This window comes from Lagopus muta, chromosome 4 (genome assembly GCF_023343835.1).
Source record: "Lagopus muta isolate bLagMut1 chromosome 4, bLagMut1 primary, whole genome shotgun sequence".
NCBI classification, from domain to species: domain Eukaryota; kingdom Metazoa; phylum Chordata; class Aves; order Galliformes; family Phasianidae; genus Lagopus; species Lagopus muta.
The window spans coordinates 31,155,374-31,443,731 of NC_064436.1; the positions used below are offsets into that span (position 1 = coordinate 31,155,374).

The 288,358-nt window shown below is 39.5% G+C and overlaps 7 protein-coding genes and 3 long non-coding RNA genes across 26 annotated transcripts; 6 read left to right on the forward strand and 4 right to left on the reverse strand.

Annotated features, from left to right (window-relative positions):
- Positions 1-1,292: 1,292 nt before the first annotated feature.
- Positions 1,293-37,689, reverse strand: LOC125692345 (cytochrome c oxidase assembly protein COX18, mitochondrial). Of its 2 annotated transcripts, XM_048942736.1 has the most exons (7): positions 37,234-37,689; positions 36,575-36,675; positions 35,790-35,953; positions 34,607-34,719; positions 33,497-33,604; positions 10,701-10,836; positions 1,293-1,381 (listed from the first exon to the last, which is right to left on the reverse strand). In XM_048942736.1, the coding sequence occupies exons 1-7, from the start codon at positions 37,525-37,527 to the stop codon at positions 1,359-1,361; spliced, it is 939 nt and encodes a 312-aa protein (XP_048798693.1). In that variant the 5' UTR covers positions 37,528-37,689; the 3' UTR covers positions 1,293-1,358. The 2 variants fall into 2 exon arrangements, with proteins under 2 accessions (XP_048798693.1, XP_048798692.1); XM_048942735.1 differs by lacking the exons at positions 1,293-1,381; positions 10,701-10,836 and adding an exon at positions 14,560-32,696 and having other exon boundaries at positions 37,234-37,682.
- Positions 37,690-37,799: 110 nt separating this feature from the next.
- On the reverse strand, positions 37,800-121,323 carry ANKRD17 (ankyrin repeat domain 17). Of its 7 annotated transcripts, none has more exons than XM_048942683.1 (34): positions 120,842-121,323; positions 83,758-83,911; positions 82,997-83,153; positions 81,031-81,178; positions 80,592-80,739; positions 79,249-79,482; positions 76,897-76,991; positions 72,153-72,390; positions 71,422-71,613; positions 70,927-71,036; positions 70,102-70,189; positions 69,092-69,219; positions 68,647-68,790; positions 67,994-68,096; positions 65,703-66,458; positions 59,184-59,329; positions 57,924-58,035; positions 57,595-57,740; positions 56,074-56,216; positions 55,155-55,368; positions 54,117-54,292; positions 53,167-53,329; positions 52,509-52,604; positions 51,440-51,556; positions 50,467-50,638; positions 49,226-49,673; positions 48,089-48,244; positions 47,826-47,975; positions 45,764-47,412; positions 43,866-44,063; positions 42,764-43,012; positions 41,235-41,410; positions 40,762-40,926; positions 37,800-39,946 (listed from the first exon to the last, which is right to left on the reverse strand). In XM_048942683.1, exons 1-34 carry the CDS (start codon positions 121,178-121,180, stop codon positions 39,887-39,889), a joined length of 7,770 nt encoding a protein of 2,589 aa, XP_048798640.1. In that variant the 5' UTR covers positions 121,181-121,323; the 3' UTR covers positions 37,800-39,886. The 7 variants fall into 7 exon arrangements, with proteins under 7 accessions (XP_048798640.1, XP_048798639.1, XP_048798642.1 ...); XM_048942682.1 differs by having other exon boundaries at positions 59,184-59,332; XM_048942685.1 differs by lacking the exon at positions 120,842-121,323 and adding an exon at positions 120,373-120,537 and having other exon boundaries at positions 59,184-59,332.
- Positions 121,120-138,263, forward strand: LOC125692359 (uncharacterized). Its single transcript, XR_007376607.1, has 3 exons — positions 121,120-121,204; positions 126,238-126,393; positions 137,594-138,263. It is a non-coding gene; the product is annotated as an uncharacterized LOC125692359 (long non-coding RNA).
- LOC125692357 (uncharacterized) lies at positions 121,442-188,952 on the reverse strand. Of its 3 annotated transcripts, XR_007376604.1 has the most exons (6): positions 188,645-188,952; positions 188,455-188,519; positions 185,914-186,040; positions 181,586-181,672; positions 131,109-131,197; positions 121,442-125,918 (listed from the first exon to the last, which is right to left on the reverse strand). It is a non-coding gene; the product is annotated as an uncharacterized LOC125692357 (long non-coding RNA). The 3 variants fall into 3 exon arrangements; XR_007376603.1 differs by having other exon boundaries at positions 188,455-188,952; XR_007376605.1 differs by lacking the exons at positions 181,586-181,672; positions 185,914-186,040; positions 188,455-188,519; positions 188,645-188,952 and adding an exon at positions 142,253-144,190.
- Positions 148,966-161,602, forward strand: ALB (albumin). Its single transcript, XM_048942720.1, has 15 exons — positions 148,966-149,101; positions 150,556-150,616; positions 151,392-151,524; positions 152,429-152,643; positions 153,361-153,493; positions 154,195-154,292; positions 155,546-155,675; positions 156,576-156,790; positions 157,329-157,461; positions 158,287-158,384; positions 158,530-158,668; positions 159,142-159,365; positions 159,906-160,038; positions 161,060-161,116; positions 161,388-161,602. The coding sequence occupies exons 1-14, from the start codon at positions 149,017-149,019 to the stop codon at positions 161,108-161,110; spliced, it is 1,848 nt and encodes a 615-aa protein (XP_048798677.1). The 5' UTR covers positions 148,966-149,016; the 3' UTR covers positions 161,111-161,116; positions 161,388-161,602.
- LOC125692350 (alpha-fetoprotein-like) lies at positions 175,353-187,852 on the forward strand. The gene is made up of 14 exons (XM_048942742.1): positions 175,353-175,690; positions 177,110-177,170; positions 177,404-177,539; positions 178,493-178,695; positions 179,188-179,335; positions 179,578-179,675; positions 180,293-180,422; positions 181,051-181,265; positions 182,111-182,243; positions 183,031-183,128; positions 184,308-184,446; positions 184,873-185,096; positions 185,948-186,080; positions 186,989-187,852. The coding sequence occupies exons 1-14, from the start codon at positions 175,606-175,608 to the stop codon at positions 187,031-187,033; spliced, it is 1,848 nt and encodes a 615-aa protein (XP_048798699.1). The 5' UTR covers positions 175,353-175,605; the 3' UTR covers positions 187,034-187,852.
- A 231-nt stretch (positions 188,953-189,183) lies between the features above and the next one.
- Positions 189,184-217,018, reverse strand: RASSF6 (Ras association domain family member 6). Of its 8 annotated transcripts, none has more exons than XM_048942731.1 (11): positions 216,819-217,018; positions 205,668-205,757; positions 199,163-199,241; positions 197,835-197,986; positions 195,805-195,896; positions 195,186-195,370; positions 194,657-194,758; positions 193,649-193,700; positions 192,520-192,638; positions 192,335-192,432; positions 189,184-191,533 (listed from the first exon to the last, which is right to left on the reverse strand). In XM_048942731.1, the coding sequence occupies exons 2-11, from the start codon at positions 205,736-205,738 to the stop codon at positions 191,458-191,460; spliced, it is 1,026 nt and encodes a 341-aa protein (XP_048798688.1). In that variant the 5' UTR covers positions 205,739-205,757; positions 216,819-217,018; the 3' UTR covers positions 189,184-191,457. The 8 variants fall into 8 exon arrangements, with proteins under 8 accessions (XP_048798688.1, XP_048798686.1, XP_048798689.1 ...); XM_048942729.1 differs by lacking the exon at positions 216,819-217,018 and adding an exon at positions 212,129-212,264; XM_048942732.1 differs by lacking the exon at positions 216,819-217,018 and adding an exon at positions 210,110-210,331 and having other exon boundaries at positions 192,532-192,638.
- A 21,875-nt stretch (positions 217,019-238,893) lies between these two features.
- Positions 238,894-241,704, forward strand: LOC125692348 (interleukin-8-like). Its single transcript, XM_048942740.1, has 4 exons — positions 238,894-239,028; positions 239,474-239,609; positions 240,342-240,425; positions 241,018-241,704. Exons 1-4 carry the CDS (start codon positions 238,965-238,967, stop codon positions 241,046-241,048), a joined length of 315 nt encoding a protein of 104 aa, XP_048798697.1. The 5' UTR covers positions 238,894-238,964; the 3' UTR covers positions 241,049-241,704.
- Positions 241,705-249,651: 7,947 nt separating this feature from the next.
- LOC125692349 (interleukin-8) lies at positions 249,652-253,403 on the forward strand. Its single transcript, XM_048942741.1, has 4 exons — positions 249,652-250,496; positions 251,271-251,406; positions 252,025-252,108; positions 252,663-253,403. The coding sequence occupies exons 1-4, from the start codon at positions 250,436-250,438 to the stop codon at positions 252,691-252,693; spliced, it is 312 nt and encodes a 103-aa protein (XP_048798698.1). The 5' UTR covers positions 249,652-250,435; the 3' UTR covers positions 252,694-253,403.
- Positions 253,404-276,154: 22,751 nt separating this feature from the next.
- LOC125692355 (uncharacterized) lies at positions 276,155-277,149 on the forward strand. Its single transcript, XR_007376600.1, has 2 exons — positions 276,155-276,293; positions 276,374-277,149. It is a non-coding gene; the product is annotated as an uncharacterized LOC125692355 (long non-coding RNA).
- The last annotated feature ends 11,209 nt before the right edge of the window (positions 277,150-288,358 follow it).

Below are 288,358 nucleotides of genomic sequence, written 5' to 3' on the forward strand. Positions count from 1 at the left end.
GGTGATTTATGATAAATGTTTGATATCACAGCGTGTTTCTAGTGCATGGAATTCTCAGTCACTAACAAAGCAAAAGTCTGGCTAAGCTGAACAGTGAACTGAGAAGTGAACTCAGTAATGGAAGATGTGTTCAAAGTCTCATAGCTAAACCACAGAAATGATCTTCTGGGAGAGACAGCTGGCAGGTATTTTGGTTGTCAACGCTCACTGCTAAGCTTCTACAGGATAATGCTGTATTTGCAAACAAACGCCCCATCCAATATCAACATGAATTCCTACCAAGTACAATTAAAAATAATATATATTTTTTTGTTTTACAGACAGGAATTCACTACCAGATCAGCATCACAACCACAGATTTTCTTAAAGATACCACATATATAGGACAACCAACAAAAGCTAGAATCTTTCTCCATAAGAACTAACACATTTCATAACAATCCTTCAGATGACAGAAAGTAGAACAGCCCAGCAGTTTACTGACTTCTGTACATGCTGTGCATTAAATATTCTGTTTGTGGTTGGTCCCTATAGTTAAATGCCTTTCATTCTCTCTCCTCCCATGACAAAGGCGCTTAATACTCTAACAATATTTTTCAATCACTTCTATCAGCATTTAATTTTAATCACTGCTACACTCAAATAACAACAAATTGATAATTTGGTGGACTTATCTTAATAGGTCACTAAGATTCCATCTGCATAATCCACATGTGGATTTAGATATCCTTTTGGAGCACCATTTCTTTAAAAACAACATGAAGGAAGTATCAGAGAAGGAAGAAAAAGTGTTAGCAGGATGACGGCAACAAAAGAATGAAGGGATATAAGCCAGAGAATAAAATCCATGCTGAAAATCGGAATAAAGCTTCCATACATAAGAAAAATAAGACTCTGAGGGTCCAGTGGGCAAACGTTTACATTGCCTCAATCTAGAGCAGTCAATAGATTTGACGAGCTTTTCCATCCTAGAGAAAGACAACACAATATATGGAAGACTTGGAATAAACTACATGCCTTCCACTTGTAGGTCCACTTGAAAACCATCCTTATTTGGAAAGTCTTACAGTAGATGACTTTGATTCTTTTTGATTTTGCCTTGATATACTCAAATAGATCTGCCAAATTCCCTATTGGCAGCATAGAGATCAGTGTAAACAGGGGAGGAAATGGAGAACAGGTGGAGGGAGAACAACTAAAATATAAGCATAACATACGTACACACTATTCTAACTTTTACAACAGTTCTGTGCATTTCAAGCATACCAGCCACAGCGTCTCCTCTTCCATCTGGCACGTATGCACTGCACAGAGAAGGAGCAGGAAGGATGCATGGATTTAAAGAGGGTTCTCCCACTTCATACCAGCTTGAGGTCCACGCCTGTGGGTTTAGATTACAATAACACACAATCCACATATTCTAGTTATGTATGTGAAATTGTAAAGCTTTTCAAAAAAATTTACCAAATATTAGTTTCTCCAGAGCTTTCCTACAGCAATGCATTACTGCAGCAGAAGACAGCACCTTTCTTAAAAATGGAAATGCTTAGGTTTTATCATAACACAGTGGAAAAAGATACATTGTCACTTTTGTGTGTAAGGTACGTGAATCACAAACAGTCATCAACAGGTCTGGAAACACAAACTATGAATGAATGCTTTCGTAATTCCAAAAGAAGGTAGAGAGCAAAGGAAGCCAAAGGAGTGTCTATCAACATGAACATGTTTGGGCACTAGAATATGCTCTTAGTACTCTGGTATTTTTTACATTTCATTTAAAGCCAAAATATGCCCTTCTCAGCAAGGAAAAAAAATTAGCCACCTCTTAGGAAGTACTATTAAAAATGGTTGCATCTCTTTGCATAAAAAGAATATTAGAACATTCAATCAACTGAATGACACTCATTTGCCTGAGCAGTCAGATGCAACTGGTCATGAGATTATAATTTACACTAGGTCTAGCAGCAAGAACTGTTACAGCTACAGGGTACCATGTACACTGCTAGATGATATGCAGAAAGAGAAGATAGCTGGGATAAATGTCTGAAAAAAAAAAAAAAAAAAAACCAACCAAAAAACCACACCAGCACACTACAGACATAAGTACCAGGGGTAACAAAGGAAGCACTCCTAGCAAGTTGGTCGGAGATTTTTCAGAAAAATGACTGAAAGCTGGTGAATTGTTAGTGCTGACTCAGAGGACTGAAACACTAAGATGGATTCGATGAGAAGTAAATGTCAGATGCCTTTGAACTTTGTGCTCCTGCATACAGATGGCTGTGGCTACTCAAGTCTGACATTTTTTCCTTAGAGGCACAGATTGCATCTTCAAATAAGCATGAATTTTTCCCTATTTCACAAGTTAATTCTACGAGGATAAAGATGAAGCCAGCAGTTTTTTCAATTAGGCAAAATTAAGCAGTCATCACTGCTGCTTCAATTTTCAGAAGTGGAAATGGCTAAGCTACTAACACCTTAAATACTCAGGAGGTTGACTCTCACTACTCTAGATCACCAAAACTACACATGGCTAAAAACTCTCTTAGGAAGATGTAGGAAAACCAAGGGACTGAGGAAACTCACTTACAATAAAGTTCAAGAATTAATCTCTTAAATCTAGGTTTTTATAAAATCTAGATTTTTATTAAAAAATCAGATTCCCTCTTACTCCACCATTTTGGCTTTTGATTCATGAATACAACAGGATGCACAGACACAGTAAGCAAACTCTTTGATAGAGCTAGTCACAGTGGTGCCTATGCACTTGCAAACTTTGGCAAAGAGCACGTTTTTTATTTCCAGTCTTTTTTGAGTGGCCTCAGAGGTTGGTGGTGCACCGTTTGCATATCACCTTCCAAAACAAGGAACCAGCAGGCTTTGCTCTCACGCCTGAGCATTCTGTTTAGTTATGTTAGCTGAGGAAGGAGACAATATAAGCAGATAGAAGAAATGCAGTTCTTTATAATTTCCACTGCACCTACAAATAAAATAGAGTCAAGGCTCTGACAGAAATATGAACATGTGACCACTTTGTTTTCTTTATTCCCTAGCACAATTTTTGCCCACGTCAACTACCATTCTCCTGAAAAATGTCACAGCAAGGTCCAGGAAATCAAACCTATCAGAACAGTTTTGATGAAAAGACTTTAGCTACAAGCTAGACAGATGCAAACTAAGTTGTGGCATGCAGCCTCTGAGTGAGAGAGAAGTACCAGGCTTATTTTATTTAACCATCAGGCTTATTTTATTTAACCATCAAGAATCAGACAAAGGGTGTTACATTTCGAGTTGAAATTGAAACTTGCGTCAGAGCTGGCTTTCTGAGTTTCAGTCCAGGTAAGATATGGCAAAGCTGATAAATTTTCAAGTGATATTTACTCTATGGCCTAGAAGTGTAAACAGATTCTTGCATATTGGAACTGGATTACTACTATAAACCCTAGTGTCAAATAATATATATATATATATATATATATTTTTTTTTTTTTTTAAAGAAACTATGCAGGCATACCATTCTAAAATGAGAAATATTTTCCTTTTCTGTTGCTTTTTTTCTTTCTTTCTTTGTTTAACTCACAATTCATATTTGGAAAGCCTAAGATCCATCAAGATCTGTTGTTCCAGTCTATGGAACAACAAGAGCACTAACAGAATTCTGTCTCAAGGGAAAAAGCAAAAAGGTGAAAGAAAATTTCAAGTAGATTTCTTTCAACATGCTTCCAACATCTGAAATCCTTCTGGTAAGTAGCAGCAAATGAGGAGGCTAGGAATCTTCCTGCTTCTCAGCAGTGTGTGCTGAATTTTCCTTGTCTTTAAAATATTAAATAAAAAAAAAAAATTTTTTTTCAAAAAAATATATGAGTGCCTGCATACAGAAGAATGAGGAAGAACATCTGATACGTAAAAGATTCTGTGGAGTGACATTTGCTTTTCCTATTGTCGAGTCACATAAGGCAACTCAGGTAAATCTCCGCTCAACCCACTTTCCTATATGTGCTGGAATTGTCTGTCAGTCTAAGAAAGAATTCAGTTCCAATACTTCCTAACCTGATGCTTTTAACCTGGAATTTACCCAGGAGTGGCTTTTTTTTTTTTTTTTTTTGGTTGGTTGGGTTTGTTGTTTTGTTTGTTTGTTTGTTTTGTTTTTTGCTTTAAAAGGAAGGAAATTCTTTCAGCATTTGTACAGATGACAACTATGAGCTTCCCATAGAAAAAAAAAATATATTAGGCATTCTTCGGTGAAGAAAAGCAGCTGTACAAATAGAATACAGTGCCCTCTCTCTCATCTGATATCTCCAGAATATCTGGATGTGTGGAAAATCAGAAGATAGCTGGACTAACAGCTATGTTAGACAAGTCTTACCTTTGTATATCATTTCAGTTTATGTGGAGTGCTGGGTTTTGGGCTAACTCTCATTAATAGGCAGGCAGGGGGAAACCAGTGGAAGCTAATTCACAACGCATGACCCTGCCTTTACATGATGCTGTCTTCAGCTTTTACAAGAAACTTTCCCACTGGAAGTCACAAGGATCCATGCAGTTTTAATACTCAAAAGAGGCGCAAGGCTTTTTCAACTTGCCAAGTTAAAGGAATGTTATTGAAGACTCTTGCATAAATGTTCCTTGACCTCTAAATGAACCAACAGGTCTTAAAAACTGCATTAAGCAAAGAAAATTCCCATAGCAAATAAAACATTTAGCCCAGTGATCAGATTTTTTTTCTCTCTATGGCATAAAGGAAACTACAAGATCAAGAATGGCAAGTTAGCATTTCCTGTTTTATTTAAATGAGTCCAATAGACTTGAGAAGAGTAGACACCAGAATCCATGTATTAGAATTGGAATACACTATACTGAGTCCTGAGCTCTTTCACTGCTGGGAAACAATACTACTAACATAATACTACTTTGCCTAGCAATAAGGATGGAGAGGTCCTTCTTCATCTTGACAAAGATGCTGGCATATGTTGTAGCCTAATGGATTCTGAACAGAGATAGAAAAGACAAGAAAAAGGAACAGCAGAACTCTGTCCACAACAAGAGCAATCTGTATCGTCTTCAGCTGAGCCTCACTCAAATTAAAGCAGCAACAACAGATACCACTGAAGACATGCATGCTCAAGATCAAGGTCTAAATACTGTGACCTCATATATGATTTGTATGAATCCAATCACACGCTTAACTGCTATCAAGTCCACACATTTAACTGAAAGTACAACATATGGTCAAGGCTTAGCTACAGCTGCAGGAACATAGCCTATCACTCCTCTAGCAAGTCAGAGAGCATGAGGAAGGACATTTTACACAACACAAACTGAATACACAAATGGATCAGGGACAGGAAGGAGGACACTTTAGATAACCTTTTTAACACGAGCATATGTGATACCTCTTCCTTTGAAGCAAGCATGCCCTCCAACACGTATTACCTGTGTGCTACACAGGTATCAATCTTCCTAGAGTATTCCTGTCCTAAGTATCCTCTGAACGGCCCACAGAAAAATAATAGCCAAGTCAGACACCATACTTTCTGTTCTCTAAATTCCTGAACTACTACTCATGTTCATTCCAACTTCATTCACTATAATCTAAGACCCTCAGAACATAAATTTATCTGGTGCACTGAGGCAGATCTACCAAAAGTAAATCAGTTTGTGGTTGTTTAACATTGTTTGATAACAGAAGTACACACAAGGATAAAGAAAATAGAGACATCTTTAATTTTGTAATTTAAGCACTGAACTTTGCAAATCAGTTAGGTGTGGGGTTCTTTTTTGTGTATTTTTGTGTGTGTTGTTTTTTGTTTAACTGCTTTTGGCTAATACATGCCTATTGTTAAGTTGCATTCCCTCTTCAGGTCCTGAATAAGCACAAATTTATCATGTAGTCTATTAAACAAAAAGATCACCTCTTCCTTTTCCTTAAATAGTACAGTGCGAGCAAAACTGGTGTTGGTTATACTGAGAAGGGAATTTTTATGTAACCAGAGTCGCTTAGGTTTCTTTTACGACACGCCAGATTGACAGCCTCAGTCACTGCGTAGATGCAGAAGTTCACCATTTAACACATGCTGTAATTCTCAGCAAACCTCCAGTCAAACAGAATGAGGACAGAGTGGCAATAATATAATACTGAACTTTTGCCAAAATATCTTGAGAGAGTTTGGGAACAGGATAAATCTATAAGAAGCTAAGGAAGCTTTATACCAATTTCATATTGTCTCCAGTGAATACTATACTTCTGTTTAAAAAATAACAAAAACACCAACAACCTGTACCTGGAACACTCACACAAAATCTGAATAAGGGCAAAACCTCACATTGACATCTACATGGATTTTCAAGACAAAAACAGGTTCTAGCCACTACAGCAAAAATAACTGCCAAATCAGATTTTTATTACCAGTTCCTCCCCCTCTCCCCCTTACTTTTTTGAAATGAAAAACTGCACCAAAACATGTTTTATTCACTAGAAGATTTGAAGAGGTTGAGGAATTGTTGGAAAATATCTCATCAGAGACAGTAACAATGTTTCATGGCTTAACTAGGCAGCAACAGGAAGTTCATGCGAGTGCAAATTTGCCCACAGATCAAAATGCTTCAGTGAGCCATCAGCACTGACAAGCATGGAAGCCTGTTCACGGTTATGGCCAAAAAAAGGGCTTGGTGTCAAAAGACTGTGCAGCAGTATGCTTCAAATAGCTTCGCTTGTTCTCTCCCATTTGCTGTCTGGGGCATACTGAAGTCAAAGGTATTGCTTTACAAACCTGAGGAAGCTTAAAGATGAGTTTTGGTAAAGCATTTCTTTACACTTCTCAGGGGGAACACTATCAGTTGATTATCCACCATTAAGATGACCACAAGCTACAAGAATTCTGGTGCAATTATTCTTACATGATTTGAATCAGACCATTTGGTGCTTCTTTTAGAGTCTTGTAGGCACTAAAGTGTACAAGAGTATTGTAACAGTATACGCATCAAATCATATCCAAATCTGGAAGACAACATTCTTTTTTCTGGAGGAAAGGCAGTACAGACTAAACACATGATGACGAGACTCTAGGCCTGCTTGCATGAACTTACTGTTTTATTGTCACAACAATCAGAAAATCATTAAATATATGCAAATAATCTTTACAGGAAGGTGTGATCTCACTGACAATTCACCAGATACTTCCCATAGTTTTATAGGCCAGGGAAATAATTTATAGGAGCGAATGAGAGATGTTCTACTTCTGGCATAAATAGTTGGTATATAATTGTTTCAAGTCTCATTTCTGTCTCAATCTTTAGTAAGACTAAACTGAAATTACTGTGGCAGTATTCTTCTATTTCTACTGTGAGATCTGTTACTCTGGGTAAATTTATGGATGAAGCTTAATCTTCAGTCATGAGAAAAAGCCAACTTACCGTTTGGACCTTGAGTGCTTTCAAAAAAGCACCTCATACAAGTGTGGATGAGCAGAACCCAAGAATTAATTGTAAATGCTATCTTATTAGTACAGAAAATATTATAATCTTGACTAAACCTGGGGTGTAATCTGTCTCAACTATATCCATAAGAAATGTGACAGAAAAGGGAAGAATCATGTTAGCAGTGATTTGAACGATGCAAGTCCAACTGCCTGCTTCAGTCCAGTGAACAAAACTCATTGGCATTAAACCCAAACTTCATTCTTTTGTCTCCCATTACCTTTCATGGCAAAATTAAGGTAGGTACATCTACACATTATAAATAATTTTGCAATCATACAGATAAGCCAATCTAGAGCGACAGCTGTATGTTTCAGGAGGCAAATTCATGCTGCATACAACATTAATGAAGTCCCCTGATTAAATTCCTTAGAACAAAGCTGTCCTTTGTACTTAAAAAACAAACAAACAAAAAAGCCACCAATTCTTTAGAGCTATATTTGGTTGCCAGTGTTCAGTGGACTCCTATGACACTAAATGGAAAAACTTCCCTTATGGCTGGCCTCATAGTCTGAAGAATCACATGAATGAAATTTGCACAGCTGAATCCTTTAAGTGTCTTTACTTACACTTGCTACACAGAGCTTTCATGGCATCAGAATCAGGCCTTTGATACTGCTGTTTTAATAGCAAATGTAAAAAACAATTTACTGGTCTTTTCATTCATTTGAACAGTTACCCCAATGGGTTACGAGGAAAGCTTAAGCATCGGATAGAACCAAATAACTGGAAGGTTGAAATGACTGAACACATGCAGCCAATTTGAAGACTTATATTAGAAAGCAATAACAGAAATATTACACACATGTCTCATGTGAACTGGACTACGTAGTTTCCACTTAGAAGTCATCAGCTTATTTATCCCTTCTTTTGCAGGAATATGAACTGCATGTTAGATACTTCAAGAAATATTCCAAAGGAAATGCTGACTATATGCACACAACTACTGTGTCATGGTGCATATACTTTTCTGCAAGACAACATTTCATACTACACTGTGACCTGCAAGTTAGGAACCTTGAACTGCCTTTATTTCTGAGAACTGTATATGAGATCACAGCAAAGTGGGACAGGAACAATGCAGAACTGGTGATTTGTGAGCTCCTATCAAGCAAAATCTTTTATTCACTGTTTGACTAAACCTGTTAGGATTATACATCTGGAAGTACATAGCAGAAGTGTTAATATCCGGAAACATGGAATATTTCAAGCTATTAACCAAGCTGTATTGAAATCCCACATTGAACCATTACATTTTACATTTAATATGTGTTATGTGGTCAAAGCAAAGCATAGGTGCAGACAAGTCCCTAGTTAGGAAACTTTACAAGCTAAGTAGGACAGAGAAAGGAAAAGAAGGAAAGCAGAAATCCCAAAACAGAGTGACTGTTGAACTTAGTGAATTGACTGCTGAAGGTCACACAACAGGAAGCTACAGAGTGAAGGTCTCCGAGCTGTAAGTATATGCAGTTAGGTTACTTCTCACAAACCCACACCTTTGTTGTTTCTTGTTCAATAATACATTTGCAGAAATTTATATTCAAAATGCACACATCATTAACCTATCAATCTGACATGCTGAACATTTTTCACATTTCTTTCCTTTCCCTTTAGGGACAACTACACATCACTGCAGGAAACTTCTTTTTAAAAATACCACGTTCAGATATAAACGTGAAATTTTGCAGTCTTTCGGCCATGGATTTTATTCCAACAAACCTACAGTTATAGAGAAGAACTATACTCTTCAGTATGCATTAACACCTTCTACCCACACCAAAGGTTTAGCAGCAATTTCACACCATCCTTATTTTTCTAGAACCACTAGACTCAAATCTCAACCTCTTCATTTAAAATTCTCAAATTGCTCTCTGCTTTAATTCCAAACACATTTCTCTGTTAATAACCACGATGAATCTACGGATACAATCTGTCTCAAAGAGGCACCATGCCTAAGAGGTTGCCTAATTTTGCCTTTTTTAATGTAAATAGGACAAATGAACACCTTTTGTCAAACATGATAATCTTTATTTTTCTCTTAAACACAATAAATTATGACTAGACTCAGCTCTTCTTAACTCTCAGTGAAGTCCAACAAATGCTAAGCAGTAAAAATCTCAAAATATTGCACCTCTATGCACCTCTTACTTTAAACTGATTTATAAAAAGATATACTACGCTTCCTTGAGGACATTTCTATATATGTGGTTCATGATGCACAAGCACAACATTCAAATAATATCTGGAAATGTGGAAAGGGCTTCTTTTTCTTGTGATAGCATACAGTTATTTAATTTTACCTGCTTTTACATGACTCAGTTCCAAAATCATTTCTGCATCTAAACTGATATATAGTACATAATAGCTCACACGCATGCCATCACCTACAATAAATTTTGGAGTTTATCTCAGCACAGAAGAACAACTTGAATTGTTGTTCATATTCTAGCATCTGCCTTAGAAGTTTAGCAAAGGTCAGAGAAACTCCACAGTAAAAGAAGTACACAAACACCGTGGAAGGTGACGTCCACCATGAAAAGCTTAAAATGTGATGTAAACTCTAAGATGTGAGTTAAAATGATCAATAACAAAATAAATAGAGGAAGAAGTACAAGAATAAGCTTTGCTTTCTTAGCTTCTAGTCCACAGACTCTTAACCTCAGTGCCAGAGTTCTCTTGTTTACCTGAACTTTGACAGCATTAGGGGAAGAAAATGACCGTGACCAATTGCTACATTTGCTGCTTTCTTACAACCAAGTATCGGCAATCTTTCTAAGTTCTACATGAGCATGTTACCTGTGGGACAGGATTCAAAGCGTTTTGGTGTCTGGCACCATGTGCTGTACCAGCTGCTGCTTTTGGCAAAGAGAAGAGCCACACAGTGCTCTTCTCACACAGAAATCACAGAAATGTGGGTTAACAAAGCACAGAGAATGCTTGGTGTACTTGCCACAAGCACAAAGCTAAGCACATTGGCAAGGCAGCCACTGAGCACTGCTTTGACTAGTTAGTGCGTGGAAGTTTTCTCTCACATTCACAGGGAATTGCTTTTAGAGGAATACAGTTCTTGCAAGCAGACTAGCAATTACTCGCTGCCTCTTCTCAGAATCAAGACCAATGCCTTCATTTCATCAGAAACTCCATACACAGATATCCCACACTGAAAGGAAATGCATAGAAAGCAGCATTCTTACCTGTACCTGAATTAAGGGGTCACTGATACTCACCAGGGAGGCAAGCCAGGAGAAAAGTTGCTCCTATGTAGATACTCTCTTCCCAAAGCTCTTCTGTAGTGTTCAGGGATGGGGTTTGCAAACTGATGGCATGAACTTCTCTCTTGCTGAGACTCTCCCATTTGAAACTCTGAAACACAGGACATGAATGTAAAAGTGGAGGCCAGGATATGTCCTTCATTTTCTTGAACTTTACGCAACATTTATGCTCGGCCCTGTCAGCCCAGGAACAACCAAATTTACATTAGCAACTTCCTGGTGTTTTCATATAGTTTGGGTATCCTGCTGCTTTCTTACCTACAGCAGATGCTGTTATTGCCTTAGGGCTCCAGACCATGCCACATTCAACTCACTTGTGTGAAAACATTGACACTGTTATCACTGCAAGCAGGATAAAGGGAGGATACGAATGAAAAACAGGCTTGCATTGGTGCTTTGGCAGATAAAGGATTCAGCTGGGGTGACTGCCAGAATGAAATGAAGGGCAGGGAAAGAGAGTAAGGAGAGGTTTCACTTGAGAAGGGAGGTGAAAACTGCAAAGAGCCAAAGGGTAGAGGTACACAGCAACAACATGCATACACCATTTGGTCCTTCACATAAGCTAAGAAGCACTTCAGGGTGCAATGCTGACAACTAAAATGTTGAGTCCCTTCTGCTGGTCCATGTCCATTCAGCAGCTGTTGTAGGAACCTGGATTTGCAACCCAGCCACCGACTCAAACTCTCATAAGATACCAGAGTGCTTTTGGTGCACACAAAGTGTTGAGTTTCCTCAGAAGGACAGCTAGTACACACAAAAGCTAACCTGTGAAGCACAGCACAGAGGCAGAAATAATACAGAGACTCACTTTAAGTGCACAACACTGCTCTACATAAAAATGTTGATGTGGCCACATTTTACAGACTATCAAAATACTGTTACAGCAGTCTCTGCAGTCAGCTGGGTGCTGTTAGAACTGTAGGCATTTCCTAGGAAAGAGGACACAGTCACCTGCATTGCATAATGCTGGAGGATGTGCCCAAGACTCTCCAATTTTCAGAGGGTGTAAGTGTCAGGGATACCCCAGCAGGCTCAAAACAAAGTTTTTGACTAGTTTTATTCTATTCCCAACATCAACTTTTATTAAAAATACAGAATACAATTTTCCAAGATTTTTGTCATTTGCCAAGAAAATCAACGGACAGACAGCACTTAGAGCCTCACAGAATCTACTGATCTACTGTGGTAATTGAGCCCTCCTTACTTAATTAGAAGCTGAGACTCTTTAATTAAAATCTGCTGATTAACAGTATTTTGTTACAGCTCTGAATGAACCAGAAATGCATCTGCTTTCACACTAACTTGGACAAAGACCATACACACACAACTATGCGTGCATAGTAATAATAATATTTTTTACACACAAATAAATAAAACCATTCAGCTGAAGAGGAGATACAAGTTACCCTTAGCACAAAAGAGTAATAAAGTATTGGGAAATGCAAAGATATGCAAAAGCCTTCTAAGAACTGATCTTTTATGCAATTGAGCAGTTTGATATTTGGACCCTGAGTTTGTGTGTCATATTAACTCACTTTCCTCTACCTCCTCCAGAAAACAAAGCCTCTATAAACTTTATCACGTGAAGGTCAATAATTACTCACTTTTCCACAACTGGCCATGTGAGGATGTGAATGAACAAAGAGCAGAGTCCTGCTGTAACAACAGCTGCTGAATGGAGACAGGTCTGGAGTCTAAGTACAGCTATTAACTTGGAGAACCTGGCAGGAAGCCCTTCCCTTACATAAAAATCCAGCAAACATGAGTGCAACACTTGAAAGACAATCAGTAATTGCAGAATACACATTCCACAATGTCAATGGTCACCCGAGTGTGTGTAGTCCCATTGTATTTAAAGAGGCTGTTTAACAGATATGTGAACATACCTGTTTCTGAGTGAACCTCATTAACTGGACCATCACTTGCTTTATCAAGAAAACTTAAAAACAAGAACCTAACCTCTTGTGTCACTCTTTAAGCTTTAGATCTCTGCAGGTAGTAATAACACGGTGAGGAATAATACTACCACCACTGTCAGTATAATTCAGTTAAATGTAAAGGGAAAAGAAAATTATCTGGAGAGCATCATCTAGGGCTGAAGATTGATATTTGAAATGATAATACTGGCTAGGAGGCAGCATGCAATCACTAGTTAAGATAAGCTCATAATAAAGCATGTGAACTGTTTTCTCTGGAAATGAGTATTAACCTTACAATACGTATATATTTTTTAAATCCTTATGGGCACTATGAAGTTCACCACACAGAAGCAGAACTACCATTAGGCAAGCAGGAAGGATGCAGAATCTTAATCTCTAGAATAATACACAGATTGTTACTTTTTTGCTTTGATCAAAAGATGATGGCCAAAAAAGCATATGGAAAAGAAAGAAAAGAAACGTAACTCACTTTGTATCTGTATAGTGACTGCCAAAAGTGTTGAAACAATGTAGCAACACACACTTTTTTTTTTTTTTCTCCATTGTGAAAGCTTTCTGGCGAAGCACACCAGCATTTTTGCTAGAATCCTGTCTTGCAGATTCACTCTACATATTCCTGTTTTATCAAAGGAAGTTAAGCAAATAAGCTGCCCATCACGATAGTTCTCCCTCAGTTTAAGACACCCTTCAAGCTATGGAAAATAGACTCCATGAGGCCAAAATATTGGCTACATCACATGAAGTTTATCTAAGATTAAAAACCCATAACTAATTTTAGGCACATCTTTCACATCGTTTTGGGAATGTCTACTCTTGAGATGTTGTCTACAGAAATGGGGACTGCAGGAAATGTTCACATCAAGGTTAAATGGTTGCTCTATTCTTAACGTTTGCCCAAATCTGTCTGCAGACACTGTTCAACCGGACACAGAAGCTGCTCATCTGCAACAGTTATCCTGCTTACCCTTAACCTATATTTCAAACTTGAAGCCTGGTTGCCTTTTATCGTTGACATTTAAGATGATATCTTTGTAAACCACAGCTAAGCTAGTCTACAAAATACAAAAGCACCACAGAATCTTGCTTTTGCAAATGTAAGACAACTTCCAAGCGTGATACTGCATATGTGTCAGTACTTTTGCCTGTGTATGTGTCTATGTACATAAAAATACTTTGTATTTATTCAGATTTAACAGGAAATATCAAACTCGTGTGTTTGCATAGCTACTGAAAGCTGACCATCAATAAATTCAGTAAATGATTTACAGAAGAGATGGCTTTAGACTTGAGCACTGGATGGCCACAATTCAGTACTGTTAGCAAGACATTACAGTCACTCTGTCCTACATTAAATAGCTACGTGCTGAGATAGGAAAAATGAATCCAAAACGTACCATGCCTGCTCCTGAACTCACTCGATGGTACGGTGGCCAAAGGGCATAATTCATGGAACAATTATTTTCAAGGTCTTTTCCCCCCAGTTTTAATCTAGCAGGAGAGAAGCCTGCAGAGTTCCAAAGCAACACTACAGTTCAGCATGGTACACATAACTACCTCAAGAAAATTTTTAAGATAAGATATTCAGGAGCCATCTGTGAGAAAAATAAATATAGCTATAAGCTGGGCAAGACAGAATTAATTTGCACAACTAGGCCTTCACATTTTGAATCCGCACTTTACACCATGCATGCATCTTCAACACCCAAAAAGATTACACAACCAAAATCATTCAGCAACACAAAGGATCAGTTTCCAAACGACTGAAAATCTCAAGTGGCTTTATTAGTTTCTTGACCAGGACACTGCAAGTGCCAGCAAAGCTCCTCTTACATAATCACAGAGGGAGTCTCTGACTCTTAGCTAGAAAGCTAAGTCCACAATTAGGCCCCTTAACTATAGGTTGCACCAAACTCTACTTAACTTCACAGCAATAACAAGATTGGGAACTCTTACCCTTTAGGGAGAATCTTCTTTTCGCAGGGATTTCAGTCTGGTTGAATATATTCAGTTTCCAATAGAAGATAAAAATGTGGAAATGTGCTTTCACCTTACAGGTCAGAAAACAAATGAAGAGCAAGAAGAAAGCACAAGCAATTAATTTATTAAGAAGTGACCACAAAGGTTTAATCACAGAGACCAGAAGTCCTGTTTGACTATGACCCTGTAAAGTAGGTCACAGTGGTATGTATCCAAATGGCAATCAAGAAAAATAAGAAACTATTACAAGCCCAGAGATGCTGACAGCCATTATAAGGACAACACAGTAACACAAGATCTCCTTTGCTTAGGTCTGCATGATAAATCTGTACTTTGCATTAAGACTGTAGGAATAAAACCTCGTATTGTAGAATTTGGAATATTATAAAAGCAGCAAACAAATTTGAGCTTAGCTAGACCTTCAGAATTTGTTTTCCCTATCTTCTTAAAAAACTACCACAGGGATTTTTAAAAGACTATATTGTGGTCCAGTCCTCACTTTTGCATTTCAACACCCTCCACACTTTGGGCTGATTTTCCACATAGGCCTTCAAATCGAACTCTGAACTGTCACACGAGGAAATAGCTTGTGACACCAACAAAATGATATATAGTTAGTTTAGAGCCAGACTGTTCTCATTTCAGTTCCATTCCTTAAGGGGATTCATCGACTGCATTGGAAAAGTAAATATGCACAAGCTCCAAGCTCTTGCTAGTCTGTCAGCTGCATTCTGTTCTATTTTGACCCACTCATATCACCATCAGTACGCTGCAGCAAAGAGAAGCAGAAATACCTGAAGTACTACCTATTAAAAAGCAAACATACGTTGTATTAATGTGTTCTAAAGCATCACTGCTTCGATCATCTTCTGATTTCCACAATTACATCATTCTAGATAATCTGGATTTTAAGGGAGAAAGGTCACATATATTACACAAAAAAAATTGGAGACATGCATATTTGATCTTCGGGGGCTTATTGTTGAAAATATTACTCTAGATATCTCCAAACAAATAAAGCTTATCTCTCAGTCTTCTGGTAATAGCATCAAAAGGAGAAAAACACAAGCATAGCAAAGCTTTTATTATCCAATTAATCTGAGGTTGCTTATTTTCTAAAATAAAAGTATTAGCTGCATTCTGTGCAGCAAGAATTATACAGGCAGTGACTAAATAAAAAACATGAACTGCAGAAGATTTACAGATGAAGAACAGTGCTGCTTTGCAAATATTACAGCTTTGGAATCAATGGACCTGGTTGTAGTCACTCACTAATTTCCTTTTAACTTAGCCATCTGCTCCCGCAGATCTCCTCCATTTACAAAAGCTGATAAGGACGTGGTGTCTCAACTGTAACTCTAGAAAGTATCAAAAAAATTCCTGGAAATATGGAGTACAAACGTTTCTCATCAGTTGAGTGAAAGAAGTATGCAGTATTTTAATTAGCAAAAAAAATGTGAACCACAGGAATATGTGCAGAACAGATTAAAAACACAATTCCTGGGGCTTAAACACTCAGCAAAAGTGAGTGACAGATTTCGTTGTGTTTCAGATTAGAAAGGTGTGCCAAGGCTTGCTGGCTTTCTGTATTAAAAAAAAAAAAATGTACAAGAAGGCACTCGTGAGGAGGATAGTGTAGGTATATTTATTTTGACTCTGAATGGTTCTTAAGTTTGAAGAACATCATCGTGCTTAGGGATGAAAACATTTTTAGAAGCAGTCTAGTTTTAGATAAGAATAAATAAGAAGCAGTGTAGTTTTAAATTCCTCTGCACTACAGAGCCTTACAAAAAATCTTGTTTCTTTATGCAGACTGGTCAGCTAGGCTAAAAAAAAAAGAAGGAAATAAATGCACAAAACTTGAGCACTCAATACTGTAAATCCCTTCAGCTGCACCCACAAGTTTTAGACTACTTCAATACGAATTCTCTAAATTAAAGTTCTTCTTTGCCAAATTCCAAAATAGAAATAATGCGCCTAGAGAATACTGCCACTATTTGACTTTTATTAGATACACTTATAAGCAGCTGTCTTGGTCCTAGTAAAAGATTTTCTCCTTTAATTATTTCTAGACAAAAAGGGCTCAAGTTCTAAGCCATAAAGAGAGTTCAAGTTCCATGTTTCTCCTTTCCCTTCCTAGCCTAACTGTTCAGAAATTCACGCAGAAGAGAATTTTATCTGCCTGCAGCAACTCCCATTAAAGTACATTATTAACCAACCAAGGTTAGACCACATTGCATTTTTACAGTGCAGTCTCTCTGACTCTCACTTCCTTACAAAAGTATGTTTCCTGACTTACATTAATCTGTAGTTACACTCCATATGATTTCCATCAGCTTATGTCAAGCATGCAAACCAAAATGGTTTAATTTGAACCCTTAAGGGCAATTATGTCTATTATTCAAAACTGAATTCCTGCATCTCAGCTTCCTTCCAACTGGGCTCCCATTTGAATACAGCTGGTTTTTTTTTTTTTTTTTAATCCAGTTGTGATTTCCACAGGTGTTGAAGATAAGGGGACCTATAAAGCAGCAAGTGGTCCTTTCCTTTCTCTGAAAGAGCAGGCTGGAAATCACACCTTAGCATCTCTTTTTGTTACAAGCACAGAAATTCCAAACAGTTCATGAAGCCAGTCAGTCTCACTCTGTCAACACAGAACCCATTCAGAACCCAAATGTTAAAAGCCACAAGACGCAAGACTCAAATTACCAAACTGTTCCCTGTAACAAAACGTTTGTTCAGCCTAAAGCAAGATGCTCTGCTACTACGAACCGAGTCTGCATAACTGCCATGAATGTGACTGCTGGAAATATCACAGAATCCATCATAGTCCTACCCTCATGATTTCAAACACTTAACCAGCATTTATCATCTTAGATCGTGTGTTATCTTCCTGCTAGGTTTGCTCAGTTTAAGCCATTTGAGTCTTAACTTGAATGGCACACTCTACCAAGACATACACTCACACTCAAGAGAACAAATTTTTCCTGTATTATAGCATGGCACAGTGGGTTGCACTATCTGCAAATGTTTCCTAGTCACTCACTTTAAATGGTGCTGGCTGATACTGGGTGTCTGCAATACTTTCTGAGCCTTTAAAGTGACAAACCCACTCTTGCTTCTGCGATTCCTGCCTGGGCCTGAGCCCCTAATGCAAACGAATGCTATACTAATGCAAACTAACTTATACTTGCCCATATACTTATACTCACAATCCACTAGGCACTCTGTTTCATTCCAACACATCCAGCTACACAAACCGTCAGCTCTGTGTATCACACCTACCACTCATGGCCACTGCTACACTCTGCTGCTGTACTAAAAGAGTTCACAGCTTCTGGTGATACACAAATAATCATTTCACTTCACTTGAGATATTAGTATAGTACAGTGTCAGGTGGGAAAAAACAGCCTGCATCCATTTGCTAGGCAGTAGGTCCACAAGGATTTGGAGATGCACTTAAGGAACAATATTGTTTGCCACACTGAAAGGTCTATTTGCTAGACACACCACATAGTAGTGAGAGTGACAATATGAACAGCAAAATACTGAGAATTTTCCAAGCTGCATGTAAAACTAGAACAGCATTTTTCCTCCTACTTTCCCTGTTCCACCCACATTCTATTTCAAGAAAATATCCAAGAGGCAGCTGTCTACCTTTGCAAATAAACTTTGGAAATAATTAACTTGCATATATTCAACTTTACCCAGGTTTATCAAAGTTAAAATCACGTAATCATCTGCAAGACGTAAGATATTATTTAACAGAGGTACTACTGACAGTAAAAAGACTCTTGAGAATCAAACCAGGGGAACAGATCTTTTGCCTCACAATTCTAAAAGCATTTTATGATTACTGAAAAAAGGCTCAGCTATCTCAAAACTGGGCCTGCGTATCTATAAATCCCAATTCCGTTTGGAAAACATCTTTGTTCAGTTTACGCAGCATTTAAGTGAAAGCACACATAGTTGTATTTTCCAGGGTATCGTCTGAACACACAACTACTTCATAATGAAAAAGGGAAACTGAAGGCAGTACAAAAGATACGGATGTGCATCACACAAGAAGTGTATGGATTTTGTTACAATCCAAACGTGAAAAAATCTCATTTCCTCTCCTAGTTCTGCCAAATGCTTCCTTTGAGCCCTTCTAACCATTTACAATCAGCATACACATGCTCCCCTTTTGATGTCCAACCTACAACTGAGAACTCAACACTTCTTTTGTTTTCCTGAACACTTCAGGCTTCAATGCCCAAATCAAAGGAAGTTTTTTTTTTTAGTCTTGAAACAACAAACACAAACAGGAAAAAATTAAAGAGTATGACTACCTGTAAACATTGCTGTAGTTGACTGCTGACAGGTTCTGCATTTTACATTACAGCGTGAATGCCTGCAGCTCAAATTTTGAAAGGGGTACTGACACATACAGTGGTGCTGCACCTGTTAAAAACCTGATTCTAAACTCTCTGCCTCATTTAACAGTGAAAATAATACTACACAAAGTTGTTCAAAAAAAAAACAAACCAACCAAACAACACCCACCTTTCACTGGAAGTTGAACTGGGATCAAGGATAAAAGGTAAAACTAGTGCATTTGCACTCAGCAATTGTGAAGAGAATAATTTTAACTCAACACTGTGACAGAATGAAATGTGTCCTGCCATTCTCAGGATTCCTCAAATTTCATTCCACATTTCTTCAGTGAAATGAAAAAGACCAGAGTTTCTTAATCCACAATTCTCTCCTAGCTATTCAAAGCTACGCATCCTTACTAAAGATGCGAGAAAGTTTAAGTTTTCTCCCTTTCAGAAAGATCTCTTTTTATGTTTCCTTTCTTTTCACACAAATCAGCAGCATGACACTGGGCTTGGAGCTCACGTAGCGGTCATCAGATTTGTCCAGGAAGGAACAGGTTGGCAAGACTGGCTGTTGTCTTAGTAGCAAGCTTTACCACAACCTCTCCCCTGCAAGAAAAGCTTATGACAACCAATGCCAGGGAAATATGTCCACTTCTGCTTCTAGAAAGCTACCTAGCTTGTCAATTTTTATTTTTAACCTAATCTGAAGTTATTTTATTAAATGGGCAACATCTTTCTAAAAAAGATTTTTCAAGCATGAGACTCCTACACTTCCAGACTGATAGCACACATTCTTCTTTATTATCTGGTCTCCTGTCCTGGACCTAACCTTTTCCAGTGCAATGATTTAAGCCACAGGAAAAGTTCCTTGGCATTAAAGGAATTATTCTATCTTTCTTACATTTTATCAACCAGACACTTTTAGCGACATGCTTTGTTTTAAAACCAGCAAGACATTTACACCCATCCAGTATCATCAAATCCATGCTTATGCTGGAATGCATACAATCACCTCCTCTTTCCCCTACCTTACTTCCTTGAGTATAGAAAAGAAAGCAACTTACATGACCAAGAATCATGGCAAGAAACAGTGAGAGAGGTGGTCGCTGGCAAGCTTCAGAAAAAGAAACCAAAATGAAAAGCTATTAGCAGAGAAAGCCAGGTGTGCAGATAGCAAACTAGATCTCTTTAGACATGCATGTCCTTGACCACAATTCATAATCCAGTATCGTATGAGGGAATGATCCCTTCTCCTAAAAAGGGGGATATTAATTATTAGGGTGAGAAGCCAAGCCACCTCCACGCACTCACTTTTCAGAGACTGTATTCTCAGAGGCAGATTTAAGAAACTCAACCAATCAAAGCAAATTGTTGTAGTATAAACCAACAGCAAACTTATCCTGCAAAGTGGCAACACACCTTGGGATCTGGAGTTACAATTCCACCACCAAGGACAAGGCTGTATTTGCATCTGAGTTTTTCCTCACTGCCTTCACTATTAAAATAATGAGAACTAATGAAAATGATCTTAAGTATAATAAATTCAAATCTAATAATGATGCTACATCATACGCTGAAAACTTAGGAAAACATCATTAAAAACACATTTTCAGCTTGTAACCACAGATGTCCACATTACCATTTTCATGAACGCTCAACCATCTCTGGCTATAACCTTCTCCCCATCTACTACATAAGGTCTAGTCTTAATGCACTGAAGGCAACAGCTCTAAAAGATCTTGAGTTAAGAAATCATACTCAGAAGAGCCTACAGCGAGACAATGTTCCACTGCTATTCATCTCTCCCAAGCATTGAAAAATAATACTCTTTCTTACAATTGCCACATAGCAGGATACTTCAACCAGGAAGGAGATAATAGACCAAACAGACTCAAATAGACCCTTTAAGTTCAATTCAGCTTTTCAAAAACTACAAGACAAATTTTTATTTAAAATTTTCTGTCAGAAAAAGTTATATTCCAGCATTTCTTGAAATGTGTTCCCAAAGAAAAGCAAAACAAGTACCAAACCCAAAAATGTAGTTATGATGGCTATCTATTCTAGTACTCAACCAGGAAGATTGAAATAAGTCCAGTGACTCTACCACACAAGTTCTAGTGGTTCTAAAGTTACCATGTCTGAGTCTGAAGACTCCTAGCCCATCTCAGTGTAAATTAAAACAATTCATCTTTATAAATCAGATTGAAGGAACAACTTCTTGGCTTGTTCTAACTGCAAGAATGTATTTGGTCTACAATTCAAAGACTTCTACTCAGCCTCTTGAACTTTCAAGGATCAGTCATTTACCATAGTTTTGCATTCTGTCTTCTATGGAACAATTACACACCACTTTTGATCAACATCGAGAAAACGGTCCCCAGGCAAATACAAGATAAACAAAATGAGGTCCATCTGACAAGGCCTTTTACCCCAAACTGGCTGATGCTGAAGGCTGGCATTTGTTTCTAATTAACAACATATTCCTGTTGCAACATGCGTGGTACACATCAACATTCCAAGCAGCTTTTCAATCTTTTTGGCTCCTTCATTTAATGCATTTAAGACTTGGACTTACAAAGCAAAAATCAAGCTTATGATTGTATCACAATTTCCCAGCTGTACTCTAATAATAAGTTTCAAAAACATCTTTTTTACTGTTCATGTGTGGATGCAAAACTTTGAAACCAATTATAGTAAATCATCAGTATGGTGAAACAGTTTTGTCCTTGCTAGGGACTTTCAATTTTCCTATGTCAGCCTGGCATCTACTGACTGAAGGCTAGATACAAATTAGCAACAGTAATGGCAGTTCTATTAAAGATCAATTACTGGGCTGCAGAAATTCTCTGCTGAGTCTCTGATTGGGATTTGTCAGACCTTCGGAAGCAGCTGCAGTAGGCTCGGCAGGACACAAACTGAGGAAAGGTGAGAAAGCTTATCAGCTGAGTAACAATCCAGTTTCCCTCACTGCTTACCAAGGCAATAGCAATTCTTCACTTCAGATATACTAGGTAATAGCCAGGTAAGCTGATGTTCACTCCAGCTCAGGGTCCTTAGTTTCTAAGCAGAAGGAAGTAGAGGTTACTTTTCTCCCATTCCAGCGGAAATACAATGCCATTCAAGAGAGTACGTTTTATTTTTGTTTCCCTGGAAGCTGGGATGAGAGGAACATGTTTCACATTTCCAGAAATGCTGACACAAGAACGTGCCATTCCAGCACTGTATCTTATGAGTGCAGAAGGACAGATACAATCTTCAGCACAGAAAAGATGCTAGTGAGAACTGTATCCTAACATTTCAGATGAGCAAAAATGCTGGTCTGCAAGTGGATTCTACCCCTTCTTTTCAAGTTGCTACTGTACCGTGCTTGAACTTTTCCCAAAACACTAATCACACAATCCTGGAAGAAAAATAATGCATGCCTATCTTCATTATATTTACACAGAGATACAGTTAAACTGAATCAGAGTACTCAGATCCAACCTTAAATCAACTCCCTAGGAACATCCACATTTAAACTGACAAGTGAATCGACAGTTGGATAACTACAGAAACAGTTATTTCATTTTGCCAACTTAGGAATGTTTAGAACGTTTTGGCAGGCTAACTTTGTAGCTTCAGGCTCGTAGCACCTCCTCTCTTTCTGTGCCTAACCTTTCGCTAGATCCAGTATGCTCCATCCTGCTGCAGTTGGCATGGCACTGGCAAGAAAAACCCTGATGTCAGCAAAAACTCTGTAATTGTGTCCTCTAATGTGAAACAATGGCAATTGCATAGTCCAGCTTAATCCAGACCATGCTTGCACTGCTGAGAGATCCAGCAATATCTAGTTCTAATATTATGAAACCATGGCCTAAACTAGTCCTAAATACAAACTAGAAAAAAAAGAATAAAAAAAAATGGGATTAAGCACATTCCCTCAGACAGCTTTTATGTGGTGCAATTCCCCATTGGCCCGCTCCCTTCTCTTTTGTTTTATAAAAATACAAACTTGTGATCCCTCAGACTTTAAAAAAGAGGAACAAGCCTCAATAATAAGAACAGCAGTTGCTGTTACTCTTTGTGCTATGCTGAGCCTCAAAGGAACAAACAGTACTTTATTTACCATTAGAAATAAGTCAGGTCAGTTAAATATAAGTAGTCCAACATTATCATGAGAAAAAACAAAGAGGTTCTCCTCCCAGCTGGCCACATGGCTGCAAATACAGATGGCTTTGCAAAGACAACTAGGCAGTAAGAGAGTCCTAACACCTGCCAATTTCCATTTGGCATCCTTAGTCCAGAAAGAGAGATCAGCTAGCAAGTTTGTTCCATTATTTTAAAGATTAGCAGTGTTAAACACTGGGTTACTTCAAAGAGAGACAGCAAGCAGGTGGAAAAGCAGTGAATGCTGCAAAGGGATGGGCTGATTAAGTTCTGAAACAGCATCAAGATGAAAGACAGAAGAAAAATGTCTGAAAAATCTGAGGCCTGCCTGCTTGTCCCAGATTTTACAGCTCTGGCAGCCCAATGACCAACAGCATTAACTATACTTAGAGCACCCCCGTGTGTACAATAGCAAGTTAAAAAATGCTCAGGCATGTTTTGATTTTCTGAAATCTTGGAAACTGAAGTGCCAATAATCGACAGCCTGCCTTTCAAAACATTCTCTGCACTTCAAAGAATCCACCCTAGAAACTCAATTTTGAATTAAGAATTTGGACTTGCTATTAAAGCATCCACCAAGATGGCCTGGCAAACAGCTTCAAATTCTCTGGCAGACAACAGCACTCTTCTCCAGTGCTTTGTAAAAGGTGTTACATTTTACTTGTATTTGCATCTTGAATGTCACACTGACAAACTCACCTTCTTTGCAATATTTCAAGCTAGTAAGAGTTGCTACAAAGGAAAATCCATTCTTTCTCAAAGTATCATCCCTTCTATTACAAAGAAACCTAAAGCAGCATTCTCTCTGTCTATTCCAATTTATGAGGCTTGGCTATTAACACTGCACTGTTTTTAGTAAAGTCAAGATAGGAAGCATGCAGAATAAGTTAGGCCAATTAGAATGATATAGCACACTATTAAAATAATATGACGTCATCCAGGAAGAATAACACACATTTTTACAAGCCACTTCAATTCAATTATGTTTCTCAGAAGACATAGGAACGTTTTCTGCTTTCTTCTCCAGAAATCAACCTCTGCTCACTTACTGGCAGAAAGCACTGTTACATGACCACTTGCAAGGCCACTTTATGCTACCCATACTGCAGCATAAAAGCTAAAGTCTTACAGACACTAAACTTTTACAGCTGATAAACTCTTTCTGCCCAGGATAGAATATTGTCTTTCTGCGTCCTTATCTCATCCACGTGGACTGAAAACAAAAGAATATTCTTACAATGGATATGGCTTTGGAATAGAGACCCAATATGGACAATGAAGGCTCCACACACAAACTTGCACCAGAACCTTTCAGAAATTCTAAGCTCTATCAGAGAAGAACTCATCCAAGGAATTTAAATTTTGCTGAATTTGACTGGACTGGTTTCAGTTCCACAACTCCAGCCTCTTCTCTGCATAGCTGCATTATTTCAACAATCTTCTTCCAGATTCAAGTTTCATCTAAAATAATACTGCAAGAAATTCACCACCACATACATTCAGAGGGACTTGAGTCTCTTTTAACTTGCAGAGGTGGATCTTGGGAGTGACTCTCTAATAGAAGCAGAATTTAAATGGTGTGAATAATATACAAACAAACGGAGAACTGAGCATCTGGATTATCAAGCTGGTGCACCATGTTTTTTGCAAAACAGTACTGAAAATTTGCACGAGTGGTAGAATGGCAAAACTCACGCTCAAGTTTTATGCAAGTGAAAATGTCTGTCTTATGTGTGCTCTCACTTTTATCTTTGGTGCACAGTTTGCTCAGACCTGGAACTATCTATGATATAGAAAAGAGTCTTAAAGGCCACAAATAACTGACATGAATTCAGAACAGCAATCTTTATGTTGCAAATGGATTCCTGGGGATTTCAGAAAAAAGCATGGGACAGTTAAATTGTAGCTAATATTAATTATTACATAGCAATTAATAGAAATGTGTCTCTTATTGACAGGGAAGTGTCACGCTGTAATCAATTCCTGACAAAAATTAGCTGACATTATGTGCGCTTTACCCATGACAAGGATCTGCTGGCTCTTGAGAATATGATTATACTCAAATATTTAGAACTATATACTTATGAAAATGTATGGTGTATATGTACCTATAAATCTAAATCTAACTATATTAAATGCGCTTTTCCTCTTCATTTATATATACGTGCACATATCACTTACTCCAACACAGATATAATCCCAAGGAAAAAATATAAATATTTCTTCATCAAACCCTAGAGTGACACAAATCTCAGAAAGCGGCAGACTTTCAAAAACACGTTCAAGAACTTTGCACACTCTGTATTATTACTTAGTAAAACTTTTGGTGTCCCCACAGAGGTGTTAATCTGTGCGAGATATTTTTCAGCCATCTGTTTCAAGGCTCTCTCTATGCTTTTCAAGAGATCCTATTTTACTTATTTTTCAAAGAAAATGCCGTACCTGGTTTAAAGTCCCACCCAGAACCTTCAGCAGGCTCTATTCCCAAGCTGGAAACAAGGATCCCGTTTCAGATAAACCATGCTAAGGAAGCTGAAGGGATAGCAAAGGGGCAGGAAGGGAATCGCTCTTCTTCAGCTTCATAGCGCAGCAGCTCCCCCTACTGCCTGTTTATCTCTCAAAATTCACGTTCGGCAACGGGAACTTCAGCAGAGACAGAATCACAAGACAGTATTCGGGAAGCTCCATAGCCCTTTCTAAACACCTAGAAACGATTTCCCACATCTGATGCAATCCTGGAAAAGGTTCTATTATATCAATTCTAACCCTATACCATGGCCCCTTAAATGTGGCTTTTGAGCTGTCTGCAACATTATTATGTCTGCAACATAAACTTACTAAGAGCTGCTTTTCTACCTTGAAGAAACTGCCTCTCTTCTATTTTTGAGCCACAATCATCCTTCCCTTCTTTTAATGTGGGTCTTTTGGACAAGAAATGACATACACCGGCAGCACCGAGCTGCTTTCAGCTGATCTTGCTGTAAGAATGAGCACGTGAACTTGCCTGAGACATCCAAATCCTTACATCGCCAAGTCATCACCATATTGTATAATCTTAAGTGATTAAGCAACTCTGGAATATGGAAGAATGCATCAGTCTTGTCAGCAAATCCCAGTTTCCCAAACAGCATAAAACACCTGCTTTACAGATGCATTTAAGCTGTTTCTTCATCAGACACAATGCCTTCATTGCCTTGTTTGACTTTCAGTTTCCCCACAAGTTCTTGGAGAACACGCTGGCCACATATAGATGTAGCTGTATCAATTATGTGCTGTAATTCACAACCAGATAGTAAAAGCAACTCCAAGAGTCCAATCTGTACAAGCACAGTACAATCAATATAACAGCATCTAACTTGGCTCTTTCTCCAAAATTGCTTCTGTCAGTCAGAAACCGTATCTCTCTGTACTTGCAAAGCTGCAATCCAGTGAACGTTAATCTGTAAAGTAGGACATCCTCAGATATTGCAGTATAGTGTTAGAGACAGCAACTAGAAAACTTATGTCCCCTATATGGAAATTCTTTTTTTTTTTTATACACTTTAGAAAGCTTGAATCTATTTAACAAGGTACCAAAATGCAACTGTAGTAGGAACAGGGCTCTACAATTCATTACGTAGCCAATGGTTAAATGAGTGACCAAGGAAAATAGTGAAAAGACTAAACCACACAATGAATAGGATTTGTAAGTATATAGTGCCATTAGTTTTCCAAGGCTAAAATCATAGCAGCATGCTAAGCACATTCTATGCATCACTGCAATTCAAGTAACTGCTTCAGATTTTGTGCTAAAATGTTTGCTCCCATCTGTTCACACCAATGAAGTAAGGTGGAACTTTCCAACAAGTAGAATCTTTTTAGTGCAGGTCAACAATTACCTGAAGGTGCATACGTGCAACATGTACTGAAAACCAATGTTCTCACAAGAAATGTTAATACTCCCAAATCCAGACATAATGCACAGTGTGCTAAACTCAACAAAATAGCATTTTAATTGCCAAATACGGACATGTGCACATTTACAGTAAGTAACTGTCCCTTCCCTAAGACATCCAAATCCTTACATCGCCAAGTCATCACCATACTGTATAATCTTAAGTGATGGAGCAATAATCGTAACTCTTTAAGGAGAAAATCCTTTAAAACTTATGGAATTCTTAATTTTAAAAAAGTTTATATGAATAGTTTTTTACTGTTTATTGAAACAAAGAAAAATTCAAACCCAAATATTGATACAAAGCACGTATCTTCAATTGTTTTACAGTCCTGGTGCTTAGCATGCTAACACAACAGCTTTTATGGTGAAAAGGAAGGGTACACAAGGACTAATCCAAATCCCCTGTTAAAACAGGTTGTTAACCATACTTAATTTCAACACAGGCATACGATCATACCAAAACACCACATACAATTGTTTAGATTAATACAGGACATGCGTATTTGAGTAAGCTCTTCCATGCGGAAAGCAAATTAAGAAAAACAGGTAATGATAGATCAGAGGAAAAGGAAGATCAATGACACGACCACCAATGTATAATTAATATTGAGTTCACACCTTTCAGCCTGCTGTCTGGTGCCTGCAAAGCAAGGTTACCTACTTGCAACTTAATAATTTACAAGACAATCTCAACTTTCTGTTTTAGGCTGGTCAGTACAAAGTCCTTATAGCTACAGAGAAAGATGCAGAGCTCTTATAGAGCAGGTCCAAAGGAGGGCCACTAAGATGATCAGAGGGCTGGAATGCCTCTGCTACGAGGAAAGGTTGAGGGAACTGGGCTTGTTTAGCTTGGAGAAGAGAAGGCTCCAGAGAGACCTATTGTGGCCTTCCAATAGTTGAAGGTAGCACATAAACAGGAGAGGGAACGGCTGTTTACAAGGGTGAATCGTAATAGGACAAGGGGGAATGGTTTTAAACTGAGACATGGGAAGGTTTAGATTAGGTATCAGGAGGAAGTTTTTCACACAGAGGGTGGTGACACACCAGAACAGGTTCCCCAAGGAGGTTGTGGATGCCCCATCCCCAGAGGCATTCGAGGCCAGGCTGGATGTGGCTCTGGCCAGCCTGGTCTGGTGGCTAACAACCCTGCACACAGCAGGGCGGTTGAAACCAGATGATCATTGTGGTCCTTTTCAACCCAGGCCATTCTGTGATTCTATGAAATTCAAAACCACTTACATGAAACACAGCCTTAAGAATATTTAGTCTGTCTAATGGTATTGGAACAAAAATCATGGCTTCCTCTAAGGGTCTAAGCATGACTGCTCAGCACACATTGTGAGTATTAACTAAAACTGAAAAAAAAACCTGAAAAAAAAGAGCACTCCAACAGCTGAAGTAGTTTCTAGTTTGAATTTAGGTTGCTGAACTGCCCCTGCTTTTAATCTGAAAAGTCACAGCAAACAAAGCTGCCCCCTAAAAATCATAGAGTTTTGAAGAAAGGGTGCAAGAAAGGAAAGTTGTGTGTGTATACACAAATGCGCGTACAAAGGTATACATACTCTAAACAAAAAATATTCTTCCCCTTTCCACTTTGCCTCTTGCTTACCATGTGCTTGACAGTACCAGCACTCACACAAGACTGATGTCTGAAGCACGCAGACTTTCTTCAGCACAGAGTGGAACATCACTTCCTGCCTTACAGTTGATTTTATAATTAGTCCTGTCTTTTCCATTCAACAGCTTTCAGACAGTTTTGTGGCTGAAGTGCACAAATCTTTCACAGGTGGGATGCTATTTAATAATCTCTTTTTACAGATTTTCATCCGTTGTGTTGAAGTGGAAACAGCGACTGCATTTTATTTATTTGTGCTACTGTTTAAAAGTCAGCTTCATGTTAAGAGATTCCCGGGATTCATGGAACTTGTTTCTGCTTTTCAGAGGACTGGGCTTTTTTTGGCAACGCTAGGAAGAACAGTTTAGAAATTCCAGTGCTTTTGATTGTCTTGAAAGAATTTAAAGAATTTAAAGAACAGGATCTACTAATATCAAGACACTATATGTAAATTAGAAGCAGTGTTTGTATTGCACAGGAAGCTTATTGTTAGGGAGTACTTTGACAGACACCATTACTTGCTGAAATGTCGAAATTTGAGATCTCAGTCACTGTTTGCTCCAGTGATCAACTGAAAGGCTAGGACACTTCTTCAAAGAGCACAATGTAAATGGAGTACAGCAGCAACCATAATGCAAGGGTGTGGCCAGTCTGCAATTAGGGCTGAAGCACCACACCAACTTCCTTTATGCCTGAACTAATGCTACATAATTCAGAAATAAAAATACCAGTCAGAGTTGTCAGTGCTTTCTTTACTGGGAGAAATACAATTCCTATTCTGTACTTCTCACCACTTCTGTCTGCTTCACAAATAAAATCATTCTTATTTCCCCCAACCTGCTGCCCTGCTGAGCAATGAAAAGAGAAATACCGTGCAGGATATCCTCAAGCAGTTCTTCTTCAGTGTTCACACATTGTGGTGGATTGTTCATGTACCTGTGCATTCAAGGACTAAATGGAATGAAAATACTATACAACCAAGCAAACAAGAACAACCAAAAAAAAACCCCATCTGTTTCTTTTAGTCACTGTATTCCTTTCTATAGGAGAGACAGCAACAAAATACTCCTCACCCAAAACTGCTAGCATTTCTGACAGACAGAAAGGTGGTACTGCAGAAATATGAAATTTCTGGATGCCTGGAACAGGCAAAGAAGAACAGTTCCTCTGTGTGTGTTTGACTATGAAATAAACAAGATTTCCTTAACCTTACTGTTTTTTCCTGAAAGATGCTGCCTGCATTATCAACCTGTAACCATACTTTATATTTTGTCAATGTTCTGAAAAAAATCACTTTTTGCTTTTTCTTCATCCCAAATACAGAAGCTTACTCTCAATTTACATATACAGAAGGCACATGTAAACTGCAACTACAGTTAGGAACTTTACTAAATAGAGCTACATTGAGAGATTGAGTTTTGTCACCTCAGTCCCCAGACAGCCAAAAAAGGCACATGGGAAAGTTCATTTGCTCCCAGAAAACGTACATGTCTGCAGATGTACAACATTCAGGGCACTGTAAAATTTATCTTCAGGCTCCACTTGAATAAACTAGCACTTTCTCTGTTATGCATCCCAGAAGGAAGATAATTCCTCTCACAGCATCTTGTAAACTTGAGGTGCGATGCTGAAAAAACAAAACAAAAACCCCACCACATTCTTATCTTCTTCCTCAAAACCACTTCAGACCTTTCCTATCCTTACTTTAAATATATTTGTCTACAACCAGTCCCCTTTTAATCAAACACCCTGTAGACCATCTGCTTACTCTTTCAAATCTGTATTAGTGTTTATTATTTTTCTTGTTTATTTATCACCTGTTAAACCTACCACTTGACCTCACTCTGCCACTGAGAGGAATCGCACACTCTTCACTACCTTCACAGAAATCAAAGGTGAAACAACTATAAAGCTATTATGAAATAAGAAGGGCCTACTTACGCTACCCTTAATTAAATGGCACCCAGCACAAGAAAACTATCAGCTGTGCCCATCAGGTCTTACCCCGTTACCATTTCAGATGAGGAAAAGCTTCCCTCTGGCTTTAGCAGGAGCCATAGATACTCTCTCTAAATCCTGCTATGCTGTTCAAGGTCATGAAGAATACAGTCACCCTTTCTACAAATCTATAAGCAAAAACTAACAGCAACCATCTTTGTTTTTGCATATAGCCAGATCTGACAGCAACACTTGTTAAATGAATAATTCTCCAACATTTAAAATGACTCAAAATGCCAAAATCTTGCAAAGGCAATTCCTCACTGTCACAACAAAGCCATTTTCCAGTATACAAGAATTGCATGCATGTTTGCAAGCAACAGTACAACCTCTGACTGAAACCTCAAAAGGGAAAGAAATATCTTAGGAAAATTACAGAGGATTACATTACCATTATTCATAAAGAAACAGTAAAACTGATGAACAGTAAAGATAAATAAAATGTAATTAGAAAATAACACTTATATAAAATCTTTTTATGCTCCTGAAGCAAGTATGGGAGGGAACATCACAAATGTCCCTAGTGAAAATACACCCGTGTGTTGCAGTGCAACATCAGAACTGAAAGCTACTAATGCTTAAGTTCAAACAAACATTTTGAAGAGCCATGTCTGCATGTCTATAGGGCAAAGTCTTGGTGAATCCTTCAACCCATCTTTTGCTCCACGAGGGAAACAAAGACGCAAGAAGCAAACCAACAGGAGGAATAAAACAAAGGAGCACGGAGCCTTGATGAAGACATGTGACCACTGATTTCTTACTGTTGGCTGCTGCCAGCCCGGTACTCTCTTTGCCTTTTCTCTTTTCTCAATGCTGAACAGTTTTTTCTTAAAACAAACAATCAACTAACCAACCAACCAACACAACACAGAACAGTAAACAAAACCAACAAACAAAACCCCACAAACACACACAGACAACCACAGTTACTTTAAAACTAACTTCCACTTACCAAATATTATTGAGCACTGACTTTACCGGTTACATCACGCATCATGTTTTTGCGGTATGAGAATGATACGGCATTTCTACCCCAATTGCTGCTTCTCTAAGATGATAAATTACCTTTAAGGAGATCAGACTTGCACAAACTTTTGAGCAACGGGACATAAGTTCTGTCACAATGCACATCTGCTGACTTAAAATGTATGCAGAGCAAGGCTACACATAAACACAGTTTAACCCTACAGAAGTGCCTACATACAATTACACTGACACGTAAAAAAAACCAACATAATGCTGTCACTCGATAGAGATTCACCAGAAACAATAAACTTGTCCTCCTAATTCCAAATCTAATGCAGAAAGATGGACAATAATCCAGTTTACTATGCAGTTTGAGGAAATCATGTATGAGAACTCTTACAAAGACTGCAACACGAACCATGTGAATATCAACTGACGATATCTCAATTAAGAAATGAGCCAGTAACTGCAAAGTCCATCCACCCTCTCCCCAACCCCAAAATTTTGTTCACTAGTCTATAGGTTAAACCAGCTTTGCTACAAGAAAGTAGCCTAGATGTGTCACAGATTTATCTTCATAACTCTTTACAATTTAGGGGACAAACTTGCATTACTGGACTGTTCAAATTGCAAAACTAACATCCTTGGAACCAAACTTCCCAAAACATGTATTTGTGTTGATGAATCATTCCTTTTAGCCAGATGATCAATGTTTTATTTGGAAAAGAAATATAATTTCAGCTGTAGCACTTTACAGTGAGCATCTCAACAAAATACCACTTCTCAACGACACACACGAATTATGTGGGATAGCTCTTCCGACAGTTCAAAGCGTGTTATTTCTTAAAACTGTATTTGGTACTCAAGGCAGCCACAATATCCCTGTAAGGAGTATCTGAGTCAGATTTGGTCCTCGGTATGCAACACAGTCGGCGAACAGTCGGAGAACGGAGCAACAGGTTGTGAGAGAGTCCCATGAAGCTTGAGGACAACCAATACAACGCCATGGACTGCAACAAGACAAACACCGAGTTCAGCCTTCCTAGGTGTAATTTAGGCAGCTCTTCACAAACCACAACCACGTTCCCAGTTATAACAACGAACCTATATTTGAAATGGAGCGCAGTGTATTTAGCATATGATTTTCTGCTCCCAACCATTCTGGGAGAAAAATGTCATCTATACTGCAGCTCGACAACAGTTCATAAATTAATTCATACTAACCACGCTTAAACACCTACATTTCAGACAAAATAAACCCAATGAGACAACTATATGCACTGTTTTCTATACCACTGCAGAAGCATTCCAAGTAAAACAGTGGATAAAAATAAGAACTGTTTTAAGAAGGATGTGGAAAATTTCCCAATCTACAAAAATAAGGCGTTCTCTTCTTACAGGAAGCAAACATGTACATACCAAAGCTTTGGCTATACTTCCTTAGATAAACACTGCCTCTCATTTCTGAAATCACAAAAAGGACGCTAGCCCTCTGAATTTCTTCCCAAACCCTTGTTTGAGAAAATAATGTTTAGAAACAGTAACTGCAGATTCTTTATCAGTGAACAAAAATAGCCCAGTGCGTTAACAATTCAAGCACAAACTCAGACAGAAGGCACAATGTAATGGACACTACTAGATTCTTTTTTTTTTTTTTTTTTTTGCAGAGACTATTTTATACTCATATAAATTATAAGAAATCTATTAAACAGATCAGGCATTTGGGCCATCCTTTAAGTGCTATGAACATATGAAATTGGGGCACAACGGTCACGGGTGAAAGAACACAGCATTAAGACTCCATACATACCGAGGGGACTGTTGCAGCAATAGGGATCATTACTATTGACAACACTCTAAAGAAATTTGTAGCAAGCTTCTGGAACCTGGAAGCTTCCAGTTTTTGTGAAGCAAAGATCTGAAGGGAAGAAGGGAGAAGCCCGCAGTTACAAAAGAAAGTTCTTTTTGAAACAACTAAAATGAGAAAAAAAGGCAACAGCAGAATCTCCTGTAAGCCTGTATTCCTGATCACACGTTATGTTCATTTTCTCATTATCCAGTTCAGTTAGCACACTGGTAACATCTTTCCCTTGTTTCACATTCGATATTATTAATACTCTGTAGCAAAAAAATAAATAAATCATAAGCTAGCAAAGCACTCTTCCAAATAATCTCAAAGCAGTGCATTAAAAAAGCTGTGATGGCACATCCAAAATTGCCAACAGCTAGTTCCTGAGCACAGCCCTTCCAGAAGGGGCTACGAACAGGAGAAGAAACAGTGGCTGGAAAACTGAAAGATAACAGAATCAAGTGTGCAGTCACCAATGACTTTTTATCTCGTAAGGCATTTTTAGTCCACGTCACAGACGACAATGAAGAAGTAATGAAATCCATACGATTAATGATTAAATTAATGATTAAAGGCAAAGATAAATGAAAGCTTCTCCATTTAAAAAAATGTGGGAAAGTAAAATTATTATTTAAAACACGTTTGTTTACTCATCTCCCAACTATCTTCCGAAGTTCTGGATTCTACAATACATTAAGAATAATATCATTAAATTTGACCACAATGCACTAACAAAGTATTTCTGGGACACATCTTCATGCTTTAAAAGCAGGGAGCTCATTAGAGCAGCAACTTTTAGGAGCAACTTCAGAGTTGAGACTAAACATCACTGAGGTTCAAACAAAGCAAATAAAGTTTCTCAGACATGTCATGTTATTATTAATAATCTCCAAACAACGCAGACACATGCACACAGCATCGTTAGGCTATCTTCACTTCTGATCAATGCATGTAAAGCAGTCACAGTATCAATCATGTTACTGTGTTTTGTAAGTGGGTAACACTGCCTTAGAATTCTACAATATGTATATGGATCCTTTCGGAATCATCCTGTTTATTCCACCAACATACCTCCACTATCAGCAAATTCAAGAGTCCAAGTGAAACTGGCATAATCCATGTGGAATCTGGTGCTGTGAGGTCTGGAAACCACAGTGTTCCACCCGTCGAAAACTGTTCTTGAACTGAAACAACAATGTAAAGAAGAAAAGGAATTAAGGGTTATCCTCTACTTCAAATTCATCAGAATTGTGCCAAGTATTGCAGAGAAATTATCCAAGTTTCTAGAAGCATCTTCTCTACATAATAAATTTTATTAAAACAAAAATCTTCTATGTGAAAGACCACCCTGAGGATTCTGCTAGGAACACTAGGAAAAAATGGAGGAAGACAAGTGAAATACAGGTTGGCTTGTGACAGCCACTGATTCAGGTCAGCTAGTGATCAAAATCAGGCAGATCTGAACAACATTTTCAGAAGCCAAAAGGAGAACAAGCAGTATAGGAACATACGGTGACTATCTGTGGATCTGAAGCAAATACATTTTGCTTAACATCACTTTTTTTAGAATACCAAACTGTAACTTGTCCTAAAATATCAGAATATACCAGGACTGTTACTTAAAAGCCCCTAACTTTTATCTTGTATTTATTTTTTACATGAAACTAAGAAGAAATAAATACAATTATTAGTGAACATACTGTCACATCGGTAGCATTACTTCCTAATCTATGTTGTGCACAGAAAAATCCAGAGTCTTTTTTCTAATAACTATCTCCAGTAGACCACAATACAATTAAATGCCTGTATGATGTAACAAAATGTTTCACATTGTTCCCAGTGCTCACATCCTAATACTACTTTTAAAACAGGCATCCTACAGCTCACAACTCCATTATCAATACTGAGTGCATATAAGCTGAGATCAGCAAAGTGTTTATACAGATCTGGATCCAGTGATCACCAGCCGACCAGAAAAAAGCAAAGGTGTGGCCCAGAAGCAAGCTCCTTGTTTAAACAATCTGTGGCCTGCTCTAGATCAACAACACATACATAGCACCTAATCAAAACCTTTGAGATCCATTATTATTAAATATTTATCTATGATTAAATCGGGCTACATTTAAAAACTTAATAGTAGAGTAGCTCATACATCAGACTTGGGAGACCACATTCTTTAACTAAATAAGGACATGTATAAACAGAAACGAAAGGACAAACGACTGTTTTGAGAGTATATATTCTAACAGATCACCTTCTGAGTCCACAGCACCAACACTGCAGTTGCGCAGTGCAAGAGACACGCAGACCCACATTGGAACCTGCACCCACACCAGTAAAGTAGCTTTGAATGGATGACAGTTGTCTCGAATGTACAGTTCTGTAATAATCCTCTGCAGGTTCTTCTTAAAGTGGAATCTTTTAGAAAGGACAGAAAACAATACAAAACAGACACCATATTACAACACAAGGACTTCTCAAATTCTGAACTATCAATTGAACAGGCTGTGCATATCAACATGATTTACGTACCCCCTTTCTTCTCAACTCATAGCCCTACTCACTCATCTAAGCAACTTCTCACATCACTGTTAGCTGCTAGCAGTGACTTGTCCAATATTCTGTGGTGATTTTTGCCTGACCAAGGCTATCGCTTTCCCAACACACATCACTGGCCAGTTAAACAGCCTTCAGTAGCCCAGCTAATATCCATTGCTACTGCATGGGTTTACAGTATCACACATTAAGGGCCAAAACCATAGCCTTTCAAGCTTTAAGTCCCTAGCCATGATCTGATGCTTTTAGATAGCTAAGAAAACTGCTGACATTAAGACAAAAATGCTTAGATTTGGCCCTGAAATCATAAACCTATCAGAAATTCAGAGCTTTGAAACTGTGATTCTGCCTGTTAAGATATATCCAACACAAACAAGCCATAAAAGCACTAACACAATCTAAGTCTCTAGCAAAAGCAGAGTGTTAGGAGGACCTTCCACCTGGAATGAATTTGTAAGGCATACACAATCATCACCATCTTACCTGGCAACCTTTTCAGACCAACCCAGTTGCTTTCCACGAACAGAAACTTCATAGCGAAGCTGCTCAGCTAGCTTTTTAATCTCAGGCTGCAAATTTTCCAACTAGCTAAAGAAAAGGAAATAATGTTTATGACCTGACAAACAGTTAAATGTAACAAGCGCATAAAAAGTTAAACTGCAGCACTTTTGAGTTAGTCACTGAAGAACCATCTGAGAAACACACCTGTCTCCACCAGCCAGACCTTTCCCACCGTTATCTCACGAGAAGGGCTTTAAAATATGAGAGGGGAGATTAGGTTAAACGCCAGGAAGAAATGCTCTGCTCAGAGGACAGCGAGGTCCTGGCACAGGCTGCCCAGAAAGGAGGCGAGTGCCCCGTTCCCGGAGGTGCTGAGGGGCAGCCGGAGCCGCAGCAGGGGACTGGAACTGGGCGGGCTTTAAGGTCCTTCCAACCTAAATCACCCTGCGATTACGCGACTCTACGAATACACAACTCAATAACCCCAAATGACACTCTTGCTCTGGCAGCAGTGATCCACGCCCCATAAGCCCTAAGGAACTAGCGAAGAAAGAGCACAGAAAAGCACAAACGCGCAGCGTCCGTCACGCAGCGAGACGCTGCCGCCGGCGCAGCCCCGTTCCCTCAGCGCGCGGACCCACCTTGGCCAGGAGGCGGCCCTGGTGCGCGGCGAGCGGCAAGGTGACGGCGCTGCGGAGCAGGGCGCCGCCGCATACGATGGCGGCCCACCACGGGAGCCCCGCGGCCGCTTGCAGTGCCACCAGCCCATCTTCCGCCCAGTGCACGGGGACCGACTGCGCCAGCCACTCGTACCAACCGCCGGGGCTCCCGCTCGGCGCCGGAGACCCCGCGGCGACCGTCAACCGAGCGACGGCCGCACCGCCCAACTGCCAGCTCGAGCCGCTCTGCCTCAGCGACCGCGCGAGCCGCCACATGCCTCACGGTCGCGGCACGCGCAGCTCCCGCCGCGCAGCTCCTGCCTTCGCGCATGCGCCAGAGGACGCTTCGCCGGCGCCATGTTGGGTGCGGGCAAGGGAAGGGCAAATGGCTGTGCGAGGGCTGGCCCTACTTCCTTGCGAGCGGCTGGAAAGTGCGCTGGGCAGCCAACTCCATCAACTTACCTCATTCCTGAACCCTGTTTACACAGTTCCACTAGTTAACAGTGGTTTTGTTCTTTAAGAAAAAAAAAAAAAAAAGACCTGCCAGGTCTCAAAAGAGTATGTTCCTTTTTTTATTGGTCAAATAAAATGCAGTACAGTTGAAATATAAAAAAAATGTATCTGAAAGAAAATGCTCCTAGTACAGACTTCCACAGACCCCAGAATTTTGTTTAGCAAGCCCCTTGCCACAGGTGTAGCATCGAGCCTGAGCTCCCCGGCCAACAGTTGGAATTTTCAAGTCAACAAAATAACACGTTAAGAAACCACATCCTAAAACTCTGTTCTTTTGACCCATGGAATACATTGCTGTAATAAGTGGTGAGTGGTACTGGTTAGAAGGATTATTTCAGAATAAGAATGCAAAGAATCCTAGTTAGCACTGAAGCAGTAAACAAGGTTCTAAAAGAGGGCTTGAGGTCACACAGAAGACCTGAATGGCACTATTCTTCACTCATTATAAGGTGCTAAAATGGAATTGCAATCATCTTTCATAGCAATTCTACAGTTTGGTACCCATTTTGATACAACCTGTTCTTTAGACACTATGTCAGGTAATTAGACAGCTGGAAAAATGAACTTGCTTACTTAGCACATCACGTAAGGGCACATATAGGGACATCAGTACATGCAAAACTTGGGTTTTCTTTTCTCAGAAACAGCAGAATTTTTAAAAGGCAGCAGGTTTCTTTGGAAAAGTATTTTTCTTCTCTCTGGCTAACTAACAATTAACATAACAAATGCAAAAAAACACTTCAAAAATTACTGCCTGAGAAGCAGGCCATATAACTAAGTTGGTGTTTCTTCCAGGGAGTTGAATTCAAGTGACGCAGAGCAAGAGAAAGAACAAGTTTCCATTCAGCCATCACCCACACAGAATAACTAGTAACAGATCATGGTGGACGACACCATCTGGCACAAAACCACACTCAACTTGTAAATATACTTTAAGCCACACATACACAAACCGTACGGGAATTTGACTCAAGCTTTGCATATCACTGCCTTGCCGTACAGGACCCAAGGAATTTGTTTCCTGGTATTGGTGTTCGTTCTGTAAGTGAAGAAGGCGACAGTAAGGAATTATTCAATGGACTTCTCAAGACAAACCTTAACTGGTCAACAATCCAGTTCAGAACAAGACACTATACTACAACAAAGCCACTTATTCTGAAATAAGCCTTCACTTGGAGCCAGTTTTCATCAGTGAAGCTCTACTGCAACAGCAAGTTAATATTCTTGCTCTTGAAGTAACACATACAGAGTATGTATCTCTTGAAATGACTTTTGCAGGCAAAAGAAGGAACTGGAGGAACAGAAACTCTGAGAACACTCAAGGAACAGAAGAAGAGACCTAGCTGCATGAACCCAATGAGAAGTTTTCAACAGACGGTGCAGTGTGACACATTCACCTTCTTTACCGGGCAACTCTTAATGTGCCGAACTCCCGCTTTCTCAAGCACTTTAGTCTGAAAAGCTTTCCACGTAAGAAAATTAATATCTGGTTACAACTGATGTATACCTTCTCAAAAAAAATCCAACACACATTTGAAAAAACCCTCTGATAATGCCCAGTTTTTACACTGTACTTAAATTACACAAGTAGAAAAGTTATGCTTATTAATAGTTTAATGTATGAAGGAAACATCCAGATTTCTGAATATGAAGGTACATATCTCACATTAATTTAAGTCTACATAAAGTAGAGCCTCTATACTGACATATTGAAATTTACTTTCTGCTTAGCCATTTGTTATGTAAACAATTGTACATTTATTTGCCATTCTAAAACTTCAGGATCAAGTTTACATAATTTTGCTAAATTTCTGTGTTTGCTCAGAAGCAGTTTACAGTACTAAAACCAACCAGCCAAAGAACAGCTTCAACAGAAAGTTATGTCAAAAAAAAAAAAAAAAAAAAGGAAAGAATAAAGGCTAACTAAGTTGAAACGTATGATGGTGGGGAATGGGCAGTCACAATGTTCACAGAAAAAGGTCAGTTAGTAAGTTCTTCTGCAAAAAGCCTACACACTTCAGTCAAGCACATCAGTAGAATGATCTGGGAGCACATAAACTGTTTCTGCCATTTTTATTTTCCTCTGGAAAAAGGAATCTCAAGTCTAGCACGTTGATCCCACTCAGCCAAGTTGGTTCATATGCACACTGTTCATATGAGGTGTCCAAGTTCCAGTCCACACCTGAAAGAGATAGCTTAACTTAGTACCATGTAAGAAGAGTTTCAACTCAAAGTATTTCAGAAATCAAAACTACATTGCAGTGCTTATTTTCCACCACACTGAAGTGAACTACATCAGAAAACACAGCAGTCACCAATAAGCTACATGGATTTATTTTCATCATGTTTTTTGCTGCTGCAGTTCAGATGAGACATCAACTTTCAGAGTGAAAGGCTATCCTTCCTCTTTACCTCATAAAAGTTCAGAACACTGAGAAATTGAATCTGTCACCTTCAACTGTTCTTTCCCAAAACATACCAGTAAGACAAACTCCAGGAAAACTCAAGTATAACAAAGTAGAGCCACTTCTTGAGGACCAACAATTGGCTGTATTTTGCTCATGTATCTGTCAGTATGACAGAAATCAGTGTATAATTAAGAATAAACATGGCATTTAGTGTAAGAACTACCAATGATAAGGTCTTGCCTACAACACAAAGCAGCTCATCTGCAGTAATTAACCAGGTGCCTACTCCAGTTGAATAGACTCAGCTGGAACCAAACATCCTAATTCTCAAGTACACTTCTTTAAACTGCATTAACTTACTGATGCTGTTTTTTCTATTAATTTTGGATAGACAACTAATGTTTACGGATTGTCTTTATGTCTGTACTGTGGGGAGAGGTAGAAAGGAATAAGCAAAAAAAAAACCTTAAGAAACAAGCAAAAAGGAGAGACTTTTTTTTAAACTTTCTACCAGCTAGGATCTTGCATCTTCACCACATGGTTTCTTAAGCTAGAACAACACTGCAAACATAAGAATAAAAAACATTACCGTCTGAGGCCCGTTATTTTCTGTGGAATTTGAAACCATCTTTATTAGAGAGTTCCAAGATGGGTCAGCAGCATGAGGCCCATTAAATATTGGGCCTCCAGTACCATCTGTGATGGGGGCTACTGGAGGAATCATTGCATTCCCATACACAGAGAAAGGCATACCCTTATGAGGGAGGAAAAAAAATAAGCATCAGTATGTATTCACAAACACTACTCCTATTAAACATACAAAAGGGGAATCAACATTAAAAGACATTCTGTCTTGAAGTATTAAGAAGCAGCCTTAATTTAGGAATAATCTTTATTACATCGTGGGCATATGATATTTTGCTAGATTTAGGCTTCTGCAATACTGCTCACAGATGCTGAGCTGCCCAGCAAGCAGTATCTCATGTTCTCTATCTGCAAGACACACAGATGTAGAAAAAAATCAAGTGGTACAGCACATATCAAGAACAAGAAGGTCATTACCCCAACTTTTGGGAAGTCCATGTATCCTGCAGGAACGGGCTGATGGAATGTACCAGAAGGCGTTATGATTCCCGTGCTGTCTCTTTCCATGGCTTGGTGTGAAAACACACCTGGATCAGACATGGGCCTGTGGATCATGTGGCTCCCCATTCCACTATGACACCAGTCCACTTTATCTAACAGACCAACACAGAAACAACATTATACTTAACACCCACTCATGATGCTTACCAATACTAACATTTGTACACTGTAACATTTATACAAGTGACATTTGCTCAGTTTATAGTTCCCACATATCCACCTGCACAGAACTTCATTCCAACTTAGAACACAGAACTTTGTTATCATTCTTCCACAAATTTCTTTCCCCCGTGAACTCAGGCAGAAGTTCTTATGATAAGCAAAAGCATAGAATGACCACCTATACGTCTGCTTATGTTGTAACCACGTGGATTCATTAGAGGCAACTTAGCACTATTAGTACATGTCTCAGACATCCAGCAAGTCAGTATTTTTCAAAGCCTTAGAAATATTTCTGAAACTAATTCTCAGTAAGAGTCAATTCTATTCTAAGCTGAAAACCAAACACTGAAGTTACCCCACAAAGTAAAAATACAGTAATATTACAAAAGCAAAGCGACAAAGGGAAACTGCTGCGATTTGAGGATGCAAGTAAAAATGTTCGATTCCAGAAGTCTTAATGATGGCTAGCATATCACTACACAGATGAGGCAAACATTACAGAAATAAAGCTCTGGATAAGCCCTATTATGCACTTAGGGAAAAAACGAGAGGAACGTTCACTGTCACCCCACCAAAACCCTAAGAGATGTTTTGACTGCTCAGTTAAACAGTGGAACAGGTTGTTCAGAGTTTGTTTGTTTGTTTTTTACCCTAGGAGGCTTCCAAGATGAGACTGAATAAAGGCCTGAGTAACCCAGTATGATCTCACAGCAAATCCATTTTTGTGCACATAATGAAGGGAAAAAATAATCCAATAACATAAAAAAAAAAAAAAAACCAAAAAAAACACAAAGCAGTTTCACAAATTGCAGCTAAGAGTCCTATTTGCTGAGAAAACCTGTCCCAATATAATGTAAATTTTGAATAAATTCTGAAATACTGAATTCCATGAGCCTGCAGTACAATCTAGAGACTTATGTCAGTAAAAGGCAAAACAGTGTGACTGGACAAAATAAGGAACACATACTTTCGTCTTCCCCTCTTCCTAAATAAATTGAATCCTCCTATCAACTCATCCCTGTACAACACAGTCTTACCTCCTTTGTTATGTCTGTCTGAGTAAAAGGCCTTCACAGCCAGGGTGTTTCAAAACAAGAACGTTTACTGTGACCTTGACAGAGCAAATGGATTACATAGCAAATACAAATCCTTCCTCAACTCCCTTAGAAAAAGAGCATCTTTGAGACACACTTCTGCATCATTTTTCAGCTTCAAAGGAAGCACAGAAAAAGACAGTATTGGTGTAAACTGGAAACGCATGGATTTCTGTTTACATTACATACCTTGATTGCCACCTATACCTTCGAAGGACCAGATACCACTATGTCCCACTGGAGCAGCTAAGTTGCTCCCAATAACAGATGGAGTAGAAGTTCCAGTTTGTCTAATACGTGCAGACCGTTCAGTCCCAATCGGAACAGGAACTTTTCTGTCCTGAGAAACATTACTGGATTTTTCTGATCCCAAGGACACTGCTGAGGGGGTGGGAGACTGTGTTCTTACTCCAGAAGACACCGACTGAGCAGGAGATTCTACAGAAAAGCAATAAGTATATTTAATAACAGCCAGACCCTCACCCCCATCACTACACATCTATCCTTTAATGGCAAAGTATAAATCAAAAATGCAAATGGATAGCTTATTAGTGCTATGTTCATACAGCAGATAGTTCAATGTAATTTTAACAGTTTTACCAACGTATCACAGAGACATTCATCATCCATTTCAATTCTTACACAAAATGAGTACTATCCTATCCCATTAGCCCTATCAGATAGTAGACATGCACTGCAACAGACTGCTCAAAATTTAAACTAACCATTATTGTACATCAACGAAAGAGGATTTGAGGATTACATTCAAAAGCATAGCTGCAATTCGCTTTTTGTTTGTTTTTAATCTTGAGATGCTGATTGTTGGGGTTTTTTTGTTTTTATATTCTCTACTAAAACCAATTAACTTGTTCCCTGAATAAGTTAGCATTCAACAGAATTTTTTTTCTGCCCAAGAACTCTGCTGCATAGGCAGAAGAAGGTACCAGACCTTGCCGTAAGCAGCCTCCCTTGAAACACATTATACAGTTTTGTTTTAACAGCATCAAAAATATCAGCTTATCTGCAGAACTGGCTTTAGTAAAATATCATTACAGGATTTACACTACTTACACTTCAAATAATCACATACATTAGCATTCCAGGGCTATTGGCAACAAGAATAAGCAACTTCAATAGCATGAGAAAAATCACAGCTGCTAAAAAAGCCTTCCTAAAATAGGTAGGCTATTAATAGGTAGTAGTGACAGGTAACACAAGGCTGCCTTTTTTTTTTGTTTGTTTGTTTTAAATACAATAGCTTCTCAACTGCTTCCAGCTGAGCAGAACTCACCATTTGATGCTGATGAACATGGAGGCAATAAACTAAGTGGGGAAAAATGCTGTCTGTTAAAATTAGCAGCTGCAGGTGCTCCACCAAGAGGTGCCCCAGGTGCATATATCTGACCTCCAGAAAGGTTTGAGGCAAAGTTACCCAGGTGTGTAGATGAAGGTGTTACAGGAGCATAGGGTGAATCCATACTGACAATACCTAAAAGAGAAATTGGCAGAAGCAACTCCCATTATTGCCAGATAAAAAGATCTCCCATTTAAGGGAAAAAGGAAAACTTATATCCAACCAGTCATGATTGTCTCATATTATTTTCAAGATAATTGAAATTCTTAAGCTCCATGCTTTCTAAGTCGTAACAATATGCAGCCAGCAATTCTGCAGCACATACATCACAAATGATTCACGTTATCATACAGATACCTTAAAAGAGAATAAATTAAGGAACAGAATGCATATCCCGATACAGACAACATCAGAAGGATAACTAGTCATTTTACTGCAACTTAAATTTTGTAGGTTTAGAAACCAGGATTTTATACAGGGGAAAGCTGAAAAAATGCTGACAATTTGAAGGTTTATCACATACATTTTGTGTTGCTAGAAAACAAGAGTATGTATATATACACATCTTTTATATACATTAAGATTGAAGTGTTGTTTTTCAAACTCAGGGATACGTTTTCGCTTGCAAAAGAATGACAAAATGACCAAGTGGCAGCAATTCTGCAAGAGCCCCTTCTAGCTGAGGTATCCAGATTATAGACATTATTTACCCCTTAATATTCTCTTCAAAGAAGAAATGGAAAAATCAATCTAAAATTTTAAGATTCAAACAGCATTAAGAAAGCTTAATGTTCAACTGCTGCAATACCTGAATATTATTCTTATTTACAAAACTATTTCAAAATTATTTTTAGTCATGCTAGTGAATGACTTCCTCTAGCTAAGTGGCAGAAGAATAAAACAGTTCAGTATCAGTTCAGTATCAGCCTCCTTTGCACCATCCTTTATGAAGGCCCAATTTCTTTTTTCTGGCAGGTTCTTTAGGCTTTGAGGGGCTACTTTCTTATCATGACACTTCCTGACACTGTAGACACTTCCATCTTCGCCTACTACATCTGCAGGCTTCAGAAACTGCGCAGAGCAGATCATGGTATAACTGTGGTTAGAACACACCTCAGGAACTATTTAACATCATGATATTTACAGAGTCTGGAAAACTAGCTGTGTAATTTCTCGATGCATGAATTAAGCTGCATTGCCAACAGAGAGATTCTAGTAAAACAAGCACAGATGGTAAGAACTGCTTGATATGTACTTTCTGGGAGCTACAGAACAAGTTCTGTGACAACCTCTGCTTCTATTTGCGCTGAAGGCTAAAAATCTTTTTACGCTATTCAGCAAGTCCGCATAATTAGTTTTCTTTTCTTACCTGAATTTAGTATTTAAGATACACCTCTCATTAAGTCCACATTAGAACACAGATATTTTTATCCTAACACTTTGAAGAGGGTATACATTTTTCTGTAGTCTAAGAACAAGTAGCAAGTTATCAAAAACTGGAATAGGTATTAGCTTGTGGTACAGAAGTGAAAACAACTGTGAAGTGCTTTGTTATCTCAGTTACTGCAATGCAGTGGAATGGCAAAAAGAATACAGCTTCACTTCTATTAAGCTCACCGGCTGCTAATAGGTATGAATTTGACAGGGGTCACTTAAGGATGAACTTACTAAACTTACAGAAACAAGAATAATAGTGTTAGAGCACGCTTTCATTTCAGGGCAGACATTACTATGACTGATCACAAAAGCTGCGGTAGAAAATAGTTACGCCTTCAACACAAAAACATGCAGCAATTATTAGAAGAAAATTACCATGCATAGCAAGTCAGACTTACCTGAGGGACTTGGAGCTGGCCTCTGTAACGGGGGCCTAAAACCTGGGGCTTTGGAAGTATCAGACTGATGTAAAGGCTCTGAATTTGGCAAAAATGAAGACTTTCCTGATAGCATAGACTCTGGCGTTGTCTGAGATGAAACGACAGAACCACCCCAGAAGGCATGAGCAGACGTAGGATTGTTTTCAAACAATGTGCTAAAGGGCCCAAATGGTAAAGTAGCACTGAAATTGTTACCCATGGACTTGTTTGCTGGATGGGCTGAATTCTGAGAAGCACTTTGTGTACTTAAGGTAGAAGGAAGCTGCACTGAAGAAGGAACGCTGGGGGGTCTTTTGATATGATTAACATTGAGGACTGCAACAGAAGAATTTTGCACTGGAGCTGGATTCTTATGGACGCTGCCAGTTCCGTGGACAGGCGGTCTGATGGCAGGGGTTTCCATCTTAGCTGCAGGCTGAGAAGACCCCATTGATGTCTGAGACATGGGATAGGTCATTGGGGCATTTGTTGGACCTGCCACAGGAGCAGATGAGCTTGTCACTGCTAAATTTGGAGGCACAACCATTCGAGGATCTGGTGCAGGAACCTGAGGTTGCTGAAGTGGGGGTCTTGCTTCTTGCAGTGGAGCTCCCGGAGGCTGCTGATGAGCAGGGTGCACAGAAGAACTCCCAGAACCTGTACTGGGCTGCCTAGTGCTGGTCGAGCTGCTCGTTTCTACTGCTGGCGGACTACCCACTTCCTGATCAGATGAAGGTGCACCTTTATTTGGAGAGGTTGCTGCACAGTCTGAAGGACTGCTTCTAGAAACGCCTGCTGGCTGTGCCGGAGGAGAAGGCGATGATGGGGAAGATGCAGGGTAGTGTTCTTTGGCAGTAGAAATTGGATATGTGGCATTCGTAGCCGCTGTGCTGGTGTTACTTGCTGTGGTCGTCACCGTGGTCGTCGTGGCATTTGACGTCTTCACAACAGTAACAAAAAGCTGCCTTCTGACTGAAGGTGAACTTGGACTGCCGTTTGCAGAAGAACCAGGCACAGTAGAAGCCACTGAACTTGTTGTAGCTGTTGGACTAGTTGTCAAAGAACTTGCTGAATTCACCTGAGAACCACTGCTGTTCTGACTGTTATGGCGAGGCACCATGTGAGGTTTAGGCGAATTGGTAGCTCTTGCAGGGCTCAATGGCCTAACAGGAAACGGACCCCATGTGGACTGAGCTGGTGGGAAAGTACCTCCAAAGTGCGTCATGGGCAACCGAGGCGGACGGATTTGCTGGAAAGTCTGAGCAGCGAGTAAAGCATGTGCAAACTGAGGAGGAGGATATGCTAATGGAAGAGAGACTTGGAAACCAGGTCGCACGTTATTCACTGGATTCTTAATGGTTTTGTGATTAGATGCTGAAGAAATTGCAGGCACGGTGAGTGCAGAGGCAGTTTGAGATGTTGATGAAGCAGCTACTGTGGTCACTTTGATTCCCACAAGAGAACTGTTAGCAGCTGTAGTGGTGGCAGGTGTTGATGACCCTATTTTGGAGTTTGCAGATGAACTTTTCAAGCGGTTCTTTGGAATAAGTTCATCAATTTCTTTATCTGGATCCTTAATCAGAGCATTAATCAACTGTGTGGCCTGTCTTGTTGATTCCGTGCCACCCCTGAAAAACAGAAGGAGAGGAAAAGAAAAGTGAATTTTAAACACCTATACACAATGAAGTCCCTCAAGAACAGGATCCAGACAACCTTTCTGTCATGCTAACAGATAGCAAAAAAAAAAACAAAAAAAAAAAGAGGAAAGAGGCTGCCTTTCTTTTTTTGTTGCTGATCGCTATTTAAGAAACTAAAATCTAAAATTGAGTACTCTAACCCAAAGAACGCCATCTAGTTAAAAACTGAACTGTCTAAATAGTTCATCTCTGTTTCTGCTACCTTATTTGTCTTCCCTGTCCAGAAACAGCATCTGCATCTGTCAAGGAATCATCCATGTTGAACAGATTTGTCTAAACAGATAAGCATGTTTCGCAACAAAAAAGTTCCTCACAGGAATGACCAAATATAATGGTCAGCTTACCTTATTGTTATTATTCTATCTCCAGTTTTGTCCTTCTGTTTGTCAATGTCTATGTGTGCTCCTGTGCATTCACGTATGGCATTGATATTACATCCTCCTCTGCCAATGACTCTGGAAATGACAGTTGATGGAACAGAAACCTTCTTGGATCTATAGAAAAAAAAGGAACAACACTAGCTAAGAAATGCTTCAAATGGCAAGAAGTAAGGGGCAGATTAGCCAAAAAGAAGGCAAGGAAGAAATTAGGGAGAAGTTTAGCTTACCTTCTTACAACTTCCTTCCATCCTTCTTCCCTTTTTTGACCACGTTTAGGGCTAGCAATGGTAAGCTTTCCATTTGGAGAAGAAAGGGGGGAAGGACCAGATTTTGTGCAAGTAGACAAAGAATTACTTGTCACTTCACTGATCACTTCAGACAACCTTTAAAAGAAATTAATTTCTATTAAAATGCAGACTAACAATGAAAACCTCAAGAATGACTTTCACTAGACCCAGTCTGAAGCCTGTCAAACTATTTCCTCTTCTAGCACATCAAACAAACAAAAAAATCAAAATGCACAAGCCACATTAATAACAACATGGAGTTAAAATTAAGTGATTATTGCACCTCTGGTTCCCAGAAACCTTTCAGTAAAGTGTTAACCTGTGGTGTCAGCAGATCACCCACTACAAAACAGCAACTGCTTATGAAGGCTAAAATGGTATTTGTATTCCAAGAGCTGGAATTGACAAGGAAGAAATTCCTACTACTCAAGATACCTTCCATCAAAACAGCATGGTGCAGTGAACAGCAAGTTCTCCATGTTAAGACCTTGCGTTCTCACAATACCCATGCAGAGAATGAAATGGTACACCATATCTGGGAATAAGTACTTCTCACTAGCAGTTAAAAATCTTGAGCATATCTAATTTGTATATCCAAACCGGTTTGCATTCCAGAGCTAGCAAAGCTCTCTAATTAGTTCTGTAAATTATACTAATAAAGTTGTAGCTCTTAAAAAGGCAGGAGAGTACTTCCAGACTGTCTCCAGCTCAAAACTTTTTAAGTGAAACCCACAGCAGCCTTGGGCAAGATAGCACAAAGCAAAATAACTACCACAAAGCTCAGAAGCACTACACTAAGAGGTGGCATGAATTGAAATGTCTGTATTTTTGAATAACCTAACAATTCTCTATGTTTCAGATCCATGACAATGAGTCTTGCTTCAGAATCTACCACTTAGTTCATGTTAAATTTCAATAATTATTATACGCCTTTATTACACTCCTCACACACCACTATGGCTTCATCCACTTCCTAAAAACTGATTTAAATACATAGGTCTATACAGATAATGGTGTAGATCCCAAATGTAGTGCAACAACCACTTTAAATAGGCATATGGTGTCACAGCAACTTACTTTATGGATGATTTGCCAGTAACTGCTTTCCTCTCATCCTTTGGACAAGTAACAAGAACCGATGGCTGCTTTTTGTTGCTCTGTGTGTTAGTAGCGGCTGTGGAAGAATGATTGTCACTTTTGTGGCTGCTGTTGCTATTGCTGCTTTCGTCGCTACAGCTAGAAATCCTCATGTTGTCACTATCACCACTTTCACTAGTACTGCTGCTCTTAGATTCACCATTTACTTTTTCTGGTTGGTTATAAGAAATTGGGAGCTGGTCATCAAATATGATCTGAACATTATCAGGGGCTACTTTGTTTTTCCTGTTTTTCCTTTTGGAGCTTGTTGTGGTGATGGTATTATTCCTTTTCCCATGAGAACCTGCTAAAGTTGTCCAAGTTGCAGATATACCTATGGTGGTTGTAGTGGTAGCACTAGGAGGCTCCATTGGGACCTCTGGATCATCTGGTGGAAGAATAAAAAACAGTACTAATTTAGCTACTTCAAGAAACCTTGTAAGGTTTTGTGCTCCAAATAACATTTATCAAGTTAAATGTTGCACAAACAACTTCAAAATACTCCAAGAATCAAGAAGAATCTCTAACAAAGCTGGTATCTGTACAACTACTAAACATATCATATCATTGAGCTTCTTGCCTTGCTTACTCTAACTTATCTAGCATCTCATTCTGATCTTGGAATAAACACAGCAGAAATTCATTAAGAGTGAAACTAAATTCAGACATGGAAAGACAGAGACAAAAGCAATTACTGGAATAACAAGTATATGAAGCTTATCAGTACAACCTAACAGTCAGTGAAAACCATTAGCATACAAAGGAAGATGCAGTTCAACACCACAAGATACAGAACAGCCAATATTTGGATAGACAGGACAACACATTTAGAATTTTGTGGTTGCCAGGTGTTTTTTTTTACTGGATCAAGATTATCATTCTGTTTGTGAGCAAAAAAAAACCTGGTTTTCAGTTTTATAGGACCTGGAAGTAAAAACATGCGAAAACATTTCCTGTGGTGAAGTTAACCTGAAGTCTCACTGAACCGAACCTACTGTCAGCAATCCTTAGCTGTAACAAGACGCAGTGATAATAAGTGATAATAAGACAAGGTAAACCACTAAAAGCTCAGCAGGTCACAAAGATAACTATACTCAAGTTTTGACAAGAAAAGCCACAGGAAGACTGGAAATAAAAACTCATTGGCACGTTTCACAAATAAGGCAAGTGACTGAAATCACCTTCAGCTTTCAGCTTCTCTTTCTCCTGAGCAGCTTGAAGTTCAAAATTCTCTTTACTTTTTGCTTCAATTTCTTCTAATTTTCTTCTTTGTTCTTCTTTTTTCTTCCTCCGTTTTTCCTTTCTTTTCTCTCTTTTAGCAGCCAAAGCCAATCTCCTACTTTCTTCCCGCAGCTAAAATTAAAACACATTACAATGTGTGCTCCATGCATTTCAAAAAAAGCAAATCCTTTCCATTTCCTGAGAAGCACAACTTACATTTTAGACTAACACATTTACAAAGTCAGCTAAATTCTCTGAGCTATATTTTCACATTTACTTCTTCCAAACAGATTGTTTACCCATGTTAGCAGAAGGCTGATGTAGAAATAGAGGGCACCATCTTAAATGAGTTTTCCAGTACATGTTTTCAGGATTCTAAGACTACCATGTTTGACTTAGCAGTACTGCCCCAACACACTCATTTCCCTTTCAAAGGTTAGGATGTGCCACGTTTTTAGCTAGGTTGGATATAAAACGTGCACTCATTTGACACTACACTTCTACTTAGGCTTTTTTTTTTTTTTTAAATAACATCTCTTCTACAACACTATGGTTTCAAGGAATATTATCCACATATTTTGTTTTATTTAAGACACGAAATGGGATTTAAATTTAGACCTCCAATTCCATACCAACATGACTGCAAAATGCTCACCTACTGTATACTGAACAACAACAACAAAAAAATACTTCAAAATCCTTTTTTGGATTTTACAGAGAGGAAATATAGTCACATCAGAGTATCTTAACCCAGTTTCTCTTAGTAAAAGTCAGAAATGAAGGTACAAAGGTAACCTGGACAACTAGATGCTCCAACTATATTGATTTCACATACAGTATGGACATTCACAGATCTACTGGTCTTGAAGGAATGTGAAACTGTAATCTTATTTAAAAAAAAAAAATATTCCCAACTCCAAACTGTTAACTTGCCTTCTCCAAGTCCAATTCCTCTAAAAGAATGCTTGCATTTTTGTTGGCTTCAGCAGCCTGTCTATCTTTGGCTTGAACAATTGATTCCATACATAAGTGGCACTTCTTCAGCATCTCCTAAAATAACAAAGCACATCAACATTCCATTTTAAAAAGTAAGTGTACATTTGGAAACTACACTCTCAAGCTTATGCTACTAATTTACTGATTTCCTTATTTGGAAAGAAGGCTTAATGGAGGAAAACAAAGAACATTTTCCATTACTTCCAGTGCAATACTATTACAAAACATCCACAATTATACCAAGTTAATCTCTCATTGGCAAATAAGCTGCAAGAGTTTCATTTACTGATTTTGAGTCATGAGTAGTAAGTGACATGGCACCATCACAGATGAAATTCTCCTTCCATTCTTGATCCCAAGTGCTAACTGTTATCAATGCAACCCTTCACTGCAGCTTGAAATTTCCTTTTCATGCCCACCTTTGCAAACTGATGTCCAATTAACAGGTAGAACATGAAATCAATAATTAATATCTCAGCATGCTTAAAGTGGTACAAAGACAGTTCATAACCTATGCCTGGTAAAGACAAAGTGTTTATGAAACTAAAGGAGAAATGGGCTGAAAGGTGAAAGAACTGCACAAATTAAAAGGCCCTCACAAAACAACACAGCACCCCACTCTCTCCCTGAAACAGCTGGGAAATATTTTAACATTCTACTATTATTATAATTATAGACCTGTATTAATTGCATAGCAGCAATTACTTTCACTGGGTGTTCATCATGCAAGTGACCAGTGGTCACAGCCACTGGCAATTACATACATACCAATGACAGGGAGAACACCTGAAAACAGACATGCACAGTAAGAAATATTGTCGTACCACGAAGGTTTATGAAGTTAACAGGCTGTGTGCTCCCATTTTTTCCAATTTTTTTTTTTCTGAAAACTTCCAAATGGACTCATCATTTGGCTGAAATCCAGCATGTCAACAAAATAGTATTTAAAACATCTAAAGTTGAGTCACAGTATTGTTTCTTCTGAAGCGTTCTCTTACAATCTTACCTTATCAGTAATGGTTGCTATGTATCTCATACATTCCGAATCTGATGGAAACTGGTTTACTTCTTTTACTAGGTAGCGCACCACTTTTACATGACCCTGAAAGAAGGAATAGACAAGCAATTAAAGTACTGCTCTCATGCTGGCTTTATAGTCTTATTTTCATATACTTTTATCTTTTCCTTTTGTCAGTTTTCTAACATCTGGCTTTGGCTACTTACAGTTGTATATTCTTACAGTCATAAACAACTTTTAATTACTACTGAACTTGAACTACACGCAATTATCTCAAGTCAAGCTGGGCTAACTCAAAGTTGATTTTTAAAATGCTCATCCTCTCTTGCATAACAATTCATTTTTAAAATCGTTTTTCTACTTCTGTTGCATATTCCACATCTCCATAGAAATACATTAGTTTTTTGTTCTCAGATCCATGAAAATCAGACTCAGTAAAACAACCATAAAGAGAATTTCTATTAGAATTTAACACATCATGCAGGTGACATGCACATCTATTTTTGAAAATGAAAATTCAATGCCAAGTACTACAAGTCAGTCACATCTTTAAAAACGCAGCTTATCAGTTACATTGTTTATTCCTACTACATATGGATGCTTGAGACAACATTAATCAAAACCAAAGGTAAACTTCACATTCTACCTTTCGGAAGGCTGCCATAAGAGGAGTTATTTTCCTGTTATCAGCAGCATCAACATCTGCTCCGGCCTGAACTAGTAATTGGACAACATCTAGATGCCCTCCGTTTGCTGCCAGCCACAGTGGAGTATTCCCCTTCTTATTACGCACATCAATGTGAGCTCCTCTACAAAAACAAACGTTCAGTCAAAACAATGGAGAAGATTTTAGTTACTTATGTCAACAGGTCTTGCAAAAGTTCATGCAATGCTTAAAAAAAAAATAGGCTAATTCAGCACTCATTTTTACATAAAACATTCATTCACAGAGAGCTTCAGTTTCAGAAATATTTTTAGATTCTCTGATGCTGTGAAAAGCCTACACTCAGACTAAACGTATTTTTAATACTCTGACTCATACTGTTTGTCAGTTGGGTCTGAAGCATTGCTAATTACCTCATTAACTTCCACCCCTTCGTACATTGTATTCCTCAATAGCTTGCTGAGAACAACTTGTGAAGTTGCGAGTGCAAGCCAACAGCCAGTGCCGCTACTTGGAAAGAGACTCACCCAAAAACTGTTCAAGAAACAATTATGATCACCAAGTACACGCAGCAATCTCAAACGGATGAAATCATTAAGACTTGCGCTTTGTGCACATCTGCTTTTCAATGGACTTAACACTGACAGTTAAACTGAGGGCATCAGGGATGCAACCACAAGAAATATCACCTTCACGTGAAACGTTTCACATGAAACATTCACAAGTTCATAACACAGGAAAAAATCTAGCAGTCCACACAGGTAAAAGCAAGTACTAGAACACCAAACTCAACTTACACTCTCATCTAAACAGAAGACATAATTACTAATGGTCTAACAGAACTCTTCCCATTCCCTATCACATAGTGTATATTACAACACAGAGACTAGAGATTGTTTTCTTTAAGCGGCGCACTTACAAAAATACAGTACCTGCTAATAAGAAGTTCACAGAATTTGTAGTGCCCTTTGTCTGCTGCAATGGTTAAAGCTGTGTCTCTTGAGGAAGGTACTGGAGGAGCATTTACATCCGCACCTTTGTCCAGCAGAACTCTGCCTACTTCTGCATATCCACCAGAAGCAGCTTCCATTAATGGCGTGAGACCAGTCTACGAAAAACACGCAGGAAAATCAAGCAATTCGTGTGAAAGAACTGGGAGGTGGGTTCATTTAAGAACCAGGACTGATTTCTACTTCCAGCAGCGGATTTCAAGTTCTGCCATACAGCCTCTCCTACCTGACCAGTTTTGTAAAAAAAACTACCAATATTTCAAAGGACAGAAAATGTACACCTGCACAGAAAAGGAGGCACAATGCAGTGCATAGGTGTCCTGATGCTGCACAGAGATCAGGAAGGTTCTTTGCCTACTGATGTCACAGCATCTTAGAAATAGCACAGTCAACCTTATACAGTTGACGATCAGCATAAATATTGCTAAAAAGAACACCACACTTTTGTTTTTAATCTTCATGAAGAGATGCTACACAGCATCATCCAGAAAGTGCCTGGCTAGGTGAAGGGGGACACATGAACTTCTGACAGACATCCACAATCCTACACTTCCTTTTGGTTCTCTGTTACCACCATGGATAGAAGCAGTTAGACAAGGAGATCAGACCTTAAGTACAACCTATATCAAGAATGTGACTTTCTAAATTCGTTAAATACTTAATTTTCAGGTGTTTACAAGAACAGTGATCTATTAACTTGAAAAGCAAGTAAAGCTTCAAAATAATTGCTTTTCTTTCAAAGATTCGTATATCTGTATAAATGCTAGCTCCTGAAGTACAACCACTGTTTTTACATTTTCTAGACAGTATCAGAAACTTGAAATTGCTCTGCAGCAGACACCACCCTTGGTCATCCAATTAACTTCCAAGAGACACGTACAGAAGGGCAATAAAACCATCAGATGATAACAAGTCATAACTTGCAAGCATCTCTTTTTTGGAGAGCAATTTGCTTCTTACCTTAGCTCTATGTTCCACATTTGCTTTTCTATCAAGGAGCAGGCTAACCACTTCAGTTCTCCCTTGGAAACAAGCCAGAGTTAGTGCTGTATTCCTATTGGTCTCTATCTGGGCATTTATATCAGAGCCCATGTCCAGTAATAACTTCACAGCAGCAGTGTGGCCATTCATGGCTGCCAACATTAAGGGAGAAATGCCCAATTTGCTACCAGTTCTGAAAGAAGAAACAATAAAGGAGTTGAAGTCATCTCAGAAATGTGATTGCGACTTAAACAAAAACAGAGAAAATAGAGTTTTTAACAAGAATGGAAGTCAGCAACACAGCAACTACAACTGAAACCACAGAAAGTTCTTGCCAGCAATTTTGGACAAGTATTCCTATTTCAAAGCATCGTAGGCATGTTAGATTTTTAACTGCTGTAAATTTAAAGGCAACTCTTACGAGGAACTTCTGCTTTAACTTTTTATTTGACTTGTGCAATGCATATTTGAACTACTCAATGTATGCAAGAGGTGTTACATAGATGAAAACACATAGCAAAATCTTTCATTAAATTACTGGCAGGAAACAAACATGCACACTTTTTTTTTTATTATTTAACCCAGAAGTAATTTCAAACTAGCAGGGCAATTGGAGAAAAAAGAAATACTTTGCTTTTTAAACCTTTAATCAAAGAGGACTGATATAAAATGACGCATGGCAGAAGTTATCTAAACATACATAAGGAGCCGGAAGTTAAGCAAGCACTGAAAAAGCACAGTCAAAAATCTTTCCTTCCTACCTGAAGTCTATGACAAACAAGACAATTACACAGATATGTATTTATTATGTAAGCACAAGCCAACTTGTTCAATTTAGTTGCCCAGAAAGCCTTTTGGAAAAGGGTGAATACCACAAAGAAGTGAAAAGGGAACTTGCCTGGAATTGATTTCTGCCCCAGCATTTAGCAGAATCTTGATAATGTTCACATAGCCACCAGAAGCAGCAAGGCTTAAAGGTGTATAATCCGAAACATTCCTGTGCTCTTTGTTTGCCCCTCGAGCTAGAAGCAACTCCACCACCTGCAGTATTTTAGGAAATAAAATCTGGTTTTCTCTCAAACTTACAAGTCCATCTGATACAAATCTATTCAATGCTTTCAGAACCCTAAACGTACTGTTAACATCTTCCAGTGTAAAGACAGTGATTTTGTTCGTTTCCTTCACTCTACTCTTAGCCTCTGTGAAAGCTGAGACTAAAATTATGACCCTAAAACCTATGTGAAAGTCATTTAATATCAGTTACAACCACTCACTGACATGTCTAAAAGACTTACACCAAACTGCATTACAAATAAATTTATCCCAATTTTCTGGTTATTTCAGCCATTTTTAAGACAACAACAACAAAAAAAAACACACTTAGTTCAAAAGAAGCATACAAAATAGTCTTGCTTTTTGTCTTCCCACTGTCACATTCAGTTCATTATCAAGTTAAAAACTCATCTTCAAACCAAAGCTGAGGAGCAACCAAGAAGTTTCATGCTTTTATCTTTCATTTGCTGTTTACAACACAACATCAGATTGTTGTAGACTGTACACAAGTCTCTCACAGGAGCCAGAGAAATTAACATTTGCATCACATTAACAACAAAAAGTAATTTTTACATGATGCCTTCCTTACAGATTTATTTACAATTCAAGTAATTCCCAGCATTGTATATTGTACATGAAGTTTATTTTCTGCAAGCAAGTTAATGCAGAAGTCTTGTCAGGAAACTGAACTTTGTGCCAAAATGAGTCAAAATGAACACTGAGATGAAAACTCACTGAGTTATCTCCAGAACAGTAATGTCTCATTGGCTCAATTTCAGGCTTCCAAGCACAAAACATATTTAGATTGATCATACACAGCTGAAGCCAAGAGTTTTTCAATTACAACATTCTGCCTTGAAATCACAGGACAAACAAGCTGTCAGAACTAAACTGGAGCAGGAAAGTACACCCTAGTATCTTCACAACTGCCTAAGGCTCAGTTTTTTTCCAATCCTTTTGCAAAAGCCATTCAAAAAAAAACAAAAAAACAGGATGTATTTCCCCAAGAAACACTACTTGAGAGAGACAAATATCTCAAATTTGTAAAAAGATTACTCTAAATTCATCTTTCCTGTATGAGGTAGCTAGCTAGAAGGTCTTCTCTCCTTAATCAAGAACACATAATTGTCACTCGCAGCTATTCCTTTGTATCTGCTGACATTCCTCTGGCCCATTCAACATCTTTTTTAAATCAAACACTGCAATATGTAGCTTCAAGTATGTTAATCTCTAAGTGTGTTTTGTTTTTTTTTTTTAAAACATCATCTGAAACAGCACCGTGTATTAAGTTACTATAACTGTTCTGTAAAATAAAGACAATATACAACCTACAACCTGCTCTTGAAGACTTATAGTTTTACATCACCTCTTGTCTCCCTCCTGAACAAGCCAAGGACAAGGGAGTGTCCTTTGTTCTCTCCGACTGGGCTTCAATATCAGCTCCATTATCAAGTAAGATTTCAACAACACCCACATGGCCAGCTGTAGCAGCCAAAATAAGTGGAGTAAATCCTAGAATGAAAAAGGATGATTTTGAAGAATCCACATTCATAACTTCAAATTAAGCAACTTATGTTAAATCATCAAGAAAGCAAGCTAAAAGCTTCACACAAAAACTATACTCACTGCACATTTATTTACTATGTTAAAGTGGAAGACAAGAGTGGGTCTGTATTGCCATGGTGAGATACCTACCTTTCTTGTCCCTATGTTCAATATTGGCTCCTCTCTCTAGCAGTGTTTGTACTAGCTCTTCATGGCCACCAGCACAAGCAAGCGTCAATGCTGTGTCATGATTACTCTCAGTCTGAAAAAGAAATCATTAGAAATATAAATTCTTCCTTTTTCAAGTACAACTTCTGTCATGTTCACGCTAGCACAAACACAACTGCATCTATAATGAAATAAGAACTATGCAAAACTTAAGCCCTGTTTACTGATCACCTCATTTTTTTTTCAATGTTCAAATTAGAAACAGAATTCTACCTCTAGTTTGCTCTGCTGAGATATTGAAAAAAAGATTCCTCAAGAGCAGATTTCTGTGTGAGCATAGTTTTAGTTTTGCTTTACTCTATTATGATTGAGGGTAGCTGGCAACCAAACTCAGTACTGACACGTATTGCTGTCTACCAGTTAGCAATGAGACACATCAGGTTATGGGAAGAGTTTGATCTGCAGTCACAGCAGAAACCAAGTCAATCTCCATAAGCAGCTGAACTAACTAGAACTGGTTTCCCAGAGATTTCTCTCCCCAGTCCACAATAATCTCCTCTTGCAGTCTACAACAGTTCACACTTACTCATCTCCACACTGCTTGTAACTTAGCCCTATCATCTTGGTTACTTTCTCTATGGTCTAGAACTATGCAAATAGAAATACACAGAATAGAAAATAGAAAGAAGCAGTACACACTTTTTTTTCTTTCCTTTGATGGCTTAATAGCCCCAAATCAACAAACAGCAGTTGCTTTCAAAATGATTTTCAATACAGATATGCCTTTTCATTATTGAGAGGGAGAACTCTTGAAATACATCATTTTTGAAGATGTTTTTGCAATACTTTCATACTTCTGTCAGGCCTGGGAGGAGGCAAGGGGGACAGTGGCCAACAATTCAAAGCACAACTGTGCAAAATAATTGTGCAAGAGATTTTTAGCCTAGTTTTCATTTTCAGAAGTCAGCCTCCAAAATATTTATTTTTTTCTACTCTGTTGCTCATATTCACTCATTGAAGAAATGAGAAATACAAATGTTTAGTGATGCAAGGCTCTTCTCTTTTGTTCAGCTAGAACGCAGAAGAAACTGGGCTGCAACTTTCCCGAGAGTTGTACAGGCTTTCTACAATCAGCTAATCAAGTCTCATTATACAACAGAGCTGTTCCCTATAAATGAATTATTCAGAATACAGAAAGAAAATAGCTTCACATGTGTGCTGCAGTGACAGTGGAAGGCTTACCTGGGCATCAATATCTATAGCAGGGTAAATCGGTAGCATGGCTGAAGGAGAAATGATAGGACTTGGAGTTGGCGTCTGAGGCTGGGAGACAGAAGTTGCAATGCTGTGGGTAGGAGTGTTTGACATTGCAGATGCTCTTCCGCTCACTGCTGTTGAACAGAATAATTACAATCAGTAAAAGCAACAGTGGGTAAGAACTCCTCAAATATTTCAAATATTCAGAAATGTGCATTTTTCCACACATTTAATCCACCTTTTGAACCCTCATAACTATATCAGATTGCCAAATAAATATGTACATATCAGACTGTCATGTTCTCTAAATGCCCACCGAAAAAACAAACAAACAAACAAAAAAAAACCAATTTTTTTTTAAATATCAAAACTTTTCCTGCAAGTCAGTCATTATTTGTACCAGGAATTCCATACCTTCAGAAGCTGGACCGCAGAACAAGTTGAAGCAACAATTATCTGTGCATTTTTTCTTAAAACCATTTAAGGATTCTCATGTAGAAGTCCATCTACTTTCCCCTAGTCCCCCCACAAACATCACAAAGAAGCAGCAGAGCTAGCATCAGGTTGCTCACATAGAAGAATTTGTTGAAATCAGTGAAGAAGCAGCTTAACAGCCATTTTGCAGAGACTTTGGTCAAAGACATTAGGATAAGCAACAGAAGGTAATATCATCTTACAGTTGATGATAGAGTATTGACATGACACAAAGTCACACGTCCCTGAAATTCATTTCATCAGCATAATAGTTACAACTACCAAGTGAACTTGACACTACAACAGCATTTGGGGGAAAGAAACTCCAGTTTTCCTATTTGTTTTTCTTCAAAGTAATCTAATGTTTTTATGTTTTTCCTCCACAATTTTTCTTCCTTTTTTTTTTTTTTTTTTTAACAAGCCTTTATCAAATGTCAACAGCAAAGGAGGAAGTGAAGGGTTATATGTTTTGCCCGTCAAGTTCACAAAAGGACCTTTAGCTGCAAAATGAAAGAAATATGGTTTCCACATTGTCAGCATTCACTGAATACACTCCACTGAGTAATCTTAAGGAATATTGAAATAACATCTCTTTCTCCCCAACTTCTGATGTCACACTTATTGTTCAGATAGGTTTAGTAATCGGTCACATCCCACATTACCAGCCATGCTTATTTAGCCCCTACGTTTAGTTGGGAGGGGTAACTTTTTCAACAGATGCCGTGCAAGTTTTACTGCAACGTGCCAATCTGTGTACTACTTCTCTGCAACGCAGTGGTTTTAGTACATTTTTGCTTTTATTTCTGGACTTCCTATAACAAATATCATTAAAGAAGCCAATAAGTGCCACTGAAAGGAAACAAAAACATCGACTTAGAGCATACGATGTATACTTCACCTACTACTTAAGACTTGATTATGTCACAAGCTGTGCTGATCTTAATATCAGAGCTCTCATCTTACAAGAGTGCTCTCATCTTACAAGAAAAATCACACTAGGTATGAACTAAAAGGAACATGCTGATGCTGAGCCAAAATACTCATGATACAGAAGGTCAAAAACCGCGGCTTAAAGGAGCTCTGCACTGTACAGAACAAGGGACTGTAATCTAATAACTTCCTGTGAAGGTTTACTTTGACCTCATCTCACTCCTTATTCTTGCTGTAGAGATATAACCTAATAACGTAGCAACCAATTTGTTTCATAGACAATGACAAGAATGTGTTAGAACTCCTGCTCCCATCTTCACACACACAGTCATAATGAATAATTTAGGAAAAAATTAGGAAAAAAAAATAGCAAGTTCACCTTCTTTCTCCAACTTCAAGGAGAAAGCTCAATCATAGTAAAACAGTAATGGAATGATGAAAAAAAATAATCGTGATCCTCAGCACTCCCATCTGGTTCAAACTGACCAGAGAAAGATGGTAAAATCAACTGGAAACTAACTGAATTAGCTTAAATCATATAACATAAAAGCATGATAATCAAATAATCCACACATGAAAGAAGTTTACCCTGTTACAGAAGCACGTGGTATTTGCTAAGATTCCTGCAGGAGCCCTGATACTGGGGCTGGGGAACACACACTTTATTACAGCAGTTACTATTAAACGTTCATATTTAAAAACATAAATAAAATAAAAATCAAGCTAACTAGGAAAGTCTCGGAAAGAAGCCATAGGGGAAAGACGTATTTAAAAGCCAACATCTCTTTCCACAAATCATACAAATCATATATAAATGTTTTATGAATGATAACAGAAGAGTCCATCAATATGCCTGGTGACTTATAGTTCTCATGTTAAATCCATCTCGAATGTGCTTCAGCAATAACACGAATAACACTATCCATAACCCTAAAGTACCCACTGAGACAAGACACTACTTTTTATGGATAACAATTTGGATTGTGCTTCTTAGAACATCATCTTTGCAGAGTTCAAATTTTTCATCAATGTGCCAATGACAACGAACTAAATCTTTACTGACAACTTGCTGTATTTGTTTGGACAGTAAGCCAAAAGGTTTTCATACTAGTCTTGAGCAATGAAACACAGCAGCCAACGAGCTTAATCTGCAGTTAATAAACAGCTAAACCATTTCACCTGAAACACCACACTTCAACTTTACACCTTGAGTAACGTGAGTTACTATATGGCTGGGATAGCACATCTTTGCAACTAGGTCGCAGTTACAGTATTTCAAGAGTATCTGTGCTTTAGTTCAGTACAGTACCAGCTACTAGTCTTATTAACACCGTGACACAACTAACAGCTGATGTGATTCCTGTGTGTTAATTTCGGTAGTTATAACTGGCTCAACTCAGAAGGCAGCTTCCAGAAAGTAAAATATCAAGTGTTTCAAGGCTCCTGAATTTTTTTTGGTGAGGTTTTGCTACTGGATATCATAGAATACACGGTTGTTTGAGTTGGGAGGGACCTCTCTAAAGACCATCTAGTCCAATGCCCCTGGCAAAGACAAAGACACCTACAGCTACACCAGCTTGCTCAGAGCCCCATCCAGCCTGGCCCTGAACGTCTCCAGGGGCAGGGCTCATACCATCTCTCTGGGCAACCTGTTCCTGTGATTCAGCTACCTCTTCTTCCTTGCATCCAGTTTAAATCTCCCCTCTTTTAGTTTGAAACCACTTCCCCTTGTACTATCACAAAAGACCCTGTCAAAGAGTCTGTCCCTTTCTCAGCCCTCTGAAAGGCAGCTCTCAGGTCTCCCTGGAGCATTCTCCTGTCCACGCTGAACAGTCCCAGTTCTAAGCCTGTTCTTGTAGGCGGATCATTTTCTGTGGCCCTCTGCTAGATGCACTCCAACAGGTCTATGTCTCTCCAGTAGTGAGGACTCCACATCTGGATGCTCCAGGTGAGATCTCACCTCCCTTGACCTGCTGATCACACTTTTTTTGATGTGGCCCAGGATATGGATGGCACACTGCTGACTCATGTCCAGCTTCCTATTCATCTGTACCATCAAGTCTTTTTCAGCAGGACTGTGCTCTGTCCTTTTGTCCCCCAGCTTGTATTGATAGCAGGCATTGTCACAACCCAGATGCAACACCTTGCACTACACTTCTTGAAAAACAACCATGTACCTTAACAAAAGTTTATCGTTAAAACAAGGAATTATTTTCTTTAATTCTTTGCACATCATTTGCTGCATTTTCATTGAAGAGTTTCCTAACTAACCCTTTTCCATGGTCAATAAATACTTCTATTTGCCAAACTCATTGCAAGCAAATGACTTGTACTGACATCTGAAGTCAAAGAGCAAACCCTTTGCTTGTCATCAGTTCCAGCAGGAGTTGCAATTGAATATTCACTTTTTCAACTTGTCCTGTTTCTTTCTTTCCAAATAAAACAACATAGAACAAAATAAAACAAAAACAAAACAACCCACAAACAACAACAAAAACACTAAAAACATAAAACCACCTCTTAGAACTCTTAAGTCAGTATATTCTGTGTTCCCAGGCTGATCCTGTAGAGCCCTAACAACATCAATGACCTACTCTAGCAACAAGGAATCACACTTCAACATTCTAGAGGTGATCTAACAACTAAGCACTTGACTATTACAGCAACATTATTTTATCCCAGCCTCTAATACCAGCATTTGCATACCTGACTTGCTTTAAACAAGCACTTAAAATTGGATAATTAAGCTAATAATTTGCAAACAAGCACAGAGATGAACACTAGTTACAAGTGTACATCAATCAAGTTTACAATCAGAAGACAGCCTTGCTTTGTAACCAGTGTGAATTCATAGAATCACAGAATTGCTTAGGTTGGAAGAGACCTTAAAGAGTCCATCGAGTCCAACCACAACCTAACTCTAACAACCCTCAGCTAGATCATGTCCCTGAGCACCACATCCAGGCAGTTTTTAAACATATCCAGGGATGGTGACTCAACCACCTCCGTGGGGAGCCTATTCCAGTGCTATTCCTATTCCAGAATTCACCCAGTGCTGCAAACAAGGCTTTGTACCTCCACGAATACTCCACAGGGGTCCCACAGAAGCATTATAGAAGGCTACAGAAAAAATACGTAGCCGCTCCCTAAACATTTTGTGTTACATTGAGCCCATTTCACCTCCACACTAAAATCTGATGTGTGAAATCAAGCTGCTAGAGTTGTACAGCCAGGGCTGTATCTGCTCACTTTAAAATAAGCCATTTGATAGACTCAAGGTGAAACTGCATGTGTACAGCCTCTAACAGACTTACCACAAATACCTGTCAACACAATTTAGAACTGATCCTCAACTGCACGTGTACCTGCACATAGTAAGAACTGTGACTAAAGGGTACAAAAACATTCATTCAAATGTACATTGGAAATATCTGACTTTCAGAAAAAGGCATGAACAAGCATTTGGGTATATGCCACCTGACCTAAAATCAGAGATCCTCAGAATGTTATATGCAGTTAAACACATAGCAAGTGCATTCTAAATGAAAGTCTATGTTACACTTAAAAGAAAGCATATTGCTCACAATCTCCACACATAACCACAAATGGTATTTGTTCTCTCTATGGAATCAAGTAGCTGGTAGTGGTAGGTATCCCAGTACCATCAGTGCACATTATCACAATGCAAGTAGCTTTATCTACCTTCTCATGTCTCCTGTCAGATATTTATTCACTGACAGCTTTCAATCTTTGTACCTAGGCTTAAACTCCAACATTAGGTTTTCCGAAGAGAATCTCTGTAGCTCCCGTAAGTTTTAGTAATCTTTTAGGAGGCTTTGCCTGAACATTGGGTTACTCATTAGAAGTCTAATTTTAGTCACAACTTGAAAAGCATCATTCCAATTATATCAAACAATCACCATGTAGTCTTTTACATAATTACCAAATCCACTATTCACTGCGCACCACACTCCCTCCACTCAGTACACTGCAGTACATGCAGGAATATCTCCACTCCTCTGCACCTTTGAACTAACATGTTCTTAAGAGACCTGTCTATGCTCCAGTTCATATCCCAGCACAGAGCCTTAGCCCTACAGTCTCCTTACAGAGAAGAATTGTCAAGACAGACAGCACTTCTAAAAACAAACATTCATCTGTTTCACAAAAACATCAACAAGTTTTTAATCAGGGGAAATGCTGATGTATTTATTATTTTTTAAATATTCTTTAACAGTCGGTCTGTATTTAGGTAGGTACTCAAAATGAGCATTTCAGCTATTTAACATGAACAGGGGCATCCAACTAAAGCATGCATAAAGAGAATCAACACTAGAAGCTCACGTTCCCTATGGTACTGAAATCCTATTATTTTAAACAACTAATTTTTAAGGCCTTAAAGCACTGACTCAACACATCCAAGGAATCTCCAAAGTAATTCAGAAAAACTTGGCAGGGCTCAATTTGTTTTTAATTGGAGAAGCAGCAATTTTCAGGAATGTACTTAAAAAAAAAAACACACAACAACAAAAAACCACCAACAGCAAACATATATTACAATTACTTTTTTTTTTTCCCCCCCCAAGTAAATGTAAACGTTTCCTAATGGTTTCCTAATGGTTCATTATTCTGGGCCAACCAAGCACCTTTCATTCAGCAGACAGGCCTACATTCACTACAAGTTGTAGGCTTGATGGGATGCTGTAGCTCAAAGCCTGCTCTGAGCGCTCCAAGACAGTTCTCAGTTACTAGCTTAGAGTGCAAACAAACAGTATTGTCATGATGCTGTTCCTAAGCTACAGACTGAAATACAGCTGTTAATCTTTAGCACACCCCTCCCAAACTACAAAATGTTAAAAATGCAACTTCCAACATACCAACCTGACAAAAGGGCACCAGTACAGCACAACAAAAAGAAAGGCAAGGCTGCAAATTGAGAAGTTAAAACTAATTCTGAGATCCTAAACACAGGAAACAGGCTAGTGGTTTTGCTGTAGAGCTAGCAGGAATACATAAACACACACGCACACACAAAAAAAGCTGACATACCCTCAACTGGTTAAGCAAATATTATACCTGCTCATAACAATATAAACCCACCTGCCATGATGTCATCCAGCGTGTCATTGAGCGTCTGAGCAGGGCTGGCTACCATTAACCCTTGCTGTGTTTCTGTCAGTATTCCTTGCCCCAGCCCTGCTAGTTGTGCTTGGCCCAATACTGGCTGTCCAACTATAACACCTTGCAGTTCTGTAAGATTTGCGATGGACCCTGGAGGTAAGGAACCTGCTGCCAGAGGCAAAGCTTGTGGCATCGCCAGAGGCTGAATTGGTGCAAAACCCGTCTGTGCAGCAGCTTGCTGAGGATCATCTTTAAGCAAGACGGGATCCACTTGCTGTAATCGTGCATAGTCTCCCTCTGAGAGTTGTTCTCCTACCCCAACAGGAGTCAGAAGTCCCAGGTGCTGGCAAGACTGTTGCTGCTGCTGCTGCTGGAGCTGAATTCTTTGCGCTTTTACCTCTAGATATTGCTTTTTCAGCTGCTGCTGAGTTTTCAGCTGTAACTCTCGTTCCACTTTCTGCAGTTCCTCCAAAATCTTTTGTTTCTTCTGAATTTGTTCCTCTCTCGTTTTGTTCAGCTCCTCAATCTTCTCTTTGGTGAGCTGGTCAGCGTGTGCCAATTCCAAGGACTGCAGCTGAGCATTCTTCTCTATGGCTTCTTTTATCCTCTGCTCCAGCTCTGTCAACTTGCCCTGAGCCTCTTCTACAATGCTCTCTGGAGACTGATTGGTGATGTAACCCTGTACATCCTGGTTGTTTGCTGGCAAATGACTGCTGGACTTTTGTTTAGAAGCAGCTGTGTGAAAAAGAAACCCCCTCAGAACCAATGGAAGTGCATATGAATGGCATCCTCATTATAGAGCTACTGTTGGGATGCTAAATGCACTGAGACACAGCACCCACAGAAGGTCAGAAAGTACTCGTACAGTCCTCAATGGAAACTGTATCTTTCACTATCAACTTTAACACAGCAGTCAGATCGCAAATTAACAGTACAGATTACTGCACATACATTCCAAATAACCCCTATGCTATGCTGACATATTTAATCCAACTACCGTTACACTTTTGCCAAATGAAGTGATTGCCTCAAGAGCCGCTGTTATCAAGTGGTGCTACGAGATAAATGAAAACAAAAGGGTAGAACATGCTGTCTCTTCACTTGATCTTTTGGAATTGGTATCGTGTTAAGACAAATGTACCGTTACATCCCTGAAGCACAGCAAAAGTGATGCAAAAACATCTTTTTTTCTAGGCTACCAGTTTTTTGAGCAGTGTGGTACATTTTAGGAAGTATTATACTTTCTAGGAACACTGAATCCTTTCGCTACAGGTATCCAGCTTTGCCCAGTTGACAAACAGTGCTAGAACCTAGGATAGTCATTTATATTTAACATGACCTAACAGGGTATGTTTAGCAACTGCATGTTATCCATAGCAGACACGATTTTGCACGTGTCAAAACTCAGCTCTGCGCCCAGGCAAGGCAAATAATTCAGCCTTCCTGTAAGAACGAGCGATGGACTAATCCAATACATCTTTTATGAAGAAGTCCACGGTAATACAGCTGACATGGTCTGCCATACCAGTTGAAGAAAGAACAATCTGTTAATTTTGAAGGGTGAAAGGCAAATGAAAACTCAGGATTTGAGCCAGTGGTGGTGCCCAGTTTCTTCCAGAGATCCTTGCTGTATTTCCAGAACAATACAAGTGTACACACAGTATTAATTTTATAACATGCACGCCTGTATTTGCACTATTGCTGATCCTTGATTTAAAAAAAAAAAACAAAAAAAAAAAAACTGTTTTGGAAGAGACTTCTGAAGTACAGAAAGTGTATATTCTCAAAATGGTGATCCTCAAAATAGATGCAAATTTAGTCCTAGAAGGACTGAGCCATATCAGACTAAGTATTTTATAGCATAAGAAATTCCGCCTTCAGTCACATTAGTCCAACCCACTCCAAGACTACTATCTTAAGAAAACACAAGTTACCCAATCAACTACAATATGGAGCTTAACAATGTCTACGAATTAGATTAGAAAATTTACAGAGCTTTCTGGGTGACATTCTGTTTCAGTCCGGTATGCCAGATTAATATATGCTTTAATGTTTTTACTTAGGCAGATTTCTTGACACTTTGTGGTAAGGGTTAGATGACTGAGTTGATACTTAGCATATAAGCAATCCTAAAAAAAAATTTTTTAAAAAGTCAAGGAGAAAAAGTTTCTCCTTGACTGAATCCATTAACACTTTTCATAGGAACTACTTGGCTATAAGTGCAACCTAAATCTTCTATTCAGAAAATAAGCTCCAGAACTAAAACTGACCTTTATTTCTGATGGGAAGGGTTGTGGCGACATTAGCAGGGGGTTTGTCAGGCTCCTGGGGTGGGACGACCATGGGCAGCGCCTGCACTGGTACACGAGGAGCCTAAAATGTTGGATACTAATAGATTATTTTTCTCATACTCCAATCTAGTGACAGTTCAATAGAAGGTAAACAAAACCTGTTAGAAAAGCAGATGTTTGTGGTAACTAACAACATTTAAGACAGTTTAAATATGCTGAGTTCAACAGTTAACAAAATCATCTAGCTTCTACATGCTTCAAATTCATAACCCAGGAAATAACTTGGGTAAGAATACTCATCTCTATATGCTACACTCCAATAAAGCAAATACAAGCCACAGCAGACTACAAATAACAGCCTCACTAAAGCTGATTTCAGTTGCTGTTTTTTTGTTTTTTTTTGTTTTTTTTTTTTAATTTTATTTTATTTTTATTTAAATAAGAACAGAAGGACTACAGAGGAATGCTTAGAGAACCCTCATCTTCACAACAGCTCAGATTTTCAATGTGTTCCCTACAGTTCAGTAGTGTAGAAGTGACACACCTGACTCTTTCAAATGTTTCAACTTTGACTAAGTTGCAAGAAGAAATACGAAGTCCCACAAATCAAACCACTAGTCCTTAATTCTTACCCTATTTAAATCGTGGGATGGCGGGGTCAGCTGAGTAGCATCAGGTGGAGGAGCAGAAAGTAAGTTGTTTGGGTAGTCTAGAAGGTAACAAACCACACTGGTATGACCACCCTTCGCTGCCTCTATTAACATAGTTGATCCATCCTGAAGAGGCAAAGATCACAGTGTTAGAAAAGAGTATGAGAACATGACAATGTTGAAATGTTTTGACAGACCCAACAAAATACATAAAAACTTAAATATTCCAACTGCAGTAAGTCCACAACTAAACTTAAAAACTCTACAAAAAATACCCAATAATAATAATTTAAAGAAAAATATCAGTATTTTAGTTTTCATTCAACTACAACCTCACAACTGTGTTATGATTTAAAGCAGCAGGCAGTTAAGCATCACACAAGCTGTTCACTCACTCAGAATAAAATAAAGCAGTGGAGTGACAAACCTTCAATCTGTGTGTAGGATCAGCACCATGAGCTAGCAGTAACTCTACAACCGCCAGATGACCTCCAGCACAGGCCAGTGATAACACTGTATGATCATTGTTAGCAGTGGTCCTGTTCACATTTGCTCCTTGAAAAAGAGAGCACAAAGATTATTTAAGGAATGGGGGAAAATAAAAAAATAAAAAAAACCCACAAAATGAAAAATGCTTTCTCTTTGGCTGTGGTCTTGAAACTGATACACTAAAACTGAGCCAGACTTTGATCAGAAGTCCATTTAAATTGACAGTCACTGAATTAACATCTCATTAGGTAACAGCTTCAGAATTTGACCCTTACTACAGGTACTTCCAAGAACAACAGCAAAACTACCTGCAATTAGCACTCAAACTCATTGTTCTGATACATTCACATGTATTAAACTTTACACAGTAGGAGAACCTGCTGGCTTTTAAGCGTGTCAGCAGTTTTTTTCCAGTGATGCCTCTTTTTACAAATGACTTGATGCATTACTTTAACTAGTCATCAGAAAGCAGACTAGTTGCATCTCTGCTTCTTTCTGTACTGGAAGCCTTAGGTCTCCAACACCAGGTATGAGGAAAAACTGGTGCTGAGAAAGAAAACAGCAGTTCTGAGGTCTGTACCAATTTTACGCATTCAACAGTAACATAAGGCTGCAGCTGACAGCTGTGACAACATAGAGCAAGTGATAACTGAAATGTTGAAACAAGCAAGGACTTGAAATTTAACTTCTGAAAAAATATGGTGCTCAAAAGCTGCACCAGGAGCAGCTTTTTTTTTTAACCCACTGCTGTGTTATTAGGAATTAGACAATGGAATGCAACTATTTTTAAGAGTTTGCTGAATTTCCACTCATCTCACCAGAAACCAGAGGAGATTACTATGTGAGAATCACTGAAATATGTACAGTATTTGAATCAAATCCATGGTACTAGCACTGACATATGCCCTTAAGTTAGGGCAGCTCTGTTAACCTTCACACAATACTTACCTTTGCTAATCAAGAACTGAACAGTGCAAACATGACCTGCCCTTGCAGCTTTCATGAGAGGAGTTCTTCCACCTTCTGATTCATGCTCCTAGAGCAAATTAACAAACACTTGGTATTCAAAATTCAGAAGCATGACACACAGAAGTATATAATTAAATTTTGCTTTTTGAATTGGAAAACACTAGGTATGGAAGATTTCTGTTTAGTATTTGACAGCCTACAGGCGCTAAATTTTTTAACAATACTGCAACATGGTATATCTTCTAGACAGAGGAGAATACCTACCCACGATTGCACAGGTCTAAGACTCCTGGATAAGAAGCTTTCAAGCACAGAATGGTTACTATAAATTAAGAAAATGTGTTTTGTCATGCTTAATTTTACTTTTCGATAACCTACTGGTGTACAAGCTGGCCCAACTGCAAAAAAATGAACTGACAGTACACCAAATAGATCTCACTAGAAGAAGAAAACTGTCAACTGTCTACTGCTTAGGGAACAGAATAAATTTCAAATGTAAGTATTAAAGCATAACCAGCTCGGCAACTCTAAGTTACACTGCACATGACAAAAAGAAAAGGATCTCCTGGTTTCCTGCACATGCAACTGCCAGGGTTTGAAAATGCTTTAGACAACTGCCAAAGTTCTCCTTGTGACCTAAGCATTCCCAGATAACAGAACAGACTAACAGCTATCAGAATGCCATCCCTAGTTTTTACTTAGTTAAAAGAAGGTTTAAAAGTTGTTTTAAAAGCAGTGAACATGAAATTAAACACATTAATCACTGTATTTCCTTTATATAATTTTAAGAAGGAAATTACTTACCAGATCTGCACCTGCCTGAAGTAAGACATCTGCTACGTCAGTATGGCCGTTTTCACACGCATATGTCAGTGCTGTATCACCTGTTGCTGTTGTTGCATGCACATTAGCCCCTAAAGCAGTATTAACAAGCATGTAAGCTTTGTGGAGTTCGTTACAGAAGATATGCAATTCTCTTTATAATCTTTTATGAGATCAGGTAACAAACCTAACTTCTTCCCCTGAATTACAACAGCTTTGAAATTACTTAATGACTTAGCCATACGCTAGGGTAATTAAAAGGAAAAAACCTAGGACTTCAATTCCAAGGAAAGGTACACCAACCAAGTCTTTTAAAACTAAATTAAGTTCCAATCAGTACGTTATTTAAGGTTAAGCCTTTGCAACCAACTTAATAAAGCTGCTAATCAAAAGCGTAATGAATGTGAAAACAGATTTTTTTTTTTCCTATAAGGATACACTGAGTCTATAAAAATAGTTAACAGAATTATTCCATACCTGCAGCTAATAAATATTTAACCAACTCCAAGTGACCCTCTTGAGCAGCCTCCATCAAAGGTGTTGAACAACCAAGCTCTATATCTGCCCCTGCTTTAATAAGAAAATCAGCAACCTCCAAAAAACCTCCACAGCAAGCCAGAGTTAGAGCAGTTTCTTGTGTTTCTTCTGTTTGAGCATTGATGTTCGCTCCTTCAAAAACAAACCAAAAAATACCAACACTAGTTACTGCAAACAGTATCAGCAGACTAATACGTTTCTTGATGCACAAGGCATTTGCTTATTGCATCTTGTTTCTACAACAGCCAAAGAATTCCTCTAAAATCATGGTATACCAAATCTGGTTTTGCTTGTTTTGTTACTGAAAAGCTGTGAAGATGCATCAAGGACATCCTGCAGAGTGCAAGTTATTCATATCAACTGTTCAGTACAGCACATCTGGGGGGTTGGCCTTGATGATCTCTGGAGGTCCCTTCCAACCCCTACAATTCTGTGATTCTGTGATCTGTTTTAAAAATTCAAAGCTGTTGTAAAGACCAATTCAGAATGGCCACTTAACAAGATAACACAAAATATTTCGCTAAACTGACAATTTATTTAAATGGGGGTGATGGCTTGTTCAGAAATTGTTCAAGGAACAAAAATAACCAAAGTTTAGTAATAATTTGAAGAAAAAAAGATACACAGATGCTTGTTGAATTGCAGCCCATGGAAAACATCCCAATACCTACCTTGGCCAAGCAGTAGTGCCACCATCTCTTCATGGCCTTCTCTAGCTGCTTCCATTAGCGGTGTGTATCCTTCATCGTTTACCTCTTCCAAGTTAGCTCCACGTTCAATCAACAAAGCTGCCAGTTCAACGTGCCCTCCACAAGCTGCCAAAGTCAATGGAGACTCAAAGGAATCAGCAGGCATGTTCACCTGAGCCCCACTGTCAAGCAGCAATCTTGCCACTTCCACATGGCCATCCTAAGAATTAAAAAAAAATAATAATAAATAAAAATTAAAAAATAAAAAATAAAAAAAATCAGAGGTCAAGAAATCAAGACACAAAAAAACCCACCAAGCTGCTCTTTTCCAAACCTTAAAGAACTCACCAACTCAAATTCCATCAGAAGTAACAGAAGAGGAACAAGCAAGGAAGTCCAGAAATACAACAAAACTTTGAGTTTTCTCAAATATTTCAATAAAAACTAAAAGTCTATTAAACAGGCAGTAGAAGAACTTGGTTTTAATGAATATGCCCTTTCCAAAAAAAAAAAAAAAAAAAAAAAATCTAAAGACAAAACAGCAATATTGTGAACCACATAAACTTCTCTGCTTGTGGCACAGCAAACTTGTGAACTTCATAGAAGACTCAAATTCAATTCAGTTTAGCTGGAGGAAAAAACAGCAACAAAGAAACACAAGCTGAGACAAAGCCTGATGTTATTTTGAAAGCTTGCCTCCTCCACAAGTTGGAATCCAACTGTAACCCTGAAATTCTCAGTATTCATCTTTATTGAACAATTCAGACAGAACTGAGGACTGTCAAACTTATCTAAGGATGAAAAATCTTAGGAAAAAAAGCCAACAAAGCCTTTTATGTTCTTTCAATAAATTTATTATTAACAATACAGTGCCATATTAGATAAAGGAGGGGAGATTTAGGTTGGATGTCAGGGGGAAGTTCTTTACTATGAGAGTGGTGAGGTGCTGGAACAGGCTGCCCAAAGAGGTTGTGGATGCCCTGTCCTTGGAGGTGTTCAAGGCCAGATTGGATGGGGCCCTGGGCAGCCTGGTCTGGTATTAAATGGGGAGGTTGGTGGCCCTGCATGTGCTGGTGGTGGGGATTCTGTGATAAAGAAGTACTGAAAGAATTCCAATCAAAACACTTCTTACTTGGACATGAGAACAAGTTGCAACACTCTTCTGGAAGACTACAAAGCCTTAACACTGCTAAGAAGTCACTCCATGTCAAGACTCCACAATTAGCAAAGAAGCAAATTCTAAGATTCAACACGCATTTACATTATTTGTTACATAATAAGTATTTACATTACAAAAATGAGGAATAGTTTGCCTTTACCTCCATGAGGACTGCTAGCATCTCAGAGTATTTACTTCACGGGTTCCCAGCTAAAGCTCAGAAACTGTTTAAGTTAAACAATTTTGCTTCCTTACTGTCTTACATAGCTGTGCAGAACTATACTGCTTGTCTCTTGGCTCCCATAGAACTACTGCACTTACTGCTCTGTTTTACACCACAGTCAGGACTTGCTTTCTCCCTTCCAAGTGAAATCAAATCAATTTGTCAGAGGTTTCCCATAAATCACAATAGTGACCTCAACTATAACTATCCACAGGCAAAGATTTCTAGATGCTGCTATGCTGTCAAACTCCCAAAATGTACTCTCAACATTCGGGTTTTTTTTTGTTTTGTTTTGGTTTTTTTATTATTATTTTTTTATTTTTTTTTACTTTGCAAACCATTTGAGCGTATAGTCTTTGTCATATTCTCTGTATGCCATAGATTGAAGAACCTGCTGAAATAGCTTTTCAGCTGTAGGTTTGCTCTGGAGTCCTCACAGTGGCATATCAACAAAAATAGATTCGAATGGCAGTTTGATAACAGAGCAAGATCAGCTTGGTCACAACAGCAACACAAACTCTCCAAGCTGGCTTTCTTCAAGAGGCCCATAAATGGGGATCATTCAAACTTGGAGCAGCTACGGAGGGAAAAGTCTGACAAACAACAGGAGGTGACATCGGAAAAGCAGCAGCTTACCAAGAACACAAAGCTCTCTCAAGATTCTTGTTCAACAAGTTAAGTATATCTTGATCTCAGATTAATTAATAAGAGACAGCAACTTGAAGCCATCGCTGTCTGCACCAAGGGATAGCAAACCGCAGCCAGTGTCATCCTCATCAAACTGCAAACCACAACCTTAAGAGCTCTTTCTCAGACTAAATGCATCATTGCATCTGACATCTTCAAACTTCATAGTCTGAACCTCACCATTTCTGGGGAGCATGTAGGACTTTCTCTCAGAAGAAGATCTAGGACACAAACTAGGACTCACTTTTCTACATGAAATGACAACACCATTTTAGGGAAAACCTCCAAGACTCCGTAAAGAATCTTTCCTCAGGGAAATACTGAGATGTGCCTTAACCATCAGGCTCAGGCAAAACAGCTCACTAATCATTCCCAACTGATTTAGCTAAAGTACAGCTAACAGCAGCATAAGGATACGCTTCAAAGTTTCTTATGTAGGCCAGGCAGCCTTAAAAATAACTACTGGTGATTAATCACTCAAGGAAATTTTAGCTGTGTTCTACCAAACGTGGCAATGGGAAGGTGCTGTTCAGTTCTTCTGAAATATCTGAAAAATACCCTATAACTGCTATTTCATCACAAAAGGTTGTCTGATCAATCTGCACAAGTACACCAGGCATGTTCTAAAGACCAACTGGTGCAGGCAGTCAGTACTCAGTAATACAGCATTTTCCAGTGAGTGCTAAGTGCCAAGTAAACAAACCTGCTTTTTGCTCCCACGAGACAATTCATGTTGCTCAGCAACTCATTTGCATTAAAAAATTACCTGTGTCTGCAAAAAAACAAATTCTGTTGAACAAAAGTCTTCCTGAATGCCTTGTATGACAAGGTCCATGCAGTTTCATGGCTTGTAACATAAGCACTATGCCACAGGTAACTCTCTAACATATACTGAACTTCAGTGTCATCCTAGAGAGGGTAGCTTTCTTCTGTTATTGAAAAGCAGTGTTTTTGCCTCCTGTATGAGAAGCTTCTGCTATATTTCAAACTGCCACGTTTTTTAAGAACTGCCACAGAAAGTTGCTCCCTCTCTTAAAAATAAGCGAAGGTCCTGATAACATCAATCACCTCTCAGTCAATTATCAGAAGTGTTTGCTGCAGAAATAAGGGAGATCAAGGCTTTTTCCCCACTGCCATAATTAAATGGCAAGCCTATTAATATCTTGGGGTAAGAAGAAACAGAAGACTTGGTAATCTGTGTGCCTTTCTTTCTAATGACCTCTAGAGAACTATCACTGTTAGTTAATGATCACCCTATTTGAAGCCATTATCTTCCTGAAACAGGCATAGCTGTGGGTGAATTTAGACTCATAAGTGCTGTAATTTCAGGAAAAGGAAAACTAAGTAAAGTTTAAAGAAGTGTTTGTGGCACTCTTCCATAGGCACAGTCACGAAAGTACACAAAGTTCACAAGAAAAACATGTTAGAAATCCAGTTATTCAGCTTACTTGTAGCTCACACAAACACACATTAAGACACTGATATAGAATTTTTTTCTCTACCACAAAAGCTTGGAATCATTTTAAACTGGGCATCAATTATGACATTTCAGCACCAAAATGTACCAAAATGTAATCTCTAATGGTGATAATTTCACAAGCACGTGTGTTGTACTATAACAAATTAGCTAAAAATCTGATTTTCTGTCAAGAGTCTTCAAGATTAATAAAAAGACAATTGTAAAATAGAGCAGAAAATAGATTGCTTCAGATTAATAGACACAGAAGTACTCTTATTAATCAAGGTTTTTAATAGTTTCCTTTTCTGTTTTACTAGCTGCTCCCCAAAAAGCCTCTGATCCTGTTTTCAGGAAGCAAGGGGCTGGTGAACCATACAGAATTGGGTCAGACACCTAAACTTAACCATCAGTATGGGAAGACAAGAACTTTGCTTACAAACTCCTTAAACACGGCATAATTATGTTAAATGCTTCCAAACAGCCAGGTTTTTTTTATTATTATTATTAATTTCTTATGTTTAGTGCATATTGTAACAGCATTTCAACAGCCAATACAAATCTGCTTTACGTTACTTCATTTGGAGATCACTGTAGAAAGGATTACCCCATTATAAACTGCAAGTTGCTCTCTGAGAAGCTGATAGAATTAAAAAAAAAAAAGGGGGGGGGTTTAAAATAAATAACAAGTATTTACATACAGCCACACTTGAATTATGAGTTTTTCTAAATTGAGCTTCACAAAACTCTCTTCATCAAACCATGTTTCCATAATTACCAGTCAAAAGTAAATGATGTAACAACAGAAGATGTAGTTCATATGAAGCTGCTCTAGGACAATGAGCACAGCACAGCCTTACTTGTTGACTTCTGTTACTTCTGAAAAAATTAAACTGCAGTTGGACATAATGTAAACTTCATAATTGAAACCATGAATTCGTAACCATCTCCCACTGTCTCAGAAATGAAACTACTTCATTAGTTTTCAAAACAAGAAGTTTCATTTTACTATCTTAGTAAGTACCATATTTCAACCAGTTACCTCCCCCTTTATCATCTGCTAAAGGATCAATATGTCCAGAGAACCAGAACACAAAGTTAGGTTCTATACCTCAAAAAGGCCAGAAAGAATCGCTCCGTTCACCTCCTGGAAGTAAAAAACAACAGACCTGCCTCACCAATAAACGCATGCATCTCTTACCATGCAAGCCTCCATGAGAGCAGTGTGCATTTCATCTGTCTTGTGTTCCTGGTCTGCACCAGCTTCCAGCAAGAATCTCACCATTTCTAGATGACCTGTACAGAGAAGTTACTTAACAGATAGAAACGACTTTTGTCAAGTACATTTTGTAACCTACCACAAAAATGTACCAGAATAATATAAGTAAGGCAACAAAAGGCCACGCTACAGATACATATACATACATATATATATAGATAGATAGATACATATAGATATGTTCGTATCTATACATTCAAAGTCCACATAAACCTAGTAACAATTTTTATAAATATCATCTGATTCACTTCATGACTAAAATGATGCATCTACAACATGCATTCCTTGAAGTCATAGAGCTGAGCAGTGCAAACATCAGATTAACAAGAGTAGTTCATTATGTCTTAACAGTTTCCAACTTCTTCAACTAAAGAACATCAGGATGTTTTGTTTGGCTTGGAGGGAGTTTTCTTCTTCTCAGTCAACACTAAGAATTTAGGGTTACTGTGCTTATAAATTACATTGTGAATGGTCCCTGAGGTCACACCAAGCCTTAGGGAATAAAATATACAAGACGGATGGACCTTCACACATAGCATTTGAAGAATCTATCTGAATATTTCTACCATAAAAAAATTTTAACACAGTTTGCAAGTATTTACGATCTACGACTCCATTAATTCACAACTATCACTTTCCAAGTCCTGTAGGTATGTCAAGCCCACTTAACTCTGCCACACAGCCATGACTGACCCAAGAAGTAAGCACACAGAATCAAGTCAGGAAAAAAAAAAAAACACCTGCTTTATAACTGAACAAACGTAGGATAGTGCCCACTATGAGGCTACACTGACTTTTCACCCTTCCCCCTTTACTTGGAAGAAGACTGTGACATCCTTGGTTCTAAGCACGGCACGTCATACTACAAGAAGCAAGCAACGTCAGAAAACAAGAAAAAATAAGGATATCTTCACTTCCTAAAAATGACATTTAGAGCAACACAGAAATTCATGGGATACAGACAAGATGTACGGATGAGAAGAACATAAAACCTTGAACATCTTCACTTCTTTTCTGTTTGGTGTAACACAAAAGTGATTTTAACAATTAAAAAAAAAAAAAAAAAAACAACTGCTCTCCAAGATGGCTCATGAATGAGAGCTCAGATACACTATTTTCAGGCAGGAGATGGTTTGAAGTCCCCTCCTCTCTTTCAAACAAAGCCTCTGTTCTGAGAATTACCACAGAAATAAACTACCATGGCTTATGAAGGTGTTTGGTAATAATGCACAAGGATTTTATCAAAGCAGAAGAAAACAAATGTAAATGAACAATTACAATTATCTTCCATGGAGATGCTACAGCAAGTACCTCTAGGATTCCAAGAGCCATTCTAATAGTTATAATAAAATGTACCTTAAGTGACGATTGCAGCAACTACTCTGGCTACTTGAAAACATTTGGTCTTAAAACAACTTCAGCTCTCCCCAAGGAGATGCAAGATAGCTACTTAATACTCCAAAGGAGGCAAGGAAGTCCCACTGCCTAAGCACTGACAGATAAAAGGCAAAGTCCTAGTGTATGGGAACTGCTGAGTCACGGCCTGAACCTCTGATTAATCACCTGAGGTGAGCCATGAGTCAGCCAGAGGAGCACAGGTGAAGGCAATTCACCTGTGCTGCCAGAAGGGGTGGAGCCAGGCTCCACCCCTCCTAGACCTATTTAAGAGCTGGCTACCAGTGGGGAAGGATCTCTTCTGGAGATCCCCTCTTTTGGTATCTTCTGGTGAGCTCAACCCAAAGGTAAGCTCTTCCACTTATTCTCTTTTGTGATCCTTGTTTGCTTTGCCTTACTCTCTTGATTATATTGCGATTATAACATTTTGATATCTATTGATTATACACAATTATATTGTGATTATAACATCTTAGTTATACACCTAGATACCGTACACATTTTAAAGTGCAAAGTCCTTTGAACTATTTGACATTTCCATACCTAAGCAGAGTATCTTGCAAAATAAGTTACATTACAGAAAGTTTATTGTACTAATTCTGTGATAAAGTATATCCTCTTGCTTCACAATTCATTTAATTGAGAAAAAAAATTAACTATCGTAAGGACTCAGAAAAAGTTTTGTATCTTAAATACTTATTCTATATATGAACCATCATCTTATGGTACATACATGCTGTGCAGCACTACAACCAATATAAAAACATATCAAAGCGTATATTTATAGCCTTAAAATAAATTTCATAATATACAGCAAGGCAGAGTAAATACACATTTGAAGAGACTTTCCACACTTCAGTAAAGGCCTTGGTACCATACCTTTGTAACAAGCCAGGGTAAGTGCGCTCTCCTTAAACTCATTGGAATGTGTGTTTATGCCAGCGCCATTTTCTAACAGCACTCTGGCCACTTCCACATGACCAGCACTTCCTGCTTCCATTAGAGGAGTGTGACCATTTTCATTATGGTCCTCAATACTAGCGCCCGATTCCAGCAGTACTTTCACAACATCAACGTAGCCTCCAGCACAGGCATAGGTAAGAGCTGTATTGCCTAGAACCAGAGGAGAAAGATTTTAAAGATAGAACTCTAAATCTGACAGAACTTCTACATTGGAAACCTTGTATCTCAATCATCTGATCACATTTATAGGGCTAACTACCTTCCAGAACAAGTTTGTTGCTTTTTTTTTTTTTTTAAAAAAAGGTTTCAAACCAAGAGACTGTTTGAAAGGATGAAGGGAAAACAAGCAAGTAACTACTCAAAGTAACTCAGTGTTGACAAACTGAAGATTTAAATGTACCTGGTGACTGAAAATTCTCTCCCCATTTCTCTTTCTTGGTTAATCCCAACTTGCACGACAAAACCTCAGCACCTTTCTTGTTAAATCAGCAGGGATGTACTATGATGGCTAAAAGAAAAGCTCAAAGCAAGGAGCAACATAAACTACTGCTTTCTAAACCAGATCTAGAACACCTGTGAAGGGCTAGTTCACAAGGTCCACAGGCTTCACAAAGAGATGAAAAGAATCCCCATGAAAAAAAAAATTGAAAAAAAAAAAACTATCTGAACAAAACAGTCCATGAATCCACCCTTATGAAAGGTTTCTCAAAAAAAAAGCCAGAGCAGTATTACAAACTTGGGACTGCTTAATTAAAAAAACCTCCACACACCTGTCATCTCACACCCTAATTTTCCTCATTATTTAGGCTTAGTAATCAGTTATTCTGTCTGCTTCAAGGAGGCACAACAAGGATTTCCAAAAGACAGGCTACTAAAACACAACCTGCCAAGAAGGTGGCACTAAAAAAGGCCCTCTTCTCATGTTCACTGTATTCTCAGTTAACCAGACCTTCTGTCAGATAATTTTGAGTATATCAACTTCCAAACGGTGCTTAAAATACTGTGCCACAACAATTCACAAATCCCACATATCTAAAAGTCACTAATTTGATCCAATTACTTATGTCCAAAACCAACTTGTATTTTAAAACTACCCAAAAGAGGATAAGTAGAGTAAGTTGTAAAACATTAAGGAAGAATTCTGTTCATAAAAGTTGGCTCTCAACTGAGTGTGTCTTACAATTTTTTCAAATCAAGTTCTAGTATGCAGCAAATCTCAGCCTTCCAGTTGTTTTCAACAAGCTTCAACACCTATTTACCTGTTGATGACTGCGCATTCACATCAGCACCATGAGCTAGCAGCAACTTGACAATTTTGACATGTCCGCCATTAGCAGCAGCCATTAAAGGTGTTATGTCTCCTTTAATACCTCGGTCCTCTACATTAGCATGCATTGCCAGAAGAACCTGTGAACAGAAGGACGATCAACAGCCTTGGGAAGTGACAAGGCTGAGTGTCAAGATGGTTACAACGTTACACAACCCCCACACCTTCACAAAGAATTTCATGCTAGAAAATTTGAAAAATAAGCACAAAATGCACCAGCAACATGCAGCTGCGTGCAAGTCTTCACCTGTCAGTTTACTAATGTTTTCCACTATCTTAACACTACCTTCAAGTACATAAGAAAAAAGCATTAATTTTAACACCTACATGTTTTTGTATAAGATGCACAAAACAGTTAAAAAAGGACCAACCTGTGCAAGCTCATAATATCCTGCTGAGCAGGCTAAACAAAGGAGGCTTTCCCCTTCTTCTGTGTGCTCGTTCACACTTCGTCCTTCAATTAGCAACTTCCGCACAGCATTTACATCTCCTTCTGAACAAGCCTCTGCCAAGCTGCGGCTAGTAAGATAGAAAGCATTGGGAAGTGAAAACAGACCGCACTTGAAACGCTTTCTCTACGCGCAGAATAACAAGTCTAACATGCCAAAAGGATGCAGTTAACTAAAAAGAAAGCACAATCTAAAAAGCGTCAACTGTTAATTAAAGATGGCATTAATCATGTTATTATTTTCCAATCTTATAACTTAACATGCAGTGCAGAATGACACTTTGCTTACCAAGTTCTGCAACACAGGAAAAGCAGAGAACATGCTCAGAGAGGACACGACCGTGGGCCTGATCTGCCCTCAGCACATGCACTCAGTGTGACATTGTATCAGAGTATGAAGCCTTTTTTGCAATCACTTTTCCTTCTGAAAGGCTACTCCTACAATCCTAGAAACAAATCACTGCTCATTTGTACTACTAATCACTACATACCATAAGTCTCTGTATATTCCCGTTTCGTACCACCAGTTTGAAAAGGTTTTGTTCTACTTATTTTCTAATGTAAGGTTCAAAGACGTGATTTGAACAATAGTTCAATAAAATAATACCCAACTGAGTACTATTTTTTAGTATTCCATTCCAAATCTACAAGCACTCAAAGTCGCATCTTTTATTCCAGGTGCTTGAGGACAGAGAAATCACCAGCCTTATTCACACTTTTTCCCAGCACTGTAACTATTGAACTAAAACAAATCACCCTTAAGAAAATGGCTTCACTTCTGCCACATAGCATAGGACAGAAGTTATGGAATTTTATAACAATTCAATGGTTTGGTTATGGCTCTAATTCCACCCAGCAAGAATTGGCAATGTTCTCCTGGTTTGGTAAACCCTAAGAGAACTTCTGGTTCTCACATCACTTCTTTGCTGCTATCACTAATTCTGTTTCAGTCAAAAAAGGGTTTACTGAATGCATATTTTCAATTACTCTGAAACGATGTATATAATGCATTTATTCTTACAAAACAGAAACTTTCACAGTAGAAACTCAAGCCTGACATTTTCTTTCTCTTCTCCATCTAACTGTATCAGTAATAACAAATTCAAGTCTTTTTAATTTGGGTTACTTCATTTCAGCCACCATCCTTTCACCTCCTATCCATTTAACGAGTGCTATCAAAACAAAATTAACCATAAAGGGAATGAAAAAATAAGGTATTTCACTGAATATTTTTGCAAGCCTCACTATTCAACATTAACAATTCTTAGAACACACAAGATCTGAAATGGTTACTCGTTCAGCATGGACCAAATTATAACTGCTTCTCATAACCAGGACTCCTGTATCATCTGTGCCACCAGACCAAGTTTTTGCATATATAAAAATATTTCTTAAAAATATACTGCTCAACATATTTTCCATATTTTCTTCTACTTCCCATATCCCCTGTCTTAGCAACTTTGGTAACAGGGGCATGCAAAGAAGAGCATCAGACAAAACAGCAAATTATTCTGCTCTTCTTTAAATGTCCTGGTCAGCGTACTGTTTCCTTCAGAGTCACTTGGTATACAAAGAATAAACTGTCAACTAGAGAAAGGGAATTCAGTAATTCCTACTAACAGTCTGATCCTTTTGTACCGAAACACAAATAGAGCCTAGAAGAGAGTCATCTTTTACTTCTCCCTCCAATGTTCAGCAACCCAGAATCTACTGAGTACCAGAGAGCCTCCCAAAAAGCAGAGGCTTGGCCACACCTCTGTTCAAGGTCTTACCCAGCTGACAACTCGACACAAGTTCCACTTGGAGTTTCATCATTTTGCAGCCAGGAATACACAAGGAAAAGCCCCACCATTAAGCAGCACACAACTACAGTATAAAGCATGGCTTACTTGTCCGTCTGCCCTGCATTTGCTGTGCTTTCTGCTCTCATCCGGGTTAGTGCAGCAGCAGCTTCATCCAACGCGCAACTGACCGAAGAAGTCAGTCTGCGGAGCACCTCAGGATCTGCGAATGCTTTACCATCAGCAGTCGATAGTTTACCTATTCCTTCCATGATGCCAATTTGCAACAAGTTGGTATGCGTGCCAGGAAAGGAGGAAATGAAAAGAAGTTGAAACTGAGCCTACAAGATTCCTTGACAGAAGCATTCCAAACATAATGAACTACAGCTTCCAAAACAGAAGGGATTAGCTGTTTACAGCATTAAATTATAAGCTGCACTCAGACATGATGCACACGAATTAAACCCTCTAACCATCTAAAACACTGTGTTTCAACTAGCCATTATATGCAACTAATGTTTTTCATACATCCGTATTACAGAACAAAGGCTCACTGAACAGTGTAGTTTTTGAGACAAGGCTGCAAGTCTAAGGCTGGGTGTTAATTTTTTTCTGAGGTATCTATAAATCTGAATTCAGAAGAAACCTATTAGAAGCACAACATTCACATGAAGTTAATTTTCAAAAATTCACAACATTTTAATGAGTTGCTCAGTCACCCCTGACTTACACAACATTGCCACATTCACACTGCTTTGCATTCTGCATCTGTACCATCCACATATGGATTAGACTTATGAAAGCAGTTCCAGTATAGGCTCATGTGTTAGTGCATTGGGATTAAACCTGCATGGGACACGAGTACTTACCTGCAGCTTCAAGTAAAGCTTCTAATCTTGCCTGGGTTTCTGGATCTACGGTCCTCAGGTCAGCACCATCAGCAGTACTTGACAAAAGCAATTTGGAAGCTGTTTCCAACATAGGGTTTTCAAGATCATCCTGATCCAGGATAAATGATTCCACCTGAAAAATAACAGGTCTAATCTGAGAAGAATGTAACTGATAAACTTTTAATTAATACATCAAAAAATGTAACTGCAATGCAGCAGGGTTTTTTTTTTTAAATACTTTATTTACCAAACCACCCTCAGATGAGTCAAAAGGGTATTATTTCTCCATTGGAAGCAATGAGGTTTTTGAAAATCATATACAAGTTCCTCTAAGAGATCCATAAACACACTATGAAGTTTATGAACTAGCAACAGAGCCGTTCATTAGATTACCAAGCTCATACTGAAACACCATTCCTCCCCAAAGCTCTATACCGTCTCAAAAATCCACTTCTTCCACAATCAGATAATCTACCTAGATATAAGACTGTCCAGCAAATAAACCACACATCAACTACCCATGGTTCATTAAAGACTCCAAACTTACAGTAAAAGCAGCTACCATCTGTAACACAGCAGTAATATATTTCCATATGGAGTACAGTTTATCAAGATAAAGTACAAATTATTTTATTCTTGAGAAAGATTTACGTCTGTCCCTAAAGTTTACAAGCAGTCTCATGAGCATCACGAGTTCAGATTCCTGCAGATAAATGCCCTACGAACCTAAGTGCAGACAAACCAGAAGAACAACCAACTCATCTTAGGACTCCTGAAAGGTCTCCTCCTCTTCCCATCTCTTCTTGCATACAAGCACAGAGCTTACATCACAGCTTTTCCTTCTAAAACTTGTCTTCACTTCCCCAGCACATTCAAAACTTTGTAGGAATGCTATTAGAATTTAGCTTGAAGACAGACACCTTGTTTGTTTAGGAAGCTAGGCTGAGAACTACTTACAAAAATTCCCTTATCATCTAATGGATACCATTAATAAATACTCACACACGGTACAGCATTCTAACTTGCAAACTGAAGGCAACCTCTAGTTTTCTCCCCAGCCTCTGGCAGCCTTGGCAGGTCCCCTACCTGCTCACTGCCAGCTGCACTCCACACATCCACTTGACCATTTTTAGACCAGTTCATCTGCAGACTTACTATTTATCTTCTTCCTAAAGACTAAGCCTGCTGCAGCAAGAGAAAGGAACTACTCCACCATTCAGGAGGAAAGAGACAGATTGCACTGCTGGAAATGCAGGTTACCGAGCAGCTGAAAGGCTTCTTGGCTCTCTCAACATCAGAAATGGAAATCAAAACCACCCCTGCATCAACTAACTGATAAACCTCACCTGAGCAAAGTATTTAGCAGGTCATGGTTCTTCCTAACATGATACAAGTACTTGCTAAGCAGTAAGTCAAAATACAAAAACATTCTCATGAAACTCACATCTCTTCCCCTGACATTGGGTTTTTTGTGCAGTTCGTTTCAAATGGAAAAATCTTCCCATTTTCCTTCTCCCTAATAACGTGAGCACTGTGATAAAAACAAGTAGCCTCACCTAAAGCATACTAGGAAAAAGGTGAGAAAAAGCAATCTACCTACAAACAACACAGTACCATTAAAACCACAAGTCACCAGGAGAAAATGTATTCCGTAAAACATTTTGGATAAGAGTCATATAATGTGCTCTCACTTAAACACTGTTTCAGAGTAATGCCTCAAGGAATGAAATGTATTAACAGCTTATTTTAGACTATTTCACAACATTAAATATAGCTGGATATTCTTTTCTAACAGATTCATCTTCAACCTAAGAGCTGCAGAACTTTCCAGCAGGCTAGCAGTTACACTTCTCTAATTGCCCTTCCTCTTAAGAGAGTTTCATTGGCTCTACAATTTTGTTTCTCAGTCTGTTCTACATGACACCACATCCAATGCACGACGACAAAGTGGTAAAGATTATTTTAATAGTGGTGAATAAATCTGCATTTTGGTAGGTGAAAACTGTTTTTGGTGTTTTTTTTTTTCCCCAGAAAATACCACCTTCTCTGCAGATGGAAGAGACTAAAGAAAGCATTTCCATTTACCAGCCCGAGTAAACAGACACTTCCTTTAACAGTCTCCAGATGTATATTATTTCCCTTAAGTACAAATGTGTGGAAGAGTACACGCATGCTCCACCTCACATATCAGAACAATCAGTCTGGGCTCAGTCGGCACTTCTCTGATCACACAATACTCTGACATAATCCAATTGTTCGGACAGCCCCCAGCACAAAGCCTTTTACAAGATTTCTCCTCTCTCACCCAGCAGTAAAACCCCATGTTCTGTACTTGTTTATCTCCGCTTTGCCCAGAATGACTTCTAGGGAAGTTGATGCTAATACCAATCAAAAAAGATGCTGGGGGGGAGGCAGTGGAAATCACCAAGTTTTGACTGCTTCTTTACTAAACAGACTCATTTTGATGCATTAAATACAAAACGAAATTTTAAAAGCGCCCAAGTTAGCTGGTATATTAATCCAAACCTCAAAGAAGTTCCACACTACAAGTAGCCCAGCACATGTTCCAACTATTATTTTTGTAAGCAGAAAGCAATCCTTAGTATTCCAAGTATTGAGATACTAGACTCAACTGCAACTTTCAACACTGTGCTTTTATCATCTCTACCTCCAGGTGATGAAGCTTCACAATATCAAAGCTGAGGGCTGCCCACACACTCCCAAGCCTCCTTCACAAGCCCTCATCTCTGTGTACAGTTGGGCACTTCTGTTTTCCAAAACACAGACTCCAAATTCTATCTACTCATTCATCCTCTAGTTTTGGAATGACGGTTAGCAAGGAAAACAAAAAGGTACTAAGTAGGAAAGATAGCACAGGATTTCTTTGTTACCAGTCTATAATCAAGAGGTGTACATTTCTACAGAAAGTGTATTTTATGAGCAGGGAAACAGCTTAGCTTTCATAAAAAAAACAGCATTTTTAGTACTGTTCTACTATCTGACACATACAGATATCTCAACTACACAAAAGCCGATCCACAGGACTCTTGTGCACGTATGCTCAAGAAAGCTGTGAAGTATTTCAGCAATTCCATATTTTGACTGCAAACTGCCAGATGCTGAACATGGATTTCACTGTGCAATAGCAGATCCTCTGGAGGCATGATTCAGTTCCTCACCATCTCTCCTGTGCAAATAATACATATGTAGAGCAGCTATGGATACACAGCATTGATACCCCATCTTGTTTCCCCTATGTGAGTATCTTCAGAGTCAAGACATGCCTCCATATGGCCTCATACAGCTGCAACAAAGATGACAAATTTATCCTGCAGCTTCCCTCCAAACAGAGCTTTTTACAAAAAAATTGACCAGCAGCCAAGACTCATTTTAACACCTTCCTAATTTCATGACAAGCCAGGTAGAAAGGAGGATGGAATACCAATCTCACCTATGTCACTCATTGCCCATGCTGCCGAGAGAAATCCAGTACTCAACAACAAACCAAGTTCTCAAAAACTACATCAACTAAATAGAAAGCTGATGGTCTTACCTTACCACCAAAGTCAATACGTTATATCCAAACTAACACTATAAGCCTAAGGTGACAGCAACTTCAAACTTACTTTCAGCAGAAGTGCCTGCCACACGTGGCTAACTTGGTATGAGAATTCTTCATGTAAATAAACACATAGAAACCAGTATCACACATTCAAGTACAGCACCGTTGAAATCTGATCAGAATGAACAACTTCACTGCCAAGAAATTTTGATCTTGCTCGATGCATTGCAATGAAAGACCCACAAGATCAGAGCTAAGCCTTTTTGTTACACTAGTGGCCTTGGTACATTCAAAGGGTCTCTTACACATCTGTCTCCATGCACCTCTAACACCTGCAGTATTCTAACTTCCAACCCATAATGCCACTACCTCTAAGCTGGGATGCTCTATGGTGAACTTATAACAGTAGACATCAAAAGAGATTCTTGAAATTTTGTTTATGAACTGTGGTAGAAAACAGCTCAACAAGCACCACCTATTAAAATCCTTAGCACTGAATATCAAAAGACTATTATTTATCCATCTGATCACTACACGGCTGCCATGAATAGCTCTGCTCAGTAGTCTATAGAGCATCTCTTGCATTTATCACTGTTTTACAGACTTTCCCCTCGATCACAGCTGTCTCAAGGACAACCCAGAAGAATCAAAATAGTTCTAACCAGTCACTTTCTCAGCCCTACATCATGTTACGCAGCTATGAGCCTTTAAGGGCCCAAGAAGTGCATTTTGCAGATTCCATTCCACTGCCCTTCTCTCTAAGGACACCCTTAAGTACTGCTTTCCAGCATTTTGAAAGAAATTAACACAAGCATTTAAAACACTATTCTCCACATAAATTACAAAAACCAGCATCACGCTACTGTAACATTTGCAATCCAAAAGCTGATGCAGATAGAAGGCAGCAAGCAGTTGCTACAGCCTGCATGCATTTAGGCACACAGTTATCAACCCAGTCAAAACACTAAAAAGCATGAAGCCGTGCTTAGGCCAAACATTAGAACCATCACGTTGGAAAAAAATGCACACTCCTAGACGTTTTTTCAGACAGCACTAACAGTCCAAAACCACACAATACAATATTCCCCTATGTTACATGCAGACACGCTCAAAATAGTAGTAAACATTTTATACAAAAACATGTTTCAAGTAGCAGAGTGAAATCCAGTTTCACTGTCTAGCAGTCAGGGTGCTAGCAACAGACTTAGAAAGCTGTGAACGAGCAAGCTGCAGTCATTAACATAATAGGATGAAACGTTTTTAAGCTTCAGTATTCAAGCTTCATAAATAACATCAACTGAAACCTGTTTTGGATGAACCCAACTAGCCCAGACAAGTATTTCTAGAGGCCTCAAAACACCTTGTCTGACAAAATATTCACTTTGTGGGCATTTTACTTCTCCTTGGGGGAGGAAGGTAGCCCCTATTTTCTAGAGCCTTACAATTTAAAAGCCAACTTACTTTGCAACTGCTGACAGATCACTCCTACGCTTTTTGTCTTCTATTAGGCATGGATTCCTGATTTGGTATTTGCTAAATTTTTGCCTTGGCAGTGGAGCCTTTGGTGTTTGACATGCAGAGGCTCTATGGCTCCTCAGAGAACAAGGAGTACGAAGGCTCTCTGGAGAACGTGGCACACAAAGAACAGCCAGCTGCTACTGCCATGCAGCAAACCTCAGCACCTGAAACTGACCTGAACTGAGAGGTTGTTTTTATTATTTCTTAGTTACCTAAGGGCTAACTGCCAATTTCCAAGAGCTGCAAAAATTGATCTTTCACAGCTCTAAAATTTTTGGAGAGCAGTACGAAGGTTTTAGAGATAACATGACATTTAACACAGATTTACAGGCCCACAAGGTATTGCAATGCCACCTTCAGACTGAAACTACAATCATTGCCAGCTCTGTCAGTAGAATTTTGTCTCACTTTGAGAAGTTACCAGTAAGGAAATTTCAGAATCTTTATGCTCTTAGCTAAAGTGATGCTCCTTCAATGCATGGCCCTGATTCACATGAGGAACACCCAGCAAAACAGCAGAGCTTAACCCACCAGCTTCCCACTGCACTCCAGCAACTCAGATCCAAGTTAATCTCAGCTTTCGCTACAGAACAGTTTTGGCTCCCACACCTCCAACAGTGGCGAGCTAATTATTTCTATCCCTGTCCTTCACCTTTCTAAGACCACAGATTGTTTTTAACAGCCACTGACATTTACTCAGTCAGAGCTGGACCCACAGCCTTTCCCTTCTGCAAGTTCGACAAGCAGGGCTGGCCAAGCAGAAAGGGGCACACACGGCTAGTATGAAGACACTTTCCTCAAGATGACAAGCTTACACAATTCTGCAGTCCAGGATCAGGAGCCCTGCCAGGATCTTCTCTGCCTGTGCTTTTATCAAAAACGGCTCCTTAGTATTTTTAGCTGCTGAACAGCTCCACTGAGCACCTGTTGATCACTTCCCACAGCCTTGGGGATTACTGTCAAATCATTCAAAGTTATTGCATAGGAAAAAAAAATAAACACGTTCACACACATCCACATGTGTCCTTCATACCACTTTAGCAAGTATGCCTTTAAAATCAGAAATACTTTCTATCACTCACTTATGAATATGCCCTACAAATTTGTCTTATGCAGACCAGCACCTTCAACAGTATCACCTTACAGCTGATATGAGTGAGAGGAATTGAAACAATACTCTTAATGCAACAATGAAGACCAATTTTGATTAATAATTCGTGACGTTTTATTTGCACATTACTCCTAGGTGTTTTTGACATGTTTTGCATCTTAGGCATTCAGTGGTCAAAGGATTCATAAGGGAGAAAGGTGAATGAATATACATGTACTGCATAGCAATATACAACTAAGACCTGGCAAAATCCAGCCATCTACCTGTAGCATTAATTTCTTACTTAGACATCCAAAATCTACCACGCAAACAAACAATCCAAGAACTCTGCTAGATATGATTCAGAATTCCATTCTCTTTTTAACTTCAATGGGCTATCCAAACCTTTACACCCAGCTTTCAATTAAGCATGTGAAGAAATACCCTGGAGTTTTATCAGCAGAAACTCATTATTCCTAATGTATTCCATAATGCCCACACACTGTCCACACTGCACTTTTTGTGCATCTTAGTTGCAAACTCAGTGAAAGCTTAGAAGTTTTCTTCAGATCCTCACGTGGCCCATGGCAAAGCAGTAACTGCACACACCTCCTCCCCCTCACCCTGCTGCCCTTCAGCCCTCAGAACATGGCTTACACTCTCAACATGCATTAAACCATCCCAACTGAAAGGAAACTTACTGAAAAGACCTACGCTGGTTTGAAACCCTAAGGCAAAGCAATCTACTTAGCATACCCCCCAAAATGAAATTGTGGCCATGGATTTTGACTTGATAAAACTAAACATTAAGGCATTGTGTTATCTTTTCAGCTCAGGCCATGTTTTCAGGTGTAATTACTGCTTAGGCCTGAAGCCATTTGAAAATAAAACGCTCTTACGCTATCAATACTGCATCACACTACAAAAGCTCCAATTATAACTTAAGAACAAGCATTTGACAGAGGCTGTCATTTTGTCAAAACAAATCACCACCACTTAACACGGATGACACAGCTCTGAGGTAGAAGTGATGATCTACTGGGTATTTACAAGAGATACTATTTTTCTTAGATAAAAATCGAAGTGCTTGTTACTGAAAAGGCCAAGTGAAACAGACTACCCTGACCACTTGATTTCCATCTCAAGGTTTTTGTGCTTTTCTTCATACCTATCCTGAACCAGAAGCATGTCGTATGATCCTTCCTTAGCCTACCCTACTACTACAGCAGCACTGCCAGCCTTAGAGCAGCATTTCTTTCCTGGGAAATGAGGACTGCTTCCCTTTATCTGGGATGGATGATTAGATCTCCTGTCTAACATGCCACAACCCTCCTGAAATCAAAGCACCTTCTTCAGCAGAAATCTGAAGTCTAGCAGCTGGAATGTCTCTTCATTATCTTCTTTTACGTTTCTATCAACTGTACACTCCAGTCCTCTCGCCGCTGCTGTATAGGGGCAGGGGGAGGGAATGACAAGATTAACAGCCCATGGTGCTGAAATGGCATAACATTGTCCTCATGACTGGCACCAGAGTTTCTGCTGCAGGGACACCTGCATTATTACTGCAGTGTTTCTGATGACGAGACAGGTGCTGATGTATTCGCAGAACTCCCTCCCCTCCTCTGTAGCTGATCCTCAGACAAACAACAATAAAGAGAGACGCAGACTGGAACACACAGCTACAAGAAAGCTGTTACTGTGGAACTACCAAGAAAAAGAGACCTTTAGTTTAATATTTTATTTTCCATTTCAGTTCTTTCCAAACATTTGGCACGCTTCCACATTAAGCAAATTTATATGTTAACTGCTGCTCAGCTGCAATTCTGCATACAAGACAGAATTCATGCCAACAGAAAACACCACCACCTCAACTCATCATCTTAGTAAATCCACTGCTACAGTTAAATTATTTGGGGGTGGGGAGAGGGGAAAGGCCACAAGGACTGCAAGTTAAGCCTCTGGCATGATTTCATAGCATTAGAAAACATCTGCAAAAAACTTCCTCTAAAACTGCCTGCCATCATACTTCTGGAAACCTGGCTTCAAAGAAAACTCACCTAAATGCAGTACAAAGCTGACAAGCTCCTTCTCCATTTGAACACAGGTATACACATCCAATCCCTCCTCCTGTCCTGAACCCCACAAAGCTGAACATAAAAATTTAATATCAACCGCCTCCTTTGGCCTGTGCTGGTGAAGAACTCACCAAGCAAAGCTTCCCTAACAGCACACGAGCAAAATTCACTTAACAGACTGCTCGTATCTGCAGAACAAACCAGAAACATTGTAGCCTAAAACAGAAGGACTGACATAAATACGTCTGCAACAAAGGCTGCTCCCCTACTGTTGCAAAACCACCATAGAACCTGTTTTCTGCAAAACATCCCTATCAACAGAGAAATACTACAACAGAGAGCTTGACCAGAGTCAGTTTTTGTGGCCCATAGCAAGTAACCTATCACATCTCCCCAAGCTATAAACTATCAATCCGAAACAAAGAAGGGGGTGCACATAACCACAAAGTGAGGAGATAAACAACCAAACCTATCACACAGAATGGCCAGGATTGGAAGGGAGCTCAAGGATCATGAATCTCCAACCCCCCTACCCCAGGCAGGACCACCAGCCTCCCCATTTAATACTAGACCAGGCTGCCCAGGGCCCCATCCACTCTGGCCTTGAACACCTCCAGGGACGGGGCATCCACAACCTCTCTGGGCAGCCTGTTCCAGCACCTCACCACTCTCTCTGTAAAGAACTGCCCCCTGACATCCAACCTAAGTCTTCCCTCCCTCAACTTCAAACCATTTCCCCTTGTCCTGCAGTTATCAGCCCTTTCAAAGAGTTGACTCCCCTCCTGTTTGTAGGCTCCCTTTAGGCACCGAAAGGCTGCAATGAGGTCACCCTGCAGCCTTCTTTTCTCCAGGCTGAACAAGCCCAGCTCCCTCAGCCTGTCTTCGTAGGGGAGGTGCTCCAGTCCCACGATCATCTTCATGGCTCTCCTTTGGATCCTCTCCAACAGCTCCCTGTCTTTTTTGTACTGGGGGCTCCAGACATGGACACAGTACTCCAGATGGGGCCTCACAAGAGCAGAGTAGAGGGGGACAATCACCTCCCTGTCCCTGCTGGCCACCCCTCTTCTGATGGAGCCCAGGATACTGTTTCCAAGCAAATGATATCCTGTGCTTACAGTAGCAACCCTCTCCAATTGTTGCTCCAAAGCCTGATGCCATAGTTTGACAACTACAGCCCCTAAGACTCTCTCTCAAATGTAAGCATCACTTAAGCTACTTAACAAGTTACTTATAGGGCTGCACAACCCCAAGCCTAGCCATTATAGCTGTAGAAAGCTCAGAGGACGTGTTTACACTGCCTCTGACCACCCAGCCATTTCTGCAGGCAGGCAGGCTGTGTCACAGGCAGTGTAAAAGAAGCCTTCTGCAGCACATAATCAGCCTGCTGGAGCTCTCACTGTGCCAAAGGACAGCTCAAGGTCTCCACCTCCACAGATCAGCCTGTGCTTCCAGCACGCCCTCACCACCGTGGACTCAGACTGACCCACAATCCTGACACAGCAAGCTCTGATCTATCAGTCAGTCAAACACACACAGAGAACATAAGTAGCACAGAACAACTTAGCTGCGTGAAAGTGTTTTCAGTTTTGTCATTCATTATATAAAAATTGCCAATACATTAAGATGGCTCTGCTCTGAAGAGAATTTGGACGTCTACCTGAAGAGCACCTCAATTCATAGTGACACATCTCCAAACAGCTGCCTTACTGACAAAGGCCTAGGCAGCTCTGCAGTATGCTGCTACATCCCATTCCTTGCCACCTGATTTTCAAGGCACTTATTTTCAAGAAAATTATTATTTTCTTAAGCCTTGCTTAAGGAAGGGGAGCTTGCAAGAAACAGAAAATCCCGTGGGAAAGGCTGGTCATTTCTTTTCCACTGGACTCACCTTTTGCCTTAATTGCACACCACAAGGCTAGATTTAATGGATGCCTTCTCAACACAAGCATTTATTTCCAACCCCAAAACAAATCTCCCTGCTACACAGATCAGACCACCACTCATTTGTAACCTTCACACATCTTCTTTTAAAATGATACCTGAGGAAGAGGAGAAAACAAAAACTGTAAGCTACCAGAAGCATAAATGCATTGTTTCGGTTCCGTTACCTCTGTCAGAGCCAACCTTGAAATCTCAAACGCCATTTATTATTATCACCAGTTAACTTCAGGGGGCTCACCTGCATGTTTGTCACCTGCATGTCTGTCACCTGCATGTCTTCAAGGAGAAGCATCTTGAGCTTGCTTTTCACAGCTTGGTAAGCAGCCATTTCTCTATCACTCTCTCAGGCTTAGTTAAAACAGATCAGACCTTTAACTAATCCTCTGAGAAGGGAGTTTAGAGCAGCTTACCACAACAAAAGGTGGCCCAGCTTCTCACAAGTGCTTTTACTGGCCCAAAGCTCTCTGCTGTGGTTTCAGTCCAGAACTGTGCACACCCATTCATTTCCAACTGAAGAAGTTGTTTTTCTAAGGATTTTAGATCAGCACAGCTGAACAATGGAAGCACGACATTATAACTTTTATGTAGACAAAGCCAGCAGAAATGAAGCTGTATGTAGGAACAGCACTGCGGGGCCTCGCCTTCACCCAGATTTCCTAACAGCATAGTTTAAAGCCAAGAGCACTTCCCTCAGATTTGAGCACACACTTATTTCTTGCAACGAGGCCTCAGATGACCCAAAACAGCTCCTCTGCAGTCTATGCCAAGGAAGCTGCTGAACTTCGCAAATTATCCAGATTCAGAGGAGAAAGAGGACAGGCATTTATTCATATCAATCATAGACGAGACCACTCTCGATACACAATTTTAACAATATAATCTTACGTCCATTCAAAACAGCTTCCAGAAAGCAAGCCTCCACTAACACATCTACCTGCTGAGTTTTCACTGCCAGGAAACCACACTCACAAGGTTCAGAAGAGGGAGAACACCGGCTTCCCCAGCCTCCGCGATGAAATGCTGTAGATGTGCTGTGCTAAATCTGCCAGAAAGCGTTTCTCAGTCGGCACAACTTTCTACAATTAGCCTCGTCAGCTTGCCTTCTCTCCTTCCTGCATGTGAGAGCAACTACACGGGTGTTGTACAGTTCCCTCCAGGAGCTACTCCTTCTGTTCCTTAACTGTTGTCAAGTAATTTGCTTCTTGCTTATTTCTTGATTCTGATCATAAGGCAAAACAGAGGGCAGTTCACATGATCATTTATGCCACAGTACCTCCAAACATAACACCAACAATTCTGCAGTGTGGGCCGAAGTGTACAATGCAGAAACACCTCCATTCCCTGAAATTCCTGATGCGCAAATAAGCCATTAAGGCAACAGCATTTTGCCTCGACAAAATGAGAACGCAAGTGACCTGTGCTTGTCCACATACTTTCCTCTCCACACACACACACATACTGAGACATAGACTGATCAGATCACAGAACAAGAGAAACTACAAGAGCAGAAATTAAGCAGTTCTTACTATGTCACAGTAAGTCATAGTTACCCTTAGGACTAAATCTCAGAATTCCTGTTGCCTAATGTACTGCTCTACTAAATGCTACATCCCTACAAAACTCCCTCCCAACATTAAGCATCCCATGCAGCGACTCCATGTTGTGCAATGACAGCCTCTGACAGCTGCAGAAATGCGTGGCCGAGGCTGTACATATCCACACACCCAGGCTCCCTGCTACAACGACAATGGATAGATACAAAAGGTTCCTCACACGGGAAAAGGAACTTGTTTTGGGAAACCAGAGGTCTATCAGAGTGCACATTCCAACAACTGTACTTCAGGCACTGGGCCCACAGACACAAAAAGGTCACAGAAGTTGATTCTATCCCTCACTGTGGCTACTGAACATAACACACCGTGAACAAGTGAACTGCCTAACACCAGTTGTTTCTGTTTCAGAAACAGTTTTCTCAAACAAAATTGGCAAGAAATCATTGCCATCCAGAAGTACTTTCCACTGGTTATTCTTCAGATTAGCACTCTGCAAAGCTGAAGCAGCAGCAGGGAACAAGGGCATGTGGAAGAGGAACAGAAGTGCATAAACAGCTCTTCTGTCTCTGTCAAACTCAGAATTCCCTTTGGCATGAGTGAAACTCATGCATGCATGTGCTTACCCACAGCAACAGAATGTCCTGGGTTGAAAAGGATCACAATGATCATCTAGTTTCAACCCCCTGCTATGTGCAGGGTCGCGAACCACCAGACCAGGTTGCCCAGAGCCACATCCAGCCTGGTCTTGAATGCCCAGGGATGGGGCATCCACAACCTCCTTGGGCAACCTGTTCCAGTGCTTCACCACCCTCTGTATGAAAAACTTCCTCCTAATATCTAACCTAAACCTCCACTGTCTCAGTTAAAACCATCCCCCCTTCTCCTGTCACCATCCACCCACGTAAACAGCCCTCCTGTTTATATGCTGCTTTCAAGTACTGGAAGGCATGGATCTAAAAGTGTAAAAGAACACCAGAACAATTTTCTTCAAGCAATGTAACATGTAGCCTACCTTAACCACAGCTTTTCTTTAGCATGACTGAAGTGATTAAAGCAGTTATGGTGCACTGCATAAGTACAAGACACCTACAAAACTTCTCCTTGCAGTCTCTATCCCTTTAAGTAAAAACAATAACAAACTGCATATATGCTCCACAAACCATGCTTCCTCATGATAGATGGCAGCCTCTTAAATGAAAGCTGCCTTACATTGAATTAGTAATACAAGACAACACATACTCAGGAATAAGAAAAAGCGCATCTGAAGGAAGACACTGGAAGGACAAATCTCTCAAACATATCTCTATTCATAAAAAGATTACGGCATAACCAATAGTTGCATTTTGTTTCCAGCACCTCAGTGTTAAAGCACAAATGCTACTCCATGTGCACCTGCAGGCTCAGGTACCATTTCCTTCCATCAACTTCCAAGCTAGAGAACAGTCAAGAGATAAACCAGGCTGCTATTGCTTAAAAACTGCACCATCACAGCAACGCTGAAAATAGTTCTACAGAATGGCCCCTTAAAGAACAGGATTTCAGCTGAGATTAGTGAAAAGGGCTCATCCTAAGCAATTTAAATAATGTATAATCAAGCTACACCAATTATTTTCCTGCAAAAATGACAATAACAAACTTGCTGGCGTGCACTGCCTCAAGAAATTGGGTGGTCCACATCCTATTTAATACACCACCTTCAGGGATAAGAAACCATACAGCAGAGTTCCATTGAAGACATCTACTTTTCTGCCTGGACTTAACCTGAAGTCTCCATCCTACATCTCATATGAGGAAGGGCAGCCACAAACTATCACATAAAGAATTTTATGAAAATAACCAAACATATTTTGGGAAGATAGAACTCACGACATCAAGAGCTTTGACATTACTTCAGGTTGCTCCAGTTTTGTTAGTTGGTATGCATTTTTGTCTTATAAATAGAGGAAAAGCAGTGCAGCTGTCCTGAAACAACTGACTGCATTGCAAGACAAAAATGCAGACCAAAAAACCCCCCAGTGCATCAAATGCCAATGCTGATTTCTTTTACTTTACTTCCCATTGGTTAAAAAAAGAAAAAAAAAAAAAAAGCCACTTTTCTGCATTTACAATTGAGCCTTCTGTTCAAAAATGGAGTTGGTATGGCCTTATTTGCCACTCTTCTCTTCTGGTGAGATGCAAGAGGATAAAGTTACAATAGGAAACCATCGAGTCCAATGTCTGATCATAATTCTTATGGTTACCACCTGGGGAACTGAGCATAGCAGAAATTATTTTGAGTAATTTCAACTCATCTGATTAAAATTCTCTCTCACAGGCTTGATAGCCACTGATTTTTCCCCCCCACAGCACAAGGCATTATTAAGCATATCTAACAAACAGAGGACAGCTTGGTTTGCTGTATTTAGCACACCCAACTGAAAGCCTCACCACACTGAACAGATCTGAACAGGGTTGGTTTTTTTTGTTTGTTTTACATTTGGTAAATTAATCAACTTGCAAAGGAGCACAACAGAAGCATAACTACTTGACCAAATCCAAATATGTCAGGTTTTTTTTTTCTTCTTCTGAAAAAGAGATGGTCTAAAAATTGAGGCTTAAGAGTAGAACAAGGACTGTAACTTTCAGGGGAGCTCCTTCTTCCCACCGTTTCCTCCAGCACCCCAGACAGAAAAGTCACACGTGAAATTCCCTCAAGTCACTATTGCCATTTTGATTTCTACTCTTTTTGCTTCTGACCACATCTGTTCTAATTGCACATGAAGACATTTTAGCTTATTTTTCCTATGTTAATACGAATACAGTTCCAACAACAGCTTCTCAGTAGGACATGCTGCAACATGAATCAAGTTTCTTCTCCTTCTTTTCATCACTTTCAGCTATATTCATATCACAAATAAAACTGCCAGTACAAAGTTGCTTTTCAGATTACAAACCTGTCCACAGTGGGGGACAGGAACAACATCTTTATTCCTAAAACAGCATTTCAGAAGTTTAAGTCTGTCACCTAGTAACATGAATGTTGCTATTAAGAGAATTGACAGACAAAACTCTGCAAGAACCGTGCAGCATAGAAAGTAACAGCCACTAACTGATAGAAATCAATGTTTATACAAGTCACACTTCTCAAATGATTTTGATGCTGAGGCAGTGTAACAGGTTGTTTTGAGTGTGAGTTACAGCTTTGGTGCATGTGACTTCCTGTCAGCCAACGGAGCTAACAAATTCCAGCACAGCGAAGAACTGAAGAGACTTTATATGTGCGCAGGAAAAAAAGGGAAAAGTACCTTAGTCAGGAGAAAAACTGGTGTGTTTCTACAAAGGTCTAAAGATGGGACTCAAGAAAAAAAAAAAACACAACCAACACAAATAAATTCACCTAGAACACCTCAGTTTTCTTCTTGCTTTGGATCAAATATCCAGTTTCAAGTAAGCGATTAGCAAAAAACAGCTGGGTTTAAAAGAGACTTTTGCAGACCAATTCCACCTTCTAGTCAAGTCGAGGCCTCCAGTGAAGCTCTCAATTAGCAGCCTGCTCACTGGCAGACACAGGACTTAACAACGCTGACCTTTTCAACAGCAGCTGTCCAGGTACGAAGTCATCTACTGCCTTAAAGCCTCACACGTAATAACTGTGTTTTCATATTACTGTACAAAGAACAAGCCGTTACTGGAAGATGGTAAAACAATAAAACAGAGAAACAATCGCTTTCAATTGCACCATCAGGCTTGTAATCTCTTCCTACAAGCCGAGCAGAAACAGCTGAAAATTCAACAAAAAAACATCCACCAGCTTTTCTTTCTTGCTTCCAATAAAAACAACCCAGCTCAAGCCACTGAAAGCACCTTGCCCTGCTACCCAGTCTTACTAAACTAATGGTATGGGGGAAAAGTAACACAAGGCAAGACTTCCAAAACACAGCTGTTTTGAGTCTCAAACAATAGACAAATGCTCAGATGAGGCAGTATTTGGGAGAAAGTAGTTCCAAGGGAAAGGATTGCTGCTTTGCTTGAAAGCACAAGACAACACTACAGAAAGAGCTCCAAAGGAATCAGCTAGGCAGCTTCACTGCAGTTTGCACTCACCTCCATGAAGCTGCAAGCACAAGGGCTAGCAGGGCCTAGGTGGTTGCCATCACTTCTGTTCTGTCAGACTGACACCATTCTGTCAGCTCCATGGAAACATGAGAAGGCAGCAGCACAAGGGGTTTTTCACTACACAACTCACTGATCTTCTGTGTACCTATTTCTCTAAGCAATTTGGCCAGCAAGCCCACTATGACTCCAGGACCACTCTTTTCCAGCAGATTCAAGAGAAGGGCAGTAAGTTATTTCTCCATTAATATTTCCCTAATCTTCCACGATTCTCCTAGCTATACAATGGCATGGTGCAAGTTCTAGCACCCTGCTGCACAAACCTCACATTAAGATCGTTCCTACTCATCCTGCCCTATAGGGCATTTGGGGGAACTAACACCACCTGATTATAAGATGGCCGAACAACTCAGCCTTGCTGTTACCAGGTGCAGCTTGACTTCAGGCTAATCCTCCTCCATGAAAAATACCTCAAATGAGCCATTTTTAGCTTCCTTCTGAACTCGTTCACTTGGCACGACTTCTCCTGGAACAAGGCAGTCCCATACCCTGAAACACAACCAATCTGCTTTTCTTAAACTGTAGGTGAACTACAGCACGAACAACTAAATCCTGATTGACAAAAGGTGACTAACAAAACAAGGTCATACTGATTCTGCAGCAGATGCATCCCAACACAAAATTCAACCCTACCTCAAGGCGTGACACAACAGCACATCTTCACTGCACTATAGCAGGCAAAAGTCCATCTCTTCCAATACTTAATGCTGCATAGCTACATTCTTGGTGCCTTGCCATGATATTCCACTCAACTTATAAACCCATATGTGTGTACATGTGTGTGAGAGAGACTGGGACATCACAGCATTTAAGCAGGGGCTCTCTTGCTTTCACAAGTTCAAAGATTTTCAAAAGACTGACCCTTAGAGGAACCATCACCTTGGATCCAGGCAGGAACATAATCTTTCAACATTCATCGCCTGTGGCCAAACTTAGTTATGCTGCTTTAAAAAGCAAAACAAGACTACAGGAATGTTACAACTCTCTTGAAAGCGCAACAAAATAGTTGCTCTGACAGAAAATGCATGAAAAATGCAGTGAATAACGTGCAGTTATTAATAGCCAAGGTTGACTTCACATAGGAAAACTTTTTAAAAGAAAGGGAAGACATAAATGAAGTTAAACAGGCAAGATGACAGAAACTAAAAGAAACAGAACAAGAATACTAGCCTAAGAGCTGGAAAGATTCCAGTTAATGCCCCAAACAACAGCACTGGAGTATAATCCCAACCTAATTTTCAGACAGAAGACTGCAAGGCTTATAAATATCAAAACCTAGACCTGTTAAAAATTGCATTGCAGAGCCCCCTGATCTCTGGATGTGCATGAGACGTTATTCTTGTATTTAATGGTTAACGATTTGCTTTTCCTCCTGTCACTACTCCATCGAGCACCTATGTACTCAAGCAGAGTTGCCTCCGCTTATGTCAAGCTTCTGGTCACTACTGAAGCCATGGCTCCACTACCTGCACTACAGCTGTACTAGCTGTGATGGGGATGATCGTTTTACATTATCTCGCCCCTCACCAACATGACTACCATATCAGCCACGTGTAAAGCAACCAAAGTAAGATCTTCAGAGCTGGAAAACCAAAAACAAAATACCCTTCATCACTGCTCTAGTAGAAAGGGAAAAGTCTTCTGAAGGTAGAAAAGACTCTCCATGTCACACTAAGAAATTATGTTTTGATCATAATCAGTTTTAGTTTCAAACCAATGAAGGTGACAAATATTTACCTTACACAAATAAGCTAAAGGATTTTTTTTGTTGTTCTAAATGCACTTAATTAAGGACATTAATAATGAACTGTCAAGTGGGCTGGCACTGCACATCCATCCATTTCTGTTAAGTCAAGTGCCGAAACTTTTAAAGAATCTGAAGGTCAGAATATATGGCACCTTCCCTTGACAAATATTAAAATATCACAGGAAACAAAAATTCACCCCTCCACTTTCATAAGCTTCCAACATGCTTTTCTGCACACTACAATGCAGACTGTATCTTCGTCTGTCAGGAAGAAACTTATCTTCTTTTCACCCAACAAAGAAAATGCTTCTGTTGAATAACTCAAAGTGACAAAAGAGCAATTCTTGCTTTATGCTTCTATTTGAATTCCACATTTAGGTCTCCCGTAGCATAGTCATTCCTCCACTAGCACAAACAAGCTAAAACCTGAAATGTTATACTGACACACACACACACACAAAAAAAAAAAAGCTTTGTCATCAGCTAAGTCACACGTTAACAGGGAAGTATTGCCAAGATGCACGTATCAGAAGAACCAAAGAAACAAATCCAACTGCAGATGAACCCCATGGCATTTAAATTTTATTCAGCTGCATTCCTTTACAGTACTTTCAATACCAAACACAAGTAATGCAGCCAGGACACTGACCATCTTCAGCAGAGCAGGAAAGCCTGCCCAAGGTCTGCAGTGAATGCAACCTTCACTGAAGGTGGCACGAGTGCGGCAGCCAAAACACTAAGTGACATTCTCTGGGCTAAAGATCGTTTCTGTCCCCAGATGCATTAAACTCACTGAAGAACTGTTTTAGTTAAGCTGTAACCAATCTAGAGGTGAGAAAATTATTGAACATCTTGTAAAAAAGGAAAGCTCCCTTCAAATTTAACTAAGTAAAACTCTGTCCAATAAATGAGATGTGACTTAGATTTTGCTAAGCAACAGCAGTTCTTTCCACCTTCACGCTGTAGTCTTTGAATGAGTATCAGTAATTGCTCCACAGGAGAAAGTAAAGCACTAAAAAGAAAAATAAAGCAAACAGCCTAAACACGCTTTTAGAAGTTTCAGCAGTAGTAAGTTTGGGGACAACTGCATTTCATCCGCTGATGCACTAAGAAATTAAGAAACAGCCTCTATGGCATTACTGAGATTCACAAACAGCCATGCAGACAGTTAATGCTCATCTGGAGTCACACAAACTCAATAGTGACTTGATTCTTAACGATATTCTCCCAAAATACAGTTTGCCTCATGACATGGAAATGAGTCATAAAATCCTATCATAGAATGGCCTGAGTTGACCAACAAAAGAACATGTGAAATGAATGTGTGATGCAGTTACCAGAAGTCACCAAATCCATCTTATTCCAAGAAGCACACGTTCGATTCACATACACAAACCTAAACTACAACTATACACAATTAATTTGCTAATTGCTTTTCCAGAAAAAGAAAAGGAAGAAACCCAAGCGTTTTTATTAACTTGACATATGATGGAGCTGCACATGACAATTTAGAGTTCAAAAGAAAAAAGAAAAAGCTTTCCACATCCATTAAGGCAAATGAAATACTGACATGTTTGTCTGATGGCAGAGAGCCCAGTTCACTTTTGGTCTCACCACAGAAACCCAGCCACACAGACAGATACTGGTACAAGTGTCTCATCCAGGCATTGGTAACAATTTCTTAAGCACGTGCCGAGCATTTGCGTTAACATTCTGGATGTAATTGTGTTTAACTTCCACATGAGCATTAAGACTGTTAACACCACACTAGGCGTTTCTACTGCCATAAAATTGTAGGCCAAAGAGCATGTGGCCATTCGGGATAAACCTACCAGACAAGCATCGCTGAAAGCACTGCTTTGTTGAAATTTTGGCAGCAGCTAAAACAAGCAAAGAGCTTCCCATGACTGTAAAGACTACATGCATATATTTTGGAAAGTTAGCTGGCAATGAAATCGTGCCTTTGTTGGTAAAACCAGAAACACCAAGACAAAAAAGAAACTTCCTTGAACTGTGACAGCTCCTTGCTGATATGAGGCGGAACAAGGAGCCATGTCACTCGGAACAGCCACGTTGCTTTAGGTCATCTGGGCCAGGCTCTGTTCCTGTGACTGAAATCACATTTTGAAGTTTCAGTCTCAAGAAGCAGAGATGTCATTCATTTCACAACACAACACCTACAGGGGACATTAAAAGCAGCCCATCTCAAGAAGACTGGAAATGCGGGAACCACACAGGCCCAGTGTACAGATGATGCAGGAGGAGCGATGCGGGCTGCAGGTGAGGATGTGACACCTGCGGTCCCGGAGCCGCAGTACTGCAGGGAGCCGGCGAGCCCCGCGAACGACAGCAGGGCCGTGCAGGAGGCCCGGCTGCAGCGCCCGTGCCGCCTGCCCCGAGGACCGAGGTGGCGCCACGGAAGGCCGCGGGGCTCCACGCCTGGTCCCGGTCCCGGCCCCGGCCGCCGGCCCGCCCCATCACCCCGGGTGTTCCCCGGGGCTCGCGCGCCGCCACCCCTTTGTTCTGCGGCCCTCTCCCGGCCCTACCTCCAGGATGTCCTCCAGCACGTAGGCCTCCATCGCGCGGCCCGCCGCCTCTGTCCGCCCTCAGAGCCCGGCCATGCCCCGCCGCCCGCCGCCGCCACCCCCCGCGCTGACAGACACGGAGGGGCCGCCGGCCGCCCGGCAGCAGCACGCTCGCTTCCCCCCTCCCCCCCCGCTGTCAGCGCGGAAAAGGAAATGGAGCGTTCCACCCTGCGCGGGGCGGGCGCCTACCACACGAGCGCGGGGGGGAGAGGGCGGCCCGGGGCCCTCCGGCTCATCCCCGGCACCTCAATGGGCGCACGGATGCGCCGGGAGGGCTCGGAGAAGAAATCCGCGCCGAACCAACCGCTTTCCTCGGGTTTTCTAACGAATCTCAACGTCCTGCGACAGAGCGGGGCGGCTCGCGTTCCTCCCATCGGCTCTGCAACCCTCAGGACAAGTACAATGGGCCCACAAAAGTCATAAAAATACACTTAACTGACCTTCCCAGCACTCCCAAGGCCTCGACCGACAGGCCCAGCCCAAGCGACGGGCAGCAGCAGCTCCGCTCCCGCTGCACCGAGCACGGCTACACGTTAGGAGGAACTTCCTCACTCAGAGGGCGGTGAGGCGCTGGCACAGCTGCCCGGAGCTGTGGTGCCCCATCCTGCAGGGCCCAAGACCAGGCTGGATGGGGCCCTGGGCAGCTGTGCTGCTGGGGACAACCAGCTCATGGCACGGGGTTGAGTGAGTGGGCTTTGAGGTCCCCTCCGACCCAAGCCACTCTATGGCTCTATGATTCTATCCAGTATCTTACTGAATGCTTGCTCACACTTTTGCCTTTTCAGCTAAATTTCTATTCAGAAGTACTACACTAGAAGAGGTAAGCCACAAGTCCGGTTCATTAGCGTTCAGCCTGCTGTTCAGCCAGCCACCAACACAAAAGATGTAGTCACATTAAATGACAACTCCCTTAGAAATCTCACTCTGAGGAAAACAAGTTTACCAACATTTTTTGTGAGCTCCAGCACAATTAATTTTGCAGCCAAAACTGTCCTTCATACCAACCTCCTAAATGTGGTTGGGCACAAGCACGTGTAACAGCAAAAACTCAGCTTAGATAGCCAAGAAGATTAATGCAAGTGAGCTGCTTCAAAGGCACGAAACACACAGACATGCACCTATCCCATTCTCCTTTCCATAGGAAACTCTTGTCCACACCAAGAATCATGGGATGAAATTCCATGGCTCCTCTCTAGTGCTCTTCAGTCAGCATCTGAGTGCCTCAGCAGCCCCTGCAACCAGTCCTGAGGACGGGCATCCCATCAGTTGTGCATAACATTACATGGATCACAAAGCTAGCCCCTCCAACTTGAAGTATTCCTTTACAAAACTAAAACAAGAGCCCCACAAGCCTCCCACATAACAACAGTTATGTCTCAAAAGAACAGTTAGTCATTTTCCAAGCACTGGAAAGAACGAACAGACACCTTATATCACACACAGAAAAAAAAAAAAAAACACAGAACAGCATAGTGCTAAAATCAAGATATTATGCATATCACAATGCTGAAAACATTTTTGAATGGAAAGAGAGCAGCAGAGAACAAAAAAAGGTGTCCGTTCTCCACAAGAGATGGAAAAGCAGTACCTTCCCCACTTTTTATACAATGAGTGCAAGATTTTCCAAGAGAAACAACTTCACCTCAAGAGATGAGCCACTTCCAGCCCACTTGGAGACAACAGTTATCTGCAACAACAGAACTTCATTTACAAAAACATAAGCAGAATAGCTCAAAGCTTCCCAAGTTGTTACACTGTAAGAAACAAACAGCACCAGCTCTACTGGGAACAACAAAGACAGCAAACTCACCAGCAGACTTTCCACTGAAAGCAAGTTATGTTGATCATTTATTTGCTTTCACACCCTGAATGCCAATATGGGAAAGTACTCCTGCTCCCACACCCTCTCCTCTCTCCAGGCCAAGCACTGTACCCATCACCTGCAAGAAGCCTGCTTTTATTAAATGGCAGCCTCCACATCACATAGTACATCAAACTTGTTTACAGTGTGGAATACCAAATTCCAGAAAACTATATATTCCCAATATTATGTAATACTATGTACTGTATGGATATATGTATGCACACACACAAAACTGCATACTCTCAGTACTTGAAACTTTGCAGCACGAAGAGATCCTCAGTAAAACCAAGGCTTTGATACAGCCTTCCACTCTGTTCTTGCAGGAAAGATATGAGAGGCGGAGGTGGGGAAGTTATTTACATATGTGAATTATTTTTTCTTCTGTTGAAAATCCAAAATCACATAATTCACAGGTCAGGAAACATATCTTCAAGTTATGCAAAGGTGAACACAGATCCATTTCTTCTTCACTTTCAAATCCAGCTCTATCAATCACTCCAGCCTGGTGTTTTTAGGAAAGGAGAGTGTAAAACATCTCAGCTTCTGTTAAAAATGTAACATCTTTACTTTCTTCTGGTAGGAGAGAATGATCTAGTCAGTACCCTCGCCTATTCTCATCTATTGCTAAAAAAGAAATCTTTCTTCCCCAGAAGTGGTACCTTAACGGTGCTGTCCAAGTCACACACATCTATCATGCTGTCTTATTACAGTTCCTCCCACTCTGTAAGTCTAAACCAGAGAAAAGTCCTTATGTTCCCCTACGCAGACGGTGGAAGAGTAAACATTGGAAGCACAGCTTGAGCAGACAAGTTTATCATAGCATTGCTTAAAAAAAAAAATAAATTGGGAAAGAAATCCTATTTCAAGCTGTGCTCAAGTGCAGAAGATCAAAATGAGTCTTGAGATAGCAATGCACAGTGAAACCAAAGGCTGGGACAAATACAAAACAATGTTGGCTTACTCTACGCTATGTTCCCCCTACAGCACTGGTAACTAAAACTAAGGGTAAAGCACATAATTTGACCTAGAGGAGAGTACAAGCATTTGAAGGAACACTAAGTTCACATGCAGTGAAGTACAAAGTGAAACTACAAATACTAAAGAACTGGTGTACAACTTTCAAGAAGAAAAATTTGTCTCCCTCCTATCACGCATGCCACCACTAATTTTTAAGTGGCAACAGTCAGATTATGTCATGCTGAAATACAAGCATTTGAACAATTGATCCGAGACAGATTCTGGCACACAGAAATGTAAGCATTTAAACAATCGATCAGACAATTCCCACTCTTATATCACAAAAGCACATTGTTATCTCTTTACAGCTGATCAAGCGGTACTGGTCACCAACTGTCCCAAAGCATATAAACACCATTTTTGTGCATTTTCAGACTCGGAGCTCAAAGTTGGTTGTGTAAACTGCATCTCTCACAGATGCTTACATCTTATTCAGTAGAAACACAAGTTGCATTCATTACTGGAAAACAAATAAAGAAAAAAAAAAAATCACAATTTTGAACAGAGGGGGAGAGACAAATAGCCTACCTTAATTGGAAGACCTCCTAACGAATAAACTAGTTTGAGACACTACAGTTACCCACCACCTAATGTACAGTCTCCTCCTCTTGCAATCACCATCTTCCAATTTTATCCGTTTCTTACTTTTAGTTGAGTGATCCTATTCCTATCCATGTTCACTTTGCTGGATTGTGCCAAGCTGCTCTAATAGGAGAAATACTTTTTCAAAACCCTCTACAAATAAGTGAGAAACAGACCCTCATGAGTGTATACACCACACCACACAAGCTCACTACCTGATGAAGTTGCACTAATATTTATCCACCTTCAGCAACTCAATCCCCACCCATGCACATACCTTCCATTATTCCATCATATTATTGTTAGACAGCCACAAAGACACTAACAGTGTTCTTCACCGCTGCTACTTCCGAGTGTGCCAAAGAAGCATGACTTTCTTTACAGTAGTTTGCATTGATAATCCCTTGGTGCATTTTTCAGGCCTCTCATTCCCGCGCACACACACCAAAAAAAAAATTAAACCTACTTTAAACATTTGTCTCTCTAGATGGATTCACCAAACTCCTACTCTTGATCCTCAGGGCTTAGTGATTATATGAAGTTATGTCAGTTCAAACCCAAACTTCAGGAACCTTCTGAAGACACCTTCTGAATAATCTCACCTGCTTTTTCTCTTTTTTCATAGTATATTGTTGCCTTTCTCCCCTTCACCAACATCCTTCAGGTGAGCGCTTTAGCAATTTCAACCTAAGATCAACCCTCCTTTAAGTTTTGTTTGGGAGGAAGAATATTGATATAATCTACATTTTTGTTTCCTATTTATTCCCCATTGTTATAATTCAGTGTTTCTCTCTAAGAATTTCAGCCCCTTCTGCTCAAAACTGTGGCAAAACATTCATTTAGTTTTACTACCACAAGATGATCTTCACTGCTCATCCTCATCTGCCATAATTCAGCCCTGCTAACTCTCACAGCAGAACCACTTATTTTGGCTTCTGGAACAACCATACAATCACCTTTTTTGACTATCCAATATTCTTTAGGGCTTAAACACTAAGCTTTCTCCCCAGACAGACTTTATTTTCTATGCAGTATATTCTTTACTTCATCTAGGATGATATCCAAGGCCTTAATTTCAAACCTCACGTTTTCTGCACATTTAGCTTTACTCTTTTTGGTAAGCATAAAGAGCCAGAAAAGATCAAGTCCTATTCTTTAAAGGTCTTAATGACCTTAATGACCTCCTGAGACCTAACTTTCCCACATCTCCGAAGAAACTAGTATCTTTGAAAGATGCCTGTACTCAACTACCTTTCAGAGTACAGATAAACATCCCCCCCTTATGTCAAATTAAAAGACTGCATACAAGAAAAAATGTTTACAAGTTTGACGGATGACAATAAATTAAGATGTTTATGATGTGTCTGATGGAGTAAAGCTGCTCCACTTCCTTCAGACACTCCTGCTCCTCAGATCTCATCTCCTTTAGAAGCAGCAGCAAGTTAGCAAAATATACTTGGCAGCTGGCATAAACTATAAGATCTGATGTGATCAGGGACCATGGTGACCCCGTATGCAGAGAACCTTTCTGAAATAGGTATTACTGTCTCCTCTAAGGAACTATTGAGGAATTTCAGTATTCATATTGCAGTACAATTACATACAAGATATCTCATTCAAGAGTCAGTGGCAATCATTGCCACCAACTAAAAAAGTTTGTTTTCCTCGCACTCCTGGCATTGTCTGCACTATCAGGATTGACCAACAGCACATACAAGCTCCAAGCAAAAGCTCAGAGCACTTCTTCCAGGAACTTTAAGACAAGGGATGCCAGCAGCTAGTCTGCCTAAAGTAAAATTGCAGTGCTCAAGTCAAGGCACATAAGTTAATACTTTCAAATTCTATCAGCAGCTTCTGAAAGAAAGTAGCTGCACCCTGTGAAAAATATTTCTGAAAGCAGCCTTTGTCCCTGCCTAAATCAAATCCACGTCTGATGGAGTTTTACATTCTAGTAAGTAAGCAGCATACTGCACTGCAGACAGTGATGCAAATCCTTCTGACCAGCTGAGAACCTTCTTCCCCAGTAAGTGCTTACATCAGCCCTATTACTTTGGATTTCAATTCTGCAATGCAAATCTAAACATGGAAGAAGGATAAAAAACCCTCTATTAATACTTAGTATTGCCTTGACAAACCAAGTCAGAACTTAAAAAGCAATTGTGTCAAGACATATTCTTGCAGCTTTATCTTCCTTTATATTTGTCCAGTGAGCTTTTCCTCTCCTAAGAATGAAGCCTGCAATTTTGCTACAGAGGAAATGCCCAATACAAGTTAAAATTGCATTGACACAAAGCTATGAAACCAGGAGAAAATTACACATTTAAAAGTGCATTTTGTGTTTTCCATCAGTAGTGTAACATTACTGACAGAAATGTTTGTCTAATGGGAGTCTTCTGCAGAACTTCCTCTCAAGTTCTCCCCTCCAAGCAGTCCAACTTTTTACCAGGTAATAATACTGTTACAAGTCTTTAGTCCAAGAACCTTCAACTCACCTATGAAGCCTGCTTTTGGGCTAAACACAACTAAGACAGCAAATGTGTTCAAAAAAGACACCCATTTGCAACAGGACAGATTCTTCAAATTATATTTCCTTTCCCATTTGTCATGGCAGTAGGGAAGCTATGCTCAATTTCAATGGCATTTGTAGAGCCTCTAAGCAAAGAAAATTTCTCACATAATAGAACAATCTAACAACATTAGTACTAGTGCCTCTTCAATGCTAAGTACTAACTCCAGATATCTCAACATCAGTATATGAAAGATCAGAGCGCAATGATCCTCTTTTAACATACTCCATGTCTGTGCAATCCATTTCATATACACATAGGAGAATGTCTGCTTTAGAAGTTGGTTCATACTCAGACAAGGCCCCAAACACAGAGGCTCTCTTATAATTGCTGTGACATGATACATTTTGACCTTGACAAACTATAATGTAGAACTCAATAACCATGAACACGACCGAACACAACATGCAGCAGACTAGTTCCTTATTTCCAGTTCTTTAATCATTAAACTTCACGGAAACACATCAGTACTTGGTTGATGTTGTCAATTAGTCTTGTCTCATTCCCCCCAGCACCACCACCACCAAAAAAAAAAAGACATAAAAATATAAAGTAGTTTTTACAGATAACAGTGGTCAGCCACTGGAATTTTCTTAAGAGTTCAAGCACAAACACAGACAGTTAGCAAACCTTCACACAAAACAATCTACTTTCAATGCCAGTTTTCCCCTCATTTCTAAGCAGGCAAGGCCATGATTTTTCCTGGAGTATAATCATCTAAGTAACTCATCACTGACATGCTTCACCAAAAAATTCAAATTCAAGATCCACTGGATCAGAATCTTCCTGTCTCCATTTTCTCAGCTGTAAACCAAAGAAATTTTCTAACAGTTCCACATTTAGACAAGGTTCAACTTCCTTTATCGTATTCCCACACTCCACCTAACTTAGGAAAATGAGCAGAACCCATAATATTGTACTTAGTTTCTTTCTTTTGGAAAGCTCCTGAAGGGCAGTTGCTTGGCTGGCATCTTCAAGTTCAGATATTGAACTGAGTTTATCAAGTGGAACATCAAGCCTGAAATTTAACAGCAGACTGGTTTAAAAAAAAAAAAAAAAAAAAAAAAAAAGCTGAAGGAGTGCAAAAACTGAATAAAAACAATGAGAAACTCCTATGCTAACTATAATGCAGCTGCTCACTTATTTCACCTGAAGCGGCTCGAAAAGTCAAGAAATCCTGAGAACCTCACAGCAGAACCTCAGTGCATTTGCCATCAGCACAGTCAAACTGGCTGCCAGGTTAAAATCCTTCTAGCTGAATGTTACTTGCTCATTCGACTTCAGAGCCCCCTGACAACCATTTCTCAAGTCTTTAGAAGACAAAAAACCATTCAGTTTATCTCAGATCAGTGAAAGAAATGCAGGACAATGAAGTCACAAACACCTGCCTTTCTCAATACAAGGTGAACTGATAATTAAGAGCCTAATTTCAGCTGAAGACTAACTCTGAAGGTTTTTAAAAGTACAAAAAATGAAAAACCTTCAGGTTTTAACTCAGCTAGAAACATTCACTGCACAATGAAGTCCCCTTTCAACCCATCAGAAACAGGCTCTCTTGCACAGATCTCACTCTCCCCCCACATTCAAACTGAATCATTCACACAGAATCTAATGGAAACGTCTTACTGGGACCTCATTGAATCAAGTGCTGTAGAAGTTATTGGAGGTAAACAGAACATCCACTGCCTGCTATCACAAATGCTAAAGAAAACACTCTAAATACTTCCCAGACTGTGCTTACGCTGCACCACACATTTCTCAAGTTATTCCTACTAATAGCATATTCCTATGGCTTGGAAAGACTGTGCACCCATCTCTCTGGATTACAATGAAAACCACCACTAAGAACATTTGCAAAATGTTTTTGTTTCACATGTAGGAATAGTTTAAATACAGTTTTTTGAGAGTACTACTGCTCGTATTTCACGCCTAATTCACTCGAGCAAGTGTCTGCAAGATGGTACTGCTCCACGTGCATCTTCAAAGCCAGTAACACCGATCAAGTTAGTGAAGGCAAAGATACCTGCCAGTAAACTGAGGGTTAGGTCATAAACTCACTTAACTAAGCAGAGCTGGGACAGAGCAGCATGCAGTGTCCCAAAATACAAAAGGAATTAGCATCTCTATTAACTTGCAGAACAAACTTGTCATTCAGCAGAGCTGTTGCAACAACATGCAGCTGGAAAGGATAAATCTAACCCCACAAACAGGAGTGAGGCAGGTCCTGAGCTGACAGAACAGCTTGGTTCTAGACTCCAAAGGAAAAGCAACCAGAACTCCTCACAGCTATTTCCCCTTTTCCCTTCATACCCTCAGTAGCACGTTTTGGACAGACTGCAGGCCAGTGATTGGCTGCAATGAGAGCTGGCAAAACTGAAGCCATTTAAATGTACAGTTGGTTATAGGTCAGAGAAAGAGGTAAGATGTTAGATCAACTCATCCCATTATGCCGTATTATGTCATAAAGGTGTCTGAGAACCCAACTTTACATATATACACATACTCAAAAAGACCATCTCAAAGACACAAGTAGAGTTAGAGTGATTTTATACACAAGTTGAGAAGCAAAGCCGCTTCCCACACATGCAGGGTTCAGAAAAGCCCTGTGCGATGTTTATCCGCTTAAACTATGTGCTAAACTTTGCTACCGTATTTATCACTGCACTCTTTCATCGAGTTGATGCTTCACAAAAATACCAGCGTGCTGCTATGCTTTCACTTCTGTTAGTAACTGAGATGGACAGAAGGCGTATGTTCATCTATCTAGCAGACTGCTAAGTTAAAAGTAAGCGCTCTTTCTTAAAATTAGGCTGGTTATTTGTAGCACAGTTACCATACCCATCCCAGTCCTGCTTTGCGTCCACCTTACGCTGGTTGGCGTACAAAGCGCCTCCTTCCTGCATTCCGCTGAGCGATACAAAAGCAGCAGTGGTTACACTTAAAACACGCAGCAATGTTCTAACGCAACACTACTTCAATCCTCTCTTTTTGATCTACCCTTAACACACTGCTTTAAAGAACTGGAAGGAACACCAGAGAATAAAAATATGTCAGTGCTGATTTTATCTCAAGCTTTTAAGTTTCAAAGCTGGAAGAAAAAAAAAAAAGATTTTATGCCATTTATCTTTCCAGGACTCTGCCAGCCACTTTCAAACACCAAATCCAAAGGAACCGTGAAGAGGATTGCTTTGCCCTTTAATACCAGAATTCTCACAGATCTGTAGCATTCTCAACAGCTCCACTCCTCAAAGACAATGCAAGTGTTTCTTTGACAGGCATTTAAATAAATAGTTTTGCCAGAAGAGGCAGTCCTCAGCCCTCCTCCCCATCCAAGTTCCTGGCTCTTCCTTTCGGGCTCCTCGCTGTGTCAGCACAAGCTCCTGAGCCTCTGCCTGACAAACTGGATTGAGGACCCATCAGCTGTGAGCGTGCTTTTTCTGCCGCTCAGGTTTTTAAATAAGATCGTTTCCCAAGCTGCTGTGAGAAGCAATGGCTGCTTTTGTTTCTTCCTCCCCAGCAGCTGGCTCACTGCAATCTTCCCACAAACCTGACTCCCCTGACTTCAGTGGGATGAGTGCCCACGCTGACACACAGCGCTTCAGAAAGAAGCTAAGTCGTGCCATGAGTTCACATTTTCAACTTCATTAAAGCATTGTTCACCATTCCGTGGAGGAGAACAGTTCACACCTGCAGAACCAGCTGAGGAGGAATATTCTGCTGGCAAAACACTTCAGGACAAGATGAACGAAAGGGAAAAACTGCCTGAAGTTTATATATGGCAAAGCTCAGGTATGGGAAAACATGTGACTCACTGAATACATTACAGACACCAGAAGTACTGCGGACCTCCAGCTTCTCACTAAATGAGTTGTTTCGTTCTATTCTTTTGTATGGGAAAAACTGGGAGGACAGAAATGACCTTCCTCCTCTTATCTCTGAGTCACTCCCCGCCACAGAGAGGATTCAGATGTTCTCCGCCTGCTGAAGCGGACTCCACAAAGCTGTCCTTGCAAAGGCTCAGGAGCTTTGGGATTTGGGGGAGAGGGGAAATGCAAGCCCAAATCCAAGGCAACCTCTCTGGAACGTGAAGTTTTGTTACTGTGTAAAATGCCTTTAATTTGAACCAAAGCAAAATAATCAGGACGTGAACTTAACACATAGGCACTTAACTTTTTGACTCTTACAAGTTGAACTCAAGGAGAACGGACGCCAAAACTACAAACATTTCATCATACTAAACACTCCAAATGTCTTGCAAGCTCTGTGTTTTAGCATCTTAACAGCTGCATACTTGGACACGCTACCCACTCTGATGATTAACACTACAACCAACTCAAGCTAAGAGACTGGAATGAAGCAGGAAAAAAAAGCCAAGGTTAATTTCAGCTCATTTTCTAGAATATGCCAATCTACTTTTAGGACTTGAGGGTCTAGTTAAAATACTGTAGAGTAGAAGAACCTGCGCATAAAACAGTAATTTATATTTGTCAAAAGTACCTTCGAGTAATGCATACATAATCATTGTGCTTACAACACCTGACCTAGAAGAAAACAGTGCAAGCACCAACTAAGATATATTTAGGGCATGCTTGGTCTCATGCCTGATTTTCAGTCTGGTATACACTGGTTGCTTAATATGAAAATAAGGTGCCAGGACAGTTAAACACCTGTACATGGCTTCAGCCTTCACACAACTATGAGTATTTGATTACATACAGGGTAGAAAGACATGGCTGACGAACATTCAGAGTAGCAAGACAAACTCTCCAGCTGACTGCTTAGTGAAAACTGAATAGAAATGCTGCCTTATGATGGTAAATCATATACACGTTTTTTTTTCCCTTCACATATTTCTGTCAATATAACACAAAGACTATACTAGGCTCACAAGAAGTCACACCTCAACACCAACACCTATACATTCATCAGTGAGGCCGTGTTAAGCATCCTTACCCAAACCATCTGCTAGCATTAAATCTTTCCCTACCCAAACATTCATTTTTCTTTTAAAATATCAAAGCTTTTTTTGAGGATAAAAATATTGCCAAGAAAAAGCTGCAGAAACTCTACGGATGCAGCACACCTTCAAGAACATGTGTCAGCACAGTCACCTGAAGTGCCGTAGCATCCCAGAACCAGAAGCACATCATCACTTTGGAACAAACAAGCTGCCTACCAACGCAACCAGGGGTCCTGCCTCAAGTGCCTTAAAACAAAAAATATGCAAACTGTAGACTTTTTTCTACTTTATTCAAAGTTGTGAGGACTTATTTCCTTAACACTGGAAAAGAGAACCTCCTTACCTATCTAGGATCTGCAGCATTGATTTCCCAATACCAAAATAAAGCTTCCAAATAAACTTCATTTTAAATAGGTACTGACAGTTTTGTTTCCAAAACAGAGATGAAGAAAATAAAGGCATCTAATCTAGTTGGACTTCAGAGTTGACAGATAAGGAGGAGATCCGCTCTCATCCACACAAACCATTCTCTAAGAACTAAACTGTTAACACATTTGGATCCAGTCAGCAGACAGGAGTTCTGTTTCCCATAGAAGTATTGGAGGGAATAAACAAACTCACCTGGTGCCACCATCATCTAACTCCACCTCCTGCAGTGCTCATTTTTACACACAGAGCTTTTTTATTTTTTTCAACCCAGATTGTCACTAACAATTTAGACAGAAGTCCCTTAAAGATGTATTTAAATATGCACTAGCCCTAACCAGACATCATTCATTAACTCAGCACACCTAGAACCTTTCCCAGGCATACAGAAGCACCACTAGACCTTGCTTGTGACCTTAGCCTGGAACAGTGCTCTCATCCCCTTCACAAGCACATGAGATCTACCAGCTTTACTCCTTTGACAAGGGGCATATCCCACACACCTTCTGCACAGTGAGGTCAGTAACAGCTGAAAGTTGCTTGGCAAGGAACGGCAACACCAACCAACACACAATTCCCATTTTTCAGACTGATTTTAGTGGAACCTACACTGTCACACAGTATGGAAGGGACGGTTAACTACTCCTTCCTGGGATTACTTACAGCAGATTGCACTACTCTGAGACTCTACTGTGGGATTCAGCCACCGACAGCTCTACCAGCCCTGATACTTCAGGGATTTTTGAGTAAAATCTACTCTCAGGAATCCCTCATTCTACTCATCTTCAGAGTAACAGTGGTACAGAGAATACAACCAATAGCAGTCAAGTCAGACATAGTGGCTCTTCTGCATCCCTGCAGAAGCCAAAAGCCTCTCATTCCAGGAGTCGTATTAAAACAGTCAGGATAAAGATTAAGGAAATAAATGTTATGCTTGAAATAAACAGCTTACTCTGACACTTCGATGTACTGTAACTGTGTGTCTGTGACAATCTTGAAGGCACATTAATAAGCTCAAATTTTCAGATCAGCACTTCGTATCTGAAGCTAAAATAAGCAATTTGGAGAAGCTTCCTTTGCATGAAGGAACTGCAGCAAACTGGGGTGTTTCGTTGTTTTATTTACTTCTTACTAGTTCAATTACTAATTCAATTGCAGCTGAGAAAACAAGAGTGAGCTTATATTTACAGAAGCTACAAGGCCATGGTAAAAACAAGAAAGCTCCATAAACAGCTGAGAATTCTAAAAAACATCCTTTGTGTAGGGCAGCGCTTTCAGACATACCCAATATTACTGAAGGTGGTGTTTAAGAAAGTAGATTTGTAGAAGCCATCCAAGAATGCTGTATCAAACTAGACCTATTGCTGGGGGGTGGAAAAGGGAAGGAAATAACCACACACAACTCCAAAATCGATCTGCATCTGCTTATCATGAGATTCTTCGATCAAAGGGAAGGCTGAACTGACACCCTTGCAAAATGGGTATGATATTAAAGAAAGAAATGACCAAGGTCAGGCTGGATGTGGCTTTGGGCAGCCTACTCTAGTGGTTGGTGACCCTGCACGTAGCAGGGGGGTTGAAACCAGATGATCTTTGAGGTCCTTTTCAACCCAGGCCATTTTATGATTCTATGAACTTCAGTGTCAGCAGGAACAAAGATCCTGCATAACTTCAAAGGCAAAAATCAACGTATGTACTAACTTTATATCACACAATTAAACTTTGGTTTAGTAAGTGATGTCCTAATGCATTTTACTATTTACTAAAGACAAATGTTTAGCAAAACTGGTACATAAGTGAGAACTTTGACAATGCCTGCCTGCATATTTACCCGTTTTACCTGAAACCTGAGTTCAGACGAACTGCTAAACTGTGTTTTTATTTCAAAAGGTAACAAATACAGAAGTTCTCAACCAATCTTAATATTCAAACTCCTTACCACGTGTGTCAGCCTTCACTCACCTGGTTTGTCCCCTCCCCCATTATTTTTAGACTCATATCCTTAAAATCTAACAGCAGCTCAGAAGACAGACCTTGGACTTGGTCCAAAGCACATGAAACGAGATGAGCATTTTTCTATGTGTGTTTCATGTATTCACATATCAGCAACAGATTATGTTAAATAGGGAAGGGGAAACTATACTGAGCCAAGTCAGGATGTAATGTTTGGCTTAAGAGTACAGTCTTCTGTGATACTCCTCACATAATTCTGACTCCAGAGACGTTCCTTCATCTCACTATTAAACACTTAAAAACATCCAGCCATGACATTTTCCACATGTAACTGCATCTGTGCAAATTCTGCCCGACTGCACAGACCTGTTGGGAGTTTTCACCCAATCAAGGAGTCACTACAGTCCTATTTAACATTACAGCTCCTTAAACAAGCCTGTGAGGCTACTTCTCTGAAGACAGAATCATTTTGCTTGCTGTACACGTGATCACTCATCGAGTGAGGGCAGAATTCTGCCAGGAAGCATGCAAGTTGACCTCCTCTGCTGCGTCACTTCTCCTGTTACTTTCCTCTCATCTTAAGACTTCTCTTCCTGCACGCTGAAAAGAGCTGACGCTCTTTATAAACCAGAGGACAGGGAAAAGGCAACTTGCCACTTACAGACAATACTGGACCGTGCTACATAAAGTGTTTTTTTTGACAAACGCCACTTTGCTGTAATTTCAGAAAGCAAGCTTAGAGGTTGCCACCATCACTGTAATAGGACTTCATTAAGCTGGTGGTATGAAATCTCAACTTTTCCCAGAGCTACATCCAGCCCCTATGCTTCCACACTGAGATCTGAGTTTAGAAACAGACTGAGATGAAAACATCTGATTGTAACTTTTTATTCCATCCCATTAGCACAGCAACAACTGAGCCAAAACAATGTCTTTCCACTCATGGGGTTTTTGTGATTTAGAGTCTGCCAGGTTTCCAGTTATACCTCCTTTGACTTGTTGCTACTGTACTCCTCATTTTCCAAACCCATCTCATTAACAGTGAAACCAACAAGTAATTTAGCTCAGAGATTAGAGAAGCCTTAACGTATTAGCAACGGGAACAGCAGGAAAAAAAAAAAAAAAAGCCTAAGAAACTGCCCCAAGTTCACACAGTTAATGAACAGAATGGTTGAGAGGGAACACCAAGAAATGCAGTGCTTCCACAATAGTTTCCATTTACAGCAAACCCATAAACTGATTTGGTTTCACTTCATGTGCCTTCCAGACTGCCAGCAGTCAGAAGACAGCAGTCCTACTGCTGAAAGCCACACCAACTACGTGCACCAATTTAAGCCTGAACTGAAATAAACACATAAAATGAAAAGCCTCCTACCAAAAAATTCTAAGAACCAAAAGAAAAAAAAAAAAAAAGAAAGCTATTAAAAGTCAAAATTAAACATCAAGGTGGTTTCAGACAAGGAAAACTCCCGTTTGCTGAAAACACATTTCCTCCCCAGCAGCTGCTGGGAAGTACTTTGAAGCTAGATCCTCTGCTCCATTATCCAGGCCACCCTCGTGCTCACGTACCTAAAAACTGTTTTTGGCTGTGCATATTCTATGCTACCTCACTCCATCCTGAAGTCAGTGGAGGAAAAAAAAAAAAAAAAACCAACCAGAACAGGCTTTGGTTGTTGTTGTTTGTTTGTTTTTTTTTTAATCTGAATGATCAAGAATTAATATTAATTAAGCAGATGCCATACAGCTCCTCATGGGACCTGGACTTAAATGCTCTGCTTGTTTATTAGCCTTTGCTTAGTATTTAAAGCCAAGCCACCCAGCCTGGGAAAGTCTTCATTTACTTACATACCATGACTAGGATGAAACAATCAGGGAAGCTTCCAGACGCCAAACCTACTTCCCAGCTATTGGTACCTACAAAGTCTGCAAGTTACATTAAAAAAAAAAAAAAAGTACTGTTCTGCTGCCTCATGATACTTTAACGATCATTTCCTTTTATCATCTCTGCACACCACCCTGACCCATATTAAACAGGTACTCTGGCTACATAAGGCACAGCATGCAAGCAAACGCTCACGTCAGCTACGACTACACTACTACTACTACTTCTGTTCTCTTCACCTTTCTTGCCATGCCATCCACGATGACTCTGGAAAGCCATCTGTGTAAGAAGCCACTTCAGTGAATGGCTACAAATACAAATCAAACCCACAGTTTTGTCAGTAAGTTTCATTTTACACAAACTCTTGAACGCTGCTGTCCCATACAGCTGATCTCAATGCTGAGCAATCAGCCAACACATCTCCTGTGGCACCAGATACCCACACTTCATACAAAACCCAACAGACCCTGTCAAAGAGCAGCCAAACATCTTAAGGACTGCTGGATCTCAGTGCAATACTTCTGTACATGATTACAGCTGCCAATCTCCCATTTCAAAAGCTTTGACCAACTTGATGCTCACTTTCCTAAAAACAGATACTAAAAAAAACAAAAAAACAAAAAAAAAAAACAACCAAATAAACACTGAACCTCATCAGTTGTTAACTGAGCCTGAACTGCAGGCAGTGGGGGCCTTCTGCTACTAATGGGATGAAATGTTTTCTCATATCAACTTCTATGGGAAAAAAGTACTTTTTTTTCTCCTAGACAAAGCCATCACTAGCATAGCCAAGTCCTTCTTTAGTCCTATCAGACGCTTGCATCCCTTTCTTCTTGCTCATTTTAAATCTTAAGTCAAAGGAAGAAAACACCATTAAAAAAAAAAAAAAAACCAGAAAAACCTTAGAAATAAACGTTCAAAGAAAAACTTGAAAAACGTGGGGCTGCTTGGAAGATGCTAACAAAAGAAGGATGTTAAACAAAAGAACAGCACCACTAAAGCAACCGTTCAGTTGAAACGTTACAGAATCAAAGCTGCTCAGCCCAGCGGCTCTGCGTGACCACCGATGCAAATGGCAGAGAGGCTCAGGTCCTCGTTCGCCTCTTCCAGCGATACCTACCTGAAACGACCACATTAAGCGACAGCGAGTTGTCAGCGCTTCCTCGAGCTCCTTTCAGCGTTACATTTACACGGCGACGGCTTCGGAGAATCCTCCGGACGGGAGCGAGATGCCCAGGGCTCTCGAGCAGCCTTCGCCCCGGCCGCGAACCCACCCGCACGCCTTCAGGCCGATCCATCCCCGGGCCCCCTCGCCGCCCGCCCCCCCGATGCCCCGGTTCCCCCCGTCCACTCGGACGGCGCGAACACAAAGCGTAGCGCCGCGGGGCCCCCCTCTCCCCCCACCCCGCACACGCCGGGCCGCCCCCGCGCCTTTCCCCGGCGCGAGTGGAGCCGTGCCGCCGCTCCAGCCCGCCACGAGGCCGGCGCGGTGCTGCCCCCTTCCCGCCCTCGCGGCGGGGCCCCGCGGGAGCCGTTATGAAAGCGGAGCTACGGGGCCGGCCGCGCGCCCTTCTCCCCGCCCGCCGTACCTCGGAGACCTCTTCTTCTTCCTCTTCCTCCTCATCCTCCTCCTCCTCCTCCTCCTCGCTGCCGTTGTTGCTGCTCTCGCTACCGCCGCCGCCGCTCTCGCTGCTGCTGGCCGGCCGGCCCGCCCGCCCGCCGCGCTTCGCCTTGCCCGGCGCCTTCTTCTTCAGCAGCAGGTCGCATACCCGCACCAGCCCCCGCGGCGCTGCCGCCGCCGCCTCGGCCGAGCAGGACGGCGGCGAGGAGCCGGCCCCGCCGTTCGGCCCCTCCGGGGGACCAGGCCCCGCCGTGGCGCTCCCAGCGTCGCCGCCGCCGCCACCGCCTCCCTCCGCCGTCTTCTCCATGGCCGCCCACGCCGATCCGCGCCGGTGAGGAAGGAGGAGGCACCCGGGGCCGCCGCCGCCTCGGTCACCTCTAGCGCCGGCGCCGCGCCACCTCTCGCGATACTTGTCGCCGCCGGCCGCCCGCCCGCTCCCGGCGCCGCAACGTCCGCGCCCGCCCGCCCCCCGTCGGCCGCCGCTTCAGCCTCGGCCGCCGCCCGGCTCGCGCGGCCTCGCGCCGCGCCGCTCTCCCCCCCGCGCCCGCCCCGTCGCGGAACCCTCCTGGCCGCGACCCCTTCCGTGCGCGCCGCGCTCACCGCCCCGGCTCCGGAAGAGCTTCAAACGTCATCACCGGCGCCGGCCGGCCGTTTCCGCCCTTTCGCCTCGACTCGCGGCCGCGCTCGCCCCGCCCTCCCGCCGGCGCGGCGGTCTCGCTCCTCGATCCTTCCGTTGGCGGCTACCGTTGGTGCGCGAGGCGGCCCGGCGGTCCCGCTCGCGTTCCCGTCGCCTTTTGCCCTCGGTAGTTTCCCCACGCGTACTTCAAACGACGAGCGAGCTGCAGCGCGCGGTACGCGCGAGCTGGACGCTGTGCGTTCCGAGGCGGCCTCTCCGGTTCTGCCGTGCAGCGAAGCCCGCAGCGTCACTAACAAAACAGGCAACGCCGCGGTGCCGCTTTTACCGTGCGCTTAGGGCCGTGTGCTTTCGGCTGTACCACCGCGCCGTGCTGCCAGGCCCCTACCCGTCCCCGACGTGCACGTGGGACGTGAATTCGAGTACTCTGTTTTCTTGTTTCCTCTGGAAAACATGGTAGCTTCCGCTGCGTGGTGCAGGTTAATCCCAGCATTAACAAAAGTCTTGTGGCCCCCGAATGCAGGCCACCGGTCCTTAAAACAATGGGGATCTGCTACTCAATATTTTTTAAGACTTGATGGAAATCAGCAAGGAAAGTGTTTTTTAACCACAGGAGCACGTGAGTGTGTGCACTGACAATGGCTGGTAAACCAGCGAAGTTTTGGGCTTAGTTCTATTTTCCTAACGCCCAGCCTGAACTTCCTCTGGCACAACTTAAGGCCGTTCCCTTTTGTCCCCTCCCTGTTATCTGGGAGAAGAGGCCAACGCTTTACAGGAGCTTGTATTTCATTTCCTTCATCTTAAGTGCTGTCCTTTGTCTTATTTGGATAAAGTTAGAGCCAGCTGTGTCTGCAGCACTTCTGAAATGAGCATTTGTTCTACAGAATTCTCAAATAACTGATGTTTAGCATAAAAGCACACCTGCAGAGCTTCCCCCAGGCCACAGCCCACCAATATCTATGCTCTTAATAACAAGACTGCATGCATGCATTCCGCAGCACTATGAAGTTACGGCATTATCTGCAAGTCACCCTGCTCCAGATGTCACTCCTAATTTTCAGATGTGAGACCCAGAGTTAACGCAGGTTTATAAATAGCTCTGTAGATGGCAGTTTGGGGATGATCCAGGAGAAAGAAGCAGACTGATGTACCCACCTCACTCCTACCTCCTGCTGTGACTGTACAAAAATCACAAAAACAAAACACACTGGCAGATCTGTCAGAATAACAGTTCTGTCCTCTCGTGTGGAACCTGTGGATTTTTACTGTTGTGTCGTGGAACACAGGCACAAGTTAAGGATTCTGTTTTGTCGTAGTCACAACAGAAAGAATTGTAGGCTAATACAAGTAAACTCAGTCCTATCTCCTGACGTTACTGTTGTATGTGTGAAAAACGCAGTGCTTATTTTTAAGAGACCTGACTGGGTCTTTATAGTTCGATCTAAGAAGCAACTGATTTCTTTAACAGAAGATTTTACACAAGAAAAGCACATCTTAAATCTCTTTGGCTGTCTGAGCACCTGGCAGATGGTCCAAGTGCACCAAGATCTGAGCTGTTAGCAGGGAGCTGCCCTCCCTGCCTCTCAGCACTGCAGTGTGAGGTCAGGAAGTGGCACTGAGGGATGCGTCCTCTGCTGAGCTGGTCTCAGTCAAACAGGGCTGCAGCAGTGCTCAGTTTGGTTCTGTTACAAACCTGCATTTTAGTTCATATATTATTCCAAAGTAATCATTTAAAATGGTAAGCTTGATGGCTCAAGCCTAGTTTCTTGCTAATGGAGGCAACCGTGTAATTTTATCAGTCAGTATTGTATTATTGAGCCCTGGATAAGGTTGAATAATTACAAAGCGCTGCTCTTCCTGGCACAAACAGCATGGCCTATCGGAGGCTATTTGTTCAGTTTCTTTTATGATAGCAACCTCTGCTCTGATCAAAGAGTTGCTCCTAATCTTGCAGAGTAGAACAAATTGTTTTCCTCCATTTTTATAAAACTGAGTTTCTACCTCCTCTCCCTGCTAGTTTGAGCCTTGTATGACTGCAGCAGCAGTAAAAGCACTTGTAGCCTTTGGAGAAGCCTAGTGTTAGATTCATCATGCTGGTAACCTGTTGGTTTGTTGTTTGTTTTTTTTTTGTTATGGGGAGAAGCTGCTCACAAAAGTCAGGCATGAATCATAGTGGATTAAACAAGAGAACATTTTGGGAAGGCGTGAAATTTCAATCAGTTACATAATAGCATTTTATATTTCAGAACCCCCAAATAAAACATTCTTTTAGATACCATAATAATCATCAAGACTTGTTTATGAGGAAGGACAAAATAGTTAAGGTATTTTTTCTTGTCTCCCAGTTCCCACGTGAGTGCATAACCCAACGGTGTGTTTGCCATTCACTGGGCTTTGAGGCAATGGCTTACAATAGATCTAACAGGATCTAATCAGGAAAGTAATGCCCAACAAACACATTTCCTTTTCTGAGAGTGCGAGTTTGAGTAACTTCAGACATTTGTTTTTGTTGCTAGCATAGAGCTGCAGAAAATCTTTAGAAAAATAATCATCCTTTGTTATCCCTTTCATTTGTGACCTCTACTTCAGTATTCAAATCTCTTTCAGTTAGTGGCCTCTAATATCAAAAGTCAATAGCAGGAAAACCCAAGGTTTGCATTCAGTGAATGCTTTCAAGGACTGTCTTGTGTGGGAGAGATTCTTTAAAAAGTTCCGTGGGACAGCTCATGTGCCTAAACCTACTGTGTGGTGTAAGCATCAGCATGGAGGTGCTTTCAGTTTTGTTTATAACTACTGAAAGATGTATTATTGTTAAAATCAGGAAGCAGAGATACTGCTTTGCAGTTATAACTGATGCAAGAACTGGACAAAGTTAGTACTGGTTTTAGAGTCTTGGTAACCCTGACAACACGTGCAAGTACATAGTATGCATAGCTTCAGACTGTACATCTGGTTTTTGCCTCTACCTCCCCTTCTGCATTGATTTTAAGTATGCACCCTTTTCTTCCTGGTTCATACATGGGTCTCCTAATTCAGCCCACTGTGCTGTGCATTCCAGCACTCCTAAACACGGTCTGTACGCACTCATCTCCTACTTCTTATGTATTTTTCCCCTCCAGGGGGGTTTAAATGGTGATCAGAATGTCTGACATTAAATCATATAAGGGGAAAAAAGGTGAAAGAAAGCATCTCATTCTTAATGCACTCCAATTAAAAAATGAATATTGTCTTCAACTTTGATAACTTTTTTGATAGTGCACTGAATTGACATTTCTGAGTTACTGAAATGCTTTTCTTTCTGGCAGAGGTTAATTTTTTTTTCTCTAGTTTTGTTAAGACTTTCCAAATGTTTAACCCCCACTCAGAACTACTGCAGTTGCCACAAAGCTACATTTTCCTCATGTCTCTCTCCAGCCAGTTTCAGTAGCAGCTTTTCTATTCTTGTGAATACAACTGCTTTGGTCGATTTTCTGTAAGTGCTAAAGAACAACAACTTTTTAAAGAAGCTGAATGCGGTCAGCCTAACACCAACCCTCCTCATTTTTATCACTTCATCTCAAATACCTCTGGTTTTAATATTTGTGAGAGGAGGAGGAACATGGGAGGAGCACAGAAGTTATACATCTCCAGATGAGATGATTATTCAAATGAGATACTAAAAAACTCAAATCATGCCATTTTCATTAGTTATAGAATTGGTGAATTCGTGTCATTGGATGTCTCTAATGCTCACAGCTTTAATGGGATGAAACTGTTGTAACTTCTGTGTGTGTTGCAGCATTTTTATTCATGTCTTTCTGGGAACTGCAAACCCCAAATTGCTGTATTTCTTCAACATATGTACCAAAAAGACAAGGTTGCTGCACCTCCTTGGTGCATAGCATTGTAGAATAGAATCATAGAATCACCAAGGTTGGAAAAGACCTTCAAGATCATCCAGTCCAACCGTTCACCTATTCCCAGTAGCTCCCACTAAACCATGTCCCTCAACACGACATCCAGTCTTTCCTTGAACACCCCCAGGCTCGGTGACTCCACCACCTCCCTGGGCAGTCCATTCCAGTGCCTGACCACCCTTTCTGGAAAGTAATACTTCCTCATGTCCAGCCTGAATCTCCCCTGCCGTAGCTTGAAACCATTTCCCCTGGTCCTATCACTAATGACACGAGAGAAGAGGCCAACCCCCAGCTCACTGCAACCTCCCTTCAGGAAGTTATAGAGAGCAATAAGGTCTCCCCTGAGCCTCCTCTTCTCCAGGCTGAACATTCCCAGCTCCTTCAGCCTCTCCTCATAAGCCCTGTGTTCCAGACCCCTCACCAGCTTTGTTGTCCTCCTTTGAACACGTTCCAGGGCCTCAATATCTTTCTTGCAGTGAGGGGCCCAAAACTGGACTCAGTACTCGAGGTGCGGCCTCAAAAAAGAAAAAAAAAAGAAAAAAGGAAAAAAGATTAGACCATGCATGCTTAATTATTTTAAACCACAAAATTGAGTTTGTTCAGCAATGATGCAATTACTGCTATTCAAGTCAGAGGAAGAAAGGAAGAAGGAGAAGATGACAAATGTCTCCATATTGAGATAATTCCTTTTTCTGTGGTATATATTTTCAGATTGTTTAAAACTCAGTTTTAACAGTAGTATGTTATTCATGGAAAAGAAAGATTATGAACTATTTTTATGCAGCCATGGCAATTACTTTAACTTTTTTCAATATCTGTGTTTCTCCATTCCAGAATGCTTTCTGCGAGCTTCTCAGCTGGTGTGACTTTATGAGTAAAGAAAGTCTAGGCAGATTCTGACTTACACAAGTTCAGCGTTAGCCTGAAAGAACTGCTGAGAGACACAGCAGTAATGTTCATCAAGGGACTGCACCTCTCTACATGCACAAGGTAAAGCACCAACATCAATGCTAACACTCAAATGCACCCAATACAAAGGCCCGTTCAGTAGTGACTTCTGCCTTCACTTGTCATGGTAAGCCAGATGATTTTGCTGTTTGCCATGCTTATCTACATCAGTGTCCATTTTAAGTATACATACATACATACATACATACATATATATATATATATATATATATATATATATATATATATATATATCCTGCTTTGGTGTCTTGAAAGTTATTCATCTTCCATCTCACATCCTGATACTAACATTCTGCTTGTTGCCATTAACACTTAGTACAACACTGTGCTAGTTTTGTCTCTTTCCACTTGTTTTTAATTGAGAAATTTAAAACAAGCCCAGAGAGCAAAACCTCCAGTGAATCAATCTTTCACTTAATGCTTGAACTTCAGTGTTTTTCACACTGACTTTTACAGACTCATCACCAATTCATACCCTGCTATGGACTGTCCCAGTATTACTAGTCTGTAACAGTGTGTTAAACTTTAAATTCTAAAGGGTTGATTAGGTAGTAATTGCTCTGAAGCATGAAGCAAGGACATTCATTATGTAATATATTTAGTCATTTCTGAGTCTTTATCTTTAAGAAATTGCTTAACCTGTTGGGACCTCAAAATTTATTACTAGCTTGTGAAACTTAATTTTTGTTAAAAAGATAAATCATTTTTGAAAGTAGATTTCTGGTTTCTGATTTGCTTCACATGTTTTCAAATGTGAGTATAAAATGGAAAAATCCCACGGCAAATTTGGGCAAGTTTTATCTGATGAGCTTCTGGATCTCTTTCGGATTCTCTTCAACTGCTATAAAAAATAAAAACCAACAGGTTGGGTTACCAGTGCTTAACCTAGAAGCCTAATCTCTATATGGTCAGTGCAGAAAAAGGCTTTTTGGGGGGGAATGCTTAGGTAGATCAACCTCTAATATGCTTTTCTGTATTAAACACTCTATGATATAGAGTGGTATAAATTTCCCCAAGTATTTGAATTGAAAAGGGTTCTGAACTGAAGCGACAGAACATGAGATCTACCCACAGTATAAATATAACCCTACTATTCATGTTCCTCTTAGCCATCAAAACACCTTTTCTGTATCATAACTCACTTACAGCTTCTTTCCTTTGGTTCTTTTTCTGAACTAGTCCTTGCTTTTTTTTTCTAGTGATTGAAATCTATCAGGAAATTCACCTTATGCGAGTTTGTTTTAGTTGTTGGGGCAAGAGAGAGAGTTGTGTATAGATAAATGTTCAAATGAATTTGGGAACTTTTTGTACAGTCACCAGAAATTGCCAAATATTAGTATGCTGGTTTTTTTTCACAAGCAGTAACTGAACAGCTGGAATATTTACTAGGATTGCACGAGTGGATCATTGCCATTCAGTGGCACAGCTGTATTCACCCAGTGTACTCTGCAGTTTTGTATTATGGGTTTGTAACCTCAAGGTATGAGTGAGAGTTTTCAAGCCAATGCCAGCTGTATGTATGAACAAGTAATGTGGGTGGGTTTTTTTATTATTACAATCATTTTAGCTAGTGCAGTGTATGGACTACACAAGAATTAGTGAGGAGGTTAAATATTTCTTCTTACATTTTGTGTTTTACTTTGAGTCTTGCCAGTCCTTAATGATAATTTCTACAGTAACCACTTTTTAAGTAAACAATTGATTAGTTCTGAAATTAGTCCTTGAAATGGCTTCTCTTTGTGCAGCTCAGGAAATCTTAACGGAAACAGCCTTCAGCTGGAATGCAGAACAACAAGGTTCAAGCTGTTACTTTTCTATCTTCATATAAAATATTTGTACTACTAGGCTAGCTTATCTCTGGACAAGAAAGGAGGTAACAATCTCTGTGCCTGAGTTTCCGTGAAAACTTTAGTAGGTCTTTGTTTCAATGAAGGCAGCCCTAGAAACCCCTTCGCTACCTCAGAAAGTTACTTTAGATGGAATAAAAGCTATTTTTTTTCCCCCAGAGTTCTAGCGATAACCACAAAAATAGTCTAAAAGCCCCCGATTGTCCCAAAGCGTCCAGCTACCTAGGATACTGTGGAGCCTCCTTTTTCTTTTTCCAAAACAATTTTTTCCATACCTTATTTATTTTGCACTATTGCCTCCTGCTATCTGCCATTTTGTATTTGTATCAGTTCATTTCCTTTCAACAATTTATTGCTGATTTCTGTTCTCCTATTGTAGGGAGAGATTTGGATACACGTTTTAAAATGATAGTTTTTAGAAGAGGAAAGATCAAGCTTCCTGTCATTTTAGTTTGCTACAGTAGGTGGAGCTAGAATATGGTTAATTCATCTACACCTAAAACTAGTTGGACTCGAGGGCCACTATTGACAAATTCTTACTGTTCCCACCAGCTGAGAAAAGAAAATTTATTAAAGCATTTCATTCTGTAGCATATACATTTTAATTTTGTTTCTCTAACCATCAGAATATATAAAGCAGATGCTTTTTTGTTTCATTTATTTACAGCAGGTAAAAACACAGATATTTTGTGTGTGTGTGTGTATGAAACACATTTACAATGCCATTGCCTTTCATGCAAACTAGTTACAAGAGTAAGTATTGCCTTGAATAGCTTTGTGTTCCTGAATTAGCATTCATTTTAATGAAGATTTCACATTCATGGGAGGAAAAATACTAATGAGGTAAATTTTCATTTTGTCACCTGTAATTCTATTGTTTTCTTACTCAGCTACATTAGTTTAGTTATATTGCTAACTGAGGAAGTGTCACTAGAAATGAAGTACTTGAAAGTACTTGAAAAGAGGACTGCAGCAAATTATGATACACATTCACCTACTGATGCAATGAGCAGACTGCATGTGTGCTGAAAGGTAAATGTGGATTATTAATTCTCAGTCATGAATTTGGATACACAGACTCAGCCTCAAGTATCTGGTTTGTTTTCTCAGTTGTGTAATTTTCAACTATGCACAAGGTACTATTTCTTAGTAAATAACATTGCATTCCAGAAGTATGTTTGAACACAAATTCATAAACTTAACTTCAAACACTGCTACGGTCTATCCACGTTTAGCAAAGCTCCTAAATTCCATTTAAGTTCAGTAAGATTTAAAACATCTGCTTCAGCCTATTTGCATTCATCAAATCACTTGTATGTAAGTTCTACATATCCCAATTCCAACTCCTGCACACCACTCTGTTGGCAGCTGATTGTTACTAGCTGGAAAAATCTATTCATAATTTTTAAAGAGCTGCACCTTATCAGTGTTGCCTACTATCTTAAAGAGCTTTTCACATTCTTTATTTAAAGTGCCTTTCTTTAATTTAAAAAGATATATGTAAGATCAATGGAAAACTTTTCTGATAGAAGTATTTTCAAAAGTGTTACACAAATACTTTCCAACAAGAACACCAAATAAATGGCACACTCTTATTAATCAGCAAGTCTAGTTTACTGCTGTTAAAGCAGCAACCGTTAGTCTCTTTGTTAAACTGCTCATATAGCAATTCTCTACAATTGCCAATTGTTTTTTTAAGCTGTTTTGACATCTTCACATTCAGAGAACTCTAAGCACAAGGAAGAAGTCTGAGCCCCAAATTGCAACTCTTTAAAAAGAAAATTTCTCCTCATGGCTGGAAGAAAGACATACTGAGAAATCAAATTCAGAGATAGACCATAACTTGATAGCTGAATGCTTGGCCTTTTCCCTGTCCTGACACAGCAGCTTACACTGCAGATTTTGTACCCAAATTAATATCTGAACTTATGGCTATTATGATTCAATCTTCAGAAGCATTACTCTTAGTACAATAGTAAAGATAAGGTCATCCCAGATTTGTGTAAGAAGAAACGTGCTTATAACTATAAAAGTCAGCATACAGAGTAATTGTCCTAAAATACCAGCTTCTGTGGTTTTCTTTTTGTTTGTTTGTTTTCAGAAAGCTTGCCTTAACAATACAGTCTTGCATTGAAATCTCTTATTTCATCATTTGAGAGTGGTACCTCATATTTTTGTGCTTCACCTCAGGAAGGATCTTTCTCAGAGCTGCACATATGTGGGTCTGTAAAAACTTACTTTAAGTGTTTGGGTTTGAAAAAATGGAAAGCTTTGGACTGTCAAGAAAATTAAAAGTTTTCATTTACAGATGTGAGGAGAGGCAAGAAAATTTGGATAAGTACTTCATATGTGCTGAACTTAAATGTCTCAAAATAGCTATCTCCAAAGAGAGGGAAGATAAATAAGAAGTAGGAATGCTTTCAGGAACTTTACATGCTTTTCATGTCAATTCACAGAAGGAATTAATTTAAGTTTCTTTATATTGCAGCTACTTCTCAGGAGATGTATTGGAAAAGGCTTCCATAAACCTTCCCAAGTGTCCCTCTCAGATGGTTAATATGGTATGAAATCGCCTCAGTGAAATGTGTGCAATCTCAGAAATTATACTGCACATCACTGAGGAAGTCTAAATCATCAATTCAAAGAACTCACTATTTGCTGAACAAACCAAGGGTATTATTTGCTTAGCTTTATACCAACAAGCACTTGTCAGACTGTTTTTTGAGAGGTATTCATGCATCTCAGTTGCTCTGATGACTTGCCAGTCTCACAGTCTCCTCAACATCCAAGCTCTGCACTGCATCTCTATTTCAGAATTAGTTTTGGGGTGGAAAAAGACAACTCTGTAACAAACTCTTAGCTTTCAATCACAGCAGTAACAGCACTTACAGTTTGATCTCATACACCCTGGCTTTTTTGGAGAAGCTCCTGGCGTGTTATGTGATGAGCTGCTTTCCATAGAGCATTGCCCTAGCACCCTGGAAGCCAACAGGAGAGGAAATATGATGTTATAAAAACAATGCAGTTTAAGCAAAGTAATTGAATATTTGATGTCTTTCTTTCTCTGAACTGTGTTTATAACAGAACAGATTGACTGCCAGCCTTTTCCATGGGAGATGAGTGTAAGTGTAAGACAACCCCAGCTGCTTGAAACCTCCATTCCCAGCACAAGGAATTAGTTCAAAAATATCAGAATACTTAAAAAGAAAAAAAAAAAGAAAAAAAAAAAAGAAAAAAAAAAAGCAAACCTAGTGATAGGATTATGTGAAGGGCACTTACTTTTGTGAGAAGGCTCATGTTGTGGACTCATGCTAGCACACCCTGCAGTAATCTAAATGGAAAAGTATCCTTAGCTTGCATCAGGAAGACTTCAGACTGCCATTGGATACCTCTGCATTTCCCTCAGCACTACTCTTGGGGAGCAGGGAGCTGAATTTTCTCAAATTGACTTACTTGTGATAAAGAGCCAGATGGCCTCAAAGCAGGTGTGAAGGAATTCTGCTGGTGGCCATGCAGAGAGCCAAGGATCTCTCTGGTGCCCCATTTACCGCTTACACTGGAACCATCATCCTCAGCAACTGAGCCCTGCACCATCCACAACTCACAGCACTTTCCCCAGCATCGTTGTTGAAGGTTCATTCTCACAGGTGTTGCCTCATTAGATAATTAAGACGAGAATTAGGTGAAAACAGGCAGCCTGAGCAGGCTCATTAATTTGCAACAGAACTGTCATGGTCTATGAAGTGCAATCTGCCACTAAGTGTGGAAAAACATTCACTCCTGCAACTTTAAATATGTGATAAGGTGAGAGATGTAGGTGGTACATGCTTTCTGTAGTCACGGACTACCAGGAGTGCTTCACCTCTCTCTGCAGACCTTCTGTGTCTGCTAGGTTGCTCCTCCACATCACTGCCGAGGTGCAGGATGCTTTGGGTGTGTGAGTGTTACGTTTTTCTCATTATTGAGGGTTCACAGCTTTTGTGCAAGAGTTCTGTTGCCAATAGGTGGCATACTTCTCCTGACTCTGGGTCTGAAAAGGCTTGCTGCGTGTCTGAACTCGAGCTTATCAAATGCTGATAGCCGTTCAGCTCAGCACGCAGTGACTTTCTCTGTTAGAGCTCTCTTTTATGATACGATTAGGCTCAATCCAGTTTTAGAATAAGCTTAATATAATCTGAGACAGACTTGATTATTACTGTCCATATTTTTGCTTTCCCCATTTTTGCCAGAGCTTTTCATCCACTAGTGTTGATCATTTGTGCAAGTCTTCCACTGCAGTTTCAGATAGGTTGCTTGGCCTTATATGCAGGAGGTAATTAATTAGTTTTCTGATGTGTGACTTGGACATTTCCTGCTGTTCTGCTAACTTGACAAAGAGCGTGGAATAAGTCCTCAAAGTGCTGCAGAGACTAACCAAAGTCCATATAGAAATATCCAGGTTATTTATCTCACAGCACTTTTGTAAATTAAACGTTTTGGTATGAAGGACAGCATCCCACTTGCAATAAAATAAACAGTTTCTAAGAAACCCACGTTAACCAAGGTCTCTGCTGGAACTTATCCTTGAATATATTGTTGTCTTCAGTGGAGCTGTACGCAGAGCACACAGTTAAGCATATCTGCAATTCCAGACTTTGAAAATTCACTGATACAAAGTCGTAACTGCACAGACATGTTGGCAGGATAATAATTCCAGTTTTGACCTGAAAACTGTGATTTTAGCTGTTAGTTTTCTCAGGAAAAAAAGAAAAAAGAAAAAGAAAAAAAAAAGATTGCTTATTGTTTCATTATTCAGCAGATCTCCACCTTGTCTTTTCAGCAGTCTGTTTCTTTGGTCTGGAATAAATAAGCAGAGCACTTTTCAGAAACATACTATTTTATCTAACTTTGTTTCCAGTGATGGGAGGTGAATTTTAGCACTGACTTCACCATAACCAGAATTAAGCTAACGCTGAATATATTCCAAAATCCAGCTGAGGACCTGCTAACATTACTGAGTTCTCAGGTAGCTACTGAGGCAATAGCAGTGCCCAACAGACAATATTCGCTGATTTCTGTCATTTAAGTCCGTCCTTGCCCAAGTGATTTTCCTTTCAGAAGTCAAAGCAGACAGATTGCCTACAAATGAAATAAATTGAGTTTCCTATCCTTTGGAGAAAAAAAAAAAAAGAAAAAAAGATTAACAGAAATACATTACATAGAAATTCAGTTGGAAGCCTATTCTAAATTTCAGCTTCTCCACACAATTTTAGTTCCAGCGTTATATTGTTTTTTGTTGAATTCTATAACCAGCTTGATTATGAAGTTTTCTCTTTATGGGTGGTAAGTTAAAATAACTTGAGTCAATGTCAGTGGAATTTCAGTTTGTCACCCCATGGTACAAAAACGTTGTGTTTTTTCCAAAGAACAGAAAATTCAGTTCAAAGTTTCATGAATAAATGCCATGGAAGCTGATAAAAACACATCTTATCAGTAAAACAGTGAAGGTTACTAGCCAGCAGCTTCCAACTTTATAGTTCTAAAATCATGGCATCTACAAATCTTTTTTAGAGTCTGTGTCTGTAGATCTTAAAGAAGTAAAAAATTTTTTAATTTCCTTTAGAACAATGCCTTACTTTTTGAGGCAAATATATTGACAAGCTGGTATCTTTTTGTTCTCCTGATTTTATACTGGGTTCAAGTAATCACGTTTTTAATGGAGGCTCTTTTTCAGCAACTCTTCTAGTTCACATCTAACTACTGCATGAAAGTAGTTCGGTCTTGCAGGTCTGATTCATGTTACTTTAGTCTAGATTGACTCCATTTCATGCATTTGTCACTGTTAGACAAAATGGGACCTGCAGAATCAGAAACTGACTTAATTTTGCATTAATGGGAATAACACTGAACATCCTAAATATTCATGATGACTAGGAGCAAAAGCACCACTGATAATGACGCATCCTGTATTTTCCACATGCAGGACTTTCACCTAAGCTCTGCTTCCTCACGTGTATCCACCTTCTGTTCATACTGTTTTCCTTTTTTCACACATTTTCTCACAGACAATGCAAGGAACACAAGGGTTGGTCTTTTTAACACACACTGAACTCTGTACATTTGCCAATAATGTAAGGAATGATTAGTGACACTTTCAATCTTTTCAAGTTTCTAGATTTAAGTTTGTTTCATATATTTGAGAGGTTAAATTAAGTGTCTGCCCCTCCATTTCCTTTTGTGAGGTGCTGTAGGCATCCATGAGGTCTCACCCAGTGTCCTCTTCTCTGGGCTGAACAAACCCAAACAAAGGGGCATGCAGGAAGGCAGGGCCTGGGCTTGTAGGATTTCTAGCTATGGAGCATCCAGCCAAGTGAGCCATGAGCATCAATGTTCTGGAACGAACAGCCACAACAAAGTATGCAGGTTCCCTTGAAGAAGGCTGGGAACACTGAAGATCTTTCTGTGCTGACAACGAGCATACAATGCTTGATCCTGCAGCAGGACATTGGAGGTTATAAAACTCAAGTTTTTGTTAGGCTCTCAACATTCTCAGGCTTGCTGTTCTTACACCAGGAGCTGAGTCCTAGGCCTTGTCTCATCACTTGGCTCTCCACTCTGCCAATAGGATTTGTGAGAAATTTGTTTCAACACAGAATTTGCAAAGCTTCCAAGTTCCTTACCCAGGGAGCCAGGAATCTGGCAGCGAAGGCTGGCATGGAAAATACTTTTTTAGACATAGGAGGCGATATAACACATAAATTAGGCAATTTGACTAACTGTTTATAAGCAAGGGCCAGGGAATCACCTTATTGCCATCAGGGACACAAGATAGGATTCTTTCAGATAAAAAGTCATGAGTCTCTTTGTAGTCAGATTAGCTAAGGTGCCTTGAGACACCCAAAGCTTGGCAAGATGGATCTTATTTTGTTTGCAGTTCCCACACTCACGGAGATAAGTCAGAAACATAAGTTCACTTTATCTGGCTTGGAAGCCAGATAATTTAATTATAAATTAATTCTTATACTTCGATCTCATGAAATATTTTGAGACCCGTAGATAGATTATAAATATGCTTGATCAGCAATATTGAAGTACTGTTGATAGTAGCCATTTGAACAGAAAGCAAATGTCAAGGACTCAGCATGGGGCTGGAGGGCAGCGTAGAGGAATGGCCTAGCGAGTATAGCCGCTGGCTAATTGATCCAAAGACAACACTAAAAGCTTCATGTGCAAAGAGTTTGTTAATATTTCTTATCAGAACTTGAGAAGGATTCTCAGGTTAGCATTCGAATTTGACAAACAAAACCAGCCAGCTATTCAGCCTTTGCAAAGCAGATATATCTGTTACCTCTTTTTAATTCTTCCACATCAGTATCTGGACCAATCCATCTGCTACTTTTTTAAGAGAACCATGTGAACCATACAGATCTATGTTCAGCTTAATCACATTTTTTTTTAATCTCAGATGACATTCTTTGACTTTTGGAATGTAGTGATGCACCTCTCTTTTAAAATCATGCCTTCCTAAAGTCTCTCAAATTAAGTACTCCATATCACCATCTTTCTGTTTTGAAAACTTTTAGCCAGAGTTTGCAAGCATTACTGTAGAGAAAACAAACAAAAAAAGAACCATTCTCTTCTAAGAGATCATTATGTGCTGGTGATATCCGTGAGGGTTTAATTCACATTTAATACAGTACTGGACCTGGAACTGCAAGCTGGAGATCACCTAGTAAGTGTGGTCTGTTTGAATGCTGCTTCAGAAGTTTTCAGCTGTTGAAAGTGATTGATTTTTTGAAATACAGAAATACGAAATACACATGCTCAGGTTTGGCTGATTGAACTTTGCTTCTAGGGCTAAGACAAAAATGTTGAAATATTTTGCTGTTTTTGGACTAACCTGTGGGGACACAAAGCTTCATGTCAAGTTTGTGATGATGGATGAATTTATTATAACAGAATAATTCATATCCAGGAACAGATTATCTTCTTATATCAGTGAGTAGATGAAAACATCAGCTTTCAAAATGTTTTAACCACACTACTTGAAAAAATCGAACAACCCTAGTGCTAACTGTAGCAGGCTTGCTTGGCAGGCTGCAGAGCTCCAGACCCTGTTTCTTCCTGTTCATCTTCACCTTTTGTTCTCAGAACTTCAGAGTTCCCTGCTGATATGTCAGGGAGTGAGCCCTACCTCTATGCAGATACTGGCTTTGAGGAAATTGAAAACTTGCATTCTGATACGAGTGCTGAAAAAAGCAATGTCCTCAGTTACAACTGTTGTAGAGTTTGGTTTAGCACATATGGGACAGAAAGGATCCTTTTCTGCAAATCCATTTGTCTCCTGTGGGCAGTAATTCCTCCAATGGAGAGGACCTACAAAGGGTTCTGTAAATTTCTATTATCCTGTTGAAGTACTTGTTGTTCAGGCCCTGACTCTTAGCTGAAGACATTGCTAAGGCAATAGGGGGTACCTGAGGAGGAAATTGCCATTGCTCCTCCAATGCTTCTTTTAAAATATCTTTTTTTTCAGTTTTCAATGTTGTTACATTTAGGAATTGCTTACTAGGAAACAGAGGAGAGAATAAGAATGCTTACAATTCATCTCAAAGAGATAAAATTATAACTTCCCAAGGAACAGGTAAACACTTAAATTCCAGAGACCCTAACAGAAAAATAAACAGCACAAGTTCAGAGAACAATGGCAGCACTAAGACAAATTTCTATGGAAATGGACACGAAAGAGAAAACGTTTATCAGCTCTGCAGTTTTTAAGGCCAAAATGGGAAAACTGTAAGTTTACTGTGAAATTAAAAAAAAAAAGAAAAGGAAAAAGTCAGAATGTTTGCACTGCTGAAGGGCAAAGGCACTCAGTGGTGCAGGAACTCAGGAATTTGGGTATGTCAGCTGCAGACTTGGGCAGTCCTCATACAAGCACAGAAATTTGGCAGTTCAACAGCTCCTTAGACATGAAGTATTTTTTTTCAAGTCTTCAAGAGTTTGAAGTTGGGAGCAAAGACAGTGGCTTCCAGAATCATTCGTTCATTTTGAAAATGCTTTTCTTCTGATTTTATAAAATACGTCTGTTTAAACTTACCAAAAAAAAAAAAAAATCTGTGCAGCCACAAATTTTATAAATTGGAAGTCACAGATAAACACTTTAAATGAATTCTAAACAAAAACACCCCAAACATTTCCTGCCATTTCTCAGAGGTTTTCAGTATCACTTTCATTGCCAAACCTGAAATACACCAATAATAGAGAAGAAATACTAACAATCACTTGCCAAACAAAAGCTTTCAGCTTTGGCTCTCTACTGAACTGCATTCACTGAATGGTTCTATACCACGAAAGACCATCGCTCACTGTAGTTAACTGCATTTGGACTTTTCCAGGCACAGTGCCATCAACAACTTCCTTGAGATGGAATGGAATTTTTTCACTATTGGAAACAAGAACAGCCACAACAGAGACAGACTGCTGAAAAGGATGAACCACAGAGGCTCAAGTACGAACTTTCAGAGTAAGTAGAGCACATCTGTTGGGATCATTAGTGAAGTGAAGTGAAGTGAAGTGAAGTGAAGTGAAGTGAAGTGAAGTGAAGTGAAGTTGAAGTGAAGATCATACGTGAAGTAGCTCACAACTAAAGGTAAGCATAAGTGGAACAGATTCACAGTTTATAAAAAATGAAAACATACTAAAAATATATTAAAATCATTAGGAAATTAAGTACATAAATGAAAATATAGTTGGAAAAAAAAAATCAATGCTCTGTATGCTATTGGCACTTCCACATACATCAGCTCTGCCGACTGTTTTCAAATGGCATCTTAAAGAAAGCAAGCAGACAACGAGAAGATGAGGTTCTGCTGGTGTATCAGTGGGATACAAAAGAACAAAAATACATGGGTCATGAAATTTGGAATGACAGAGGCTGAAGAGCTCAGGCAGCAGCACAGAAATTGAACACTGAGTGCCACGTAGTTTCTAGGGCAGAAGTGAATGTGCTGGATTCCAAAGGCCTCCGGTGAATTATGTAAGAGGAAGAAAAAAAGATTGCCACTGAGGGTTATATCGTGAAACAAACAACAATCATGCCACTGCCACAATTACAGACAGTGCATCTAAGAAATTTATAAAAAATCCTGAAGCAAAAAGTTTTTCAGTTTTTCAGTACCATAAACCACTGTGCTGAGAATAATTTTTTTTCTGTATTTATTTTGTAAATAGATATGCACTTTTACTCATATAAATATATCACTGTAGTATTTTTGAGGGACCTTGTATATGGAAATGGATAAATTGATCAAGCCCATACCTCATCTGTTCTGTAGACTACCTACAAATATTCACAAAAAAAATAAAAAAATCAGGAGGGCAGGGAAGAAAGACTTAATTGTTAAAATTCACAGAACTTGCTAACTGATGGCTCTCACAAAACACTGAAGGCTACATATTTATAAATTAGAACAGTTAATTTGGAAAGAACCTTACAAAGATCAAGTCCAACATCATAACTGCTTAATTAAAGCAGAATATTAAGGGGGTTATTGAAATGCTTCTTGAACGTTGACAGACATGGAACATCAGTCACCTTTCTAGGAAGCCTGTTCCAGTGTTTGGCCACTCTCACAGTACAGAATTTTTTCTTAAAGTGCAGTGTGAACTTCTCCTGGCTGTTCTGTTCTAGTTCTGTGCTGTTCTTGTGTATCCTGTCAGTGGATACCAGGGCAAAGAGAGCAGGACCTCTGTCGCTACCTCCTCTTATTAGGGAGTTGTAGAAAATAATGTCACCTGTGAGCCTTCTCTTGTGCAGACTAGTGAACCAACATATCCTCAGCTCCTTGCTGTAGGATACACCATCCAGCCCTTCTATAGAGTCATAAAATCATTAAGGTTGGAAAAGATCTCTAAGATCACCCAGTCCAACCATCCACCTACCACCAACATTACCCACTAAGCCATGTCTCTAAATACTATATCTACCCTCTCTTTAAAGACTCACACGGATGGTGACTACGCAACCGAACTGGGCAACCTGTCCCAATGCCTCACCATTCTTTCTGAGAAGAAATTCTTTTCATATCTAATCCGAATCTCCCCTGGCACAACTTGAGGCCGTTCCCTCATATCCTATCCTTCTACCATTGTTGGTGCGCTCCTCTAGATGCACTGAAGTATCTTACCATCCTTTTCATATTGTGGAGCCCAGAACTTCACACAATACTCAAGGTGAGGCAATATATAATAGGAGAATCACTTTTTTTTTACTGTCAAAACATCCCAAAATCTGGTTTGCCCTCATGTCTGCTAGGGCATACTGCTGACTCATTTGGGTAAATTCAGGCAATTTAATGCATTATAAAGAAACCAATTAAAAATGCCAACCGTCAATAACGTCTTACCTCAAAAGGCAAAACATAACTATCCCCATATTTGATGCTAAGGCTGATACTGACATCTGTCACTTGATAAGGAAAACAGCTATATCACTTATCTCTGAATTTCGTGAGACAAATTGATAGGGATGGTAGAATGTCCTAGGGATCAAATATAGAGCGGTTTAAAAGCAGGGTAGTCAATGAGATTCACTAACAGGACGCAAACACTTTAGAGATTAATGTTAAAACTGAGACTATTTTGGACGTAAAAACAGCACAGCAAGAAATACAGCAATTTATGAAGTCAGTCTCTTCTTCTGTTCAATAGAACGATGCAAGATGGAAGAAAGTGGTGACTTCTGACTGACTGCTGCACCACATTTGATATACTTGCTAACTTGCATGCAGCTTTCTCCCAGCAAGTAAAACCAATAAAGAAGATATCCCATCTAAAAGACATTAAATAAAACCTCAGTTAAAAAAATAAATCACACAGCTTCTTGCAGAAGTTGAGAACAGAGCCATAGAAGAGACACAGGTCATCTAAAAAATAAGCAAAGAGGAAGGAACTAACTTCCCCATTCTGAAATTCCATGATATTCAGCAATATGAATGAGTAAACAACTGTGAGACACGTCACAGAGGTGGGGATTGGGCCACTGCTTGTAGATGTAAGGCAACAAGGAGCTTGCACATTCATCTTACTAACACCCATAGAGCAATGAACACACAACCAAAGTATCTTGCAATTATATGTAATAAGCTCCACCGGTATAATCAGGAAAGAAGCTTTTCAAAAACTACTATGAATATCAGAAAATGGTTTTTTGAAGCACCTCACACACATCATTTCGTGATGTGCATGAAAACAGTGCTAAAACTGAGATATTAAGAATTGCACAGAGCTGATTTCTCATGCAGTAGTTCTACATCATAAAGAGAAAGCTGAGAAAAATGTGTTTTTCTTTCTATGGGAAAGCATCATTTAAAGCAACTATATACCACAAACTTGAAAGAATAAGAACCTGCTCTGATCACTGAGTGATCACTATTACTATAAATTAATAGTGATTACTATTACTAAAGCAATATACTACTAAAAATGTATTATTGAGAAGATACATTCTTGAAAATATATGTTGGAACAATTAGAGCCTACTCAGACCTGATCAACAAGACAGAAAACAGGCTTGCACTGACTTCTCCCAAAACTGCTTACAAGGCTTCTCAAGACCTTTAGGGCTAGCATGGTGTGAAAGAACATTTTTCCAACTTTGCAGTAGTAAATGTGTTGTTAACAGGCAATTGGGAAACCATCTAAACAAAAAGTAAGGGCTAACTTACTTAGAGGAACAAGGAGACATTAATATGTATGTGTGTCTCCCTGTCTTGAGATGGACTTTGGATGATATAGTGTCACATTATGCCATCAGGTTATTCAATTCAAACATAAGATTGTAATATGAAAAACATACACCATCTCTAACAGTGCTCACACAAAATATTTTCAAACACACATGAAAAAAAATGTTGGTATGCTTTTCAGCATAACTGAGACGTCTCTGCTTTAGAGACATGCTTGATGTTAGAGAATATAGGTGGAAATAACGAGGTCTGTATCTTATCTTGTCTGCCACTTTGAAGAAAGCACTGAATACTGAATATTCTGGCTACTCTTTTCTGTGTCCTGAATTTTGGCATGAAGTTCAGTTTTGTAAGAACTGTTCTGGTGTTGATTTGCGCTGGCAGATTTGTGCTCTTGAATCTGTTTCAGCAGAGGACTACAAATATAAGCCATTAATAAGTCACAATAGCAAACTAAACTTATTGGAATTAGGTGTTTGACTTATGAAGGTGTAGTTAGTCTATGGATAGTAATTCCTGTTGATTCAAGCACGCTTATTTTAATGAGAGATAACTCTGGAAAGCTGAAAGTGAGTGACTGATCACCCAGAATGAATGGCCTAATGTGAAAACAAAGATGTACCCAAAATATAGGACATATATTCCCTATGTGGAATACTGTTAGCAGGTCTCTGTCTATTCTGCTACAGTAATCAAATCCATTCAGTGTTTATGTTTGCTCACTGGACAGGTATTCTTGCTCACTTTGTATCTATGAGTCCATCTCTGTTCAAATAAAAGGCATATATCTGTTTCAGATGTTTGACTTGTTTTACATGGGAGCCAAACATCAGTGATAAGAATAGCAAACATAATGCACCAGAGCAGGAAAAGACTGGTAGCTGATCCCATGTCCCAGACTACAGACACTCATTGAGAAATTTACTGATAATTAAAGTTATTTTAAAAATGAGTTACTGCCCAATGGAAAAAAAACCACAACTTGCTAAGCTATATGTCCATCAGCACAGCAATGGTAGAAGGAGACAGCAACACCTTTTTCAGTATTATCATAAATCATTAAAAGTGAAGAAGACTTCCATGATCATCCAGTCCAATTGTCGACCCATCCCCTCTATACCTGCTGATGCATGTCCCTCAGTGCCACATCTCCATGTTTCTTGACACTCCCAGGCACGGTAATACTACCACTCCTTGAGCAGCCCATTCCAATGCATCACTATTCTGAGAAGAAATTTTTCCTAACATCCAACATGAATTTCCCCTGGTGCAATTTGAGGCCATTCCTTCTCATCCCATCACTGTTACCTGGAAAAAGAGGCTGACCTCCACCTTGCAACAACCTCCTTTCTGAGAGCTGTAAAGAGTCACAGGGTCTCCCCGAGCCTCCTCTTCTCCAGACTGAACAACCCCAGCTCCCACAGCCACTCCTCGTAAGACTTATTCTCCAGATCCTTCACAGCTCCTTCTCTGGACACGCTCCAGGGCCTCAATATTTTTCTTGTAGTGAGGGGCACAAAACTGAATGCAGTACTCGAGGTGCAGCCTCACCAGGGCCCAGTGCTGAGGGATGATCACCTCCCTGCTCCTGCTGACTACACTATTTTTGACACAAGCACGATGCTTTTGGCCTTCTTGGCCACCTGGGCACATTGCTGGCTCATGTTCAGCCGGCTGTCAACCAACATCCACAGATCCTCTTCCTCTGAAATAACCACACCACAACATGCTGATAGGTTGAAGTGATACTATATACACTTTGGCAAAAAGCTATTCTTCTTTTTGAGAAAGAAGAAAAATAAACGCGAGTTGGCTGCTCGCCTTTGTATTATTATTATGGAGGTTAAAAGACAAAAGCAAGGAAGAAAACCTAGTCCAAAACAGCTGTGGTTATTGACAGTAGATGTAGTTTTGGCACACGGACATCTTGAGATTTGGCTTATAGCTCAATGTTCATTCACACAAAAAACTTCTGGTCTTGAACAACAAATTAAAACCAACAAATGAAAAAATAAATAAAGCTGAGGGAATTAGGAGGTTTGAAAAATCACTTTGCTAAGGACTTATGTCCTAGAAGTGCTCCAGCAGTTGTTCTTACAATGATGTATCCAATTTGTTACTCAAAAAACGTAATTTTAGCACATTATGGTCTAGATATATGTAGTTTTTACTAGTAATATTAGTCCCAATGAAGGTTTTATTCTAAGCTTCATGGTTCAGAACGTCCAAAGGAACTACTGATATTCATGGCATCTCTTCATCCCTACTGATCATGTTGTATTCAGCATAAAATAGCTGATAGCACAAAATGAAGCCTGTCCACATGCAGACATGAGTTGCTTAAGTAGGTATCCCTAATGAAGTTACCTGCTTTGTATCTAGCCGTTCACTTTAAATATTTCTATGATACCATGTAGTGTAAAGAGGCGTGTCCTCTGTTCCACATCAATTAAATTTCAAATAATTGTCCTTATGTCTCCTAAACTGAACACCACTAACACACAGTCCCCCACATAGTAATACCCGTTGCTAGCTGTAGTTTACATAAAAATGTGCATGTTCTCTTAATGTTTGTGCAAATGCATACATCTTAAAATGCAATTTATATGTTCCTTTCTGTAATACTAGGACAGCTTTGTTGGAAGTTTACTTGGAGCAATACTGGAAGAATTGAGCAACAAAAAGCTCAGTATAATACTTAATACTGCTAAACAAACATCAGCATGGGTGAAATGAAATCTCTTTTTCAGCAGTAATATGAAATGTTGGCATGAAGCACAGGACAGACAACAGAAGATATCTAGAAATAAACATGGACCCTGTATTACAAACTTACATATTAACTCCAGGGGGACAGTACTGTTCTTGCTAACGCTGCACAATGCTGCAGGGGAAAATTCCAGGTAGCTCTCAAGATGCAACAGACCTTTGTCTGGCAAAGTGCAAAGTTTTGCACTTGGGTCAGAGGAATCCTAGGCATCCATACAGACTGGAAGGAGCGGTCCTTGAGAGCAGCCCTGCAGAGAAGGACCTGGGGTTCTTGATAGATGAAAAACTTAACATGAGCCAGCAGTGTGCCCTTGCAGCTTGGAAAGTAAATGGTATCCTGGGCTCCATCAGAAGAGGGGTGGCCAGCAGGGACAGGGAGGTGATTGTCCCCCTCTACTATGTTCTTGTGAGGCCCCATCTGGAGTACTGTGTCCAGGTCTGGAGCCCCCAGTACAAAAAAGACAGGGAGCTGTTGGAGAGGATCCAGAGGAGAGCCATGAAGATGATCAGGGGACTGGAGCACCTCCCCTGTGAAGACAGGCTGAGGGAGCTGGGCTTGTTCAGCCTGGAGAAAAGAAGGCTGCAGGGTGACCTCATTGCAGCCTTTCAGTGCCTAAAGGGAGCCAACAAACAGGAGGGGAATCAACTCTTTGAAAGGGTTGATAACTGCAGGACAAGGGGAAATGGTTTGAAGTTGAGGGAGGGAAAACTTAGGTTGGATGTCAGGGGGAAGTTCTTTACAGAGAGTGGTGAGGTGCTGGAACAGGCTGCCCAGAGAGGTTATGGATGCTCTGTCCCTGGAGGTGTTCAAGGTCAGATTGGATGGGGCCTTGGGCAGCCTGGTCTAGTATTAAATGGGGAGGTTGGTGGCCCTGCACGTGGAAGGGGGGTTGGAGATTCATGACCCTTGAGCTCCCTTCCAATCCTGGCCATTCTGTGATTCTGTGATTCTTTGTGTGCTAAATTTCATTGTAACAGAAGAAACTTTAGTCTCCAGTCTTTAGCTGTCATTTTCTTCAAACTGCTTTGATACAGCCTTTGAACATTTCAAGAGGATGATTTGTCACTACCACATTTTTTCATTGCTATGACTTAAGCAGTGTTCCAGTCTGGATGCATTTTACATTTATACTTTAGGATTATTAACAATACACCTAATTATTTGTTTATATCTCACTGAACATTCTCTTAGGATTTGAAAGGAAAGACAGGTTCAAGTCTCAGGTTGATCAGGCTCATGTTTGTAATGTAGCAGTTATTTTCTATTTCTACACTGGCTTTTTTGGTTCAGAAAATACTTGGTGGATTGCTGAGGCAGCTCCTTCTGTTCATTTTACTTGAGCTCTTGGATAAGTATGGTTAACCTTATTTATTCATCATTCAACCTCTCACTATTAGTTTTCACTAGTAGTTTTCAGCCAGTCTGAAGGGTTACAGGTTAACAGAGAAGATGCACATTTTAGCAAGGTCTTGTTCTTTCACAAGAAAATATGGTCAGTAAAATCAATTACAGACTCTTTCCTTGGATTTTAATAGAGTAAAGCACCACAGTTCCCACAGTTCCAAAAGGTCCGGACTGACAGAATTCCCATTATCCTCCAGGAGGCTGGGATTTTTTCTATAACCACCTGAAAATAATCCCAATTTCTGACATGCTGACAAGCCTGGGCTGCTTTTCTGCTAACCTGGTTTTCCACTACTATCCTCTTCAAGATCAACTTTAATTCCTAGTTGCAGAGTTGGAAAAGAGAAAAGTAGAGTCATCCAATTTTTATGTGGTTATTCATGGAAAACAGACCAGTCTTTTTAACAGTAAAATGCATTGTATTGAAATTTTTCTTACTAAAATTACTTGAAAATATTTTATGCCTAGGCACATTATTCGATTTCAAAATTCAAGATCAGAAACAAAATAATTTTTTTGCTTTTGCAAAACTTCCAGAAAACTGAAAATTGAATTATTCACACAACTCCCAGCTGGAATAATACAGCATTGTGAAGAAAAAAAAATAGAGTGAAAGACTTGAGTAGGAAGTACAGGACCTTGCCCAGGGGTAGCAGGTTACTAGCTAGCAGAAGCAGCAAGTTGTGAGGCAGATGATGACCCCTCTGACTACACACTGAGAATAAGCATGTGCATTGAAACCTAGCCACCAATGAGAGAAACTTATTAAAAGCAACACCCTTCTTTTCACTGACACTTTGCAAGCTAGAGCAGAGGGCAGCAGCAGGAGAGCTCCTGGAATAGCCAGTCTGGAAATCCATGCACTTTGCAGTCTCTTAGAGAGAAGCCGCTCAAGTTCTGCAATTCCCTCTTCCCCTCAACTTCCAGTAGTCCCCATGTGGGGAATTCTGAAGATTAAGATTTATAATTGCTAAAACATCTTGTAGGGTTTTGTTTCCGCTTCTGCAACATTCTTGCATTAACACAGTTTTAAGGCTCTGCAGTCTCTTCTCTGTCTTAATCTACCTGCCCAAACACTGTCTGCACTGGAAGCATACATTCATATTCACGTATATTTTGAAAAGCATTTTACTGAACTAATGCAATTAGCATTGAAGTTGTATGGGACAGGAGCAGTAAAATCAGAAAAATGAGAGGAGATGATGGAAAGAAAATTTGGAAAGAAGGAAGGACAACAAGTAGTCATTGCCAGAAACTAAATAAGCCTATTCATTTCAACACTGTATTTGATGTGAAGTTACTAAGTGTTTAAATTTTAAGTTCATAGAAGGGAATACTACCCACCCAGAGCATTTTTAGCATATGTATAGACAGGACAACTACTGTTGTAGATCATATCTTTGCTGCATTTCATAGTGACAAAAATAAGGGACTTCAGCATATAGCATGATATTATCTCAGTGAAATTTCTGTCTAACTGTAATTAAAATGAATGAAATAGAAGAACACAGTTTACCCTGAACTTCAGGAGAGTGAACTTATATCTGCTAAAGGAGTTGTTGGATGAGGTCTCCTGGGAAGCTGTTCTTAGGGGCATAGGAATAGAACAGAGCTGGTAACTTTTCAAGAACACCCTTTTGAGAGCACAAGTGGTCTCCATCCCCCAGCAGAATAAATCAAGCAGAGGATGCAGGATACCACCATGGCTGAGCAAGTCAGACTGAGGGAAAAAAGGGAAAGTATGAGCAGTGGAAGTGTGGTTGGGTAGCCTGGGAAGAAAATACGGATGGACATGCAGAGAAGGGATCAGGAAAGCCAAGGCACAGATGAAACTAAACTTGATGAGGGATGTGAAAAATAACAAGGAATTCTATCAGTACACTGAACAGAAGAGACAGGCAAAGGAGAGTGTACCTCCTCTCATAAAAGAGAAGGGAGAACTGGCTTCAACAGACATGGAGAAGGCTGCAGTAATCAGTGAGTTTTTCGCCTCAGTCTTCACTAGCAGTTGGGCTTCCCACGCTTCTTGTGTCCCTGAACCTCTGGGCAGAGGTCAGGAAAGCAAAATCCCTCCCACTGCAAGAGGAGAGCAGGTTCAAAACAGCCTCATGAGGCCATATGTGTAAAAATCTATGGGCTGGACAACATGCATCCCAGGGTCCTGAAGGAATCAGGCCAGTTTCCATCATATTTGAAAAAATCATGGCTGTCAGGATAAGTCCCCACTGACTGGAAAAAGGGAAGCATCACTCTCACTTTTAAGATAGGGTGAAAGGAAGATTCCAGGAACCAGTGGCTGGTGAGCCTCACTGTGCCTGGGAAGATCATGGAGTTGACCCTCCAGAGGAAATTTATTCAGCTCTAAAGTAATTGCCAACAACAGCTAAAAATACTTCTCTACATTCTGTATTAAAGATGGTCTAACAAAGAAACTTAGAGACTGACTGAAATGTTAGCAGGCAGCTATTGGTTTCTGCCTGCTCAAACTATTCACTGTAAATTATATATAGTTCAGCTCTGTTCTATGCTCTTCCCCAGCTCCCTGTTAAAAAAAAACAAAAAAAGTATTGAAATGGGCTGTTTATATTATTTTCTCCTGCAGAAATGTATCACTTTGCACTCAGTAAGGATCCAGTCTTACACTTCATATTTCTTCAAAGCCTTTCATTAAATATTCTGCAAAAGTATTTTACATTTTATACCATTCCCAGGGACTTAGGGAAAACTTCACAGTTCTACCTGTGTCTGATCTTCTAAATTACTGATTAATCAATATAAACCTCATAACAAGGAGACCAGAGCATAACAAAGAGAATACTCTTGGAATTATGTCAGTGTAAATGAGACTTCATTACAAAAAATATTAAGTATCAGCAACGTGCAAATGTTTACATATCTATTTGGCAGTTTTTTCGTGTCCTGATGAATAGCACTACGCTCAGGAAACCAGAATGAAAGCTATCAAATCAAGTGCTCAAATCATCTTTTTTGGTGTCGAGCAGCCTTCCTTTTGGATGTTCCTTAAGCCTATGTTGAGAAACTTGGGATGAGATGAGGTCTTACATAATACAAAAGCGCCTTTTTCAGTTTACTTGATGCTGCTCTGTAGTCTGAATGAAATTGTTCCACCCTGGTCCTACATGTATTGTGAGATTCAGATATGTTGCTTTCACACTCTTACCTTCTCTAAGAATTCAGAGGTCAATTAAAATTGGAGATGCTGTTTATCTGTACCTTCGTGCTGATCATTATATGTTACCAATATATAATTTTTTATATAAAATTAAAGATTAGATTCACTTGTGTTCCTTATACCATTCCAAGGTGAGGAGCACAGTATACCCTTAAACATTTATCTCTGTCCCTGAAGGATTGACAGCATGCAGACTATCCTAAGTAAGCTGCTATCTCATCTTTGTAAGGGGATTTAAAACTAAAATTCTCTAATTTGAGCGAGTATGCAAACTCAGCCCTAACTGGGTGAATTATTACTGTACAACACAAACCTGCTGTGCTTTTGAACAAATAGTAGCAAAAAAAGAAGCGCAGCTATAGGGTTAGACGATGACATTTTAGTGCGATGCCTTGAACTCCTTGTTTGTAATTTGATAAGGAAATTTACGCAAAACTTTATCTGTTTGGATGCTGGAAGGTCCTTTTGAGGACCTTTTCAGGACAAAAAGGTCCAGAGGAAAACATAATAAACAAATAATATCAAATTCATTTTTGGCAAGGACACTCCAAGTTTTGTAATCTTCAGGCCAAATGGAAATCTACAGTTGCCAGCTCTACGGTTAATATTTTACAGAAGCAGTCAGTAAAAGGTATATAAGAAAATGATTTCCCTTCAATCATCCTAGCATTTTGAATAATTTAGCCTGCATCATAATCTGCAGCCATGAAGTGGGTAACATTAATTTCATTCATTTTCCTCTTCAGTTCAGCAACATCCAGGAATCTGCAAAGAGTTGCTCGTGACGCAGGTAAGAAAATACTAATTAATTGCCCTTATTTTCTTTGTTATACTGACTTAATGACTTTGATGCAATTTGATGAAAAGATTGGCTTGAAAATAAACTGTATGAGGGAATCTTGAGGGGTAGGTGGAACACTCCGGACAATTACATAATAGAGTAAGTTTTGTGATGTGTCTCTTTGTGCTGCAAAGTGAATTATATGATCAGATGTTGATCATTCACATCCTGTTATTTTCCAGCACCAAGTAAGTAGATGTGCAGACCTTTTTGAATGACCGTATGTAACTGAGCTCCTCACCAATGTCAGTTAATGGTTTTCATGCAAATAGGTCAAAAATTTAAAAATCTAGATCTCTGTCTCGGCTGAAAGGAAGCCTGGCTAAAAACCTACTGTGTTGTTTTTCCCCATGCTATTAAATTTTATGGCTTAGCCAAACAAGAATTTCTGTAGGCAGACCTAGAAAATTTTTCACTAGTATTTTTAATTTTAGTTTGAAACATGAAAATACACAAATTTAACAAAACTGAGTTTTCAGGAACTGGCTAAAAATACCAGTGAACAGCAACTGATGCACATTACAGTTTTTAGCACTGAAATCCTTATTATCAAATCAGGTCTACTGATAATTCTTCATTTTTGAAAACATTTTCCTTTAGTTCAGGTAAAGGAATTCTTCCTCATGTTTTTTTAAGTGCTCCTGAATGGCATTTCTAGAACAAATGACTGTCCTGTTTTAGTAGCTCAGTCATTACTGTGGCCATCTGCCTCAGTTTGTTTTTGGAAAGCCTTCTTACTGTGAGCAAGGTATAACCACAAGATATATTTATTACCATCAGGACCCAATGAAAGGTCTCACCTGTTTTCCTTTTTGGATGAGCACAGATGGTATGCCTTAAGTGAAACAAGAGTATGAATCTGCCCCATTTGAAGAAAGAAAAATCTATTAATGCTTACTCTAATCCAGCTGATGCCACATTCCTTTATTTGTAGAGTGGGCACGTTCATGTTGTTGGTTATGCAAAGCATATTTGCTGATCCTTAAGTTGCAGCAGCCATTTTGAATATTTGATTTATGAATATAATTACAGAGGTGAATATTGTATTGAAACCCTCAAAATTATACACTTGCACTACTCTCGAGAGTCTGCGGGTATCTGCAGATAAATGGTCATCTGAGACAGCAAAGAATTTGAGATGGCCTGAAGAAACCTTCAGATGGATATTCCTTGATACATGGCACACTGTACCCAAAGATGGGAAGTTCACTACTGCTCAGCATTAGTTTGGTCTGTTCCAAACAGACAAATAATGATCTTACTCCCTGAAACGCAAGAGTTGTGTTCATGCTGCACACTTGTGAAAACCTGGCCTGAAGTGGACAGAATTATTCTTTAAAAATGGGGTCTTGCTTGTGACAGTAAGCATCACTGCTTATTGGTTTTGTTTTGTTTTTCCCTAGAGCACAAGAGTGAAATTGCCCATCGCTACAATGATTTGAAGGAAGAGGCATTTAAGGCAGTGTAAGTGAATGATCAGCTTACATTTTCTGATTGTTTTCCATCTCTATTAATATTGGACATGGATAAAAAAGGGAAACTAAAGCACACTGAATGTCTTCTCATACAAAGCCTACAGATGTTTTATGAGCCGCAAAAGTCATGATGACTTTCTTGTTCTCTGGGAACACCATCGCATGCAAACCTTATTAGGAAACTTGCGTTCCTCATGTATAAAGAGAATAGATGTGAATAAGACAGTTTTGGTAACCTTTGGATGGAGAGAAAATGCTCTGGACTATTATATTACCAAAAAAACAAAAACAAACAAATAAACACCTGAAACCCAAAACTTCTGGCAGGTATTCTGAAACAATTCAATAGTTTTCTTCTGAAACAGATTTTGGGAACGGCAAAATAGGTAAGTTCTGGCAAAAAGTTATGAGTGGTAAACTAGTTCTTGCAGGAACAGAACCATTTTTAAAAGAAGACAGCCTGCAGATCGTCACTTGTAACAGTGGCAAAAAGAGCAGTATAAGTATACTGGCATGAAATTGGCAGAAAATTAAAATCACAGTCTTTTCCTTGATTATACCAATCCATTATTCAAAACATTCATTACTGGGGAGTAAAGGTCAAAAATATTTTACAGAAAGGAAATGAGAAGACCAAGAGTACAAGATCCATTGCTATGATCTTCTTGCTGCTCTGTTTAAGCGTTTGAAGAAATTGTTTGAAGAAATAATTTTGTTATTTATATTTCTTATCTCCATATTGCAAAATATGCTTTCTGTTTCAGTTCCCTGATCACATTTGCCCAGTATCTCCAGAGGTGTTCTTATGATGGACTGTCAAAGCTTGTGAAGGATGTTGTTGATCTGGCACAAAAATGTGCGGCCAATGAAGATGCTCCTGAATGCTCAAAGTCACTGGTAGGCAGTGAATCCTTTGTTACTGTGTTTCACCTCATTCTATGCAGCTATCAAAGTCATCCTCACCCTGGTACCTATACTTTATCCTTTTGGGTGTTCCTGTTGTCATCAGCCAATGCCAATCAGATTTTTGTGCTGAAGCAAAGAACTTGTTATGAAGTTCTGTCCTTCAGAAGTGCCACAATAATTAATGGAGCAATACTTTGGAGCCCAAAAAGCAGATTTCAGTACATGAAGTTTTGCATTGTCCACAAATACATGTTATTTGTTTGCTGACTGCAAAACGTGATGCTAAGAATTACAGCAACCAAAGCATAGGGGTTTTAACATGAGGTATCTTGAAAAGATATCTGTGATAATTCAACATACTCTGGTAACATTTTTTGAAAAAAATTGCTAAGATCAGGTATCAAAAGATGTCTACAGGTACATAAGATCCTTAGATACCTAGCAGGTTCAGCCAGGCCCTGAAGAAAGTTAGGTGCTAGTGCTCTTCTCAACTCCTATGTTCAAATCAAACATTATGACTATAGTAATTCTCCCTAAAGGCTTCCCAAGGTGACTGTCAAATAGAACATCAAACCCTGCTTCGATTAATCTGAATTCATTAGTCAGATTACAAGAAAAAATAGACCACTGTCTTGCATGCACTATTTAATTATAACTAATATAAATATATTTTCAGTAAACCATTCTAACTGTTTTTATACTGGACTACATAAAACAAAATTTTGTGAAATTGTATTGAAAGCAATGGATTATTCTGGTTTATGGTTTAAATATTGTCTGGTAAAAACTTACTTTTTTATCTGGGCTTTCTCTTACAGGTAGATAGACAGTTCCTTACACTTTTTACATAATGTCTTTCTAGCAATAATTCTGACTCTCACCATCTCCCTTATAGCCTTCCATTATCCTTGATGAAATCTGCCAAGTGGAAAAGCTCCGTGACTCATATGGTGAAATGGCCGACTGCTGTAGCAAAGCTGATCCTGAAAGAAATGAGTGCTTCCTGTCATTTAAAGTTACCCAACCAGACTTCATTCAGCCATACCAAAGACCAGCTTCTGATGTGATATGCAAGGAATACCAGGACCACAGAGGGCCATTTCTGGGATAGTAAGAAAAATGCTGCTGTTGCATTAAGTATTTAGCTAAAGGATCCCCAAGGTCTAGTGAGCGTGTGGGCATGAAAAAGTTGTAAACATGCAATTGAATATTTACATGCACAAAACAGCTGCTCAATTATTAAATATCTAAAGTTCTGATCACACTTTTTTCAGTCTATGCTGAGCAGATTTTTCCATTCAAAATGTGCTTTAAGGGATCACATTTTATAAATCCTTGAGGATATTTTGCAAAAAATAAATTTTAAAAAACCTTCAGTTTTTCCAATATTAATGTAACAATTTACTTGCTCCAGTTTCCCACTACCTCTATTCTAACTGGAAAGGGTATGAAGAAAAATAAGAGTAAAGAGAATAAAGATTAACAATGAAATCCTGGGAAAACGGCCACATATTAATTTTCCATGCTCAAAATTAAAATTCTCAAATATCTGACAATGCATTTAAAACAAGCATACATACATCAAACAAAGTGGCTGAAGATACAAGGACTTCATAATTCCATCACTGTTAAGGAGTCCTGCTTTGGAAATGCTGAGATTTAGCTCAGCATATACCATTAGTAGGCATTATACATACTAGAAGAGTACAATAGAAAAGTACATTAAATTTCTAAACTAGAAACAAAAGTTATAAAAGCCATAAAAGATTCAAATCCATTTACTGTTGCCACTGAAGTACATAACTTATGTTTTCCTTTTTCTTATAGTTTCATCTATTCTGTTGCAAGAAGAAACCCCTACATGTTTGCCCCTACAATCCTTAGTTTGGCTGCTGATTACGAACATGCACTTCAAAGCTGTTGCCAAGAGAGTGATGTTGGTGCTTGCCTGGACACCAAGGTAGGTCATATTTTTCACTGTGTGTGAAAGCAAAGTAGCTGCTACATAAAGGTGAAGTGTAGACAGAAGGTGTGCTAACCAAAGAGGATCTAGAGAAGAACAGATCTCTCTCAACATGCAATTTCTACTCTCAACAGAAAGTTGTATGAGAGATTCCTCCCTTATTCCTTGCACAAGCAATTGAAAGAGAAAGAGTGAGAAACAGGTTGAATGTTCCTGCTTATGCAAATTTTTGTATGACGTACTTGTAGAGAAGGATTAATCATACGTTAACCCTAGGATTATGATCAGATTACTTCCGTATAGCTTTGCTTTTTAGAGAACTGTAGACGAGATTTCATATTTAGCATGAGTCAAATTTTCCCTTTGTCTGTCTCAAAACTCCCCCCAATGACTTCCACATGATCTATAGCGGGGTGCGGGGTAGAACGAGGTGACCTTAAAGGTCCCTTCCCACTTAAACCATTCTATGATTCTATGATTATGTGAATTGTACTATGTCTTAAGACGCAGTAAATATGTCTATGAAGCTAGATGCTGGACTGCATAGTTGCCTGAAGAATCCCCAGTTTGCTTGGCTTTCTATAAGAGCTAACTGGACAAGAATCTTTTGTGTTTCTGAAATGGAATTTTTAGATTTGCCTTTCTCTCATTCCATTAAATGTCAGCCTAATGTGACACTGTGCCTCCTGTTACTACAGGAAAATGTCATGAGAGAAAAAGCCAAGAAACTAAGCATAAAGCACCAATATTCTTGTGGAATCTTCAAGAAGTTCGGAGATAGAGTTTTCCAAGCACAGTAAGTTCCAATCAGTGTTTTACAAAAAGAGGGCTTGTTGACTTAAGTCTGCAGTGACTCACAAGGAAAATACCAGCATATTTTGCTTCTATATACTTACTTTGAAAATTGTAGTCATGGTACTTTCTTGCTTACTTTGGCTGAGAACTGTTGAGGTTAGAAAGTCAGTCTTTCCAGTCTACACCTCCAGTGATTTCTTTTTCAACTTTTAGATGTAAAATCTAGTTCAAATAAGGTTTCTGCATAAAGAGTTGATGCAGAGTAGAACCTGTGTATTCCAAGTGGATGGTGAGCAGTAGTAAAAAAAAGGTCAGCCGCACAAATTACAAAGAAATGAAATTGTTCCTAGAATCAATACAAGAGATGTGGAGTTATGTGAGAAAGTATCACTCAGAACCAGAGATTCCAGTGTGTTTAACCTACATTTTTTGCCAAGTTTACAACTGTTCTGTCTGTAGCTTTTAGTAATAGGCACATAAGAAACTAAGCTGAGAGCAGTCAAATTTGGCAGAATCACAGTTCTTGGCTACAGCACATTTTTAAGATTAAGAAAGACTTTTGCAGTTAAAAAATGAATCACCTGCTTTACTACAGAGAACTTCTTTAACTCCGTGGATAACATACTAAAATCTGATATGTAAAATGTTTGTAATTATCTAAAGGGAGGTGGGAAGCAAACTGATGAGGCCAGGCTCTTCTCAGTGGTGTGTAATAATAGAACAAGGAGTAAGAGCCTAAAACTTGAACATAGGAAGTTCCACATGAATAACATGGAGAAGAACCTCTGAAGGCGACAGAGCACAGGAACAGGTTGCTGAGAGGTTGTGAAATCTCCTTATGAGGAGATATTCAAGAGCCAGCTGGACGCCTACCTGTTTGACCTATTACAGAGTACCTGCTTTAGCAGGGAGGTTGGACTCAATCACTTCTTGAGGTCCTTTCCAACTTCTGCAATTGTGTGATAAAATTTTCTAGGACAACCTGACTAGATGTAGCCAACTTTTATTTAAAAGTTTGTAAGTCTCTGCTTAGTAATATAGAGATGTTTTACAGCCATTCAAAACAGACAGGAAACAGTAGAGAGCGATTCTTACATAGACAGCTCAGATCAGAAGTACAAATTACAAAGCCTTGTTTTCTAGACAATTAAATCTAGGTGAGAGCACTGCTGATCTACAGTATTATATTTGTGACTTGCAACTTCCTGTTCAATGTGGAGCTTTGAGTCAAGTGTATTCATCTTTTCTATCTAGAAAACTTGCTCGCCTAAGCCAAAAATACCCCAAGGCTCCATTCTCAGAAGTTTCTAAACTTGTACATGACTCTAAGGAGATCGAAAAAGAGTGCTGTGCAGGGGACATGGTGGAGTGCGTGGATGACATGGTAAGCTCAGTATTCTTCAGAAAGTACTTAAATACATGAAAAACAGTAGGAAGAAAATTTCAGCAGCTATTCAGAGTCCAAGCAGCTTGTATTCAACACTGCCAAAAAGTTCCTCAGCCACTAGAAAACAGCTGGATGGCTATTAATGGAAACAGATTCTATACCACTTCTAGGTCTAGCTCTTTATGATCACGAGGACAAGGACTGGTTGCAGACACGGTAGCACAGGTATTTGGTTAAAATAAAAACATTTACTATGGGACTTGTTTGATGACATTTACTCCAATTCCATTGTAAACAGAGCAAAAGAAATCAGAGGCAAAAAGGCCAGAAATTCTTCGCAGCTCTGATGTGCATACATTAATCCAGCTTTCCTGTATTGCAACAAATTCTGCAGGACAGCTTAATCAGGAGAATTTGCAAAACTGCAGTAGTAGCATTACCTAAATACTGCCAGCCCAGCTGGAAATTAGACATATTTCTTAAACCTACAACCAGTTTGTGTCCTGGGCTGGCTCCATGAAATCCTACAGCTTTTAATGTTTTGTCTTCTGTCAGAGCTGCCCATGTGACAGGATTGAAGAGATCAGTCAGTCACCCTTGTGACAGTCTCAGTGGCTTTCACTGCCTTTCCAGAGATTGTCTTCTCAAAGGTTCTAAGATCAGAAAGGAAACCTTATTCTCCCTCGCGCCTGAGAACAACATGTTCTACATACACAGGAAAATGCCAGTCCCTCCAATTATTTCGTCTCCTATGGAGACAGCATTTGTTTAGGAAACTGCTCAGTAAATAAGTAACCTGAATGAAAAGAGAGGAGTCTGAAAGAGAGAAGAGTTGAAGTAATATGTCTTTAAATTATTACTTCATAGCTTGCCTGAGGCTATGTTTTAATTTTACAGGCAGAGGTCATGAACAATATGTGCTCTAAACCAGATGTTTTCTCAAGTAAAATCAAAGGCTGCTGTGAGAAGCCTATTATGGAACGAGGCCAGTGTATTATCGATGCAGAATTTGATGAGAAACCTGCAGATCTTCCCTCATTAGCTGAAAAATACACACAAGATAAGGAATTGTGTAAAAGTTTTGAAGCAGGCCATGACGCATTCTTGTCAGAGTAAGTAGTCCCAACTTTACACATGCTTGTACCTGAACATTCTTCTAAATTATTTGTTCTCATTTCTGGACCTTTTGCACCATGAGGGGAAAAAAAAGAAAACACAACAAAAATCTGTCCTCTTGGGTGTTTCAAGTGTGCATGGAGAAAAGAGGTTATGATTACCATATGGAAATCCAGTGGGACAGATGTAACTTCAATCCTAGTTTCTCATTCATGCTTTGTGACTGTTCCTCTTCAGCATTGCACTACTTATCAAGGCTGAACTGATCATTGCTTTTCCTTTATTCAGAGTTTCTGTTCAGGTCCACATGCATTATCTGCTTAAGAAGCATTCTGTCCTAGGAAAGCTATTCTATTCCTCTTACATTTGTCCTGTTGGCAGTCAACAGAGTGGTCCAAAACATTATATGAAAAGGAAGTGTTCACCTTACATGATCTCATCTGAGGGACTGTCATTGTTGATTACTATGTTGTACTTGTGGAAAGCAGCATGATATTCAGGAGCTCTAATGCTGTCAGCTCATGTGTCTTTCAGATTTGTTTATGAATACGCACGGAGACACCCTGAGTTCTCCACACAGCTGATTCTGAGAGTTGCCAAAGGATTTGAATCACTCCTGGAAAAGTGCTGCAAATCTGATAACCCTGCTGAGTGCTACGCAAATGCTGTAAGTGCAGTGTTTTGTCTGCATGTAATTAAAATGCTTGCATGATACCTATAATGAAGCAATTTAATAAAAGAGCAGACAGAAAGCATTTTGAGAGACTAATCCCCAGGAGAAGTTAGTATTCTGATGGGACACAAAGTAGTCCAGATCCCATGACAACATTATAAAGTGATCTCAGAACTCCACTGGTCACCCTCAAAACTTCAGACTAGTTTCACTCAATTTCCTGATGCCTCTGACTCTCAAAAGTGGTACTGCTTGTCCTAAATAAGTTAATTAATAGCTAGTTAGCCAAATTAATCTGTTCTCCTGTTTATACTGAGTAGCTAGTCACTGATTATGATAGAAACTTGCATGGTCAGCTCACATAGAAAATCCTAAGTTTTGGTCTCCTGACCTTGAATTTAATCATCTGCAAATCACAGCAGAATTTGATTCACTGGGAGCTTTGGCCCAGCTACAGAAAGAAGATGTTCCCTCTCACAGCTGATTGCCCTGTATTTTAGAAATAGTCACTTGATTTTAAGAATATAGATGACAAATCCCTAACAGAGGAGATGAGACAAATATTCTCTAAGAAGCAGATCCAATGGATAATTAAATTTCAAAAATCTTCCTGCCATTTTAATTACATTTCTGTTAGAACTGAATTCTCCTATGTGAATCAAGGCCCCTTACTCCAGAGGAACTCAAAACAAATGGACTTTGACTTTGCGTAACAGGTATTTTAGAGCTAGCAAGCTTTAGAAGAGACCGAAAACTGTATCTGTACAATTGTTACCAGGATGTTCTCTACTGTTACTGATAACGTATACTTGTTTACAGAAAGAACAACTGGACCACCATATCAAAGAAACGCAGGATGTTGTGAAGAAGAACTGTGATCTTCTCAGTGCCCATGGCGAGCGAGACTTCTTCAAGTCGTAAGTACTTTCTGATAAGTACTTCTTCCATGTAAACCATTATTATTCTGGCTGCATTGGGAGTATGTATTCAGACTTTTCAGGTCTAGTTCAGTAGAACATTCTTCAGATGTGAGTGAATAGTCATTCTGTTGTGCTTTTACAGCATCCTGATCCGCTACACTAAGAAAATGCCTCAAGTACCCACTGAAGCCTTGCTTAAAATTGGAAAGAAAATGACAGATATTGGTACTAAGTGCTGCCAGCTTTCTGAAGACAGACGCATGGCTTGTTCTGAGGGTTATGTGAGTACACTTGTTTATTTTCCTTATTTCTCTTTGAGATTTCTTCTGTTCTCAAAACCATTGAATTCTGGTGAGGTAGTAAGCTGACACTTAATTTTCATAGCCCCGAAGCTAATTATCTACGTAACAGAATTGAAAACTCACTCATTTTTAATGAATGTGAGAACCTAAATAGCTCCCTCAGATTGGAAGCTTTGAAAATTTTAGCTGAACTTGGAAAGCAAAATTCAAAAAATTCTTAAAAGAAAACTGTGCTTAACAGTTGTGACCAAACGGCCAGACTACAGATTAAGAAATCCCTGACTCAAGAAACACACATTTCGTTTCAGACTTTAAGACCATGCCATTTCTGAGCGGGAGTTTAGTTTGGAGATCTTCCACTTCTAGGCATCCTGTTTTGACACAAACAAACATCACACATTTCTTCTGTTATTATAGAATGCTTAACATGTTTGCACTTCTTTCGTTTTCAGCTGAGCATGGTGATTAATGATATGTGCAGGAAACAGGAGACCACACCGATAAATGACAACGTTTCACACTGCTGCAGCGAGTCCTATTCTAACAGGAGACCATGTTTCACTGCCATGGGAATAGATACCAAATATGTTCCTCCACCATTTAATCCCGATATGTTCAGCTTTGATGAAAAACTCTGCAGCGCTCCTGCTGAAGAACGAGAATTAGGCCAGATGAAGTAAGCTAAAGGAAATACCTTGTAGAAGATATTTGAAGGTGCAACATGTTAGCAGGGGCACAAGTATGCTGCAAAAACACTCACTTTTTGCCTAACTGGGAATTCACTGGTGGTAAAGAAAACCAGATGAAACTGTGTGTTTGTACTGACCGTGTCAGTGCACAACATCATGTAGATGAGAAGAGGCAAAATAAGGTATTTTCTTCAAATGAAATTAGGGTCTTAGATGACCAGTTTTGTGTAAGCCCATTACCAGTGCAAGTCTTAGGATGTACTTAGTTAAGGCAGAATACAGATCATTCCAGTAAGTTCTTTCCCATCTGTATTTGAAAAAAAAAAAAGGAAAAAGAAAAAGCAGCAGATGGTGGTGTTAGACTGAGAGTTTGGAGACAAAAAACAGGCACAAGCTACCCTAGACATGGCAAAAAGCCCCTTAAATGAGATATATCTGCATGGAATGACATTTTTTAAAACTCCAGTTAAAAAAAAAAAAAAAAGTCAACAGGTAGCATTAACTGTATATTGTGGTTTTGTTTTCAGATTGCTTGTCAACCTCATTAAACGCAAGCCCCAGATGACAGAAGAACAAATAAAGACAATTGCTGATGGTTTCACTGCCATGGTTGACAAGTGCTGCAAGCAGTCAGACATCAATACATGCTTTGGAGAAGAGGTACTTCCTATGTCCTTTCAAAAAATAAAATTTAAAAAAGTATACAGGGAACTGAAAACTCATTGGGAAACCATCCAGTATGGGATTCTGCAACCTACAGTGTTTGGTTGTCTGTATGCTCTCACAATAGATTTGCCTGCAGAACTTAGAATACATCTTAACAGAACAGATAATGGTCACAGGTTATAGTCCTTGAATAATTTCATTTGGAAATGTTGTTTGGAAGTAATTTAGTCCAGTCCTCCTCTTAAAGCAGAGAAAACTTCTGGATTAGATAAGGTTGTTGAGAGACTTCTTTGAAAGAGCATGTTACCTACAAGCCACAGCTGAAAATTATGTTTGTGTAGAGTTTAAACCATATCTCTAGCATGTGTAAACTGCCTTTTGTGCAACAGACACTGATAGAACGCTAATGATTGCCAGTGAAGAATGCATCTGGGTCAGTTATCAGAGATATCTAGAAAAAACAGACATAGTGGTAGGGGGAATCCAGCTGATTATGTTCTATGAACAATCACTCCGTTTTTTTCTGCTACATGAACCACAAACACAGCTGTTCATTCATTGTTTACTCTTCCCTGTAGTAACTACAGGAGAAGCCTATCTGTAGCCATATTGTTGAGTAAGCTCAAAGCATTTGCAGGAAGTATAAATGTCAGTTTCCAGAGAGCAATCTTTGTCACTGGAAGCATGAACAGATCTGTACTACTGGTATCTTTAACTACTTATTGAACCAACTATTTTTCACCTATAACCAAAGTATTGCATAGGCAAATATATTAGATCTTGAAAGAAACTACTTTGTAATTCACTCTAAAAGAGTATTTTCTACCTTCACAAGATTGAAAAATATCCATCATACAAGAGTGCACGGCTTCTGAGGCTAGAAAACATCATGAGAATTATCCTTTGAGCCAAAGCTCAGACTTGGGTTGAAGTTCATAGAAGTTTCCACTCAAAATGCTACCAATGATGCTGCCTTTGTTTCTCTTTCACAACTGTTGGTCCTCCTTTTTTTTAGGGTGCCAACCTAATAGTCCAGAGCAGAGCGACGTTAGGAATTGGTGTTTAAGACACGGTAGGTAACAGTATCTATCTTTTTCTCCCCATCCTTTCACCTATTTAACTGCTTCAAATTAAAAAAACAGAACAAAACAAAACAAAACAATCAAACAAAAAAAACGTATCTAGCTTCCATTTCACCATCATGCTTTTTCAGTGGGTGGCCTAAAATCTATTGTTATATAGCATATGAAGAGTTGAAATATTACTAGAATGCTATTGGTTTACAAAATAACCCTTTTTTTTCTTCCTTTTCTTCCCTTCTCTCCCCCCCAAATCCCATCTAGGTTGCCAGTGAGAAAAATACAGAGATAAAATGCTTCTCCTGCCCATTACCTTTTTTCCCTTGTTATTGAATCATGGTTTCGTAAATCTTCAGTGTTTTGTCAAACAATGTGCTTTTCCAGAAACTTTTCAATTCTATTACATGCAAAAAAAAAAAAAAAAAAAAAAAAAAAAAAAAAAAAAATAGAATAATAAATAAAAGCTTTTTAAATCTGCATTAGTCTCAGTCTGGTGGTAACTGCCCAAAGGCAAAGAATGACAGCACTCCTTACACAAGATGGTTGCTACAGCTGTATATATGGACAGGCGTTCTATTGTTTTCTCTTGTAAAGTACTCACATCACACAAATCTAATAGTATGAAAGCTGGTGTGATATTTAGTAGACCTTAATTCTCTGAGTCAATTACAGGAACATTTCACTTTTCACTTCAGTGGTTATTACACAGTAAGACAATGTTCAAAAGCACAGTTCACTCTAAGATGGTTAGCAGTGTTCACTTGAAAAAAATAAAATAATGCATATATATCAAGCATTTCTTTGCATGCAAAGAGCTGCAGAGTTAGCTACTTTTAGACACTTCTGTTTATGCCTTCAATTCTTTTCAAAACAGATTTTGACTTTAGAGATGCCTTTTGAGAAGCCAACAATCAAAATAATGTCCTTCACTGCAGGAAGTTCCTAACAGAGAACTTCCATGTCACTAAAGCACCATGATTTTCTATCACATAATTAGTTTCAGTCCACAAATACCCTCCAAAAAACTCCAAATCTTCTACACTTAAATGTGGGATGGTGGGATTGTTATTGCTTTGATCCCTCACATAATAAAGCATTGCGTACAGACAGTTACCTTGGCCTTGAAATTTTGTGACTCTAGTTCATGAACCAGCAGTCTTCTCCAGAACGACAGAAGTACACTCAGCATGAAACAGAGATATGGAGTTGAAAATGTACAAGGAAGAATCCGTGAATCTAGATATGACTAAAAGGCTTGGACTTTCAATGAATCAGTCATAGTTATGCATTGTTTTTGAATAATTTATATGACCTCAAGGTATTCATAAACATCTAAAGAGATGGATAGCAAATCTGAGCAAGAATCATTCACCAGCAGCAGTTAAGTGCTTTTTCCCTTCATCACTCTCTGGTGTAAGGGAGCACAGTCATTATAAAGGCCATTCTTGTTATCTAATTCACCATCCAAAAATCTGAGTCTTTCACTGCAATTGAGAGGAACCTGCTCTAGGACAGCATAGCTGTAGTTAATTAGACCAAGATAAGCTTGTACAAAAAAGAATCCAGCTAGGATTCTGAAGCAAAGAAATCAGCTCTAGCTCCATGAGACTATCAAGAGACTTCTCAATGGATTGCCAGTCTTTGCCAAAACTCTGACCATATCACAACCTGTTCTTATATGTGCTGGTTAGCTCACAGCTATATCTAATAGGTCTTTTCAGCTACTACAATCATTTCAAAAACAAAGCAACTTAATAAATCTGTAAGATTTAGTAATGAAGCATGTTTTTTTAGTTAATGCTCCAGCAATTTTGCTGGCTCCAGAGAGATACAGCATTTGTATATGTGATTTCCCAGGTGTGTTTATCAATGCTGAAAAGAGCTGTATCAAGATAACAAAGTTAAACATGTAAAAAAAATATATGAAAGGATGGGTTGACCTCTGCCTGTAGTAGGACAAGTTATGGGAATTCATCAATTTCTCTTTTGTATGTTAAAGTATCTGTCAGTTTATAGAGAAAGAGTAACACAGATGTGTTGATGTGGCTTAAAAATTATTTCTTAACAGCTTTTGCTCCCATGCTGAGTAATTTTCCTTTATTCGTGGAATATAATGAAACTGAGCTTACATAATAATTCTTTTGCACTTTTGTGGTTTCCCAGAAGTGATGTATTTTTGTCTTATCTTTTTCCCTGTCTGAGTGTAGAAGGCAGAGAAATCAAGCACAGATGCAGCTCTAAGACCAGACTGATGCAAAAATATTCTTCAATGGCCTAAGTGTCTCATAAAGAGGTTGAGAAACCTCCTTGATCACCTGGAACACATTTAGGTTTCTGGAACCAAACTATGACTTCAAGTTTCAGAAGGGCCAACTATTATCGTAACTCTCAACACAACACCTGTGACTCATTTTTATGCAGCAGATTTTCATAGAATCACAGAATCACCAAGGTTGGAAAAGACCTAAAAGCTCATCCAGTCCAACCGTTCACCTATTACCAATAGCTCCCACTAAACCACGTCCCTCAACACAACATCCAGCCTTTCCTTGAACACCCCCAGTGTCGGTGACTCCACCACCTCCCTGGGCAGTCTGGGTTATCTCAGAAGCCTTGTTACTCTGATATTCCTCCTCCTTGAAAACTACACAAGTATTCCTGAATACTCAATAGAAAACAAACTAAAAAAACGAAAGCAAATAAACACACCAACTTGTAGGCCATAACAGAGTTTTGGAAGGCCTATCTCCTTGTCTATGGACACTGAGTTTGCAATATTACGCCATATCAGCCTGAGCACCGTTGTGAACATCCACCTCTTGAAATTTAAAAAATGTAACAATTCTCATGCAGTTTTGCTGATGTACACTTGATGTGCCCTGGAGAGGCTAATGTCTGTTATGTCTGTCTAGATTTATTTATTTATTAGAAAAAAAAAAAAAAAAAAAGCCTTCCAAAGGAAATGGGGTACCAGAAAAGAACATAATACTGTGGTAATACACAAGAATCTAAAAGAACATGACCTCTGCAGAAACAAGTAATACAGGGAATTAGGGAGTTACACATCTTGCAGTCTGCTCCTGTTCCTATGCCTTATTTGCTTAATCTTCCTGTTATAGCACAGTATAGTAAAGTGATACATAGTTGTAGCTTGTGATGTACTGTAAAACCTCAGTAAAACACAAGCTAATTCTTAATTTCACCACTTTCACTTCTTTATAGCCCATCTCTTTTTCATACACCATCTATAAAGGTTAGTAAAGCCATGACCATTCAACCTCTAATACTCATAATGACTATTTCTTCAAATCAAGTTTTCTTTCAAGAAAACCTGATAGCAAAAATGTGCATTCTTTACACGGAAAACTTTAGAGATCATCATCCATTAACAATAATTAACAGAAACCTTCTCTGAATTATTTACAATGTTTAAATTTCACATGCTAAAACAACCTACCATTGCAGTGCAAAGATGATTTTCAAGAAGTTTTCTAAAGATTTCAGAGTAACAAGAAAATCCAGAAGTTGGAAATTATGCTCTTCTGGTGGTTAAGAAAGTCTTTCACCTTCTGTTCTAAGATAAAAGACTATATCCATTTCCTTCTGCCTTCTCCTTCAGTCTTTAATTCCTTCAGCTGACCACATGTCCCTTGCATTCATCAGGCTCCCAGCTCCCCAAAACCTCCTCATTTTCTTCATCTCTGAAATATTCAGCCATTTCCTCCTGTCCATATCTATACCACACTCTAAATCATAAATTGACAGCTGTCTTTTATTACACTGCATACTGGCACTCACCTTTTAAAGGCACTCTATAAGATGTTGTCATCTCTTGGCCAAGGCATTTCCCTGTTGGGGCTTGATTTCTCACAGTTCATCTGAGGTTGATGGAATGCCCTCCTCCTCTTAGCCCCAGCTGCTCTGCATTCAGTCTCAGTGTTTGAGAACTAGTATTAGTATTGTGATTCTGGAGTTTCTCTTGGAAGACCGTGGGCTCCAGCCTTAATATTTGGAAAGTCCTTTAATGCATGCCTCAACTTGCCCTTGAGCATTCTAAATCATATTGATTTTTGAGAAAACTTTTATCAAGGTCATGACAAGGAAAACAGATAAATGATGAAGAAGCAAGAATGTTCTTCTAACCCTCCACAGCAGCTTACGATGCTGATCTTGCATTACTCAGCCCTATTAAAAATGCAGTAGAGTGTATCCAAGGCTTTGCAATGGGCAGTAGCTTTGGACCAGTGCACACTTCTAATTTTCAAAAAATTTCTTTTGATCACCCTACTGTTTTCATGCTCTCATATACATATCAGAAAACATTTATGACAGCATTACACCAAAAATGTGCGAAGTGTAGGTGCTTTTGATGGTACACAAGAAATTCCACTGACATCTTCAGGTCCACTAATATCTTTGATACAAATCTTTATAATCTTTTTGCCCTAGTTACCTCTTATTAAGGATAGTGCTTGACTTTTCTACTTCGAATGTACTTTTTGGGTAAATATGAATAAGTATATAGGTAATCAATGCTAAGTGACCTTATTTATTTTCTTTGACAGTTACTAACTCATGCTTTATCTTTTTCCAAAGACCTGAGAATGTTTTTTCTGCAACCAGGACTAGTAAACTGGATTTCATCCTGCATAAAACTATGCGTCACTAGTACTAGTATGAAAATACACAGAGTTCAAAGGTCACACCAAGTTATATTTTAAAGGCAGACTTGTAAGCCAGATCTTAACGGACCCATGTACCAGGGCAAAGCAAAAATCTGAATTTGCAAGTTGCTTTCAAAGTACTCTGGTCAAAATCATAAACCCAGTATGTAACTTTGTCACATTTCCTTTCAGCAAAAGTGACTGCAGTTTAGAAGCGTCATTCATGGCTAATGGAAATGTACATTTGTGTGATTAACTGAATTATTGGCACAGGCTGCCCAGGGGAGCGGTGTGGTCACCATCCCTGGAGGTGCTCAAGACACATGGAGATGAGGCACTGAGGGACATAGAATCATAGAATCACAAGGTTGGAAACGACCTGCAAGATCATCTAGTCCAACTGTCTCCTCATCATCATCGCCACCACAAGCACTAAACCATATCACGCAGCACGTCATCCAGACGCCTCTTGAACACTGCCAGGGACGGCGACTCCACCACCTCCCTGGGCAGCCATTCCAGTGCCTGACTGCTCTCTGAGAGAAAAAGTTCTTCCTTATGTCTAATCTAAACCTCCTCTGATACAATTTGCGGCCATTACCCTGTGTCCTGCTTGTTGCCCGGGAGAAGAGGCCAAATCCCTCTCCACCACAACCTCCCTTCAGGAAGCTGTAGAGGGCAATGAGGTCTCCCCTGAGCCTCCTCTTCTCCAGACTGAACAATCCCATCTCTCTCAGCTGCTCCTCATAAGACTTGTGCTCCAGACCCCACCAGTTTCGCTGCCCTTCTCTGGACACACTCCAGGACCTCAACGTCTTTCCTGTAGTGAGGAGCCCAAAACTGAACACAGCACTCGAGGTGCGGTGTCAAAAGACATGGTCAGTGGGCGTGGTGGGGATGGCTTGGGATTGGACAGGATTATCTCAGAGGTCTTTTCCAATCTTAACGATCCTATGATTCTATTGATTATTGATAACAACATGTAAAATATTTTATTGCTTCCCACCTTCTCTGTTTCCAAGCTCCCTGTCATGGTCTACACAAAATCATGAAGTGGCATTGCTCCTTTTTGACCTTAGAAGATTTGCAACTGTGTCAATAACTGGTGATTCTTTTGGATAATTTTATAATGAATATGAAGTAAAATAGCCTTATTTTCAACCGAAATATATACAATATACTATACGAACTAAACGCTTTATCTATTTTAGCTTTTTATCTATTTATTTCTTAACAGGAGGAAACAGTACTACTTCAAAGAGTCTGATACCTCTTAAAAATGAAACAGAATGAAACAGATCACAGTGAAAAGTAAGAAAGCTTATTTTGAGTGTAACATTCACTGTTTCTAAGCCAAAACGCCCTCTGAAGTAAAAAATTAACAGGTTAAAGAAATCAACAATATCAACAAATATTATTCTACTAGTCATTTTTCTCTGAAACTCCTCAGCTAAGAATTTCTAATAATGCCATTTTATGTGTCATATATTTTTATATGACTGCTAGATAAAGTAGTTCAAATTTACATCTAGACACACATCCCTGCAAACAAAGGTCTGTCTTTTAGAACACACTGATTTCCAAGAGGGATAAATTGAAAGCTTCCAATGAATCCTTTCTCTTACTGAAATCTTACATTGGTAATTTCTATTAAATGGAACAAGAATCTAATCTAGTTGCTTCGTTTTCAAGAAATACAAAATGAAAAGCCCAGGTTCTCCTACTAGACAGTGGATGTCTCAGTTTACTTGACACTAGTGGCTGAAACAGGTATGTGGGTGATGTGTAAATAGAAAAGTCAATGTCTACAGATAGTAATTGCTGACCTTAACCAATTATTTTCTACAGCTGAATTAGAAATATATTGAGTGTGGGCTTGAATACTACCAGACAAATACACACATAGTGTGTGCGTGAGGGGGGTCACCAGAGAGCTCAGTGGACCCAGGGAAGGCCTTAAGGATATGGAGCTACACTGGCATGTTCATAAACTGCAACCCAGTAGGAGACAGTAAGAATGCTCTAAGCCACAAGTATGAAGTGAATACCACTGAAATTAAGTTTATATTTTCAGCCAGCCCAGACTGACAAATAGCAGTCACTGAAAAACTGTCTCTCCCTGACATTAAACAAGCTGTAGATTTGTATACATATACATACTTGACAAGAAACTGAATTCACAGGATTGTGCATAAGCCTTCCTATACGGCCCCATCATTCCAATGTTCTTTCTTGTCATTACATCTGTTCTTGTATATCCCACCATTTTCTTGCACAGGAGGTATCAGTAAGAAAAGTTCATGAATCGTACCATACAGTGCAGTGACTGACTGCAGTGTAAGGCTGACCCTGAAACAAATCAGTTTTTTGCGATTTTCAAAATCCCAGGGAAATTTTCAACTGACAGTACTAAAGTCCAAAGCTCAGTGTACCGATAACGGAAGACCAGAACAACAAAACCTTGTGCCCAGAAGAGCAAGAACATTGTTCGCATTGCACTGAACAAGTACTATTTTGTCAGTCCAAATAGAATATTTTTAAGAAATATTGGTATTTAGTTAGGAAAAGCTGCCTAGACATTTCAGACCTTGGAGTCTTTTACCCACCTTTGTCAAATAAGATTAATTTTTCATTCAGAAAAATTTAGAAGTACATTCTTCAGAAACAGCTTGCATACTTTCAGCTTTCAGTATTTTAGTAAAAACACGTGTATTTTGTTAGGTTTTTCCTTTCTCTACCTTCCTTTATTTTATTTTCTCAGGAAAATTAACTCTCTAGGGTCCTTGCATTTAAGAAGGCACAGAGAGGAGAAAAATGAGCAAGGATCTCCACTGTAAACTTGAAATCTTTGGCAATCTTCATTTGTATTATATGTTTCTTTATATGTTTAGAAATATCTTATTAAATCTGAAATGCTGATTCTCATTTGGGGCTGAAAACCATACAGACTCGAACAATGACTTCCACAATTAATTTGGGCCATTAGCAGATGCAAATATATGAAGTGCCTAGAAGTCTAGGGCATTCTATACTGATCTGTTTGTCTCGTCCTTCAGAGCTGCAGGACCTACAGCTATGATTTAGCTGCCTAGATGTGGCATCTAATGCTATGTAAGATACCTTAAACATCCTGCCTTGGCTTTATCTATTATGCCAGATACTAATGGGTCTTCTCTGGCAAAGCGCTATGCTAGCTAAATGCCATGCCATATTAAAAACAAAAGCAAAAAAAAAACCAACAACCAAAACAGTAATAAGATGACTCAACCAGAAGAAGAACCTCAGATAGGCAAAGTCACACACTGAGAAGGAGTTGATAGAGAATTTATACTCCAAAACTTAAAACTTTAGTAGGTCCAGAATGAGCTGCACAAGACTCAATATCTGGGGAGCAATGTCTTTTGCAAAAGGGCCTACAAGAATTAGTTGTTGCCTTCTCTGAACTGCCTTTTGCTTTGTTACCTGCAAGCAAGTTCCCCACTATAGACAAAAATGCTGTGTAAGCAGGTCACTGCAACCAAAGTTTATGTTGTATTAAGATAACAGAGACTGTGTGTTGTTAAGATAGTGTGTTTTGACATTCAGCATCGGTGTTTCACTTGGCTAGACCATCACGCCTACAGGTGCCAGATAAAGACAAGGACAAGTTGTAAATGTCACCCTTTGTACTCTGTTGTGGTCAGCTGTAGCCAGTCTCTGTGGAATGTGGAAAACATTTAAAAGTAGGAGCTTAGGAAATCAAGGAAAGAATAGGGGGGGAGGTGGTGAAAGAACAGGACATTAACTTGAAGAATATCTTACTCAGAATCATGGAATCATGAAGGTTGGAAAAAACCAGTAGGATCATCTAGCCCAGCCATCAAACCGTCACCTCTTCCCTTCCAGATGTTGGAGGTTTGTCTTATGCTCTCATACTTGGCTAGCATATAGGCTTTGCTTTCCAGTACAAAACATTTGTGCTGCTAACAAACAGATAGTCAGCAATCTCAACAGAAATAGCACACATCTAAATCTTTCACACTAAACACTGGGCTGTTGTTCCCTACCCTGACAACCACAATCCACCCATTAGCAATGATTGCTTCTCCTCTCCTCCTTAGTGTAATAACAAATTGAGCCCCAAACCTTTGCTGCAGTATGAAAAAGTGAAAGAGCCTCTCCTCAACCTGATCCTGTAACAAAACAAAGTTAGATCCATAAGATTAACTGGTTATAGTGTGGAAAGAAGTGTCCTGCAGTGAAAAGCAAGCATATAGTTATACTGATAAATCTAAACTGACACCAACACTACCCCGTGAAGTAGAACCATAACTTGAACTCACGAATAAACAGATCAATATAGTTCAACAGATGCATCAATTCTCTATCCTCTTTTTGCTATCAGAAAATACTGCTATTAAAGAGATGCTCTCTGAGGTGATTGTTAAATCATGTATTTACTTGATTATTTCTTTTGCATTCTCTAGAAAATGTGTATTTTATTGTTGACATGGTCCTAGTATGACATGGAAGGGAAGAATTAAGGGAATAGTAAAATTGGCAGAGCACTACTCAGTCACTGTATCACAGAGCTGATCAAAGGTCATTTTAGACAGAAACTTGAAATCCTATACCTTAAAAGATTCAAGTAAAAGGTTGATAATCTGCTGTGTGGAGAAAGTAGGAACAGTGCAGACAGCAAAGATAGTATGGTTGTTTTTTCCTCTTGCTGCTTGCGGCATCCTTGGGAGAACAGCACAACTTCACAGAACTGAAGCTGAGGGAACCACCCCCGATATGGATGAAACCCAGACCTCTCCTCAGAAGCTCATTAAATAATTCCCTCCAGTATAGGTTGCTGATAAATACTTGACCATGTAAAAATAATATCACAAGTGTTAGGACAATGAGGTGACCATAACAGCTACTGACTAAACCTCTTTGAGAAAACTAGGTGGTTCTATCACTCTGGGAGTCACGTGATATTGGATGGCTTAGAGTTATACTGGAAGGCAACAAGTCTTCCTTAAACATCCTGTCAGTGTTGCAGCAAAAAAAGGGAAAAGCTGAAGCTGATGAATATATAATACTTGTGAATGTATTAATTTGTCTTCTTGTTTAGGGGCTTTGTTCCTTCTTGTTTTGCTTTTAAGTACACCACAAAATTTACTGGGGTCAAAGAAACACAAGAAAAGGTAAGCCTTCTCATGCGTAGACATGCTAAGAGAACTCCAGTACAGACAGACACATAAACAAGTGCTCCTGAGACATGTCAATTGATTCCAAACATCGGGACCACTGAAGCACCCAGTGCACCTTCCACCAACACACCACTCTGACAACACACAGCAAAATGTGTGTTGTCCACACAAGTTCAGAGACAAAAGGCATAGAGAGAAGCACTGCCAAGAAAAGCAGTGAGGAAAGTTGTTTCATTCCCAGCCAAGTGACTCAAAAGAACCAAAGGACAGAAAAGATCTTTGCCAACTTATGGCAGGAAGTAGGTGTGCGTGGCTTGGGCATGCTTACACCCACACTGCAAGGTTATCCTGTCTCCTGTGCTGACTTGCTGATACACCCACAGGGTGAATGCTTCTCAAGGGGAAACTGTCAAATCATATCTAGAAAAGGGACCACACAAAACATCTAAGTGTGACTAAAAACGTGGAAGAGCTAGATATTATGTATGAATATTTTCATTCCCTAAAATTAAGGGAATTTGAACAGAATCCTCTTAGCTAGGCAAATGACGTACTTTTGCCAAAACATTTCAACTCAGGAAGTCATACAGGTGAAACAAGTTCAAAAATGATTGATACAATTAGCCACATTCATGGACTGAAAAAAGTAATTCTTTATCATAAGAATTTTTAGTACTGCCAAATAATCTATTAAATCATTTGCAGCAATGAAGTTAATAACTTGGGTTTCCTCCCTGTTCTGCTTCCAAGTTTGCTATGTGCAACAGAAAAGATGTACTGAATATACAAGTAAAAAAGTTCCGTGTTCCAAGTGACCCATGAATGCCTTAATGTTTGAGGCACAGATACAGCAGTGAGCGTTAGCTGTCACGCCATCACAAGTCATCTTGCTGGAAAACCTTTCACCCTCTTCAGTGAGCTTCAAAGTAAACCCTAAAAACCAATTATGAAACCTGTCTACTTTGGCAATCCTCAGGTGACAACATGCTTTCTCATGTGAATTAGTTTGGGTTTGGCCAATAGTGCCATGGTACTCAAAGTAAATTCAGTATGCTTTAGCAAGAAGAGCTGACACAATGCCAGTGCAGACCACTTTGAATGCTATTCATGCATGTGCATCGAGACAGTGAAAGGATAGAAAACTGCTGTGAAGTTTTGAGCTAAATGTTTGCAGGAAAAACTCAAACATGTTTTAGGGATCACGTTTCCTTAGTGAATCTGCAGCTAACTAACAGAATAGTATGGATTAAAAGCTGAATTGGTTTTGACTTTCAGCTGAAAATTCAATGTGTTCAACCACAAACTCATTACTACAAGATGGGGAGGGAAAAGGATTACGGTTTTCAATAAAAATACAAAAAAACTACAGAAGTGAACCCATTTTTCTTTGTTTACAGTTCTCTGTGTAGAAAACTATATTTTCACCCTTTTTAAATCCAACCATTACAAATACTTGCCCTTCAAAGCAAGGAATTATCCTCCGTTTCTAAAAAGTCATCGTGTACTGTTGGTAGGGCAAAACAGCTGCAACTAACTATCCTAACAGCAACTGTGCTACTGTTGTGTACAGACATGCCCAGCAGATAAATAAGCCAAAGCTGCATCTCATCGTGTGTATCTCTTGATCCACAAAGACCCACAACTTCAGTCATTACAGACAGAGCAATCAAAACATTTACAGTATCACATGCCCTGTAGACTACACAGGCCGTTTCCTCACGCATTACCCAATGTCTACACCATCTGGATTCTTTTTACTTACAACTAGAGAATTAAACTCCCTACCAATGAGGTTTACCAAGGGAAATTTGTGACCACCTCACTTTTTCAACTTTGATGAAGAGTTAGAAGAAATAGATACATTTTTTTTAAAGTGTATGCACTTTAAAAACTTGCACGTATTTATTTGTTCATGTTGTTTGATGTAGCCATTGACAGAAGGCAGCGAAGTATTACAGCAGCCAGGTGTTGACCACTTGAGTGGCCAAGTTCCATTCTCTAATTATTGTTTTTAATGTTTTCTTCCCTTTTCTTGAAATAAATAAAATAGCACACGAGATAAAGAATATATAAAGCCTCACTGAACACAGGACATGGCAATATTACCACTCAGTGGAGCAATAAGTTTGAGTAGGGGAGACTTCATGATTGAAACACAGACCTAGGATCCCTGGGCCAAGAAACTAATTACCTAAGGAATAGACAAGGCCTTTGCAGATTTGGATGTACAACAGACACAAGCACTGAAAATGAAGTGGTGAGGGGAATAAAAAATTCCATTTCATAACTGTTGCTTTAGCTTATTTTCTGCGGACTGTAAAGCTCAATATCCAAACAAGACCCATTCCAGAAAATTTAATCAGATAAAACCTAGTCAGCTTCCTTTTCTTGACATTACATTTTAAAAATATGAATTTTAAAAATATGAATTCAAAAGAATTTAGAAAGTTTCAGTATGAACACTAGACAGCACTTCACTACTGGAAATTATTCACAAGGAAAAGAATTCCAAATATCAAAGCAGTTTAGGATTTTGTAAAGACAAACTATGTCACTACTTGAGAAGCTCAGTTCTTCCAGGTATATGAGCTTCCTATAGATATCATTCATTTCAGAATGAATTTTCAGGATTTTGTAAGACTACTACTCTCCAAGTGCCTAATGCAAGAATATAACTTAATCCTTCACACGCATTACTTACATTACCAGAAAGCACCAAGGTTGACTTCCAAGACTGAGAATTGATATAATCACAAAGTAGCTAACCCAAGTGAAAGTTAAATTCACAAATTCTATTCTCACTAGTAAAAGCAAAAATTAAGTGTCTCAACACACTTGCTTTTCAGTAGCTTAATTAGGGATTGCTAATCAATGACTCAATTATATCGTGAACCAACCAAAACCACAGGAACCTTCCTCTAAAGCTAACAAAAACCAAAGAGGAACAATGAGGAAGAACCAGCTCCCCTCTTTGGTTGTGACAACATAAAGACCAAAAACTTTACAGCATAAGAAATACTTAGAAATTTCAGCAGTCTCTTGAGAATGCTTCTCCCCTCCACACAGCCACAACCAGCTGATGGAAATTCACAACTCCACACACCCTAGCAGCAGTCAGCTGCTTTTAGCTCTCCCTTGAAACTGCAAGACAGTTTGTAAGAAGGCCTGGAAACAGCTGTCGTCTCCACAGGTCTAAGACTGATTCAGTCAGCAAGGTTGAAAAACAAGAACTCATAATTCTTTCATTTGTTCTAGTTAAATACTATATGTACATTTCCCTTCTGCAGATAAGAGAATGTTCACTGTAGATTGCCATCCTCATACTAGCAAATATTTTCAAATACAAGTGAAAAGCATTTGACTGTTTCACTAAGCATGGTGAGGAGCAGAGGAGACACTGAGTTTAAGCGCTTCAGCAGCCAAGTGCGGCTTCCTGAAATAATTAGGATGGCACATTACACATCAATAAACTCTCACACTCTATAAACCTGCTATAAAAAGCCTCTAGCATCAGTGTCTCAGCTGCTTCTGAATCTTTCTTCAAGCAAATACACCTTCCCTGTTCTTATTTTTATAGCTTTCCATAACATGATTGCATTTGATCATAAAAATAAAGGGATTAATCTGTATCTCTCTCCGCTGCTTCTGAGGAAACTGATCTGGGACTGCACCAAGCAGTCTCCACACTGCCTCCATGCTACCATCTTTGCTCAAAATCCTTTTTCCTTTTGATACTGCCTCATGTGAGATCAAAAAAGCCTCATCATCCTTCTTCAGAATATTGCCAGTTTCTCACTAAAGAAATAAAAATTTCTCTCTTTTTTTTCCTCCCTCAAACTGAATATACCTGTACTTGTCCACTCATCTCTTAGTTAAAAATATCCATGGCTCTCTTAAGCCATTCTGTCTCAAAAAATTGACCATTTTGGTCACAATTACGCTATAGCATACTTTTTAAGAAAGACATTAAATAAGTCAAAAACCTTTTTCCCCCTTCCTTCTTCAGTTTTCAAGTTGATTTTGTTTGAAGATTTCAGATGCATTTTTATGCTAATTGTTAATGTTTATATATACCCTATATATATATACGTATATATATGTATATATATTTTTACCTGTATAGGGTACTTAATTCAACTTTTTCACCATGACACCTTGGACTAAGGGAGCAAAAGATGGCTTTTTCAGCAAGAAAGCAAAAGCAAAAATCTCAGGGTAACAGATGAACTTGGGATCCTTTGGTTAACAACATGTTAGGAAGGAGCCTTCTGCACAGCAATCACCTTTGAGCAAATCTGTAAGTAGAAGAGATCTACATTTATGATAAAAAGCGCAGAGAATGTTTAAACTTCTTGTTTGAAGTGTGATAAGTTAAAAATGTCTACCTAAATTTCAGGGAAAAAAGAATCTACAAAGTCATTTCTTTGCAACAAGTTGATCAGTTCATCACACTGAGCAAATAATGGCATGTTTAATTATTGCGGGAATATTCTAGAAGGGCTAATGTTATATGTGACACTAAAAGGGTTTTGATTAACCAGAAATTGTTTGGTAGAGTATATATGTCGTTTGCCTTAAGTCTTTCTGATTTTCAGAGATAAACTAAACCTATCTCCGTCCCTGCCAAAGGCTGACATTATGAACTGGAGAACAGTAATCTATATTATTTTATTAGTAAGTTTTACTATAGTCAGAGCCCTGCCAAGAAGTTATCGGGACACAGGTAAGAACATACCTCATGTTTTTATTCTGTTCTTTCATATAACACTGATGACTGCGTCTTAGCATACATGGTTATTTAGTATTGTTTTATCACTGCTAGTTCTATACTAGAGTTTTCTTGTAAGTGAAAGGTATGCAACAGAACTGTAGCTGTATAATTCCAGCTCTGTGATCAGCCTTAAAAATATCACTTCCTAATGTCTTGAGAGTCCATGAGCTGCATGATACAGGCTAGTCCATGCAAAGAGGATGCCCACTAAAAGGCAATTTAATCTATAGGAGTGTGGTTATTCCACTAAATTTCAGGTACTCCAAAACCTGTTGAAGCAAAGACTGCAAGTTGTTCTAGCATCCATACATAGTCCATGGGAGAAAGACATTTAAGTAAAGAAGAGGATGTGACATCCAGCTAGTTATTCAGTGTAGCTGTGTCAGGAAATTGCTCTTTATTATTCTTCGGAGAAGTCTTACTCTCCACTAACCGCTGAAGTAGCCTATGATGACTGTATTTGGCACTAAGTTTTAAGTCCCAAAAAAGAGAAAACTGAAATCCTCCCACAGTGTGCAGGTCAAAAGAGTCTTTCACATTATACATTTCTATCATTGGTCAAATGTTCTCATCTTTAGAACTTTCAAATGCACTAACAACTGCTGTTTTTCCTATTTATCTTTAATCATCATTCCAACTGACATTTCCTCATTACTTAGGGAAACTGGGTTAACTCTTAGTTTTTGCCTGATTCTTTTATACTGCTCTCCGAACTACTGACATGGGTGTGAGATAGAACCATCCTGATTAGGGAAGATGCTCCTAATTTCAAAATTACTCTCTGAAAGTATTCTCTAGGAAACAAGAAACTCAAGAAACAATAGGATTTAGGCTTGGCCATTAATAAAAGATCCACTGGCAAAGGAAAATATTTGCATATAATCTTCAGATAAACTGGACACATTCGTGTTCCACAGGGCCAGTTAATAGAGAAGGATGAAGTTCTATGATTTTTTGTTCACAAAGGTAGTCTTCAATTTACTGTGTATTTTCTATGCAGGGAAGCTTTCACCTGCAGCCAAATGATCATCAAGTACACTTCTAAATAGCTAAGACAAGTCAACAAATGGTTTCTAAGACGTTTATTTAATCATGTGATGTGTACCATCATAGCTGAACACCTAGGTTTGATTCTATCTCCCTTCTGCAAAGCATGAAATAGGCAGGGAAATTACATTGTAGCTCAAAAACAAATTGTTTCCCACCTTCAAGTCAAATAGATAGCATTGCCTCATGCCCTCCACCTTAGTAATAGTACTACTGGCACTGCATTCTGTTTGTCTGAAACTCCTGTATATTAAAAAAAAAAAAAGTATTTGATGAAGCATTTGAAACATATTCTATTCAAACGCTAATTATCTTGTTTTTCAGAGGAAAAAAACAGCATCAGCCAACGGTTTTCTCAGCTGCAAGAGAACAATTTTAAAGCCATGTAAGTTGTCTGGGTAAAGAATCTACTTGCAAATTTGCTGCCTGTGAACATCCCTATGACATTTTGTGTCATTTGGAGATGAGCACGTACTGCAAGTTGCACACTCCCTGTTCCATAAGCCTGAGCGAATTGGTGATAGAAGCTCTCTTACTGTCTCGTGCAAAAAGTAATACAGTTATTTTTATTTTTTAGATAGACAGAAGCATTCTTAATGATCTCCATTCTTCTCATAGAGCCATGATCATGTTTGCGCAGTACGTGCAAGGAAACACATTTGGCCAAGTGGTTAAAATGGCTGAAGCTGTAACAGACTTTGCCAAAAGGTGCACTGATGTAGACAGAGACAATCCAAACTGTCAGAAGCCTTTGGTAAGCAAGCTTGTACTTTTAATGCAGTACAGATTTTCAGAAGTGACATAATTTCAGGGTACTGGTATGCATTTTTCCAGCAGGAGTAAGATATTAGGAGACATGGTTTACTTGTGTGTGAATGTTTGCTCTTATTGACTCTTTCCTTCTCCATGCTCCCACCTAAAAGACATCTCAAGATGAGCAAAGGATGACAAAGTCCTTCATAGAAAATAACACAGTAGCTTTTGAAATCCTTGACCTCTTAAAACGTTTGTAAACTTGTGCTTTTATGTCTATCATAACAGAACTCAGTAGAAGTCAGATTAGATATTTCTAGCAACTATGATGCTCACAGGAGCTTTCTCCACTCCATTAACTCACATTGCTAGTATTCAGTGGAGTCCACTTCAATGCACTGTCAGAGATCAGCAGATTGAATCATGGAAAATGGATATCAGTCTGTTACAACTCTTATATTTGTTAAACAAGGGGCTGACGCAAATCCTGAATTAAAACAATTCCCAGCTGAAGCATGACTGACAGCAAACCTGAGCATTGCTATGTGATGAACAAGGAACCTGAGAACTGTTGTTACACAAACCTGAGACTTGTCACTACACACTGATTTTAATTAGAAAAGAATATGGATCCCATTGAGATATACAAATCAAACAATCATCTTGACTCTAATCAAGAAATGAGGGTCTGAATGTTTTCAGTTCAGTGGAAGCTGAACAATATGTTTGAAAACTGTCTCATAATAAAGTCTATCTTGGCATAATAGTAGGTACCAGAAATTGACATATGTTTTAGAAGTCACTCTGACGCTGCAGGCAAAGCAGCGGTAGTAAAGAGAGAAACTATACATTTACGCAAATCAGGGCTTTTTGGGTTAAAAAGTCTCCTCAGAAAACTCATGGGGGTGAAATAGAATCCTCACACACATTAGCTTTTTTTCTAACTTTTCACAGGACAGGATCTTCCTCAACACTATATGCCAGGAGGACAATCTTCCTGGATTTACTGACTGCTGTGCTAAAAAGGACCCTGAAAGAAATGATTGCTTCCTCTCCCTTAAAAATTCATCAAAAGGATTCATTTCTCCTTTTGAAAGGCCAAATGCTGAAGCTGCCTGCAAAAACTATTCAGAGCATCGCCATTCATTACCAGGATAGTAAGTAAATGACTCATAGATTTGTTGTCTGCATATAGTGGTTACGAGCCTTGAGACCACAAATGCAGTATCAACCAAAAAGTTCAATGAGACTTGCTGTAGAGCCATCCTCTTTTTTCTTCCTAATGATAAATATTTGAATAATTCATCCAGGTCTATTTCTCATCATGTGAAACCTGTTCTACCAAAGCCTACTTTGAATATAGGTCCAAACAAATAAAAAATAAAACAATCTGATATATCTCATTGTAGTTCAAATAAAGCACTCATCTGAAATACTAGGGATTTGTCTTTAGTCCTTAAAAGCCAAGCAGATGTTCCGCTGCCTCTAGACCAGAGCTGGAAGGATCTCAGCCTTTAATTTCCAGAAAAATGTCAGAATTCTTCCAAGACACACTGCATCATACAGCTTGTTGTTTTGCTATAATACCACTGCAGTTCCCTACGTTTCAAGGCTTAATCTGATATTAAAAACATTTATCTCTGTTTTAGTTTTATCTATGAGGTTTCCAGAAGGCATCCTTTCCTCTATGCCCCTACAATCCTTTCTGTTGCTATCCATTATGATGAGATGATGAAGGACTGCTGCAGAAGCACTGAAGACTCCACTCATAACCTGGAGGAATGCTTTCGGAGACAGGTATTACAAAGTGAGGTTTGGTTTTGTAGCATGGGACCAGTGGCTTTCCCATAACAAAACAAATGCTCAGAGCTATTGATTATTTCTTTTTCAGCCTTTGCATCTGATGTTAGAATTCACCCTGCTAAGGACAGGGTGAAATATGACTTGAATGCTACTTAACTACTTAAATCAGTAGTTTTACCACAAAGCATTTTCTTGGCTTTCTTCCATTTTCACAGTCTGTACTGTCTTTCTACTAGGCCCCAAAGGTGGTGAAGCCCATCAGAGAAGATGGCCTGAGGCAGGAACATACATGTGGAATCCTGAAGAAGTTTGGAGAACGGACCATAAAGGCTCTGTGAGTCTTCCTGATGCTCACAAAACAAGGCTTTGGCTTCTTTGCTTCAGCAGTAGACTGGCCACACTCATTGTTAAGATGCAATATGTTGCTTGCTCCAGGGCTTCCTGGCTGCTTCACTGGAGTCCCTTAGGCATACACATTTTGAAATACATTGTGGATGTCATATGTTAGCTGAAAGCAGATCTGCACCTGCATGCAATACAATGGATGTGAATATTGCAATATCGCCTTTCTGTGCAGGCCAGCAGTAGCACCTAATGAGGCAAATGGACTAGCTCGAATTGATGCATGACAGTAGTCACTGTTTTCTCTTGGTGATTTAATGTTTACGAGCCAAATACAGTTCAGCTCATATAAGACACAAGATTGTTATTGTAATTTCATATTCACCTACCACATTTCTGTTTTCTCACACTAAATTTCACTGGAGATCCTAAGACAACTCTGAATATCTCAGCCTTTGGCTTCAATTGGCATTTTTTTATCAATATCAGTGACAGCCAGTAACAGGCCATTTCTGACCAGTTTGCATACAGCCCTCTACAGACAAGTAATGGAAGCTATCACAGTTTCACACTGAGAATATTAGCAATAACTATTTTTCTTCATTTTAGGAAACTTGTGCAGATAAGCCAGAAATTCCCTAAAGCTGATTTTTTTACTGTTACCAAACTTGTGTCGGATATTGCTAACATGCACAAAGACTGCTGCCGTGGAGATATGCTGGAGTGTATGCGTGATAGGGTAAAACATTTAATATTTATGTACATTTGCAGAAATTATATGCCTTTTCTTCTTGTTTTCAGATTTTTTTTCCTTCTGTGTTGTACTGTTTTCTCCGGAGATTAATTTTTCAGACTAAAAACATGGTTGATTATCCCAGTTTACTTTTTTCTGTCATGAAGTCTTTAAAAAAAGTCAGCAAATCAACTTTGTGACTAAAATGGTCTAATTCTGTTTTAGGGAATCCTGTTGCAGCTTCTAGCTGTGCCATATATTTTCTGTTCAGTTTTCAGCAAAACATGTATCTGCCTTTCCTCTGTTCTCTCTGCTTTTCTAACGTATCAAACCCATCTATCTCACTACTTGTCTGTGATGCCTAGCTAGATAACTAACTTCTCTGTTTAGGTGGTTATCTGGAACCTATCAAATGGAAAGCAAAAGGCTTCAGCAGGTAGAGTAACATGACTTCTGTCCTGTTCTGCCAGATGACTACTGTACAGCAGTCTGTACAGCTGACTGCTTTCAGCTCCTTCTCCCCTTTGAGTGTCCCCTTCTCTGGCTGTAAAATGGGGATAACAATGCTAATAAAAAAAATTAAAAATTAAAAAAAGACCAAAATCTGATTAAACTTCCTTTGTTTGCTTTTCAGGAAGAAATTCTACACTATGTCTGCACTAACCAAGACATCATATCAAGTAAAATTAAAAAGTGCTGTGAAAAGCCACTGCTCCAAAGAACTGAATGCATTGTTAATGCAGAAAATGATGACAAACCTGCAAACTTGTCTCCCCAGGTTAGGGAGTTTATAGAAGACAAAGGAATATGTGAACGCTTTGCTCAGGAAAAAGATACCCACTTAGCCAGGTAACATGCATCTTCCTCCAGTCTTCAATTTTGCTGTTCTACTACTTGAGTTACAAGATGGCAGTTTGAAAGATAAAGATCAGCTCATTTAGCCTTGGATTTGTCTGCACTCTGAGCATGTGGGCATGTAGGAACTGCACAAGGTTATCTTCATAAAATACCAACCTGAGAGGGTATGGAATGAGAACAAATGCTGAACAAGACACAATTATTTCAGAGAAAACTGAAGAAATGCATGTGAAATTTAGGTACTATCAGTTCTGATCTTAGGCTCAAAATCTAGCTTTGATACACTCTTACATGGGAATAAAAACACATACCTAAATGATGCTCATGTCTTGATCCAACAGGTTTGATCCATTTCTTTTCTAGACGTGTTCCTTTGTCTGACAAAGCCCTGACCCCACCTGTAGCAAATTTAGGCAAAAAAAAAAAAAAAAAGAAAAAAAAGAAAAAGCCACAAGCTGCAAGAAGCAGTATCAAGACACAAATAAAGATAATTAATTTACTTCAAATGACATCCATCACTTCCATTTATGAACAGTGCAGCTAAGAGATTGAGCACAATGCTACGTAGAGTGACTGCTTTTAGGACAACTAATCTTTTCAAGATCTTTTGAGAAATGGCTCTGTTACTGGAAATTATTTCATTTAGATAGGAAGAGCTTAATGAGTCATGTTCTGTTCAAGTTGAATTCTGGGCTGTGATTTTGTGAAATTCTCCCCATTACATGGAAGGTCAGATGAAAGCAACCCAAAAGCATCCCTATTGTCCTTACCATCCCCAATCTCACAAAACCATGGCTTTCAGCTTATTGCTAATTCACAATGCATACATATTGCAGGTTTCTTTATGAGTATTCCAGAAGACATCCTGAATTTTCTGCTCAAATGCTTTTAAGAATAGGTAAAGGATACGAGGACCTACTGGATGAGTGCTGCAAAACTGGCTCTCCAGACAACTGCTGCAGCAGAGGGGTAAGTGCCTTCTATAATACATGGATGAATTCAGGCACACAACCACACAGCTTGTTCTGGCTAAATAGTGCTTCTGTGGGTATCAGAGCTACTGGGGATGGGACAGGAAGAAACCTTCTCTTGGTGTGCATGTCTGATTTCCGGTATCCAGCCTCCTCCTCTCTCTGTGGATAATTTGCAAGAAGCTGCCGCTGCTTCTATAATGATTTAACATGGATAGATAGAGATGCCAGTGGGAGGGATGGAGACAGCATTTCTGTGAGCCCCACTCTCTGTTAGGCTCCCCTGCAGCACCACTTGCCCACTTGAAAATTGAAAAGGCCTTACTCAGAGGGTGGTGAGGCACTGGCACAGGCTGCCCAGAGACCTGTGGGTGCCCCATTCCTGGAGGTGTTCAAAGCCAGGTTGGATGGGGGCCTGGGCAGCCTGGTCTCGTGGGTGGCAACCAGCCCATGGCAGGGAATTGGAACTGGGTGGGCTTTAATGTCCCTTCCAAGCCAGTCTCAGATATAGACAACTGCATTGCATACGTCTGAAGCTCGGAGGAACTCTGTCTCAAACCTAGCCCTCCATTACTTATAGAATTAATATTTAAAGATGATTGAAGTGGACTTCTGTCACATTCAGTCAGTTTAGAGGTTTTAGACGGGTTTCTAATGAAGTTAAAACTTAGTGGTGCATTTCAGGTGAGAGGCAGCTATGGAGATCAAGGCCTCATCATAAGGCAATAGGACATTCTGCATTCCCACTGATAAAGTGATTCCTCAAATTAATTCTGTTTCCTCAGGAAGAAGAACTGAAGAAACACATTTATGAAACTGAAAGTGTGATGAAAACAAGCTGTGACATTTACAAGGAGAAAGGAGATTACTATTTCCAAAACGAGTATTTATCTTTTGTTTTTAAAACATGTTTCTGCTTACCTGATGCCTGTACCAGATGGGAACAATGTAGGCTAGAATTAATTCATAGATGAGAAAAAGGCTGGGCTAAAAGACATCATCTGAATGTTTGGTCCAATAAGTTGTAAGATTTTCTTTCCTTCTAACTTCCAAGACAAAGTTTTCTCCTCACCTGGCTCCTGAGGCAGTGAAATGACAACCTGTTCAATCTCTCATTCACTTTTGCTATGGATTGGTGTTTTTTGTTTTTGCTTTGCTTTATAACTGCATTTTGAGCTGTGAGATGTAACTTAAGAGTCATTAATTTGGCTAAAAGGCCATTTCTGCACCTTCTGCAAAAGACCTTTCTCTAATTCCATCAGCAAATGCAAATACTAACAACTGTAACAAAAAATTAACTACAGTAGACTGGCTTAGCTGTGTGCTGTGCTTCAATGCAACATGCAGGCACAAGCCTCCTGCAGGAATTCTGGCCTTGATTTGCAATGTTAATGAGCACATGCCTAACAAAGTATGTAAGTAATTTCAAATCTATAAACTGCTTGCATGAAGTTAGGCTTCTGCTGTCTTTGTCTGGGGAGAAAGATAAAGAGAGCTTTTTGTACTCTTGGGCATGTTTGGTCTTTAAAAGACTTCTGGAACTAGAGGTTTCCAGCAAATCCAGTATGCTACTTCTGCCTAGTGTACCAGTTTTTATGGCTCCCCCAGCCACCAGGACTAATAAGCACAGTTTTTAAGTAGAAAAAAAAAAAAAAAAAATCAACTTTTTTGAGCTTATCTCCTGCTGAGATCAGCTCTGCCAAGAAGTCACTCGAGTTCAGTTTTGCTTCTAAACAAGCTCCCTGCACTCCCAGGAAAGTGAACAAAGCAGGGAAAATATACATACCATTTCATAAGAGAGCCTACCAAAATATAAACAGCAACATTAGCATTAATTTTATTTAGCCTGGTAGGAGACTGGTCAGAAAAAGGAGAGATCTCACAGGGAGCATGCTTATACTTGCCTACATGAGTCTGTAAACACCAGGCTGAGTTCTGCCTTAGTAGGAATGAGTGTTCTGCTGTGGGATTTGGCCGGAGCCTTACACAGTTGAAGGCAGTGGCTTGCTCACTGTTAGCTGCTTGAATGTAAGCACCAATATCAAAGAAATTATCATTTCAGGCTTCTCCTGAGCTTTACCAAGAAGATGCCTCAGCTAACATCTGCAGAGCTGATAAAATTCACCAAGCAAATGACTACAATTGGCTCCAAATGCTGCCAGTTGAGCCAGGACAAGCTATTGCCTTGTGCTGAGGAAAATGTAAGTTTGGTGTTTTTTTTGTTTCCTTACTAGTCTTAGTCCTATTTTTTTTTCTGAAGCTCTGTGTCAATTCCTACTACAAGCAAAGTCCAATAGTTTGGAGTACTAGCAAATGAGCAAAATGCTCAGTGAGGTATTAAGCTGCCCTGAAGAGGTACTTCCACATACACACCTGCAGTAAGCGTAACACTGTTACTGAAGTCAATGCTTGAATTACTCTCTGTGAGCATGCACTGCAAGCAATCCATTTAGCAGAATGAATTCAGGAAAAACATTCAGCAGAAAAAATCCCTTTTATCTTACAGACAAAGCTTAATTTAAATCTCAGTTATTATTTGTAACTTTACTAAAAGCAGCATCTATATCAGGGATTTTTTAAAATAAGGGAATAACATGAAATTGTGTTTTTTACCTCTTCCTGTAAAGCTGGATCTTGTGCTTGGAGAAATATGTAGAAGACACCTGACCAATCCGATAAACCCTGCTGTTTGCCACTGCTGTAGTAGCTCCTATGCTCTCAGGAGGCCATGCATGGGGAAACTAGAAATTGATGAGAATTATGTGCCTTTATCATTAACACCTGATCTGTTCACTTTCCACGAAGACTTGTGTACAACTGAAGAAGAAAAGTTACAGCACAAGAAACAGGAGTAAGGCTCACCTCTTTCACTCTCTTACCCGTGTTCCTTATTTTTACCCTGGCAATGCTTACCTTTCCCTTGTCCACTGTACTTGTTTGCCTTCTATAAAATGCCTTGGAAAGCAGCCATGTCCAGCCTCAGCAGCGCACCTACCTGCTTTTGTTTCTTATCTTTGTCCTACTTTCTTTTGCAGTCTGGTTGAACCTGTATTTATCTGCCTTTAATTAGAGGAAAGTCATTTTTCAGAGGTGGGTAGCTGTACTGGTATGTACAGCACCAGATAGGAAGCAATAAGTGCCCAAAGTTAGTTCCTCACACTGTCCTCTACAGAAACTGTGAAAGTCATATCATAAAAACATACCAGAAGAACAAGGAAGCTAATGCATGACCTTTATGGTTTAACTGAAGCTTGTCTCTCAGTGAGACAGCCTACGTATTTATCCAAAACCCAATCACTCCTTTGATCTCTGGATGCTTGTTTGCCTTTGTCAGAGAGAACTGTCACGTTGGACCTCCCACTACAAGGAAAAACAAGTTATCTTGGATAACTCATGCTATATTAAACTTATATTATCTAGGATACTCTTGAGTGGTAACAACACAAATCAACTGTATGATTTGTTCAGGGATACTAGTGGTGGAACAACTTCAAAAAAAAGCACTACTATTTTATTTCACAGGAGAATAGGGACATGCTCCCCACTGCAAATACCTGCCTGGTTGTTTCATAAAGATGAAAAAAGCTATAGAAAGCAAGTGGATAATAAGAAAACAAAGATCTTACTGGACTAGTGATTGAGAAGTGCTTCTTAAGCTGCGTGCTCACCTTCCAGCTTCACAGGACTTTGCTTCCCTTGCAGAATGCTCATCAACCTCATCAAATACAAGCCCCAGATCACACAGGAGCAGTTGACTTCCATCACCGTGGCTTTTACTGCCATGAGGGAACAGTGCTGCAAAGAAGAGAATCGTGAGGCATGTTTTGTGAAAGAGGTATTTGTTCCACTTTCAACTGTATGTTCTTAATCAAAATGAAAGCAGTTAAGGGTAAATTTCTCCATTAAGCAACAAAAAACAAAGTCTGTTTTTGCAATTTGCAACAATTCCTTTGGTTACTTTTCCAAAGATCTTTCTCTAGCTAACACTTGTTGAATTTGATTGATTGATTTGATGTTGAATACTTGACTGAATTTCCTTTTAAAACAAGTTCCTTTGCAATAGGGAGGGAAAGAACATTCAAAATTTTGTCAAGGTATTTCCTGTATTTATTTCTCCACATCTGCTTTTCTCTCACCCTTCCCGTGTTATTTTAGCTTTTTGAACTTCATACTACAGAGCTACTTAAATTTTTCTCTACCTTTGAGTACACTTGATTTTCCTTATTTCTCATCTCTCTCCAAAGTATTCCTTAACTGAAGTTTAAGAAGCTTTCCACGACCCTTGAGAAATGTTCAGCTCTGCTTTACCCAGCCTATCTACACAGAACCACACTACTAGCTCTTTATCATAAAACTACTTCAGTGTTTTTCCAACAGAAACAAAACCAGCTAAGACAATCTGAGCTGAGCAGCGGAAGTATCATACATACATGTGTTTGTACACAACCCGCAAAGATATAAAACGTTAAGGAATTGATTTACTGATGTACACACATTATTTTTCTTGCAAGTACGTTATCTTAAAGAGTGGTCAGGTGCTGACACAAGCTGCATGACAGTGGGGTCACCGTCCCTGGACGTGTTCATGAAACATTTGAATGTTGTACTGAGGGACATGGTTCAGTGGGAAATGTTGGTGGACGGTTGGACTGGATGATCTTAGAGGTCTTTTCTAACCTTGGTGATTCTGTGATTCCACGATCCTTCTGATTTTATTGCTTATAGTTGTTTTGCTTCTTTCAGGGTCCAGAACTTATAAAAAGAAGTGAAAAACTGCTGTCAGCCTGAGGAGCTCATTTAGCATATTGGAAGATATTGGTTGAATGCTATGTAGTTGCACAAATTAAATACTAAGCGTACCTTTTCTAAATATTCATGAAGTATAAACAGGAGAATATGAGTTATCATAGTGGAGAATACTGTGCTGTGGTTCTTTACCTACAAACCCAATGAAGTCAGTACAATTTTCACCAGCTATAGTTCTGCCAATGCCTGATTTTTTTCCACCATCAACAAGGTAAAGAGGTGCCTCCAGTAAAACATCACTTTCTGAGAAAAATCTGACAAGCTATGAAACTGTAAACACAGTCTACCTTCAGATCTGAGCCTAACAGAAATTTATAAGTGTATGAATTTCATTCAGATGTGGGAGAAATTTCTGTGATAACTTGATGTGTAGCTCATATGCCCTTGATTCAAAACAATTATGAACACGTAAAATTTAAACCAAAGCAAATAACTTAAACCCACTTGAATCCAAAAATAAGGTGCAACACAAAAGGTAACTGGATGGAAAATGAGGTTTTAAATGTGTCCATAATCTTATGCTACAGAACATTATTTTTCTTGTATGAAATGGTCATAGAAAAAGAAAAAAGTATTCTAATCTGGCTTCTTATGAATCATAAAGAAAAACAAGACTGAAAAAATCTGACCATAACAACTTTTAAAATATTTCTAAATCACCAAATATTTTTGGATATTTTAATAGAACTGTCTTTGAAATACAAAACATTCATTCACTAATAAGGGCTGCAGTAGGGAACAGTAAAATTGCCTTTAAGCACAGAAAGATTATCTTGGTCATCCCAAGCAGAACAAGGAAGAAGATAGATGAGCAAAATGTCATTAAGATGAAATGTGACACTTATGGTCAGCAGACAAACATTTAGAGAAAGCATCAGAATGCTGCAGAATTTAAAGTATATAATAAGAGATAATTTTTCAGAGTCAGATTGAAGAGGTTGACCAAATGAAGCCTTCTCATAATCCATCTTGTGTATATTGCCAGGCAACATTTTCATTAATGATATAGTGAAAGGAAAAACTATTCATTAAATGTGTGACAGACAGTGGACAGAGACTGTTGCAGATCTCCCTGCAGCATTTCTGATGTCAAAATCATCTTGGCATATTACAGAAATAGCCTAGGAAAACACCAGCTGTGTTCTGTGAAAACAAATTAAACATTTGACATAAGTATAACTAAGCAACTGCAGTAGTACAGTACAGGAAAAATATTCATTACAGTGTTGAATGAAAAACAGTGCAGTTACAACAAATCACAAACTGATCAAGAGTCACTGATATTTTGCTGCTAAGTGAAGCCTAGCATCATGCTTGAATGCTGGTGGTACAAACACAATACTAACTGATAAAACAGAAGAACGAGATATATCAAATATGCATCACAGTTTTGTTTTTCTCACCTTTCATCAGGACTTTGCTGAAGTACTTGAACAAATCTGGGGTCTCAGTTGCAAACAGAATTTCACTGAAAAGAAAGCAACAATTAACAGTCAAAGTTACATTAAAAAAAAAAAAAAAAAAGGGAAAATGAGACTAGATTGGGATTGTGCGGTTTAGTAAGAAAGGTTTTAAGAACATGTGAGTCTTCACCTGTTGAAAAAAGCAGGTTGCAGGACAAAGATAGCCAGTCAGCACCTAGCAGGAAAAACAAAGCACTGAAATCAATGGTCTGGGAACAGTAGGGAGCTTCAAAAGAGAGAGCACACACTACCCAAGATCCAGTGATGTTTTCATACAGAAAAATAAACAAAGAGATCATCAAAGAGATCATCAGCACAGTTTTCTCAGGATTTAATGTTCTAATGTACATCGCTCTTCCAGAATCTGGGGGTTGGGTTTTGGCGGTGTTTTTGAAAAAAAATTATCTTTCTTCCTCAAAGTCCAGTGATGACTTGGGGTTTTTCTCACTGGGTTGTTTAGTAGCAGCAAAATTATATAGTATTTTTTACTCTAGTATCTTCTTCATTATGTCTTAGGACTTGAATTTTTTTGTTCATCTTTGAATTTTTTCATTACTGCTACCTTGAGTTTGGAATAACACTTTGGAATAAAATCTCCCTCTGTTCTTGTCAGCATTTGTCAGAAACAGTTCATTTAAGCGACCGCAGTATTCACACAACTCACACCAGTGTAACAGAGCAGATTTATTTCACTAGTGCTTTAAATCCAGCAACCTATATTTGTATTTGTGCTAGGCTCCATTGTTAGTTTTCCAGTACCATTTAGTCCTAATTCAACAAGACAAGTGAATTCAATAGGATCCAAGTGTTTAACATCAGACGATAGCAAAAAATGACTCAATTTAGGAACACACAGGATTGGACAATCTGCTTTGCAAACACTTTTCCACATGCTCAGTGCACTGGCACTATCTTTCTTTTTAGTTTTTCAAATCTCAGACCAAAGAATTATGACTGTACCACGCTCCATTACTTTCATACTGCACATTCATACAACCACAAGCATTTACCAAGTGGAGCACAACAGAAATAGGCTACCTACACAAAAATACCTTAAATACATCTTTCTGGTTAAAACAATGAGAAGATGCAGCAAGGCAGCAGACAGCCCTACAGCACTTGCAGTTTTTTGAGTGCGTGCTAGATTTTCTCCCTGCTCATAAGTTTGAGCTATCTGCATATTGTTCTGTGTTTCAGTTCTGATTTGCTCCTTAGAGTAATTTAGGCAGAACAAAGCAAGAAATACAATCCAATATGGGTCTGTTCCCATACTTTAGCATAGTTTCTAGTGTCTCAGTATGGCCAGCTGGTGCCAAAACATACCTGTCTGCAGCTGAACAAAAAATGACAGTGCTTGATTTGGTTCAAGCTGACAACATCTTGGCTTTGGACGAAGAACAAGACATGACCATAGACTAACTACTTAAATTTCATGAAATTTGACCTTACAAGCCCAACCTGTGATGTTTCATGGTGAGTTTCCTATCTCCTAAACACTTGGCTAATCAATATATGAATGGTTCACCTGTGAAATTTCAGTGACATTTGCATGCATCAATGAACTGACATTGGCACACCCAAGGCAAATGTTACAAATGCCATGCATCTTGCTTGACTACCGAATTGTTTTTATTTCTCCCCTCTGTGCTCCCATGCCCACAATAATTTCCTCTGTAAGATTATAATAGATTGCACATTAAAATAAGCACCTGCCCCAAGCAAAATAGTTTAATTAGCACAATGACTTCTCATTTTTTAGTTACCATCCAAGTAGTGTCACCTCACAGGGAGTACAGCTTTTCACACTTGATGTATTCCACATGATTTCTAGATATTTTCTGTAACCAATTCCCTCCCTCTCAGCACATACATCCTGTTATGTGCAGAAACCAAACACACTGCTGGTACAAAACACAGACATCACATTAAAAAGAAGGTACTACTGGAGGGCACTTAATTGTGCACATTTTATTTACATCTCTACAATTTGAATTTTACTATTCAGCGTGATTGAACCACATAGGATCTGATAGAGGAATGCTATACACTGTGCAACTGTCAGACTGTCCAAAAACTGCATCTGCAGAAGGATGTCAACCCCATCCTGTAAGAGTTTTGATGTCAGCCTCTCACTAAACACTTCTCCTTTCCTTCTTCAAATAGGAAACAGAGAAAGTAACATGGAATAATATGTCTCAATGAAAACATGGGATGCCTTCTAGCACCCAATCAAGCAAATGCCACAATACTTTGTGAAGATTCTTTGCAGCTTAAAATAAGTGTCAGAGATAGTTTTGCTCATACAGTTAAGAGCTGAGTAGCCATGAAGATGGTGGACTTAGAATTTATATTCTTCAGACTTTGACTCAAAGGTTATATGAGTTACTTACCTACCAATTGGAAGCCACTGGGCTTTCAGGTCTCTCTTATGTAGGTATTTTTGTAAGCTATGTGAAATGCCTAACTGCAATCTTAGATACATAAATACCTTTTGCCACTTAACTCTACAGAAAAGCTTCCTCCTAATAAAATTTATCATTTTTTCTAACAGAAGGAAAGTCATATACTTTCTTTTCTTATTTTTGGCACGATTAGCACACTGGTTATTGCAACATTTTCCTGTATACCAGACTCTTGGTAATGGTTTGGAAATTAGAAGATTTTAAAGCCTTTGCTTTTCAGAACAGGACTTTTCCCAATCTGAAGTTTCAAGTTAGATTCAGACTTTGTCTTTTGGATGATTTAGTCCATCTTCTTAGGTGGTCCCCAACTTGCATTCCAGAGCCATAGTGGAGTGTGTACAGTTTCAGTTGCATAATTGTCAAAAGAAGCACTTTGCACACCTTTGTGCTCTAAGTGCTCTTCAGTGATGGCACATTCAAGAAAACACAGACTTTCCTTTGCCAAAGGCAGTGGGTGGTAGTTGCAATATGCCAAATCACATCAAACAGTAGTCTCTGTTTTTTTAAAAGTTCGATTTTGAAGGTGCTGGCATATCACACGCTTCTCTTTAAGGTATCTGAGAGAGAGAAAGAGAGGGAAAGGAGAAGAGAGAAAGAGAAATAGTGTGTTTAATCACACAGAATCCTTTAGAAAACATTTTTAACCTGAACTTGAACATTCTAGTTGAATGGGTAAAAAAAAGTTGCAGTGAAAGCCATTCTAACAGAAAATGGCAATAGCTTGTATTTATTTTTTTTTCCCCCCCTCTGTTCCTGGCTATTTTTATTCAAAATGATTTGATGGACATTAGTTAGCAGATTCACAGCTAGTTTAGATTCACATTGGTTTCAACCTCATGGTTTCAGAGCCACTGGTGTGGCTTTAATCTCCAGCTGTTGTGAAAACTGAGCTACCATCAAAACCACTCATGCCATTTTTCAGAAATTAAGTTCTAAAGGATATTCTTCTGCATCTGGAGTTCTGCATCTGTCTAAATTGAATGCAGTGACACTTAAATAGTACCACAATATTTACTGCATTTACACATTCCAGGGAAATACACAGCAGCAAGTAGAAACTGAAGTACCAGTCTAAGGCTCACAAGACATCCAAATCACAACAGAAGTGACCCTGGGGCTCCCAGTTTTATGAAAAAACTCCAACCTTGTATAAGTGGTCTGGAATTTACTCTGGTATCTTCCACAGCAACAGCTCATTTAGGGATGCAGGATACAGAAACAATTGCAATTCCCACAAAGTTCAGTGTAAGCAGTAACTGCACCCTGATACATAAATGCATTGATCTATTGAGCCAAACTATAACTGAAAGAATTCTAATGAACTGAAAGTGATCCCCCCAGATTTCATTTCTATTTACTTTGCAATTGTCTGTTGAATCTCCTGTTCTTCTTCTTTGTTTATTCTGTGCAGAATTGATTCCAAAAAGGGGAGATGAAATTGAATATATTGAGCAACCTATCAAGAAAATGAAGAGAAATGCTCATTAGTGACTATGTTAACTGGGAAAAATACTGTTAACTGTTAGAATGATGATATACATACATCGCTGCTGACCTCTTCCACATCCCTGTCCATGAGAAAAAACTTGGCAACCTTCTCTGATGGCCCCTGCAGGAGTCTGTGCAGCAAGGGAATGTCTCCACTTCTCAGCTGCTTCTTTTCTGAGATTTAAAAGCAATGTGCTGATACATAGAATACACAATAGTTCTTCTAAGTACTAGATGCATCTGGAAGTCTTGTTTCTTGGCAAAGTTTCTATCTTTGCCTGATGTGCAATTATTATGGATATAACAAGCCTCTAATGCATATTCCCAGGAAGATGTGGCACCTACATTTATACTACCATATGCCAGTGTCTTTCAAAATGCAACACAAAGGGAGTTGCAGTTTAGGTAATCAAGTACATGTTTAAGAGATTAGTTCTAGGCCTGACAATGCAGCTGTAACTCACTGAAACAAAATTCACTTCATAATTTTCAAACATCCTTTCAAACTCACATTTTGATATTTAAGGTACATTTCCCTCAGTTTTCCCATTCTCTCAAGTATTATTTTTAACAAAATATATATATATATATTTTCAAGAAGAAATAGAATCGTAATGCATTACGAAAGTGGGCATTTTCTATTAAAACCTGAATACTTTGAACTAGACATCTGGGGGATCCAAGACTATGTCTCAAAATTGTGAAGTCCAAATGAAGTGCGTTTAGTCTGGTTTTGACAGGTTAGCATTTCAAAGCTGAGCTGGGTATCTTCCAGCACTCCCTAAAACCTTTATATCCCTTTTCCAATTAAAATATTCCATAATAGTGCCACATGGAAACTGGCATCCCAAGACTGTCATGTGGTCATCTAGAACAAAAGTAACAGCAGAAGAGCATCTCAAGTAGATGTTAATTACAGGAAAAGCTGAGGCTTGTTTAATGGAAGCAGCCATACTCACAGCGCTCAAAGCACCCAGAACACAATTATTCAGGTTTTCCTCTCCATCAGAGAGGCACACATATCTGAGGGGTCCCAGAAAAGCAAAAATGCTGCACTGTGTTTCGGCAATGTGTGCAAGGACAGATGCCTGTGATGAATCCTGTCACTCCAAGGTAAGCAGTCTCCCCCATGTACACAGAAGATAAATAGAAATGAAATGACCCCACAGTGATATCTGGCTTACCTCCAGACACATGGATAATATAAAGTGCAAATTCATGGGGACTGTTTTCTATCTGTAAACACAAAACCAAAACACTATTCAGACTGACTGATATGTTTCCTGAGCATTTCATCAGCAGCAGATAAGCTACATGCTTCTCAACTCAATGTTAAACCAAAACCCACTAACTAGGACTTGTTAGAAGTTAGAAGACACTTTTTGTTTGGATAAGATTCAAAGCTGTGCTGCCATTACCTCTGTCCTTCTACTCCAGTGCCTTATTATTTCCAATACTACCATATTGCCTAAAGGAGCAACACACACCTTCTTAGACAAAACAAGTGATCTTACTGGAGTTTCCTTTCAGTATCCGTAACTATCTCATACAGTTTTCTTTTCAGATGATAATCGGATTTTCCAAGAATATTATCACTAACACAGCAACCTGTGATCTCTTCCACTTCCCTGCACTGCCAGGTTCAGAAAAAAAAAAAAGACTGCTTCAAAAATTATTTTTCAATATATGTGTACAACTGTATAGAAGTCACACCGCACAGAACAGAGCACAGAGTGCAGTTTTTAAATTTGGCTTCCTGGATCTCTCTGTGTGCCTGGATCCAACAGTGTGCATACCAGGCACTCACACTAAGCAATGCTTCCTTTTTGCTTTCAGAAAAATACAATTACTAGGGCCTGTCACTAGGGGGAAGCACAGTCAAACATCCTTTCTCTGCGCTGAATAACGCTGAAGGTGAATTTCCCCTCCAGTGCACGAAGGCATAAAGAAGCCATCACTAGTTCTCCCTTCACTGCAAATTACATATCTTTTCTAGGCATAGCTAGTCATTAAGGATTTGTAAAGTAAAAGCGCCACTCCTCTTACTTATGGCTTACTGTCATGTATATATGTTTTATTTCATGTATTATGATTTCAGTTATGTCCTGCTTTTCACACAGGACTGGTGGGACACTGATCAAGTTAGCATTTCTAGAATGTAGTTGCACTGGCTTCTGTAAGCATGCAATTACCTTGAACTTTCGAAGCAATTGTTCTATTACTTCTCTTGTTCTCATATGGCTGTTAATTCTTATCTTGGTTTCTGATCCAGAAGCTGGAGTGAAAACTGATGTCTAAGAAACAAAAACAGCAACAAAAGGCTGTGAATATGAGGACTCCTGTACTCAAAAGTTGAGACTCAAATGAATCTAAACCGGTGCAGCTCTGGGATGAAGTGAACTGTCAAGTACATTGTCACTGTTGCTGTGAAGGTACATGGTGTGCTCAGGAGAAGGGAATGCACCCCCCCAGGAAGGAAGGACCACTGTGGATTCTTTGTAGCTCTGACCAAACCACACTGTTGCTGTATGCACTTGAAACCTGCCTCCCTGGGGCTGGAGGCCAAGGCCTAAGGACGCAGGAATGGCCATACGGGGGGGACCAAGTGGGGAATGTCCCCCCTGGCTAAGATGATGCAGGGTAAGTCCAGAAGCTCATGAGAGGTTTTATTCTGCTCCAGTACCCAAACCTCAGGTGAAGAAAAACTGACTACATCCGTACCTCATAGTTGTAGAAGTGGCCATTAATAGAAAACCTGTGAGTTTCTACTTCTGTTCTAGCAATCATGGGGAATTTGGTCCTCTTCCTTACAGCTGCAGCACTGCTGACCGCCCTGGGCAGAGTAGCACAGTCATGTTCCTGCTCGCTCTTGGACTTCAGTGTGTTGCTTTCGTAATATGAATAACCTAGACAGAATGAAACTGCATCAGCATATTGTACAGCTGCACCTTGCTCCTTGCCAATACCAACACAGTGAGAAGGTTCGTGGTGGAGGGATTTATTTTGTTTTACATTTCTGGGAGAGAGTTGGGCATGGGCACACAATGAAGAGCAGTAGGCTACTTGCAGTGGCCACAGGCAACAATTGCCACTTTTTCTACTTCTTGGGAATGTTGTTTTGTTTTTTTTTGGTAAAAACACAGCCTACTAGTACATATAATTTGAAAATTTATCAGTACAGCCATATTTTTACCAACCAGTCATATATCAATATTTCAGCAACATACAAAAAATGGTAAATAGACTGAGAAAAATTACCTTTACTGAGATCTAATATGCAAAATTATTTCTGCAGTCACAGAGCAAAGATCTTAGTGAACACAAGAGCACAGACACTAACTTTTCTCAGAGTTCAGCTTCTCTTCAGTAGATTTCAATGTCTCTCCGCTAATATGATGCAGATCATCAAATTCTCCCCATCGTGTCATTCCCCTGAAATAACAAACCTACATTAACTTAGTAAATTTAATTTATCTTGTATCCAAGCTTTAGATAACACATTCCTATCCCTGTTCAAAACTTTATGGAACACAATTACAGCCTTCAATGTGGCATGCAAAGCAAGTCATTTTAGTTCATGTCATAATCAAATTTCTGTTCATTAAAAAAAAAAAAAAAAAAAAGGTGCAATTAGTGATCCCAAACATAACAAAATCCTATTTAGAGCCTGTTGAAAGTTGAAAATGACAGCCCTTAAGTTATTTGCAGTAATTCTTTGCATATTTCATAGCAATGTTGCAGATCGACCACAGGTAGTATGATGTGCAGACACACAGGAAAAAAAAAAATACTTGGACATTTAAATAGTCACAGGGCATGTCATTTCTGGAGTATGAAATATTGTAGAGCTTTCCAAACCAGTTCTGTAGGACAGCAGGGATTTCAAGCCATCTCTTGAGAAGAATGCCTGTTCCAAAGATTAACTTTTTCTATGTCTTTATTTCCATAATTCATTGAATAAAGTCTCTAGCAAAACGTCTCTGGCCAGTTAACTGCTCTCACCAAGAATAATCTAGTTTGTAGGAAAATAGTTAAAAGAAGAAGTATTTCCTATAACTAGTCAAAACAATATTCAACTAATTCCAATGAGCATGCCAAACAACTATCTCAGTTTTGTTCCATGCATTTAAAAAGTTCAATTAAGATCAAACAATCAAGCTGTTCTGCATACCTTAAAGCATGTCAGGGCAGTTTCACATTTCTGTGATCATGAATTAATATTTACTTTAAGATTCGCATCTGCTACCAGTCATACACTCTTGAAAGAATAAAAGGCAAAGAGAAATTTAACTGCTTGACTGGACTGTATCATACAGGACAAATGTAACCGATATCAAGAGACCTACTAAAGGTAAACAAAGAGAACCAGGTTTGCCTCAGACTCGAGTTCATTGCTGGTTACTCCCTGCGAGGTTTCCCACTAATTCCAAGAGCAAGAAGATGACTATTCCTGGTTTTACTGGAGCTAAGCAGCTGCAATTATGACAGAATTAAACCCACAATTCGAACCTCGTGCAATCTAAGACAACAAATTATTAAGAAAAGGAGCTCTTAAGTACAGAATTTACCAGGGAATCATTCAGGGTAAATTCAGGGTAAATATTGGCTCAGCCTCCATATTGCACAATACTCAGCTTCAGCTTGTCAGATGTAATTCCAAATTCACCAATCAAGGCTTGGGAAAAAGTATTAAAAACAGAAAAAGGAAATGTTCTAAGCACTTACACCATTTATTTATTTAAAGATCTGGGAAATCTAGCAGGATTCAGATCAACATAGAACACTCATAGGCAGCTGTCTGAAGGAACAGCTCATTTGTTTACATCTCTAATGTTTTTTAACATCAGATTTTGCATGGACTAAATATTCATTTCCTGGCTTTAACTTTGCCCTGAGAAGCAATGGTGTCATGCCTGAAACATCTGAGAAAGTAACCTAGCACAGACAATAATTTAGTATTAATCCACCAGCTTTTTGCTTCATGGTATAGAATGTGTACCACTAGGCATTTTTTTCAGGTGCTGCATGTTACTGGATGTATAGATTCTTATTTTTAAAAACATTTTGTGTACATAAATTTCTCAGTGCTTGCATGTAAACAATCAATATAGACAAGAGCAGCTTCCTCCTTCACCTTCTTGACAATTCTCAAGCAGAAAGCCAGAACAAGATGCATCTTTCTGCCCAACAGAGGTGAAAGATCAGTTCATTTACACCTGGTGAAGAGCATCGCTGCACAGTCAACCTGATGTTGCAGCCTTTGGGAAATCCAGGATATGCAACTATATCCCAGATAAGCCATAGCCTTTGAGGCCACCTTCATGAGCTGCCTCAAAACATCAGCTATCCCCCCCCTTCTTAATATGTTACCTTTTACTGGGGAACAAGCCCACATTCTCTGTTGACTTCAGTGTTACAAAAGAGGGTATCTGCTTCTCATCTTGAATTTTTAAGCGGATAGGATGTCGAACTCCCCAAAATATTGATAAGATTCCTTCAATAAATGGTTTACTTCCTTCTCGCTGTTGGGGGGAAAAAAGAATAAAAAAGGAGCACTGCATCATAGCACAGCCATAGAAGTTCCCTTCAGTTAAACGGGAATACTGTTGTGTTATGCTGACACAGACCTGGAAACAGGTCACATAGAGAGGGTGTGAAATCTCTGTCCTTAGAGATTTCCAAAACTCAGCTCACTAAAGCCAAAGCTGACCTGACCTACTGTCAGCATTACTCTGAACAGGAGGCTGGATTAGATAATTCTTCCAGAGGCTCTTTCCAACCAACATTTCCACAATCATAGGCAATTAGAAATCAAATCTTATTTGTTCTGCTTGGGTGAGTAGTTCTTTTAGAACAAAGGGGTAGAATAATTGCTGTTAAAGAAGGAAGACAACATTAATGAAGTCATCCTCACTGAGGTAGGGCAATGCAACAGTGTTATTGATGCCCATTCTTGCTGACAACAAATTTGGTCACTAGGTCTCTGAGTAGAATGAACTGTGACAGACAGTTGAATACTTCCAATTTTCAGACAATATTTGCCCAGAATTTCTCTAAAAGTCCTTCTGGTTCTAATGCAAGTCAAACAGAAGCATCTTGTGATGCTGAAGGATATTTAGACTGCTAAGCCAGGGACTGTGGTATCAGAGGCATGACTCATACTTTCATCAGTCCTTCAGCTACACAGACACTTCTGGTCTCCACAGAACGACATTCCTGGGGCTACTGTTGCATTCCCTGTGCTGAAGGTTCACTTTTGAGGAGAGACAGATAATCTGCAAATCAACTCAAGTGATGGCAGCCCAGCCATTACAAACTGCCTGTTCCAGCTGAAGGGGTAGGGGAGGAGCTGCATGTTGCAGAAAGCTTTGCAGTTCAGCTACCTCCCAGCTAATGAGCTGAGACTTGAGAGGTCGACCCAAAGAATGATTTTCTGTGACTGGGATTGCAAGGAAATCTCACTCAATGATCTCAAATTCCCATTTGTCTGAACTTACCTTTTTCACCTCTCTTCTCACATACTCTTGACTCAGCATTTGCTGAGGTGTTTTGATTATAGTGATATATTTCATCTAACATAATAAGGCGCAAGGTGTATCCTACATTGTTCAGTCTAACTGTGTTAAGCACCAGTACCCATCAGTACTTTTCCAACTATTACTTTATACTTTTTGTATCATTTTCACACAGATCCTTACCTGATCATATGACAACTGCAGATTTTCTTGATCAGAATAGTAAGAGTTATAGACCTTCAGAAGAGAATGGAGCTGCTCTCTAGGATAAAAGACCACAATAAAATTAATCACATTTAAACATCTCTACTACTGTAAAATCTAGGGCTTATGTGGCAGAGTAATGTGCTTTTTTTTTTTTTTTTTTCCTTCAATCTTTGTTACCCACTGAACATTTGAATAGGTTTGTTAATTATTAAGTCTTTCAGGAGTAAAATTTTGTCAGGAGTAAAATTTTGTCAGTTGCCCATAAGTTACTTTTTTAAAGACCTGATATACAGAGGAAATGAATTAGTTGGTCTTAGGTGACATTAATAGCACTGCCCTAGAATAACTGGTACTTCGAACTCCTGCTAGAGTGAGGGAGAAGCAAACAGGAACAATGCTCCCATACAAAATGTTGCAGAAGATTTTAGTTAGGTTACAATTTGTTTTCTCTATGTGATAGTTTTCAATTCATTTCTGTTTTTACATTTATTCTTCATCAAAGCAACTACAAAGACAAAATAATTCAGTTTCCTTCTGCTTGCAACATTACAGCTTTAAGTCTTTACTGAGAGGAGAATGGATAGATATGAAGAAAACATCTGCCTACAAGCCAGAGTTATAACCAAGCCCATTGTATCAGATTCCAAACAGAACTGCTCTACAGTTTAAAGAAGCACAGCATAACCTTCTACTGTGAAAACGCTTCACAGAGCAAACGCCAAGCAGTCTGGGGGCACACACATTGTGCTTCTACAACATCCCAGCTAGATCACACATCTAACAGCTGTAGTGCTACCAAAACCCACAGTTCTGACACTGCAGCTCACATGGGCCTTGCAGATAGGGAAGAAGCAATAAATACTGTGCTGCACAAATATGAAATGGTGAGTGCTCAGGCACCAGCTCTCTGCAAAAGAGACTTCTGGTCACTGTTCTGTACCAGCAGACAGTGCCGTGCTGTACCACACAAGAAGGTACCCAGGGGAGCACCCTCCTCAGAGCCAGTCTGCTTGAATTACAAGCTGAAGGCTGAGTTTGGTTAATGTGCTCTGCTTTTTAGTATTGCTTTTGAAGAACAACATACACCACACTGACAGAGCCCAAAGGAGAGCGGAGGAAGCGAGAAGTGCTGTGAGCCATGAAGGAAAAAAGCAAGTCACAGCTCAAGCTAGAAAAGCCTGAACAGAAAACCAGGTGACGAATATTTTCAGTATCAAGAAACATTCTTCCCAGATCAGTTAAACAACAAAGGTTATTTAAACTACAATTCAAGAAGGTAATTTCTACCTGCATGTATAAAAAAATGCAGGTAGAATGGCCAGAGAGGCATGAGTTCTGCCTCACTGATGGCGATTAAGAATTAACTGAGATGACTAACAGTCAAGATTGTCTCAAGGTCTGACATGCAGTGGTGAGTGAAAACACCAAGCTTACTTCCAAATAACATCTATTTTTCCGTACTGTCTAGTATAAAATACCATAACAGAAGCTCTAAAACAAATTAAAGCTTATCTCACAGCAAAGTTACACAGAGACTTAAAGAAATCATTCAAGACCCAGAAGCACTACTAGAGATTCTACACCAATTTCAAGCATAAATAGAAAAACTACGAAAACTGACTCACAGCAGCATCACTGAATCAAATAACACATAGCAACCATGCACAGTAGAAATTAAGTTTTATATACTGCAAAAGCCATTGAGTTCACCAAGAAAATTTCAGATGTAGCAGCATTCTGAATGAGACCATATGCAAAGTATTAAACACTTCTATAAGACATACATTTAGAGAGGGAATTAAGAACATAATATTAGGGAATCGGAAACACTGAATGAAGCTTTTTGGGAGAATTTTTCCATGTTTGTTTTCCTGTATCAGTCACAATACACCCACACCCTAGAATACACAAGGGCACTATCACTGGTGACAGTGGCACCTTTATTAGAGATGATGAGCTGAAGAGCAACCTCCCCTAGAAGTATGACCAGCCCATCAGCCATTGCAAAGCAGTTAGGAAGGAGATTTTCAGGGATGAAATGAACACTATTTCATAGTATCTCTTTGCTGTCCAGTCTCCATGACTGCTCTAAACAGATACCTTACAGCCTTATGTCTGCCCCTTCTTTCCATTTCTATGTATCCAGAGCGTTTGGGCAAAGGCATTTCTGAATGACATTAACTGAACTTGGTAGTGCCCTGCTGCTTGGTGATCTTTGTCCCTCTCTGTGAGAGGGAGCAAGAAGGGTGAAGAGAAGCAGGGCTTTTATTCAGTAGCTAACACTAGGGCAAGGTCTGTACTGCTGAACTCAAACTGCATTCCCCTCTAGGGCTCTGGATGTAAATTATTTACTTCATTAACTTGCTGCAGTTCCCCAAATATATTTTGAGTGGCTTTATCAAGCCTGTTGGGCTCTAAAACCACATTTTCAGCATCCGCCTTACGTCACTTTGATCTTAAATCCTGGAAATACAGATGTTGAAAGCCCTTTTTCCTCTCACTGTGTTGGAGTAACTCATTCTTGGTTCTGAGTCTTCTGAGCTATGAGGGATTATATTCAGGTCATTCCACCAAAAGTGAAAGTAATAACAGACTTAGATACGAATCAGGCACATGAAAAACACTCATCACACTGGCTAAAGGGAAGCAAGATTAAGCATGTCTTGGCCTCAGACGGGCAGAATCCAGATGCAAAACAAGATTAAGGTGCAAGTAAGAGATCCACATTTTTGATTGACATATGTTGTGATAGACCTGCTGATCTTGCTTTTAAGACACTGAATACTTAAGCCTTCTTTGCTTCACAACCTAATATCTCAAGCAATCATTCCACTGACAGCTGTTACCTTGTGGGCTTTTGGAAGGTTGAAAGCTGTGGAGGACAGTTCCCTGAGAACAATTTAAGAATACTTAAGGACTTGTGTCTTCCTGTAAGGCCTGTCTTTTAGGCCATGGTGGTTGCAAAGGCAATTGAAATCACAGGCTAAAAGCAAAGTGATTTAGTAAGGGTTGTAAAATGATAGAATTTCATGAGTTGGAAGGGTTCTTTAAAGTTCATCTTGGTCCAACTCCTCTGCAGTGAATAGAAACATCTATGGATACACCAGGTAGCTCAGAGCTCTGTCCAGCCTGACCTTGAATGTCTCCAGGGATGGGCCACCAACCACCTCTCTGGGCAACCTGCTCAGTGCCTCACCACCCTGATTATAAAAAGTTTTCTTACAGCTGTCTAAACCTCCCCTCTCTTAATTTGAAAGCATTTCCCCTTGTCCTACCACAACAGACCCTGCTTAAGAGTCTGTCTCCTTCCTTCTTACAGACATGCTTTAGATAATGAAAGGCTGCTCTCAGGTCTTCCTAGAGTCTTCTCTTCTCCAGGCTGAACAGACCCAGTTCTCTCAGCCTGCCCTTGTAGGGGAGGCATTCCATCCCTTGGATCATTTCTGTGCCCTCTTCTGGGCCCAAACTAACAGGTCTGTATTTCTCCTGTACTGAGGACTCCAAAATATGGACATAGCACTCCAGGTGAGGTCTCATCAGTGCAGAGTAGAGGGGAGGATCACCTCCCTTGACCTGCTGGCCATGCTTCTTTTGATGCAGTCCCACATACGGCTTTCCGGGCTGTGAGGGCACATTGGTTGCTCACGTCCATCTTACCAAACTTCTTTTAGTCCAAAAAAGGATTAACACATGCACTAGCCTACTAGCTCCAGACTGAGTCCGCCTAGCACACCTTGGCTGAGAGGACTCCAAGACTGCCCTAACAAAGAGGCAGATAGAATCACTTGGAAAAGACCTTAAAGATCATCAAGTCCAACCCTAACCTAACCATCCTACCCTAACTCTAACAACCTTCCACTAAATCATGTCCCTGAGCACCACATCCAAATGGTTTTTAAACACATCCAGAAATGGTGACTCAACCACCTCTCTGGGGAGCCTGTTGCAGCACTTAACAACCCTGCCTGTAAAGAAGTTTTTCTTGGTATCCAACCTAAAACTCCCCTGAAGCTCTTGAGGCCATTTCCCCACATCCTGTCACCTGTGAGAAGAGACCATGCTCTCACTGTAAGCACCTTTCAGATACTGGAAGAGAACAATCAGGTCTCCCCTCAGACTCCTCTTCCCCAGACTAAACAACCCCAATTCCTTCAGTCTCTCCTCATAGGGCATATTCTCCAAGCCTTGTTGCCATTGGACCTGCTCCAGCACCTCAATGTCCTTTCTGCACTGAGATACCCAAACTGAACACAGTACTCAAGCTGGGGCCTCACCAATGCTGAGTACAGGGACAGGATTACTTTGCTACTCCTGCTCACCACACCATTCCTGATACAAGCCAGGATGTCATTGGCCTTCTTGGCCACCTTGGAAAACCACTAGCTCACATTCAGCCGACTGTCTAACATTAAAACATGGTCCTGTTCCATCAGGCAGCTTTCCAGCCACTTCCCTCCAAGCCTGTAGGGCTGCATGGTATTGTTGTTAGAGTCTCCTCGCAGTTCTGCTGCCAGTAAAGTCAGCAACTCCATGGCATAGCCATGGTGTCCCTTATAGTGTGCCTTTGTGATGACAGTCAAACACAGCAATTAATGAAAGCCAGCACTAAGTAACTGGAAGAACTACGTAGTGACAAATCAAGAAGAGGTTAACATACAGTGCACTTTTACTAGTTTCTTCAGTAATGAAGGCAGGATACAAGGGAGCAGTTAGGTCAAGCGCCCCCATGGAAAACCACGAAGAGCACACTGTATGTTCACTAATCCTGTAAGGTTTGCTTGTATCCTCCTCTCACCTGAGACCTATGCATTTACCCATAGATTTTTATAGCAGTTATGCTTAAAGACATTATGATTTTTTTTCAGCCAGGTAAATGCAAATTCCATTCTGCAATCCCCAAGAATCAAACTTGGCACATCAGCAAAATCTGCATGGTATGACTGGAAGAAGAGCTGCATAACTGCCAATTCAAGGTGCAGAAGGAGGACAATAGCCTGCAAATTCCGTTGGAAGCAAGTCTGAGTGCACATTAAATCTACTAGTGAATCCTGAAACACTTTCTTCCCACAGCCCAAGGCAAGGAAACTTGAACAGTAGTTGTAACCATGACTAACACAGAAGGGTGTTGACCTGGTTCATCTGGAACATTTCACAGAATCACAGGGGTTGGAAAGGCCCCATGGAGATCATCTAGTCCAACCCCCTGCAAAATCCCTGGAGTAAGTTGTGCACAAAAATGTCCAGGCAGGTTTTGAATACCTCCAGAGAAGGAAAATCCACAGCCCTCTGAGTAGCCTTTTCCAGTGCTCAATCACCCTCACAGGAAAAGTTCTTCCTCATGTTTGCATAGAGCTTCCTGTGTACCAGTTCGTGTCCATCGCTCCTTGTTCTGTCGCTGGCCATCAGCAAAAAGAGCCTGGCCTCATTCACTTGACGCTCACCCATTAGAAATTTGTAAGCATTCATACGATCGCCTCTCAGTCTTCTCTTCCTGAGACTGAACAGTCCCATTTCCAATTTCCAAGCATTTTTGTGTACCAACTGCATGAAAACTAACACAGACTAATTACCTCTGACAAAAAAGAACCAAAACATTATTTATTAAAAGCAGTAGCAGCATAAAGAGAGCAGCTGTTTAGGAAGAAAGGGAGGGATGCATCTACTGCCTTCATACTTTGGACAGAGCTCTAATGATCCTCCTTAAAAAGGGAGAAATCAACACCACTGTTTATAACCCATATTAAGGTTCCGATGTTAATACTTAGAGCAGCATCAGAAATTCTACCACAAACTCCATTCTTGGGAACATTTAGCTAGCTTCTTCTTTGAAAGGAATGTCAGGAGGGATGGAAATGATATTGCATAAGCTGCCATATATTCCAGTTCTTGTGTTCTTGACAACATGGGGAAAAGCCATCCCCAAAAAAGGTGATGGAACCACACACTGGGGGACTCAGGCAATATCAGGAAAATCACTAACAAACATTCAACTGTAGAAAGGCATCTCATGTAAAACAGTTCATGTGTAGTTCCAAACCTATTCTAACTAAGTTAGAGAACTACTACTCACAACAGAACGAAGCTGACAGCCTAATACATCTTGTTCGGTAACAGAAACTTCACCATCAGGAGCTAGAAACCAAATTATGTGCTTCAAGCACATGGAAGTCATGTTAAACACTGGAATCCACACTCCATTTCAACAGCTTTTCAGGACAGAAGGGTCTTCTTTCCTAATTTTAAATGTTATTTCAGTAACCTGTAAAAGTGCTGTTCTAACTAATAAACAAAATCCACAGACCAAGAGGTTTTGTGCTTCAATTTTTGAAATCCAAATAAAAGACCTTTTTGTTCTATCAGTGCTTCATAGAAAGCAAGCTGTAGGAACTGCTGCTGCTACAGGACTCCTTTAGTGAATAAATATAGAGCAATGAGTAAAGCAAAGTTACTGTATTTTTAAATTCCGTTTTTAAAAATTTACCTGGTTATAAACTTCTCCTCATTAATGGCAACAGAAGGAAGATGCTGTGCTTTCATAGTCACTTTCTTCATTTATTCAGAAGAGATGAAACTAAACAAAAGGAAAAAAATGTTTTCACTAATTCTAATAAAACTCTGAATGGTAAGCACAGCAACAAAGCCTTAGTTTTGCAAAGCAAAAGCAAGTCAGACATCGAAGCTAAAGGCTAAACAAATCATACTTGAGCTACTTTGTGCATAGCCTTAATACCCAAATATTTTCCACCCCTAGGAAAAACACCATAGGTCATTCTCACCAGGTATATCACAGTAGTTTAAATCCTAGGTCCAACACATGCCATTACTTTTTCCAGTAGTTTTAGGAATGCTCCAGAACTTCATGACTATTACTCAGTAGACTGAAACCCATTTACTGCTAAGGATTCATTTACTAATTACGGACAGAGCATTGCCCAAGGTCACACAAAAAAAAAGTGACTCAGCAAATCACCCTTAACTAGGTTTGTGAGACCAGACAAGAGAAAAAGCATTGATCATAAGCAGAAACCTGCAGCACACAAAGAAACCACCTGAAGTATGAAGTATTAAAGCGAGAACAAGGCTATAATTAAAGTGATGTAGCAATACAATTTACAGATCTCCATGTACTGATTTCAGCACACTGTGCAGGCAAAAAGCCAGACTCACGATGCTCCAACAGTGCATTCTTCAATAACATAATTATGGAGTCTTGGCTGCTTTCTTTCACCCTCAGGTATTAGAATAAAAGGTAAACTGAGGAAAGTAACAGAAAATCAGGATTGACAACTGATAAGACGCTAAAACAAAAATATCTTAGTCTCAGCCCAAGAAGTAGTAAAAAGGGGAAAAAAAAGGAATCACAATGCAAGAAGTACAATCTCCATAGACTGCATTAATTTCTACTTTAATTTCTCTCTAACTGAAGCATGGTGACAGAGGAATCTACCTATTATCACTCATCGTCCATTAGCACTTATGCCAGGAGAATGCCTCCAGCCTGATGTCAGATCCCAGAACCAGCCTTGTAAAAGATGTCTGAAAATCACTTTGTCTACCGTAAAGGCAAATAGCATCCAGGAAATCAAGTTAGAAAGGAAATTAAAGCCTGTAGAGATCATAACTAGCTAAGTAAAAGTGACTACTTTCTGAGCAAGTGATTCCACACTAGCAAGCTTCTTCTTTAAAGTTAGATGTCAAGGTCATCATAGTCTAAGATGCATGACTTGTAAAAACTTCTCTTTTATCCTCATTTTTCCCATTATCTTTCACCCACAGAACATACAGGAGAGGGTTGTCATAAGTTATTATACAACCTCTGAAATCAAATGAGGTCGCTACTGAAATGAACTTTACATGAGCAGCAGGAGAAAGCATTCTATAAATCCACTGCGTCTTGGGTGACATCCAGGTGAAGGTGAAATTAATCCACTTACTGAAAGGGCCCAGGGATGAGTTTATATATAAGGAAGCAATTTCTGCACTCTAGTCTGATGTTGCTGTTTCTTGGCCTCTCAGATGAGTTTAGTAACCATCAGCCATACCTTGAAATCTGCTTTTATGCAATTTACTAATACCTCTAACTGAATCTGCTTCCCACTCTGAACTAATTTCAAAATAGTTTTAAAAGATGCAGAGGCGTTCACATACACTGGCACCTGAATACATGGGCATGCACTTGAGTGTCTTTCCGTGGGACATGAAAAAACTTGTGAAGAATAGCAGCGAGCTCAGGCACCGTTAGCCAGAGCAGCCACCCCAGTGAGCTCTGGCACTGCTTCTTGCTCAGTGCTGAAGACCTCCCAGTATAATTTGACTGTAAAGTGATTCATATGAATGAAAAAGTGACCTTAACAGACTGGAGTGATTTTTTTTTTTTTTTTTTTTTTTTAAAAAAAAAAAACACAAAAAGGAGATTACCAAAGAACCACCTGTTCTGCTAGGTAGTGACAGGCTCTTACTCAAGTATTTGCTTTAAAAATCTTAAGCATACCTTAAATCTGCTGGCTGCCCCAAAGCACTGACAGTGAGACCAAATGAGATCATTCAGTGATGGAAATAACTAACATCTCCCCTTTTCCTGTCTCACAGTCCAATGAGCTGTTAACTGCAGCTGGCAAAGATGCTTATTGCCTCCCCCAGTCAACCCCATCTAAGCAGCTCTGCTCACCAGCATCACACCACACACCTCTATCTGCCCACCCCAGAGCAGCATGAGGGATGGGGCAGCCCATGCCCGTGGGCTCCTCAACAGCTGAGCAAACTCGTGCGCTGCCATCCAATCCTTTCCCAGAGCAGGAGTTCCCTTTGGGATCTGCACGTGTCTGCAAGCTATATTTCTATAATTTGTTCTTTATGCATGCCAGTAGCAACATTTAAGTGAATAAATATCATTAGAGCATGATCAAAGTGTGTTAATTTTCCACCTTTCTCAACAATGTATAGCTGTTGCTATACATGGCACCTATCCAATGATATCTCCTGAATAACTTCCCATCAGACATTGCCTCAGAGAGGCAAGATTTTGAAATCCGGACCTTGGAAGGACCAACCTAAGGCCTGACACCTAATGAAGAAGAAACTTAATTATTGGGAGAAGGCTGATTAAAGCCTAAAATACATTTGTCAGGAAACAAAAGACAGAGAAGAAAAATAGGAGTAAATAAGAAATGGTGCAGATGCAAAATGAGAACCTCCAGAGGAAGACAACAACTATTAGAGAATTGCACAAAAATGGGGAAAAAAAAAAAAAAAACTACTTCACAATCCCTGAGCTGTGAGAGGACCAATAGCCTCATGAGGGTACATGACCAACCTGATGAGAAACTAGATTTTCCTTTTTTATAATATTTATGTCTTAAAGGAAAAGTCAGAGTGTTTGGAGAGATAAGAGAACTAGTTTAATTTCATAACATGCCACAGTTTTAAAGTTCTTGGCTTTAGGAAAACAGCAAAAAGACAGGGATGGAGGAACAACAAAGGTAAGAGCAAAAGTCCTCATAGATTTTTATACCAGGATAAAAGGATGCAGCTGCAGGAGAGGGCACCTGATCCACATGTCCAGCTGAGCAGCAAGGCAGCATTTTAGTTCATATTTAATAGCCTATGGAAGATGCTGTGCGCAACAGACTAGACGTGCTTCTTGACACATTCATAGATTAAGATGGGGACTGCAGAGCAAGCAGTGTGCTACGCAGAGCTCCTAACACTGCTGAGAAGAACTGGAAACACGAAAACCCCTAAGGATTTCTGTGTATTTTGAACCTGTACTTTCTAAAGCTATTCAAAAAATATTGGAAGTCAGGATTGTGTGAGTGTTCTCATTTTCCTGTATAAAACCCACAAAGTCCAGCTATCTATTTATCACACAATCATATTTACTTGGCTATCAGCAAAACTTACATATAAAATTTTGTACAGCACAAGGAGCTTTGCACTGTAAGAATATCAGCAATGCAATAAACTCAGCACTCTGGTATTTAGGCCATTCTTGAACCGCTACCTATTTCTAAAAGAGTTATCATCTCTTCATATTCATAGGAAATCCAGTATCAGCAGAACATTGCTATATTGCTGATCAGTCTTTATCTAGTCATACACTTTAATTCTGTGAGTCTTTATATATATATATATATATATACATACACACACATCATTCTTTTTAAATTACATGTCCTCACCACCAAAGCAAAGATCTAATTACAAGAAATTACTTATTTTGAAATAAGTTCAAATACTTGCATTTTTTCCCCACTGAATACAAGGTGATTTTGTTTGCCTTAAGTCTTCCAGTTTCTCTTACATTTCATTCTAAAATTCACTATTACAGAACAGCACGCTGCATTACTCAAATATGCAAAACACTGCAACCCCTCCACTCGTGCAGCTCCAGACCAGCTTTGAGTACTGAAACCAAAAGCAAGTTGGTGTTAATCGGTGAACAAGGCCCCTCAGCACCCAGAGGCTTCCTCCCTTTGAACAGTGACTGCACAGCAGGGCTTCACCAAGTGTACTTCAAACATGACTCACCCATTGCTGTGAAGTTCCTTTCTATTTCAGGTCACTCCAGAAAGATAGCCTCCACCTCCCCACACAGAGTAGCCAAGGTCACCGCACAGTCTTTAAAACCTTACTAGTGACTGAGCGACAGGCAGCATGGGATCTGCCTCCTTTATCACAAGGGACTAAGGCAAGTCGCCTTGAGATTTAGGAACTTTTTCCAAGAATTTCCAACTGACTGAACATTTCTTCTTCCCTCTGGCACCTTAATTACGTGAAAATAATCTGACTCAAGTTCTGGATGACTGCGAAGGACATTGCTTTCCCCTGACGCTGCAGGTCACGCAGCTAGCAGAACAGCTCCAGCTTTTATCTTTCACTTACCTGTGCACATGAGCAGAACAGAAGCAAAGGAGTACCACATACCTTGGAAGAAGCATGACAGCATGGCATGAGCTAACAGCTACCTCTGCTTCTCTACGGAACTCACGGAGCTGCTAATTGCTGTTTTGCTCACCAACCTGGGAGTGCTGGAAAGCCAGGACACTCCCCACACCTCGGTGCATGTTGGGAGCATTCACCTTCCCACTTTCCTTCCTCCCGCAGCTGAGGGAGTGCTCCCTGAGTCACGGCTGCACCTACGGGAGGCTCCGGTTAACACTTTAATCACTAACCCCATAACGAGAGGCAACCTGCTGGCTCTCGGTAATTATTTGCGGACAGAGCACACCCTGAAACATCCTGTGCTGAAAGCACTGCTAGGCTTTAAACTCTTCTCATGTTTGTTTTCTACTCCACTGGTTAATGTGGTTGTTCCTTTTCTGGATATACCCAAATCTCTAGTGTTTAGTGAAATAAAGAACGCATACAAACAGGTGATGTCTAAGTATAAATATATGGATTTATAACATTATGACAAAAAACTGTGACAACACATCTTGATCATTTCATCACAAACAGCTCTAAACTCAGTTCCTTACCCACTTAATATTCTTATGAATGTTATTCACTGGGCAAGAGAAAGCACCATTACTTAACGTAATTGCTAAACAGCTAATCACATAAGCAGATGTTTAAGCTGTAAAAAAAAAAAATAAATCACACTTATCCAAACCTTCCAAGCTCCTGCTATTTGTCCATCCAGTTTTAGCCATTTATTCACAGGATCAAGCTTAAGACTGAGACTCGTTGGGCCAAAGAGAGAAAAGTATGAGAAATACAGGACCTGAATTTGTCTGCATGCCAGTCCTAAGGCGCCATGATTAATATCAAGTTGCCTCTGGTTTATATCATCTCATGCCAAGGACTGGCAGACCCGTTAATATTTGCTTTCCACCCCTGTCATTACCCTCTGGTGTGCTCCTCTCAAGAGCTAGACAGATGTACATGCATCAGATACAACGTATCTGATATTTGAGATTACAGTCTACACTGCAGAGCTTCTAGTCCTACACCTCAAAAATACGTAAATACAGAATTTACTGGTTGGTATAATACTGAGAAGTCTCTCAAAACACAGAAAGAAGTAAGCATGCAGGATTTTTGCTCAATTCACCACAGCATAGAAGCTCCACACTGTGGTGAACTTGGAGCTTCACATCAAGCTCCACCACTCCTGCAATGATTTAACACAAATCCATACAATTTCAATTTATTTAAATTGATTTTTCCTGTTGTACCTTCAGATACCTGAGCACTCCCTTGACAGCTCTGGATTAAAGTAGAGAGAAAGCAGAGCCTACCTTCAAACTCCTAAACCAAGATAAAATCAAATCCATCCATATCTGACAGCTGGGCCACCCTGCGGGACACTGACACCATGAAGCTATTTGGTACCAGGAGGTATCCAAGTATTCTAAAATATAAAGTGAAGTTAAACCCTTCAGTGTTCATGCTAACAACCAACATTTAAGGTGTTTGGTTGCTGCTGTTGTTTAGAGTGCATGGGTGTGTGTGTGGTGGGAATGGTTTTGTTTTGTTTTGTTTTAAATTCAGGTGTTACAGATACCTTTACACTTACTAGTAAGGCTTTGAAAACCCTATGTACTTATTAGTTAGATTCATGCAAACATCTCAAATTAAGATACCAAAGCAGTAAGAAAAATATTGTAATAATGGACAATAAACCTCACTTTCAGTTAAACCAGGTGGACTAATTTTTACAGTAGGGGAACATGGCTTAGGTTTGTTTCTCATTTTCATTATCACACTTGAACTACCTGTACCACTGACCCTGATATGATCCCATTAAGGTCACATGTAATTAACTGATAGGCACCTAGTGGAAGCTGATTGGTGCAGTCTGGGAGTAAAAATTACATAGGAAAAAAATGACTTTAGGACCACAAAGCAATGATTAATTTGCTGTAAATTACAGGAATAAATATTCCTATTCCTTTCATAGGATAATAAAATCTCACATGCAGAGTGAGTATTGTTACTCACCTTTCTTAGTAATTGTAGCTCATTTGCACTGGAAGTCTAAAAACATCACAACATACTTATGAAATGGTTAAATAAAAGGGTAAAAAGGGTTTTGCTTTTTTTTTTCCTGAACAGGCAGTGAATGCTATGATCCTTGTGTCCTTAAAGGCTACAGTTCTTTTTGGCTTCTTACACTATTAATGCAAATTATTTTAGGTTAATAAATAATTGGAAGCTGAAGTCCAGTTGTTTAATAACCTGGCCTCAAATCATTAACTGACAGACATCTCCAACAGTAAAAGACAAGAGCCCCACAAAAAACAAAAAAAAAAACAAAAAAACCCACACACACTCAACAAACAAAACAAAGGTTTCCACTTTTATAGTACACAGTCCCAGTAAAGAGATTGGCCACAGCATGATCATACAGTCATGCTGTATTCTAATGGCAATGTTTTGAGAAACATAAGTGCATATAAGCTCACAAGAGATATTTTTCATTGTGAAGTAGAAAAAAAGTCCTCAATATTGTTTGCAAACAGCTGTTCATGGACAACTTCGGATCAGCATTTCCAAACGTGGAAATGGCTTCTTGGACCTTCTGAGGCAGAATTCTGAGTCTCAAATGACAGGATCTGAATTTCACAGTCAAATTCTTTGCTTTACATTATAGAAGTTGCCAGGAGGCATCATTAATAGCAACTAATGAGGGAATTCAGAACAACTGGGTTTACCCTGCAAAGGATTACCCATTCTTTAAGAAGACAGTCTTCTGTTAGTGAACTCAAGCATCAACAACAATATTTGTGTAGCATGGTGTTTCACAGACACAGCTGCTAAGCATAGCCAGTAGGAATTAAAAAATGATGATTAACGATTAGCTCCGATAGCTAAACATGCAAAACATACGGCCTTTACAAGGCAGTCCCTTGTGGACCGTAATTCCTCACACATACCACTTTGTGAGTTTCAAGCTCTTCAGAAAACAGCAGGAGCAGAACCTGCTGTTTATGGCAAGTTTATGCGCCAACAGCTATGGTATTTCACACAGCTGGAAGAACTGAGGTGTCACAGGCACTAACCTTTGCCTGAGTAGAAATCTGCCCACAAGCAGCACTGCCTTTAACCTCATAAGCAAACTGTTAGATGGGCAGCTCTTACTTAACAGATTGAACCAGCATTAGTCATGCATCATAGCTTAGTGTTGACCATATGCCCCATTAAGTCATACTTTTGATAGTCCAGACCTTCATAAAAGCATACATGCATTTTCATTGCTTGGAGCTCATAAATATTGTTAAGGGCAGAACCAGAAAGAAACATCCTGCACAAAAAAGCTGCTATCACACCTAGCCAGCCTTCACAGCTCTTCTAAGCCCTTGCTCCTTGTTCTAAAGATTTTCAGACCAAAAAACCTCCTAGCATACTTTTTTACTTAACTCCATAAACAGGTCCTACATATTCTTTTACTTACACACACACACACACACACACACACACACACACACACTTAATTATTCTTCTTTAATTACTTCCTTCTAAAAGAAGCCTATTTCGTTCTTGTTTTAAAAATATTCTGATCACGCAGAATCATAGAATCATAGAATTGCTCAGGTTGAAAAAGACCTTAAAGATCATCAAGTCCAACCACAACCTAACCATACTACCCTAAATCTAACAGCCCTCTGCTAAACCATGTCCCTGAGCACCACATTCAGATCTCTGGCAAATATCAGACCAGTACTCACAAGCAATTTTTTTTATGTATAAAATGGAAGATATATTTTTAAAAATATTCCTTCTTAGCAATTGAAACTGAATAATCCCTATGAAGAAAAACTTCCTAATGTTAAATGCTGGAGTTGGATCTGAGTGAAAGAGTATTCACGTAAACACTTTGTCATTGTTTATATATATGTTTAAGTGGTTAAAAATTTCTAGATATCACTGTGCTTATACTTGCTAACAGAAAGTACTCTTTTTTCAGATAATACTCTGTATTGGAGCACCAAATGTAAACAACTTTAACAAAGGCTGACAACCTTGCTACCCAGCATTACTAGAACTTACAAACTGCAAGAAAATGGGAAGGATAAGGGAGGAGGATATTCTACTGAGACTGAGAATATAAACTAATCTTCATTAAAATTGTGTGATACAAAGCTATTTGTCATCTCCATATTTTACATGATGGTAACTTGATCAAATTTCTTGACGGTGCAGATTGATGAAACTCTGTCACTACTGAAGGAAAATAACCTCTTAATAAACATATAATCACTAGCAGACCTAGGAGACTGAACCACAAGTCACCTGGAAAAAGATCAGCTACTGTATTGTTTTCTCATGGCTAGGTACCCAGATAAGTGTTCCAAAGAGCACACTGACACTTCTTCTGCTTCATTTAATCCAGCCTCTTTCCAGAAGAAAGTCAGATTTTCTTTAATAGCCATTACAAACCATAGCTTCTAGTGAACAGATGTGGTGGTGCAGCTTCCCAGATCACTCTGTGATCTCCAGATAAACTACCATTGTGGTTTGATCTTGCATCAAGTGTAGTAAGTTGGGATGACCAGATACTCCCTGTTGGTGACAAGAATTCCTGCTCCTTGAGACACAGCTTGAGCTAAGGGGTACCAAAACAGTACAAGCTGGAGAGTATTAGAACAGCACAACTTGCGGAGAACGCTCCAGAACTCACCAAATTATTATCTTATCCAATAATTGCTTCATCTGCTTCTGGCCAGAGTAGAAAACTTTTTTACTAAAATCAATTATCTCAAGGTCCTATAAACAAGGGTCCTATGCAAAGAGCCCTTTGAGCTCCTGTGGTCCACAGTGGGCTGTGACCCTTGATCTCCCTCTGACCTGAGACACCACTCAGGGTAGGCTTTTTTTGTTTGTTTGTTTTTTGTTTTTGTTTTGTTTTGTTTTGAGGTCAGTGTTAAAGAAAAAGAGGCCCTTCTGGGATAGATCCCATTGTTTGCTGAGAGCCGGTGAACAGGAAGGGAGTAATTTACCAAGGGAAAAGGTCCTTGTCTGTGCAATGAAGTTTAGGAATTTCTGCTTGAATTGCCCTTCTTGTTCCAGGTCTATCTTGCCAATCTTGAACCATTAAATTGCTGTATTTGATTGCAGTACTTTCCATTAAATCATGGTGTTAAATTGGCTAATGATTAAGTGCTGATTAAGTGCTACTAAGAATTATATACTCAAAATTTGTTATTTATCAGCAAAATATTAATAAAACTTAAACTGCCACTAAAACTAGACTTGTACAGAATCGATCCTCAGCAACAGATGAAGACAGTCTGTTCCAGCAAAGCACAATGAGCTTCAGATACCATTATGGTTGCCTTAAAGCTACCTATTAATTTCCACAGAAACTATAACAGATAGAAACAGCATAACAGTAATATTTGATAGAGCAAATTCACAGCTACAAAACACTACTTTTCAACACAGACATCACCATTAACTGTGCTCTTTCACCAGTGATGAATAAGAGCCTGCAAGCCACTGGAAGTGACAGCTGTGCATGGCTGTCTAGGAAGTAGCTTGTCTTTTATGTTGCTGTCACCACTGCTGATGCACCACACACAGTCTCTCTGTGCTTAAATCAATTAGTGGGTCTCCCCTCAATACTGAACAAGCATCGATGAATGTCAAGGGATGCCATTGTTTCTGCATGGAGGAATTCAATGATACGCCTTTGCTCCATACCACTTCTACATCAGATGCCATTCTGTCAGACTGCCCCTCTGCTGCCACCTGTCACATGGCATCAAAATAAAACAGTATTTGCAGCACAGTTCTACCTCTACTGCCATACCACCAACATTCACCTCTGACATTGTCGGACCGCATTATAAAATAGGAGGCATTAATTTTTGAGCAGCCCTTGTATGTAGCTTTTAGAGTAATGAAAGCATCAAGGTTGAAAAAGAATAGCATGAGAAATAGCATTCATGAGTTTTTGTTATGCAGTTATGAAGTGAAAAATCAGAGGCAAGGGGGCATGGAAGGAATGCATAGCAATTGCAGCCTGCTTCTGTCTGAGCTGCCCACTCGCCTTTGCTCAATACGGCTGTGCCATGCAGACATTTTTCACATTGTGTCCTGGTGTCCCTGCACAGCAGACACTTCATTGTATGCTGCCAAGCACAACTAACTTGAGTGATACATCAAGCTGCTGGGAAGCTTGCAGAGAAACTGTGAAATCTGAGACTTGAAAACTTTCATTTCTATACTGAATATTGACTAGGTAAGCAAGTAACACCCTGAAGTACACAAAAAAATTTTTGTACTGTTTGTACTGCATTAAATATCTAAACGGACAGTAGGAAATGATCTGTAGCACTTAGGTGTTATTTTGCTTTTTAAAATATCACATGAACATGGAGAGCACTATGAAGAGGAAAGTACAAAGCAGAACAGATGGGATTGACTGTGTGATGTTCTGCCTTGTGTGGTGGTCTAAGGAGACCTCTTCGGTTTTCTCTAAGTCTTCCCTCTGACAAAAAGACATTTCTTAGCTCTATTTGCTCTTCTTTCTTAAAATCACCTACTAGACACTGTAACTGCTTGTTCCAAATCCCTTCTATCCTTGCATAATGCTGCTTTTCTATTACAATACCAAATAACTCCTCCTTCAGGAGGAGTTCAGCTATCTAGCACCCGTTACAAAAAGTAAATACAGTCACATACTTACTGTGTCATCTCATATTCTTCTCTCTGTGTTTGACCTTGTAGATCACATTTTTTCTTTTCATTCAGCTTTCCAAGACTCAAACTCTTCTGAGCAAGGTCCTAGAGCACAGTGAATGCTGCTTGCTATGGGTGGCAGTTATATGCCAGCTCTGTGGCAGAGGCGGTAGCATTTCAGTGGTGTTGCATGGCACAGAATGTCTTGAAATCTGAAGTGATAAATCTTCTCTTGGTGCTTGGTTAACACATTCACAAACGATGCTAGGTTTCATGGAAATTAGGTTAAAATTTGATCTCCTTGATGAAGATGTCTGAATTTCTTTCTAGTTGATAAGTACTTTGGAATAACGAAGACAGATGAGAACAGAAGCAGATGGAACACAGCAGTGTGTAAAATCGCATTCTGATTAGGACTGTGAACTACACACCTTGTGTAAAGTAACATAAACAAGTTAATAACTGTTTAGGAGATATTGAAATTCTGGAAATATTCTTCCCTATTCAGTTGTTTACAGGGTGTGTCTTTGAGTCTGAAACTTGATCCCCCTGAAAATGTCACTCAGCCCTGCTGGCAATGCCTTGCTTCCAGCCAGTACACATGTTCCTGCAAGTGAAGAATCTGAACAAGCTCCTCTCTAGAAATGCAAATTCATCCTCTGGGATGGTGTTGTCCCAGATGCCACTATGCTATCCACACTAGGGAACCAATACCACACTTACAGAAGGCAGCTCTCACATCAAATAACCGTGGGCTGCTGGATGATAGAGGCTGTCTCCAACAAGAGGAAGTGCAATCAGCTATAAAGCTGTAGAGAAATAAGAGTGTCTTTAGGACCGTAAGTTGCCTGGTATGCTCAACCCAAGTTTGTGCAGAAAGCACAGGTTTGAACAGGTAAAAGAATGGAAGTAATTTCAGGTGTGACATTTTATTCAAAAGATATTGCAGAAACAGGAACTGAGCCTGAACAGTAAATGTCCGGCTATTACTGGAGGAATTTAGTTGGGGAGCCAAATGTTCCTCACCCAAAGCACCCCGTAGCTACATGATCCCTGCATACTTCTGTAGCAGTCAGAAGTGCTACAGGAGTGGGTACTGAATTTTTATGCTTTGATTTAGAGCAATAAATTTCAGATACCTTTGTAAAAAATTAAGGAATATCTAGTAAAATAACCTGGAATTGAGGATTCTCAGGCCATTGGCCCTTTCTACAAAAGTGACCTGAGTGTTCAATCTGGTATCATTCCCTTGAAATGTGACATAATCAATTTGCTCTTAAATAAGATCCCAGAGAAGCTGTGGGTGTCCCATCCCACAGGCATTCAAGAGCAGGTTGGATTGGATCCCAGGCAGCCTGATCTGGTGGGTGGCAATCAGCCCACAGCAGGGGGTTGGGTCTGGATGGGTTTTAAGGTCCCTTCCAACTCAAGGCAGTCTGTGATTCTATGATTTTATGAATGTTTTAGGAAAGAAATAGGACTCTGCTGTTCACAGTCAGCCACCTATGTTACCTGAAATGTCATCAGAGGTGATATTCTTCCTGGGGCTGGATCCTTCTGCTTTGCCCATTCCACACCAACAGGACGTGGTTTTTTTTCCCTGTGTAATGGATTCCATGCTGCAGACACATGCGTAACTCGATGCTGCAAAATAAAAGGTATAATCTCTTACAGTGTGCTGAAAGGGGTGTGCTGAGTACCCAAACTGATGTAAGGAAGTAGCTGAGCAGGGGAGTCTCCTACTGCTGGCCAGGCTTGTGCTGCAGGCAACTGCATGGTGAGCTTGCACTGACATCTTGTGGCAGCAAAATGTGCACAGATTTACACAGGCCGTTGCTCTTGCTTCACTCCATGTCCCAGGAGCTGCTGTGCTGGACATTACATCTACGATGTATTTACTCAAAGAGCTTTATTTTAACTGCTTTTGACCTTATCACAGTAATGCAAGCATATAGTCAAATGTAATTAAAAATAATTGAGGTAAAGCACTAAAATCCTGGTGTTTTCAGTTCTTTGTATCCCAGAACTTAAATCTCTGGTCATGTTGTACATACCACTGCAACAATTAACTTTCACAAGCTGCTGGGGCCTCTGCACTACAGTATTGTAATAATTTGGATCGTTTGCTCTGAAAATGTTCTCAGAAGAGAAACCTTTTATGACTGAATGTAGAATACATTCAAACATTCATGTTGGAAGTAGAATATTCTATTTTAAATTTATCTTGTAAAAGGGTACATTTTAAATTTAGAAACCTAAAGACAAGCAAAATGCAGCGCTTTTTTTGTCAGAGATTTTTGTGAATGTAAAAATTATTTATGCCAGCCCTTATGTTGTCTACCCCAATGTCTTCTGATTTTCCTTATCTCTATTTTCCATCAAGTCCGTTTTAAGAAACGTCTTATTGCAACCCTTCTTTGGTACATTAACTCAGAAAACAATGCCGTGTTCAAAAGATTTATGTAAGTGCTATGCACTAATGAAAGTAATTTGATGTGCTAACCACTTATTAAACTGAGCTTGTTTCTTAGTTCTTCACACCTTATAGACATTTCTGATTATGCATGTGAACCTTTTCTCTGATCTCTAAGTAACAAAACTCCACCATTCTAATATAGGCATCAATATCAATAATTTTATCTAATTTATGTCAACAACAAAGTAACACAGGGAAACACTTAGGAATTTAGAGCAGTGTCTGTTCCATAACCCTAAGATAATAAAGATGCAGTAGAGTAGAAGTACCACTAGGTGGGGTAGCCCCAAGGATGCTATTTGGCTGAGAGAGCTCGTCTGGACAAAATTTTTTATTTCATTTGGCAAAGCTAGAATAAAATTACTCTCCTGCTGGTTGAAGGGGTGTCAGAGCTGTTAGCACCTATGTATTAGAGTTAAAAGCCTGCTGAGAATGTTTTATTCACTCTTTGGCAGGCAGGGAAATAACACATATTTATGTTGGAAAGTTGTTTCAAAAATCTGCAATTAAACAGTGTCAAGGGGGCTATTAAGCCTTTTTAAAAATAGCTTCTGAAGTTTAAAGAGTCATCAAGTATTGAAAGAATAAAAGGAAGATGAATGTATAGACACAATACAGTCAGAACTCTCATATAAACATGCCTTGGTACCAGACTTGAAATTGGCCAAGAAGCACAGTTTAGAAAACTAGATCTTGGAGTTCGGGAAATTACAGACCAGAATATCAGGCAAATTAGGAGAAAAATAAACAAACAAACAAAGAATGGACAGTGCACTCAAGACTAAATATTAAATACTGAGGAAGGGTTAAGCCAGCTTTTGCTTGGGGAACATGTGGCTAAGGACCTGTTCAGGTGCCTGTACAAGTCAATGAGTGGGCAGGGAGAGGCCTGTGGGTAGGGGATCCCAGAGGGAATCTATGTCCAACAACAAGGATAAAGTATAGAAAAAATGGCTGATGTGGAAGAATAAAAGTTTGGAAACAAAGGCAGAACACTGTTCTTATCGTAGAGGTGGTTTGAGTCCCACAGATTTACTTTGAACCTGTGCTGTTTGGCATGAAGCCAACTGAGAAAGTGAAAATTCCCAGTTCCAGAAGCTAAGTCATGTGTAAGTATCAATTAAGTCTCCCATTTGTAACCTTTCTGGGGACATGTGATTGTATCTAATAACACTAATATGTGAACAACTAGAGATAATAGTAGGGCACAACTTCTGTCACACCACTGCTGTAGCTTCCAGGGTGAGAGCAAAACAATCTTACGCACAAATAATGGTCAAATGGAATGAACTCAATAAGAAGTGCAGAGCTAGACATACAGACAGACAGTTTTTAGAGGTGGTGTTGATTTATTTCTCACCATTAAGGGCAAGTTCTTAATGTCACTGACAAGAAGTTTTTGCATCAGCCTCAAGGTGGAACTGTAGGCTCATCTGGACCCACGAGTAGGGTGAAGCACTCTCGGAGAGGGCTGCTCGCAAATCTGCTGCATAAGAACCTGCAGTCACTACATCATCTACTCAGAAAATTGCTAACACTGTTTTTATTTGAGCAAAAAAACAGTGATGGACAAAACTCAGCGTTTATGGGAGCAGAGGTTTCACGCATAGTATTGCTGCCCTACCTTTCATATACATATTGGCTAAAAGATCCAAGGAGAAAAACTTGATTTCTTAATGAGGTTGCACTAAGAGGTGCTGTAATAATGTTATATTTTGCTGCATTTTATTGTGGTGACTGGGACACAAAAGAGGGAGATGGGATGGACAGATGGATGAAACTGTCATAGCTCTCCACAGTACACCAGTAGCCAGTGAGCTGCACCTGAGCAACCAGACCTAACACTTCTCTGTCAAAGGAGTGACTGCTGAGGCTATGGGAGCAGACGTGAAAGAGAGAATGAAGCCATAATGTGGGTTACTGGGAGATCATCAGGCAAGAAATAATAAGAGGGAAAGACCATGCAATGTTTAGTTGTAGTTACAAGCTTTACAACAGTTCAGTGATTAAAAGGTAACTGTTCCTAGACAAAAAAGGTGAAATGACACCACAGCCTATGAAACATTTGGAAAGAGAAATCCCATTAGTCCTAGCATAGCCAAGTATTATTAAAAGCAAAAATTTCTGGACTGAAAATGAAGAGCCCTGAACAAAACAAGGAACAGATGTCCATTCCAGCCTATTCTATCACAAATGCAAGAAGTTGCTTCTGCCATTGTTGTGAATAGGCAAATATTCTTTCTTTTAGTTTTCCAGTGAATTAATAGCTAGACCACAAAGAGTTAAACATTCTCTTTCCATCAGACACTGCAATCACATAAGTAACTCTGAGCTCTTATGTTGGATCTATCAGTACTTGCAATAATTGAGACATTGGTGCTCTGCAGTCCTCAGGAGGCTTGAGAGCATGGGATCATCTATGAGAAGTATGGATGTTATTTTTCATTTTGCCTGCTGTTTTCAATGAGTGGACTGCAAATAAAGCCATTATGTGAAATACAGGGATTGATACAGGAGCAAGTGGTAGAAGGGGATGATGTTGAGAGTCCTGGGATAAGATCATCACTGCCTATTATACATTTGTCACTTGTGATTGCTTTGTGACATGTATTTCTTGTAAAACGTAAGCTTCTTACCAGTTATGACCCACATGGATAATGTGACAACTTCCAGAACCAGGTGGATGTGCCTGAAACTGCCACAGCAAAACAGGGCAAGTACAAACTCCAGAACAGGCTTTACAATACAATGGAGCAGCTGTGTGGAAAAGATAACTCTCAGTGAGTCAGCCAACAAACTTTCCTGAGTGGTTTATCTATGCGTGCAGTAACTTGTCAGTGTTTATTACTTTCAATCTGGTATCATAAATGATGCTATTTCTCATAAAACAGAATATGAGCACTTCTTTGTCAACTGTTCTGAAAATCACATGGGCATCAGAATATTCTACTCCTGTTCAAAGCAATCCTCAAAAACACAATTTAGTCTATGTACTGCATCAGAACCCTAAAATACACTGCAAGGCTTCTGAACATGCAGTTCAAAATCTACAGGAGAAGTAGGATTATAAATTAAGCATTATTCTACATTTTACACATTCATTTCATCAATAGTACTTCTGGTGCTACTAAAATGTCTTGCTAATGTATTGCTGTGTCTTATTATAAAATAAATGCCAAAATGTGTAGGAAAACTATTTCATTGCATGTGATGTCATGGAGGGCATATTTTTGCACTCTTTCTTTCTTTCTCTCTTTCTCTCTTCCTTTCTTTCTTTTTTTTGTTTGTTTGTTTGTTTGTTTGTTTGTTTGCTTGTTTGTTTCCTCTGGTACAACTGTAGAAACAATTGTCTTAGGAAAAAAATCAAGGAAAGGCTGTTAGTGGTAGCAAGCTGCCCCAAGATAACACCTCTGAGTTGGCAATATGAATAAATTTAGTCTAAAATCTCATCACCAGTCGCAAAATATTTATAGTAAAAACCTAGGGAATGATGAAATCCATGAGGATGAATTTTTTGTTTGTTTGTTTGTTTGTTTCTGAATGACGACACTGTTTTGAAATTTTCTTTGAAATTTAAATAAACCTGGCTTAGAGAAAGAACTGAGAGTGTACTCTGAAAATCACAAATCTTTTGAGCTTTCAAGAAAAGCCAAAGGCACCAAACAACAGAACCATGCAACACAGCACGAGGCAATTTTGCCACTGGTGATGAGAGACATAAGACCAACCCAATAGAAAGTACGTGTGATTCAAAATCCCTTCAGTATCTTGCACTGGGCAGGTATCCTCATGGAGGAACTAGGAAAGGACTGTTTACACAAATGCGTACATTTTCTTTCTGGTTGCTCTCTCACTCTAAATGCCATAAATTAGGTTGACGTTAACTGAAATCAACACTTAAAGATGTTTATATAGTAGGATTCAAGTCATAACAGAGAAGATTCTTTTCTTTGCAATCCACGTTTCCATAAAGAAGCACTCAAGTGGGTTCTGTTTATTTATTTCCAATGTAACTAATAATTTCCCTCAGTCAGTACCTTTCTGAAGCATCACCTTTCTTGTGTCTACCATTGTAGAGCTTGATCTCAAGCTTTTTGAAGTAAAAGGTTTCAGTGAAGTGCAATAGTCATGTAATGATCAGATCTCTGTTATGTTTGCTTATCTTAGACCTTCTGAGGCAGAATAGTTAAACCACTGAATTGCATTTGTGTAAAAGTTACAGGGTAGTCATAAAAAGTCTTTGATGCTTAAGTTCTTGAAACGTGCACTATGTCACTTAGCTAAAGAAAGTCCTAATAGATGTTTTTAGTTTAAGCAATATTGTTTAAGGCATGTGAGACAGGGAAAAAATCTCTGATTTCACAAGTGAAAGGTATGTCAGGGAAACCACTCCAGTGACTTCAGCGGAATGAATAAGACCCTTGTAATCCCAGCAGTGTATCAGATCAAGTACTGCAAAAGAGATATAAGTCATCAAAATCCTTCAGGGGAACTGTTAGCTGCACTGATTTCTGGCAGGAAATTCAGCTTCCAGCTAGTGTCTGTTACTAGCATTACTATGAAAACAGAGCAGTTTGGAACAAAAAAGGCAGTTAACTGTAGCTAAATTTAGTGGCCCTAAGGTGTGGGACAAAGCCAAAATACAACATAAATATTTGATTTTGCTGTTTTGGCTTGTTTGTGAAATGCAACAAAGGTAAGATGTAGTGCTGGAATCCTTCCAAGAGGATGAGAAAGTAAATAAACTTTAGAACAGAAGAAAAAAAGTTCTTGCATTTCTACATTATGGATTCTGAATCTGTTTTAAAATGTTTTGAAGTCCTATAGTGTTAAAGAGAATCTCATACTGTTTAATTGCAAATGTTCAAGCAGAATGGGCTTGAGTCAATGGGCAGAATCAATAATGTCTTTCGAAGGTCTTCTAAATCCACATTTTAAATTCTACTTGACAATCTCACAAACCCAGATTAACTTGCATTGTCTGAGGTCTTTACTGTTATGTCTGAGAACTGTGCTAATGACTTATTGAATGACATAACCCACAGCAATCCCATGTTCCTTTTTTTTTTTTTTTTTTGCATGTACACATTTTACTAGAAGAAAAACATTGTTCACCAATTTCTTATGGCTCTTAAGCCATAAGAACATTTATATGTACTATATGTGCTATATGTATAAATGTACTATAAGCACATTTCTTTGTACTATAATCATCAGTGTTTCTGTGACTTCTGGAAAATAGCTGTGGTAACTCAAATTCCTCTCGTGGAAGACAGGTGGCTTCTAGCTCTGCAGTCAGGCCATTTTATAGTGGGGAATTCAGGCGCAAGAAAATAACCTACAATTTTAAACATAGTTAATTTGCTCTGGAATCACCTCAGACAATGATAATCTCATTTTTGGCATCTTTGCAATTGACCTGACAATCACAGATTTCAAAACTCTGCAGCAAAGCCAAGAGCTGTACTGAAACCGCCTGAATTTTGTCCTGGGTGGTTCTTATATTTTCTTTCTTAAAGGCCTACCATTAAAGTGAAATTCCTAATAGTCCATGCATTCATACGGGCACTCCTCAAGCAAAGTACTTACATTGCCTTGCTTACTGCTCTTACATATATCCAGCAACCTCGCCAGCAGTTAGAAATACACAGTGGCTGTGAAAATCATATGTGAAGTATCCACATACAGATTTAAATGTAAAATTTCAAACATCCATGGGTTATCTTGCCTGCAGAACATTAACATCTCGTTCACTCTAAACAGAAAATACACAAGTTTATGTTTTCTTTTCACAAAGGCTTTTCAAACCTTTGGAGGGTTTCCAATCAAACAGATACAGGAATGGGAGCTTTAAGTCCAGGTTCTGATCTCGGGCTTGCAATTTGAGCCTCTGATGCTTAAGACAAGAGTAATTATCTGCTGGCTATGCAAGAGGTTCCACGGACTTGGAATAGCTGCAACTCAGCAGTGGACAGTGGGCAAAGCACCCTGAGTCACTGTCACTTGTATTCATTTCTGCTGTGACAGCGTGCAAAAAGCCCTGCTTTTGTGAAGTGACAGTTATTCTAAGTACTCTTGAAGAGTTAGGAAAACTGGGATATTTGCTGTCAGGTGTTGAAGTTTTACAACCTGATGTAAACCCTGCACTGCACACTCTGAAATGTCATCTAGTAAGACTACAAGTGCTGTCAGAAACCCTGCATATGTCCATTCTCTATTTCTGGCTTCTGTGTTTGCTGGCTTTATGCTTAGAGAGAGGATCTAATGCAACCTCTTGGATGATTGTTCTGAACTCACTAATGTGGCAGGCTCTTAGGTGGACAACACCATATTCTCAGAGCAATAGCACTCACTTAGCAGAAATGCTGAAATGCGAATCATGGTTCCTAGGCAGGAAGCTGCCCTGCTGTTCTTAAGGAGGGACCACCACCATTGTTTCAAAATAACAGCATTGTGCTTGCGTGCCAGTAGAGCAGAAGTGATTTCTTACACAGGATGGCTGGGATGACACTGTGCAACACAAAGAGATTGCAACATAATGTGGTAGGGCTTTATTGTCTTTCTGGAACTCATTACAAAGTTCCTCTCTCTAAGAAAAGTTACATGGTAATTGCCTTTGGATGTTTCCACAATGCATGATTCACTTGTAAGTGAGTGATGCTGGCACGTCTGCTTGAAGTTAGGGCCCAGCAAAATTGCAGAAGTGATACCTTTTGCAGATAAGCATTGCTGGGAGACATATTCACAGCCTGAAAGACATGAGGCACCTGTTGCTTGCCTTACTGCTCTTCTGCCTCCAGCCTGCTTGTTTTCTCTTTATACTACGCAGCACAATGTTCCAGCTGTAATGCAATAGTTACAACAGTCACTGTAAGCTAGAAGTAATAACAGTATGATCCGGTAGCTGAGTATAATTGAGTACCTGCTATCTGCATTGTTTTGTGTCAGTGTCCGGGTTAAGGGAGTTGGCATATTCGTACGGATGTCCAGCACTTCCTTACTTCATGACCATTGCAGCTAGTAGAACAAGCCGATGTGACTGAACTTGCCAAGAAATGAGGCGAGCTAAATGTTATTCTACAAGGCTTAATAGAGATACCTTTCCTTCTACAATATAAATGTCATTATATCTTATTATTCCAAAGCTTATTTGATGACACTTTAGTTCTTTAAGGCTTCAGAACAATCCTTGCTAATCCTTTAGATATTATCTGCCAGTCCATACAGCATGTCTGATGCTTCATACAATAGATTACAGTAAGTAATTTTCTAGGCTATGTTGCTACTGCTCATAGTAGTTTGAGGTATGCACCTTCAGGGAAACTGGAGTGTTACCATGCCTTCCTCAGCCCAGGTTTCTTGTTCCCACCACTTAATCATGCTGAAGAGAATAGAGCCACAAAAATGATTTAGGGCGTGAAGCATCTCCTTTATGAGGAGAGGCTGAGGGAGCTGGGTCTCTTTTGTCTGGAGAAGAGGAGGCTGAGGGGTATCTCATTAATGTTTATAAATGTGTAAAGGGTTGAGTGTCGGGGAGTGTCGGGAAGATGGAGCCTGGCTTTTCTCAGTGACATCCAATGGTAGGACAAGGAGCATTGTGTACAAGCTGGAACACAGGAGGATCCACAGAAACATAAGAAAAAACAGTCTGTTCTGACAGGCTGCCCAGAGAGGTTGTGGGGTTCCCTTCTCTGGAGACATTCAAAACACCTCTAGACATGTTCCTGTGCGACCTGATCTAGGTGCTCCTGCTGCAGCAGGGGGACTGAACTGGATGATCTTTCAGGGTCCCTTCCAATCCCTGATATTCTGTGATTCTGTGATCATATGCTCAAAAAATGAATAACAGAGAAACATATCTGCCTTTACTCATTCTTCAACAGATAAATGTGTTTCATTTTAGATTTATTTTGCTGAATGACTGCAATAATGTTTGGCATTTCCTTCCTAATTGTGTTTAAAAAAGAGTAGGATGTGAACTGGTTGGTATGGAAAAAGTAACATTCCTTTCAGAATGCACTATGTTAAATTTAAGAGATGACACACAGTTTTTAATTATTAACTTCCTAAACAAGTTTCCAAAACACCAATTTAAAAAATAAGAACTACAGTTCATTGGACAGTATCCTCTCATCTATCACTGCAGGAGTATTTATGCCAGGACAACAAAGAATACATCAGGTTTTTCATTTTGAATGTATATTTTGATACATCATGGTTCAAAGCTTTGTAACAAATTCAGCCTTATCTTGAAATGTTTGGCATGAAGTCTAAAAATTTGTATAAGGCTGCACAAGTGTGCTCTAGAAGCCATTTTTCCCTTCCTCTCCCATTCCATCACTTGAAGTTCAAGCCTTATTATTCAAACATTACAGTAACAAAGATTACGAGTGTAAGTGTAATCTATAGCCAACCCTTTTCACACACTTCTATAATGTAGTTTAAAAACTCAGATGAAAGGTGAACAGAGTGACGTTCAAGTGCACATCCTGCTCATTTTGCAATGTTAGCTGGAAGGAAATTGTTTTCAAACTGAAGTTTAGTAACCATACCCTAGTCAAAAATACAGCTCAGTTGTTAGATCTCAAACAAATGCTAATGGATTATTAATTGCATAGTGTTTTACTTCTAACTACTAACTGTAGAAAAAGAGATGAAGCACTTGAACCACTCTCATTGATTCGGTATACAGAACTGGATGATTTTACTATATGTGATACTTTCCAAAGCAACTCTCTTTTCACAGAGGAAAGTATTTCAGAATTGCAGAAATTGAGCTGAAAAGGTGCAGAGTGGTTAACAGACCTCTGCAGCTTTGGAAGTGTAAGTTAAAGCCTTCACCAAAGAAGGCTCCAACTTAACATTAGTATGTACATGTTTATTCCACTTGGAATAATGAAAGGGATTTTAGTGCTGTACTGAGTAATTACTCTTCAATGTGCTACTACCTAAAAAATATTTATTTCTTCACTGTGCTACTGTGCTAGGCTTTCAATGCTCATATCGGGTCCTGTCACTTTTTAAACACTCACTATGCTCCACCCGACAGCAGTACCAAACTCTAGTTCAAAACCAAAGCCAGCGTGCACTAGGAGGTGTCTTGGAGCAGCCATGCTGATATGCTGTGAGATCCTGATCTTGTAACATAAGATTTCATATGTGTTAAAGTGACTATTGTCACTTAACTGCTTTGACAGAAATAATGAATCACCCATTGTTACAGATGAAACCTAATCATAGAGACAGGTTCTGGCAAAAGCTTGACTAGATGTAATGGTGCTCCTCGTACATCTGGGAAATGTCACTCTATTACCACTCTGTTGCCACATCAAAATGATCAAGTTATCATCACATTTCATACTGCAGCTAATTGTGGCTGCAGCTTCCTAAGTGGTAGAGGTCAGGATTCTGAGAGTAGAGAGCATGACAAAGACTGGAATCACAGCTATGGACTTCAGGAGACCAGAACTGGACTACATCTTGAGATGACAGACAGCAAATCATAGAATCATAGAATGGTTTGGGTTGGAAGGGACCTCTAAGATCACTTAGTTCCAATCTCCTGCTATAGGCAGGGACACCTCTCTCTCTACCAGGTTGCTCAAAGCCCCATCCAGCCTGGCCTTGAATGCTTCCAGGGAGTGGGCATCCACATCCTCACTTGGCTTACCACCCTCACAGTAAATAATTTCTTCCTGATATCTAGTCTAATCTACCCTCTTCCAGTTTTAACCCATTTCCCCTCATCCTGTCACTACCTGCCTTTATAAAAAGTCCCTGCCCAGCTTTTCTGTAGGTCTCCTTTAGGTACTATGCCACTATAAGGTGTCCTTAGAGCCTCAGCTCTCTCAGCCTGTCCTCCTAGGGGAGATGCTCCAGCCCTCTGATGATGTTCATGGCACTCCTCTGAACCCACTCCAACAACTCCGTATCATTCTTGTGTTGGGAGCTCCAGAACTGGACACAATACTCCAGGTGGCATCTCATGAGAGCAGAGTAGAGAGGCAGAATCACCTACCTTGACCTGCTGGTCACACTTCTCTTGATGCAACCAAGGATACGGTTGGCCTCATCGGCTGCAAGCACACATTGCCAGCTCGTGCTGGATCTCTCTTCAATCAACACTCTCAAATCCTTCTCTTCAGGGCTGTTCTCAAGCTATTCTTCACCCAACCTATTTCTGTGCTTGAGATTGCCCCAACCCAGATGCAGGACCTTGCATTTGGCCTTGTTGAACTTCATGAGATTGGCATGGGCCCACCTCTCAAGCCTGTTCAGGTCCCTCTGGATAGCATCTCTTCACTCTAGTGTATCAACTGCACCACTCAACTTGATATAATCTGCGGACTTGCTGAGGGTGCACTCAATACCACGCTCTGTGTCACCTGCATAGATGTTAAATAACACCTGTCCTAGCACTGATCCATGAGGAACGCCACTCATCACCGGTCTCCACTTGGACATTGAGCCATTGCAACTCTCTGAGTGTGATCATGCAGCCAATTCCCTATCCAGCAAGTGGTCCATCCATAGAATTCATTTTTTTCCAACTTGGTGACCAAGATGTCATGTGGGACACTATCAAACACTTTGCACAAGTCCAGGTAAATGATGTCAGTTGCTCTTCTTTAATCTATTGATGCTGTAACTCCATCATAAAAGGCCACCAAGTTCATCAGGCATGACTTATCTTTGGTGAAGACATGCTGGCTACCACCAATCACGTCATCATTATTTTCCATGTGCCTTAGTCAGGCCACCACGAGGATCTGCTCCATGACCTTGCCAGGCACAAAGGTGAGACTGACTGGCCTGTAGTTCCCTGGATCTTCTTTTTCTCCTTTCTTGATAATGGAGGTTATGTTTCCCCTTTTCCAATCAGTGGGAACTTCACCAGACTGCCATGACCTTTCAAATATGGTGGATAGCAGCTTGACAACTTCATCTGCCAATTCCCTCCGAATCCATGGATGGCTCTCATTGGGTCCCATGGACCTGTACACCTTCAGGTTCTTTAGATGGTCTCGAACCTCATCTTCTCTTACAGCAGGTAGATCTACCTTCTCCTAACACTAACCCTAACCCTAACCCTAGATCACTTGCATTTCTCATTTACTCTCTGGCAGTATATGAGAAACTCCTCCTGAGGTCATCTTTCTACCAAAGGAGGTTTTGTCCTCCAAAATAGTAGAAATCACGGAGATTTTGCAGAAGCAATGGAAACGTTTTCTGAAGAGTACATGTGATTAGCAGAATAAAACTTAAGGAAGACTGTCAGTGAGCGTGCAGTCATGGATACCACTTCAGAAATGAAATGATAAAAGTTGGAATAAAACCTCGTAATAACTCATAACAGTTTTCAGGCTCTCTAGCTATTATTACAGTTAAGAAAAATGTGGAAGAGATACAGTTTTGTGTAGGTGGTTAAAACATTCCACTCAGTAACTACTTCCAGTGCATGCCTTGCATTCATAATGATTTCCTGATTAACTGCACCAGCACTGAAGATCTCAACAGGTTGGACTTAACAAACAGGTATAGTAGACCTTCAGGAAGGAAGTGCTGGGCAAAATGAAACTCCTGGCTGTATATTTGTATCTCTTACATAAGATTCAGTCTGTTCCTGGTTTGAGTTGGCACACATCACTAATGGTCCACATTGACAGACAATTTATCCTTAGTTGGAAATCAGTAGATTCGTATATTCCAGTTAAAATAGTTTACGTGTGAGTAAATTAGGTCTGGGCTAGAAGTAAGAGAAATGATGACACATAAGAGTAGTTTTCACATCTCACATTTTTCCTAAAATGAATAGGCAAAGATGTCTTTGATTCAAACTACTTGTCCATAAATAGCCATGGCTGGACACTTGATTCTACCAGTAAGAACAGCTGTAGCTATCTTTAGCAAAGAGCTCTTTGCTTATACTGTTGCAGTTAAAGAAGGTTGGGCTGGATGATCTCAGAGGTCTTCTCCATCTCAGGTGATTATATGATTACTGTGTAACTCAAGGAAGTGTTTGAATTTTACTGCTATTTTATTGGCAAAGTACTATGGCTCTGTGGAATCCTATGCTCAGATGCACGAGAATCCAAGTCCACACAAACACTGAAGAATAATATGACAGGGAGCAGGGTGAGACTGGCAGAGGGAGATGACAGCTTTCAGAAGTTCAGGATGAACCTTATGGCTAGGAAAAGGCATAAAATCTCTGGCAGTTGTCATTCTAACAGTTCTAGATAGGTCAGATCTTGCTGATGCTGGTTTGATGAACATTAGACCCACAGTCATACTTTGCACAAATTAGTCATACAGAAGTAAGATCTATCTTAGGTTAAAAGCGATCTGAGTTGGCAGAATACAAAATGACTACTTGCAATTGTCAAGTCACTTTCTCTTGAAGAGTTAGAGAATATCACTTCACTTCATCACTTTCCCCAAAGGTGAATTGTAAGGGACAAGATTTATAGGATGTGAGAAGACATGATTCAAAGTATAACTAAGTCAAGATGGTTACTGCTAAACAATTACCTTTTTAATGTCAAATTCACTAAATCTGAAAAGTCTTATGTGCAAACAAGAGCTGTTTTCATAAGTGCTATGATACTGCAGGCAACCTACAGAGGCTTAAAAATGTGAATTCTGTCTTTATAATATCGGGCCTTTAAAAAACTAGAGAGCTATTTGTCAGTGCTTGGAAAAAAAAAAAAGAAACAAATTCTCAAATCACACAAATATTCTAATTTGCTATTACATGTCTATGAGCAATGGAAGAAGATAAAAGAGGTTATAACTAAAGCAGGTTCAACCTACTGCTGAAATTTACTTTTTCTATCTAGTTTCACTAGTTCAGTCTGCCACTAGGAATACTCAACTGTTACTCATCCATCATCGATTTTCAGATAATAGACAGTAAATTTGATGATTTTCAAGCAGCACTACAGAATTTACTGGAGTTAAAAGAAGTTCTCTACAGCAGGAGTTGCCAAGAAGTCAGAATAATGTAAATTTTAAATTTGATGTAGGAATAGAACCGCAACTTAAAATGAAGGAAAGAAGTAAAGCTGTGGCAAGGAAAATGAATTTGGTTTCCTTGAAAAAACATAGCCTTCCAGCACCATTTTAGCTGCAATAAAAGAGAACATGCTTTGCTCCTTTTCCTTGAGGAGCAGGACTGGATGGAAAGAGACAAGACTCAGGGTCCGTTCCCATCCCAGCTGACTTTCCTGAGTCCTGCCCAGTGTCTGTACCAACTGCAGAACCAAGTGCAACAGCAATGCAAATCCTTATTTTTAATTGGGGAAAGCAATCTCTTCCGCAGCAAATACTGGAAATCAACATACTATGGAACAGAACAAACACAAATTGTTAATCTACCAAAATGGATTGCAGGCACTCAGTAAGGCAAATATTTAAGCAGAACCTGTAACTAAACCAGCAGAAATTGATTCCTGGAGCAGAGTTACCTGACTGACTCAGCTAAGGTTTCTGCAGGGGCTGTGCTAGAATCATCTCTCCACGGTTCTTGAACATCTCCAGGGACAGTGACTCCATCATCTCCCTGGGAAGCCCATTCCAGTGCCTGACCACTCTCTCAGAGAAGTATTTCCTAACATCCAACCTGAATCTCCTGTGGTGTAACCTGAGGCAATTTCCTCTAGTCCTATTGCTAGTTACATGGGAAGATAACTCCCACCTCATCACAACCTCCCTTCAGGTAGTTGTAGAGAGAGATAAGGTCACTCATGAGCCTCCTCTTCTCTAGACTGGACAATCCCTCAAAACTCAATACAGTATTCAAGGTGCAGCCTCACCTGGGCTGAGTACAGAGGGATGATGCTCCTGCTCCTGCTGGCAACACTATTTCTGATACAAATAAGGAGATACCTTAGGATGTGCTTTATCTGTTCTGATCTCCAATTTGGTTCTTATCAGGAGCACTTTCCCTCAGCTCCAGTGTCAAAGATATCTGTTTGAGGAACTAAAACCTCTGTCTTGGTTTCACGTTATGTAAACATACATACAGTTCACTTAATGAAGATCAGAGCCACAAGGAGCCAGCTTCCCACACCATGGGGATGGGCCCTGATGAGTAAAATGCAGGCTGTGATTCCCTTCTTCTTTTTATTTCTCTGTCTTCACTCTTTGTTGTCTCATGTGCAGGCAAGAAGAATATGTGTAAGCTCTTTCTCTTTCTTGCTCATACTAATTTTTCCTCCATATAGGAAACTTTGGAAATAAACAATGCCAGAATGATTTACACACTGCAATTTGAGGCCAACATAACTTTTTTTGTCTTCTAGTAGCTGTCCTGTCTCACATCATCTTTCTGCATCTGAGTTCAGGACCTTGTTCTTTGTAATTTGATCCAATGCAGAAGTATGACTTCAGTGATATTCACTTATTCCTCATTTATATCAGTAGACAATTAGAACAGCAATACACGTGTGGCACCAGGTTAATAATTCTGCCTTGCTTGCAAGTCTAAATAGCAATAGACTTGAAAACACAGTAAAACTGTCATAAAAACTGTATTATTTCATCCTTCTTACTCAAGTAGATCATGGCTATCTAGAAAAAAAATTCCAGTTTTGGCACAGCTGGGAGAATAGAAACTTTTAAATGGGAGGCCAAGAAGTAAGTGAGATTGCATGAGAATAGAAGCAAATGGCACTCATACATATTTTACAGTTTCTATCTTTGTTCTCAAGAACTGCTTCTGTCTAGAAGTCATAGATTTGCCAAACTAAATAAAATATTTTTTTGAAAAATTCTTTAACTCATGTATTATTAGTGTTCATTTACTTAAGCATATTTGTGAAAAATAATTCCTAATAGGAAATACAACACATGGTGATACTGACTGACATTCTGGAAAGCCTGTGAGTAATACTACCACTGAATTTTATTTTTTTAAGTAATGTAACTAGTGTGATTTTTTTTCTAAAAAGTAGCTGTAAATTGAATAGCGTGAATATTCTGATCATTCATTAAGCAGCATTCTGCTTGTTAGTTTTTGTTTTGTTGTTCATCTTTTGTGGGTTTTATTTTGTTTCAATTCTGCTTCCCTTTTTTGAGGTGACTTCATTTCCTATGCAGTTACTACAGACTTGGGGAAACCCAGGAATATACAAAGACACATTTTCCATCAAAACTGATCTGATCATGGCTTTTGATTATATCATGAATAGGCCAAAGGGCACAGAAAGGAACTGCAATTTTGGATTTCTTTGGACTTTTGAAAACTATGAACAGAGTTCTGAGTCAACAATAAAGGTTCTGACTGAGGTTCAAGAACTTTGCTGAATCAATGCTCAACACTGGCACCAATGGATTTTAGGATGGTGGAGTAATAAATACATTGGACTAGGATCCAGGACAGATAGCAAGATGAACAAAGAGAAACCAAGAAAGCACAACAGAAAATGTAGAAGGGGGAGAAAGAGAGATGATTTTTAATTGCAGAGCAAGAAGCTATAGTGGTAGTTTCAGATGTGTTACGTAGTTGTCTACTGTTGGAGCACTCATTTGTACTGCAGGGAGATCCACATGCCAAGCCCTGTCAAGACGGAACTTGAGAGCTTTCTGCTGCAGAGCTTTCATCATCACTGGAGGTGGAAAAAACTATTCACCAACATAGGTGTTGCAATTGTACTTTTCTTCAGCAAGCATTACGGGACTGCACGGAAAATACAGGAATAGGGATCATCACCTCCTGTGCAGTGAGGAAGTAGCACTTCAGGACAGCAGAGTTTTGCCTCTCATCCTTCTCATAAGGCTTTGTGCAACTTCATGCCCAAATGATACTTATTAAATCACTCACACAGTGACCTTTGTAACACCTGCCCAGTAGAAGACTGTTTTAGGAAACACACTTTTCTCCATGTGTAGCCCTCCCAGAAACAAATGCATGCAATTTCTGTTCTGTTTTTAACGGTGTTAAATATTGAGCATAAGCAGCTGCAGGAAGAGGTGTGCAGCCAACCAACAGAATTTCAGCAAGCCTTTCCTGAGAAGGAGGACTCAGCCAAAAGAATTGTAGAATTCTTGGCTTGTAGAATTCCACATTAACTAATCAAAGATGAGCAAATATTTTTGCAGGGTGCTGATTCAGATACTGCTGAAGCTCACTAAAAAGATGGGTATTCAACACATAACTTAAGGGTAAATTTCTATTTACATCCATTTATTCTAGACCTTTCATATAAAAATAATTCTTGTGACAGCTGGCAAACTTAACATCTTGGTTGAGTGGTTTTTTATTTTTTTTTTTGTCACGATCTAATTAAGAAATAGTTTGGGGAACAAGACACATACCTCTGGTACATGTAACTAAACGGAAATTCTCTATTTGGCCCTCACAAATCAGTCAAATTGCCTAAGGAAGGTCCACAGCACAGAGTGTTTCACAGTCAAAAGAAAAAAAAACGTGGACTGACAGACAAAGATGCAAAGAAGCTGACACATTTTCCCTTTGCAGGTCACACATATGCATAGATTTTACATATGGGGTTACAAAAGTGTGAGAAAATAAGAGGAAGAATTTGCCTGAAGGAAGTGTACAGCTGAAGCAGCACTAGCCTCTCTTGATGAACTGACTATTCTCTTAAGGAAGGAGTTAGCTTGTTCACTGACTCAGCTATTCAGCTACTTCCAATTGACCTTTAGATGTCTGGATCTAAAACTTCAGGCATATACGTAGGATTTCTAAAGACAGTGGTGAGGAATTGCTGAGGGGAATGAGGTCAAAGCAGTGTTGGAGGAACATCAGAAGAAAGAAATCCCCCACTGATCACAGTTATGTAAGGAAATGTGAAGTTCCATGTCACTCAAAGGTTGAGGAAAGCTAGGGAGAAGAATCTAGGAAAATCTGAGGAACTCATTTTTTTCACTCAAGCACTTTCCTACCTTTTGTTATGACATAGCAAAACAGATAAGGAAGCCTTCAGTAATGAAATTAGCTAAATTTAAATCCTAAGCAGTACCTGCGGAATGATTCAAAATAATCTAACATGCCAGTTTGTCACATCATTTGGGCAGGGACTTCAATACCACACATCACTGTTAGAAGTCAGCTGCAGAATATTAGCTTCTAGACTGCATTTGTACATGTCATACAGTGGGCTGACACTTCTCAGGATCTTTATCACCAACAAGTGATAAAATCCATGACCAAAAAAAAAAACCCAAACATTTATTTAGCCAGAAACTGAAAACTTTGCTTATAATACTCACATGTATTGGCTTGGGAATTACTCTTTTCCATCAGAGACAGTACACATTGAAAATTCAGGAGCTTTTAGGTCATGTCTTCAGCTGCCTCACAGCTCCAAAAGTAGAAGCTTAGAAATGAAATGAAGAAACAACTCCTCTTTTTTTTACCCTAATCACAAGAGTTTACAATAAAACACATGATCTTTTCATTTATGGTTCATCTTTTCTGACTTCTCCTTGTAACCACAAAAGAAGTTTTCCATGTGTTGGTTGAGGATTCTCTGAAGCCAAGTCTTTACTCAGTACCTCTTGCTTTTCTATCTTTGATTTTTAAATTATTATTCAAAACACAGGCTCCAGAATCCTCCTCTTGGTTGCTCTCATTGCTGCATTTCAAGAGTTGTTACACTGTAATCACAGTATTATACAGGGAAGATGTAAGACATCTAAGTTTTTCATTAACTTGAAGATAAACTTATTGCTTCTGTATTATATATGCAATGAAGATGATACACCTTGTGCCCTTTGTGTTAAACTTACTGCTTGCTTTGCTTTATGGAAATGTTATTTCTGCTTTCTTACTATCTGGTGTTTATCTCTAAGTTAATTAAAAACTTTGATGAAATGATAGACAAAGAAGAGTTCATTGGGTTTATTCAGAAGAGGTCTACACCCTGCAAGCTATGCCATTCATACTTCTGCTTTCTACCAGTAGGACAGAAGATGTTTCCACTGATATCTTAGATTACATTTCTGTAGACTGTTGGCTATTCACAGAAATAATGTGTCAAGGAACAAAAAAAAACAGATGTAGGAAAGAATAACCCAATGTACGCTGCAACAGGCAGTGGAACAGCATTTTCTAACAAGAGATCATCTGCAAGAGATAAGATAGAGGACTATGGAATTACAGAGTTTGAAATTAGTGATAAGGATCAATTGCTAACTCCTGTTTTCTAACAAAAGAGTCAGAAGGCATCAAGCCTGGCATAGCATGGCAGTGTAATAGGAGTAAGTCTCAAGTACGCTAGATCTTTTCTTTCACAATCCCAGCCATATGCCTATGGCCATGGTTGAGGTTGAAGAGTGGATAGTCAATTAAACAGACCTTGGGTTTGTAAAAGAAAGGCTGTTATTAAGTGTTTATGTGCTTACATTACCTAATCCAGCTATGTTCACTGTAAGATGAAAGTTTACAAAGAAAAGATGCTTAATTTGATGTCCACACATCTTATTTGGCTACTATTCAGAGCACATCCACTATCTGTATATTTTTGTATAAACACAGACACTGATACATACGAAAATATTAAGCAGAATTCAACTTTGCTTACTTAAATCTCCGTGTTCTTCACAATGAGTTGGAGAACAGTAAACATATATTCATTCCTATTTCATCCTATGCTTTATTCCTTTAACTGTCTCCACTACCAGGCAGAAAAACAATAACAAAGTTCCGTTAAGAATTAAAACCCCACAATCTCATGTTTATGTTATAGTATTATTGTCTATCATTAATACAAATGTTTGTACATATCTGACTTCATCTGAATAATTCTCCACCACATTTTCATCTTCCCTTTAATTTTACCACAAGAACACTCTTTTTTACAAGGCCAAATTTAAATTTGCAAAAATGTCTCAATAATGTCAGAGTGAGAATCCTACAGAACCTTCTGGAATTCTCCTCCACCCAAATCCAAAATTCAAAATGCTCAGTAGTACTCCAAAAACAATCCTTATTTTGTTGCTTATTTCAGTGATGCTAGACTTCATTATACTAAAAAGTAACATAAATCATCTCAGAAAATAAACATTTTTTAAATGTCATTGTATGTAAGGAGTAGGAGAGCTTATTAAAATCTAATTCTAGTATCTGTCACTTCTACAAACTGTAGTTCCTAGTTCTAACAGTACTCCCAACAATAATAACGTAAAATAGACAAGAACCACTCATGTGCACAGAAAAAATACCCCAAAGTTCAAGGACACACATGGAAAATCACAGGTCACATGCAAAAAAAAGTTGCAAAGGGAAAGTTGCAAAGAGTAGCAGAATAATAACTGCAAAAGTTTAAAAGTATGGAAAAGAACAGTAGCAAGCATGTGACACAGGAAAATACAGAGAGTACACAGTACTAAATAAAGGGCTGTTTTGTACATGTTCTATGTTTTTATCACTCTCCAATTAACAAAGTGCTTCCTGCTTATGAAAAGCAAGTTCATGGTAGTTGAGGGAAAGGGGTTTGCCCATACCACCATGACTCATTCTCCAATAGCACACTACAGGTTCAGGAGTTTCCAGTGGTGTGACCCACATATGATGCAGGGGGTTCAGGACAGTATATAAACAAGGCAGATACTAAGCACAGCCACTGACCACCCTCGAGGCTGCAGGAGCAAACCCCTCACCAAAATCCCTCACCAAATCCAAGTGACACACAGAAGAAACACTCTTGAAAGATGATGGGCAAGGCTGTGGCTGCTGTCATGGCTCTTCTCCTGATCTCAATGGCTGGAGCAAAAGGTAAAAAAATCCTTCCTAAAACCCTTATAACTAATTGCCAATGTGAGTGCTGATGGGGGAAGATATTATTTTGTCTTAAAGTGCAGCAAATAACTCTGTGTGGGGCTAGATTTTACTCCCTGGTGGAAAGAGTAAATCCGTGTACATCCATCTGATGTAGCCAGGTATAAAGATTAGCGAAATAAAAGCAGAGTGATAAAACTGCTGGTGCTCAGTCATTATCATTTTGTGTTTCCTAATAGTACTGGCTGCTATACAAACAGTTTTTGTATAGTGACAGCGACTGGGCACCCAAGAAAATGGGTGAAGACAAATTTTTCAAGTTGTCTGGCTCATAAAAAGAAAAATTATTTCTAATACTCTGAGAAAAAACAACATGTATTTCCTGGGCAAACAGTGTAACAGTCCATACACTACCTGTGTTTTTTTTCTCCTTGTTTTATAGGTATGGCTCAGGCACGTTCAGCGATTGAACTCCGATGCCAGTGCATAGAGACTCATTCCAAGTTCATCCATCCAAAGTTCATTCAAAATGTGAACCTCACCCCTAGCGGACCTCACTGCAAGGACGTGGAAGTCATGTAAGTGCTGTTGCAAAATACTTCCTGCTACTCAACAAAAGGGAAACAGATTTTACATTAAGGATGATGTAAACATTCTCTAAAAGATGCAACAAGACAGCATGCCAGGTTAATCAGAATGCAGTGCGTGATGCTCGTACAAATGACATAATACATGTCATATGTTGCATAATTTCTGTAAATCTGTATTTAAATAGTACACGGAATTTTTCAGCATAAACCTGTACTCATCAAAAAAGCAAATAAATCTAAAACTCTGAGAGAATTAAAGCCACTGAGCTGCATTGAGCAGTTTATCAAGACACGCATTTTATGATCCCACTTCTACTGAAGTCAATGGAAAAATGACTATTAGCATAGAAGTCACAGAAATCTTACTGTGGCAACATTTTTATGGACTAGCCAGTAGAGTTTCTGAATCAAGATGGAAACATTCAGCTCCTCAATTAAATACCATCACAAATGCAAACCAAGCTATCTGAAAAAGAAGCAATTTTGAAAACAGTGAGTCCTGTAGATAATCTAATCCATCCACAAAGATATAGGAATGTATGAAAAAAAAAGAAAGTATGTATTAGGCTACAGCCTCAACTGATAGCAGCTTAAATTAAGGGAGACCATCTCAGTGTACATCTAGAGAACCTTGATGTTGCAAGAAAAAAAAGGAAATTGCCTAAGGAAGAGAGCTTCACTAAATAGACCTTTTGCCTTCCTTTTTCTTCTCTGATGTAGTGCTACTCTGAAAGACGGCAGAGAAGTGTGCCTGGATCCCACTGCTCCCTGGGTGAAGCTGATCATCAAGGCAATTCTGGACAAGTGAGTATTTTCTTCTCTGTGGGCACAAATTATTAAAGAGCAGTATTTTGAAGAAGCTAGCAAACATCCTATGCACAAGTTGTTCAAAATACTGTCTCATAAGGAAGTTGCTATCAGGAAGTTTACTGACTGGAGCAAATACTGTGTTTGCTTTGTACTTTATATCATCAGGTTCAGTCCCTTAGTGCACCAAACATCCTACGTGCATGCTAGCTACAACTCTCATAAGGCACAAGTATATTGAAAACTTAAGCGCAAGTGCCCAGTCCTTTGGAAATTCAGGCGTTAAGTGACTGTTTTTTTCTTGCTTGCAATGGTTAAAAGCAACGATAACTTTTTCAAAAAGAATAGCATTTAGGTGAGTGGGTGAAAATCAGGCCCAAGGAGTGTTAAGCAAAGGATCAAACTACTGAGGTCTGCTGAGTTATTAAATACTCGTGAAGAGGTGACTGCAAACTAATGTCTCTTTTTATTTTTATGCAATGGCTTTCAAAGGACTTGGACAAAGCACAGATCCTTTGAGGCCGATTTCATGCAATTCCAGCACATGATACTTGTTCCATTAGTTTTAATCTTTTTTATTTTTTTATAGGGCAGACACCAAGAATAAGACTGCATCGTAAAGCAAAGAACAAAAATGTCCTACCTCCTCCAGGAAGACAAAAGTGGGAGACACCGCCATTCAGCTTCTGGCAGGTCATTTCCTCCTGCCTCCTACATTCGTACTTTCATCATTGTCTAGAGGATGTATCCTCCCTCTTTTTGTAGTTACAACAGTAACTTGACAACAGTAGCTTAAGTCTTTTAAAGAAGTGTCATACAGGAGAAAAACCACTGAAATTAGAAAAAGTAGGCAAAAAAATAAAACAAAAAAGATCAGGCTTGTGAAAGGAGATGGAGATGATTCTAGCCACCACATAATCAATGTGGTGCACTCTATGCAGGTCTTTCTTTAAATAACATCTTTGCCAATAGTTTAGAAACTGCCCAACAATTCCTTTTCTCCAGGAACATGCTGACAGGTAGCATCAACTGTACCTAGGTTACTGCTTCTCATGTGGGCTGCAAACCAGAAAAAGGGGGCTTTCAGAGTCAGTAACCCAAAAGTCTGAGGCATCAGTTTTGGAGCCATCATTTTCAAGGTTTTATTTACTCTGAATTACTGCTGTGAAGCTATAAACATATGTTTTCATGCCATCTTTTGGTTACAAAAAGGGCACTTTATTTATTTGAATTCTATTAAATATTTATTGCATCTCTAATATTAATTAGTTCATACTTTGTCATAAGAAAGTAGATGATCTTCATGCTTCCATTATTTATTTATTTATGGAAAACATTGAAGTTTTTATGCTTTCGTTATTTATTTATTTATGGAAAACATTGAAGTGTTCATGCTTACATTACTTATTTATTTGTGAAAAACGTCTCAGTTTAGGTACCTAATAAATGCTTATTTAAATGTTTTTATTTCAGTATTGTGTGTTATTAATTTTCTTATTGACCTAAGAGGGTACGTTTATTTTCCTTCAGTATCACATAAAGTTGTCTCACAAGGTCAAGTGGAGGCTGAGTTGTGGGGACTTATAAGTACCTCAGGGAATTCTTGCCTGCAGTACGTGCAGATGATTTTCAGTAGGAAAAAAATACAAAAGTGGTCAACTTCCTTCTTCTTTTCTTGCTAGACTTAATTTTTTCAGAGAACTGGGTGAGAAAACCCATGGGAAGAAAGAAACGAACAAACAATGGTGAGTCACAGAAATCCCAGTCTCAGCAGCAGAGTAAAACAACATGTCAGCTGTGGATCTGGCACAGAACCAGGTTTCTCATTAACTTACTGTAATCAGGCATATCTGATAAACTGCAATGGAGTCAGTGAGCACCCTCTGAAATTTCAGGGAAAAGGGAGTACTATACCGGGAGAAATCTTAAGGAATGAGCTCCGATTGTAATGCTACATGACACTGACACAGTGATTTACACTGAAACCCTGTGAGACAGTGATTTACAATGAAAAAGCTAGAATACCAGAAGCAAACACTAGAGAAAATGGGAAAGTTGAGCAACTGTTTAGATATCTATTCTTCTTTGACCTTAACCTAAAAGGAGCCACTCCATATTCTGCACAAACAATGTATGTTTGCTCATGGAGCAAGAAGATAAAAAGGGAGTTTCTATTACAGTTTGAGCAAGTTCTTGCACAATATGTAACTGTCCCCACCATACTTTGCCTCCATTCAGATCTCTGCCCCTGTCCCAATACATTACAGACTACTAGATTTTGTCTTCAAGACATAAAGAGGACAGAACTCTGCATGGGGCAAGGCTTTGTACAAATTTGTCTTATAACAGTAAGACTTCTGGTTTCTGGATGATTTTTACAAGCTGGCCTCCCTCAATTACTTAGTGTAAGGCAAGCAAGAAGAGGTGAGGAAGAAAGACTTCAAATACACAGCCATGAAAGCATGTGTGTATCTTAAGAGTTTAGGACCAGTTTTACTGGAAACATTGGTAAAGCAGTACGTGCGCAGCCTTTGTTGCGAGTAAATTCCAGTCAAGTTACTGTCAGCTGAATCACGGTCAAGGAATCTCTTAACACTTCTATCCAAAATTTCAGCAGTAGCTTACTTAGGACCTGAAGCAGAGCATTTGTGCAGACTGAACCATAACCTTTCTTTCTCCATAGGTGAAAAGTGATTCAGAAACTGGCTAGAAATGATATTACTGAAACGTATTTCTGTTCAGCATGCAATTACAAAAGGCCTTTCTTAGGAATAAGTAACAATTCTCACTGGAAACATGGTTCCAGTTCTCGGATCCCCACCACAAACCAAAAAAAGCACCACAGCTCTTCTGACTTGATGATTACCTTTGTCAAACCTGGGCTGTACTTCTGTGTTGTTTCTTCTTTGCCCATATTAATTCCGAAGCCATGACAGGACTAATTCTCCTAGCAAAATATTTTTATGTTGAGACACTTAAAAATTCAGTCAATTTTCTTTGACTATATCCTTTTGCCTATCAGTATAAAAAAAAGCAAACCATGAAACATGCACAGTTCATTTCAAATCAGAATGTTGTTAGAGACACAGAACAGTATCTGTACTGGATGATAAAATCTAGTGCATGCACCATGCTGCTGTTCAGCCAACTTCCACCCTACTAAATTTCATTTGCATTTTTTCTCTTTTTATTGCTGCAGCCTGAGTACATTGAAAGTCTTTACTTGGCTTCTGCTAAATATCTGAACGGTAAGGTCTTCTTCAAATGCAGATGACACGCAGCAATCTTGTTAGTGTGCTATCATGGTAAGAATTGGAGAAAAGACTGAATTAAAATGGACTTACAGTTCAGTACTGTCCCAGTGTTTGTAGATCAAGTTAAATCGTTAAGCTGGGAGTTGTCAGTGTCCAGAGGGCGCCTGTAAGCCCTAATGGACTCACCTAGGTCCTCCACCCATTCACCTGCCCACAGGCCTAGGAATCTCATTTAAGCTTGGCATGGGACCTTCATTCTCTCTCTATGTTCTAGAAGTGTTGCTCTCCAGCTTAGCCACTGTCGTGCCTGTTCCTGATTGCGGACCCTGCTCATCCAGCCAGTGACTCATTTCTGCTTGGACTTGGACCTGCATCATCACTGAGACACCTGCTGGGGTGCTTGCTTCCTGGTTTAACACCAGCTGGTGACAACTTGCCCTGCTGGCTGTGGAGTCCCTTTTGTCTCCTTATCTTTCAAGGAGAAGGTGTCCAGCACTGCTCCCTGGCATTAGTTATCATTCAAAATACAATTTTCTTCCCAAGGTCTATTGCAGGTTCTTAAAATGTCAAATCATTAGCAACATTTCCATGTGACTGAAGGCCATAGAAATGACGTTAATAAGTTCAAGAACAGAACCTTCCTTCACATCCCATGGAAATAGCAACTTGTTCATCAAAGAAGTTTGACTTCTACAGTATCCTAAAAGAAGATTGTGTAAAAAGACAATGTTATTTTGTTTCATCATGGATGCAAGTGTTGCAGATGAACCATAGCATTCATTGTGTATAGCAACATTCCCCTCAAAAGTTATGAAACAAAGTTATTACTAAGACAGAGTTATAAATGAAAATGCTATGGGGAAGCAGGTTAGAGGCCTAAAGTAAGATCTGAAGGGCAGCTAACCATGACAGTTTCACCCATAACTCTGAAAAGTTCTCTTCCAACAGCAGAGCTGTGATCTCTTCTGCCCTGACACTGACTGTGCAGTGTTCTTTCCACAAAGCTCTGGGCAGACAGTGCATATCAGTCTTCAGTATGACTGCATTCTGGGAAGCTGTGGGGATAACTGTTTAACATTTGGAGGTCATAGAATTTTCTATCAAAAAATGCCTTTTCTCTGGCTGATCACAATTTCTGTAAATGAATACTATATAAAGGGATAGAAAATAACCACAGAACATAAAGAAAATGTTATGTTCCAAGATAAAGTAATTTCTCAAGGAGCTGTTTTTACAAGCTTGTGTTATAAATAGAGCAGGTGATGTGACGTGTCTCCACCGCAGGCAAAGCAACTCATGTTGACATAGTGAACCAGGTTCTTGTTAACTCCTGAACTAGCTACTGATCTCAGCTAACATATCCCAAGCAGTCCTGCTCCCTGACAAAAAGGTAGACACTATGTATGTCCAAGACAGATGATAACTTCCCCTCCACGCAGCATCAAGGCTCTCATTTAGCAGAGCCCTTTTCCAAACCGATTCCTTTCTTAATTCTTAATTTTATAAAACTACTGAAATTACTTCATATGGATGCCGTATTTTTTCAGATCACATTTTAGTTCAGTTTTGTTTCTTGAGATCACCCTTTTCTCCTCACAAAAATAAGAATATCTCAATATCCCAGTGAGCAAAAAAATGCATACTTTGTGTTCAAGAGATATTTCACTCAAGACATTTATTCACCTTCTGGTTTAAATACCTATGATTATTTTGCAGAATATTACAGAGAAAAACAAATTTGCTCTGTGCTTATCTGAATCAAATTTTACTATTATATTGTTAAATACACCCTCCTATCATAGATAGAACAAATGAAATATTCAGAATAGCTGAAGTGACTCAACTGACAATCCACCAGACATTTTAAGCTTCTCTTTTTTTGCTCAACGAGTAGAAAAGCTTTTGGAACAGAACTAAGTATCTAATTCCCGTCAGCTAAACTGAAAATGATAGCTAAGATCCTTTCACAGAACAGCAGAAACTAGTTGCCTGCATAAGACACTATCAAAATATAGAACACCATAACAACTATCAAAATATAGTCCACAACATTGTCAAAGTAACTGTTGGGCACAAGTTTTTGTGCAAGGCATTTAAACTAGGCGGAGAAAGCTTGACAGAATAGACAATTCATAGCAGTGAACAGCACTTCAGAACCAAACTAAAACAGAAAAAGAAACCCAACCCACATAAATATAATGCTAGGAGTTTTCTTTAAAAAGCAAGACACCCCCGGGTGAATGTGATAGAAGTAAATCCATATCCATTTCTCCAAGAAAGATCTGTCCTTGAGAAAGAGGCAGAGATCCTTATGACAGCTGTTTCTGACAGTTATAATAACGGGTAGTACAAAGACCAAAGCCAGCTTCATTTTCTACATGTGCCAAGAAAATAAATTTTTGGAAGTGTATCTTTAAAACTGATCTTTTAACAAAAGATTTAAATGTCTGAGAGATGCCATTCACTGAAATGGGCAATACTAGTCAAAAAGTAACTAAAGAAGATGAAGCATGTTTAGAAGTGGCTTCAGCTGAATGATGTTTGACAGGGTACACTCGCAGCACAGCTGCAAACAGTGGATAGGTGTGGATTCTTTACTACTGCCAGAAAACTGGCAACTAAACTGTGTTCTGTGAGGTGCTTCATTATGTCTCATCAGAAGTTCTAAGCCAGCCACTGTCAGCCTCAGGGTAGCCTAATGACAACCAACTAGTGGTTTTCAGAAAGAAGCCGATTAAGTTAGTGATGCTAAACTACTAAACTGCCTGTGTTATTTTTAAAGTGGTATGCATTATGCTCTAGTTTCCGATTAGAGATAAGAAGACTCTGACAGATACAGCAAGATGAAGGATGAAGAGCTGCAAGGCTGAAGCATGACGAAGCACAACATGTGCACCTCTGTGCATGCTGTGAGAGGCTCAGACTGAAACAAAATGCACTATCTGAAAGTATTCATGCTGACGTCTGCAAACCTTTTTGGCTGTAGTTTAGGCAGAAAGAAAAATTAGCGTGACATTTTAAGAACCAGAGATTAATATATGATGTATACTGCCTACTGATCGCTTCTAATTTAATCAGAAATTCCCAGGACAAACTTCTTCAAACTTCTTATATTTCCTCCCATCGCTTCCTTATCTTACTTACTTCTTATGTTTCCTCCCATCACTTCCTTATCTTACTTCCATATTCTGCTTGGCAGGAAGAAAATGCTTCTTGCCACAGTCATGATAGGAAAATGTGACTGAAGGAATAAATGCAGCCTTCATCCAGAAGATAAAACTCTAGTTGCTGGTCCCTGCACATTCTCTAGTAGAATTTATTATCTCCTCTGTTAATACTAGGCTGATCAAATGTATATATTAATAATTGTTAATATTCTACATTAATATTATCATGCATATTATTGTATCATTTATTACTAGATACATAACATTGCCAATGACTTCATATTGAATTGCATCAAATGAAATATTTTGCATAGCCTACAACAATCTTTCAAATGAAAACTACAGTGAAGAACTGACTGTTTTGAAGCAGAGCTGTAACAATTATAAATATACACAGACACATAAATACATGCTTGTACCACTGTATTTATAAATGTATGAATTAAAAGGTAAATCAATTAAAAAGCTATCCTGTTATCTTGTGATTCCAGAGAGATTCAGCAAAGTCCAAAGTGGTGATCAGACTAAGGACACATAACCATTTATATTTAGACACATAAGTGAAAAAAACCCCACAAGTTGCCCTAAGCTTTTTCCCTTTCCTCGTTATGACTTCCTCAATACACTAAGTAAAAAACAGATGTTCAGGAGACAGTCCGCTGTCTACGTATTGCTCCCAATGGGTTGCCTCACAGCAAACTTCCATAAGGGTTTGCACAACACTGTGCCTAGTTTTTGAGCAGAAGTGACTATTTGTTCCTTCAAGGCACCACAGGTCAAGTGAAATTGCTGCTGCCAGCAAACCCTTTGCAGGGAAATGAAGGCAACTTCAGAAGACTAAAAACGCTGTACTCTTAATTTTACCAGAGAGAGGAATTTTATCAGCCCAGTGGTTAGAGCATCTACCTCGAACTGAGGCAACCAGAAACTGCAAGGTACTGAAGTCCACATCTCTCCCATCTCTCATGATGGTCTTTCTTGGTCACTAGAGTACTCAGAAATCCCTACCACACCAACCACATCCCTTCTGTTTGCGTGTCCTTTGCTGCATACAAAGATTCCAAGTGATGCCAGCCAAGACCCTAAAAAATTAACTTCTGACTTTTGTGTTCATTACACAATGCTTTGAGTCATGTAAAAAAAAGAAGCAGTTTTTGACATCCTGCAGCACAGAGAATGCATCCTATACGCTGCCTTAAACACAAGCAAAGGAAGCATTTCCTTCCCTTTTCAGTAGTCTTTCAGTAATTGGCTTGTTGCCTAACTTCTAGTTTCTTCATTATAGTGGCATGTTTTTAACATGGTTAAGCATGGAAGGTCTCTGCTCATAGCAGTATCAGCTCAGTCAGTGACATTATGCTTGAAAAGGTAAAGCAATTCCATTCGCATAAGTCATCTCTGATGGTTGTTGGGAAAACACACCCAGAGAAAATCAAATAAAGGATTCGGAGTTCCCACATGGAGGCAGGGACTGGGATCAAATACTGGGCAAAGTGTTGAAGGAATACAGTGAGAACTTGGGTGAAGCACAGCACTCCTAGGAACACAGGTTAGGTATGCCAGGAATTTGGCTTGATTTCACATCTCAAACTTTCTATGCCACAACATTTCTATTATATATCCTCCTGTAATTTTGATGAAACTGTGTCATATTGGAAAAAAATGTGTAGTGAGAAGAGATGCTTTAGCTCTTAGAAACCGAAGTGGGCTTTTATTTCATTACAAACATCCTGCTCTTTTAGACTGATACTTGCTCTTAGCCCCGGGGCAGGGTTAATCATATAGGTGGAGCAGGCTCTTGGCTCTGTTTTTGTCCTGGGGATTTTTTGCGGTTCTGTTACTGCCACACTCAGGAAATAGTTCACTCTAGCACTAAGGGGGGCAAAAAGTCACTGAATGTAATTGGGAATTCAAGGGGGATTTTTTTCACCTTGGATGAAAGGCATTTCAGTGCACACTAAGATAAAGCTGCAAATAATTGCAATGAAATTAGTACCCCCAAATCAAGTTTTAATTACTCTGTGTGTGTACACGTACATATGTGGAGACAAAGAAAGACATGCCTAAAGAAAAGAATCAGCCAAACTTTTTTCAGAATAAGCTTGTTAGAAGTTTGACATGAACAATAAAGCAAACATTCAGTATCTGGTATGATTCCTTCCTTTTTCATGCCTTCAGAAAACAAAACGTATTTTCCAGGAAAGCTCTGTAAGATATACAGCTAAGGAGAAGCACCATTTTCAGCCAGAAGTGGTATCCTTTGTTGACTCAGTAAATGGCTGAATAGCCTAATTTGGCTATAATTTTTCCTGGGTCAGCTGAGATAGTGACGGGAAACAGATGGATTTTCCTTTTATCAAATGAGTCCATGGCCAGCAGTAAATAGTGAAGTATAAGAAATTATGAATTAGTAAATATGCTGAAGATGAGTTTTTCTTAAGTCTTTGGAGCAGGGGAGAAATGCCTCTGTAAGTCCACAGACTACAAAACATGAAACTTTGAGGATACGGATGACATACAGCAAAAGTCATATGTCAGAAGCACTGTATTTTTACAGAATCAGAGCAGATTCTTCACCTTAACACACACACTCCAAATGAGTAAAAGTAATAATTCTTCATTTATATGACAGATCAGCAGTTGAACCCAAGCTTTCCCTTAAGACGTCTGCGTTATACAGTATTATTTCTACCAGCCACAATGAGCAAGTACTCTATATTCATGCAATGAAATTCTTCAACAAGCATGTTTACAATAGTACCATAACATTTACTATTATTTCCCTGTGTAAGACTTAGAGTTACTGTAACCAAAAGAGAAACAGGTTACTAACAATGCTGACATTTATAAAGCAAACAAAAGCAGATGTATTCAGCAAGTCTCGCTGTTGCATTTGCATACAAAATTTCCTCAAACTCTAACATGTGTGACAAGAAAAATGCAGGAATGGTTTTCAAGGTTCTTTAGAATTAAAGATCCATTTAATTCTAATTCAAAGCATCCATCAGGATGCTTTGAATACTTTGCTTTGCTTTGAATACTGCACTCTCAGTTCCTTTACTGAACAGAAAAAACTGGAAATGCATTTGTACAATAAAGCTTTAACAGAAATAAATACAAAAAATTTAATAATAATTTAAATCAGCAACACAAAACCAGTTATTACCATGAAGAAACAAAACATAACGTAACAGAATTACAACATAAATGTAACCAAGCCATCATAAAGTTACTTTGTGAAATAAGTATGTACATTACAGAAAAAGCAACATTTACAAAAGCCTACAAGAGAAACTAGACTGCATGGGTATTATTTACATGCTTTAATAAATTAATACGTTATATTATTTGCAGCAGAATAATTCATCATCAGCTCGGCTATTTCACAACAGTCATGTGACTCATTTTTACTACATCTGGGAAATTCCTCTAACGCAATCTACATGCTAGCAGAGCCCTGCACACGGGCACAAAACTGTATAAAAGCAGAATGGGTCTCCCTGTTCAGACATCAGCACTCCTCTGACAGGAGAGATCACAGCTCCACAAAACCTCAGCTCAGAAGACAAGCCAAACACTCCTAACCATGAACGGCAAGCTTGGAGCAGTCCTGGCTCTCCTCCTGGTTTCAGCAGCTCTGTCGCAAGGTAAGTGAATCCCTCCCAGTACCCACAGGACTGCAGCACTATCTTGGCACCTGCTGAGATGTGTGTCCTCAGAGGGGCAGCTTTCTGCTAGTTTCTGCAGGTTCATTTCTTTTGAAATGCTTTCAACAGTTTTGCTTCGGACAGAAATTTACTACTGTAGCTCTTGTACTGAAGAGTTACTGACATCTTGTGGGAAATATTTTAAGGATGCTAATGAAATTAACTTTGGTTCTGTATTTCATTTAAAGCGTAAGTTGGCTAGAGACAGGATCTTCTCTAAAAGTGTTTGAAAGTTGCTCTACCTTCCCACAAAGGGCAGTATTTTCCCACTCAGTATTTCCTATTTGTTACTTAATGATCATACTGTTTCAGTCAAGCAATCTACAGCTGCAAGTGAAGAACAAACAATATAAACATAGCAAAGACAGGCCTCAAATTAGGGAAAAATAGCAGGGCTCTCTCTTCTTTATACATGCCAGTATGTCAATCCAGATACTAAAAGATGCAATTAATTGCACAGTGTTGTCAGTCAGTAGAAGTAAACACAAAATACGTGATTTTACTTTAAAAAGACATGTTGATGTAATTTTAAATGTACTTGGGCATCAGCTCCTCTGAAAAAAATAAACAACATATTTTTATATTGTGAGGATTTAGGCACCTAGAACAAATGTAGGACTTCAGCATGTTGTTAAAAAAGAGCAGCCATAATCTCTGGCTGATACAGTAATGGTAACTGGCTCTCAAAGTGCAATCTTCCTTTTGTGCTCATAGGTAGGACCCTGGTAAAGATGGGGAACGAGCTCCGGTGCCAGTGCATTAGCACTCATTCTAAGTTCATCCACCCTAAATCCATTCAAGATGTGAAGCTGACGCCGAGCGGCCCCCACTGCAAGAACGTTGAAATCATGTAAGTAAATCATCTGCAAGGGCCTCTCTTTTCCCAACCTACATTATGCTGTGGCTGTGGGCTTTTAGCATAGTCTTTCTGAACTTGTACATGCCTGAAGAATCATCAAGAAGATGATCTTAAAGATGCCTTCCAATCCAAGCCATTGGATCTTTTCAGTATTTGTTCTATGTGGTAGAAAATGATGACTAAGACTAGTCAGTTCTTAATGCACGAGGTAATAGCTTAGTTTAAATCCTGCATTTACTAGACAGGCAAAACTCCCAGTAAAACAGATCTGTGGCTCATTGCAGAGAGAAAAAGTAAGTTATCTCAGGCAGATGTAGGGAAGCACTGAAAGTAGTCTGGTCTAGAGTAGCACAGACTGGGAGTAAAATGCTACCATCCATGTACTATCAACATTTCTTTTGTCACTGGATGTTTCACGCTTGTTTTGAGAATCCTTATTGTTGTAAGCAAGTTCTAAACGAATGCCTGTATTTACTGAGGAAAATTTTGAGGAATGTGTGAGTGTTGTGAGCATAAGCACACAAGCTCTAAACATGCAGTACTATATTCTGTGTATAAAACAAACCCATGTACTAGTTTCCTGACTTTTCTTTCTTCCTTGTTTTGCAGAGCTACTCTAAAGGACAGAAGAGAAGTGTGCTTGGACCCCACTGCTCCCTGGGTACAGCTGATCGTAAAGGCACTTATGGCCAAGTAAGTCCCATTCATTCTCAGATCAGGCAGTTAAGTTGCAAGCCTCCCAAAAAAGCCAACTTGTGAGGTTTCATAGTGTAAGCTTCCATTTTCTCTTACTCAGAGGTAAAGAATGGGGAAACGTTGCTTAATTATACAACTGGGCTCTTATGTGGGCCCTTCTGCAACGTTCTTGTTCAATGACGATGCCACAACTAAACCTTTGATAACCAGCAACTCCATTTGAAGGAAAAGGAACACCTCATGATAAATGGGGCTTTTAAAAAATTACCTTCCCCTTACTTTCAGTATCCCACATAAATAATTCCAAATAATTTCCAAGTTAATGAATTCTTTGATACGAGTGAATGGTGCAAAAGTTTCCTAGCTGAGCACCAGATATGCAAACACTGGCACTCCAGTAACTGCTTTTGAAACATTATTCTCTCTGTGCCTTGAGACAACAGATAGAGTTGGAAACAGATCATTTGCTTTTAACTGTTTATGCAATGCTAAGCCACAACAATTGCCTTTGAAGCACCTTCTAAATCACCTTTTTCCTCACCTCATAACAGGGCTCAGCTCAATTCTGATGCACCACTGTGAGAAAATTCCAGACAGGAAAAAGCCTCAGAACCGCTCCTGATTTCCACTGGGAGAAACATCCAGAGAAAGCATCATGCAGCATTCCATCTTCCACATCAGTGTCTCATGTTAATTGTAGATCCTTGTATCTATTTATTTATTTATTTAACTGCATCTATTTAAGGAAATCTTTCATATTGGTCAGTGCTGTGGGACTTGCTGTCCATAGAACAGGAAAAGTGGCTTGCTAGGGGAAATGAAGCTCCCTTGGAAGCCACTTCAGTCAGACACAATCAGTTGAGTGCAATGCACTTACAGCACAGCTTGTTTGTACTAAGACCTACTGTTCTGCTATTACAGCAGCAAACTGGTAATTCCTCCTGCTCCCCTGGAGTGCTCTAGTATGTTGTGTCAACAACAGTTTCCTAGTCACAGTCAGCTCACACCAACTGCAGACTGTGATTTAAAACTTCAGAAATCTCACCTGCAGAATCTGCAAGACTGTGGGTTTGGTATTTATTATGATTTCCATGGTATTTATAGATATATTTATTCACTAGTTTCTATACAAGATAGAGATTACAACTTTTGTAATTTCTACGGGATTTGCTATTCTTAATGATGAATACTCAAGAAACATTCACACACCCATTACTCTGCATAAGGACTTGGTTCTAAGTCTAATTCATGAGTTATTCAGCTAATGGAAAAAAATTGCACCATGCATACACAGAATTTGCTTGTGAGAATGTAATTCTCTCTTACAATATATTAATAAATATTTTATTTTAAAAAATCTATTTTCATTTGCTTTATTTAGGAACAGTTTTCTTCATTTTTGCCATTCCAACCCGATTTCTGGAGCTAAAATGGCAACTGTTGTGCTGTAACTCTCTGTTACGGTAACATAACATTACTGAATGCAATATCAAGCTCGTAGATCTGGGAAGATAGCAGCATAAAATGCTCACTCTTCTGTCTTCAGGCTGTTCCCACGCACTGGGGACTGCTGGGCTGTAGTTTCTTTGCTATAAGTAAGCTTTACACTTAGATGCCTAGTCCTTTACAATCCTCTGAAATCATCAGCTCAGTGTCCAACAATACACAAATAAAAACCACCAAAATGCTGGACATCATCAGGGAAGGAACTGAGGATGACTGAAAGAGGTCATTGGTTTATTGTTGTACATATAATTTCTGTGTGCTCTCTGTGTGGCTGAGATTTCTGCAGATTGAGAAGTCGGTACCTAAGTTGGAAAAGTATTAGTAATGGTGAAAAGAATGGAGCAGGAAAAACTGAGAATGTGTTTCAGTTAGGAGAGAAGGCTAGTGAGAATTTGAGCAAGGTTTACAAAATAATGTAGGCAGCTGAGGATGTGACTGTGATTCATCAAATCCTACTTTTTAAGGTACTTGATGAATGTTGCAGGTCAGTGAAAAACAGGAAACAAGAGTACATTTTTATACAGCATATAGTGGCCTGCTGGCAGGAGGCACACAGGATCAGATACTAAAAGGAAAATCGAATGATGTACTTCTCACATCCTACAACAAAGGGCCAAAAGATGTTAAGCTTCTCTTCAGTTAGGAAAAGGGTTAAGATTTCAAGAGGTTTTACCTAGAAACGAGAAATTTACAAGAGAGCTACTGGCTGTTTTGCAAACTTAAATCTAGAATCAGAATGGCTTGGGTTGGAAGGGACCCTGAAGATCATCAAGTTTCAACCTCTCCTACCACAAGCAGGGCCCCAACCTGTAGATCTAGCACTAGACCAGATTGCCCAAGACCCCATCCAACCTGATCTGGAGACACTTCCAGGGATGGAGAATCCACAGCCTCTCTGGGCAGTCCGTCCCTGGGTCCTCCTTCCTCCCCTTCTTCCAAATGGCAGTGATATTTCTGTTTTTTCCAGTTCTTGGGGACTTTGCCCAACAGCCACAACTTTTCTAATACAATGGAGAGAAGTTCAGCAACCACATCAGCCAGCTCCTTCAGGACCCTGGGATGCATGTCATCTGGCCCCATAGACTTGTATACATTCAAACTCATGAGGCGATATGGACTAGCTCTGTCCTTACAACTTGGTGGGTGGTGGAGGGGGGGAATTTATTCTCCTAGGTCCTACCTACGGGACGTGAGAAATATAAGAATCCTGGAAAACAGTGAAAACTGTGCCAAAAAACTCACTGAGTACCTCAGCTCTCTCCATATCTGTTGTAGCAAGTTCTCCTTTCTCATTCATCAAAGGAAGTACACTCTCTTTGTCCTGCCTCTTCTGGCTAATGTACCTACAGAATCTCTTCTCATTGTTTTTAACATCCCTTGCCAAGTTCAATTCCATCTGCACCTTGGCTTTCCTAATCCCCTCTCTGCAAGTCTGGAGAACATCCCTGTATTCTCCCCAGGTGACATGCCCTTGTTTTCACAGCCAGTACAATCCCTTCTTTTCCTCAGTCTGACCAGCAGGTCCATGACAAGCCATGCTGGTTTCCTGCCTCCTCTGCCTGTTTTCTTGTTCAGAAAGGCATCTTTAAAGAGTAGTCAGCTTTCTCCACTTCTTTACGTCTAAGCACAGCTTTCCAGTAGATCTTATCCAACAATTCTTTAAAGAGTATAGAGTTCACTCTCAAAGTTCAGAGCCCTGACCCCACTCTTTGCCAGGCCCATGTTCCTCAAGATCACAAGAGAATTCAAGGGCCGGATCCTGCTTCATTCTGGGACAGGATTTTAAACCTATTTAGGAAGGAGATCTAATAGGCTACTCTGCACATACTTCTTCAAGCATTTGCAAGAAAAAAATTAAAACTTCTTAAGGTAAAACAGAGTATACAACAGAGACTGACTATAATGTAACTCCAGGTACACGGCTTTTCCACTGGATACAGCAAAAAATGGTTAGATTTCTGTAGTATAAAACGCACACAAAGTTGAAAGAATCCTTACTTGTCAAATGTGCTCCTTTTGAAGTAGTCAAAAATCACTTTCCTTATCAAATTATATACTCTGTGGCTGAAATAGGTTTGAAAGACCTTGCAGCTTTGGTTGAAAATAAGCAGCAGCATGACAAAACTGCAGTATGTCTAAGTTGGATCAAACTGTCTGTTCGAGCAATGGGCAAGAGAGAAAACTGTGGTATGAAGGTCCTCGTAATTTTAAAGTAGTGTTTATCTGTTCACTTGAGGACTGCAATCTTTTACTTCACCTTTACCTGTGGTCTGGATATTTTTAAAAACCAAAAATTTTTGCCCGGTAACTTTGTGAACATAAAGCAGGAGAATTGTCTTTGGCTTGCTTCCTGAAGATGTTGCTCAGCGAGATAGATTTCTGCCCTCTACAAGACCTATATTGATACAAGTTGTAACAATACAATATTATTAAACTCATGATTGCTCACTGATGGATATCCCTGCCCTGCAATTTGTTCAGGTAACAGAAAAAGCTGTCTCTGAACTAAAGAGATTTGTAACAAGGAAGTAGCAGGTCCTGCTTGGAATTGGTCACTGAATGTGTGATGTACTGTGAGAATCCTTCTTTGTTTTTTGGCTCAAAGCTTGCTTCCTGAGGTTTTTCTTGTGATAAGACTCTGAGTGACTTGTCAAGGAGGCAAGTGATGGGTGCTAACTGTGTGACAATCGATATCACTTTGGGAACATTTGAAAGCCCCTTCCCCCAGAGCTGCTTGCTCTGTAGAAGAGCGGAAGAGAGCGCTCAGGAGTGTTCACTGGCAGAAGATCTGGCCTGTGACTAAGCTTAGTATGGGAGGCTGGGGGATGATACCATTGTATCCTGCGAAGGCAAGATACAAGTTGGTGCCTCCCTGCTTCCTCTTATCTGCTGGCAAGGCCAGAAAGATAAGAACTAAGGAGGTTCCTGCTGAGATCCCAGAGCCAGAAGCTGCCACCGCAAGAACTGACTCAACCACCTTGGGTTTGAGCTGTCACTCAAAGGAGAGCTGACTCGACCACTTTGGATTTGAGCTGTCACTCAAAAGACAGCTGACTCAACCACTTTGAAGCATTGAAAAGGGGCCGACTGTGGTCCTCGTCGTGGTTGTCAACAGAACTCCGCCTGACGACCCACCACTACTGAAGATCAAAGACTGAACTATGAACCTCGCTGGATCCATGGTGGTGACTACGTCCCTCTTGCTTCATATAAAGACTCCTTGCTTCTTCTTTCCTATCCTTTCTATCACCCTCCTTCCCTTCCCCAGTACCCTAATTCATAATAGTGTCCGTCCTCCCCTTCCCCATTTCCCTAATTAAGATTTGTAATAAACTGGTCGGACCAACATTTGAACCGTTGCTTCTTAATCTCACGCCGGGTATATAGATAATAAAAGAACCTCCTCTCCCTCCTATAAATTGGAGCGAGACATGTACTGAAGAGAAACTTGCATGTCATAGAATCATAGAATGGTGTGGGTTGAAAGGGACCTTTAAGATCATCAGTTCCAGCCCATCTGTGGGTGGGGGGGACACTTCCCTCCAGATCAGACTGCTCAAAGCCCCATCCAGCCCAGCCTTGAATACTTCCAGGGAGGGGGCATTCACAATCACATCTTTGCTAGGCAACCTGTTCCAGTGTCTCACCACCCTCACAGCAAATAATTTCTGAGAAACTTCTGCATAGATAACATGTCTCTTGGAAAACTTCTGCATATGCAACACAAGTAACGTGTATAAACTGAAGACTTTTTTTGCATAAGCTATGCACGATAGGAGGATTCCCCCATACATGCAGAGCTGATATTAAAGAATGTCTGCTTTCTAACACTCCAGCTTGAGTTTCCTGCTTGGCTGTCCTATATTATCAATACAAGTTTGGCACCTTTTTGAGTTGTTCAGCCATTTCAACTCTGAGCAATGCACTGTGTGCCCTACAGTTATTATAGCATGAAGCAGCTGTGGGAGAAAACAGTACCCCTTAAACATCTGCCAGCTATTTAAGTATGTGTGGGCACTTGTGTGTATATTCGCATCTATATAATACACTGCAAAACTGAATAGACGGTAAGGAAGATTCAAAACATTTGCATCACAATGAAAGTAAGGACCCTGGGATTTCCGTGCACCCAAAAATATTTTTGTTCGTCTTCTCCTTTTGCCAATTGCATGCAAGCTTCAGCTCCCCTTGGCCACTTAATTTAAAACTAAATTGTACTTCTACAGCCCTGACAGTAGACTATTCAGTGTTATAGCAGCTGCCTCCAACGTTTCTCTCCTTCCATCCTTGTAATTAAACACACCAGAGGTAATTATGTGTCCTTTCTGTCATCAGCTGTTTTCCTGTTCCATTACTTCGTGTTCCTTCATAACAACTCTCATTTCCTACTTTCACCAACAATTTCATTCTGGTGACAATACTACCATATCAACAAGCAAATAACAACTTTGCATCATTCTCCTTTTCTCCCTACTCTTCCCTCACACGACTGGCTGCTGTATTTTCACTCTTGTATCATACCTCCATCATGAAACAGATTTGCTCTCTCAGGTTTCATGTTTCATTTCACATGCATTTTCTTAAAATACCAGAAGCATATTACTCTCAAATATTTAAGTGTTTCAAGCCATCGAGGAAGTCATTGAAAGAAATACTGGGAAATCCCTGAACAAACACTCTAAACTCTTCCTTAAAAGAATAGAGAATACAAATACTGGCATGCTGGCCTCCTCTTTCCTGGCTGAGCTGCATATCACCTAACACAAATATCCTGGTTACGTATCAGGTGATTGATACTTTCTCCACGTTTTTAACTTTCTTTTGTTTTATATATTGCTTCCCATTCTGGGAATTTTTTTCATATTTATGTTGTTACCACTTACTAAGGGAAAATCCCAGGAAATTTACACATAGTGCTGCTTGATATTGCTCACTTGTTACAAACTTCGCATTTATTCTTCTTTGCAAGAGGAAATTATGACTGATGTCACTGGAAAAGTTTCTGTCTGAAATCAATCTTCCACAGACTTTTCAGTCAGCAAATAGACTTTTTTTTTTTTAAATTTCTGTGTGCAAAATTTGAACAAGAATTTTGTCACCTGTAAAATTAAGCCTAAGTCATCTGTTGTTGAAAATCGTGAATATTTCTTTTTTAAATATTAAACAAAGTTACTTTTAATACTATTACTTAGTTGCAGTGAGCACATAGGTGCCTTCACCATTTCTGTGGAACTCTAAAGAGGAAGATATTACGAGCGGAAGAATCTAGAATGCAGGCTGAATGTAACTTGAGAATCACAAAAGGAATAATCTTTTCCTTTAATCGGGCCAAATGTCTAGCAAAAGTTCAAGTCCAGACTCTGTTTCTAATACAAGTGCATATTTAAAGTACTTACGATATCTTTATAAGAACTTTTCTTCAAATTCATCAACGTTTTTCTTCCTCACCATTCTGTGACAATGAAGTTTCTACTATTTAATCACACCTTGTAGAACTACACACATCTGGTTGCCTTCAACATTACATGTATGATTTTCTCTTATTTCCTCTTTCTCTCTTCATAATCTCTTTCTAAATGTTTCCTAGAACTCTATATGGCTTTTCTGATTGGCATAAAACATTGTACACAGTTGTCTAGAAACATCAGACATAAGACACTCAGATCTATTTCCTCAGCAGCAATGGCAAAATAAAATTTCTTTATGCATACAGGTACAGTTAGACTATAAGCATAAATAGGCTTACCAATACGGTTACGCCTGCCCTCTTAAAAGAAAGCAAGCCTGCTGACTTCTTTCTACAGCTTTTTGGAGGAAGATTTCAGTATAGCTCAATAATGTTCTTCTGTTCATAAATATTTGTTTTAACCAGTTATCAACTTCTAACAGGTCCAACTATCTCATTGCTTAAGAATTAAAATCCATGAGGAACGTTATCAATTTTACTTTTGGAAGAAAGGTCTACTAGATTGACCAGGGCCCACTTGCCTGCATCTCCAGTGACTCAGCCAAGAACTCCAGAGAAAATGAGACTTTCTCTCCTGTGGGCACACCGGCATCTCCAGTATCAGTCTATGATTTTATTCTATTCTTTACTGGAAGATAAGGAAACTAGAAAAACTCTAGTACATGCTTCCTTTGAAGATCATTATTTTTCATAAATGCACACCTTAAAATTTGTGAAAGCAGAAGATCACTAGACAAGCAACTTGTTTTGAAAGCACATCTGGACCCAATGAATTGCCTTTCCTGCAAAGATCCTTCAGTTTTTTGGAGAAAGCAATTGAAAGAAGAGAAGTAAGCAGCTTTTCTGACCAAGCTAACACAACACATCAAAATGTGAAAACCAAATTTTAAGAGCTGAAGCAACATTTGCAGTGAGCTGCTGATGATTTCCAGCTCTATCTTGCAACCATTTTCTGGACCAGTAAAAGTGCCATAGTATTTACTAGAGCTACATGAATAAGCCTGCCCACTTAATTCACCTTTTTGAAATTAAAGTAAATGATTGTAAACGATTTAGAATCCAAGCAAGAAAAAATACATTTTGTGAAAACAAACCGCCCTCTTCCATGCACTTACAGGAAGCTCTCTTTGTAGCAATGAAGTATTAACAACACCAAAGCACTAACAGAGGACATTCTTGTTCCATGAACTGAATTCTAAAGCATTCAGTGACAGATGATTGATGGCAAGATTGCACATACCTGTGAAAGGTTGGGTCACAGCTGTTTCTTTCTACTTGATGCAAACCTTCTAGAGAGAATGAGATGGCAAGAGAATGAGCTACCGACTTGAAGAAAAGTGGAAGCATCAAGAAAACAACAAACATCACAGTCAAAAATGGAGATCTTTAATTGGAAGCCAGTACCTGTTGCTGATTACTTGGGAATTCACAGCTACCTGCTGTTCGTTAGGAGGTAATTAATTACGTAGGCATTAAATGAGTGCCTTATGTTTCCTCACTTCGGAGAGATTTAAAAGAGAAGTCATATACATATACACCAAATATAGCAAACTAACAAAGAATACAGTTGTAATTGTTATCTGCTAAAACCCAATCAAGGACATGTGACAGAACAATTGCTGTATTTCTTCCCACACAGAGAGATTCAATGTGAAATCATCCTCAGACTTCAGGCACTTGAGATTTCAGCCTCCACTGATATTCAGCGTGGGTTTTTCTACTAATCAAAACCACATAAAGTGTGGGTGAATCAAAACTAAAACAGAAATTCACTGGGGCGATTAAGGTATCTAAGTCCTATTTAGATGCTTTAGCTTTCAGAAGAGCAGCCAAAATCCATTTGCAAACAGAGATGTATGGGATGTATTCATCCAAATCACCTGGGCTGACAAGATATGACTCTTGTTCAGGAAAGGAAAGAAGTTTTAAGAGGACTTCTCTGTTTAGGTAAGCCATTCTTCCCTGTGCTTGAATCAAACAAAATGGCTTTCTATACTTTCTTTTTTTCATAAGTAGAAAGAAAACATTAAAATTAGCATTATTTTGTGTACTTGGGAGTACAAAACATAATTCTGGCATTTCTAGTAAATCCATGCATCCCAGGAAAAGTAAAACTGTGAAATCTTAAAACAAATTAACTACTGACTTGCTAAGAATATAAAATGGCAAGCAGGAATATGGAAATATAGTTACCAAGATAATGAGTTACAGAAATCAGTAAGTGAAACTATACTGTTGATACATTCTGCATGGAATTTTTAAATAAATTTCTCATTGTCCTTTTTTAATTTACGTTTCTGTTCTCAACCAGGCTTCTAGTGTGAACAGTAAGCTCACTACAATCCAGCATGACACACCACTCACATGAAAATTTTATCTTCTCCAACATTTAGGAATTTCTATTGATAAAATCTGCCAAATAACATGAAATACAAATTCTGAGGATGTAGTATATAAACAGGATGAGTTATGCTTTCAAGGTGTCCATAAGTATCTGGAATAAGAGACACCTGCATAGATCGAGATGTCTTATCTAATCACGAAAGGCACTGCTGCTGCCCTGACTCTTTCCCTGGTATCACTGCCAGTGTGCACAAGTGAACAAATTCTTCAAACTCTTATGACTAAAGCCAGAATAGTGACTTACCTATTAAAATCTGAGTGTATGTTCATATGCTTAGGCAGTGGCAAAAACGCAGTGATAATTATCAGTTTCAACATCCTGCAATTCATGGGAAAGCTACCAATGCTGCTCAGCGCTTACTCTGAACAAAAACAGTGAACAATTAAAGAAACAGTCTATTCACATTAGAAAATGATTGTTGTGTAGTATTTTTTACTTGTCTGACCTCACTCTGATGCAGGTAAAATTTTCCTCTATGTAGCATTCACTTGTTCTTTTTGACTTTGTATGATGGCCAGTTTGGTTTGCGTTTGTTTTTCCACTGTAGCAATTATTCCATATAAAAGAGAATTGTACAAATGAATGAAGCATGGATAGTCATGCTTCAAAGCAATAAAAGATAGATATTTGCAAAAGCATTAATGAAGATCTAATACAATACAACATAACACAGATTGTGGTTACAATATGTTCCAATTCTTGAAAACAAACCTTTCCATTTTTAAATATTGATGCCGTTTACAGCAAGGATCAGACGCAATACTTCAATCAACATGAGAAAAATTTTGGCAGCTACACGCCTTACCATGTCCAGCTGGAGAGATGCTCTGGGTGATGGCTTCTATTCCATTTCTCTTTCACGGGTCAGACTTAGCATGACTTGGCTGTGAGCTCTGGTGTCAGAGAAAAAGAACTTCCAAGCCCATTCCTCACGAGGGCATTCAGACAGCAAGGTGGATCCACAGCAGACCTCACTGACAAGTGAGAAAGCCATATAAGTGCCTTTACAAAATTCCTTTTACTTGCCATTCAAAATACTACGTTACCAAACTAACTCACATTTTCATAATGCTCAACCATTTATATTTATTCTCCAATAATAGGGATTAAACATGGATGATCAACATAAAATTTTATATTCTACAGAACATACATTGACAAGCTTTTTTAACATTCAAAACAAAATATAGAGATATTCTATGGAAAACTCTTCCTAAAATTTGCTTATTTCCACTGCTTTAAGGCAGCGTCATTAGTTTTTCTTAATAAAATAAGGCAGACTCTGATGAAATATTGACAGATTTTAACATGAACTTCTTGAACATTAATACTTCTTCGTGCTCAAAGCTGTGTAGATCATTTTATTTGCTGTAGGAAAGATTTTGCTCCTATGCTTCTCCTACTTAGCAGGCAATTACAGAATTATGCTTAAGTACAGGACAGTTAGGAAAGTGTAATTTGTGAATTAATTTCTTAACAGTCTCCTTTTCTTCCCTCCTTTCTTTACAGAGTTCAAATTAGTCATTCACGCGGGGTAGATGCACTTAGAGTTTTCTGGTTGTTCTTCAATCACCAAGCTGGGAAAGATTTCTCCTTTCTTTGGTAGCAACGCTATGCTGAATCACAAAGATTCTGAGTTGCAGTCAGCTTGAGGCCCAATTGCCAACTACACATCAACTGCTTATGGAAAAAATTATAAATGGCCAAATTTATGAAATAGCAGTTTTGATGTTATCATTTGAGGGAGCTACTTACTATGATCTAAGTTAATTATTTTTACATATTTAGATGCTCATAATTAAGCTGGAATGATTTTTCCTCTCCTGATTCAACACATTTTGATTCTTATTGTCTCATTTCTATACCTATTCCTTTTTGCATGAGAATTTGGCTGGCAGGTCAATTTATTTATATATGTGCTTGTTTTTGTTCAGCTGCTAAAATGTATTGCAGGTAATGTGACTGCTAAGCATTTGATCCAACCTTCTTCCTTCCAACAATTTGTGAAATTTTCCTACAGTAACATGAAACATACAAAAAATATGGACATGTTTACTTCCTGAATTGTCCATTCTTAATTTGCACTTTTCTGGAAACATGAATTAAATGCATTTATAGACACGTGTGGCTTCTAAGATACTAGGTAAGAAGTCAAAGGACAGTGAGTAAACACTACATAGAATGTCATGTGTTAAGGTGAAATCATACCGAAACTAATAGAAATAATTGCTGTTCTTCATTAGTAATAAATTTATGAACAAGTAAAATATTTTCCAGATGAACAAGTTAGAACTGAAAGCACATTTCACCATGCAGAACAAAGACATATGACAAACATATGCAAGTAAAGGGTCATCTAGTTGATGAAAGCTTAGATGAGTAATATCCACTTCCAGCAGCTTCATCTAAAATGACATTTTCCAGATCACTTCCCAGCTCCTGTGTAAATGATCCCATCATTCCCTGTCACATTCTGATCTCCATGGGAAATGAACCTGGACACACAGGGAGCAAAATCAGGCACCACGCTGGAAAACATCTCCTTCCCATAAAACAGAGAGACAAAGCTGGATATAACCAAAGAGAGGCATTCAGACTAGAAAAACACTGGAAATACGGTCCTTAGAAAACTGTAGGGTCACTCTGGGCTAATTGCTCTCTGCAAAGAATAGTAAAAGCAAAGTTTTGGCACTTGCACCCTGTTAAAAACAACATTGAGCTATCTCAGTAAGTAGAATCAATCTCATCAAACCATATCTGAGTTCCCTGTGACTTCCTCCTGTTTCCTAAATCTACACTCCAAACCAGAATTTCAGTCTGCCACTCAGCTCAAAAAAAGGTGATGGTATTTTCAGCCCCCAGTAAGTAAACTACAGTTTCTACAGTGAACCATGGAGGGAAATTTTGTGGGATAATCCAAAAACTAACTTGTGCATACGGCCCTAGGAAGCAGAAACCTGAGTGAAAGGGACAGCTGCGCACCTCAGAATAAGTCCTAGAATCTGGCATATTATGAAAATACTACTTAGGAATCTGACACTTAGAAATCCCTCAGACACTGACCATCTACTTGATAACAAGATGTTAAAGCAATTTTATAAGTAATGATGTACATTTAGAACTCCAGAAGAAAGAAATTTTGAAGACATTAAAAAAAAAAACCTTTCAAAAATTGATCTTTTGTTTTTCTGAGATCATATGGGTGAACAGTTGAGAAATGAAGTACACTTTGCAGCACTGTTGGTGAACAAGTGCTGTATAAAGAAACAGTCTGCTTATACATAAATAGAATATTTGAGGTTGGTAAGATCTCATGAGTGCAATCAGCTGTGTTTTGCATCTGAAAAAAAAGATGAGACAACTTTTTCAGTACTTCTTAACATGATAGTGTCCTTTCATCCTCTACCTAACATCACCTGCATCTAATTTTTAAGTGCTGAGACAGGAGCATCTAAAATACATGTTCATCCAGTACGTTACAAAATGCCATCAGCTGCAGTTGTCACTCATTCTGAAAAGCTGTAAAATGCATATGATTTCAATTTAACAGGATACTGCTGTAATTGCCATACCGGTGTGGATTTGACAACTACGCTTGTTTGTGTGCGTCCCTAATTTGTTTCAGTACCATTCTTGTTTTCCACATCTCACCTCTTCATAAACAAGAGCACAGCAGAATTCTTCCCAGCAAGACAGAGTTCACAGAAAGCTGACAGCATCTTAGAGATGCAGATTTGGGAGAGTATTTTTATTTGCTGCAAGCTTGACAGATCATGCAGTATTTAGCAGTATGCATTCAGAAAAAAATTGCAGCTAAGAATTTCAAGTCTGTGGGCCATTCCTCCTTCTAAAATCAACTAAGCAGAGAGGCAGAACCAACTCTTGTCTTACTTTTACAGAGGCAGGCAGCTTTTTATTTTCTGTATGTTCAAGAAACCTATTATTATCATGCTTGCAAGAAATGAAATCTGGAAGATATTGCATATTTGAAAGTAAACTTCTGAAAAACCTCTTATGCCATCCAAGAAAAATATGGAATGCAATTTTCAAGTAAAATGTAGGTATATTGCAGAAACAGTAACTAAAAACAACACAAGACCCTTCACTAGCATTTAGATAATTATACAAGTGACTGTGCAGTCAAAACAGTTTGTATTTCCACACTCAGTGCATAATGGAAAATGAACTTCAGAAAACAAACTTGCAAAGTACCTGAAAATATTGAGAATATTGCACTGCAGCTGTAATGGCAACCCCTCCACACAGCAGCCTGCCACTCCACCCTTTGCACTGAAAGCTCTGCTGTTGATTCTTTGCCAGTCCCTTTGCATCCCAATAGCTTTGCAGTTGCAGTGTGTTCGATGTGATGCAGAGACTGATGTAATTCCAGAGACTGCCTGAGAAAATGTAAGGAGTCAGTAAACTAATGTTCGACTGGAGACGTTTCAGATTTTTGCTTAGGTTTAATTGTTACTTCCCACTAGTGTGAAACTCGTGCCTATTAAAGAAAACACACAGACAAAAGCCAGGATGCGGTGGTGACTTGAAGTACTGCTCATCCAAACCAACTGGAGTTCAAAAGTCTCATCCCCATGTTTGGCATGGGAGATGCCAGTACCTTCAGGCTACACATGGATTAAGGTGTAATTGTACAGGTAATCAAGTGGTTACTACCTCACCCATTTTGTAATTCAAGTATAGGATATGAGAATACAGAAATGCTCAGAAAACATGATCAGAAAGGCTTAGAATCAGGCTTCAAGTTTTGTAGTTCAGATTAAGGCCAAAACACTAGGCCAAAGGAAAAAAAAAAACCACACACAAAAACAGCAAAAAAGAACTCCACCAAAACTGTTTCAGGCCCATTCAATCCTCCTGAGACTTTGCAGGAGGCTTGCCAGTATTCTGCTAAAGCTGTGTGTAAGGACCTTGTGGGTCACCCTGCCCCACCATGCCCCATGCTAGAGACGCTGGCACAGCTCAGCACCTGGCTTTGCATGAATACTTTTCTGGCTGCACATCAGTGTGGGAAAGGGATCATGTGTGTGAAACAGGCAGAGATAGCAGGCCAGCAAGAGCTGTGTGAATTCATAAACAAAGAGCCTAGTGAAGATGAAATTAGTGCAGTGGAAGAACAGCCACGATGACTGTTAGCAGCTGCTGAACAAAACAAAACTGAAGTGGGGAAAAAAGTGAGACTGTGATATCCAAGAGACAGAGTAGGCTCAAAATAAGCTGCAAAGTTTTAAAACAGGGGCTGGAAGTCTTCCAAAGAAAACTAGAACATATCTGTGGTTAGATATGAAAACATTTTTGGAACAGCAAACAGTACACATTTGCTCTGAGGGAGAAGGCTAGCTTCAGAGTTCCCAGACCAGAGCAATGCAGAAAATAAGGGAGAGAAAAGTAAATTGACCCTCTCCTCAAAACTGTAGGGAACAGTAAAATGTTGTTAAACAGTCAGAATATTACAGTGATTAGAAAAAAGAAGGACATAGATACATACGACAACAGCTGGTCTCTGTGTTAAGGCTGGCATTGTGACTGAAGAGGCTATTCTAAGAAATGTTTTCACCCAGAGGTTTAACAAAACAAGCCAATATCAAGAGCGGGCTAGAAAGCAAAAGCATGACAAGAACCAGATGGAAAAGAAAGAAAAATTTCCTCCCATCTCAGGAAAGATAGAGACCCCTAAGTAAAGGGTCAAAGCTGAGGGGCTCAAGGATCATTCCCACAATTTAGTTTAGATGTCAACTAAAGAATTATGGAAGCCTATTCTCTGACTGTGCATTACAGCTCATAATCTGCAGTTACCCAACCATCAGCACAAGGACAGAAGTGACAAGACCAAGCATATTACAAATGTTAGGTAATGGCACATCCTACCTAGTCTGACAATCTGAAAGGTTTCTTATTTGTCACCTCCAGTGACAGATACTATGACAGCCTCCACCTCTCTTCTCGCCATGCTCTGAGCTGCAAATAGTGACAAATGTGTCTAAAAGACAGAGGAAAAGAGATTTCACAGCAAGATAGGACTGGTGGCAATTCCTTGAGAGCTTCTGGGTTGTGAAGGAACCTACCCCACTTGAGGAAGTTCCGCTTTCTTTGACTCCGTTGGTGTGCTACTACAGGCTAGTAGTTAGGAATAAATATACAGCTTCAAGGCTGAAACTAGACCTAAAGAAAAAATACTTAAAAAAAAATTAATTTACCTCAGAAGAACCATCAATGAGAAGGGTATTTCCACTACAAGCAGATATTTGAAGGTCAAATCACCATGAAAGTCCAGAGGAGAAGTTTGATAACTTTCTCTTCATGTTACACAAGCTTTATTTTGGAGCTATTTTTATTGCAAAACCATGACAATGGCTGAAAGAAAAAGGGAAGTACTTTGCTGGTCAGCATCATGTTTACTCTGCATTTTCAGCAATCAAAAGAGCTAATTGAATTGCCTGTGTTTCTGAATTTGTTCTGCATATATGCCAATGTTGAAAGTTAGGAATAGCATTGACACAGCAACCAAAGCTCAAATCTAACATTTCCTCTGCAGAATAACCTTGTCTAGCTTGTGGCATTGACTAACATTTTTTGTTACTTTTTGCATGGAAAAAAATGCGTTCAGGGTAAATATTACCTTTCTGCATCAAAAAAACCAGGGACAATCTCACAAAAATTTACAAAGTACAACGTTTGTAAATCTCAATATTATTCACAAATCCAAGTTTAATAATGATAATGATGGCAGCTTGCTCCATTGACACTAGTGTGCTAAGTGCTTCACCAAACAGCCTGGCACTGATTCTCAGAAAGGTTCTATTGCTGGCATAACCATGCCTGGATATCTAGGTGGCTAAACAAGTGTCAAGAGTATTTCAGCAACATAATGGGTTCTAGTTTCTTAAAACGCATCTCATATCTGCATGACTAGACTTTGATAGGCTGCTAGAAGCTCTCAACAGATCTAAGGGACAGTGAAGCACCTTCCTCTGCAAAATGAAACATGGGTGCATGGACTAGCATATGCCACTGCTTTTAAGAGTTTACTGAGCATCAGTCAGTGAGGATATGAATCACAATTCAGGACAGCTGGAGTTCGGGCTTCACCCAGCACCACAGCATAATGAAACCAGTATAAAATGGCTGCACATGAAATGTGAGTAAAACCTACATACTTCTACTTCCTTACTCCTGCCATATCAGAACAACCGTTCAGTATATTTGCAAGCAGAACAGCAGAGTGAAAATTTAATTTCCACCTATTTGTGCTGTGTGGAATTGGGAGAAGTCTGAAGACACTAGACTATAACTGGAAGTGAAAGGACTTGCCTAAAGTCTATGTCAAATTTAATTAAAAGGAGTTTAAGGAGTTTTTCACCTTCGTGCAGATGTGAAGCATAGCCTCTACTTCCCCCTAAGTTCTGGACCAACATCCTGCTTTCTGCTTTCCTTAAGCACTAACTCTTCTTTAAAGCAGCTCAGTTGCTCTTAAATTGTCTATGCAGGTATCAGATCTTATTGTGAAAGGCACTTATCCAACACAAATAACAAAGAGTGAGTTGTCAAAGTCTGTCACCCTGAAAGTCTTGTGTTTGAATTATCCATAAGAAATAAACGTGCAGCAATCTGGGCTCCTGTGTGAATGACTAAGACAGACACTGACAGCAGTGAACCAGTAATGACACCAATAAATGCTGACTCGCTGCATTTCTGTTGTCAAAATTCTATCAACTCTTCACTTTCTGCTAATTTGTCTTCCAGGCTGAGTCCCTGTGTCCTCAGGCAACAACTGTGAGAAGCAGAGAGCATGACACTGCATTAACCACATTTATCTAGCAGTTAGGAAGTATAGCTCCCAAGCCTGTTCCCTTTTTCTTCCTCTCCTCTAGGCTTTGCCTGCTATTTCATCTCTGACAGCAAAGACATTCAGTCTACAAAAGAAAAGCAATGTACATGAGCATGCCCACTATGAACACAATTTTCACTGAAAGAAAAATGATACTGTATTTGATTCATGTTGAACACTGTAATTCCACCTACTCATTAACAGCACAGAAACCAGTGTTTGTACATACCCAAATCTTTTGCTGAAACCAGCAGAGGACTACATGGAGTAAGACTGTGAGACAGAGTTCTTACACACTTGGTCTGCTGGCAGCCCCAATCCTACAGAAAAAATTTCCTCGCTGAAGAATTCCTACAATACTATTCCTACTGAAGGAAAGCATGTGAAGAAAATGCAAATGCCTTCTGATACTTAAGTGGCTATTAAAAGAAACAGAATAAGTAACAAATGGATCAAGTTAGATCATTAAGGTCTGTAAGAGTGTGTTCAGCAAAAAGTATTGAGAAGAGTTCGCTTCAAAAAATGCACACCACAAGCACAGCCAGAGCACTCCAGGTGGAAAGCATGCTGATGGAATGGTGGTTCACTAGATGAAGGATTCAAAGAAACTGAAAAACTTCCCTTCAGTGTTTTTGTCAAATTCAAGTGTATACTTAGGGATATAAAACGGATAATTTTCAGTGTCCTGATGATTTCAATTTTAGGGGAAATCTGGTTATTCAGAAGAAAGCTAAAGGTAAAAATGCTGAACTTCAAGCAAAGCAGTAGTTACTTTTATTCAGTAGCATATTTTCCAAAGACTCCCTCCAGCTTGCTTACACTTCTGCCCTCTGTGTGCACTCCAGACACCAGTACTCACTACCTATTTAAAGAAAGAGAAAATGGTGTGATCACATTTATTAACATAACTTTTAGCACACACTCCTTGCATACTTCTGTACATTATATTTAGCAAGGCTATTTGAAGTCAAGAAAAGGCTGGGAGATCTGGAATCTGAAAGAAAAATGAAATGTATGATAGATAAGATAATGGGGAAGTAACCTCAGTGGTAATCTTACTTCTGAAAAAAAAAAAAAAAATCATGCTTTTCCTGTAAACATATCTTCTCTAAATTTCCCCCCTTTATTACTGAAAGTAATACTCTTCCTACTTTCTGTTTTGTATTTTATTTTACATTGTTCACTGAGAATTAGGCAAATTCATCAATCTTAATTTCCACCCTTTCAACTAAGCAGCAGGCATCGCTTGTTGCTAGGAACAATGTAATTGATTTTACCACAGACTGCAGGTGTGCTGAGGAATGAACATGTATGTAGTACTCAAAGTGTATTAAGAAAGTCACTCAGATGGCAACTTCATTATCTTCTAGCATGTAGCAAAAATACAACTTCTTTTCACCTTAATTGCAACACAGCCAATGAAAGTAACATAAATTATTACCAAAGTGTGTATGTCACAAGTGAAGTCTTCAAAGATTGTTTGATGATTCTGACAACTCTTCCCATTTGCATGTACAAATGAGCTTTACCTCAATTGACGTCATCATTTCAACCAAAAGACCACAACTATCCAAAGCTCACCCACAAGAATTACTCAACTCCACTGACCCCAACATCTTAATTGGATTAAATCTGCCTTAAACTAGGTTTGGGGTCATAGTGTGGTGGGGTTTTTTTCCTCTTCTTTTCTTCCTTTTTTCCTCTTTCTTTTCTCTTTTATTCCTTTTCTTTTTTTTCTTTTTTTTTTTTTTTGGGGGGGGGGGAAGGTTTGAATAATTCGTTTTTTAATAAGATTCACATTAGCTTTACTTAGAACTTTTTGCAGATGTCATAATTTTCATTCTTTATTTTGAAACAGCCCACTTGCCTCACTTTACTGAGGGAAATCTTTGCTATCCGGCTTACAGAATATTTATATTTACATCCATTTATATTCTACTACATTCTATTTTAATTTGGGAAGTAAAAACTATATCTTAGGCAGCAATGTTCTGAAACAAAACATGCTTTTTACTGCATATATTGGTCAGCTTGAACTGAAAATACTAATTTATGTTTTCAAACTGGAAAAAAACCCTCACATTTTTCCATCAGTCATTTGATCATGCTCCTTGGAGATCCTCACGTTTTTATGCTCACCACTACAAAATGTTACCTAGAAAGTATCAGAAAATTGGCAGCATAAGAGAGTGGTGGCTGTTGTTGCATCTGTCAGACAATGGGGCACCCACAGCTACTCTGGGCAAGATGTTCCAGTACCTCACCATCCTCATTGTGAAGAATTTCTTCCTAACATCTAATGAAAAGTTGCCCTCTTTTCCTTTAAAGCCATTACCACTTGTCCTGTCACTACAATCCCTGATAAAGTGTCTTTCCACAGCTTTCCTACAGGCCCCTTTAGGTACTGGAAGGCCACCATACAGTCTCCCTGGAGCCTCCTCTTCTCCATACTGAACGACCCCACCTCCCTCAGCCTGCCTTGATTGGAGAGGTGTTCCAACCTTTCAAGCATCCTCGTGGCCACCTCTAGACCTCTTCTAACAGCTCCATATCCTTCTTGTGCTGGAGGTCCAAGAACTGAACACAGTGCTTAAGGGGAGATAAGCTTTGCTGCAGCACATTCACACCACCTAAAGCCAAAGCCTAACAGATCTATAATGAAAGAGATGTGGCAGCAAGCAGGCAAGAATTCAGCTTTCTGAATTCTGGCTGACATGACTCTCTTCCCTGTCTTTGCAACATTTTCAAAATGAAGTATGCCAAAGGTAGTGAGGGGAGCAGCACAGAAAAGCAGAATCAAAGAAAGGTCATCTGCAGTTCAGTGTTTTTGCTGCTGTTATCTGCACTGAAAAGAGGCTACCCATGTTCACATGGAAGGTAGCTAAATGTGAGCTGGAAATCTAAAAGTACAAAGCACTGCTCATGCAGATAGTCTTGGCTTCTGAAATACTCCTAGAGATACCCACTTCACATGCACAGGGCAGGTTTTGCATGAATACTGAGTCACAGGATTCAAGCTTTGTGTTGTCTCCTGCATCTCAGCACGTTCGTGACCTCTGACTACTGCACACTTCAGCACATGACTCTCCAGGAGTGCCAACTGCCAGATTTCACACACTGCAGCTCTACATCCAAAATAGCCTCATGCATCAGACCCCTGGGGACTTCTGGAATTTCCCCAGCAGTAATCACTGTGGAATGAGCTTGATAGCTCAGATTTTGTGATCAGTCATCCAAACATAAAACTCAGCACTGTCACGTAAATCGTCCTTACTCATGTGTCCTGTCCAAGGAAAACACGTAACCTAACTGTGACAATTTCTTACTCAACAGAGCTGGACCTTCTGATGAAAGCATTGATGATCTGCATCATCCTAACTGTATATTGCCTCAGTGTGCGACAGCCAGGCAAATCCTTTTTCCTGGTAATACAGCGTAAGCCTCAGTTCGTTACAAAAGCTGAGCTTAGAAGAAAACTAGTTATGGACACATACAGGTACATAAGGGTAGAAAAGGGCCCTTGATTCTTGTATATGAAGGTGGCTTAAATGTATGTACATATGCAAATAAAATCTGCACCCATTAGTGTTAGCCTACACTAACATGTAGGCAAACCTGGCACTTCTTTGTGGCAGACACATCAGAAGCTCACACTGCAATCCTCATGGAGGAAATGGTGGTTTCATCCCTATGATCTCAAGGGATGCCAGAGTTGGTTTCTAATTTTTCTGCCCATTGATTCCCCCTGAATACATTTAACACTGTCCACACTTAACAGCTGTGTTTCTTATTGTTTCCTTTAGCAATCTCTCCAAGTTTTGAGAGAATAATCCTTACCTTTGCAAGGCTCCAAACTCCTCAGTTGCCACTCTACTGGTTTAAAAAACCAACATCCTATACAACACTGTTTACTGGGATCTATTCATACTATTGTTATTTAAATGAGTCAGGTGGCAAAAATAGCCTGGATGAGCACCTTGCCTGAAGCCATTGTTCACAGAATCACAAAAGCACCAAGGTTGGAAAAGACCTTCAAGATCATCCAGTCCAACCATCCACCTATCACCAATAGTTCTCACTAAACCATGTCCCTCAACACAAAATCCAAATGTTCCTTGAACACCTCCAGGGCCAGTGACTCCACCACCCCTCTGGGCAGCCATCCAGCACCTGACCGCTCTCTCAGAGAAGTAGTATTTCCTGATGTCCAGCCTGAATCTCCCTTGGTGCATCTTGAAGCCATTCCCTCTAGTCCTATCATCAATTAAATGAGAGAAGAGGCCAACCCTCAGCTCACTACAACCTCCCTCAGGTAGGTATAGAGAGCGATAATGCATCAGATTTATGCTGAATTTCATATATACATATATCAGGGAAGAATTAGTTTTCATTGAAACTAGTAAGTTGAACTACAAAAAAACAGATGACATCTTATGATTCATAGGAGGTACAAAGTCCGGATTTGAAGCCATTTCTTCCAATCTACCAAATGTATTATCTGCTGGACCCCCACACAACCTTTAAGCCCTCTAGAAGACTACAGGTACTCTTCATGTCCACACTGCTGCTCTTGTAACATCTCAGTTTCTCTTCTTGTCTGAATAGGCCACTCCACATTTCTCCAACCCTTTTCAATTTCTAATCCAACCTGAACAGCAAGCAACAAGCTGGCTCAGACAAGAACATCTGGAACATCTGGACTGGCTGGCTACCAACACAGAGAGCACAGCTGATGCTGCAGATTCTCTCCTAAGGCAGGGCTGCTTTGGCTTGCTCTTCCTCTGTCTACCACTGACTCAACACAAACATGTATTAACTTGATTGATATCCCTTAGACCTACAGCTCTTAGTCAAATCTTTCTGCAGTTGGGGACATGATACAAACCTTACAGGAGGAATGAGACTGAGGAAGTGGGGAAATGACAGAGGAGGACAGAAAGGCAGCTTGATCTAAGACTCAGCTACAAGCCAACAGCTTGAAGGATGACACTGCCAAATGGCCATTGAAAAGGGGTGCAAATTAGTCATAAGCTACTTCATAGAATCATAGAATGGCTTGGGTTGAAACGGTGCCCAAAGATCATCTAGTTCTTCTTATCCCTGCCATGTGGGGGTTTCCTGACCGCTAGGGGTAATCACGATCTTTCTGAACTGCTGGTTTCCCATGGGAGACTAAGCAAGGAGCTGGATGAACTGCCTGATCCATTAAGAGGACAAAGCTCAGGACTGAAAGCTTCTGTGTACCACTGCCAAGTCATCTCATTTAGTTCTCACTAGGACTGTTCCCCTGCAACATCTTACCTGGTCTGAGTCCTGAGCTGGGTTTTTATTTTTGGACATTACATCTTCTATTAGGATAACTGTACTGTGATCCTTGCAATTTTAATTTTGCTTTCCTTGTTGGTCCCTCTGCCAGTACAGTTTTACCTGAAGTTAATTCCCACTCCATCCTATAGCTGTCACTGAAATATAATTATGTCACTTGGTTTGTGACATAAAAAAATTAAACATACCCTGTGTAGTTCAATTGCAGGAATCTAACTCTGTGCTCTATGCCACTTTTGACAATCTTTTTATAAGGAAACAATACAAATTTTCTGCTGAAAATCAAGTCAAGCCAGTCCAAAATAGTCACAGTAGCAAGTTTGATCTTAAGTCATTCAAATAATGACTTATGAGCAAATCTCCACAAATCTCAGTGAAATCAGCTTCTACCTGATTTTGCATTAGTGCTTAAAGTTTCAGATATATGTTCAACAGCAAATGAATATTTATTAAATAAAAATTAGAAAGTTGCAGGGGTAAGGAGATCCAAAAGCACACTTCCAAATCTTTAATTCTTGCACAGCCATAAATGCATTCTAAATGGAAGCAACAGATGGAATAAAAAATACTGCAAGGTGAAGAACAAAACCCACAGCAGCCAAATCCAAACCAAACCAAACAAAAAAAAAAAAAAACAAAAAACAAAAAAAAACCCACAACCAATCCTGCAAAATAATAATTCATATCAGGGCTAATTATAAAGGAAAGTGCTTTTACTATATCTGAAGTAAATCGATGTAAGTATAAATCTAAATTCCATCTAATTTTCTTTTCTTTAAAGGCTCACAGAAAACTCTAATTTTTCGTTGCAAAATGCATTGACTGGAAAATGTGCTTACTGTTACAAATACAAAGAAAGACCATTCTGTACACAGAAGTGGAGCAGAAAGCTTGCAGTTGAGATATGGAAGGGTGAGCATCTCCTGTTTGCAGGCAAAATCACTGGTATGTGGGCTGGGAGGGAAGGACCGGGTGGCCCCGTCGCGTCCCGCAGCAGGTGGAACGAGTGCCGAGCGCTCCCGACCCCCCACCTGCCCGAGAACGATCAAAGCAGGTGGAGAACGCAAAGCAACTTCCCCGCCCAGGCCCCACTCCGCACCCGGGAAATCCCCAGGCAGCTACGGTACCGGGAGAATAAAAGCAATGGGGATAGCAGGGCGGCACAGCCAGCGCCCGAAGTGACCAGCCGACAGCCCCAGCCATGAGCTCACGCCTCCTCCTCGCGCTGCTCTTAGCCGCCGTCGCCGCGTCCTGCTGGGGTGAGAGCACGGGGGGATGGGACGCGGACATAGGTAGGGATACGGGAGGGGGGTGCGGCGCGGGGTCCCGCAGCCAGGCTGAGCCGCCCTCCCCGCCGCAGGTGCGCCGCCAGCCGGAGAGCTGCGCTGCCGCTGCGTGCGGACCGTAGCCGAGCGCATCCCGCCGCGGCGCTTGGTCCAGGTGGAGCTCATCCCCGAGGGGCCTCACTGCGCCGTACCAGAAGTCATGTGAGTTGTCCCTGTCCTCGACCCCCTCTCCCCCGACCCCGCCTGACTCCGCTCGCCCCGCAGAGCCACGACGAAGCAGGGCCACACGCTGTGCCTCAGCCCTTCGTTGCCGTGGGTGAAGCTGCTCGTCGCCAGATTCCTCAGCAGGTACCTAACGCGGGCCCCCCCAGCTTCCAGAGCCGTGGCGGCCGGGGCCGCAGCGCTGAGCGCCCGCTCTCTGCTTGCAGTGCTGCCCAGCGGAGCTGAGCGTGGCGGGATGCGGCTGGCACTTGTGGAGCACCCTAACGGAGCGTCTTCGTTCCCGGGGGTCTGAGTGCGCGGATTTGACTGCTGCAACAGGGAAGCACTGCCTGCAGTTTGGACGTTGAAAAGCACCGCCCTCAAGTTTTGTCCTCTTCTGCCTTGAAAACTTGCTTTCGGGGTGTAGTTCAGGAGAAGACTCACAGAGATTATCCTGAATTCTTTCAGTGGAAAAGCTTTGCCTGGACTCCAGCATCGGCAAGCCACTGGTGGGGCTCCTCAGGCACGTTATGTTATTTTGCATAGCATAATGTCATAACTTATATGAAGTCATGTATGTAGCAGCCACTGCACTGCACTGATGAATGTTTTATTATAGTCCAGAATCCCTTTTGGAACTGTATGTATGCAGTTCCTCCGTTCTTCATATTTCTGTCCAGCAGAAAACTTGACAGGAGGAATCCAATCACTTCTAAACAGCGGTCATTAACTGTCATCAAGGTGGAACAGCCTTTGTGATTTCTATACGTCCGCTAATGGCAGTCTTTCCAAATGTCAGAGAACATGTCCTGTAGTTATTTATGCGCACTTACTGTATAGAAACATCAGCAGCACACAACAGAACAAGTGTAAAAAGTGCCTGTAAATTAAATGGAAAACTATTTTCTATATGCTAATTGCTATGTATGTTTCCTAATTAAAATTTTTTCCTTTGTTAACTCTATTTTTTTGCTTCTTGAAAATAAACATCAAGTATGCCCAGTGTCTGTTTTATGTGTTAACGTAAATGAGAAACATCAAATCTCATTGGTAAATGGCTTCGATAAGTCACGTCCATCGATATCTTTCAGTGCTCCAAAATTACAGTCCTCATCATTCCTTTACTTTAATGGCAGCCCTAGACTGGAGCATGAGGACTGAGCCTCTTTCCCTTGGTCCCATTTGCAGGGAAACACGTGGCATGGGCTTTCACAGCTCAGGCAGCACAATTTATTGCTGATAAACGGTTGCAAAGGAAGAACGCTATTCTCACTTAGTTTTTAAGTGCATCCTATGTGTACCCCTATGGTTTACATTTGCACAGAGCCTAGGACTCCTGTCCCTGTTTGGTATGCACGTGCACTGTCTTCTTCACATGTCAGTGAAAGAAAGGTTGTATCAGAAAGCTGGCAGGCACCAGAGGAGAGAAGTGAATAGGTTTGCTCATTGGGGGAGTAGAAAGGAGCCATGCTGTCAACTGCTCCCTCCTTGCCTGCTGGACATCTTCTGCCTTCTGGGTTGCTGCCAGGTGGCCGGAGGAGACTGTGAAGGACTAATGAAGCACAGCACAAGCAGCAACTGTAATTCTCAACTCTCCTTGAGAATGGCAGCAGAATTTCTGCACTTCTGTTCTTCTCTGAGTATCTTTAGTTCCATCCCCTCAGTGCTAATACATTTCAATTGGTCCTGGTTAGCTGAATGTCTTTTTTTTTTTTTTGTCTTTTTCTCACTGCATTTGCTACAGGTCTGTAGCTGCCAGGAGCAGTGGGAGAATCTTCAGTCTTTGCAGCTAGTTTGCTCCAAAAATATGATTGCTTTATTTGGATGACCTGGTAGTAGAGTGTTACTGAAATCCAGTTCTGCATCTGTCTGGCAGCATCCAGCCCAGTTTCCTTAGTAAATAAACTCAATTGTGATGAAACTGCCTTGACTGTTCTCTGCTCCCCTGGAGACTTTTGAGTGTTGGCTACTTCCACAGTATTTTTCAGATGTTTTCTGAAAGTTTACGGGTAGCAGTAGACATTCTCATCAGAACCTAAGTAAACTAAGCTTTCATGACATAGTAGAAAACCTTTGGCAGGGGAAAGAGAAGTTACGAAGACCTTAATTGGATGAACTTTCAGGATTGCTTCTGTGCATAATTAGACATCAGAAAATCCAATCCCAAAACTCAAATCCACTAAAAACCAGACATCATCACTCCTGCTGTTTGTTTGCACAAGGCACCTTAATTAACCATTGCAATAATCCTCAATCATTGAGAGGAGGGTCAGGGCTCTTGTCAAAGAGAGATTAGTGCTATGGAGCCTTCGTTCAATATCCTAAAAAAAATCTCTATTTTCTGTGCAAAGCAGAAGGATGAGCTGTGCAAATTGCATATTTTCATGTTATAACATGTCTTTTTATTCTCTTTGTGTCAACAAATAGAGGTATTGACATACTGACCTCATCAGATAAATTCTTTTCTAGCTACTCCTTCTCCTTGAGCTTTCCTGATTCATATTCCCTTCCTTGTCCCTGCTTATGGGAGGCACAAGGAGAACATAGCTATGGCTTCTCACCACGCAAACTGGCAATGGACCAGCCAGTGTCTCTTCTCTCTCACCAATAACTAATGACCAAGTATGACACCTGGTTGTCTCAATTAGAAAAGGCAAGGGAACCTCCCTGTAGGTGGAAAAAAACCTGGTCAGGAGGTTGGGCTGATCCCACTGGCAAAATGCAGCTAGTTGCCCCGAGTGATGTAGGCATAACCGTTCATGCCCTCAAGTCTGATATTAAACTATGCTCTCAAATAAAAAAATTATGAAGAAAATATCTGAAAGTGGATGGATTCCACATTCATAATTTCAGCTGCATCCTAATCATAGCCTTCACTGAAGATTATCTTATTGGTTCCCATACAAAGGACTAGTTGCATGATATTCTGAATCCTGAGGCAAAAGACACAAGGTGTTGTTGTTTCGCACAGAGATAAAGAAAATGGTGCTCACCTAACTTTTTGCAACCTTTTTTTCTGAAATTGGTTCCTGATAATATCACTTTGAATGTGGGGTTAGTCTTGCACAACTTAAAGGGCAGTGGCCAAGTGGTACTCCTGACTGTGAGCCTTTTTTTGCATCTTTGTGTAACTCAAGTTTCCTCTCACTCTGTTGGTACAGAAGATTTTTGCACTACGATTTTCCAGAACCCTAGGCTGGGTAATGGTCAGGTCAGCCCTTGAGGAGTTTGGTATGTCAGAGAATTAAGACATTCTAGCCCATCAAAAATGTATTTATGAACGTCAAACAAAATGGTCAATTACATCACAGGAAAATGACTGAGCAAGTAAGCTCCTTCACAAGCAGTGCAGATGGTATCCATTTGTCAAACAAGCCACAGCTGCTGATTGAAGAGTATTTCCTTTTTGGCACTGTGAAGCAATCTAAGAGCTTCTTTCACCCATCTCTGCGCCCCTTTCTGCAATGTTTTCTTCCTCAACACACCTCTGACATGATTTTACGGTTAAAAGCTGCTCAGCATTCAGATTTCCCTTTAAAATCTTAACAGATTATGTGCTGAATTCATTCTGAATCATGCTATAATTCATATCCAGAACAGTCAGTGGTGAATCAATGTATGAGAATGAAATTTTCCTACCTGAGGAATAATAATAGATCTTACTTTAAAAAGCTGCACCAGCACAAGGGAGAAGGTGTGAGGAGCAGCAGAACCCATTGTCTAGTTAAATTTATGAACCCTGAGCAGGTTAAGCTCCACATCCCATCAACATCAGTCCTCTAGATTTTTGACATGACTTTCTATTAGCAAAAAAAAAAATAAAATAAAAAAGGGAATCTTCCCAGTTCACAAGTAGCATAGGTTAACTTGAAGGTAGCTTGTTTTCTTCAAGTCCCTCTCAGTTACTTCTTATGAAATCTACCACTGGAGACAAATAAGACTAGAAAGCAGCTTTTCAGATGTTTGAGAAGGCAAAGGAAAGTATTATTACACACGACCACATTGCTAGAACTGATAGTTCGAGAAAACACAAGAGATTCTCACTGCAAGGGGAGTTTGTCATTCCTAATTTACTATTCGCATATTTAGTACTCCAAACCAAACTAATAATTCACACTGCTCTAAATTGCATGTATCTCAGCCTATTTCTGGACTTAAATTCCTGCTAAGAGATTTGAATGAGACTGAAGTATTTAATGAAATATGACACAAGACATTGACCACAATCTAACAGAGAAATTATTTTCTTCTAAGAGATAGGCCCTTACTGTGTCATTCACAGAGATCTTGTAAGACCTCAGAGACTGCTGCCTTCATTCTCTAAGTTCTTCCTAAATTCTTCAGAAGAAAAGCAAAATGCTGGCCAGCCCTAATTGTTCTAATTCTTGTCTATTTAAAACAGACCTAAAGTCAGTGAAGAGAAGTTGACTTCATCTAAGTTACTGTAAATCTTATCACTGACGTCAGTGCAGTGAGGACGGCACCCAACAAACATGTTTCCACTGAAGTCCAAGAGACCTTTGCCCATAATGCCATCAGGAGGACTGTGCTCAGGTCCAGGCTGCTACAGGGTTGGCACTTTCTAAAGAAGAAAGCTTGTTTGCACAGAACACTGCTGCAAAAAGAAAAACAAACATCTTCTCGAGAACAATGAGAAGATTTCCCCAAATAAACAAGAGTCAGCACACAGTGCCACATTTATAAACATCCACAAGATGGGAAATGTTAGCTTAAATTTTGAGGGCCAAATACCTGAAATATGGGGGAAAAAAATGTAGAAAGCAGTTTATAAAGGCTATATCCCTTACATTTTAAACTAGCCTGAGTCTCTATTACCATTTTGCACCTCGCACAATTAGTATATCAATTCAGTTTCTAATCAGAATACTTTTGTTTTGGAGAGACAGGATTCTTAGCATGAAGATGTCATTCTTTACCTGGGCATCTTGTAAGATAGTTCCACAATAACAGGTAGGGTTGTAGCTGAGGTTTGGTGTTGTGGAACAGGAGCTAGCACCTAGGCTACTGTTTGATAGCTGGTGCTTGAGCCAGAACCTGTCATTCTTACAGAAAGCTCCTGAGCAAGGCAGAAGAATTACAGGCTAGTAGAAGCCAGATACTTGCTCCCTACCATTTGGGAGACCATCTTGATGAGAGGCAGGCACTCTGGAGGGAAATATGAATTCCCCCCACTCCTGAGATCTGTCCCTTCTGCTTAGTTTAGCACTTCCTTAACTTCCTGCAGAGAGGCCAAAGGAAGAAATATTTCAGCATCCCAAGGCATACAGGTCTGACAGATCTAGGGCCATAGAGCATTAGCTGTAACAGCTCATTAGCAGCAATACAGTCCAAATGGTCAGTGGTCAGTGCACGAGGAAATAGTTGACAGATGAACTGTAAACCCCGAGTCATTTATAATGGTCTTTGTTGTCAGCTTCCCTCTTCCTAAGAATATTTAGCAATTAAGGAGAGAGTAGGTTTGCAGGCTTTCAGACACCACAGTAATAAATCAGTCTGCTTTGTCATCTTCCCTTGCCCAAGCTGAAAAGAATGAAATGCCCATTGCCTAACAACGTATTATTTCTTTTGCTGCTTGGATTAAGGAAAAAATGTTATCATAATTATTACACCTTAGAAAAGATTGTGGTGAAAAATTTTCAATCATGTTTCATTGTTCCAAAAAGCACACTAGCAATCCAATAGGTGCCTCCTTGAGCCAGAGAACTGAAATGAGGAAACACACAGTCTCTGAATACTGGGAAGACAGGGTGGGATTGCAGCGACACCACTGAACACAACTTTGCACTCGGAGGTGTTCCCCCAGCAGACTTTAAGCCTTAACATCTTTCTTTTCAGCAAGCTGGACTAGGAATGCTATGCAGCCCTTCAAATAATATCTAGGGTCAGTTGCTTTCCAGTTAACAAAGTCCACAATAAAATTAGTGTGTTTGGCAGAGAAATATGGGTGTTAAGTTTAAATTTGAACATATTCCTAAATGCATACGATTTTGTCTTCATAGCATCTTAAAACTTAAGAACTTACGGAAAATGCTCAAACCACGGTGGCAGAAACAAACCCATTCCTGTAGGAGTTCCCACCTCTGGCTCTCTGCCACTAGAGTGCGCCAGGCTGTTCAGTTAGAACAAAATATTAAAGCAGCAAGTAGCAGATTCAGCAGAAACTGAAGCAACATGTTCTCCTTACAACAGTTAGCCTGTGGGATTCTTTGCTACATCTATTCATGGATATTACATTTTACTAAGAGTTCCACTAATGATCAGGCAAATTCATGAGGAAAAGTCTTATGAGACCTATTCAACAGAAAGGTGCTCTCTCTGGATCAAGAAGTTCCTCAGCTTCAAATTCTTGGCATCTGGAAAAATACAGAGGAAGAGTAAAAGCATGAAGTATCTTCGTGTTTCCCTTATTCTTTTCCTAATGACCTTCACTGGTCACTATGAATGTCAAGATGCCGCTCAAGAAGGTGTTGTAACTAGATGGTGATTCAGCTGCTCTTCTCTCCTGAGGCTATGAAATGTAACATTTATAGCATACCGGTTGACTTGCGTGTGAAGAGCTCAAAAAGTCTCCACTGTACACTCAAGGAAATGAGGGAGGCAATAAATTAGAGCAGTTAGTTTCATCAAGTATGCTGAGTCAATCTTATGAGCCTCATACTGCTGATTTCACATCCCAGACTGACCAGATGAATAGCAGTGTCAGCATGAAAAAAAGGAAACTATAATTTCCACTGCAGAAGGATGACTTAAGAGATTTCACAGCATGATGAGGAAGAAAAACTATAGTCTGAGAGACTGTATCATTATTATTATTCATGGGAACAATGTTGGGACTGGTACATACATTCTCCTTGAATTAATCAAAAAGTCAAGTAAACTACAGAAAACATATAATTTTAGAAATGGTATTTCCTTGTTCCTGAAAACAGCATGCATGTCAGTGTGATTTATCTGATTGACAGACACATTATCAGTCCTGAAACACCTTGCCTCATCATTTTTTTTTCTGGAATAGGTTTTGTGTCATCTTCTGAAGAAATATCAGGAAGGAGAAACTAGAGGAAATGAAATGTTACCGTCAATAGCACAGAAATCTCTCCCAAAGTCTGTTTCCTACATAACTATCTCATGCAGAACATGAATAATGTTCTTCCAAGCTGGATGAGCAAAAAACAGCTGGATCCAGAATACAAGAAAGGGATATTTTGCCTTACAGAAGTAAATCTACTTCATGCCTCAGTATTTGAGATTCTTAACACAGCACATCCTTAGAACACCAGTAATTCCCTTATTGCATTCAACTGCATATTTTCAACTTGATCTTTTTGGGAAAGACCAAGTTTATCAAACTTTAAGGAGAGTCATCTCTGCCTACACACAGAGGAGGAGGAAGATCTCCTGAGTATAGCAGTACCACATTTCATCTTCTCTGGAAAGCTCCACCCAACTTGACATAACCATAGGCACAGTGCTAACCTTTCAGGAAGCATTTTATCGATTCAATGTTAAAAAAAACACTTATTTCTATAAGTGAATCACTTACACTGGAAAAAGACTTTCAAGATCATCAAGTCCCACTTTCAACCTACTGAGTCCTACCAGTAACAAACTGTCTGCATTTAGTCTGTCATCGTTTCAAGTGCATCTTTTCCATGTGGACATTTTCAGTAATAAAGTTGTTGCTTAGCTGAAACCACCAAAAAGCACATCCAAGTTATGAGTTAATTTTGGTTCTGAGTAGATTGGCATGACGAATGAAAGCAATTAGTCAGAACTCCCTAAATACTCAGTTACTAAATGGCGACACTAAATAGAACCAACATAAAAAAGAACATTATACCACATGCCAAAAAGGAGCCTGAGCTGTGGCACCATCCATGTACTGCTGCAATTCTTTTTACAGAAAGGTAGTTGCAGAGTCTGAAGTTTACACTTCTCCTAGCACTCTTGTTCCTGCCCCTAATTCCAAATTTACGTAAGACTGGGCATCATGCTGGGCAATGCTGTGAGAGCACACCCAGGGGTGCATAAGACCAGGCTGAGCTCATATTCAAACTGGATTAGTGGAAATCTGTGTTTGAAGATGCTGCGTCCTTGTAGGTGTCGCATTCTGTGCCACCTTTGATATTTTGAAGCTTTAATAAGACGAGCTGCTTCATGATTCTTTCTCAGTGAATGATGTGAGAAATTATTGTATGAAAAAACAGAAGGTAAGTGGTCATTAGGAGACTTCTGCATTCAGAAGGCTTATATGATCACTGAAAAGGTAGTAAGTTGTCTGCAGAAGAATGAGGTCAGTATTCTGAATTGGATCCAGTTAACAAGAATGCAAGCAAACTTTCTAGAAGAAAAGTCTTTGCATACATCTTTAGATTGAAATCCCAGCAAAGTTAATTGCTCCTTCAAAGAACTTCATGTGAGGCCTCTAACTCTCAGTTACATGTTACTTCATAGCTCAGATAATACAGGTTTCATTGAGAGCCGGTACAATAGTTTTTTAGAAAAGCCAAATAGGAGATTAATGAAGACAACTGATTCAAAGCAGCCAGACGGGTTTAAACTAAAAGGAAGAGAAAGAAGGATGAGGAACAAAAAGGAAATTTGGAAAAGAATGAAACAGTAAAGACTCCTTAGAGGGTGTAGAATTTTCCTGCTCGTGTCTACACAGGCCTGACTCATTAGAGCATTTGTTTTGGTGCTCTAAATTATTATCCATCTCATCATATCAGAAGGAAGGATGCCAGATGTAGGAAATTATGTGGAAAGTACACCCAATTTACTACAAGAAAAATAGCATACCCCTAAAAACTCACCTTTGAGGCTTGGGGCATACTAAATAAAAATAGTCTACTTTTAGTACAAAATTAAAATTATGAGTATGTGTGTAATTCTTCAGTCACACACTGAGTTGCGAAAATGAGTTGAGAAAAGAAATGTAAAGAAATGTAATTTCTGTAGCTTTTTGATATTTTGAATACCATCACCATGGGTTTGGAAGGGCCACTCGTGTCCAGTGCTTTGTTCTACTCCAGCAGGGCACAAACGTCTATTAGTTGTCAAGGCACGGTGCATGGTGATTTTCACTCTCCTATCTCAGTCATAAGGTGTGAGAAGTTACTGCTGCATCACTAGAAAACATTTCTTGTTTACACTGATAGTAAACTGAAAAGTTCCACCTAAAAGTTGCTTCAATAGAATTAAACTGCAAGTCATCTTTCACTGCAGATGCTTTTTTCTCATGATTGCCATACACCTAAATATTTATCCTGTGAATGAACCCATTAGTATATACTAAGAATAGCTTACAGAACTACGGAAAATACCATTTTTTTCTAATTCTGTGCAATAACGATTTTTCATTTCAGGGTTTTCCCAAAGGCACACCCTGTTTACGAGTCATCATCTTCCATTTGCAATGCTTTCCTTCCATGGCACAGAAATAGTAGTAATTGCAATGGCAGGAAGGCATTATAGACCATAAAGTCTCCGATGGACAGGAACTGGGTAGGACATTCTGATGAAGTGTGGCTGCCATTTCTCCTGAAACTCCATGGGGCTCACAGTGTTGTTAGATCAATAAATTTTGAGATTGAATTGTACACATGCTCATTCTGGAGAATCTTTATATCTGGACAGTTCTAATCACATCTTTTCAATGACAAGTTGTATCTGAACGTAAAAGTACACCCACACACACTTATACCCCCGGGAACACCCTTACCACTCTGCAAACAAGAAAAAGCCAATGTTCAAATCTACAGTAATCCAAATATAGTTAGTAATATCACAGTTATACTGCTCTAGTTTGGCTTCATGCTTCCCTATTTAGAAAAGCAAAGCATGCTCTTTTAATGCTAGCGCTATAAGATGTAGACATTAAAGTTTAGAATCTATTTAGAACTTAAATATATTTACTAACCACACCAGGAAAACCATAGGTTAATTCAGCATTTGACATCACTGTCTGAAGCTTTAGATAATTCTGTTGATGGTTATCCATTCAGAGAGTCTGAATCATTCAAGTTCTACTTAATGGCTCACAGTTTAAGAAATAGTTAACATTTTCCATCTAAGTATCTACCAGGGATTTAAAAAACCTGCAGCTGTATTTTCAGAACTCAAATACGAAAAAAAAAGCAACCAATTTATTTATTCCATCCCAGAGGAAACCACGGCACCATATGCACTGGGGTATGATCAGAACAGGATTGCAGGCATTGATGGCATATGTTACCAAAGCCTGATGTCTTTTCAGAGCCCATATGTTTCACATTCATAAACAAAATCCTATTTTAAATATCTTACAGATATATCTTATCTTATATGGTTATATCTTATATCTTATGGAATGTATTTTCTTTCTGGCTGAGTTTGTACAGAGCAGGATAAATCATATCAATGTTATTTGTATCTTTATAGCTGCTCATACCCTTTTACTTGATATTCATGACCTGAAGAAGCTACAATTCTGGTTTGTTTCCTTCATATTTCTGAAACACATATTAAAGAGTGGCAAAAATTTTTAAACTTTTAACTGTGTAGGAAGAGAAATACACTCTTTCCATGACAGCAAGTGTTTAGTTTTATTTTTATTCGGAAGGGTAAAAAAAAGTTATTTCACTTAGGAACACAGAAGACACTCGCCCTCTGACTCAGCTATATTACAGAAATAGTAATGTGAAAGCAGATGTTTGAAAAAGCATTATTTTCCCCTGAACAACATTTTTGTGTTCACAAAAACCTGCGCTGTCAGGGAAAGTTGCATCCTTCCTGAAGGGGTGCAGTGGAGCATGACAGAGCCCACGTTGTAGTGCTTGCATCCCACAAGAAGATTACCCTGAAGACCTGTGCTGCAAGAAGCCATAGCAAAGACTGCAAACTTTTTGGAGCATTTTTCTTCTGTCAGAACATCTAACTCGCTTACTGAAAGCACTCTTGTTAAAAGGCTATCTGCATATTACAGCGTATGCCCCTATAGTTATGCTCATAGAGAATCCCTATGGGGCAGTTGTGCCTGCCCTCACCTTCGCAAGAGCAAACTGAAAGGATTTTGTAACTGGGTGTGAAACAAAGTGCAGACATTACCCACTCCTGTGCTATACCATAAAATTGAAACAATTATTCTTGCTCAGAGCTGGGCATGGTAGAGGTGACTGATGCTTATTGGGGAATCCACTGTGGTTGGATTGTATGAATTAGGTCAGTTGTTTCAGAAAGATTTTAATTCCTTCTCAAGGGGAAATTAAAATAAATGGCACTTGTTCTCCCCACACATAATAGTAAACATATAAACAGTATAAACATAGTTTATACACATAACATTTTAAAATCATACAGAGAATGCATACCTCTCTGAAAGTGCTTGTTCATTATGTTATGTGCAAACACATTAACCCTTACAACTTCCACTGAATTTAGTAAATCTACATGTATAAATATATAACTTTGCCCTGAAACTGACATTACAGTTCATATTTCTTAGTGTAGTTGGGCCTTCATTCTGAAAACCCCAGCACTTTGAGGCTACAAGTGGTGCCAAATCACGTGATTGACCTTGATACTACAGATAATTTTTCCTTATACAGCCAGAAAAGCCTTTAAGGAGTTTCAGCAGTCTCTGTAGCAAATTTCCTGTTTTGTTTAGTGGATAATTTTTCCCCACCCGAGCCAGTAGCTACAAACAGTAAAATATTCACATAACTGTTTAAATCCAAATACTGTAAATACTTTAAATCCACCGTAAAATCATTGACAATTTCCCTCCCAATTAAAAAAATGTTCAGATTCCAAAAAGCTATTTTCTATCTTAGGCCATAATTCACACATATATAAAGGATAACATTCTAACGTGAATTATACTTCTAATTTCTGCCTTAACAGCCATCTTTACACTTGGCATTCATACTTTCTAAGTTTCTATCAAGGACAAAGCATCCTCTCATAAGTTTTATGCATCATGTCACGAGCCTTTCTTCGTTTGAAGGCAGCAATTAAGTCAAGAGCACAGCGCAGTTCACATATTTCAATCTGAGTTATCTACTACAGGGCAGCTCACTAATAAAAACACCACCAGATTCTTAGCTATCATTCAGTAGGAAATACAAAGCTGCTCCAAAAGTAATGCCTCCTGTTTTATCACATGGGCCCACAAAGTCAGAGGTGGATGCTGGCAGTACAGTAGCAGAGGTTAA

What these genes read in the sequence shown, in the direction of transcription:
- LOC125692345 (XM_048942735.1), bottom strand. Translation starts at nt 37,527, where the DNA reads ATGTGGCGGCTCGCGCGGTCGCTGAGGCAGAGCGGCTCGAGCTGGCAG. An exon ending in AGGGCCGCCTCCTGGCCAAG is followed by an intron (nt 36,676 to 37,233) that starts GTGGGTCCGCGC and finishes TTCTTTAGCTAG; the next exon opens with TTGGAAAATTTGCAGCCTGA. An exon ending in TGAATTTGCTGATAGTGGAG is followed by an intron (nt 33,605 to 34,606) that starts GTATGTTGGTGG and finishes TCTTCCCTTCAG; the next exon opens with ATCTTTGCTTCACAAAAACT.
- ANKRD17 (XM_048942682.1), bottom strand. Translation starts at nt 121,180, where the DNA reads ATGGAGAAGACGGCGGAGGGAGGCGGTGGCGGCGGCGGCGACGCTGGG. An exon ending in GATAGAATAATAACAATAAG is followed by an intron (nt 47,413 to 47,825) that starts GTAAGCTGACCA and finishes TCTGTTTTTCAG; the next exon opens with GGGTGGCACGGAATCAACAA. An exon ending in AGGTATAGGTGGCAATCAAG is followed by an intron (nt 41,411 to 42,763) that starts GTATGTAATGTA and finishes TTGGTCTGTTAG; the next exon opens with ATAAAGTGGACTGGTGTCAT.
- ALB (XM_048942720.1), top strand. Translation starts at nt 149,017, where the DNA reads ATGAAGTGGGTAACATTAATTTCATTCATTTTCCTCTTCAGTTCAGCA. An exon ending in GAAGAGGCATTTAAGGCAGT is followed by an intron (nt 150,617 to 151,391) that starts GTAAGTGAATGA and finishes TTTCTGTTTCAG; the next exon opens with TTCCCTGATCACATTTGCCC. An exon ending in AGAGGGCCATTTCTGGGATA is followed by an intron (nt 152,644 to 153,360) that starts GTAAGAAAAATG and finishes TTTTTCTTATAG; the next exon opens with TTTCATCTATTCTGTTGCAA.
- LOC125692350 (XM_048942742.1), top strand. Translation starts at nt 175,606, where the DNA reads ATGAACTGGAGAACAGTAATCTATATTATTTTATTAGTAAGTTTTACT. An exon ending in AAAGATACCCACTTAGCCAG is followed by an intron (nt 181,266 to 182,110) that starts GTAACATGCATC and finishes TACATATTGCAG; the next exon opens with GTTTCTTTATGAGTATTCCA. An exon ending in ACAACTGCTGCAGCAGAGGG is followed by an intron (nt 182,244 to 183,030) that starts GTAAGTGCCTTC and finishes CTGTTTCCTCAG; the next exon opens with GAAGAAGAACTGAAGAAACA.
- RASSF6 (XM_048942731.1), bottom strand. Translation starts at nt 205,738, where the DNA reads ATGAAGAAAGTGACTATGAAAGCACAGCATCTTCCTTCTGTTGCCATT. An exon ending in AATTGCTTCGAAAGTTCAAG is followed by an intron (nt 193,701 to 194,656) that starts GTAATTGCATGC and finishes TTGTGTTTACAG; the next exon opens with ATAGAAAACAGTCCCCATGA. An exon ending in TGGAAGAGGTCAGCAGCGAT is followed by an intron (nt 192,433 to 192,519) that starts GTATGTATATCA and finishes TTTTCTTGATAG; the next exon opens with GTTGCTCAATATATTCAATT.
- LOC125692348 (XM_048942740.1), top strand. Translation starts at nt 238,965, where the DNA reads ATGATGGGCAAGGCTGTGGCTGCTGTCATGGCTCTTCTCCTGATCTCA. An exon ending in CTCAATGGCTGGAGCAAAAG is followed by an intron (nt 239,029 to 239,473) that starts GTAAAAAAATCC and finishes CTTGTTTTATAG; the next exon opens with GTATGGCTCAGGCACGTTCA. An exon ending in TGCAAGGACGTGGAAGTCAT is followed by an intron (nt 239,610 to 240,341) that starts GTAAGTGCTGTT and finishes TCTCTGATGTAG; the next exon opens with TGCTACTCTGAAAGACGGCA.
- LOC125692349 (XM_048942741.1), top strand. Translation starts at nt 250,436, where the DNA reads ATGAACGGCAAGCTTGGAGCAGTCCTGGCTCTCCTCCTGGTTTCAGCA. An exon ending in TGCAAGAACGTTGAAATCAT is followed by an intron (nt 251,407 to 252,024) that starts GTAAGTAAATCA and finishes CTTGTTTTGCAG; the next exon opens with AGCTACTCTAAAGGACAGAA. An exon ending in GTAAAGGCACTTATGGCCAA is followed by an intron (nt 252,109 to 252,662) that starts GTAAGTCCCATT and finishes ACCTCATAACAG; the next exon opens with GGCTCAGCTCAATTCTGATG.